The sequence below is a fragment of the Dermacentor variabilis genome, unplaced genomic scaffold (assembly GCF_050947875.1).
Source record: "Dermacentor variabilis isolate Ectoservices unplaced genomic scaffold, ASM5094787v1 scaffold_12, whole genome shotgun sequence".
NCBI lineage: Eukaryota > Metazoa > Arthropoda > Arachnida > Ixodida > Ixodidae > Dermacentor > Dermacentor variabilis.
In genome coordinates this window covers 49,786,537-49,993,447 of record NW_027460280.1, presented here as the reverse complement: position 1 = coordinate 49,993,447, position 206,911 = coordinate 49,786,537, and the positions used below count along the sequence as shown (strand labels likewise).

Sequence of the window (206,911 nt, the reverse complement as noted above, 5' to 3'; positions counted from 1 at the left end):
AGCTTTTTTGTGAATAAAGGCCCGTGGTTTCTGGCGATTCCAAAGGTTTAGAAGTAGATATGGGAAATTCATCACGAGTTTGGTTTACTGCTTTGTGATAACGTGGCCTAAAGTATATGGCATTGAAAGAAAGCGGAAACAGTGGCTGCAGGTTCTACAAGTAACGCTTTGGAAAAGGAAAATATGTGCGAGGGAATATGCGCGAAATTGGACAGCTACACAAACTCAGTAAGCGAACTGCTGTAACGCCACGGCTGCAGGGATGACACATAGACGATTGAAGTTTCGAGTGGTCGCCCTGAGCTTGACGGTTACGGTGTCTGCGGCAGTGGGCTGCCCATCACCATCGAAATCACTGTAAAAATTATCTCTCGAAGAAAGACAATGGGCAGCCGAACGCAGTTGCTGCTGAACCGCGGGTTGAGACCTTTAGCCGCCCGCAAACAGAGGTCCTGAAAGACGCTGACCAACCTCCCTCATGAGTAAGTTTTGCCCTGTTGAATATTCCACTAAGTTTAGTCGGCAAGAATGACAATGGCAAGCCGTAGTAGTACGGCCAATACAGAGATTTTATTTTCACTGAGACGCACGATAAACTGTATATACATGTGCTTAGAGCATGAAGCGTGTTTTCTTTATTTTGTTCTTTTTTTTTTATTAGAAGACGTGAAAAGAGATGTACCATACATTGAGCGCGCAAAAAGCACACTTATTTTTCGTAAAAGTCGACTCGAAGGACACCAAACTAGAAGCTTTTTGGTGCCGCAAGCTCACGGCTACCACGCCGCATCTGAAACTGCGTGTATACACCAAAGGGTCTAAATGATTGATGCAGCTAGCTCCAATTATTTAAGAAAAAGAGAGAGAGAAAAAGAAAAGAAGCTTTCATTTTGCGAAGACCTTTGCTCTGCAGGCATTTCCGTGCTCCGTGATGTTGTGTTGAGTGCAAGTCGAACCATTTTGATCACCGTTAGGTTCAAGGGTAAGCCCAGCGTGGGAGTGCGGCTTGAAGACAGCGATTTTGCACCGCTGACGGGATGACGAGTGCGCTTCGCAGTCTGGTAACAACCACTAGTAGTACTTCCACTACTACGGCTAATACTGCTATACTACTACCAATACCACTATCGCTACTACTATCTGACCAACTAACTACTACCCCATGATAGAATGTGTAAGCACGACTGAACGAGAACGTAGAAAGAAACAGACATACCGAGATAGCGCTGTCTCTATTTGTGTGTTTATTTCTACGTCCTCGTTCAGTCACGCTTACACATTCTACCATGGATTCAAACCAACTAGCCTTCCAACGTGTTTTAGCTGCTACTACAACAACGATGACGGCGATATCAGCAACAACTTGAACAACAAAAAACAACAGCCACGCCAAGCCTAGCGTTGACAGGAGGCAGTGACATATTTCAAAGCGAACCACTCTAATCTGTTAGGAATGCCTTGGCATGTCTTTGGAATTGTGAATATACTTACATTCATTTGGCAGATCCCACCTCTCGTGCCAGTAAAAAGCATCAAAAGGGCGCAGTTTGAATTCACTTTTGTATTCTTGAATTCCATGCCTCCCCCTCCCCCCTACCTCAAGAAAAAAACAAGAAGAGAGCGCTAAGCTTCCTCAACGTTCAACAAGTAAACAAAGACATGTTCCAACGTACAAAAAAAATGTAAACAGGTGCAGAGACAAAAGAACAACAGAAAAGGTAGAGCACTTCTTTTTCTTGTGCTCCTTTTGTCTCTGCACCACATTTAACTTTTCTAGCCTGTTGCAGCACGTCTTTCGAATGTCTTTGTCTAAATTCCAACTAACCCAACTCTCATGTCTTAAACTCATCAAGTGAATGCCCTTTCGAACGCTTTGCAACTGATGTGAGGAAAAGTGAAAAAAAAAAAAAAGAAAACGGCACTTACGCTTTCTAGGCGTCCGCTATATTTCGTAAATCCGTTGAGAACGTCTCGTTCAGCGCATAGGGAACGTTGTCGTCTGTAATGCAGTATAATGCTTGGCATTGTGGAAAGCAAAACTTTTATTTAGCAATGAATTTATAGATTCAGTACGGCAGAAGCAGATTTAATAGCTCGTTCTGTTAGCGGCCAATCAGCGATTAGATCCCGTGTTTGCTGACATGACGCGCTTTGCCATCCAGTAAATTTTCGTGCTCTGAAAAAGCTGCACCTAATACACCGTAAGTCACGGAAGAGTAGAAGGATAGAAAAAAAAAAGAAAGACGAGGTAAAAAGGCAAAGAGGATAACCAGAGAAACGGTTCGGTTGGCCAATCTACACTGCGAAAGAAGAAAATGTTGAAAGATGAGGAGAAAGAAGACGTAAAAAGAATCTGTTCGCTCTGCAGCAGTCGTTTTGGAATGCGCAGGTAGACCCTGCTGATGATTTATTGTATGTATGTCCGCCCATTCTAGAGTTTGGATGCGTGTTATTTTCAGGAGGTCCTACGTATTAGTTACGTCCTCTGGTTCTTTTAGAACGCGAATCACTACGTCTGTGTCTCGGCCTTCCAAAATTTGTAGCCAATAATATTTTATATCATGAAACTCACCTGCCTTATCTTCAAACTCGATTTCGTATGCTGACAGTCCAAACATTTTTAAACATCTGTGCTTCTCCCCAGAGACGCTCCTACTATATTTTTATTCGAGAACCAACTGCATTCTTTGAGAATCAAAGGTCCAGACTGCATTGTCCCCAGGTAGTTTTTGTGCAGAAGCTATTAGAGCCATTACAAATATCAATCCGTGATGTGGCCTTTCAAAATTTACCCGCTTCGACAGTAAGCGTTGAATTTGGCGATATATTTCCCAATGACGCTAAGCTCCTACCTATTCGATACCTAAAAGGTTTATTAGATGACCACCTTGAAAACCTCCAAATAAATGCAGTAATAGCCACAGATGCTTCTGTCAGCGAAGAGAAGGCCGGAGTGGGCATTTTTTAGACATCAATAAATTGGTCTTTCTCTCTTCGACTACCCGACTTTATGCCAATATTTCAAGCAGAGTTATTGGCGATCAGTAAAGCTCTACGGAAACTTCCCACATCTATTTCTTCAGCCGTAATCTTAACCGACTCCTTGTCTGTTTGCTCCGCTTTATCTGTTCCCAATTCAAATATCATTCTCCGAGAATTTTATTCATTCATTCCCCAACATGTACGCCTCATCTGCCTGGTATGGGTGCCAGCGCACGTGGGGCTCACTTTAAACGAGTCAGCAGACGCACTAGCAGCGGCATCTCTTAAAGGCCCGGTACTGAGGATCCTAAAAACTTCGGCATACGTCACTTCTGCAAGATTAAAAAAAATTTTCATTCAAGAAGAACATGCCAAATCATGTGTATTAGATAACGCCGATTTTCAGCACCTTAGATTTCATTGGCACAGCGGATGGTGTGCAACAAGAAAATTTGAAGTTTCATTTACGCGTATGCGTTGCCGAATACCACGGCTTAATTTCTATTCCCATAGGCCTGGTTTGGCACCGTCTCCTAAATGTTTTTACTGCAATGAATCCGAAACTATGGATCATTTCTTTATAGAGTGTGGTAGGTTCAACGTGCATAGAAAACGACTTCTAGAAGGTCCCTTCCGCCAACTTGGATTAGCCATTACGCTACCTATCATTCTGTCTCTGGGGGCGTAGGCACTAGGACACTGTAATAGGAACGTATGTGATGCCATATATAATTTTATAACGGAAACAAGGAGACTACCATGCTAATTTTACTGTTTTATTTTCCACAACAAGAAACCAAAAATATTAACTTCTAATGTTAAGAAACTATATCATGAAAATTATTATTAACGATTAGAATTCATTTAATATCTCATTTTCAGTAAAAAAATCCTATTTAGGTATTTGTTCTTTTTCGACCCACTGCCCCTCGATTCATGGCCAATCCCCCGTAGTGGTTTGTGCTATAACTACAGGCACCAAACCAAACCAAACCAAGCACGAAGAACATTTCGTTCGATGGTACCTCCGTACTTACGAAAAGTATGTTTGCTTTGGGTACCGGGACATCATGGGTTGCACTTGAATGAAATAGCGGATTCACTCGCACGAGCATCCCTGAACAGCCCTATCACATCTGTTTTGCCAACATCAGCTTATGTCACCGCGGCTAGGTACAGAAATTTCGCTATACCTCAAAACTCTGCAATATCCATGCTAACACCGTCTTCTGATTTCCACCATCTTGGCTTCCCATGGAATATTAATCGGTGTCCTTCAAGGCAATTGGACGTTCCTTCTACAAAATTGAGATGTCGTATACCTCCGCTCAATTTTTACTTACACAGGTCTGGTCTCGCAATGTCCCCTCTATGCTCTTTTTGCAGTGCACCTTAAACTATCGAACATTACTTTCTCTCGTGCCGCCGCTTTCTAAGACAAAGAAAACTATTAGAATACTCATTTACCAAACTTGGCCTATCGCTAACCTCGCCAAGCATTCTTTCTTTGGGGCGGCTTCACTGGGATCCAGCCACAGGGATGCTTTTCTGGCAGTTTACAAGTTTATTAGAGAGACAAAAAGAGTATCTTGCTGAATTTCTAAAATTATCCATAATTTCAATTATTTCATTTCTTTACGTTAACTTCTTTTATCGAAATTCTTAAAAATATTTTCATTACACTTCTAAATTACATTTCTCTCGTCCCACGCCCCACTATACAAATCTAGTTTCTCTCTACTTCTAACCATACGGAAAACCGCCTGCTTCTTGGCCAGTCCCCCATAGTGGTTACGCGCCACTGTTGGGACACAAGACAAGACAAGCACTCGGAAGGTAACTGACAGTCACTTCAGTCTTCCAGTCCCGATGCTTTTGGAAAACTGCTAAACAATAAGTTTGGATTGTATTCGCCCAGGTGCCGCTCTTTTTTCACGCCTACTTCGAATGGTTTAAAGCATTTTACGGGAGTGGAAATTTACCCACCGGTAGCATTCTTAATTCCAGCCGCCTCTAGCTCACCGGAGTATTTTGTTTAGCTCCATCTTTTATGTCTAGGGGTGGACCGCATTGAGGGGTGATACAGGGACGCGGGGAAGAAATTCTGCGATAAATTGCGTCGAAACATTACGGACGTTGCCTATGAGTGTTTCAAGATTAAAGTGCGTGAAAAGTGCGAGTCGGTGTAGCAGCCTCGCGCACTGACACTGGCCCAAGGAAGAAAACTGCGTAATTGCCCCTTCGTCTGTCACAGCTATCATTAGGATCAGAGCAAACAGGGCTCATTCCAGACGGAAACTCCCCTCAAACAGCCTCTCCGCTGTAGCAGAGGTTTCTCGACCCGTCACGCTACGGGCTACAAACTTTTAAGGTGAACAGCAAAACATTCCTAATCGACGAAAGTATTACGGGCACTTCCGAAGCCGACGCCTGTCTCTTTCTCGCTTTCCGTCACGCCAAAACTCGTCTGGGCTCGCGGGCACACAGCCGCGGTGAAGAGCCACCCCGTTGGCGGCTGCCTACACACGCAGACGAGGACCTGGAATGGGCTTACCGGCAGGAGAGAACCGTTAATAGTTTAAGTCACTCCCAGGCGTCTCTCTGAAATGGCGTGGCCAGTATCCCCGATGGCGTCTGCGTGCTGGCGAACAGCCAGGCGCCCGATCCCATTCTCAGGGATCGTATCGGCCGCCCATCGATTTTCGTGCCTGCCTCGTTTCGTCTCGGGCGCGCGATCCTTTAGGGCTCTAAGGAGGAAGGCGAGGCGTTCTTTTTTTTTTTTTCCCTCACGGAACCGCCCGCTGCCTTTCTGAATGCGTGGCAAGAAAAATGCAGGAGACACGGCGTGGGTAGGCACGCGGGTGGCATTGCTTTTCTTACTTCCTCTGCGGTTCTCCTGGCGCCGGATGGCTTCGCTGTTGCGCAGACCCTCTATTCCGCCTGTCTTATTCAACGCAGCCTGCGCGCGCAACACAGCACGCACTGTTCGGCGCTCTCTGGTGTAATCTGCCGGCGCATGGGCGCAGCAAACGGGCTAGCTTTTTGTGGCCCCTATAAACTTCAACACAAGGCTGTGCCTGACATAATCCTGCACATTGTCATAACATACTTGCTATCAGACTGCTGCGCTTGAACGTGCGTACACGAACAACTGTCCTAACTTTGATGCTGGTAAACATCTTCGAGGTATAGTGCAGTTCTTGAAGCTACGGCGCACTATGCATCTGTTCTCTGGAGTTCTCCAGTGCTCTTGACAACTGAGCACGGAGCCTTTTCCCGGAAAGTTAACGATAAGACAGACGTGCTTGATGGTCTCGTAACCACAAGGAAACAGCAACTAAAGACGAGGTCAACGTCAAGAGAGACGCAGAGCGCCGTTGCGTCTGGGTGCAAATTTCCTGTCGTCTGGCCGCTGTTTCCTTAGGGGAAAAGTGACAGCGGTCAGGGACCTCCCCGCCTCGGGTCTCTACACTACGGACATAACGCCGCGGAACTCTGCTGAACGAGTCGCGTCGTTTCTTCATGACGGGGGTGGTCACGCGTTCTAAACTACACGAAAATGGCGAATGCGCGCTGCGCCGTGAGTGCGAACGTACTCAATCACTGGGAGCAATCTGGCTATCTGGCCTCTGGTCTGTGTGTGACTCGGCAGGCGCAGATGTCGATGGGTCGCCGCGACGGATGCAATCCGCACCGGTGTTGTATTGTACAGAGTTTTTTTTTTGTTATTTCGAATGCTTAAGAAAAGCCTAGAAATTGTATTCGAATTGCGTCACTGCAGAAGAATCACCTGTTCCGGCGGACAACCTTGGCACAAGGGGCCAAGGCAACATGGTCCCTAATTCAACTAATTACACAACCTAGCGTCCCCTACATGATTACGTACACGTACCGTAAACATTACGGCAGGTGTTTACATTGGAAAATGGATGGGAATTGCCATAAAAGTCCAGTTCTGTGTTTTTACATTCCGAAATGACCCATGTAATCTGAGTTAAGTGCCGTAAAGTTATTCGCTCAATTCACCTCATTGCGCATGCGGGACTGCGATTCGCGGCTCGCAGTTAAACACACATTTCGAACCAGCATTGTCATTTAGAAACGCAGAAACACGGAGCTAGACTTTTACGATTTTCCCTCGAACTTTTCAATATAAACACATGTTAGGAAGTTAATTAATGTGGTTAGTTCATTAGTACGTGGATTGTTCTGGTTTCTCTAGAAACATTATGTTCGCATGGGCATGCAAAGTGAGCTAGTTCGAATAAATTTCCCTGGCCTAGTAAACAAAGTAAGAAAAATAATAAGAAGTCACCCGGCTATCTAGCCGAGTGACTATGGCGTTCTGATGTTGAGCTGGGGGGATGTCGCAGGTTTGATCCCAGCCTCGGCTCACGCATTTCGATGGGGCCTAAATAGAAGAACCGTAGTATGCTTAACTGCCCGCCCTAGAAAAAAAAAAGAAAAAGAAAAACCCCGGAGGCCGAAATTAATCCGGAGTCTGCCATTAATGCGTGCCTCATAATCAGATCGTGGTGTGTTGGGCCTAAGGCACCAGAATTTATTCTTAATTGATTAAAAAAAGTAGTCTTCGAAGAGGGAAAAATAACACCGGATAGTTCCCGCTTGAAAGTCACCGGTGTTATTGTGCTGCTTGCTTTTACGAACACCTTACGGATCAGTAACAAGCGATCCATAAAAGTGTTGCGTGCTACATGTGTCCTTGAGTTAATGCATGGGACTTACGACGAGCGTGAAGATTATCTGATAAGCGTTGCTAACGGCAGGAAATGTGCCTGCGTGTAGTATCAATCCGGCGTTGCATTCCTTTGGAGAGAGTGAGTGAGAGAGAGAGAGAGAGAGAGAGAGAGAGAGAGAGAGAGAGAGAGAGGGAGGAAACATTTATTTGTAATGAGATTGGGCGACTTCCTCGCAGGGTGGAGCCCTTAGTTCAGTGCCCCATTGGCTCGCGCCACTCCGCGTGCCTGCCGGATCAGCCGTTGCTGCTCTTTCGGGTCTGAGCTGGTCAGCGCAATCTCCCAGGAGGAAGGTGAAGGTGAAGGAATAGAGGAATAACCCGGAGGGTGTGGGCATTCCCAGGTGCAATGATATTCTGAGGGCTTTGCTCCACAATAGGGACAGTATGAGAGATACTGTGTGGGGTGGAAGAGGTGAAGATAAAAGAGGCAGGGAAATGAATTAATTTGAAGCTGTCGCCACGCGGCGGCATCTTCTCGGTTAAGGGAATTATGTGGTGGAGGGAAGTTCTCCTGGTATCTCTGTAATATTGTAGAGTTTCAGTGTAGTTCAGTGGTTCTGTCGGTGCATCGTCTGGGTTGGACAGCTCTTCCGATGGCGCCCAGTTTGCGAGCTCTCGAGCTACCGCATTAGCGCGTTCATTACCATGGAGAAAGGCGTGTCCAGGTGTCCAGACGATACGCACCCTGTGTAACGCTGTGGGGTGTAATGATGTAAGGATGCGGTGTGTGTAGGGTGTCACCCTCCCTTGTGCCAAAGTCCTGCAGGCGGTCTGAGAATCAGTGACCACTGTGATAGGTCTATCCGGCGCCGGCATGGTTGAAGCGTGTACGATGGCTAGGGCAATAGCAGCCTCTTCTGCCGTGCCACTGTCCACAGTGATGAGCGTGGCCGAAGCTCTCAGAATGTCTGCACTATCTAGTACAACTAGACATAGGGCACGTTTCTGTGGGTAGCGGGCCACGTCGGTGTATAGGACCGGTGTGTTCGATGTGTCATCGCCAAAGAGTTGAGCCAGGGCTTATGTTCTTGCCTTTCTTCGACCTTTATGACGGTCGGGGTGCATATTCCGGGGAATTGGGGCCACGTGAATTTTGTTGCGAATGCTAAGCGCAAGAAGTGTGCGGCTTTCCTGTTGTCGTTTTCTTGGTGTTTGGCATCCTAGCCGGGATAGAATGTGGCACCCTTGCATTGTTCGTTGCAGACGTTGCAATTGGCTGTTAAGATGACCTTCGACTAGTTCGCGGATGGTGTTGTGGACCCCGAATCGTAGTAGGAGCTGCGTAGACGCATGTTGGGGTAGTCCCCGAGCTGCCTTTAGTGCCGTATGGAGGAGGGTGTCCATGTGGTGCATCTCGGTCTCAGTGAGATTGTGATAGGGGAGGTGGTAGGTTAATAGGCGAATTATGAGGGCTTGCACTATTCGGAGTATATCTTTTTCTTGGAGTCCTTGTCGGCGGTTTGTAATGCGCTTTATCATGTGCTTTACTTGGGTAAGTTGTTGGCGGAGCATGTGCAGGGTATGTGTGGCCTTGCCGTTGTATGTGAAGGCCTAGTACACATAGTCTTTGGAGAAATATTCCCATATAGTCTATGCACTGAGTCGAACCTGAGGTGGCCTCCTGCTTAACATATATCGACGCCACGACGACACTGAGGACTGATCCCATTAGGTGACTAAATTAAATTATGGGGTTTTACGTGCCGAAACCACTTTCTGATTACGAGGCACGCCGTAGTGGAGGACTCCGGAAATTTCGACCACCTGGGGTTCTTTAACGTGCACCTAAACCTAAGTACACGGGTGTTTTCGCATTTCGCTCCCATCGGAATACGGCCGCCATGGCCGGGATTCGATCCCGCGACCTTGTGCTCAGCAGCCTAACACCATAGCCACTGAGCAACCACAGCGGGTTTCCATTGGGTGACTAACGCCAGTGATACCTTAGGAGGCAGAAGTGGATGAAACACTGTTTATGACAATGTGCCAAGTTTAGGAAAAGCATGTAGGCATATTTTGGGACATAAATGCCCTAGTTTGCGATATATCTTTTTTTCTGTTGGTCAACAAGCGGAATATGACATAATTAGTCCACGTGCCCTCTCCGAGTTGTGATCTGCCGCCTGCCATACATGCCGTCCGCATAGCGCTTTTATGTCTCACGCGTGCTTCCGTCCTTAAAACTCTATAGTAATTAAAACGCGCGACACACCATTTTATTTTGTGCACAACGTCTGCAGTAAATTCCGGCACTAGACAGGCCTCTTAGAGGAGAGAAAAATGATCGATTCCTGTCGTTCTTATGCGTTCTTATTTCGTGCAAGGTCACAGGCGAGTCAGCGATCGTTCATCTCGTCGCGATTGCAGCTGCACTGACGTGGAGTGTTGAAATCTACGCAGCCATGACAGGAGAGGCGGAAACTTCGTGCTGAAAGTACATATAAGACAGTAGGGCTCAATTAAATTTCAACTAAATGAGAAATAAATTAAACATAAATTAAAAAATTAAAAGCGCTCTTCTCCATTCACACACACACACACACGCACCCCCCCTATAGATACACATATACCCTGAAAAAAAAATATGTGGAGAAAAGTGAAGAGAAAATAGAACTTGTCGGTGCCCATCGATCGCATTTGTTTCACGCGCGTTTCTCCGATTAATTGACGTCTGTCGCGTGGACCCCGCCGCGACACTGATGGTGGTCCATGCGTGCAGTTGCTGGCGTGACGAAATGCTAAGCTTGCGCTGCAACGACGCCTGCGCGGGCCGCTTCGGACGCTGTAGTCACGGCTTTGATTAGACGCCTAACGAGCGCCTAATTGGCTCCTCGGCGGTTCGTATCCGCACCGTGCCACCCGGACTTGGGCGCTTAGTGGCGCGGTCGGGCCGGTGCGCAGGCTGCCGGCTTCCTCTCTCCGCAGGGAGCAAGGAGCGGTGCCGGGGCGTCCGTAGCTGCCGAAGCTGGCGTGTGTTTGCCCGCGCTCTTGGCGCACACTCTCCGTACTAGTGACGTTGTCTGTTTAGTGACGCTCATGTTTAGACACTCAGCGAGTGTGCAGCTGTCCCCAGTCCCAACATAGTCATTTTTGTTCCTTAAGAGGTAGGTAGTATGTTAGTTTCGTATCTAGATAGAGAAAGTAGAAAGCGATACCTATTCATGGAACGGGGACGTCGGCTCCATGAGGAGACGCCTGGTCCATGATTTCGAGCGTCGATTTTTCGCGAGGACATTCTTCTTCGGGCCTTAACGCTGGCCTTCCAGTCTCTCGTTGTTTATGGTGGTGTCTGGCGGGGGAAGGGGCACCATGCATGGTTAGCTTAACACCAGTGTACATAGTGAGCATGGGTTTTTACATTCCGAAATTACCCATGTAATCTGAAATAAGTGCCGTCACGTTATTCGCTCAATTCACTGCATTGCGCACGCGGGACTGCGATCCACGGCTCGCAGTTAAACACGGATTTCGAAGCACCGTTGTCATTTAGAAACGTAGAAACTAAGAGCTAGATTTTTCCGATTTTCCCTCGAACACATGTTAAAAAGTTAATTAATGTGGTTAGTTCATTAGTGCAGGGATTGTTCTGGTTTTGCTAGAAAAATAATTGTCTGTCTAGTGACGCTCATGTTTAGACATTCAGCGAATGTGCAGCTGTCCCCAGTCCCTACATAGTGGGCATTGCCTAATAGTGCGGGGGCGTGCCTGCTTCTTTCTAGGTGTGTCAGCAGTTGTTGTTTATTAGTGTCGAACATGCGCAGCGACGTGCAATCAGTCCGGGTCTGCAACTGCCGCTTCATCTCCTGTGCATACTGGAAAGGTGGCTAATGGCAGCATAGTTCTCAAGTTTTTAATCTCCAGATTTCCTGAAACATAGACATTGAGATGGACAAGCAGGGTATGTATAGCGCCGCTCCTGCGCCCAGTCAGAAGAAATACTTTTCAGTTTACGTTAACTCTAGCACTGCTGCCAAAAACCTTCGGCCGCGTTATGACAAATCACCAGCGAGAATTTGGTCACTGCCAGCATCAGCGCTGAGTAATTTTTAAAAATTTTTACGAATAGGTCGAACAACAGTTAAACCTTTCGCTTGTCATGTTGGTAACTTGCTCCCATGTTACCATGCACTTATACTTTACAGAGCGACGTGGAATTCCACGCCCTCATACATGCCTGATACAAAGACTGCGATTAGGCATCGCCTTCACGCGCAAATATTTGCACATTATTGGACGGACAGACTCTCCGGACTGTTCAGTGTGTGACGCTGTAGAGACTATAGAACATGTGCTCGTGGTGTGCCCTGAGTATGCGCGCGAAAGACTGACAATGGCAGATACCTTGAGACATTTACACAATGGACCACTGTCGGAGGACCTCTTGCTAGGCGCATGGCCACAGAGTTGGCAGACGACAGAGACAATGCGTGCACTTTCACGTTTCCTAGGTGACACGGGCCTGGACTCACGCCTGTGATACCAGTTGTGTAATGTGTCCTTCACCTCGTTCCTCCCATTATCATCCCCCATTGTGAACCTTTTTCTTCCCTTCTTCCCCTTCCCTTACGTAGAGTAGCAGGCGAGATGCTCCATTATCCGGCCGAGCTCTCTCCATTTTCCAATCATTAAAATACTTCTTCTTCTTGTGTTTACAACATTACAAATCGAATGATCGAGATGCCAGTTTTCCTGCACTGAAGGTGCAGGAAAACCATATATACCATATATAATACCCGCTGAACTGATTAAATAATCACTGAATCGCGTATTTATATTAACTGGAAGGTTTAACGTCCTTAATAGACCTACTAATGGGGGAATTTGCATTATTTTCGGCTTCCTAGAGTTATTTAAAATGATCCTAAATGTCAATACACTGGCGGCTTCGCATCATGCCCTCATCGATATGCCACTGCCCCGGTCGGGATTTGAACCCGCGACTTCGCACCCAGCAGCACACGACTCTAGCCACTTAGCCACCGCGACGGGACATCACTCACCCACTGACAACATATTTCACATACATGCAAGGAAGGCTATAGAACCACGGACAACCGTATTTTGTACGCTTCCATGACAAGCTATGCGATGGAAAATCATGCGCTATCACTTCGATTAACTGGCGTAAAGTAACCTGAACTTTTCTTTCTCACCCTCCGCTCCCATAAAAAGAATAAAGAAAGTTCCATGGAAAAAGAAACACGAAATTTATCGACGCTGGTGAGAACAGCACGTAGCCATACGCATGGGGCTTTCTTGTTGCTGAACCTAACAGGCATGACGACAGAAAACTGGGGCAGACGCTCGCAGCCGTGGTTGTGGTTTTCGTGCACCTGCAACACCGTGTATTGATTGGCGCGAAGGGGAGCAATCGAAAAGCAATCACGAGAAGGACTGTTCTCGGTTCGATTCGCCTCTTGCTTTGGTTTTTTTGTTTTGCCGCGTTCTCGTCGGGAAATGATGAAACAGGGCCCTTCTGCCTCTCCCCTGTTTTGTCGTATATGGTGGCCGAGGCATGTAACTCGCCATAAATTGAACAGTTCGAGACCACATACACGGCTAGCGGAAGGAGTTCTTCCAATTTTCCGGTTATTCTCCGAGTTAGGAGATGAGACAGAAAGCGAGAGAGAAAGAAAAAAAATTGAGGCTGCGGTTGAGAGTTATAGCATCGGTTCGCGAGTGCGGTGGCTGTCGGAGTATTTTTTTTTAAATTTTCTCTTTAACCTTTTTAATTGAGCTAGTGTCGTATTATTTTGAAATCTCCGGCGTTGCTTTTCATCGGCGAATCGATTGTTACTCTAGCGATACGGCACAGGCTCAACGAATAGAGCAAACTAAAACCCAACTGTAAAATATTATAATAAAAGACGAAGAAAGAAAGAATGAATGAATGAGGAAAAAGAAAGAAAAGCCAGGGACAAGCACTTGGGTTTGGCTTAGTAGTGCAACATCACAGATGAAATTGATCTCCATGTATAGGCATACTTACGAACACAATAAATGGTCTGCCTTAGTGTAGCAGTCAAGTGCGCGTAACACAGGCAGCAACTTCCCTTCAACCCAAGATAAAGTGAAGCTGCGGTGGGCTTCAGCTGAAGATTTCTTGAAATGACTCTGTGATACACGAGCTACGTCGAAGTTGACTGAACAACCGGCGCTGAGGCGTTATAATCGTGCTTCACCACATTGTGACTCCTAAGCTAAAGCGGGCTATCAAGATTTTTCACCTGGCGCGATTAGTGAATCAGTGCTACTATATACTGTGCTTCCAGATTTGTATCCCTTAGTAAAACCCGGCGCGGGTCTCAAGCTTACACAAGCCTAGTCTGCTGTTTGCTGTGGCTCTAGTCGTGTGAACCAAAAATTTAGTGGCTTGAGCCACTTCCGTACGCAGAGGAGAGTGCTGTCTGTTTTTGACTGCGACGCGACCGTTATTGTCGACGATCAACCCTTCTGGGTAGGTACGTAACGGCAAGGCGTGCTAAATGAATGCAATTCTTTAGTAATGTATATATGGTACGCCTGTTGGCACATCAATTATCCAACGCTGAAGGACAATGTCAGCTGAACACTACGTATGAATCTTCACTTTTCACGTCTCAAAAATACGCCACTGTTAGGGGTCTGCGGTCACTTGAGACAAACACTAATGGTTGTTTTGCGCCACTGAACAAAAACCACTGCGAGGTATGCGCATTAGTGCGGGCATGCTGCCTATAGTTTTCTGTATAATTATGCGGTTGAGTTTTTCGCTCTCTGCATGGGAAATTTTGATTGTTCGAATGATGCCAGACAGGTCTTCTGTCTTTCGTTAGCCTTTCGCTAGATTGTACCGAGCAGCCTACATTGTTTATGTTCTTCTCATGTCGATACACATTCGCGCCCGCTCGATGTTGAAACAGGGCCACTCGTGATTCCACCGCTGCAATCAGACTCTTGGGCGCAGCGAAGTGCAGCCCAGCTGGGATCGAGAGTAAACCCGGTGCGTATTGAGCAATCACACACTTACACAGGCGTGCGACGCGCTTCTCGCGTCGTTCGCGACCCGGCGCGCAGCAGTTGGGGCTAGTGTCCTGACGAGTGCGCGCTGCGTGCTTCGCAGACCAAGTAACCGACGCGCCTCTATTTGTATTGACTTTGCAGTCTCCGAAAGTTTAGTGCAGCGGGTGGGGGGCTGACTGTGAAAAGACGCACTCACCTTGGTAGTGCTCAGTGTAGGATGCGCAGGCGCATTCATAACTTCATTTCATGCGCACGAACGCTACGAACCATGACATCGCGGACATGTTTATCCGCTGGCCAAGGCGATGCATTCACGATCGATCACAAGCGCCATGCATCGTGTTCTTAACAGCACTCAATCTAGCTTCTCCTTAAGAGAAAACAAAAACTAAGGACACATTACTATCAACAGCAACCAGCTTCCAATACCATAGCCAATACAGTAGGTTCGCAACCAGTGCTTCTACATCTCGGTGGCCGTTGCTATTGCTGTACTCTGAGGCTGGGCAATCGCCGCCCCACCGAGAAAACTGTAGCCGGAGAAATGAAATAAGACGAATAGGAAGCATGCTGTGGGCGGCCGGATGTTTGAGTCACCTTCGCTCCATGGATCGCAGCGGCCGCGGGCGCATCTATTTAGTAACAACGCTGATACTGCAGCAGTGCACGAGAACTGGCGAGGAAAATCCCGGGGTTGTTGAGCGATAACTAGATGAGGTGTCACGGATAGCACCAGGGTGATTGCAGACCTGTGCAACAGAAGGATGCAGGGAGCGAGATAGGGAACAAACGGGTGCACAGCATTTGTCTGGGAGACAAGAAGTCGTCACGCGCGCACAGATGTAGGGGAATGTGAGCCCAAATCTGTGTCGGGTATGCCGCGGATGTGGGCAGCAGTAGTTCCCGGCAACTAAAAATTAAATTATGGGATTTTACGTGCCAAAACCACTTTCTGATTATGAGGCACGCCGTAGTGGAGGACTCCGGAAATTTCGACCACCTGGGGTTCTTTAACGTGCACCTAAATGTGCGAAGTGCGGCCGCCGTGGCCGGGATTCGATCCCGCTACAGTTTCCGGCAACTAGCGCGACCCGGTGCGTGAGGTCTGCCCGGCGAGCCTTGATTGATTTTCGGGATTGACATGACGCCCGAGAGCACAGAGCGGAAACTCCTGTCTCGCACGGTGGCCTGGCGCTTGTAGAGCTAAGGTAGAAACGAACTCACTGTGATCATTTGACGATGTTTCCCCTTTTATATATATATATATATATATATATATATATATATATATATATATATATATATATATATATATATATATATATATATATATATATATATATATATAGAGAGAGAGAGAGAGAGAGAGAGAGAGAGAGAGAGAGAGAGAGACCATCTCGCGTTTAACGTTGCACCGTTGACGGGCCACTTTCTCTCCCTGCCTCACCGCAAGCCTCTGCCTTTCGAGGACGGGCCGGTAGCCACCGCCGACAGTTCAGTCGCAACTCACCATTGTCTGGAAAGCACAGCTTTCAATTAAGGCTCAGTGGCCGCTAATGGCGCTGTTTACTCACACGCTCACGTATGTCCACACGCAATCCTAAGACATCTCGAGGATTACAAACGCCCTTCTGCTGTCCCCGACCCAGGCTTTCTACACCTCACACGAATCCTTTTTTTCTTCTTTTTTTACTTTGCACTGGCGAAAACGAAACCACTCAAGCGGCTCGTTAACAAAGACGTCTAGTGGGCCGGCCCCATAATTGGATCCTGAGCAACACGGCGGCTGTCGACGAATCTCGAATGCGGGGTGATTGTTTCTGGCCGAACGGCTGAGAGCGTAGGTTCGGATACGAATTGGCGCCGTGTCAGGGCCGTCCGTCCGCTAGTCGCAGCTTCCTGACGGCACGGGCGCCCGTTTTTATCCCCTAGTCTTTTATCGTATGCTACGTGCCAGCAGGTTGGTTTTGGGACGGCGAAAAAGGAGAGCTACGAAAGAAGAAAGCTTGGAGCAGCGGAGAACAGTGTGGTAAACAGTGGCTGCCATTTTAATGGGAGTTTGTCTGAGGAGTCTGTCGTTGGGAACCGCGTACGCGACGTGACCCAGGTCGTCTGGGTAGGGGCGTGATGTATCGCTCGCGAAGCGTGTTCATGCCTTATCCTATTGTTTGCGCCTGCGCAAACCCATTGCTTGTGCGTCGTGTTTTAAGAAAGCTTGAACTTCAATAACTTCCAAATGCATTAGGACAAGTATGTTCTCCAGAAAAGTGGCCTGGGACACAACGAAAGGAACAAATTGCTTTTTCTACTCTACGCCTTGCTATGGACTCTTCTGAATATGCTAACCACTGCCCGAGAGAATACCGACTTTGGGATATTGACGCTAGCGCAGTTTTCGCTGTGGAGCAGAGCAAAAAACAGACGGCATGTAAAGATGCCAGGGTGTGCAGAGTGTATGGTTTACGAATTTATGAAGAGTGGGACGTTCAGTGCACGATGCGCTGAAGCGGCGCACATGGACTTGGTAAATACGCAAGGCGCCTTTTCTAAAGGGAGGCAGGCGCTCCAGAGACAATGTTGCAGACACACGGCCCTCTTGTTCCCTGGAGCCTTTAGTTTTTATGTTGTATATTTCCATTGCGGCGATGACGGTCGTTGTCGCTATTGTGTCGTCGTCGGACCGCATTCTCATTCTCGGTTTCAATTTTGCCCTATAGGGCGACGAAAAACTTTGCCCACAGTCGCCACTAGCAGGAGACCCATTGCCAGGAATGTGCCGTTGCGAGCGCTTTCCACAGCGGTAACGCGCAGCTGCGGCACTCGGTAATTTGTGCAAGGTGTTGCATTGCACACACACTCGGAGCGCGGTGGTGTCCATGCATGCATTTGGAAGGCCACAACAGGCGATACACTGGGGTGGACGAGAAAAATGCTGTGTTGCGTCGCTAATAGGTTGTTCTGTATAAGACGGCGGAGAGCTTTCCATCGTCACAGCAGATGAGCTTCACGCTGGAGGAATCACTGTAGCTAAAGGAGGCCGAAGGCATCCTGGAGATTTTGAAGGCAAGGTATGCAGGATGACCGCTCTGCAAGTGCTTGTTTCTTTGATTACGGTGTTGGCATGGGTCACTACAGCTGACAACTGCATGTTCAAAGACGGACCATATTCACTAAGTCTCTTACGCTACAATTGTTCGTAAGAGCAAATTCCAGCCAATCCGAATGCTGGAAATGATATTAGCGAAGGCGGCCGGCCACTGGCAGACTGCACTTGCGAAGGAAAAGTTTACCAAATTCGGCCCCCTGTTGTGTGCCAGAGTACACGGAGTATGTCTCTGACACAAAACAAAGAAGACATCGTAGCTACAAATAAGAGAGAGAGAGAGAGAGAGAGAGAGAGAAAGATAGTGTACATTCATACGTAGTGCTGCCTGGTACTATTATGAACTTCGACACGCTTCTTTATATCCTACCTTTTGCTTTCTTCTGTCCACTGAGTTGCTAATGGTGGCCTTAAGTGTCTTTTTGCCATAAAACCACACAAAAGCGGAATTTTATGCACCCGCCTCGCTTATCGTTCTTAAGCCGATAAACGCGCATTGCTCTTGAACGAAGGCACGTGCTTTATTGTACACTCCCCCAGCGTTCGCATTACTGAAGAAAAAAAAAGAAAAGAAAGCCATGTCGTCTTTATTACGTAGCAAAGAAAAATGTTTCGTGCGTCGATTTCCGAGCTCGCACTGGCCGACTGACATAATGACGAGCATAACTGATACCAATGTTTTCTCTTCGTGTGCCTTTGTTTTGAACGCTGCTAGTAACGATGCAAAATACGGCATCATCATTACGGGCACCGTAATGTAGAAGTGGAGCACGTGTGCATAACATACCTGAGGGTAACTGAAGGCCAATCTTTTAACTTGTCACTTTTTCGCGGGGCAACTGGGGCAGTAATGAAACTCATGCCAGCTTATGACAGGAACACAATAGAGAAATTCTAGTCTTTCATAATGTCGCTATTAATCTGAAGACTTGCCAAAATGAAACGTTTCGGTGAAAAATTACGCACGGTGAAGTTATCGCCTGTCTCACTGCGCGGCAAGCTCGGCTGTTTCTGGGCGTTCATCACATCGGTGGCTGAGGCACAAAATATACGCACATTCTGCAGAGTCATTAAATGGGTTCGCTTAAGCATCTGCCTTTTCTGTTTCTCGAGCCAGGCCGGCGCCCACGCTTCAAAAATAAGTATCGCAAAGCACGGACCGTAGGGCACAGTTCACTTTCTGCATGCCGTGGCCCATCGTCGCGACCCGCCGTGGTTGCTCAGTGGCTATGGTGTTGGGCTGCTGAGCACAAGGTCGCGGGATCGAATCCCGGCCACGGCGGCCGCATTTCGATGGGGGCGAAATGCGAAAACACCCGTGTGCTTAGATTTAGGTGCACGTTAAAGAACCCCAAGTGGCCAAATTTCCGGAGTCCTCCACTACGGCGTGCCTCATAATCAGAAAGTGGTTTTGGCACGTAAAACCCCAAATATTATATTATCGTCGCGAGACATTTTATCTTTAATTGGTTCGGCGTTATGCAGAAGAAAGTGGACACGCGGCACTGGAACTAACTGGATTTCTCCTCGTTGCTCAGAAATTAAGCTTAGGTCCCTTAAATCACTAAAGCAGAAAGCGAAGGCAAAAAAAGAAAGAAAAGATGCAACCGTGTTGCACAATAGGCATAGCAACAAATTTATACTAAGTAAGCAAATACAGCAAATAAAAAACTGCGAAAGGAAAATAAGATAACCAACAGTCACTGACAGAACGAATCACTAGCCGGAAAAAAGGTGGAGTCGGTGCGCATTACCGGTTGTTCGTAATCGACTGAGGAGGATCGCACTGCTTGTTTGCAGCCTACACTAGAGGCGGATGTATGCATGTGCGGGAGCGCGTATGCGGCAAGTACAACCGTGGTCGTGCGCGGCCCAGAACGCGCCCGTTTTTGATGGACCCGGTCGAAGCTGTAAAGCGGGCCATGCGCGCTACCTCTTTTCCCCGTTGCGGCCGCTCTACATTCGGCCTATCCTCCTTGGTTTGGTATTCGCATAGCGGCACATACTGCCGCTGCACAGATCACGACGAGAATCGGGCCTTTTCTTCGGTGTGTGAGGAAGCGGGCTGAAGGGGGGGGGGCACAAAATAAGGAAAGAATCGCGTCCCGACTCGCCTTCAGCATCCCCTCGAAAGGAACGCGCTCTGGTCGCATTCTGCCGGGAGTAAACCGGCACGGGGAACGGCGGAGGAGGCGACCGCAGGCGGGAGCGCCGAGGTGGTCTCGAGCCTCGGCCCATCCGCGGAAACGACCCGCGGCCCGAGCGTGCACAATGGCTGCCCGCCGACTCCATTGGGAGGCAGTTACTCGGGCATTGTTGCCGGTTTGGTAACGTAATTAGGCGTTCGTTTCCGCTATACCCCCATTGCCTGACGGCTTTTACCCCCCCCCCCTTTTTTTTGTTGCTATACCGCGGCTGGCGCGTGTCCTAAGTTTGAACGGGTCGCTCAGCAAGAACGGAGAAGTGTGGCCTTTGTGCTAGGATTCGAGGGCCGACGGGCCATGATCTCATCTTTACTGGCGTTAGCAATATATATATATATATATATATATATATATATATATATATATATATATATATATAACAAGCCAGCGTGATTAATCGCCAGTGCGCCGCGTAGTGGCAGAATGATCGTTACCAGTGTAGAAAAGACAACAGCTAACCGCTAAACAAATAAATAATTTATTATTATTATTATTATTATTATTATTATTATTATTATTATTATTATTATTATTATTATTATTATTATTATTATTATTATTACTATTATTATTATTTTGCTTTTGTCTACGCTTTCTCTTGTCTTCTTTTTTTTTCGCTGTGACCAGCCCTAATATTTTGGAATGTGTTTCCGCCTTCTTTGCTAGAGGCAGAGGAAGGCGGGTTACTGTCCCGTGAAGTTGACTCAAGGTTGCGGTCGGGTTTTTCCACGCTTCATTGTTCAAGTTAAAAAGCAAGTACACTTGGGATTGTCCATAAACTTCGCATAAGGAGTACACTTTACCAAGCGCTGCATTAGTATTGGGCTAGGCGCGTAAGCTTCGTCAAGTTTTATTCTTTCGGCTTCTGTCTGGCGCAGCGAACCGCAGCGCCGGTCACCGTCGGCGCCCGCGCACCTCGATACTCCGAGCCCCTTGCGCGATGTCTCGGGCTTCGTGGCACCGTTCAGCGCGATGCGTTCGCCTCCGTCACTCAAGGCACAGAACAGCAGTGGAGATGTCGTTGCACCGAGCCAAGGTGCCTGAGACCGGCCAAAACCAGAGGCGAAACAAAAGAAGACGAGCGCTGCCAGCCACTCTTCGGCGTCTGTGACGTGCAAGCGCTGAATTCCGCGCTGGTCTCGCCGAATGCCTTTATAGCGAAAAAGCCAGCAGGAGCTAGAAAATGGGCCGATCCCGTTATTTCGTCAAGCTTTGGCGTAGGCACAACACGGCGTTGCGCAAGAAGGTGTCCGATACAGTGTACCAGGTATCCAACCAACGAATGGCGTAGTTTATCGCGAATCGCATTAGCCATTTGGTGCGCTGCAAATGCAGCGTCGTCTGCAAAGTGGCCTTTTCTCGTGGACGTGTTCACATCGGTCAAACTGGATGGTGTATCAGTGATCGCCTGCGAGAGCACGCAAACAACTTGAAGTCAAATTCGGGCAGCAATATGGCTTTGCAGTGTGCCACGTTTGGGTGTTCGCCTCTTCTATACCGGGCTGCTATAATAGGAACCTATAGAGATCAGACCGCCCGATAAGTTTTTTGATGCATCATGGATTGGACGGCTTGACACAAGTTGCGTCAACGCCTCTTCTGTGTGGCTATCGAGGAAAGAGCTTGATTATCTGCAACATTAAGGGATGCAGTGCACCCGTTTTTACGATTGTTCACATCTTTGTTTTTCCCCTGTCTCTTTCTTTCTTTTTCCTGGTGTTGCTACACAAGCATTGACTTTAGGTTTTTACATCACTTTTACCACCTGTTTCAACTTCTTATTCTCCGGGGAAGCGTTTTTAGCATTTCGTGGCGTTATTGTCCTTTTATACATTTTTTTGCATTGTTATTTTATTGCTTATTTTTTAGCTACAATCGCTTCGTTGTTGTTGTTTCGTTTGTATTCTTGTTATTGCGTTCCTTTATATATGTTCTTGTGTTTTTATCAGGATGAGCGGCTCGGTTGTCGCCTCGATGGACAATGATGTTAATCAGCTGTCTAAATTTGGAGTGTTGTTTCGACGTATGCGCTGTGGATATGAATGATGAGTGCTTATATACGGGTTTCTTTCGCAGTAGATTCAGTTGGGCGTAGTCCTCTCTGTTTCCCCATTCTTTTCGCTGTCCGCGTTTTGTTCACCTTTCCTGCCTTAAACTGTTGCCGCACCGACTAGCTTGGATACAGATAGTTCAGCGTATGAACCACAACGCCAGGCCGCTTGGAGTAGGAGTCAATTTGCGAAGGACCTGTCAAGGCCGGAAAGGTCTTGCTTCTCGTGCTCGCCAATGGACGGCGCTAAGGCAGGCGCTGGAGACAGCATATGTCTGGAGATAGCACTGGAATGCTCTCAGTTTTCGAGACCTAACCGTGGTTAACTGTCCCGATCGCAAGATGACGATGGCGAAGATGGCTTGCGAACGACTTTGTAGGGTGATGCGTCCCGGCTTAAAATATCGGTGCTCCATTGCGAAGTTTTGTCGTTTCGATGTTCAGTGGCGTCGCAGAAAACATAATGACTCGAGCGGAGAGACGAAGGATAGTGAAGTCTTGAAACAGTGGTGAAGGCGAACAGGTGTGCTTCCACACCATTTTGACCTTTCCTGATGGAAACTGAAGCAGCAACCAGCAGTGCGACTATTGCATGAGTGTTTTGGTACGACCAGGCTTTCTGATACGCGCAACGTATAATATCGTGTTTCCTGCGAGCTTCGAGCATTGGTTGCGCATATCACGTGATGTCCAAATGTCGCTATTTAACCAACGTTGTCACAAACTGATAAATTATTATAGCAACCGATTCAAGTGCACACCTGGGGTGAAAACGTAATGTTGAAAATTGAAGGTTTCCTGTAAAGCAGATCTAGAGAGATCATATTTATTTTCCTCATTTTAATTTTATTTAATGCAGAAATAAGTATATATTTGTACCTATAGGTGTAAACTTTCCGTTTTCTAAGAATCGCTTCTGCGTGGTTAATCCACCTCTCAGTGTAAAGAGCAACTTACCTGCAAAGAGAACTGAGAAGAAAAAAAAGGAGGAGTCATTTCCGGCCCGCATCAAAACAGTAGGGCGTGCTCAAAAGAAAGCTTTTTGTTCCACCCTTACGGCAGTCTTATCATCAACAACGCAGGCGGCCAATTGAAGCGATAACGCTGGTAGGCCGCCGCTCCAGCCGTTTATAAAGGGCGAGAACAATTGGCTGTGCCAAGAAATTGATCAAAGTCATAGCAATATTTCCGGCTTGAGGCACGGAACTCTCCACATTGTGGCCTTGCAAGTGCTACAGTAATATCTCTGCCGTCCGCAATATGCGGCCAAAGTGGCGATAATGGGAGGATGACAGCGCTTCCGAGCCTCTGTTCTTCTCGAAGGCGGCTCAGTCTATAGGCTGACGTGCAAGCGCCGCGAAAGCACGCCAGTGCCGTATGCGGCGCATAGAGCAGCGATCGGACGAGGCGCGCGCTGTTTCTCGCCACAAAGGCGGACCGCACGCACACTGGCGTGCTCCTCGCGCGAGGCGGCTAATCCCGCCTTAACACATTCGAGGGCCGCTTAATTAAGAACCGCGTTAATGGTGCGCCTATTGTGAAGGCGGCACCGGGAGAAGGCGCCTTTCTTTCGTGCCGCTCTCCTATATTTGCCCCGTGATCAAGCCGTTTCACAGGCATAGCCGGGTGAGGTACCCTTTGAGTGGAGGTTCACAGTGATGCGATGTTCGATGGCCGTAATACTGGTCATAAAAAAAAACACCACAACAAAAAATACACGTAGATACTCATGGTAACCAAGTCATTCAAATGCAAGTACTGCGGATCGAAATGTCAGTGCCTTAACCACGACATAAGATAGACGGGACCGCTTACTGGTATTAAAGGTCTGTCCTTCCAACTAGTGTCCTTGCGATTCTAGTTTCATGAAACAATACAGAGATGGCGTTAAAGATTAGCACTTGCACCAACAGTTACCGCGCGCCTCTGCTCTCCCGGTGCGCCGGCAACAGCGCGGGCACTCGGATACGACACTGGGCCCATCGCGCCGTATTTGAGATACGGAAGGCAAGTGAAGGATACCCTTCGGTGGAACACGTCCCTCGTCTCGTCGAAGGCCGCCTCGTTTCGAGCTGCGCGCACGGGTCGATTGGCCCGACGCGCACCGTTCATCTTCGCGCTTCAATTGTTTCTACTTGCTGCCCTGTGCACAAGGCCGCGCGCACAGTTAGCGTTAACGGGTAGTGAAGGAACGAAGCAGAGAATAACGGCGTTGAGAAACCACCAGGGAAAGAGGAGGCGAGTGAGGGCAAGGAACCACGGCGGACAAGCGCGACGTGTCACTGATGCATTCATTGGGCGCTCCAAATAAATGTCAGCTCGGTTCATATCTTAATATTCCTCCGTGGGCTTAACCACTAGGTCAAGCCGCTAAGCTCACTCGGGCCACAAATAATGCCGCATTGTCTGTCATATTCCGATGCATTATTTAACAACCGCACGTAAAGTTCTCGTTTAGGGACTTTCCGGAATAAGAACTGTTTGTCGGGGCGCCGTAGGAGGTTATTTCAGTTTTTTATTGACTTTTCCATCTGATATGAAACCCAGTCTGCACTCTTGTTAAATTAGGAGCATCAGTTTGTAAAGTGTAATATTGAGGGCTTAGGAATTCAGTTTTCCGTGCCGTTGTATTGCCTTTACGAAATGAGGCTGAGCGCATGAAGACATTTTAGGGAAGATGAAGGCAAACAAAGCATCAACGAAGATCACTGACGTTTTCTTGATTAAGAAAAAGAACAAAAAGAAGTCATGAATTCTTTGCAGAAAATTCTTAGCGCCTTTTGCAGGTAAATTAGGCTGTGGGAGGCAACGATGGCGATAAGTTTTGTCGAAAATGAAGAATCGTCAGCCTTTTTTGAGATTACATAAATTGTTGATCGGGAACACAAAGCGGAAGTGAGGAGGACTGGATGCGTAGAGAGAAAGCGAGAAATGTAGGTGATGGTTCGAAATAGAAAGAAAACAATAAAAAAAGAGGAAAGCGGAGCGTGATAAGAGCACCGGAAATGAACAAAATTAAATAAGCAAATAACTGGTGCTGGTGCGTAATCAAACATAACGCGTAAGCAGGTGGAAACGCGACGTCTCAAAAAGAAAAAAAAAAGGAAACGACTATCTAATCGTCTCACTGTCCAGAGGACAGATAGCTACAGGCCTGACATCAGCGTCCCCCGTCATGCAACGTTAAGTTTTCTGAATAAACATGTTTCGCACCTGACCCTTCGTTATTTCACTTGACAATAATAAAAGAGATACTGAAGCATCGGAATCGATGATGTGTGTAGGAATCTTGGTATATAGAAGAAAAAACAGGATCATCATGCGCGAATTCACCAGGTATTGTGGGCACGTGTCTGATGTAAGCTATAGCGGGAACTAGACACAGACAGTGAATAAACACGTATACACACACATGGACAGCGCTTCTAGGTGTTTCTCTCCTGTCAGCGCCTAGTTCCCGCATACTTTACAACAGCATGGCTTACCACTCACTCAGCCCACCCTGCTTGGGAACGCGCCGTCAAAATAAGTACACCTACAAACGTTTTTTATTTTTCCGTTCCGGCTTTTCAAGACCGACGAGAGGTTGCCGCAGTTCGAGTAACTGACGTTGACTTGAGAGAACGTTAGTACTGGCACCGGAAAGTTGCGGAGGAAAGCGCAGACACATTTTTCCGCTTTTGTCTAAACTTCAGTGTTGTAACGAGCTCGTAGATCATAAAAAAAAGCTTCAATTCGGATAGTGGCATATGCTCCTTTAAGACTTCAGCGGTCACGCGTTCCCCTTCAGATGCTTTGCGGTCTATGAGACACAAAAGTTTTGCAAATACGCCGGAAGCATGCGCTAGAAACCGCTGGTGTAACTAGACTACAATTCCACGTTGGGAAAAACCGCGGCCTAAATATCGGCTCCGGCGTGCCAGGAAATGCCGCCTTTCTTTCTCCCCCTCCTAGATCTATCAGAAACGCTTTAGTGGCGTCGCAAAGGCAGCCGTCGACGCCGGCGTCGCGTTCCTCAAAAGGTAACCGGAGCACTTTGTGGGCCGTACGAGAGGCATCGGTGCCAAGCTCGGTTACACGAAAAGAAAAAAAAAAGCTAAAGACGTAACGGAACGAAAAGAAGATAGGTCTAATCCAAAAGCGCGCGCGTGTCATTTCAAGTCGATAAGGCGAGGCGGCGGCGGGCGCCTCTGGGTGCTGCTCCCGAGGAGCCTGGAGGACGGGCGTCGTGTTCCACGCCTCGCTGCGATCATCGCCAGACGAGTCTCACAAAAGCGACGACGCCAAGGAAGCGAGGCGGACGGGCGCGCAGCCCCGTGGTGGTCCGCTAGAGCGCGAGTGTACACAGTCGGCCCGCGCCCTCGGCGTCGACACGGAGGGCGGTGCATTATCTTCTCGTTCACGATGTGGGCGCGGTGTTTATTTATGGTCGCCTTCTTTGCTATTTCTCTCTTTCGATGAGCAGGCAAGAAAGGGACAGTTTTTCCCCCTTTCTCACTCGGCCGTGAATCCAACTGCAAATTTATTTTCGGCTTTACCATCCACCGATAAAAAAGAATGAGAACGCGTAGCAACACAGAGAGTGACTGCAAGGTCACTGTTTGTGAGAGCCAAGAGAAGAGGGAAAAAAAAGAGAGGAAAACAGAAAAAGAGATGGGGTGGAAAGTAAGCGAAGGGTGACTTGTTGAGGAATTCAGAGTGGGCGTTGGGACTACTGCAGAAAATGAGAGTCTCGCTACCGAAAAAGTATTCGCGACAGTGTCGTAGTGGGCAGAGCTGCCGCTGCGAACGTGTTTTCTTTGAACCATCTAGAGGTGCTCGTGGTGGTGTGATGGGCTCAACTGGGTGTGGAGACTGAAAAAAGCTAATCCATCCACGTCGACATCAGAATCACGGTGCATTCGTCGTGGGGTGCTGTACTAGTGCAAGATCTAGCCGAAGGCGGTGACAACCTTTGTCCTTGCAAGGCTGTGGTTTTCTGCCACAAGTAAGGCTGTCTTTATTACATCATGCGTTTATTAATGCAAAAGCATTATATGCCCCATGAGGCAGAAAAGCCGGCGTTAAATATCATCATCATTATCATTATCATCATCAGTGACGTCATCAGCGTCTTGTATGGCGTCAGTAGTAATACAGAATTAAAGCTAGAACAAGTTAGACTAAGGTGACTTAAGATGGGAGTAAAGTGAACTAGGGTGAAGGAAAGTGAGTGAGGGTGAACTAAAGTGGATTAAGGTGGAGTAAAGTGGACAAAGGTAGATTAAAATGGATTAAGGTGGATTAACATTGGTACCAACGTTATAGACTTTATACTCTGCGCTAACCCTGGCATCATAAAAGATGTGAACGTGCTCGCCAAGGTGCGCTGCAGTGACCATAGGATGGTAAGAACTCGAATTAGCCTAGACTTGAGGAGGGAACGGAAGAAACTGGCACATAAGAAGCCGGTCAATGTGTTAGCGGTAAGAGGGAAAATAGAGGAATTCCGGATCAAGCCACAGAACAGGTATTCGGCTTTAACTCAGGAAGAGGACCTTAGTATTGAAGATATGAACGACGATCTTAAGGGCATCATCAACGAGTGCGCAATAGAAGTCGGTGGTAACTCCGTTAGACAAGATGCCAGTACGTTATCGCAGGAGACGAAAGATTTGATCAAGAAACGCCAATGTATGAAAGCCTCTAACCCTACAGCTAGAAATAGAACTAGCAGAACTTTCCAAGTTAATCGTCAAGCGTAGGACAGCTGACATAAGGAACTATAATATGGATAGAATTGAACATGCTCTCACGAACGGAGGAAGCCTAAACGCAGTGAAGAAGAAACTAGGAATAGGCAGGAATCAGATGTATGCGTTAAGAGACAAAGCCGGCGATATCATTACTAATATGGATGAGATAGTTCAAGTGGCTGAGGAGTTCAATAGAGATTTATACAGTACCAGTGGCACCCACGACGATAATGGAAGAGAGGATAGTCTAGAGGAATTTGAAATCCTACAAGTAACGTCGGAAGAAGTAAAAAAAGCCTTGGGAGCTATGCAAAGGGGGAATGCAGCTAGGGAGGATCAGATTACAGCATTGCTGAAGGATGGTGGGTAGATTATTCTAGAAAAACTGGCCACCCTGTATACGCAATGCCTCATGACTTCGAGTGTACCGGAATCTCGGAAGAACGCTAACATAGTTCTAACCCATAAGAAAGGGGACGCCAAAGACTTGAAAAATTATAGTCCGATCAGCTTACTGTCCGTTGCCTACAAAGTATTTACGAAGGTAACCGCGAAAAGAATCAGGAACACCTTAGACTTCTGTCAACCAAAGAACCAGGCAGGATTCCGTAAAGGATACTCAACAATAGACCATATTCACATTATCAATCAGGTGATAGAGAAATGTGCGGAATATAACCAACCCTTATATATAGCTTTCGTTGATTACGAGAAAGCATTTGATTCAGTCGCAACCTCAGCAGTCGTGGAGGCATTACGGAATCAGGGTGTAAACGAGCCGTATGTAAAAATACTGAAAGATATCTATAGCGGCTCCACAGCCACCGTAGTCCTCCATAAAGAAAGCAACAATATCCCAATAAAGAAAGGCGTCAGGCAGGGAGATACGATCTCTCCAATGCTATTCACAGCGTGTTTACAGGAGGTATTCAGAGACCTGGATGGGGAAGAATTGGGGATAAGAGTTAATGGAGAATACCTTAGTAATTTGCTATTCGCTGGTGATATTGCCTTGCTTAGTAACTCAGGGGACAAATTGCAACGCATGCACACATACCTGGAGAGGCAAAGCAGAAGAGTGGGTCTAAAAATTAATCAGCAGAAAACTAAACTAATGTTTAACAGTCTCGGAAGAGAACAGCAGTTTACGATAGGTAGCGAAGCACTGGAAGTGGTAAGGGAATACATCTACTTAGGACAGGTAGTGACCGCGGATTCGGATCATGAGGCTGAAACAATCAGAAGAATAAAAATGGGCTGGGGTGCATTTGGCAGACATTCTCAGATCATGAACAGGAGGTTGCCATTATCCCTCAAGAGAAAAGTGTATAAGAGCTGTGTCTTACCAGTACTCACGTATGGGGCAGAAACCTGGAGGCTTACGAAAAGGGTTCTACTTAAATTGAGGACGACGCAACGAGCTATGGAAAGAAGAGTGATGGGTGTAACGTTAAGGCATAAGAAAAGAGCAGTATGGGTGAAGGAACAAACGCGAGGTAATGACATGTTAGTTGAAATTAAGAAAAAGAAATGGGAGCATGGGCAGGACATGTAATGAGGAGGGAAGATAACCGATCGTCATTAGGGGTTACGACTGGATTCCAAGGGAAGGGAAGCGTAGCAGGGGGCGGCAGAAATGTAGGTGGGCGGATGAGATTAAGAAGTTTGCAGGGACAACATGGCCACAATTAGTACATGACCTAGTTAGTTGGAGAAATATGGGAGAGGCCTTTGCTCTGCGGCGGGCGTAACAAGGCTGATGATGATGAGAGCAAGGTGGGTTAAGGTGGATTGAAGTGGAATAAGGTTTATACAAATTACAGCAAAGTGAATTAAGGTAGTGTTGCGAAGGACACGTGACATTATATGACGTCACGTATCATGGTCGTAACCAATTGATTGGACAAGCCATTATGCTTTCGCATTAAAATCACGTAAGGTTAGTTAATTGGCTCAATTTTTGCTTGCATATAAACCGCACGTTGTACGCTCAAGGACTTAATAATCAACGCCAAATTACATGCTACACGGAGATCCTATTGTGACCGCCTATTAAGCTTACAGATAAAGTCTCCATTAAGACACCAGTGTAGTATAGCGATTGCCTGAGGGAATTCGTGTTGCTAAAGTTACATTATTCAGAGCTTCATAAGTAAGTGTTATAGCAGCAGTGCCGAAATAGCCTGGTGGTTGTAAATGAGCAGACAATGCCGCTGCAGTTTTCGTGGTTAGATGGTAAATTATCCTTTTCTTTTGTTATTTTTATCTAAAAGAATGATAGTTTAGTGATAGACTAACCATTGCCTCTTAAAGTAGCCGTGTGGCCTTGGTGGGCTCTATCTTAGGCAGGGTGACTTGGCGATTTCTGCCTATCCCCTACCACTCTCTCCTACTTAAATCTATTTGTTGCGGCACATTGCTTATCTGGTTATCCTCTTGTCAATGCACAATTAATAATAATATTTGGGGTTTTACGTGCCAAAACCCCTTTCTGATTATGAGGCACGCCGTAGTGGAGGACTCCGGAAATTTTGACCACCTGGGGTTCTTTAACGTGCACCTAAATCTAAGCACACCATGCACAATTATCATATGCTTACACTGGCAACTGCGGCTTGCAGATAAACTTACAGGTGTGGTACACGCAGTTCACAAATATTTAGGCAACTATATTTTTTAGCTTAGTACAAAATTATATATTCGTGTTGTAGTAAGACCTGTTCCTTAATTTGTGTGTGGCAAATTACAAAAACAATGGTTGGAAGCACAAAAAACGGTAACAGAAAAAGAGAATCCTTTTCTTTTTACATTTGCCCCTGCACGCGCAAGTGCGCGAGAGCACGCTCACACTGCACGCTTTATCGATTTCGGCCTCATCTCAGCCATAAGAGCAACCGATCTTCTTCCCATCCGTGCCCTACCTCTCGACCTGGCCACGGACAGTTGAGGCAAAACGGTTTCACTCTCTCCCACTTTGTGAATGAGACAAAATATATTCAAATACTACTCCCGCACTTTCTCTGCGAGCATCCAATGGTTTTGCCGGTCAGCAGTGCCACCTATTATCGACATCCAGAAAACGGTAATTAAACGAAATGAAGCCTGCAGTGTCTACGTCGTTTTACGCTTACTATAAGTTAGCAGCGACCGTTCGAGCGAGCACGCGAGGGCTTGCGCCTTTAAGGGAATCCGGCACGGCAGAGGCAAAGTGCGAGCAAGCGCCACAGGTGGCGCCTAAAGCCCCGACTTGTCTTGCAACCGGCCAGTGCGAGTGAGAAGGCCACTGTAGTTATCGCCGCGCTAACAGTCGAGTCAGGCGTCTGCTGCCGCGGAAGCAAACAGAGCTGTCAGACGGGCCTGACATTTTCTGCAGGGGCAGGCATATCTCCCCGCGCCTCTACTCAGCGCGCAAGCTTTCGTGTGGGCGGTATCAGCCCGAGAGACGCGAAAAGAAGCATTGTAAGCATTGTGGGTGGCACCGCGTTCCGGAATGCTGCCGGGGAGAAAGTAATATCGAGCGAAAGCAATATCAGAGCCGACGGCGTCGGCGAGCCGAGGCTTCGCGCTTCAAACGCACCTCCCCACGCATGAGTTCAATCATCATTTGCCGGAGCAGCGGAGCGGACCGACACCGCCTACTCCCTCTAAGCGGGCGGAGATGAACTGTGGGGCTCGCCTTCGGCCGCACTCGTGCCGCGCCAGAGGCGCCGGAACGGGGCAAGCTTGACTGGGCGCGCACGTTTCTTTGTCTCACAATTACCGCGCGCGGAACTTCCCGGAAGAGGAGAGGGTCACAAAATTCGCTTTCCCTACTCGCGTCGCAAGATTTTTTGTCTGCCATCGTTTACGGGCGCTGCAAATTTCGGTAACGCTGCTTTGACGACTGCTAACGTATCGACGAGAATGAACGGAGACCAAAAAAGAAGAGAGAGAGAACCATGTTTGGAATGAACTCTTGAAGCGAGGAGTATCGCGGATCCCTTTATTCATGCGCGCAAAAGGGCTTGGCTCCAAGACAGCAGCATCGCTAACGGGTACTCCGTCGACTCGGCGCCGGCGAATACTTGTGTACTTGTTCCGGCCAGGCCAATCGCAACCGGGCCCTGCGAAGCGTGCTCTGCCTGCTTAACACCAAAGCTTGTCAAGCAGCCCACTCTCCCGTCTGCTCCTATTCGTTCCGCGACAGGGGCACGTTCCCGGCGCGTCGAGCCTTCGTCGCCTTTAATGCTTGTGTGTGTGTATCCTTCCCTTTCTTTAACGGCAATGTTTAATAAATCTTCTGACGGGCGGTCATCTCTAGCTTTGACACAGTGCTATAACGGCTGCGATAACAGTGTTCCTTGGTGCGACGTAGCGATCGTAAGGGCAATATACTGTGATGATGTCGTGATGTCGCCACTAAGCGTGATCGTTTTCAGCAGCGAGTGACGGCCGTTGCGTGGGCTCGTCCATTGAATCACTGAAAGAAAAAAAAAGATAAAGAGAAAGAGGTAAATACTGCATCGACCACACACGCGCGAATTCTTTCTCATGAAGAGCAAATAAGCGTTTAATTAATATTAGGATATGTCAGTGCGGGCCAAGACAGTGGTTCAAACGCCGGTCAGCTACAAAACAGTGTCTGGCATGGTCGAAACGGTTCTTAAGATTAGTATAATGCAACATTCACAGGGGAATTGCTAGAAAGCGGAAACTAAAGGTAATAAAGGAACTGCAGGATATGTGGCACTTATTTACGTCTTTCGTTGAAAGTGGGACAGTGAACCACTAAAATACGGGAGGTGCTTAAAAGAAGTGAGCTGGAATAGGATGCATCCGTTCAGATAAGAATAACTAATACTAGTACACATTAATTTTATGAATAAGAAAGATGCATTATTTATTATTATTATTATTATTATTATTATTATTATTATTATTATTATTATTATTATTATTACACTTTATGTAATAGTGTTTCTGGCGCCTATAGTAGCAACAAAAAGAAAAAGAAAAAAGTTAGCACCATCTCTGCTTGATCCAATCGCATAAGCAAATTATGAGTCGTAGTTGTTGTTTATTCATGCCAGAGTGATGATGGCTGTTTTATTGTTTCTTTAGTCGTGTGTTGGTTTTTTTGTTATTTAGATATCGAGCGAAGTTCGCTCACACCCGGCTCTTTAAACAAAAACGAGAAGTAATGGAGTCAAGTTAGTAACTTAATTAATCTTAAAGAATCGTCCAGCTTATAACGATCGGCAGAGTTTTCTCCAAGCTTGGCACATGCCTTTATTTTGCTGCAATGACAATCTTAGTATGACTGCGCCTTCGCGATAGCAACCTCTTATTTCTTCACAGTGACAGAAATGTGAGGCGCCTGTGAGCTCTGCTTCGCATTCTGGCTGCGCAGCCAGGGCTTGAAACATACTACGCTGCACCAAGCTGCGATCTTGCAGCGGCACGCTTTGTTATTTCTGCGGCAGGCAGGATAGCTGAAGAGGTCAGAAGACAACATTGCTGGGTCACTTGCTCCAACAGTGGCTCTTTGTGCCTCTCCGTGGGACGCGAAGCAGACAGCCGTCCCTATCGTGGTCCTTCACCGTACACTACACTGACCATGACCGGCCGGATAGATGTTCTTGTCGACTGGCACGCGTCTCAGCGACGCTTGGAAGCCCGGCCTTCTTTCCGGTTTCGCCGCAACGAGGGAACCTATTTTCTGCCCGCGGACTTACGTCGCTTCCCGTTATCCGGACTGTCCGCGCAGTGGAGACGACGCGCAAAATCGAAGCACCCGATGCTGAGAAAGGGGCAGGGCGCTGGAGATCGCTTGGACAGTGTACGAGCAGTGAGAAGGGGGAGGGGAGGGATCTCGGGAGCAATTGTCTTGTCAGCTGCTCCCGTCAGTCGAAAGAGGCTCCGCTACAAGAGAGCCGATCTTGTGGGCAGTCTGTGAGGGGCCTCTGGAGCCGCGTATTGTCAAACTCTGCTTGTTCCCACTAAAAAAGAAAGTCATCTCGAGAAATAGGGCACTCTTCCCTCCTGGAGCGTTCGCTTTTCGAGAGGTGAAACAGATCACCAGGAATCAAGGCTCGAAAGATGAAAACAATTGGGAAATGGAGATACTTGCAGGAACGTAGTTTTGTCTTTTGAGCGTATACGCTGGCCTTTTTACTTCAAAACCCGTATTCGCTCCTTGCTCATATTGTGATTTTGTTGCCTACATACTTTCATTGGGAAAAGTTGTGCTCAATTGCTTTGTTGTGATCTGTGGACTTAAGAGTGAATAATCCGTTGACAGGCGTAATTAATAATTTGGCAGTACTACAGTGTGCTTCAATCTTTCTTTACCTCCTTGCATCACTGGTTTTGCCTCGTAGTTTTTTTACTAGTGCCTGGTCTTTTTTTAACATGCACTAATGAATTGCGCGAACACAGACCAATTATTCTTTGATATCCCTGTTTCGATAGTCAGTGTTCGAACACCAAGAAAAAAAGGGCGTATAACTTGTTACATAAGGTTGCTCGAGATTATACATAGTTTACATAGAGCAATGCCGAATACGTATGTGTTTGACAATGCTGAAAGTTATTTTGAATTGAATTCTGGGGTTTGACGTGCCAAAACTGCGATTTGATTATGAGGCACGCTGCAGTGGGGGACTCCTGATTAATTCTGACCACCACGGGATCTTCAACGTGCCCCTAGTGCACGAGACACCCGAGTTAGGGAGCCTACGTGACCGCGGTCATGTAGGCTCCCTAACGCTCGCGTTTTTGCATTTCGCCCCCATCGAAATGCGGCCGCTGCGTCTGGGGTTCGATACCGCGACCTCGTGCTTAGCAGCGAAACACCATAGCCGCTGAGCTCCGCGGCAGGTAAGCTATTTTAAAGGTATTGACTACATTGAATGTCGTACATAAATTTGAGATAGAGAAGAACCTATAGCAGCGGCCGATGTAGAATTCACGTATCTTGAGATAATTTGTACTCGTGGCATCAGCGTGGCGGTTATTCAGGCCTTAGGATGTACGTGTATACTATAAAGGGGAAATAGATGCTTTTAGGGTCGCAATAATGTTAAATGCTTAAGCACTACCGCTGCCCTCCCAACCATGCGGGCGGCGCCTATGCAGCGCAACGGGCTGACGCGTGACGAGCGTGCCGGAACATAACACACGTTACGAGCTCGAAAAGGCTCTCCAGCGAACGGCTCGTTATTCAGGGCGAGCATCCCGTTTCCGAAGTTCGCAGGTTGCCTTCTTCTCCGGTGTAGGGAGTAATCCTGACAAACAGTTGCTTCCATTTCCCCAAAACCATTTCTTCTCTTCAGCGGCCGTCTGCTTGCAGCAAGTATATCGCTCTCATGAAACGCGACCATCGTGCTGCATGTTTTGTGCAGAGAACTACGGCAAGCAGCTAGACTGCGTGGGTCAACGGCCGGGACACGTAGCGCAGCCTGCACGCCTATGCGTTGGGAACGCTCGATGCGTCCCCCTACGAAGCTTTGTATGCACAGAGCCAGCATCGGCGTTTCACAAGAAATAGCATCCTCGAAGGCTTGCATTAAAAACAAAGCCAAAAATCGAACAGAAATAAAAAAGCAGTATCTCCTACAAACATCCCGTTGAAACTGATGATAAGACACGTGTTTTTCTGCCATTTCACATTCGTGGCACGACCTGCGTCCATGGATGAAGCAGTGAAGCACACAACGCGGAGACAGTTTCTACCTCAGTGCTTCTGACTTTTGAGACAATACTGTATTCGTGATCATGCAAATGTTGGAAAGCTGCATTCGGGAAGAATATCCTTCACGGTGATCCTTATTCGCCAGAAGAAAATAAGTGTGGGTTCGCAAAACTATAAGTTCTTATAATTGTTTATGTATCAAAACCAACCCATCTAAAACCAGTTACATTGTCGTGATACGAAACTTTATGTCCACAACTGGCGCTTGGAGCAAAGTCATTGTTTTTATTCGTCGTGAATTCTCCTCTGTTCGTCGTTAGATTATGCCTCACGATGGCAATCAGAATGTTTGCCTAACAGGTAAAAAGGTCAAACTCGTATTTACACTTGTAGCGCTTTATATATCCCCTTCAAGTAATTTTGATTCCAAAAGATTAACGAACATCTTGCCGGTGTGTCCAGAGCCATGGGTCATCATCAAGATTTTAATGCCCACCATGGAGAAGCGCAAGGACAAATGCAAGAGGACAAAAACCAGCAATCTTCGCTGCGCACGCCATGCGCACGCTCACGGTTTCGTCTAAGTACGAGGATTTGCATATACAGGTGAAACGGCTTCGTGCACTCTGTCGCCGTGCAGAGCGGCAATACTGGTGTACAAAATCCATGCATGACCTTAGAACAGCCACACGAATACAAAAGAAAATCCAGCGTCGAATGGGTAGGTTAGCATCTTGATGTTGGGCAATGCTTTGCCAGTCACCAGACTCCTAGAAGCCCCTTTCCAACATCTGGACAACCGTACGTGGTCTAAATTTCCTCCCTGAACAACGCTTCCCACTCAAAGCGCTAGCACTCTTCCAGAGGAGGCTGGATGTCGATGTTGCAGAAAGCTTTTACGTAAGGATTGCTAGCCAAGCAATTGGTCCAGGCTTTCGAGCCCCAAGTGATATACCTGCTTCGCGTGACTGCCGCAGGGATCTTCCTTTGATAATGAAGAAACTTGAAGCGGCTCTTGCTCTATCCAGGCGTTCTTCATTCCCGGGACTAGATGAGGAGGAGGAGGAGGAAAGAGAAAAGCAGAAAGCAGGGAGGTTAACCAGAATAACGTCTGGTTGGCTACCCTACACCGGGGGAATGGGAAAGGGGAAAACAAAGATCACAGGGAGAGAGAGCAGGGAAGAAAAGAGGGAAGTTGCGGTGAGTTCGCTGACGCGTGTGGTCTTACACAAATGGCATTAATAGTCACAGATGGTCGCACAAGCCCGTCGTCCTTAAGAAGCACAAAAGCGCCTTCACCGCTTTATGGGCCGACGGGCGATGTGGGCGGTGTTCCAGCAGCACCTGCACAGAAAGCGGCCAATTGCCCAGTTTTTAGAAAGCTTTGGCAAGTTCTTGTCTCTCTGGGGCATATCGTGGACAGTGGCAGAGCAGGTGGTCAATGTTTTCTTCTGTGCCGCAGACCTCGCATGCTTCGCTGTCAGTCACTCCAATTAATGTAGAGTATGCCTTTGTGAAGGCAACTCCTAACCAAAGGCGACAGAAAAGCGTAGCTTCACGTCGAGGAAGTCCGAGTGGAGGTTGGAGTTGCAGGAAGGGGTTTAGTCGATGCAGTCGTGTAAGTCGTAAGTTTGGCGAGTTCCACTCGGTCACTGTGAGACTGCGTGCCAGGTGTCGGAGCTGCCTTGCGGCGTCTGTCCTCGAAAGTGGAACTGGAACGCTTTGCTCTTCTCGATGTGCTGTGCGAGCAGCGTTATCGGCGGAATCATCGCCACTGATTCCAAAATGACCAGGTACCCATTGAAAAACGACCTCGTGACCTTTTTGTTCGACGTGATGGTAAAGTTTCACGATTTCGTATGTCAATTGGTCATGACATCCGTGTCGGAGAACTGACTGCGTGCACTGTAATGTCGGTTTTGAATCACAGAACACCGCCCATTTTCTATTTCTTTCAGAATCAATGAATTCCAGTGCTTGAAACAGGGCCGTTAGTTCTGCCGCCGTTGAGGTCGTGACATGCGACGTCTTGAACGGCAGTGTCATTCCTCGCGTTGGTATAACCACCGCAGCACCAGGGCTGCACGACGTAGTCGATCCATCGGTATATATGTGCACGTGGTTGCTGTACTTTTCATGCAAAAGAAGTAAGCTCAGTTGTTTTAGAGCAGGGGCCGGTAGATCTGTCTTCTTCTGTAGTCCTGGAATCATGATATGTACTTGTGGACGGCTCAAACACCACGGAGGAAACGCTGGTTTGGCCGCAGGTGCGTACCCTGAAGTAAACGACGCACGATGTGCACTGACATTACCGCTAAATGTCGAGCAGGGCCTTGCAGCAGTGAGGCTCGCCAAGTGGTGGGAAAGAGGTCCTAGCCTAATGCCTGAGGTGCATACGCATTGTCTCAACGGTAATGTGCGTCGTGGTTGGGTAATCCTGCGCAAGGGCAATGGTTTCAGCCATTGATGCGCTGCGTGGTAAGCCAAGACATATCTTAAGGGCTTGGGCTTGAAGGCTCTGAATCGTGTGCAGGTTAGTCTTGCAGGTGTTGGATATTGCAGGCAGGCTGTACCGCAGGAATCCAACGAACAACGCCATGTACAGCTGTAACATAGCGTGTATAGATACTCCCCAACTGAAATATCCTACCGTTCCTCGTACGACCTGAGTTGATGCCCACGGAGAGAACTGTTAGATCTCTACAGTGTATCCTGGAAAGATGGCACGGTTCCCGAAAAATGAAGACAAGCCGCTTGGTCCCTGCCCTGAAGCGCGGCAAGTCTCCACATGAAGTCACCTCATGCCACCCAATAGCGCTGTCCAGTTGTGTGGCGAAAGGTAATGGAAAAAATCATCCTTACCCGCTTGGAGTGGTACCTCGAACGCTACAACCTGTTTCCAAATTGAATGGCTGGTTTTCGCAGACATAGCTCATCAATAGACAGTGTTGTCGATCTCGCTACGTATGTCCAGCATCGAAAGTCAAGTAAAAAGTTATTTACAGTTTTGTTCTTAGATGTCAAGGGGGCATACGATAGCGTATCTAACGCGGTTATTCTAGATGGTCTTGACATGGTTGGCCAGGGTGGGGGGGGGGGGGGGGCGTCGAGTTTTTTAATGGATTTCTAATTAGCTATTTATGAGATCTTTCTTTGTGTGTACCGGCCATGGCCAAATCGCAATCTCCGAACTTCTCAAGTTTCTGGGCGGAAAAACTTGGGGAATGTCAATGCGTGCAATGTTGGAATTGTACAGGGCTCTTTTTCTGTGCTTTTTCATATACAGTTTGCCCGTACTGATCAACACTTGCAGCAGTACAAATCTTTGTGCTCTACAGGCTATTCAAGCTGGGGCTCTCAGAGTTCGTCTTTTTGCTAAAATGCGCATCAACAGTGACGAATGTTGCATTTGCCTGGGACCTACCTATACAAATACGCATTTTAGTGGAAGTAATGAGAGTGCACATTAGGCATTTCGCCCGAGCCCGTTCTAATCATCTTGCAGTACAACCGCCAGAAAGGCCGCAGGTATGATTTTGTGTTACCATTTCGGATTATAACACCCGCCTTCTTACCTGCCGTGGCTGGAAAGAAGATGGACAACATGAAATATGAAGCAACGCTTTGGAAATTACTCATACAAACAAAGTATAAACATTCAGAATAGAACAAACAAGCATTTCCTGCTGCTAATTACAAACATAAATGTGAGACACGGCTACACCAGCGCCCTCAGAAAGCAATATAATTCTTAACACAGCAGCATACGATTTGTGTATCAATTGCGCAAGATATTTGCGTAATACAGGACACACCCAATCTTCCGAGGCTTTGCAGTTGCCGCAAGTTGTTCCCAGGCGACCTGCAAACCGCTTGAGCCTCGGCTTCATTGCAGATGTCACTGAAAACGAGAGATTAAAATCATTTTTGTTCCACCTTCTTTAACTCACCGTCGCGCCGTTTCGCTCCCTCCTGCAGCCTCTGCAATTCGAGTGAAAAAAAAAAAGAAGACAAAGAACACGGTCTATCCGAAGTCGAAGCCCGGCTCCCGTACTAAGCTCAGATGGCCTAAAGCGACCCTGTTTCATCGGTGCGGGGAAGGGTGCTGCGCGAAGGAGAGTCTCGCCCGGGGCGAACGCACGCAGCATACCCGAGCGCTCGCCAAGCTGGCGCTCCCGCCGCGATAACAAGGGCGCGCCAGCGCGTGGCGGGAGGGGTTACGGCCGCCCGGACGCATTACGACGGCGGCAGCTCGTAAAGCGGCAAAATCGAGAGAAACGCGCAAGAAGGAAAATTCGCTACAGCTGCGAAGGAAGAGCGGAGCGCGCCTGTAGAAGGGGGCGTCGGATATGAGCCAGTCGTTGCCGCACCGAGTTGGGAGCCCGCGCCATTCTGGCGCGCACTGATTTCTGGCGGGAATCTCGACGTTGCCCCCGGGGCTTTCCTCGGCCAGGACTGGCGGCCGGCTGTCTGGGGACGCGGCCGACGGGCGAGCGGTCTCGGTGTGCGCTGACGTTTTTCTTTTTTAATTTTTTTTTCGGAGGTGGGCATCTTGCGCGGCACCGATTGTTGACGCGCTGATTACGGCCGTTGTGACGCTTTCAAACGTGTCGTCCGCTCTTGGGGAGATTTCATGGATTCGTTCAAGTGGGAAGACCGTCGACGCTGGCGCCAGTCGCCTCCTTCGTCGCAAGGTGTGCGGCCGACGTGAGCGATTGTGGGCCTCGCCGAAGGAAGGCGGTTGAGACTTCACGTGCCCCGTGCACTGTTTCGCTCAATGTTGGCGATCGCTCATTACTGCAGCGGGATTGCGATTGTTCACAGTAAGAAGCACTAACGAAATATTATTATTATTATTATTATTATTATTATTATTATTATTATTATTATTATTATTATTATTATTATTATATAAAAGCACAGATACACGCAGGTCGCACTAATCACAGAAGCATGTAAAAATACGAAAACAGTTAGCAAAATATATTTCGTCCCTTGCAAACTCTCTCACAAACGGGAAGCCAAGCCAGTTCCTTGTAGAAAAGTAAGGGAGGGTTGCGATGAGCCTGGTCGCGTCGAGAAGCACAGCCACTCGGATCAAGGCTTGTACACTGCTGGCCAAGTATACTATGGTGCCTTAGTATCGACGTGCGCTGCGAAAGGAAAGCAGGGCACTCTAATATAAGGTGCTCCAGTGTCTCGCAGGAACCGGAAGGAGCACGCGACGGTCTGTCTACACGTCCTCCTCGGTATAAACGTTCAGGCACAAGTACGCAGCCAACCTTTAACTTGACCAATATAGCTCTAGCACAACGAGGCAAGCCCCGACCACAAACACGGGGAGGAAAGGATCCTTTTGTAGCATGCTGGTCTGGATGCTGGAGTAAGTATCTTCGAATCGACAGACGAGCATCGTCAAGCCTGCAAAAAATTTCGGACTTTCGTTGTGAGCAGAAGAGGAAGCCAGTCGATCGATCGCTTCGTTTCCGGCGATACCCGCGTGCGAAGGTACCGAGTGGGCAACGAGGGATACTCTACCAAATGTAATTCTGCTGGCAGACTCAATGATACTACGCACAACTGGACATCAACGTCACTTCTCTGTAGTATGCTGAGGGCTGCGCGGGAGTCCGCGAGGATGACAGACTTCAATGTCCTTAACTCCTCTTGCACGCGCTTCAGAGCCGCATCAATCGCTGCCAGCTCCGCAGTTGTCGGTGATGCTGGATGCACTATGCAAAACACCCGGCGGATGTCAATCGAAGAGCAGAAGAAAGCTGCAGAATGGAAAATGCAAATGATATAAATAAGGTATTTTTATTTGCTATTTATTCGGACATTTCGGGAAAAGCCAACGAAGAGAGGCAAACGGAAACTGTCTCCTGACTGGGCCTACTCTCGGTGCTGCGCTTCGGACAGCCAAATCAGAACAGGAAACAAAGCAGTATACTACGTACAGAGAAGAATAAATAAACACAGACGCACAAAACAATTCTTTTCCAAGTGACGCTGATCGAGAGGTACGCACGATGCGTGTGTTAATCATACAGCAATGCGTGTCAAACAACCCATGGCACACTTACATAAAAAGCAATCAATCACAAAAATATAACGAAATTATCACAGTTCGATCACACGGCATTTGTAAAAATCTTGGCACACATGCAATAAAACAATACACTGTAGTACATCTTCCGTTTACATAAAAACAGATAGCTGAATTTTTTAAACATATAGGCAATTGTTTTCCTTCAGTTGCAGTACGTTAGTGGTCTCCTTTGCATATTCAATAATTTCGACCTCGCTGCCTTCCTCAGTACTCTCTCTCTCTCTCTCTCTCTCTCAAAACGTTTATTACATAGTGCAGCAATTTGGTTATTTATACACTATGCTCCATAGCTTGTGCGACATATTGGCCCGACAGTGCTACAACAATCCAATCAGGTTAAATATTTCTGTTCAGGAACACGCCATAGAAAAAGTTCGAAGTCCTTTTTTTTTCTTTTTGGAAATACAAGTGCGGCTTGTTGACGTTTATAGCCAGTGAAAACTGTATCACGTTCTGCACATGAAAAAGAGACGCGGCTTCTTCGTTTATGTGATATATATTTATGATTTAATAGACCTCATGCGCGTTTTTGTAGCAAAAACAGCCTGTCGAAACCAGTTTTATATTAGGTGCCCCAGATCAGAATGCAATACCTAAATGGCTAATGAATGAAGGAAAATATGGTTGCCGTTTAATCCTCTCCGGAAGAAGATAATGTAAACGCTGAAGTAGGCCTATAGACCTTGATATCTTTGCTCGAACGTTATCTACATGGTCAGAGCAACTTAGATCGCTTCTGAAACATGCTCAAAGAAATTGATGTGAGTTCGCTTGTGAGATTCTTTCACTACTACAATGCAAAGAAATATTACAACCTATTAGCTTATTCCTTGGCCTAAAGAGGATGAGTTACGTTTTATTTTAATCGATTAGCTTTAAGTCATGCTTTTAGTTCATGCAGCCAGTGATCTTATTTTTCCTCAATTTCTTGTAAACTTACGCTAGCAAAAGGCGTGCAGAACCCACGCACTCTGGGAATGGATGTAAATGAAGCTATCTGTGCTGTTTGCGTTCATTGACGGTGTTTGGCAGTGACCTTGACGGCCTACGACAAGCGTGATGTGATGTTAAACGTTACTTCGCCGGCGCCATTTGTGTTTGTCCCCGCAGTACACAGAACACGGAGAGAAGTGTCATTCATTCACTGATTCCTTTACTGAAGAAGGCCCAACTGAGCAATGATTTCTGACGACGAACTCTTTCCCATGTCATGTTAGGTGAAACGCCACGCGCGCACAAGAGGGATGAGGTTAATGACCCGTTTCCTGACTGCGTCGGTACGCGGTCTGATTGTACCCATTCCTTGTGTACTACCTCTCGGCTCCCCCTCTAACAATATCCCTACCTCCTTTCTGGACCGTCGTGCTGGTGCGACTGAGCACGGAGGCAAGTGTGGCAGCTCCTGCAATGCTTTTGCGGGGGGTCGTGCCTAATTACGGCTCATTATAGCTATTTTACGGCGTCAAAGAACAACACACTGCACACAAGAGAAGACAACGGGACAGAGCCCTCCGGACAGGCCAGGACATGGGCAGTGCGCTTTAGACAGGCGTCAAGAGGGCATTCCAGAGGGGATTGTTGCATCCACTAGGTTGAGCTTCAGAAGGCATTGTGGCTCCGCTATACCGAAACGTCGTTGACGTTGCCTTTTTGGTCTCCCGCTTTTATCTACGTCCCCTCTGGGCTTGCACGTTAGTCCAAAGGTAAGCGCTGCAGTTTCTGCAGTGCATTTGAGGCGAGTTACGGGTAATTACAGCTGTCAAAAAGCTGATGTGGCGACACTCAGCATGCTCCAGAGGGCACTGTGCACATGCCACGCGATGGAAAGGTCAAAACGAGTTCCTCGCGTCGACTTTCCTCTCTGCCACGCCCCGCCATACATGTACACGCTCTGAATCACCCCCCAACGCGGCCAACATAAAAATGAATCTCTACGATAGGGTGGTAGCACTCTTACGGACATAATTATCCCTATCTGCGCTGCTCCACCTGACGCATGCATGTAAGCGATGGAGCGCATTGTTGCGGCCTATTGGCCAGAGACCGCAACAGATAGCCGAGGATGGCGCGTATTTATACCTTTGTGGCGTGCTTTGATTTGTCATCTCGAAGTGCATTGAACAGTGTAGTGCATAATTGTATTGGGCGTGCGCTACTGTAGAAGGCAGCAACACTAACGCTGTGCTGCGAACTTCTACTTAATGTGTGATAGGCTGTGTTTCTCCATACTTGCGATAGCCTGACTCTTCATATCTTCAGTACACTCTATTCGGTGATAGTCAATAGAAGTGTGGTGTTGGTCCCTGACAACCGTCAAGTTTGTCATTGATGTGTTTTGAGTACTTCTATAGTTTTTCTCTTTTTTTCTAGTTTTATCCTGGGTACTAGGCGCGAAGACACACAAGACACAAGGAAGGAGACGGGACACAAACCTGCACAAACCTGAAATATGCCTCACCATCCGAGGAACCATGAAGAAAGCTAACATGCAGTCGTTTGCGCTGAAACAGGCCACATTAGGACTTTTACATGATGCGTAGAGTGGCCGCGTACATGTTTACATCGATGGCTCAGTCGCACCTACAAGTTCAGCTGCCGTGGTGGTGATTCCAGCAAAATCCGTCAAAATACAGCTAAAGACGTCACATAGATAATCGACAGCTGCTGAACTGGTAGCCCTCTGTGCGGCTCTTCATTTCATTAAGGAGGAACCACCCCATCCATGGTCAATCTTCTGTGATTGCAAGGCAGCCCTCCAGAGTTTCCTCTCAGCACTGTGCCATGGATCGCATGAACAGCTCATTGCAGATGTCAGAAAAGTCAACCACTGCATAGTTGAGGAAGGACAATTTATATCAGCGGTTGCTTAGTAGCTGTGGCATACATGGCAATGATCAAGTGGACGCAGCTGCCCTATCTGCCCATGAAGGCGTCAACTGCGTTGCCATTACTCTTTCGAGAGCCGGCGCAGCCAAAAAACTTTCCGTATTTGTGCGTGACCTAACATTGGTTCAATGGAATTCATCTGTCTTCACAAGTGCACGCATTTATACCCTGTACCCTAATTTGCAGCTCCGTATTCCGTCCGGAATACGGACGCTTATAGACCGACCCGACAGGCGTTGTCCGCACAAAACGGATCACCCACATAGACGAATATTCTTACGCTGTAGAAGGATCGACATTTGGGCGAGCTGGTACTGGTTGAACATCTTGAAGAGGCAGCGCAATATGACGAAGAAAAAAAAGCAGGAGCACATGATCTGTCCTGTGTGTTCCTGCCTTCTGTCTTCGTCATATTGTACTGCCCCTTCAAGATATTCTTACGCTTTTCTTTAACACAATTGCCTACATGAGGACCCATGCGACGATTATTCGCTGCATTCATGAGGTGTATTTTATTTCACAGCATCACGCTTGTTCGAGTAGTTCACATGATTTTCGTATCAATGGATGTACGTGATTTTATTCACTATTTCCTTTCTTGTGTCATCGCATTGATATTGCGTCTCATATTATAGACGGCATTGCCGCCCGTTGTACGCATACGTTCGCTAACATCGCAGGCCACAGGATGAGCAAAAGCGTGGGCACAGACACTACGTGATTTCGACTTAGTGCTGAATTGAAACTATGGGCAATAATGTAAATAGAAGCCTGGAGGCTAACAGTATGCAAGAGGAAAGCGAATTGTTCAACATCAACAAACTTTGATAGTTAGAAACGTTTGGGCGTTTTTTCTTTGTTCCATCTCGTAAGGAGAAATATATCCTCAAAGGCGTCTGGAAATATAATCACCTGCAGCCCTATGAGCGAGCGGAAGCTCAAACTAGAATAAAGGGACGTCTTGCTGGGCGAGTTGGTCACAATTCATCTTGGGTACTAGGCGCGAACACAAACAAGGCACCATAAAGGTGAGGATGGCCTTGCTGCAGGCATGTAGCTCGATGGCAACCAGGTATGACTGGCAATAATTATACGACTGAAAACTATGTGTGGCCTTCTTGCAGGTAAAGAAACAGGATGGCGAGAAGGTAGTCGGGCAACGTGCCTAATATGGGCCCTGAGAGAGTCGGTGGCTAAGTACGTTGATATTGGGTGATCTCGAGCTATGACAATCGTTGCCACTGTAGACGCACATTTCGGAAGACCGAGACATGCCCTTAGGGCTTGAGCTTGTAGTCCCTGGAGTACACGCAGGTTTGTTTTGCAGGTGTTGCCTAGTAAAGGGAGGCTGCATCTAGCGAAACCGATGAACAAGGCATTATAAAGCTGCAGCATTAACAGCACCGATGTGCCCCATGACTATCCGCTGAGAAATACGAGGAGGTGTATTACTGTCACTAACTTCCTCTTTAGGTATGAAAAGTGCGAGCTCCATGATAGATCGTGGTCGATAATTACCCCTAAAAGCGGTGTTTCCGTGCGTTTGCTATTTGCAATTGCTTGCCCGTTGACACTTTCAGGGTAAGGCCTCATTACCTTCCGACTGAATGTAACGAGGCAGCATTTCTTTGAAGACACCTCCAAGTTCTGTTTTCGGAAGTACAGTGATGCTAACGTAACCGCCTTTTGTAGCCTTGTTTGTACATGCGGCGGTGTTACAGCAGACGCCCAGATGAAGATGTCGTCACCGTAGATTGATACTTCAACTGTATTGGGCAAGCATATGTCTAGACCAAAAAGCACTAGGTTGAATAGTGTCGGGCTCATTACCCCGCCTTGCGGTACTTCACAGAATGTTTGGTGGTGAGTCGTGGCGCCATCCTCAGTCATCACGAATAAATGTTTGTCGGTCGAATAACTGCATAGCCACTGAAATCTGCGGCCGCCGATTCCGGCTTCAATGAGAGCCTCTGTAATGGCATAATGTGCTACATTATCTTAGGCGCCTTTTATGTCAAGGAACAATGCCGCAGTGAGTCGTTTCAGACGTTTTTGATGTTGAACAAAGGTGACCAAATCTATAACATTTTCTATGGATGAGCGCCCACGTCGAAAGCTGCAGCCATAGCATCAGGGTACACGTTGTAATTTTTCAGGTACCATTCCAGGCGCACCAAAATAGTTCTTTCCATTATTTTCCCGATGCAACTGGCCAGAGCGATGAGGTGGTAGGATGCCATATGTAACGGTGATTTACCAGGTTTCAGAAGTGGAACCAAGCGGCTGCATTTGCATTAATTGGGAACTAACCGTTGCGCCAAGACACGTTGTAATGGTTTAGCAGCACGAGTCCTGCTTTCTGCCCCAGATTGCCGAGCGCCGCATAAGTAACGCCATCCGGCCCAAATGACGAGGAGCGCCTGCAAGTCGTCAGTGCCGCTGCAAGCTCCTCCATCGAAAACCTTACATCCATGCGGAAGTTCCGAGGCACAGCAGTGACACATGGTGTAAGTGCGCGTTGGGGCTGCAAGCTGGCAAATCTTGAGCAAAATTCTTCAGCAATCTCAGTCTTTCTTTGACATTGGTGCAAAGCGAGTGATTTGAAAGGAACACGCTGTTGCGGTGATACGCGAAGTCCACGCGCGGTTCTCCATATCTGAGATAAGCGCTGACGTGGGTCCAACGACTCACAGAATCGTTTTCATCTTTGTAATTGTAGTGCATCAATGCGACGTTGAATCTTCTTTTGCATCCGCCTTGCCTCTCTAAGATCGTGGATGGATTTAGTTCGCTTGTTCCTTGTTCTAGCCCGCCGGCGAATCGCTTATAGTCGCTGCAGTTCGGCTTCAAATTCTTCATATTTCGGGAAAGGGTGAAAACCGCGCGTAGCTTCTTGCATGGCTTTTTGAATTTCGTGTTCCAGGCTAGAATGGTTCCCTTCCTGACGTACTTTCTCCATGTGTGACCGAAACGTCGACCACTCAATTCGTCGGAGAGACGTGGAGGAGCACTTAAATAGCCCTTGATATTCGGACATGTGGGAATATGGTCGCTTCCATGTGATTCGATGTCTGTGAACCATTGCACGTTTCTTTCAAGACGCCGAGAGACCAGGGTAAAATCTAGGCAGCTGCTGTACGTAAGCCCTCGTAAATATGTCGGACGACCATCGTTGAGGCAATAAAGATCGTGCTGTGTGGGATGCTATTCTCCTTCCCCCGTAGTTCATCTTCAAACACCCCAAAAACGGATGGTGAGCATTAAAATCTCCGGTGCGAACCGTAGGGCCGGGTGTCGCAGATAACACGTCGTGCAGGAGCTTAGAGTGGAAGCGACTTGAAGGAGCAATGTAGACAGCGACGACAGTGAACATAAGATCCTTCGTGTTTACAATGAAACAAACGTACTGGTTGTCGTCCTGAGGCGGGACTGGGTGCAATACTTGTTTCAATTCACATCTTATATATACAATGACCTTGCTCACATCGCCACAGATAGAGGGCATGAATGCCTCATAGCCAGAAATGCGGATGATATCCTGAACGTTCGGCTCGCAAGTTACAAGGATAGGAAGACGGTTTCCAAAAATAAAGTGTCTAAAATCTGAAATTCTTGATTTGAGGTCGCGGGCATTCCACTGCAATAGAGACGCTTTCTTGACTTCCTTGAGGAAGGACAGCGAGGAGTGGGCCATGGTGCTATGCGAAGCTTTCAAGAAACCTGTATGGGTTTCCTTTGTGGCGTCGTGCTACAATTCGGGTGGATGCCAATTTTTCCCTTTCATGTACTGTCCGCCACCATGCGGGCTTCTGCAGAACTGAGTTGCCAGCTTACTTTGGTGTTATTTCGCTTAAGGAACGCTGCTGTAATCCATTCCTTTATTGCTTTGTTGTGTTTCTTTGCCATAACACATGGAAACGCGATAGTTAATTGCAAGTAATTTTCGCTATAAAGAAGTTGTATACTTTAGGGTGATCACTTTATTGGTACACATCATCTCAGTTAAAATCGAGCATTATCGAATGAACGATGATTGTTTGCATCGCTAATATCTCTTCGATTCAAAAGGAAAATTATATACACTGCATTAATAACTAATTGTAGAGCAGTTTGTACGCGTAACCATGGTTGACTGATAAAGACATTATTGAGTGACACCTGTTGAGCCATTTTCTATCTTAGGTGAGGTAGGAATGGGAATATCTGACTGTAGATTCAAATTTCCGAGCACACACGTAGTATGGCGCTGGTCCTCTATGTATTCGTGCGCGTTGCGAAAGCACCGAGCTTGACATCATTCTATTTTATTATTGTTTATACACTTTATAATTATGAGGTTTCGTAATCTCGTTTAAATTATTTACTGGGAAATAATTCTTGAGGGATTTTTCTTAAACGCATGCCTTTCTTGATGCGTGCTCAACGTCACTCACACGATGATGCATAAATGTGGTAACACAATTTTGTTGCGCGCAATCAGATTATGATATGGGATGGCTCCCACACCTTGCAAGACAATAATTTAACTTCTGTTATTTTGTATTTTCTCACGTGCTTTTATTCAGTGGTTCTGCTATATGGTTGCTATGAAAGTAATCGTGATCTTTGCAGCAATATGCCTACGCCTGTTAGATTTGGGGTTGTGTTCTCTAACATAAGTTCTTGACAGTAACCGTTGAGGGCATATCCATTTGGGCTGCACGAACTACATGCTTCTCACAATAAACGAGAAGAGAAGGGGTTAACCGGGGGTCCCGATTTTTATTAGTCATATCATGAGAAGCCAACAAAAACTGACACCAAGGACAACATAGGAGAAATTACTTGTGCTTAATGAAAGAAATAAAGAAACGATAAATTAATGGAAATTAAAGTGGATGAAGAAACAACTTGCCGTAGGTGGGAACCGAACGCACCTGCGAAGGTTGTGAGTTCGGTTCCCACCTGCGGCAAGTTGTTTTTTCATCCACTTTAATTTCCATTAATTTATCGTTTCTTTATTTCATTTATTAAGCACAAGTAATTTCCCCTATGTTGTCCTTGGTGTCAGTGTTTGTTGGCTTCTCATGGTATGCTTCTCACAATGTGACTCAGCATATCTAGAGCGGACGAGAAGGAAGCAGCAACAGAAGAATAAACAGCAAGCCGGCGTGCGCCAACGTATCCCTACACTGGCGACATTTGCAAGTATATATATAGACGATCATCTAACGCAACTAGAGCGCTCGTCGTCACGACCCACGACAGACATATTGCCGAAACAAATCGTCGCGGTTATGGAGAAGCTTCGTGCTCAATAAAGGTATTTTGCTTATAGTACAGGCCAGGCGATCCAAGCGTAGCTTAGTTGCTCTTCATAATGCGAGGTCTAATGACCCGTTTACTCAACCATATAGCGCCTTCTGCCTACGCATGGCGTATGAAACTTGGTTTAACTGAACAATGGGAACGTGCACGTGGCCTGCATTTTCGGTTTTTTTATTGAGATAGCAATTATATGGACACCCCGGGCGCATTCTGCCGTCGCCGTCGGCGTGAGGTTCTGTATAAAGTCCAAGGGCGATAATATAGTCTCCACGCGCCGTATGCTGCAGGTACGAGAGAAAGCGTGCGAGAGTGAGCCGGCGGTCGCGGCTGAATCTCGCGCACGCAAGGAAGGGAAGTGGGGAGGAAGCGTGCCGTCTTCCTTAGGGCGTAAGGGGGGGGGGGAAGACTGGTGCGCGTTCTACTCCGGGCGGCCCTGGCGGCCGCGTGCGTGTCCAAAGGGACCGCTGTATTTTGAAAGACGCCTGCGACGGGGACAGAGTCCGCCGCGCGCTGTGTTTCCGTGGCTTATGGTTCACGTTGATGCGAGACGCAGCACTCAAGGTCACTCGCGCTGCAGGATTCGCTCGCTGCTGCTGCCGCTCTTCCTCACTCCAGCGTTCTGACAGCGAGTTTCCCGCGGTAATCTACTGAGTTGTGTTGATGTTTGCTTGTGCGGGCGTGACACCGTGCTTGTTAATTTAGTTAGTATGCCTCCGTTTACAACTTTATACGACCAATAAAACTACTATCCTTAATACGTATAGCTGTCCCCTAATTTGCTATCGCGATCGGATGAAACTGCGACTTTCCTTTTTTTTTTTTGCTGTGGCAGAAGGAAGTGACGGGGCAGAAAGCCGTCATCGGGAGAAATTATATAAAAAAAAAATTTTTCGGAAACGAAGAACACCTCCGCGCCTAAACTGACGCGTGCAATCCAGGCGCAGAAACGCGTCAGGTCGACCTTTGTTAGGGCCAGACCAAAGCAGTCCGTCACTCGACCAAGTCTCGCTTTTCCTCATCGGACAGCTGTCCCATTCGGGAGCGCAGGACACAGACGATGACAGCGCGTCAAGGCAGGCTCGCGTGCGCCGCCGCAACTTCGTTGCCCCGCTGTTGCCTCCGACTGACGGGCTGCCGCCGTGAGCGCGGCCCGAATAACAGGCGGCCGCTGGGGGCGCTCCTAAATCAGCGTCTGGCCCGCTCAGTATCAAGCATCGCGGGGATTAAGCGAGCCGGCACGAGGTGTCGGCGCTCGCGGCGGGGTGGGTGTGCCCCGGCGCGCGCGCGCTTGGAACGGGGCCAATGCCTCGAGGCGGCGGACACCGCGGCGCGGCCGGCCCGTCAAGCGGACGAGTAATGGCCGCTCGCCTGGGACCCGAGCCGTCGCGTGCCCGGGCACTATTTCAGCCCCGGCTCGACCGATAACGACGACACACCGCCGCAACGCGTTCCCGAGAGCAGCTTCTTCGCCCGTGGCGCCGGTGAATTTTGGCGAGGAAAAAAAAAAAATACCACCCTCCTTCCGCCCAGCTTTCCCGCCGAGAATGCCTCGCGCCGGACGTGTGCCGCATATATTGCCTAGTGCCCCTGTTTGCGCCCCCGCCTACGTTTCGGTTATATCCGTCGTCTTCGAAAGGTTTACGCTGGAAAAAGAAGAATGAAAAGACAGCGTGCGCAAAAAAAAAATGAATAGTTGCGCCGAAATGTTTCTTTCGCGGCTACCACGCCCCCTTCCACCCACACGCCTCACGGAAGGAGTGCGCCATCAACTTCGATCCAGAGAGAACGGTTGTTGATTTCACTCATCTTGCGGACTTCTTCCTTTTCCAAATGGTTTATTCTCGCAGGGGTCGATCGCGTGGATGGCGCATTTTTCTAAACAGGAAAAAAACACATAATCTGAGAGAACAGCAAAAGAGAGAAGAGTAATGCTGAAGGAAAATATATATATGCGTCGACAAGAAATGAAGTCTTCATCGACTGTTTTGAGATCTACGAAACTTTTTGAAAAGATGCATCGCGGAAGTTTATATTCTGTCGGCTTTTTCCCACTCTGTCGCTAGCTTCATGCCCTCATTTCTCTTTTTGTCGCTCTGCTATTGAAAATGACAGCTGGTAACGTTCTGCCACATTGTTAAGGTGGCTGCAGGAGTACCGTTCTGGCCCTGACAGTTTCAGTGTGGGAGTCTATATTTATGCCTTATCCTTTTGTTGGAAGCAGGCGTTACGTCGCAGTTTATGGAAGAACGAAGAATTACTAATCGATCACTCAGCTAAAAGTTGAAAGCCAGAGGCCTTCGACTTTTTACATCAATGGAATTGAGCACTGCTTGCTGCACATAGGCGACTAATGATGCGGCATTGGCTCCTCGCTTTCTAGAAACAACGGCCAAACTGTCATTTTTTTTAAATAGGAGTATTACGTTGATAAACCCAAATTGTTTCTTTTTTCTAGATTTTTGAGAGCGTAATCTGTTGCATTATTGCATAATTTAAGATCCTAAAGTTTAGAAAACAATGACGTAAAGGTTACTCAATCAATTTTACTCTCCGCTGAGGTGTATGGACACAGAATAGGCTCCGGCACAAGGATATCATAACAGCACGTCGAAGTTCACAAGGCTTTTCATTGTGAGTGGCTTTTATTGTTTCTGCGTGACAATGGTAGCTGCGGTAGCTGGCACCTTCTGAATATGGCGCTTTTCAGCGCTGAATAAACATTCTCGGTTCACATATGTGCATACTTATCAAGATTTTAATCTTTCTTGCACTTGGAAGATATTCTTTAAACGCAGTTGGTTCATAGATACAGATCAATAAAAAATGGGAGACATGGGGGTTAACCAGGGCATACCTTTGATTGGCTACGCTGTACTGGGGAAAGGGAAAGGGGACTGAAAAGATTAGAGCGATGGAAAACAAGGGGGGGGAAGAGAAATTACTATACGTGAAACTATCTGTGCGAACGCTGCAAAGCAAAGCCTGTCCAAGCGTCACACACATATGTGTCACAAGTACGTGCAGCGTCGCACAGTTACGGTCTGTCACACAATCCAGTATCTTTTGGTAAATATATTAAGCAGCTCAAGTAATGCATATAAAACAAACACACTGCAGGACAAAATAAAACTATTTTTCTCGCCATAATTGAAGCATCCCGCCGCTGCATGATTAAGCGCTGTGTTTGCGTCACACTCATAGTGTCATAGTGCTAGCAAATAAGGATTACGTCGTGTAAGTGAACATAAAATGCACTACACTAACCCCGTTCGATCGTCCTCTTATACTATGAGGGCGGGAAACAACCAAAGAGAGAGGAGTGTAGCGGAAGTGCGCCTGTATTCAAGTACAACTGGGATAGCCGCCACCGCTCATTTGGGATAATTGCTTGCCCTCGCCAGCCACACCCTTCAAACAAGGCACAGCTCAACAACTTCCCGGTGGCCGCCACGGTGCTACAGGCGGAAGGCCTGATCAGTTCGGTGTAGCCGCACTGCGCGCAGTGGTTAAGAGCGCCAGAGTGGCGGCTGCCTGATTAAGCTTTAGCGCGTTGAATCGATCGACCACGCGCAGCCCGGGCGGGTCTGCGACCTGCACAGTTTATCGACGGTCGCTGTAAGCCATCCGACAGTGACGCGTAACACACCGTCGCACACGAGCGCGGCGCAGAGAACCGGACTCAGAGAAGCGTGCTCGGGTCGTCTCCGGTTGGCGCGAGAGCCGCGCGAGCTGGTTGCGATGCGGCCTGTGTACACGGCGATCCTCAACAGGCCTTGCGCGTAAGCCAGGGACGTGCAGCATCGCGCGTTTCGAAGCAGCATACACACTATCAGGCGAGGACGTTGTGAGAGCCTGAGCAGAACGTGAGAGTACAGGTGTAGAATCCACGAGATTAGGAAGTTTGCGGGCACAGGTTGGGCTCCATCGATGCGCACGGCGGGGGTATACGGAGAAATCTGAGAGAGAGAGGCTTGGAGTTAAATAGGTTAATATTATGATGATGATGACGACGACGATGATGGACAGTGAAATTTCTGCTGTGAGGTCTGTGAAAGCGTTACTAAACTGTCAATAAAGGTACCAGTACACGCCACTGATTCAATTAGGTGGTTGCTGCAAAAATTGATCTTATTAATCTGCCACCGAAGTTTGAGACAAGCACACTGCTCCTGTACATCCGGTGGAAAAAAAGAAACATTACTCTTAAGCACGTGCCTTATATATAATGGAGGGCACCGTGTTTGTTTGGCTACAAGCTCGCAAGCTTAATGCTGTATGACATGCGTCCGTAATGTGATAGAGACACAGTCGTATACTTTCGACGGTGCCTTGGGAGAAAGCAGTTCTCACGGAAACCGCCCAAGCTGGCAGCTGCGCTCTCGCCTCTTCACGATGACCAAGATTTCGCACGGAATCAGCGGGGCGCCTCAAAAACGATGAAGCACACAGTGTGCCAGAGCATTCGTCTTTGGTGTCGCGAAGAAGACAGCAGAGCGGTGCCTTTGTCGGTCCAGCAAATATGTGGGTCCCTGCGCGGTGGCACTGATGACCAGTCGTAGATGGCAGCAGACCACCGGACTGCATGGCCACCTCGCGACCCGTTCGGCCGCTTTGTTGCCACGCCGACGAGCGGCGGAGAACATAGCCGGGCCGAATGCGGCAGCCGGCTATCGATTCGTGGCCTAACGGCACTCTCGAGGCCATCTCGAGCGAAAAAGGCCTATATAATTTCTTTCGTGGCGGGAACGTTGACGCGTGCGTCTGTATCTAGGCGGCTGCCTCGCTCCTATGCCGGGCAAATTAGGAGCTCCCGCAAAATGCGGGCTTCGCCCTCGATATGACTGGCTCGGAAGCGATGCCGCCCGGACAGGAATAATCGGCGCGCACGCGGATCAGAGCGCCCGGATCGTCGCAGGCTGCAATGGAAACGTCGGCAGGCCGCGGTGCGCGGTGAAGAAATACGCCCGGTGCCGTTATTTCGTGCTATTCTCTCCGGGGCCACAGGACGTGACGACATCTGCTCGTACGCTGAGAGCCGAGCGCTTCGAAAGAATGCGCTGCCTCTCTCGTCCGCCCCTCGCTTTCACTCGGTGCCGCTCTTTTGCCGGTCGTGAAGAAATCCAGGCGCGGCGCACGGAATTACTTTCACTTGGAAGGCGATGCTCATTTCTTCCGAGGCAGCATGACGGAATATTGACAATACGGTTGTCGCTTACGCGTATAGGAACCACGCCTTGCGCAGCGCAGCAGTTTTCGCAGATCTCAATATCAAGGTGATGTATTTCAAACTTATAATTTGACGAAAGCGTCAGACATAAGAACGGCGCCCACTTCTTTGGGCGGAAAAAAGTTCCACTTTTCGGTCGTTAGATCGCATGTAGAATGGGAAGAAGGGCTGGTTGATAAAAAAGGTAGCCACTGCAATTCTAAATTTATAGCCAGTTGACAGCCATGTTGAAGAGAATTCACAAGAGTTCATTGTTGTAAAACGAAAGTTATGGGTTGTTGGAACAGTGCGTGCCGACTCCGGTAGGAAGCATGATGTACAATAACAGAGCTAATGAGCGGTGTGGTGACGATACGTATAGCTTCATAAATGTTCTCGTCTTATCACGTTTGGACAATAATATTAGCTATAGTACTTTTCATAAATGGTGTTCGCCAAACATGTTTACATCACAAGCTGCTACGTTAAGAGGGGTCGCGATGTAGGACGACTGCTTGTTTTTTACTGTTTACTTGCATGTTTTTTTTTTCACGTAATAAATTTAAATGAGTCCATGAGCCAAATATGTGCGGCTTTGAAAGGTGAGGACATCCAAGTGTACACAGCGTTATTTGTACGATTTCCGATCTGTGTTAAAACCATCTTTCATACAGTATAAGGCATGTATCGAACACATTTCTATCACTGACGTTTTAATTCTCAGCGTGTTTGTCGTTGTGTTTGGCCGCTGTAATGCAAACATAATATTCGCTCTATTCTATAGTGTATTTGCATGATTCGCCGCGATCACTTGTCGATTTGGTGATAATGTAGGCGAGGTACCAACTAGCAAAATACATAAATGATCACAGCGTGACAGAATGTTTATTACGCCAATCCTGGATGCGAACAGTATATTCAACAACTGGAGACTAGCTGGATACGAGAAAGATATACGAGTGCTTAATGCGCGGCAGCAACTACGAGGAATCTCAAGCCTAAAAAAAGGGTTTTCCTGGACACGTCGATTGAGGGACTTTTGTCTAGGAGATGAGTAATCGCGTTGCGCGAATGGCGCATAACATCCCTGGCGTAGGCAAGTGTCTGGGCAATCTGCGGCGGCTCTTTACATTTGTGTTTCGACAGCACTGCTTAAATGGAATTGAAGCGATAAAAAGTGAAAACCATGAACCAGCTTACTTGGAGCCTCGCTTTTTTTCTTTTTTTAGTTTCACATACCAGCGGGTTATATGAATTTGTTCAGCTGTCAAAGTTGGGGCATGTGCCGCTTGCTTTCCGTAATTACACTCGTGCTTCTAATGTGACGTATCATGGCAAGAGATAACGTCACGTGACTGCGATTATTCCCCTGCTCCAAATTTTATCCATCGCTGGTACTCGAATTTGATTAAGCGTGTGAGAAACTTCCCTAAAGTGGGCGTCATAGTTTACAGCGTGAAATTTAGGTGCACGCACCCACGCACACGCACGGGTGTTGGAAATCTTAGTGAACAGCAATGTTTCCCAAGAGCGGTTCTCGCTGGGCGGGGGAAAAAAAACACAATCATTTTGGAAAAGCAAGAAAAATAAGGGGGGGGGGGGGGCTCCAATCTACGCTGTGAAGGCGGTTGGCCAGCGAAGCTGTGGTATCACCTGATCCGGTAAACGAATGTGACGTAGACTTGAATGGGGTCCTGCCGAGCCTGATCACGACGCTGTTATGCATATTGAGGTAGCTGTTCCCGTCGCCGCTCATCGTGTTAGCGCTGCTCTTCGGGAGTATTATATGTGGCCTCTTCGTAGCGCTATCAGAACACAAATGAAATCCGTTTCTAGGCGGGGTCTCTTTTTACGCATGAAAGCGTAGTTACATCACTCCATGCTTCGTATGCTACAGTTGCCGCTTCCCAGAAACTGCAGCTTACGCAACCGTAATCTTTACTGGGCAACGCTTGCGTCGAACGCTACGCGCGAAAGCGAGCTTTTTGCTTCTTTTTAAATGCGTAAGCATTTCTATGCTTACCCAACGATGACCGTCACTTAAGACGATTGCTTTCAAGATAGGACCCGTAACAGCGAAGGAATTCACCTTCGTGCTACCTCTCTCTTCAGCATGAACTAAGCGGCGAGAACACAGCGCTCCGCGAAGCCATTGGCACTCGCTGCACTCTGCCCCCATCGCAGATCGCTTTCAAGATACGGCCCTCGCGGCCACGCCATACGCAGCCGCCGCCGGAGTACGATTGATCACGGTTCATAATTCTTCGACGCCGATGGATATGGCGCTAAAGAGCGATAACGGCGTATAATGATGGGAAGTTCATCAGCGCACCTGGCGCCGCCACCTCTGAAGTAGTTCGTGCGTCATCAATTCACCTTGCACCGCCATCCGCAGCAGTTCGTGTCGTCGCAGCGCTGTCGTTTGTACAAGTCGGGTCACGTTTTATAACATTGTTAATGACATCGGGCTGCGTGAAGATGAGCAAATGGCACAATACTTACGCATACTTGGACAACTTCCAGAGCAGTTTCTGCGTGAATTTTTTTCTTTGCCCTACACAGCCGGCGTCGCCACTTCCGCGGATGCGCTGCAAGGAAGCCAGTGACGCACGCGGCGCACGGCTCTCGCTGTGATTGGCGGAGTTTTTGGCCACGGACACGACCAATGCATTGAAGCGGGGAGGGGGGGGGGGGGCAGAGGTCTGCAGCTCCGCTGTAAAACTGAGAGAAACAAGAAACTTCTGTCAGTGCAGGCCTTCGTATACATGTGCCTTTCGGGACACCCCACCACGCCACATTTTGCTCCATCTCTTCAAGCCCATTCAGTTCCTTGCTTGACAATGATCAGGTTTGGCAGTGGGTTTGAGCCACATCTGGCGTGGTTCGCTCGGCTCCCGCTTTTTGCCAATATTTTCGGATGTTTTTCGAGTGTGTACCCCGGAACTTTCCACATTTTCGGATTCGTGAAGTCAAGAGGAACACGCCGATACCCGACTTTTGTGGGTTGGTGGACTTCTGTGACATTTCTTGCCGTTTTTCTTTCGACTACGCCGTGACCGTGTGCTGAGCCTAACCATGTTAGGGTTCGCGAGGCGAGGCATCGCTTGCCCACCTCTTCTCGCCGTAGGCTTTTCCACGGACTTTGTAATGGAGTGTGAGGTGGAAAGGGAGTTTTTATCCCCCGAGGACTTCACTCCGGGTGGCAGCTCGTTGCTACCAGACGTTCTTCAATGAGCAAGAGAAACGCGGTCAATGCCAGTGCGGCCGACGTTCAGCATAACGCCGGTTCCAACGCTCGGCGTCGCGCCGACCGCGCGGGCATTAAAAGCAAGATCATTCGAGGGGCCAGGATGCCTCCGATGCCCAAGGAAGAGGCAAAGATCGTCGTGCGGCCCTGGGGAGGCCTGTGTATCAGCAAGTGCGGACCTACCGCAGTCGCCGATGCCATATGGCAGGCTGCCGGGCTCGATTCGGCGTCGCGGGACACCGACACGATGTGTCCCAACTTTCAACAAAATATAATGGTGATCAGCAAACCAAACAGGAACAACGCTGCACGCTACGTCGGCATCGAGGGCATCTCCGTCGCCGGTCAACGTTACGAGGTGAGCGCTTACGAGGCCGCCCCCCACTGCACGTGCAAGGGCGTCATCCGAGGCGTCTCCCTTACCGACGGCCCGCGGCGATCGACAAAAAACTCGTCAACCCGAGAAATCCCACGGCGCTGGGCGCCAAAAGAATCAAGAACACCGGCACCGTGGTGGTCTTGTTCGAGGGGTACCGGGTGCCAAATTTTGTCTCCTCCGGCGGCACTATCGTCAAGTGCACTTTATTTCGCAAGCAAATGGACGTGTGTTACAGCTGCGGCAGACTCGGGCACCGCTCGGACGTCTGCCCTTCGCCCAACGACGCCATCTGCAGAGGATGAGGAGAAGCGAACCCCGACGCTCAGTATAGGTGCGATCCCAAATGCAAGCTGTGCGGAGACGACCACCTTACCGCCGCCAAGGAGTGCAAGCGACGATTTCAGACGCCATATCTCGTCAGGCGCAGACGGGGGCAACGCTCCCGCGCCCTCAACACCGAACATTTTCCGCCCATGGAGGGCGCGAATCAAGCCCGGCAAGCATCGCCTGAACGCCAATACGGTCCCAGCCGCTCCCGGTCCAGGGAGGTCTCGTGGCCGCTTCAGCGGTTGCACCACGAGCCGCTCCGTCTCCAGGGCCAGGTCGAGGTCAAGATCCCTGTTGCGATCCAGATCCCAGGTCCAGATCCGGTTCCAGAACCCGGCCAGCAACCGGACCTCAGCCCGCCTCCACACGTTGCGGAAAGCAGCCGACCCTTGCTTGGGCCGATCTGGTACGACCCAAGCCCGGCACCAATACCGAGGCTGCTCCGGCATCTCGTAGCAACCCGCCCACAGAGCAAGCTAGAGACGCGGAAGTCATACGCTTACGCAAAGAAAACGACGACCTCAAGAACACGATCAAGAGGCTAGTTAGCGTAATGGCAGAGATTAGGAAACTCGTTTCGAACATATCGGGTAACGGTGCGTCAGTCACGGCCATCGAGACTCCAATCCCAGCTCCGGTTGACGGTACTGCGACGTCCTCCAAACGCAGGGCAGTACTCAAACAAACATGTGAATCGGGAGCGTTGTCTGCAGAAGTCAGCGAGATTAAGCAAAGTATCATTGGGCAGGCAGACGGCCTCAAACAGGTCACCGCTAGCGTCGCTTGCCTCAGTGATAACGTTCGCCAAATTCAGGTTGCGCTCGGGGACCCCAACAGAGGCCTCGGAGCTCTCGCAGATCGCATCAACGCCATTGAGGCGAGAATGGCTTCATCCGCCTCCGTCGTACAACCTCTAACCGTTCCCGCCATACTAAAGGAAGCTACACTTCATTATCCCACCAGCGCGGCGACAGGAGGTCCAATTCTTTGCGCAGGCCTAACTGCCCCGTTAGGTGGTAGTCCGTCAGGTCATCCATAATGGATAGATCCAAAGAGAGTTTCCGCATTTGGCAATGGAACTGCAGAGGGTATTCTAACAAAAAAGCCCCTCTGCAGCAGTTTTTCAGGTCTTTCGCTGCGAAATCTCAGGTCATTGCTCACCAGGAAACATTAATCTCCGCCGCCTCGCTCCAGGGCTACAGGGCCGTGTCGGGCCGGCCCGGGGGGCGAGGGATTTGCACCTTGATCGATGAACGGCTAACTCATATCACCCACGACCTCAAGCTGGCTAGTGGTAGAATCGAATATGTCATGGTTGAGATCCTGGTAGACGTTCCGCAGCGGAATCAGCGCAGAAACAGCGTGTTCGTCTTCAATGTATATAGCAACCCCAGGGACTCGCGCCAGCAGTTCAAGACCATCCTCAAGAAGGCGACCGACTTGGCCGGCCCTCGACCCTTGGTCATCGTCGGCGGCTTCAACGCACCATATGGCATCTGGGGTTACGTCTACGACACTACCAAGGGGCGCAACCTGTGGCAAGACGCCAACGAGATGGACCTCACTCTGGTCACTGACAAATTTTCCTACGCGCATCGGCAACTCCGTCACCCGGGACTCGACACCCGGCCTCGCCTTCGTGAGGAACGTCGAGGACGTGGGTTGGGAGAATACCGCCATGGAGTTCGGCAGCGACCACTACATTCTCGAGACCAACTTCAAGGTGTCTCGGAGTAGGGTCAGGGAATTCACGTTATTCGATTGGGACCGTTTTCTCAAGATTCGTGAAGAACCCGGGAGAGCCAGGGCACCCGCCACTCTCGAAGAATGGTGTGAAGGCATCCGGAACGACGCTTGAGCGGCCACCAAGAAAGTGGAAACAGATCTCGACGTCGAGCGGATGGACAGCAGACTCGCCCACCTGATCGAGGCCAAAACCGCCCTGCTCCGCCGATGGAAGGGTCAAAGGCTCAATCGCAGACTCCGAAAGAAGATTTCGGAGCTCAACAAGGTCATCGATGACCACTGCAAGACGCTATGCCAGCAGCAGTGGGACGAGCTCTGCGAATCCATCGACGGACAAATGCGCAACGGCAAATCCTGGGGTATGCTGAAGCACCTTCTCGACGAAAGTGGCTCGAAGTCAAATGAAAGGCATACGTTGGCCCGCGCCCTTCATAAAGCCACCAGGTCTCACACGGTTGATGAACTCGTCGCGAAACTCATACAGAAGTACCTGCCTGTCCGTCGCGACGGAGATCCGTCGACCCAACTCCCGGACTACCGAGGCCCTCCACGCCCCGAACTGGACGAAGACTTCTCCATTGTCGAGGTCTGACAGGCCATCTTCGCGCTCAACCGTAAGTCTGCGCCGGGTCCGGACGGAGTCACCAACAGAATGCTGAGAAACCTCGACGACACGTCGATTGTCTTTCTGACCGACAAGATAAACGAGTCCTGGAAGAGCGGCATTGTACCTGCAGAATGGAAGACGGCCTGCACGGTGCTCATTCCCATGCCCGGCAAGGCCCCGAACATCGAAAACTTGAGGCCGATTTCTCTGACCTCCTGCGTCGGCAAGGTCACGGAGCGCGTCGTCCTCAACAGGCCTAACGGGTACCTCGAAGACAACGAGGTTTACACGTACAACATGATCGGCTTCCGCGCCGGACTCTCAACGCAGGATGCCATGAAACTAATCAAGCATCAGATTGTGGGTGGCCGTTCCAGAGACGTCAAGGCTCTGCTCGGTCTGGACCTCGAGAAGGCTTTCGACAACGTGCTCCACACCTTCATCGTCAAGACCATTTCAGACCTGGGTCTCGGTTCCAGATTCCACAGCTACGTCAGCTCTTTTCTAACTGACAGGAAGGCCAAGCTTCGCATTGGAGACTTCCGCTCCGAAGGTGTGCCCCTCGGAGGGCGGGGCACTCCTCAGGGCGCCGTTATCTCCCCAACACTGTTTAACATCTGTATGATTGGTCTTTGCGAGAGGTTGGCGCGCGTCAAGGACGTCACACACACCATCTACGCCGATGACATCACCATATGGTGCTCCCGCGGCTGCGAGGGCAGAGTGGAAGCCATGCAGGAGGCGATCGACGCGATTGAGGAGTATCTCCGCCCCACCGGACTTCGATGCTCCCCCGCCAAGTCGGAGCTCCTACTTTACAGAAAAGAGAAGAGAGGCAGACCGAAAGATTGGAAGCCAGTCTCCGAAAGCAGCATCAGACTTCGCACTTTTAACGGGGGGATGATACCCAGGGTCGACGTTATTCGGGTCCTGGGCATGTTTGTCGAATTCAACGGCGGGAACGGAAGTGCTCTCCGCAAGATCATCGCAAAGTCGGACAACGCTTTCCGCCTAGTTCACAGAATCGCAAACCGTTATCGAGGCATGAAGGAAAACAATCTTCTCAGGCTGATCAACGCCTTCGTACTCTGCCACTTCACGTACACGATTTCTATGCACAACTGGCTTAGAGCGGAGCCAGACAAGCTCAACGTTCTTATCCGTAAAATAGTCAAGAGGGCTCTTGGGCTACCCATTAGGACCCATATCGAGGATCTCTTGACGCTGGGGGTACATAACACCGCCGAGGAGATTGCCGAAGCTCAATAGCGCGCGCAACTCAGTCGCCTGACCACCACAGCGGCAGGTAAACGCATCCTCGAAGAGCTGGGTTACCACCCTGCGGAATTCCCGATTGTCAGTACCCCGATCCCTAGGTGCATTCGAGACAATTTCGTAGTGGCCCCTGTGCCCCGAAACGTCCATCCCGTCCACAACGAGGGCAGACGCAAGGCCAGAGCAGCAGCCATCCTTAAACTGATCAAGCAACACGACATTAGAGCAAGCTTCGTCGACGCCGCGGAGTACAGTGACGGGAAGACCTTTGCCGTCGTTGTGGTCGACTCGAGCGGAAAGATTTCCAATAGCGCCTCGATTCGCACTTCAGACCCCGGAGTCGCCGAGCAAGTCGCCATCGCCCTCGCCCTGCTAGACTGTCCGAAATATATAGTGATTCGAAAACGGCAGTTAGGGCTTTTCAGAAGGGTTGCATCGCCAAGGAAGCTGTTCGTCTTCTTGGCGGCTCGAGTCCACATGCTCTCACAAACCATTCAATTCACTGGTTTCCCGCTCATGTAGGATCGGTCGAGGGTGCTCCTACGAACCTCAATGAGTCTGCCCACGAGGCAGCGCGTGACCTCACCGACCGCGCTTCCTCTATAAGGAGCACTGACTCCCCTCCTCTCTACGGTCACAGGGACGCTCCCGCTACTCACAACGAGATTATTAAATATTTCTACATGTCCAGAAGGGTCTTTCCACCCCCTCACCCCAAGTTGAATAGGGCGCAAGCCGTTTCGCTTAGGCTTCTACAGACCAGCACATATCCGTGTCTGTCCGCTCTCCACGAGGCTTACCCCGACGTGTATCGCGACGACGCCTGCCCGTCCTGCGGCCAGACCTCCACTCTACCTCACATGCTCTGGGAGTGCGGGTCGACATACCCCAAGTTCATCAAGGAGGAGTGGGACTCGCTTCTGCGTAGCCCTGCTCTAGAAAAGCAAATCCTGGCCGTCCGGCGTGCCCGCGACCTGGTGGGCTATACCTGCCGGTCCCGACATGGGACTAGCCGGGTGCGCGACGAGTTCGCGTCCTCGCCGGACCTACAATGAAGTTTATTCACTCACTCACTCAATGATCAGGTGGTCCGCTTTTGGAGGCGCTGAGTACAGAGTAATACAGTGATAACTCTCTGTTTCATCAAAACTAGCTGGTGGCAAACCTGGAGCGATAATCGCTGACTCCCGTATGTGTGGAGGACGGTAGCACACATATGACGATAATTGTGGTGCAACGCGAGCAGCCCGTTAACGTCGCGCCCGAATCCAAGCCACACAAACTTTGCAAGAAAGACGGCTGAGAATAAATATGTTGTCCGGACAACCCTTTCTTAGCTCTGGTTCGGTCAGCACGGCCAAAAGTTTCGGCACCAGCGCGCCGGGTAGCCTAAGGCCGGGTTGGTCGTTCGCCGATTTTCCGAGGCCGACATATATCTCGGCTGCAGAGCCAGACAGTGTAGCCGAACGTCGACACCCAGCCCTGCCACTTGCTATTGATCCACTTACTGTTCAGTTTTAATATTGGTAGCCTGAGCTGCTCTCGTCCTCCTCCCTTTGTTCGCTCCCACAGCGCCCACTATTGGAAAGCGTGCTTTTTTTTTCATTTCAATTGAAAGCGTTATTTCAATTGCGACCATCGCGGCCGCAATTCGCCTTCCTTTATTTATACTTCCGGCAATGAACAGTCTTCCTTGCACAGAAAGGAAGAGAAAATTAGAACTGCACGTGTTTCAGCGCTTTATTGCTCCGATGGTGGTGGTGATGGTGCTGCAGCAGGCGGGGTTATCCTGGCATACATAGCTGGCAATCGTTGCGCGTGAACCTCCTATGGATTTTGATCGGGGGTGTGTCGCCAGGTGTCGATGAGCCCCGTGTCACGCAGGAAGGCAACCAGCAGTCGTTGCACTCACTTCCAGATTGCCGCGGGCACTCCGGAAAATACGACTTCTTCAAAGGTCCTGTGCCTGAGACCACTATTTTGCAGGCTATAGACCGTCGCTTTCTTTCTCTTTCCTTGTCAGACTGCGGGTTTAGCCAAACGCACTGTTCAATGTCGCCGGTGTCACTACAGAAGACACAAAGCCCCCTCCCCCCCCCCCCCCCCAAGGAAGCGCAACATCCAGTCTTCAATTACCAAACCGCGATGTACTCGGAGTTTACAGTCGCACTGTTGACGTTTCTGAAGTCAAGTTGCGAATTATGCAACTGAATATTTCCTGAGTCGTGTGGCTCAGTAAATATGTTTGTACAAGGAACAAAAACTAAATAAATGAAAAAAAAGAAAGAAGAAGAACCAAGGGGTGGGTTTTGACCACCCTCTGGGGCATTAGCGTCCTTTAGAGCCTTGAGGGGTATTTTTTAACAAATTCATTTTGCTAACAGTGTCCGCGTGTGAGTACGAATAATCTGGAGGAGCAAATTGCAACACTTTTGCATGGCATTCATCTTCACGCCATACTAAACATCTTCTTGAAAGATTAATGAAGGTTATCGGTCCCAGCTTCTTAGGTTGAATGATTGCATAATGCTCCACCAAAATTATCGATATTCTATGGCATGATAAAGCGCTGCTACCAATGGAAACTGTTTTAACGTGACTGCTTTAAAAGAGTAGTGGTTGTCCAGATGACCTTACTTAGAGCCTGTCGCAAAAAAAGAAAAGTAAATGCCAGCCGGCCGTCGCTGGTAATGACCACCTGGCCTTTACTTTTTTGTTTAGGATCCACATAAGCTTGCGTGAAGAAAATGTGCATTGACCCCATATGGCGTCTACCGACGAATGAATGCATCACGGTTGGTTGTGTCAGCTCGTCCCTTCTCAAGACGAGAGGTTTTAAATGCGTCAGCATTTCTACGAGCAAAAACGTGCGTCCGTTCGTCCATCCATCCGTCATGTAAGGCGATCGCTTTCAAGGTAGGACCCACAGCAGCGAGCGAATTGGGCTTCGTGCTGCATCTCACTTCGACTCGAACAAAGGGGCGAGAACACAGCGCGCACGAAGCTACCAGCATTCCCCGCACTGTACCCATCGCAGATCGCTTTCAAGATAGAGGTACGCGCGGCCGCGCCACGCGCAGCCGCCGTCGGAGTACGATTGGTCACGGTTGACGCGGATGGATAAGGCGCTAAAGAGAGATAACGGCTTACAATGATCGGAACGTTAATCAGCGCATCTGGCGCCGCCACGTGGAAGAGTTCGCTTGCCTAATCAATTCACCTTGCGCCGCCGTCTGCAACAGTTCTTGTAGCCGTAGCTCTGTCGTTTATGCTGGTCGGATCAAGTTTGATAATGTTGATAGTGACACCGAGATGCGTGGGGTTGAGCAAGTGGCACAATGCTTACGCATACTTAGATAACTCCGAGAGGAGTTTCTGCGTGAATTTTTAAGAGAGCCGCAGTCGTTCTGCGCGAGAACCCGTACAACTATACAAAGCTTCTGACCTGGTTTTAACAGCGCAAAACGTCGACGAGACACGAGACGAGAGGACGACACCACAAGCGCTTGTGGTGTCGTCCTCTCGTCTTGTGGTGTCATCCTCTCGTCTCGTGTCTCGTCTACGTTTTGCGCTGTTAACACCAGGATGAAAACCAACAAACCCAAGCTGCTATTCTAAAGTTTCTGAGTCAGCCAGTTTTGTCGTAAGTCACATAAGAATGGCAGTAAGTTTGTTTCAGTCAGCGTTTACTTCCATTTTTATGATGCAGAAATAATGTTAATTCTTTTTTTTTTCAAATAACATAACATTTATAGGCCAAACAAAATCAGCGTTGTACGAAACTACGTGTTAAGAGAGAGAGAGAGGAAGAAAAGAACGCGTTTATACGCAAACACTAAAATCTATTTTTGCTGTAATGCTGAAATGAGCATGGGAGACAACGGCGTTACTTTATTCTAAGGAATGAACAAAGTGGCGAAGAAACGTATTATATTCGTTGCTACCGGAAGATCCATACCCAAAAAGAAAGCAAGGACACGAACAAAAACAAGAAAGGAACGAGCTGACCAGGTGGAGCATCATTACGCAACAAAAAAGAATACGTATCTTCCAGTCTTCCCGCGCAGTAAGTCGCACGCACGGTGTCTTCACATTGCGTCAGCGGCAGGGCGCGCGTTAGCCGGAGCTGCAGCATGAGAAACATCTTGGAGTAGGGTCCCAGAGCCTCTGTTCCCGTCTGTATTATTCAGCCTGCGTTCCTTTAGTACGGACCGTTGGCCGAAACGAAGGGGCGGGGGTGGAGCACGGCGCGGCCGGACGCTCGCGGCCTGCTCCGAGGGGCGATACTTCCCTGGGACGTGACGAGAGCATCGCCGAGCCCTGCGCCATGTTTCGCGATGGGGGTGATCCTCGCGGCGCTCTGTATTCGGGCAGACGAAGCACGCACCGAGTAGGCAGAGCTGCAGCGGTGACCATTTGCCGTCGGCGCTCGGTGGCCCGGAGTGCAGGAGGAGCGCCCTGTTTCCTTGGCTTCCTCTCGCGCCCCCGCACGCGCGCTTTCGACAGCACAAGGGCAGCCGCGAGTGCAGAACATGGCGCCGGTCGAAGCGCCGACTAAAAGTCGATGCTGCAGACTCGGGCGCAAGAGCGAACAGCGGAGGAACGGTTGGCTCAGTGTCCGGATCGTGCGACGTGTGAAAAGCAGCTACAGAGGCTGCCGGTCGAAAGCCGGTATCCGGCTCCTGGAGGGGAACAAAGGACGCAAAGCTCGGCAGTAACAGAAAGTGAGAAGAACGCAAGAATGGGCGCCTTAGAGAAGGCGCGCGCCACCGTCGCCGCTAAAGGGACGAAAATCACATTAGCCACCGCTACTGCAGGGCGGGAGTGCGGCGGTTCTTTCCTCCTTCAACGTTATCAAACAGACACATCGAAATGAAAACAGCTCGAGGACGTTGTGCGGCTGAAAAGACACTGCCTTTCCGCACCTCGCGTTGTACAGATGCTTGTTGTGCTTGTTTTCTATTTCGCTCGAGGCTACTGGTACCTTCTAGAGAACTTGGCACAGGTTGTATCCATGGATTGCGTGCCACAGTACCCGTTTCCTTCGCACGCGCGACGCAGAGTCGTGGCATCTGTATTCTTCCATTCCACAAGTTCTCCAGCTAGGAGGCGTGAACTCTTCACATGCAAAGGCACACATTATTAGTTAATTACTAATAATTAAATATTTGAGTACCCTCATATGCATTCACTAACAACTACTTTTACCGTCGTGTACTAAGCATTATAGCTTGCTCTGATAACTGTGACGCCTAAGGAACAGAAGAGTACATAATTATGCAACGCACATTTGCAGATTATAGAGGCAAGACTTGGTTTTTAGGGGAATTAATTTAAATTTTCTGGTACCACTAGAGCTAGAAAGAACGCTAGCGCCCATGTGTAGGGCTTCAATGTATCAAGCTTTAGATCTGCTATGCTCATTCCTCCGAGAAATGAGACAAGCTATGGCTATCTTCATCCACACCGTTTATTTGTCTTACCGTTATAAAACAATAAAATACTTTTAGCCCCTGCATTTTCTTTCTTTCGTTTCGCATCTTCCTTTTCTTAGGATCTCTTAAACCTCGTTCCGTATCCTTACGGGGATATGCGGCCTGTGTCCGCTACATTCTTCACGCTGGTGAAATGTTCTCTTGTCTTTCAAGAACTCTCCCTTCTGAGTATTTGGTCAAATGGTTGGTCGTTCTGGACGTCTCCCAATAAAATATGGGTGCTGTGAATTAACGCTGCACGAGAGATAAGTAAAATGCCTTATGCTTTTTTCACCAAGCCGTTCATAATTATACGTCATCACTTTCCTTATATTTAAGGACATATACATGCTCGCTTCGGGGCAGCAGTGCGCCTAGAGAATTTATGGCCTATCACAAAATGTTGCTGAAAGCCTGAGTGCGCCCGCTTTCGCCGAGTGCTCATATTATGCACTATTCACATTTTCATTACTCCTACTGACTTAGCTCATAGAGAAGTTAAATGGAGTAGCACGAAGCGCATGCCTCCAATCTCTCCAGCTAATCAGTTGGAAAGGCAGTGCCACGCTATCAGTCTCAAATTTGGGGGAAAAAGAAAAGATAATTTCGGCGTAGAGCGCGCATATACGTTCTTTTTACTTGTGTTTTACAATTCCACAAAGAGAAACTACTGTCGCAAAACAAAGCCAGAAAATGTTTGCTGTTTTGCATGCTCTGTATTAGATAAACGCGTTTTATTTATTTATTTATTTATTTATTTATTTATTTATTTATTTATTTATTTATTTATTTATTTATTTATTTATTTATTTACTTATTTTTTGCAGGCGGCGTGGCAAGTACTTTATTTGGAAAAGTCTGGCATTAAGTTTCGACTAACCGATGTCCTATTAGCCCGCAGGTGATTTCGTATCAAGTCCCTGTCCAAATACTGCGGTCTCTTTGGCCAAACATTTTGGCAATTACCTCAACATCATTCGAAGAATGTATGAGCCCCGATGCCCTCTAGGCCACTGAAGGCGAGAGCAAAGCAGTCAAACAAACACAGCGCCCGACGACGGCCGCGATTCCAGTCACGGCGTACAAAGCGGTCTGCTTCGAGAAAGCGTGGGCACTCGGCCTCTCACGGCAAGCTGTCATGGGGGCTCACGCGACGTCCCCCTGGTCCCTCTGTCTGAGGTGGACACCGACCAGGCTTTCCCTGCCCGCAGAGGCAATCAAAACGGCCCCACTTCCCTGACGACACCGCCGGCTTCCTACTGTCCGTGGCCTACAGCGTCTGCCCACGCCTCAGCGAGCGTCTGCTACTCTGGCCATGGGGGCTTCATTAATTAGCCGGCCAAAGCCGCAGTCAGCTGGTTGTGAAACCTCGAGTGTTCGTCTGCGAGCGTGCGTGTGTCGGTTTCGGACGGACGAAGGAAGTTTCGACATGGCCCAACGTTTTTGCAAAACTGTCTCCAAGATGGAATGCGAATGGGCCGAACACCAGGCGACGCGTTTTCCACGAAGTTTCGCAGAATAAACACGCTCGTAAAAGCACCCTTGGGAAGCCTCGTGTGCGATGTAAGACGGCAGTTGCTGCAGAGAATATGGAAGGGTCTCGGTAAGTTGCTCGCATCGAATTTTCTGGTGCTCTTGCCGGCTCATTGAAAATGAATGGTTGGGAACTGTCGCGAACCCTTTGGCAATGTGCTTAGCGCGACTTGAAAAAGAATGGGCGCTATAGTAACCATTATTCTTTATATTTCTTTCTCTTTCTCGGACGTACATCAGCCTGCTCGTAAGCGGTCTTTGGCGATCTGGCCAGCCTAGACCAGCATTGATTATTATTTTGTAAGTGCGTTGGGTAAAGGGACGTAAGCCCTGTTACGGAGATTAAATCCGTTAATAGTAATACGCTTGGGCGTCGCCTGCAGCAGCGTCCATTGCCTCTGCTGGTAATAACCAGGACTATGGGCGAGGGTGTGCGCGTGCAAGGGCGCGCTGGAAGAAACATAACACCTTCGGGTCGTGCCTAGATACCGCAGGAGACGAGTCGCAGTCCCTGCGTGCGCTGACTCGATCCTGGGGTGCCGGTACTCGTGGATGATGCAGTACCCGCGGGCTAGCTGCTTTCGTCGATCGCAGCATCGATAAATGCCCGGGACCCAGGATCAATGGGAACGCGCGGTCAGTCTACGACTTCTCTTGTCCAGAATCCCTAACACGGACGACTTCGTTTTATAAAGCTCGATCGTAACCTTGCTGACAACCCTGGCTGGTACTAAATGACAAAGGTAGGTCTGGATGGCACTTCTTTACGGATACAAATTTAAAAAGGGAGTTTGGTGCCTTTAGGTAGAATATCTGCTGCGCGCTCGCTTGTTGCTGGGGCGTTTCCTGCAACGAGTTATTTCAAGGCTCATTTTTACTTTTCGTCCTTCGCTCTAATGGCGGCGCTCCGAGGTCATCGTAGGGATCGTAGGGATCGCAGTAGGTGGTGAAAAATAGATAGAAGCGGATGAAAGAATCTTTACAAAACACGCTACAGAGCTATGCGCGTTAAGGGCACGTTAAACTGATTGACAGCGCACTTTTAAGTGGAGCAACCAGCCGGTATAATGTATAGCGGTTCTTTTCGCTCGATCCTATGTCACGCTTATCATCCGACATTCACAGCCAGGAGAAGTGCCACTCTGACCAGTGACAAAGCGCGACAAGGAATGGCATTGGAATAGAATCGTTATGCAAAAGGATAGACAGTTGGGCGAGTTGGTACGGTAACATGATCTTGGCTTCTAGCGCGAAGTGAAACACGGACACAGGATCACCTATATCACCGGCAATCACCTTTATATATGTTCTTCGTTTTAATAAAAATTTAGTTGAGAGTTAGCGCTCGTCCTGTCTGCTCCTTTCTGTGTCCGTGTTTCACTTCGCGCTAGAAGCCAAGATCAAATAGAATCGTTACAATATTCGGGCCCTAATCTCCCACTGCCTGCACTGTATAAAAAAAAAAAAACTGCAATTTTTCTTGGACAACTCGAACTATGAACAAAGAATCATCCACATGTGTTTACGTTGCTGAGATAAAGTGAACGAAGAAAGTTCGACGTGGTAAAGTTTAAGTTTCAGTTAAACAGCTAGAGGCTCTTCCCAAGCGAAACCACCGGTTTCTTTGCGCCGATGTTCAAGTGCAAGTTTATTCATTAACGATGTCAGTTTTACAAAGAATTGTATGCAAAATTAGCACTACACTTATGTTAATAGCGCCATGAGGGCGCGTGATCATCGAACTCTGCGCCGTTTCGACGGCAGAGATGCGACCAGTGTCAATATACGCACACGCCTGCTTTGATCTTTGCGGGAAAGTTAGCTCTCTCATTCTGTCGTACACACTTCGCATCCCTTCTGTTCGATTCGTGCAAGCTGCTTTTCTGCTTGTGTACGTTTTTTGACGTCCTAGAAGCGCATCCAAGTGAGGCATGCAAACAAACATGCCTGCGGCTGTGCAAGAGCTCGCAAGCCCAAGGCGGGGTTTTCCGACGCTCGCCTTTGCTGTCGGGAGAGTGCACTGATGCATTTCTGCGAGAAATGGTGCGTCCCGTGGAGCAACGGTATTGCACGAAGTCCATTTTAGAGCTTCGTGCGGCTATCCGTTCTTGTGCGAGAAGGCTGCCTAGCGGTATTGTGTCAGCGCGGGGCCCCCCACATTTCCCAAATATATATGCGCCATCGCGGAGTTTTCGATTCTCCTTTCTTGCGACGTTTTGGATGCGCCTCGGCGGGAGTGTTTTTCGATCGTAATCGGAGAAAGCGGCCGTTCCAGGGAAGAAGCGCGCCGCTTCCGCCCCGCTCGACAGCACTGAAAGAACAGCGCGTGCCGCGCTGTTCTTTCAGTGCTGTTCTAAAACCGTTCCGCTATTCAGAAGGGCCGGCCAGGACGCGTGTCCGGCTCCGAGGGCACGCCTCGGAACCATCAGCGATAAGCGTTGTGCCCAGCTCGGTTCGGCGCAGTAGAAGCGACCTGTAGTCCCTCCATCGAAAGCCGGCTCACGGGCTTCATTCTCCTCTTGTAGGGAGTCGGAAGATTTCTTCGCGCCTCGCGCACGTCATTTCGGCTGTCGCTGGCGGAGGTGCCGCATTAAATTTAACGACTCATTAAATTTCCGCTCTCCGCGAGCGGCGCGAACGGCTCACCAACAAGGCGCGCGCGACCGCCTATACGGCAATGCGGAACGAGCGCCCAGTATCAGAGCCATCTCCCTTCTTGCAGCGTTTGCCGCCAGCAGCTCGCGCTTCACGCGCTGTCTGCTATAAGGGGAGTAGGCCGCACGACAATGCGCGCTCCGTCGGTTTATGAAGCAATTATGGCCGCAGAAAAAAATTTTCCATTTTACATCGGCTCTTTGCGATCGCGCGGTGCTTAATGTTTTCTTGACCCGCGCACGTTCTGCGTCGTTTCCGTCGTGGCCTACTTGATACTGCGGGGCTATTCGCTCAAGTATCATTTCTCGGTCTTATGGCCGCGTTGCACACCCGCTCTTCATTTTACGCGGCATTTCCTTTTCTCTTGCAACCTACGCTCATGCACCTCGACTGTTTATGCATACATTTTTGTTCTTGCCGCCCTGCAGCTGCGCTGTAAATATTTAAATAGTGTGCTTAAAGAGAGCATAAATAATTCCACTATGACAGGGCACCGCGTCATTTCTATGCCACCACGCACAGACGAAATCGCCCTCATTATTAGAAATTAAGTACCAGGATGGAAACATAAATGGCACTCGCCCTAATGGTGCACGAAAGTAAGCAGAAGGCTAAAGGCGCGAGGCACGGACTCAGCGCAAATAATTGCAGCGATCTAAACACGCGCCTGGCTCGGTCTTTTTGCCGTGCGCTTCTCAAGCTTCTTCGGGAAACTGTCTGCATGCAGTTCGAAGGACGCGCTTTGGACACCCATCATACGGATCATAGGCAAGCTGATAAACGAGCCTATTCATGGTGAATAATCAAAAACAATTGACTTCGTTGGCCTTCGCGGGAAAGGAATTCGTGTGTAGGCGCTCGCGCGTAGTACAGGACTGGCTGCGCGCCGAGATGAGCAATAGTCGACTCGCGCTTCTCCTCGCAGAGCAGAAATTGGAACAATGAGACACACACTCGGCGAGCGCACTTCTGGTGCGTGACGCACTTTGCCGGTGCCATGCATACAGATGCGGTGCATCCCCCCCCGCGGACGGGGACGATGAATGAGCGCTGGCGGGGCGAGGCGCGCTTTACAAGCGCCAAACGCGCGCCGGCTCGTTTCCACTGCGACCGGACGGGCCATCCGAAGGTGCGGACGCCGGCGGGCTGTAAACAGGTTGGCGGCGGCGCGCTCGCCCCACGTGCGCGCATTATGGATCCGCGCGCGCCGCCGTGTCTGGCGGCCGTCCCGGCGGTTGTGACAAGGCGGCGGGCCCCACGCTGTTGCCGCTACGGTGTTGCCATATCGGTGGTGCCCCCCCTTCTCTCCTCCGCGCTGCCGATATCGATCCGTGCGAGGCGGCACGCTCTGTCCACCCCGTCGGCCTCGAGGTCCGAACCCTGAGGGAGGCTAATTTCGCCCATGCAAATGCAGCCGCTGGTGCACCAGAAGCTGCATTTTAGCTGCTTCTTCTTTTGTTTTTTTCAGTTACTGTAACCGGGCTGCTCTACGCAACACAGCGACTTTGACAGCAAACCCAGTCGAGGCCCGCAAAAGTAGAGAGATGAGCCTGTGCAGAAAGTCTAGGGGGATCTTGATGGTACCCACTAGATCGCAGGAAACGTCAATAAATAGTGCATTATGTCCCATATGCATTGACATGTATTATCGGCCTTAATAGGGGCCCAACGTCACCTGAAATGAATCTGCAGTGACTCACTTTGCGCCCTAGGCTAGGTGTTGTTTTGTGGCGTAAAATCGAACCTGATGATTGCCTTTGGAAGCTAGAAAAATTTCACAGTGAAATTGCTGTTATCGCACCCGGAGCTGCTTTCCAGGAAACCTGCAGAAAGAGCGACTATATAATTCACAATAAACGCCCATAAAAGAAAAGCGCGATTGCCTAGACCATACCGTCTAGCAAAATGGAAAACATGCATGCTTTGTGAATCACTTCAATGGTTCCCGACCCAAACACAGATAGAGGAAAGCCTCTTTTATAGCCTCAGTTAATTGCGTGGTTAGTGTTTCACGTATCGTGTTCTAGGCCCGATCGACTACCGCAGTGTCTTAGGAAGGCTAAAATGCCGAATGCGATGTGAGTTGGAGGCAGCAATTGTGAGAGTTGCTCTTATTAGGCGCTAATTATAGTAGTGCTTCGCAAGTCATAAAGTCGTCAGAACACATAAATACAACCAAGGAGGGAGGAGTAGGAGAAAAACGAAAGGCAAGGAGGTCAACCAGACGCGCGTGCGGTTTGCTACCCTGCGCAGCGCACGGGGAACAGGGTTAATGCATGGAAAGAAAGAAACGAAGAAAGGAAGGAGAGGAAAATAGGGAAGCCCTAACCAAAGCATTGTACTTCACAAAGTACCAATGTATAGCTTTACAGCGAAAGCTGCAGTCGGTTGGCTAGAAATGAGGTCGATGTGACCCAAATATTCCTCAGGCTGAAACAAAAGTCATCAACAGCCAAGGCCCCAGTCGGCTTCCGCCGAGAGTCTGCAGCGTCTGCCTGAATCTTCGTGCAGCCGTCGTCGTCGTGGCGTTGCCGTTGTTGTCGGCATTGTCATAATCATAGTACGGCCAGCTGTCGTTGCTGTAAATCACGATAAAATTTTGTATTTTTTTCTTCTCTTCTGTTACATCCAAAGACAAATCGCTTCAATAAAGAGAACTGGTTTCAGTGCAAAGCCAAAATGACATTTCTTAGTAAGACAAATGCATGCAGAATCGGCAGCAATTCAGATCGTTCTGTTGCACAATCAGAGTTCTGCTAGATAAGAAGCTACAAGCAATTAAAGCAGCAAATATGACAGCTTAAATGAACGCCTTTTTTGACTGATACTGCATCGAACATTATGAATGAATAGTTATATAATTCATTACTTCTCCATGACATGGTAGCCTAGTTGCAAGAATATTTGGAATTGTTTATTCTTCTTCTCCTTTCCGATCGCCTGTCACGGTTCTTCTAAATGTACACCCACACCGTTTCACAAGGTTGGCAGCTAAGTCTAGGCAAAGAGTAAAGTCAGTTTTTGTGCCAAAATTTAGGCTCTTCCCAGCGACTCCCGAAGAAGTGGCGCACGTGTTCGAGCCTTGTCGTTGTTAATCCGGTCAGCAGCTTTCAAGGCAGCCGCGTGTCGGCGACCCCGACCCGGGCTTAGGGCTCGGCCGGCCGGACGAAGTGGCCATCCGCGACTCGCTCATACGAGGAGATACGGGCTCGCCGCATGCACGCCGCGCCAGACCATTAATATGCGCTGCTCTGGCGTGCTGCGAACGGCCGTTGGGGAAGAGGCACGCCTAGCGTGTGCGGCGATGCACTATCGGCGTCTTGGTTTGCGCTGCGCTTTTTTCTGCACCTCTGAGCCTGCCAAGAATTTTTTTTGTATTTCTTTTTTTTGTCCCCTCGATGTCGGTCGGGCTGCATTGATGAGCTCGCGGGCCGCAGCTACGCCCTCTCCAGGTCGGCGTCCAGCATTCACGGCCAGACCGCGGTGCAGCGAACAGGAATGCGGAAGGAGCACGCCGGCGGTATGGACTCTGTCAGCCGCGCACAAAGTGGCCCCGCTGAAAGCAGTGGCTGTTAGGCTTTGACGCCCGCCACACAAGCCTGCCTCGCCCTCCGTCCTTTCTCGTGAGCGCAAAGAATGTTCGCCGAGAAGCAGCCCCATCGTCGCATCGAGACGTCCACCGCTGTCGTCAAGACAGTTCGCTTGAATCTCGACGCGCCCAATTCGGCACAAAAAGCCCTTCAGGCGCCGTGAAGGGGAGGATTGTGCTTGTGCTTGTGCTTTATTAACTGTGTGTTAATGAGATGGGAAGAGGGGTTAAATCAGGGGCTATGACGGCAGTCCTTTTCTTTTCCCAGCGTAGGGTAGCAAACAGAATTTTCATTTTTGGTTAACCTCCCCGTCTTTCCCCCTTTTTTTGTCTTTCTCTCTCTTGGTTCTATGGTATCTAATGTCTAACGAAATAAAACAAGAAATAATCGCAGTTGAGGAGATAAAAGGAAATGCACTCCTCCACCCATACTTATTTCACATCGATCAAATATGCTTTGTGTACAGATGATCACGTGAATTTTACGCTACAACTTAAAACACAGCCACGTGCAGTTAGGACAAACATCGTATGATCACGTTGCACAACGCCATGGCGACAGTAACGGAGGAACTTTTACCTAATAGCTATGCATGATTATTTTACTTTGTGTCCCCGAAAAAAAAAATATGCATTTTAAAAGCGGTAACCACGTGTTTTTGAAGTGCACCTGTTGACCATGATCCTAAGACTTTCTCTGTTGACACCGTTCTTCTGTTCCTATGACGTAAGTTAATGTTTACCTCGTTTCTTGATAATTTTGTAAGCGGAATAATTCTTGCTGTTCAGTGGTAGGTGTTCAGTACTTGTGTTCAGATTTCGGGCGGGCGTCGAAATTTGTGAGGCTTCTCGCGACTGTATTTTGTGATTTGTCTACGATGAATTCCCGATGTCTGTGGCTGCTACATCGGTGAACACATGCACCCGACACCTTGCTAGCACGCCATACCGTTTCCCAGACGCGGCGCTGTCGCGCAATATTTTCAGCAAGCGATAACTGCACTGCGGCCGGAATCGCCGAAAATTATCACAACGTGGGGCAAGCTTTATCCAACACATATCGGCACTATGACAAGCCCTCGACAGCGAGACATCTCTCAATCTTTTGTCCTGCGAATGTACGCAGTGTGGGTAGAGGGAAGAAGCGGGTGCGCAGGGTCGCAGCCTCTCAAGAAACTCGTCACTCATGTTTGCTGGCCTAAAGTTAACGCGAAAGCTTGCAGACTAACCTTTTATTATTGAATACAAGCTTAAGGCACCCATGTAGCCATATAGAAAACTTTTCTAGCCCGTATGAAAGAAATGTGCAACTTATATGGAACTGATTGTTGATGAGGTGTTTCCCCTGCGAGTGGGTGGATCTGTCCATAAAACTAGCGCAACCGTAGAACACACCGACGCTTATGATTTCGCGACACATATCGAGCGTAAGCCACCTTGGGCTTCATGCCCCCGTTCTTCGTTTGCGTGCACAGACACTCCAAGCGCGTGGACAACGTCTCCTGGGAGAGCACAGAAATGGCGCATGCTGTGTTACGCTACGTTCTTCTTACCTCCTCCCTCCAGTTTTTTTGTGTCTGCTTGTTGTTTTACTTTATTCTCTTTCATTCGCTTGCACCGGGACACTGTCGGATATGTACGCTGGAGAAATATTCCATATATGCGAATGGCGCCTTAAGTGAAAGCTCCCATTCTTAAGGAAATAGCTCCTGTAGAGCTGTTTTCTCTGTTATGAATTAGTGTTAGTAGAGCGAGCATATTTGTGAGCGGAAGGATAAAAAACAAGAAGAGATTGTAAAACGGAGGCAGACTGCTCAAGCCATCATATGAGCTTACTAACCGGTAAAGAAAATAAACGCCCTGAGCAAAATAAAACAGAGCAAAGAAATCTCCAAAAACCACCCAGGAAATACGTTTGATGTAAAAGGTTACACGAAAGAGGATTTTAGGAAAAATAAATGGCCTTGCAAAAACGTTGAGTAGCAGTAGTGATACTGCATTGCGGGAGGCTTTGTTCATAACTAAAGGTTGTGCGATTCCTACTTTAGAGGAGAAAGTTCGTTAAAGCGATTTAGCTTTCCCTGATGTAGGCATCTTATGCGTAATGGTGTTTTTTATATGCATTTCATTACCATTACTTTTATAAATATTCTGCACTCAAGCTTGCAAAACACCTTGATATGATCGCAGTTGAACTATGAACCGCTCGTTGTGGGTACAGTTACTAAAATATTAGACCATTATATTGTGATTACTTACTAAAACACCCGAGGAAACCGCTGTGTTGAGTTTTGTCTACGTTACGAACTCCAGCGTTTGAAAATTCACATGGGGCTGTGCAATATGCTAAGTAATGAAACCGAAAGAAAAAAAGAGCCGTTTCTTGATTATCTTGTCATATTACTGGTGCCTGTAGCAGCGCGCGACATCAGATAAATATCTATAATTACAATCCTGCCCTCATCCGCTGATCATTCTTGAAAAATAGCATTTCTTTGTTGCGCTGTTCTCTGCTGCACAAATTGTAACACTTTTTGCTGTTGTTTGTTGTTTAAAAAATGATAATGCCCTCGGAAAAAAGGCCACCTAAGGATCAGCTATCGCAGTTATTAAAAATAAACTCGAGCGACTGAGAAATGTGGATAAAAAAACAACACTAACAAACGAAGAAAAGAAAAGAAAAAAAACGAAAGAAAGAAAAAAATAGCCGGGGAATAGAGCATCCCTTAACTCAGGCATAGCCTGCTATAAAATATGCATCGTCACAGCGCGCTGTATCGGGGACATGCGAACGTCCAGTCACAGCGTGCGTTACCAGAACAATCTTTATCTGTCATGGCGTGACAAACAGCGAAAAAGAAGCTTGAGCACACCGAAGACTAAAGCACCCGGACACGCACAATGAACGCAAGTTCGCATAAAAGGTCACGAAGCCAAATACTGTGCATATGCATAAAAGACTACATATATATGTATATATGCACGGGGTGTCCCAGCTAACTTGGACCAAGATTTTAAAATATATTTAAGAGCTCTGGGGAAATCGTACCAACTGCATAGTAGCCGTGGTCGTATGTACTTACGGCCAGCATTTCTTTTCATCACGAGGTATTGCTTAATTAATTACATTTAACTGCTGTTAACTGCTTGACGTGCTTGGAAATGCGATAAATGAACCGATCGCGAAAACTGACATTGATGTGTGCCACCGTGTTCGTTCAAAGGATGGCTGCCCGCCAATTATTCTTCAATTCAAGAACAGGTCAAAACGCGACTCTGTTCTTCGCGAGGCACGAAAGCTGCGTCCATCCGTGGCTGACGTCGGCTGTTCTGGAAAATCTCGCATATACATAAATCAGCATTTTTGTCCACAGCTCAAAAAATTGCTTGCCATGGCCATTGAGAAAAAGAAGGAAAAAAATGGCGGTTTGTGTGGACCACAGATGCTAAAATATTCGCAAGAAGGACCGAGTCTTCGAATGCGCTTCAAATAACATGTGTCGCTGACCTAGCGAAGACCGATGAACACCTGCAGCAGGCAGGTGTTTCATCATTAACTTTCCCTTGTACATTTTTTTTTAAATTCCTCTCTTGAATGAGGGATCCGAATTTTAAATTGCCAAGTGATTTAAAAATACCTGTCTCTGCTAGCAGCCATATTTCAGCTCTTCATATTAATGCCCAGTCGGCCCGGAACAAGGAAGACGTCATCACAACTTTTATAGAAAGTTTTAAATTTTGTTTTGACGTAGTTATGATGACCGAAACTTGGTATACAAATGAACTGGAGGTACTCAAATTGCCTGGTTATAAGTCTTACTTTTTAAATTGTCGCGGTAAGAAAGGAAGTGGTCTTACGCTAATGGTTCAAGACAGATTTGAAAGCGAACTGCTCTCGAATTATTCTCGAATTACTGATGATTATGAAATTCTTACGGTAAAGTGCAAATATGGTATTTTATCTGTTATGTACCACCCATCTAAAGGGACACTACCTTCATTTTTATCTTCTTTAGACCATTTTTTGCTTGGATTAACAACAATAATTACAAACTAATTTTGGGAGGTGATCTTAACATTAATTTCTTGAGCAACTCAGTGCCACAGGCACAACTTACGGAAATGCTCGAAGTAAATGCGTTGGTAAACGTGATAAAACAATCGACACGTATACAATTAAGTACGTCAACATGTATTGATGCTTTTATAACAAACTGTCAAAATCAGACAATTGACTCAGGAGTTCTCGGATCACATATTAGGGAACATTTGTCCATGTACATAATACAAAGCTTTAACAAACCAAACTCAAAAAACAAACACGAAAGTTCTGTCACATACCGTAACGTAAACCAGAAGACATTGCAGCATTTTCGTTAAATTTTACTAACCACAGACTGGCGCTCCATCTATGGCAGTGGCTACGCTACTCGTGCGTATGAACTATTAATAGACAAAATTAAAACAGCCTTCACCGTAAGTTTTCTTTACATCAAAAAGACCCGTCCCCGTAAGGCAAGAAAGCCGTGGCTTACTTCGGAATGCTTGAAAGCTGTCATCGATAAAAATGCACTGTTTCAAAGGTTCCTTAGGACAAAAAGCGCCTCCAATTTACAAGCGTTTAAGAAACATCGGAATAAAACAAATAGCCTTTTGTGCAGACAAAAAGAACGGCACTTTTATAACGTGTTTAATCACGAATTATCTAGAAAACCGGAACTTGTCTGGAAAAGGCTAAATTCTTTCTTAGAAGGTTACTCTAAAGAAAACACTGGTCCCACTGAGATCAAATTAGATAAACATATTTTCACTGGGCATAAGCTAGCTGACCTTTTTAACAATTTTTTTCCCTCTATCGCAAGCAGTGTGCATAATACTTCCTGCATAGAATTTATGCCTTCGAGACACGTGAATCTGCGTATTTGTTTCCCGTCTGCCAACCAGAAGTTGTAGCAGTGTTCTCATCCTTCAAAAATAGCTACTGCGCCGACCCTGATGATCTACAAATTCGACCGGTCAAGTACGTGCTTGACATCATTGCCCCAGTCCAAACACATGTGATCAATCTAATCTTTTCTTCTGGCGATTTCCCGAGACAGCTACAAGTTGTTGAAGTCACCGTTATTTTCAAAGGCAGTGACAAAAATAATGTATCAAACTACAGGCCTATTTCCATACTGCCCATTTTTTCCAAAGCTATTGAAAAGTTGATTCACATAAGAATGAATAGTGTTTTGAGTCGCCATAACATCATAACACCGTTTCAATTTGGTTTTAGTAAAATACGTTCCACGGAGTCCGCGTTACTTCTTCAAAAAGAAATCATATGAGGTGGTTTCGAGAGTCAACTTTAAGTAGTTCGAATATTTATCGACTATTCAAGAGCCCTTTGATCGGATTAATCACACCACAATTTAAAAAGAAAGCTAGAGCATTACGGATTCCGTAGAGCATTTTTCACACTTACGCAAAGCTACTTGAGTCATCGCCAGCAGCAGGTACAACTTAATAACTACAAATCAAGCTTTCGATCCCTAAACTGCGGAGTACCGCAGGGAAGCATTCTAGGGCCTCTACTCTTTAATGTATATATATTAGTGACGTAGTAAAAATAGATGAAAATACCCAATATATAGTTTATGCTGACGATACTAGCTTATTTTTTTAGGATCAGATTTATTGGAAATTCAAGCCAGAACAAAACTCGTACTCGCGAAACTGCATACCTGGAGTTTGAACAGCTCGCTAACTATAAATACGTCAAAAACAAACGCGATTTTATTTAGAGATAGAAAAAAGGAAGTCAACTTTGATTTAGCGCTTTCTCTTGGTACATTAAAAATTGAGGTGCTTCCCGCTGTGAAATGTCTTGGTGTACTGTTTAATGAAAACATGTCCTGGGATTCGCAGTCTGATTCTGTTTGTTCCAGCCTTTCTCGCTCGGTTGATTATCGCGCACACGTTTTCTTTTGCCTGAGAAAGTAAAGCTGTTGTCATATAATTCACTTTTCCTTTCAAAACTATGCTATTGCTAGCTTGTCTGGGGAACCACCATAATTTCCAACATTCTGAGGCTTTCTAGATTACAGAAAAAGGCTGTCCGTTTGATTGTCAATGCTTCGTATAACGCACACACAGGGCCCATCTGTAAAAACCTAAACATAATACCTGTTGTCGACTTGTACTATTCTTTACTAATGACACGCTACAAACAAGGTATTAAAACAAACAATCTGTGCTTGAAACAACTTGCTAATTTGACTGAAAGAATGCATGTTTATGACACGTGCGAAATCACTTTTTGGTTTACGCCACGGACCCGTACTAACTATGGCCAACTAATGATCGCCTATACATTGCCTACTCTTTTAAACACCCGCGGTGGTTGCTTAGTGGCTATGGCGTTGGGCTGCTGAGCACGAGGTCGCGGGATCGAATCCTGGACACGGCGGCCGAATTTCGATGGGGGCGGAAACACCGGTGTAATTAGATTTAGGTGCACGTTAAAGAACATTTCTGGTTGTAGTGGAGGACTCCAGTCAAAATTTCCGGAGTCCTCCACGGCGTGCCTCATAATCAGAAAGTGGTTTTGGCACGTAAAACCCCAAAATTAATTTTTTTTACTCTTTTAAACAACCAGCATTGTTTTCTGTAATTCTGCTGCTGTTACGTTTTGATTTTGTGCTGGAAAGTTTCTCCAAGTTTTGATAATTTTGATGTCATGCATAACAGTAAAGTATTTCCATTTTTATGTTAATTTCAACACTTTTAGTTTTATTTTTCAAACGTATAGTTTTGGCATTGTAAGCGTGTCGCATACGAACATTTCCTGTTGCCCCTGTCGAAGTGCAATTATCGGGTACAGACCCCGTCAAGCTTCTGGTTTTTAGTCTGTGCCCCCAGCATTTTTGTACATGCTGTCATGTACCGTAATGCCGAAATAAAATGAAATGAAAAATGAAATGAAATTAGTGAGCTTTTTAATTATTGCTTGAATCGCAAAGATATCAATTACAATGTTGTAGGGCGCCTTAAATAACCTCTCAATCAAGCATGTATTTCGTGCTGAAGTGGGCCTAGTTTCTTATCCAAGAAAAAACAAAAGCCCGCGAAATACGCGAATACGAAATAGATGCGCACTCGCACGCCGCAACTCAAGCTCCGCCCACAAGCAACCATTGAAAGATTTACGGCTTCATTCTCTTATCGCCGCATCGTAGAAGGCTCCGCAACGCTTATCAATGCTTCAGTGGCGTGTTCTCTTGATGCCGCAACCATCACATAGCGTGAAGCCCTGTATCGAGCTGCCGCCGCTAGTGAAGCCGTGTATCCGTGGCTATTCGCTTGGGAGCGCTTGAGTAGCGGCGCGCGAGCGCCTATTTCGTATTTTGGATGTATCACGCGATATTGTTTTTTCTCGGAAAAACCAACAAGGCAAAGCTGAGCACTAAACAAATGCTTGTATCGGAGGTTATTTGAGGTGCCCAACAACATTGTAATTGATATGTTTGCGATTCAAGTAATAATGAAAAATGTCAGCAAATAAAAGTAATTAATCAAGTAATACTTCGTGATGAAAAAAATACTGGCCGTAAGTACATACGGCTACGGCTACTATGCAGTTGGTACGATTTCTCTAGAGCTCTTGGGTATATTAAGTCACTATGCACGGGAAAGTCAGGAGGAGCTGTGACAGCGTGTCTGAAGGCATGACCAAGGACCAAAAACCTTGTCCACAGATAAAAGACGTGAACACACACACAAATATATATATATATATATATATATATATATATATATATATATATATATATATATATATATTGTGTCAAACGTAATTAGAAGCACGAGAAGCACAACTTCGCGGTTATTTTCGGTTTATTTGCCCGACAGTTTCAGTCGGTAGTTTGACCTCCCTCAATAGCTTTATACCTCTGTACGGGCTTTATATCAAAGCTGCCGGATTAGAGACCCTCGCGACAGCGAGGGACAGAGGTGAGGGTCTCGAATCCGGTAGCTTTGATGCCTTCGGGTAGCAATCGTGGCTGTATTGACCAGTTGCCTTCACCTAAAAAGTTCACCTAGACGTGACCGCTGCAGCACCAAGTATGTTCCACATTAGCCGCCAAGGCCGTGAGTGGTGGCGCAGGCTAAGACTCCCAGGGTTAGTTCTAGTAGATAAAACATAGATAACCCAGAAAGTGGATGAGAAAACGATGCCACGGTAGCTGAATTGGTAGAGCATCGCACGTGTAATGTGAAGACGTGGGATCGTTCCCCACCTGCGGCCGGTTGTTTCTTTCGTCCACTTTAGTTTCCATTTATTTATTACTTTATTATTTCAATTAAGAACTGCAGATAATTACCCCTATGCCATCCTTGGTTTCATTGTTTGTTGGCTTCTTATGATATGACTATATATGTAAATATAACTAGAACAATGGGGGTTAACAGAGGGGCCCGTTTTTTATTAATCATATCATGAGAAGCCAGCAAACAAAGACACCAAGGAAAACACAGGGGAAATTACTTGTCAATTGAATTAAAGAAAGTGGATGAAAAAAAAACAACTTGCCGTAGGTAGGGAACGATCCCGCGCCTTCGCGTTACGCATTACTCCCAAGGTTAGTTCTAGTAGTAACACCAAGAAAGTGGATGGGGAAACCGCGCCGCGGTAGCTCAATTCGTTGGACCATCGCATCCTAATGCGATGACGTGGGATCGTTCCCCACCTGTGGCAAGTTGTTTTGTCATCCACTTTCATTGCCATTAATTTATCATTTCTTTAATTCAATTAGTAAGTTCAACTAATTTCCGCTGTGTTTTGGTTGGTGTCTTTGTTTGTTGGCTTCTCATGATATGATTTTGTGTGTGTGTGTGTGTGTGTGTGTGTGTGTGTGTGTGTGTGTGTGTGTGTGTGTGTGTGTGTGTGTAACTTTTTTTTTGCGCTTGTAAACTTGCTCAGCACAAGCTTTCCGACTTGTCGTGCCCTTACAGTATTCCAACCTAAGGTCCCCCATCCATAAATAGTTGCTACCAACAATAGTCCTGAAACCTGCGAGAGTTTGTGAGCTCCTTTGCATGAGTGAGGTCGCCATACCAAATCCTTTGTGAAATCATGAAACATGAGCGCTCATATGTATGGCATGGTAGGGTGGGTGCCTTGCTCATGTTTCCAGGAGTTATACACACTTGCTGGTGCAAATTCAAGGTGCACTTTTTTAATATTATTCTAAAAAACAGACACCAAGTGGAAGGCTGTGCTAGCAATATTCTTTTTGGGATGGTCTTGTGTCAATGGGAGTGCTGCTCAGTTTTCACTCTTGGGGAATCAAAGAAGCTCGGAGAGGTCCTTTCGTGGAAGAGCTTTGCACCTTTCTTTTTTTTTCCTTTATCAGGAGCTAAGGCAGTATAGTCTCTCATTAAGACGGGCCCCCTTAACTGAACGGTTTCTGGTTTGGCACAAAAGCCTCTGCAAAGATGGCCTTATGAAAAGCTACTTCCTTCGTTTTTAAAAACGCTGAGGAGAGCAGGTGCGGTCGCATGGGACCTGGGCGAAAGAAAACAGAGGCACGCTACAAAGAAATAAACACGTGAAGAACACAAAACATCAGGTGTTGCACTATAGGACCGGGCATCGAGTATTTTACTTGTTCCGTGTTCTGTTATTTTATCTTTTTAAACGACAGCCATGTCCTTAATTGACTCTTCTTAAGATCCGCGGCCTCAGAATGACGTTTTCTTATTTTTTTTGCTATTCTGTATTCAACATAACGAAAAGAACAAATACAATACTAAAAACTATCGTGAAGGGCCCTTTATCTTACCTTCGGCTTTCTGGATTCACATCCTAGAGACTCATTTCAAAAGAAGAACGCAAAAGGCGCTGCTCCCTTTTCTCTCGTTGAATTTGCGAGGGAAGCCGTGCACAGGCGAAGTAGTCTCTCCGAGACGAATCCTGTTTGCCTAAGTTGTTTGCCATAGACGGTTTGAACGCACATCACTTGGCACGAAAGACCGCGCAAGGCTGGCGGCGGCAGTGCCGAGAAAGGGAAGGGGATTTCTCAGTCACATTATTTACAGCTCCCCCCCCCCTCTTTTTCCTTTTATTTATTTTTTATGATTATTACATTTGCTCTTTTTGCGATTCCATATTGCCGCAGTTACTGATCATGGCGCCTTCGACTGTGCACACAATATGTGTCGTGCTCGCGGGATTCCCCAGTGTTGACTGGAGTTCGCTTGCGCTTCAGCGGCTTGAAACTGACAAAAGAGACGCGCGTCAAATCTCTCAACGGGATCTAGCAAAATACACATGTTCTACATGGTACTCCATATCAGCATAAGCCAAATCTGTAATAACTATAGCAAATAAGGAACCCTTCTTTTCAGATAGAACTAATGATATATATTGTCGATGATGTGCGCTCTATTTATGTACGCACGTCAGGTGCTAATTTCTATGTGCAATGGGTACGCGCGGCCGCGTCGTGGGTGTAACTGTTGGTTCGTTCGCAGCGTGCGCGTGACCAGCACGACTCAGGCACGCGAGCAGACTTTCACGCGGGCTTTTTAAGGCAACGCCGGATGTGTATAGGTGCAGAAAGGTATAACTATGGAAAAGAGGACGTGTACCGCGAAGGATTGTGCCTGACACATTATCCAAAGGTAACGTATACCTTTCAAACTTAAATGTGCGCAGCCAAATTGAGATTTAAAAAAGGAAGTTAGCTCCCCCATTACTACTCAGCTAAGGCAACATAATAGAGTGAACGTTGGGGGCTTCTGAACCTGGCGGTTTACATCTCAGCAGCCATGTCGGCTGAGTTCTGACTTAAAATAATTCGTCAAACTGATCGGGAGCCTTGTGTGTGTCTACGGAAAAATACCACAGTGGTAGTCGATATGATTGCCTTTGATACATATTGCAAGGAAGCGTTCAAAATTACGGCATTACACGTTGAACGTGTTATGTGATTGCTAAGCCAATACCGGTGGAAGTTTGGTTTGCTAACAATGCACAATGTTGGTGCCCAATGATACAGTCTTAGAAGGAAGCAGAGAGAAAAATTTAATGAGAACAAAGACCGCGAGATTGGCCTGAGGTACTTTCCTCTAACCAGCTCCCGGGCTGTGGGAAGGGCAAGAGGGAGAGAAAGATGGGCAAGATGAGTGACAGGGACGACAGAGCGAAGAGGCGAAACCCACAGTGGGCAATACTACTCATATCGAAGCAAGTTCATGGGTTCAAGGTTCTGGCATCATTCCTTTCCGTGTCCTAGAAGAAGAGAAACTTTAGCGAGTTGGTGATGATTCATGTTTCAGAAATTCACAGCGCAAAACCGAGAAGGACAACAATATAAATGTGGCTTTCCTAGAAATTAACTTCAGTTGTGAGTCAGCGCCCGTGTCGTGTTCTTCTTTTACTTCGTCCTCGTCTGCTTTGCGCTGTTAATTTGCGAAACCTTCCTGTGTCTTTCTAGAAACTTCCTTTTTCTTTCTTGAAAGATACAACAACAACAACAACAACAACGACAACGACTGTTTCAATATTGCACGACGTCCGAACTTGAGCAGATCTCTAGTAATATAATAAAGTTTCGTTTCTTTTCAAGTGATGATGATAGAGCCTGCAGTTTCGGTGAAGCCTCAGTAACTAAATAATTAGTCGTTGCTTGCATGTGACATCAAGTGTAAGTGAGAGAAAGAATCTTTTGTAAAGAAACGCGAGAAGTTTGCCTGGAGTCACGCATAGCATGCTCCTCCGGATGGTGCTAGGGCGCAACTATCTGGCACAGCGCTTTCTTTCCGTGGCATAGGAAATTTTTGTGTGTTTTGTGAAACCAGTTAACGGTTGGTTGCGTCACTATCCAGCTTTCATCAACGTGACAGTAATGTTTGTCGAACATCATAAGAATTTCTTTGCTAATTTTAACAGTTTATGACTAGACGAATGCGAGATGTCGGTAAAAAATTATGCCTGCAATGATGGAACTAAGAATTGCCTTTTCTATTCCTCCGAGAGTGCCTTTCACAGACCCCAAAACTGAAAATTTGAAATGTTTCTGAAAATTTTTGCGGAAGCTGAATAGGAACTCGGTTAAATAGATGCATCAGGGCATGAACGTTGTGTCTCCATAACACAGAGCATTACTGGAACAGTTATTAAAAGTCCTGGGTACAACGCAACGCGAGTATGGCCTGTCTGAAGAAATGCCAAAGAAAAATTTGCTTTTGACCTTGCGTTTTCAGTAAGTTGTTTAAACTCCCTTTATGAAAAAGCTACATGCCAGGAATACACCGCCTTTAAGACACGAGTTTCGCATTTCACATTTTTTATTTGTCAAATGAGAGAACAATGGCTCATTAATATTTAAGCTCCCACAGAGCCACTTCCAAAGATTCATGCGCTTTCTGCTCTGTAAGATTCTTCTCTCTCTGTCCTTCTCTCTCGTTGGGTTATCACTCGTTATTGCAGGGCACGGAAACAGCTGCCATCCTGGTCAGAATTAGCAAAGCTTTCGTTCGTAACTTGCCTTTGCCATTGGCCGACCGCCTTTGCTAGTACACACACACAAACACGCATATATATATATATATATATATATATGCGTGCAGCGGTGGCGTAGAGGTAGATCATCCGCTTCGCGTGCAAGAGGACCGTGGTTCGAATCCCGGTGCCGCGCAATTTTCCACCAGATTAAAAGAAAATCTGCGTGTTGATAAAATTGCATGAACAGGCCTGGAGTGCGGCCTGATTCGGGTGACCAGAACCGGTAACACACTCCCTCACCAGAGCAGGATTGGCCACTCTGGTGCAGCACTTGGCCATAACCTCCAATATGAATACAACAATCAAACCCCGGCCCTCAGTCCCCAGCGGCTGCACAGCAACTGACCACGGCAGCGGTCAGACTTGTGACGCAGCAGAGGGAGCTAAGAATACCTGGGTCCGAACAGGCCGCCATTGGAATGTGAACCTGGCAACATTTGACGCTAGAACGTTATCTAGTGAGGCGAGTCTAGGAGTGCTATAGGAGGAGTTAGAGGGAAGCAAATGGGACATAATAGGGCTCAGTGAAGTTGGGAGGACAAAAGAAGCATAGACAGTTCTAAAAAGCGAGCACGTCCTGTGCTACCGGGGCTTAACGGAGAGACGAGAACTAGGAGTCGGATTCCTGATTAATAAGGATATAGCTGGTAATATACAGGAACTCTATAGCATTAACGAGAGGGTGGCAGTTCTGATATGAACGACAATCTTATGGGCACCATTAACGAGTGTGCAATAGAAGTCGGTGGTAACTCCGTTACACAGGATGCCAGTAAGTTATCGCAGGCGACGAAGGATGTGATCAAGAAACGCCTATGTGTGAAAGCCTCTAACCCTACAGCTAGAATAAAACTGGCAGAACTTTCCCAGTTAATCAACAAGCGTAAGATAGCTGACATAAGGAAGAATAATATGGATAGAATTAAACATGCTCTCAGGAACGGAGGAAGCCTAAAGGCAGTGCAGAAGAAACTAGGAATAGGCAAGAAACAAATGTATGCGCTAAGAGACACAGCCGGCAATATCATCAAGGGGCTGAGGAGTTCTATAGCGATTCTATAGGGATATATATATATATATATATATATATATATATATATATATATATATATATATATATATATATATATATCCCTATAGAACTCTAGAATTTACTATAGAATATATATATATATATATATATATATATATATATATATATATATATATATATATATGTGTGTGTGTGTGTGTGTGTGTGCGTATGTGTGTGTGTGTGTGTGTGTTTGTCGTATAAACGTTAAAGGCCACTTCATGCCATGGGGTCTGAGCCCATATCGAGTGTTCTAGAGCAGACTGGCGCTTGTGTGAATGCTATGGTCGGAGGGCGTACGTGTGCGAGCATTTTGACGCGTGTTTTCCACCGCGCTGCAGGCGGCCGCTGCGTGATGCCTCCATGACGTCGTGGGCGGGCATGTCCGGCTCGGACTCGCCGCCGCGGGAACCCGAACCGCCGCCCGAGTGCAGCAGCTCGACCGGCTCGTCAGCGTCGCCGCTGCCCGCGCCCCACCAGTACCGCTTCGGGCTGCACAATGACCTCGGAAACTTCACCGCCAAACCGCCCAAGGTGAGCCGCCCGCGAAACGTCTCTGCGGCTATAATTTCAATAGCAAGGAACTTTACCGGGCGCATCCGCGTTCTTATATGGGCAAGGCAAAGTGCGAGAATCTATACGGCCTGTATAGTATACTGTAATGATTTCTTTCACTCAATTCTACTCGCCCTCAAGACCACCCGGTCCTGCCGATAACCTTAGGAGCACCGTTCAAAGCACTGACTAAGTTCAAAGAACCGTAAAAGTGGTACAGTCATCCACAAAAGTTTACGGTCCGCGGGATTCTCAGAAAGCGTTCGATTTACGAGCAGCCTGTAACAGTTGTCGGTAAAACTGAATATCACGATATTGTTCATATGTATAGTGGCAGTGGCTGTACGTGCGAATACTAAGCAGCGTTGTGAGTCTACGCAGATATTCATCTTTTTCTCAGATGTCGTGTTCCGTAAAAATTCGTGGTTGACTCTACATTGTTCCTGCCCATATTTGTGTGGTGTTGCAGTGATTACAATATACATATATTAGTTCGTGTATGTTATTAAAGCTGCATAACTCAACTTTTTGTTTTCGTGGTGATAGTGCGAAGTTGCAAGCAACTATAATGTATCTGTCTTCATTACCAATGCCCTCTCTTACTTGCTATAACGCGGCGGTGCTTATTGAATTGATTAGGTTACAAATGAGACCAGATATGTATACGTCTTGAATTGTTACTTACAAGAACGACGTCCGAAAGATACCTCTATTCTGGCAACTGCACTGAATGCTCAAGAGCACCTACGTCAGTTTAGCGTACTATTACGAACTGAGACAAAGTCACAGAAAATCTCTCGAGAAATTGGATCGGCATGCTTTCTTTTCTTCATTTCTTTATTTGCTTACTTGTTGGGGTAAGCCTACGGCATATTGTTTTAAAACGAAAACACCTGAATAGAACTAAATAAGATGGGTGAACTAAAATCGAGCCAACTCGACAAATGCGTTCAAACATGGAAAGCATTAGGTATGGTACCATCCTCTCTCCACTGTCTTCGCGTTGACAATCAAATGTGATTGCACAAAATTTGTCCTCTGAACGAGATTATGCACTCCTCCCCAACGATAGCAGCTTATTTGTGTAACGAGGCGGCAAGACGAGTAGCTCCTTTTTATTTTTTGTCAGTGAGTGTCTCGACAGGCCTGCACGGTGGCAGGAGAAATCTGGAGTAAGACCCCGAGGCAGGCCAGGTTGCGTCCCCGCTTGCGGCGGGCGTGTTCCAGGTACAAATTCGATTATGGGCGACGGCTCTGTCTCGCGGCTGCGGACGCATGCCCCAGGCCCTGTGTGGGGCCGCAGACCACCGCCAATTCGGTCGCGATCGTGCCTGCTCGCCCTATCCCTCCTGCACTGTGAAAGGAAATAACTCCCAGATGGGAGTATAATGCTTGTCCTCTAGCGAACCCCCGGTTGGGAGTTTATTGTACTCCGTACGATCGGAATAGAATTCTTACTCCGTGAGATCGGAATTTTTGCGTGGAACCATGGGAGCTTCTTTTTCTTTGTCTCTTTTCTTACTTTGCGCTGGACGGAGTTTTTCGAGGTGCAACGGGAGTATAAACAGAGCTATCGCGCCAGTTTGCGGCAAGATTATATGCAGAGTATGCAAGTTTCAAAATATACACACCAGACCGCGTCAAATTCAACGAAACAGTGAATGAAAGCACATAAGTCATTACATACGTAAACACTTGAGAGACGCCCGAGGCAGAACTTAGAAAGACATCCAACGTACACGCCGCACACGAGAAGCAACGCTGCAGTATATATAGCCACGATACTTGTGTGCCTCGAAACCGCCTATAGCGAGCAGCTGTGCTTTTTCAGAATTACGGCTCAAATGCTCGCTCATGCGAGACCTGCCTCTGTGAAATTAACAGAAGACTTTAATAAACACGAAATTGTTAATTCAGAATAGCGAGAAAAAAGTTTAATGGCATAATTTTTCAAAATTAGCATGCCATTCTGTGAGTGTTGAAGTGACTTCGCATACTGCAGGCGTTCCAGGCCCGAAAGTAGTGCGTTAGTTACAGTAAGCAAGCAAAATGTAACTGTGTGTGCTTCATGGCAAAATTAGCTATGCAAAATAGTGGTAGCGTATCAAGAATTTATTGCGTGCGAGCATGACCCGCAGCAGCCGACGTAACGTCGAAATGTGCGTAGTCATACATTTTTTAGACCGCACTACTTGCTCAGCGTCCAAGCAATGTCTCTCGGTCGTGAAAAGGATCTACATCGCTGATCTGTCGAACAAATCCTCACACGCGGAGCCAGCAGGCACGCTTCTAAATAAGTGTCTGGGGTAGAAATAATGTTAATACAATATCGGAAGCAACGACCTGATCAAAAGAGAAGTGCGCGATAACTATACAATCCACATCACTCAGTAAGTAGCTTTATGTACAGTACGCATACTTATGTACTACCGCTTTCTGGTCGGGGGGGGGGGGGGGTCTAGGATATTCGTACACATATACATAAAAACAGTAGCTTGCATTCTGGTCTTTCTCGGCGCACTGATGCAGCTGCCTCTCTGCGGGAAGAATTATCTCTCGCCATCTTCCTGAGTATCCGTGTTTCATGTACGATTTTTGGACCCAACTTCGAGGTCGCGTCATGTGATCCAGCACAGTTGGGACACTTTTGTGGATCCACTTGACAATCTTCCATTTGGTGGCTCCCGCCACGTTGTTGACATGTCATGATGTTCTTGCAGACTACGCTCGCGGAACCTATCTGCTGGCATCTGTGACACTGTAGAAGCTTTGGCACGTATGGCCGCACAGGATGCCTCACATAACCCACCTTTACAAACACTGGTAAAGAAGCTGAGTCAAAAACTATCTGAATGCGACTTGACTGTCCGAAGCGATGAATATTCAATATTCGAACTGTTGATATCACAAGTTTGGTGAGATCCTCGTCCGTGATTTGGGAGTCGACGTTAGAGATCACGCCAATTGAGTTATCCTTCCCATACACGCTGAAGGGACGGACCGTAATGTTGCTAAGTGTCTGAACTCCCTCTAAATTCTCTAGTATGGTTGCATTTGTCGCATGAACCGTAAGTACGATCTTGCGGGCGCGTTGATACGAACTTCATTTATCTGGCCTGGTACTATATATGCACTCGAAGAATCCTGTTAAGAATTGTCTATTAAGACTGTTCAGGTCGTCACTTGTTGTTGTAGCCATGTACTCTATCGTAAAGGACTGGGCGCCGTTAATCATCTTCAACTCACACCGTGGTCATGTCCGGAGTAGTTTCCTTTTCAAACGACGACCTCTGATGACCTTGAATCCACCATATGATTCCATTGCCTCTTCTGTGGAGCTATCCTTAGACTCGAGGAGTCCCACACTTCCACTGGCAATGTCTTCCATTTGGAGCGATGTAGATAGCGAATGGCCGACTCCAGGTCACCTTGGGGGAAAGACTTCCCCCTTTCTAATGAAAGACGCCCTCGTGAACGTGGCGGATGACGAGAAAACACACACAAAAAAGAAAAACAGCGGGATGAAGCACACAAGAGCACTCTGTCACTTCGTCTTCCTCCTCCCTCGTTGGGGGGAGTTTTTCAAAACTCCCTGGGCGGAGTTTTCACAGGAGAACAAGATTTTGAAGCGTAGTGAAATCTCACCATGTCGCCTTATCCTACCGCATGCAGCTAGCCAATGGAGTGAAACGAGGGAATGTCGCTGTATTGCTCTCATATAATCGGAGTAAATATTTAAGGATGGGGGGGTTTTAGTGCACATAACCTGTTAAATACTCCCAGGTGGGTTTATTTTCGTTTACAGTGGACACTGGAGCATACATCAGCCCATTCTTTCCGATCAATCCGTTGCAGTCGTAGTAGGCCACCCTTCACGATTATTTCGCGTCGACATCAGCGCAGAATCATGCGCGATTCGAGGAAATTCGGCTTAATCTAGATGGTGTTGCTATAGATCAGGCTAGCCTGATAGTCTGAGCGCGGCAATTACTTCGTCTGTCCCTTTGTGACCATTTCCGTGTGACGAAATTTATCACCGCCTGTCTAGCAAGCAGTTCAGTCTCGTATAGAAATGCCTCAAAAATGTTCGAGACCTCCTTGCGCACTATCCGAGGTCTTTCATAGAAAACTAGTTTTGCACACGCGTGACGACACATTGGCCCGAATTCACAAAGCTTTGTGTTCGTAAGTGCTGTTTTCCATTGGTTCGTCACCTAGGGTAGTAATATATCCGGCACCACGATTGGCTAGTGTCTGAGCTTGCGAATGAATGTTTCTAGCGTAAATGCTTTTTAATGAGTGTGGGTCCTTATTCTTCTGATGTTATTAAGCACTTCATCGGTGAAAGTTTATGGACGCGTGCGGCTACTCTACCAAAAGCAGTCAGCACATTAGCAAATAAAATGTCCCCAAATTTGTTCTTGGCAGGGTTAAACTTTGGCCCTAATTGTAGTGAAGTAGGCAAATGAGTAGGTATGATTGATCAAATAATCGGAGAACTTGGAAGCGTCATGCTTCTCGCCTACTTCGTTTCACCTATGAGTAGCAGAAAAGGTGAAGTGAAGAGAAAGTTACTTACAAAATGGTAAAACTGGTATTAAGCATAGCGGTGAAAGAGAGCTTGTTCTGAAAGAAAGAACACAATTTCCCGGTAGTTTTAGGTCTGCGACAATTGTTTTTGTCCGATAACCCCACATGGTTCTATCGATAAAATATACCGAAATAAGCAGTGCCTTCACTCCATCCGTAATCGCCTTCTCATGACGTACGCGCATAAATGGTACCCCAGGATGGTACACACCACAGTTCCCGTCACGTGCTTGTGTTTGCTTATTAGCACAAGACGCTGGGGGGATTTTTTGAAAGACGCCATCGCATATGGTGCCTTAGAAAAGTACACTTGATTGACTCGTTTTACGTAAGACGAGAAGGGTAACTAGAGAACAGCGGAGTCTCAAAAGTGAAACGTGATTGTACGCGAGTGACGAAACAAAGGCGCGTCGATTGCACGGTGATTGGTTGAGTCGATTATGGGCAGTAAAAGAGAGACGCCATTAGGAGCGAAAAACGGGCAAAGAACTTTCGCCACTGCGAGCACTGCCCGCGCATGTCGCGAGGGTATTACTGCATAAAGCACAGAGCTACCGCCGATTGTGAGCAGACAGCGACATTTTGTTTCAGCATGGAGCTGCGGCACGAGCCCAGCGCTTCACGCCATCGGCAAGGCGACCATCTCCACGTGGCGCTGAGTTGCTGCTCGTGCCCTTTAATACGCTCTCGCCGGCTTTCCCTCGCCGTCCGGCGGGCTCCGGTCGGGGAGCCCCTAAGCTACCGGATAGCTCGGCAAACAGCGCGTATCCCCGCGCGAGAGGCGAGAGGGAGCCGGGCTTCTCCCCGAAAAGGAGCACGGGCTAATGGAGGCAGCTTCTCCCCTTTTCGCCGACCCGCTTATCGGCGTCTCGGGACGAGCTCGTTGTTTCCCTAACCGGGCGCGGATGACGAAGAGCTTTTCCCTTTCGATCGAGCTCGGACGCCGAGGAGAAAAGGGGATCGAGAGAGGTACAACGCGTGATAAGATTGAGATATAGGCCGTTACTGCGGCTGGGCCGTCTGGTGCTGCGCACTCGAGGAGGCGAAAGGAAAGAAGAGCGCCAGCAAAAAGCTCACGCCCGCGCTGACGGGCAGTGTGGCCGTTAGACTCCTCAGTCGCTGATGCTTTGCGTGCACCGGCAGATGGCGGTTCCTCGGATCGGCTGGCGCGCTCGCGCAACGAGTTTCGTCTTAGAAGCATCGGCGCCCTCATATATGCTCAGCGTATAGATCACGCCTCCGTGGGAACACGGCAGGGTGCTTCTATACCCCGAGAAAGTTCTAGATAAGAGGTGCGGGATATTGTTTACAGAATTAAGGGAAGGAGAAATAAGGGAAAGCAGTTCACGCTGAACGTGGCGCTTTTCGATCCCAATAGAGTAGAACCCTATCGTGGGCTAGCCATTTCGTCCCAGGTATTATTAAAAACTATGCGCGCAATATGTTAATCAGGGAACTCTATAATTCCGAACCATAGAAGGGTCTAACGCTTTCAATGTTATATTTGCTGTCCGTAAATACTGTCATGTTTTGAGGAGGTCGGGTTTTGTTTCGTTTGTTATCTTTCACCGAGTAACATGCAACATGACTGAACGCTTACTTACATACGAGACAATTTGCAAACACTAGTCAAAAAATATTTTGGGCCGAGCGCATTAGGAGGTGTCCTACTTTCGGCCGCTGGGAAAGACCAGCCACGGTCATGAACATTTGGTCTCGGTAATTTAGTTGTACCTGCATGGTCCTGACAAAATTATGTCTTGAACGCTTAGCGCTGTGAACGCTTTCGCTGTAGGTGGGCTTACTTGTGATTTTTTTTTTTTTGTATTCAGGCGCTCCTCAATGATAAATTGTGTTCTGAATCGCTTCGGCAGGTTGTGCATATTTCACAGGCGAAATGGCCTCTCCATGCGTCGGGGCTTTTTCCTTGCCACTCGCAGAAGTAATGTTGTTTCGCTGAAAATTAAACGATTTCATTTGACGATATTTGATTTGAAGCCCGGGTGATTGCGGCCGTGATTCACATCACCGGTGATACTGGTCCTTTTTGTTGTAACTAAATTTCAGGTGTAATGTAAAAAAAGAAAAAGAAAATAAGGCGTAAAGCACTGTCCGATGGTTCCCAAACAAAGTCTCTTCACATACTTTCGCAGCATCAAATAAGTAAAACAACTGTTTCAACGTTATCGTGCACGTTTCCGACAGAGATGCAACAAATATATCGCGAGCATACAACACTCTATCTTGTAAGATGTGCACGCAGATTTAGTGAATACTTCAGACGTGCGCACTGCGTATAGAACTTAGTACATAAATGCAGTCATCTCATACACGTAATCAAACTTTACATACTAACGTCATTTTAAGACTCGTAGAAAGGGTTTAAAGACGCTCAGCTGTACGCCTTCATAGTGCGTTTGCTTTCTTTTTTGACTACACTCCGCTAGAGGAGAAAGGAATATGGTGCTTAATATGGGGAATAAGGGAAACAAAACAAATGAAGCAACATGGTCCTGATTCTTTGAGTGCAGACAGATATTTAGGCTGTATCGTCAGGAACCGCTTGTGCACGCGACTGACTGCACCATTTTTTATGTGTGCAGAAAAAGAAAATGTCAGTTTTGTTTTCTTTTGCCTTCATATTGCCAAGAAAGTAAATAAACGATGAGCAGCTCTGGCATTCTTTATCGCCGCTTGAGTTGGTTTCATAATTGTGGTAAATGAATAGCAATGACAAATGGTACATATGGCGAAGGATGCTGTAGCTTCTACAACGTCGCCTGGCAATAGATGATACTACCTTTGCTGTATGATGGAAGCTACAGTTATCCGGCAGTTTAAACTACGGTTGCAATAACAGAGCATTTTCTTGTATGCTGAATTGATGAATATCGAAACAATTTGTTTTTTCTCATTTTGGACGCATAGTCTCAGTGGCTTAAACATTTCTTCATTACATTCCTACTGCGCTTCCGCTGTGTTTTTTTTTTTTTGCCAGAGCGTTGCCTGGCAATATTATTTGAGAGTAAATGGTAATAGTAATAGCTAGCACACTGAACTCAGCAACCAGGATGCAAACGTAGACTGCGGTCAAAGATAAGAAAAGAAAATTCTGCGTTTCTTTTTTCCATGCGACCTCTTAATAACTGTCATACAGTGTGTCCCTCGTAACATGAGCCAAAAATTAAATATATGAAAATGCCACGTAGCTTGAAAGAACCAAGGTAGTGTTGTTTGCGGTCGCTTGGAGATACTCAGTTTATTTTTCTTCATTCTGCCTAATTACATAATTAGTCTTAATTAATGAGTAAACTTCTCAAATATTATAATAAGATTAAAAGTGTTAAAGAGACAAGTATAGAGCAACATGAAAAACTCCCCACACAGCTTTCTGCTGCTCGGCACGTGTTACATTAAAGTGTTTTTCCGAGCCTGAATGAAGTCTGCAAATACTTGCAGCGTGGAATAATGGAATAATGAATTTATTTTCCCCTGTTTATGCAACAGAAACGAAGCAGAAGCTAAAGGCCATGTGGCCTGACAAAGCTCCTACGACGATTCGGCAGGCAGGCCGTAGCACCCTACAAATCACATAGATATACGGAAATCAACTGGAATGTCGGGATACAAAATATTATTTTCGTAAAAAATAAAGAAAAGAAAAGAAAAACATGACCAAGCAATACACTTAAGGCACATTTTAATGTATTTTGTTTCAAACTAACTATAACCCGAAAACAAATGAAAGAAAAGACTGACAATTTATGCTACGGTTCTAATCAGACAAACTCAATATTGTTCGTAATGAGAAAGGTTTTGTATGATTTATTCGAACTTTCAGTAATTTCATTATGAAAATCGCGTAGGTGATTTAGCAACGTAGGCGTCTGGTAACTGACGAGTTGTTGTCCGCAATTGGGTGTTATTTTAGGTGTTCTCATGTTATGTTGCCGTAAGCTGTAATTCAGCTTGATGGCTACATTCAGGATATACTGTGATTTGTTTTGTTTCATGTATTGGCATCAACTTGTAGTAATAGACCTGGTTTGTCTTTAACGTAGAATGTCTTATAAAAGATGGCTTGATTTTAAAGTTTTGTACAAGGCCACGATATCCCTCGAATGCACATAAGACTCTTTTTTTTTTTGCAGTACACTATCAATTTATTATATATATATTTTTTGTGAGGTAGTGCCCCAAATTAATATGCAATAGGTGAATCCAGAATAAAAGAAAGTGCGTAATACAAGGAATGTTGCAACCACGGAGGAACCAGGGTGCTCACTCTGTATAAGCAACCGACAGTTCTACTTATTTTCATAGCAATTTAAAAAAAATAATAAATTATGGGGTTTGACGTGCCAAAACCACTTTCTGATTATGAGGCACGCCGTAGTGGAGGACTCCGGAAATTTCGACCACCTGGGGTTCTTTAACGTGCACCTAAATCTAAGTACACGGGTGTTCTCGCATTTCGCCTCCATCCAAATGCGGCCGCCGCGGCCGGGATTCGATCCTGCGACCTCGTGCTCAGCAGCCCAACACCATAGCAATTTGGTCGACGTGCATGTTCCAGACCAAACCTTCCTGGAACCACACTCCGAGAAATTTATGACATTTTACCTGTTCTATCGTCCTATATTAAAAAAAACTATATTGCAGTTACGTGGTTTATTAGCAGGAGCAAAGGTCATATATTTTGTTTTAGAAGAATTCATTTGTGACTTATTCTGTTGCAACCAGCAAGAAAGTTGCATCAGGTAATTGTTAACTTTCAGTTCGAGCTCTGTAATAGTAGCAGCGTTGAAGAATCTGTTAGTATCCTCTGCATACGTAACTAATTGAGGCGACTCGGAGATGTAACACAGGTCAATAATCTAAATTATAAACGAAATAAGTCCAAGTATTGATCCTGGTGCAACAGCCGTTATGATTTCCGCGTACGATGAAACACCATTGTTTATGCTGACATGTTGATAACTATTTGTTAAGTAATGTCGTAAATGTTCCAGCACGGTACCTCGTGCAGCATACCGTACCAATCTGCTAATTAATAAATTGTGGCATACATAATCAAAGCCTATCCTGAGGTCTACAAATAAACTTATTGTGTACATTCTATTTTCAATATTTGTTATTATTTTATGTTTGATATTTAGAAGAGGTGATTCACAAGATTTTTTTTTTTTTTTTGGAAACCATATTGCATGTCACTGACTACGTTACATTTACTGGAAAAGTTTTGTGATCTAAGCTTCAGGACACTCTCGAACGCCTTTGATAGAACAGGTAAAACAGATATCTGTCAGTAATTTGTCGTGACGTGTTTATCGCCTCCTTTGTAAACTGGGCATACTCAGGCTATCTTTAGAAGATCTGGAAAGATAGCACTTTCAAACATTCTATTTATGATGTGAACTATGACAGGCGCAATTATATCGGCAATATATTTCAATGGTACTGGTTTAACATCGTCATACCCAGGAGAGCCGTTTTTTCTTTACTTTAATCAGTAGTTGCACAACCTCAGCAGGTGTCACAGGTGAGAGTGTCACTGAGTTAGTCAGACTGAATTTGCTCACTACAGGTGCAGCCGTGGGTTCCCCTCGTCGGGATGCTGGGTACCGGAAACGAAATATTCATTCAAAGCAGTTGCTGCTGCTCTGCTTGTCAACACGCCAGTGGCTGTCTTTATGTTTATCTCGGTGTTCTGTCTTTTCGTAGAAGTTAGGTCTATAACTTCATTCCAAACCTTCATAAGGTCATTTTTTTTTTATTTTAGCAAATAACCGTTCACAGTACTTAATTTTTTCTTGCTTTAATTCAGCGGTGACCTTATTTCTGTATTTTTTTTTATCAGTCAACAGTTGCGCACTCCTGCATTTTACAAACAAGTGATACATTTAGTTTTTTTGTGTGTGTTATCATTTTTAGCAAAGCAGCATTTATCCAAGGTATGCTTATTTTCCTACTGCTCTGACTGCACAATTTCAACGAAAACGCTTGATAGTAGCACTTACACATTCTTTTTAAAAAAAAAAAAACCAACTCGTATGCCGCATTTGTATCTTGTTTTTCAAATGCACATGACCAGTCTGTTGATAGAATCAGGAAACGGAAATATTCAAGTCATCTTGCGTGAAAACCACGAGTCATAGCTTTTTTCTCTCCTTCCACTCGTTTAGGCGCATAAGGAATGAAACAAAATACAGGCAGATCATTTATCTCAGCCGATAACAGCCCCGCAGCGTAGTCAGTGAGGCGTGTATTGATTATGCATATATCAAGTAAGGTCGCCGTTTGCGCCGTGAGCCTGGTGGGTTCCGAGATTACGTTTGTGCACATGAACGAATTGATTAAACCAGCAAGCTGTCTGGACGATATGTCATCCGACGAGATGTATATATTTACATCATCACTATAACAAAGGAGGAGGACGACTGGCTCAGGAAATGTAGAACCTGTTCTAGGAAATGGAAGAACGTCAGCTTGTTTCCCAGGGGGGGGGGGGGGAGGAGGGATACATAACCACAACTATGACATATTCTAAGTGTACCATTACCCTTTCTACATTATTCGTTAAAAGGGAAAATTCTGAAACTAAGTCTTGCACAAGGCACTCTTTAACATAGACAGCCACACCACCTCCTCTGTACTTTATTACTAACCCATGGTATGTGTAATTTTCACAGTACGGGGGATTATCGTTCACAGTAAGCCATGTTTCACAGAAGATATCAAAATTGTGGGCGATTGACGCGAACAAGCTATTCAGTTTGTCCGCTTTGATTTTTATGCTCCGAACGTTTAAGAAAAAAGAATTTGATAGTTTACTGGTATCAAAGACTAGTTTATTGAACGACTGAATATCATAATCAGTGCAGTTCATAGAATGAAACTAATTGTACTTTCAAAGAAGAGAGGAGAAAGCCATGGCGCTCACGCTGTCATCTTATGAACATCTTCCATACTGGCGATTCGAACAGCTGGCGAGTTTTTATCCTTCCGAACGAACACCTTGCCGTCCACACGAACCTCCACCGCAATTCCTTATTCCTTTCTACTGCGGCACCAAGAAGTCCCTTGCCACACCGTGTGAGGTGTTCGTTTACGAACACCTTTGAGGTTTATTGAAAGCCCAGTGCCTTTGAATCCATTAAGTTTTTTTCTTTTTTTTTTGGCTTTGCTAAGAAAGGCATTCTTTTTGGTTCTGCGGACAAATCAAACAATCATATTTGCTTCATTATATCGAGCAGTAGGCACTCGGTGGTAGATATCGATATCGCCCTCTGAGACTCCTTCCTTAATCAGCTCGCCCATTCGGGGCACAATTCTTAGTGGTTCGCTTTCAATTGGAATGTTGTTATCTCAATGCTTTTGAGCGTCCTTGGCCTGCGGTGTACGACACTCGACGAATGTTTGTACCCCAGTGGTCGTGCGTCTAAACATGATCAGGCTCATCGCGCTCTACTTACTTTTCTAGAGTTAACTAACTTAGGTTCACGTTTGTAGCGTCGAAACTATTTTATTCAACATTCTGTAGTAGCGTGACCTTCAGTGACCGGCCCTACTGTGTGTGATCTGTACTGTGTTCTACTTTAGTCTTTATATTTGCCTTCCTCTTCCTTCCTTTCCACTTTCCTCCCCTCCTTCCTATCGTCCGTTTCTGTGTTGCTGTCACCTCCCTTCTGAAGAGTAGCCAGGCGTTGTGCCCCTTCCGGTGGCAGTTGCCAGCCTGCTCCTCGCTTTCCCTTTTCCTGTTAATTGCATATATGTGTTCAAAACTAATAATAATAATAATAATAATAATAATAATAATAATAATAATAATAATAATAATAATAATAATAATAATAATAATAATAATAAGAAGAAGAAGAAGAAGAAGAAGAAGAAGAAGAAGAATAAGAATAATAATTGAGCGTTGATATTGTTCCAGTTCTTCAATTATGCAGTGCCTCGAGTGCCTCGAGCGGCCAGTCGCGCGGTAATTTTTCGTGTACTCGTGGGCTTCATACACACTCGGAAAAACACTTTTATGTAGCACGCATTGAGAAACAAAGCTTTATCGGCATTTTTTCATGTTGCTCGACAATTTTTTCATTGACACTTTTCATCTCATTGCAATATTTGAGAAGTTTATCAAATAAATAAGCCTAATTAGGTAATTAGGCGCAATGCAAAAAAAAAATCTCACGATCACCAAGCGAAGGCAAACAACATTGCCTTGGTTCTGTCCAGCTACGTGGCATCTTTTTTATATATATATATATATATATATATATATATATATATATATATATATATATATATATATATATATATATATATATATATATAATGTTTCGCTCAAGTTACGTAGGACACCCGGTATAACAGCGCTTATCTCAGGAACCACGGGCCCAATTCGCAAGCCTTTTCGTTTGTAAGTTTACTTTTTCATTGTCTTGCCACCTTCGCTAATATGTGAAGCATCACGATGGCCTGAAATTTTCTTTTACGAGAATTCTAGCGTCGCAGTTTACTGTTAATGCGGGCCCGCGTCCTTTTCGACCGAAAGAGCGCTTTCCGCTCTTGCAAGTACAGGTCGTGCGATACGTAACAATGGCATACTAATTCTTATAAATAGGGGCCGTGCGATATATAACGAAGGTATACGAATACCAAAGACGACTGTTCAAAAAATATAATCAAAGAGAACACAAATGTTCTTTTAACCTTGTTTCGTGCCTTTTGTAAAATTAGGAGCCGAATTCGCCCAGCTTCATTTGCTATTAGCCGGTCGCCTTCGCTAATGATATATCCAGCATGAGGTTTGGGTGCCATTTTGCGAACAATTCTAGCATGAGAAATGTTTGGGATATTGGCCGCCGGGTCCGTATTCACAAAAATATCTTACGCTAGAATTGTTCGTAAGAGAAAATTTCAGCTTCATCACGATGCTGGAAAATAGAACTTACGAACGAAAAGCTATGTGAATTCATATCCAGTTTCTTTCTGTTTTTCTTTTTTTTTTTTTTTTGCCGGATGTCCAACAAAAGAACACTCAAACCTGTAGTCGCGGACTTGAACATATTCTCGTGTTTTCTAGCTCCAGTGCGCTTTGGAAATTTTACCGCCATAAATACGTATACAATGCCAACATTCAAAGGAGTATTAATTCTACACATTTTGCGATGGTGAATATATGCTACCATCGCCGTATGCTCTTCTTTGAAAACAACGTTTCGGCAGTAGTAGTGATGCTCGGGCTAGTTGGTACACATATTTAATCTAGATTCTATGACGCGATAAAGACGAGGATACGAAGCCACATGTGAAATGCTTGGCGCGTGTGGTACACATTTCATGTGTCTTCGTGTCCTAGGCTTTTTCGCCGCCACAGCATCTAGAGTAACTCCTGCGTTTTGCGCACCGGACCACCGCAGGTGCGAGCACGACGCCCAAATAATGAACATGATCGGATACCACACCTGTTGTGACCATGTCGACGAATGAAGCACGAAGTGTAATGCAAAGCCGGTGCGAGGTACGCGTACTACGGGACATGTGTAGCACAAGCCTGCGCAAGCATTCTACTATGCCGCGGTGTTCGTGCCGCCTATAGGAGAAGCAGTGGGACTAATTTGGAAGTTCTTCTTTTTCGCCAGGTCGTCTTGTTTGCTTCAAGGCATGTGACCGCCAAACACTCAACACTTTCCTCCACCCTAGCGAGCTACGTCTTCAACGCACACCGTAGTCACGCTCATCTGCAAACCCAATCGACTGGCGGCGGAGGCGTGTACTGGACGTGGCGATTTGTACCAGCTTAGAGCATCATTCGTACACCGCAATGTGAGAAGACGTAACAGTGCGAAGGAGCCAAAGCTGCGCCGAGGAAAAATCCCTTTCTTTCTTTCTTTCTTTCTTTCTTTCTTTCTTTCTTTCTTTCTTTCTTTCTTTCTTTCTTTCTTTCTTTCTTTCTAAGGGACTTTTCCCGCGCATAGCTAGACGGCTCCCGTAATCCGACCCGAAAAGCGACCGCATCGCGACGAAAGCGAAAATCGTTTCGCGTCTGACGCGCAGCCAATCTCTGCCGCGGCTGCGAGCCCGCCCAGGGCTAAACGTTCCGCTGAGCCAGGTCGTTGCTGGGAACGCGCGCTGTGCTGCACTGCACAGGCAGAGATCGCCGTGGCGGCGTCGGCAGCGGTGGTGGCGCGCCGAGCTTTACGCGCATCATTAATTTCGCCCACGTCATTCATATTGCAAGCCTTTGTTCCGGCAACCGGGACGGGGTACGTTGCCGTGGTAAGTGGCAGCGGACAAGTTCGCAGGGATTTCTTGTAGCACAATTCGGCGTCTCTGCGGTCGTGTCTAGGTGCTTTTCTTTGTTTTCGCTTCACTTTCCTGACACACTAGCTCTCTAAAGTGTTCATAATTTAATGCAGTAGCGTGCCCTTTCATTTACGTACATATTTCTGTACTGCTCCTGCAGGACTATATGATATGCACTGCTAAACGAATATCCACTAGATTTTCAGTTCCGTCTTTGAGGGCCCTAAGCAAAGAGCCAGTTAAAATAGGAGCACTTGTAGAAATAAAAGCGAAAAAAAAGAAGCAAACGTAACATACGTTCTTGTTTATTCTTCTCTCAGTCTTACACCTAATCAAGTCCATGCCTAGAACGTCGCATTTTCTATTCATACAATTAAGGCTGCTAGGACGTCATATGAAGAAGGCCACTGCGTTCCGATTCCACTTTCTAGGACAGACGCTACGAGGCAGCTTCGCGTACCGGCACGCGCCCTCTCGTTAGCCGAGGGAAACATAGCCCCTACAGGGCGCCCCAGACTGCGACGACTAAACCCTTTGCTGCAACTCTCACCACCGTCCGGACTGCACCGACGCGAGGCATCTATTCTGTGTCGGTTGTGGTTGAGAGTTGCTTTCACGATAGCTTATTCAGCACTAATTGGAATGGCTGACAGTCCTGCATGTGACGTCTGCGGACTGCGAGGAGAACACAGACCACCTATTGGGTCACGGTCCTCGATTTTGCATACAGGGACAATCAATGTACAATGCAATGAGGCTACTAGATAATCGTACACTGAACGTACAGACACTACTGGAAGAGCGTCCCTACTTGGTCGTCGGCCCAGACGGAAGTGAAGACGCTTTTGTGCTTTTCGAAAGCAACGTGCCTGTGCCATTGCTTTTAACGCTCATGGTGCCGTCCATCACGCGCACACATTCACCACCTATATCTCCCTCTCTCTTCTTTCTATGCCCGTTTCCCTCCCTCAGCGTAGGGTAATCAACCGGACACTTTCCTAGTTAAAATCCCTGCCTGCTCTCTCTCTTCTGCTTTTATCTCGATTGGATCACCAAAGAGAAACACACACAGACACACAGACACACACACACACACACACACACACACGCCGGAAAAAAAAGGTCAACGAATCTAACCATGTCACACCTCTAGTTTACCGACTGTTTTCAGTTTACACTGATATATATATATATATATATATATATATATATATATATATATATATATATATATATTTCAGTGTAAACTGAAAACAGTCGGTAAACTAGAGGTGTGACATGGTTAGATTCGTTGACCTTTTATATATATATATATATATATATATATATATATATATATATATATATATATATATATATATATATATATATATATATATATATACTAGATTTAAGCAATGCATGAAAAAGGCGATGGTCATAGATAGCTATCGTACTAATTTTCTTCTGGAACGAACTAGAGTTTGTTAAGCCTTCTTTCAATGTTGAGGAATATAAAAGCATTAAGACAAGCAGCATTTCTTCATCGTGCGAACCCAACCTTTCGGAAGGAGGTGGTGAATTGAATATGGTGTTTTGACGGGTTTCTTGAGTCGCAAAACATCACTCATTACTCTCTCAGTGTGGAGGTATGTGGTGTGACTTTTGTTCTACGCCTGCTGCACCATAGCCGTCTTCGCAGACAGTGCGAAGCTAATAACGTGGCAGAAATAGTTTGTGCTCCTTCGCTGACTTCTTGCCAAACACCAACGCTGGGAGAAGCGAAGCTAGGCGCTCGGCGAACGATCGTGCCTCCATTGTAGCGGAAAACAAACACGAGCGCAGGTTTGAAGATCCAATTAAGAGGCGAAAGATCGCAGTGCAAGTTTGCTCTCCATGTTTGGCGCCCGCCGCGTCGCATTGCCTTCGATTTTGTCCTCCGCTCGGTGCTCTCCAATACGTCCTTTCTTTCCACTTTAGACTACGCCAGACGGCCTTCATAGAGGCACGCAAGTTTCAAGACGAGAGATTCGCCTCAAAAAACAAATATGCCAGGCAAGGAAGCGGCCCTGAGGCCCACTACACTTGAGCACGCAAAGTTTTCACGTCATCCCGTAGCAAAGCGAGCATGTAAAACAAGACAAAGGACAGTATTCAACCAAACGTATATGTTAGCCTTTTATTTTGCTGAGGTAAGAACATTTGTGTCGAAGACGGCAGATTGGCTACTAGATGTTGCCACAGTTAGCGCTGGACATAATCTGATATAAGGGAAAGAGAACTTGCTGCAGTAGAGATAGAGCTGGGCTAATGTGAACGCACAATCGCAAGGCTATTACTATCAAGATCATCATCATCATCATCAATATTAATAATATTCTGATGGGGATTATTATTATTATTATTATTATTATTATTTGAAAGCATATATACAATTGAAATAAAGAAAACAAAACAAGGAGAAGATTGGCAACTGCCACCTAAAAGGGGCACAACGCCAGCATGCTCTTCAGAAAGGAGGGGCGGAAAATATAAATATAACATAGGAAGAAAGGCAGGAAAGAGCAAGCAAAGAACTTGGTAACAAATCTCAAAGATTAAAGTAAGACAATGACAAAGAATAGAATACGGCGATAGGTAGAGAGGACAAGGAATACTGCAAGTTGCGCAAATAAAGAATGTAAAAAATGTAAGAAATAGTGTCCAAGGTCTCGTCCCTCGCAAACACGGAACAAAATAAGCGTCAACCAGGAGACCAAGCCAGCATCTTTCAGAAAAGCAAGGAAGGGGCCACAAGCCTGGTCCCGTCGAAACGCACAACCACTGGAGGTACAGGCGTTCAGCGACGGTTGCACACCGCAGGCCAAGAAGATGGTAGTCACTCGGTAGCGACGTGGCGCTGCGCATGCTATACACATTCCGATATTGGGCGCTGAAGTGTCTCGCAGCAACCACAAGACGCACATATGGACTGTCCGCACGACCTTCTCAGTGCGGATATTCACACATCAGGACACAGTCAATCCTTAACGCGCGAGGAAATAATGTCTTTATCAGTGTGTGAAAAAATAACAGAAAAACAATCACTGTTTGAACGTCAATAAGAAGGCGCCAGATATTTTCTGGCACAGTGAAAAGGCTTGGATCATATATGTTGTATGAGGTGTGGCAAGAAGCATTCCCTGCACCGACCTTTCTTTTCCTTTTTTTTTTCTTCGTGAATAAGGGCGTTTATACTACGAAACTTATGTCGCAGTTGTCGTATTGACGAAGAACATTTTAGGTGCATGCGGATCATGTTTGAGGCCTCATGACTGTCAACAAAGACAAGCGAACTCGCAGTTTCGTGCGAAAGGCGAAGCATCGATTGCGATAGCAAATTAGTAGGCAGCTATACGAAGTAAGGATGGTAGTTTTAACGGCCGTATAAGCTTCTATACATTCGCTTACTAATTAGATTAACAAGCCTGGTGCCACGTGCGCAGAAGCAAACATGACCACATCTCACTCGATTAGCACGGAAACTTGCTGTCAAAGCTATCGAGTGAGGAAGCACGGCAGCAGCAGCGAGTGAATTGGCATTCGTGCTCCCTCTCGCTTCAACGCGAACTAAGCGGCGAGAACGTAGCGCACACGAAGCTACCAGCCTTCGGCGCACCTGCACTCTGTCCCCATCGCAGATCGCTTTCAAGATGGGGCCCGCGCGGCCGCGAGGCTCCATCCAGTGAACAGGAGGCGCCACTGAGCAGCAGCGGTGCCGCGCTGCTCAGCGCCGCCTGTGGCGAGCGGCACGACACTGGGAAGGTGGGAAGAGCGAGAAATTTAAGCTGCGTGCACTTGTCGCCGAAAGCCGCACGTATATCCGTGATTGGCCGTTCTTTTTTTTTGTGTGTGTACATGAAGGTGCAAGCGTGGTGCTCGGTGATGTCGCAAATACTTTTTGTGGGTTTAGGCATAGTAGAGGAACCGGAGAGTACTTTCACGCTGCTGCGTTAACCAGCGGATACAAGCTCTACGCTACTTCACACGTTCTCTCCGCGAAAGAAGTGGCCGGCCTGGACGTTCACGCGAAGTGCCTTTCGCAGCAGGGAAAACAACTGTACGAGGTCGTCTTGCGCGTCAGTAAAGCCTACTATGACACTAACATTGAATTCACTAAACTGGCACCCTGAAAACGTTGTGCTTCTGATATGTGGACTGATTTTTAATCGACGCCTCGCTGTTGGCGCTGCATGCTTCATTGCGCTTCGGCACGTTGTAACCCGCGGCCTATCATTTGATGCCCATGTCACATTGTTACTTTAGGTCGCTATACAGCTCGATCTGGACTGGGTACAGCTGCACGGTCAGATTGGATCGCGATTTTACTCGATAGGCGTTCAGTCGATTGCGATCGGCGCATCGAAATCGAGCTTCACGATCACGATCGTAGGCTGTCGTCAGCACCGTCATGCCGAGTGAGCTAATCTAACTCTATTCGAATTGTTGGACCGTCTAGCAGTGACCATGCTTGATCGAAATTTGATCCGGTTGGGCGCGATCTTGATTGAAAGTAGACAGTTTTAGAAGAGCGTTTGCAACCAAACGTAAACGCATTACGTACATAAAGAAATAGCGTAGTCCTCATTGCGCATACTCCGAACGTTATTGAGTTTTTGCAGTTTTGCGTGCACCATGATAGCATACGTTATTTTGCGAGTTTAATGTCCGGCATGTTTACGGACGCTCAGAAATAGCGTTGTCGAACATGGCGGCAACCATGGCTCTCGCTCGGCGTGAACTCTCGTGATGGCTACGCTCTCATTCACGTTGATTGTCAGAAACTATTGTAATGAGCTTTCGCTTTCTCGAAAATCACCTGAAAGGTTAGTTATGCGTGCATAACACGTCCATTTTATGAGGTCCTTCGGCGATTCTGGCACCCGTAGGCCTAACGAGACGCGTCCGCGTATACCAACAGCAAGATGGTTGCTACAGGATCGTCTTGGTCTGGATACGTTTAACACGAGGCACCAGACGGCGCCCTATTTTATAACGTCTTCTGTACGTTTGCGTTTCTGTACGGTAAACTAAAATACTTGAAAGGACGCGTACCGTAACGTCCCGCAAGGGTGCTTACGCTTAACGCACGAAATTGAGGCAAACCCTATTCTAAAACTGCCTAGTGGCTTTGTGACACCACACTACTCTAACGTTCTCAGTGCTTCGTCGTCTGGCACGGCGCCAAACGAAAGCTTTTGCGGCTTTGAAGCAGTTGTAACCGGTCTGTTGTGGCTCATTGCTGAACACAGAAGTGGGACCTACTTCCCGAAGTAATCGGCGCAACTACAAGTCGCTTCGCGCGGCTAGTAAGACAAACGAGCCCTTATCAGGTCTTTTTATTCGTGAAATTAAACTCGTCAGCTTGCGCCCTTTGTAAACATCCGGAAAAAGCGTCGGGTTGTTGTCAGGATGACTTTCGATAGTACTTTTGTCAGGATGACTTTCGATAGTACGGATCCTGGTTGATTCGCTTGTGACCCATTCGGACCCATTTGCAACTGAAAAATGAGCTTTATTAACCACGAGATCAGAATTTATATGACGCGAATGTTCGTTTTTCATCATGTATAATGATCGAGGCTCATTATGCCCTCTTGACAAGGTGGGATTTCGCTTGCGAATTCGTTTGCTTGCATAGGCGCTTTGCTTCTGCAAGGCGATTTCGCAACTGTGAAGTCGCAAAACAAAAAAAAATCGCAGCATGTGAGACTGCGCCTCTGACGCCAGCAGCCGAAACGAGTATCGATCATCTATGGATTAGCGCTCGCCAGCATAAAATAAGCTTCCTTGGCATAAAATATTGCTCATCACGCACGCCAGTGTTATCCTGATCATACTAAATGCTAAAGCTTCACTAAGCAGTCGTGAAGTCAGCACAGCCTTGACAAATGTCTTTTAAATGTTTAGCAGCTGACCCGGCCATAACCGCTGGACTCGCACAAGCTGCGAAACGCGCACGTGTAGACGATTTACAAAACAGACCCTTCTCACAAATATTATTACAGAAGCTGACTTACTTAACTCCCCTCACAGCTGGGATCCATTTCTTTCGCCGTTGTAGTTCGTAAGGCCTGCCAGGAAGCATATACTATCGCCGGTTCCACTTGTTCTTTTTCGCACCTCCGCAATTTCGACGCTTGTCCATGAAGCGCGTGCCATTGCCCTGTCGCAAGACGTATGCGAAAAAAAAAAGGAGAGGGATAATTAGCAAAGCAAAACGGCCCCAAACTGGCCAACACGAAGTGCAGTGCGCGTCGAGCCGGCCGAGCCGCAGAGCCACCTTCCCTGTACTGTCGCATGGCTGCGGCAGATGGCGCCAGAGTAGCTGTAAACTCGGCTGTACGGAGCGCCTCTGGACGCAGCAGCTGCTGGAGTGGACCCCCTCTCCCTCCCATCCTCCCGGTACGTTAAGCACGACGGAAGACGGTGTGCTTCCTCCTCGCTACCTTTCCTTGCGCGCGCATGATTGAGCCGCATCGTCGGCTCACGCTCGCACGCTTTCACTCGTACATAGGGCATATGGCGGGCGGCGGCGATGTTGCCGCCCTTGGACTTTATGCGGAACATCAGCGCGACGGAGACGCCGACACCGATGGCACAAATGCGCCTGGGGTTTCCATATAATTGCTATCACAATAAAGAAGCAACAGGCAATGGCAGGCAGGCTGCAGCAACATTATTTATTGTTACAATGTACGTCTAAAAAGGCGTTCAAAAATTGAGGAACTGGTAGTGAGGTCTTCGGAACAGTGTCCATGTAAACCGTTTCGATGGCACGAGACACAAAATTCCGGCTGGACTGTTCGAGAATTTGAAAGATGGGATGAAAGCTACGACTAGCAATACATCGACACGCCTACTGCACCGTTTCTAGGCTGATCAAGAAGCTTGGAAGCATGCACACAGCTTTAAAAACGTATCTTGGTCGACTGTTTATTGGCAGGCAACTGAGCCAACTCTCGTTTGCGAAAGGCCACCAAACTATTAACGCCGCCGACTGTGTTGCAGTCTCGAAAAGTTGTCACATTATGTGCTCTGTCTTGCCAGCAGGGACCGTTGTTGCAGGCAGCGTTGCCGAAAATATAAGCGGGAATGCGAAGCAAGCAGCGCCACGTCGTGTATTCATCGACAGTAGTGTGAGAAAGGGGAAGGACGGATCTCTGAAACAAAAGAAATAAAAAGGCGCAGATTCGCCCGAAAGGTGAAGCATCGATTGCGATAGCAAATTAGTAGACAGCTATACGAAGTACGCGTATAAGTTTTATCGGCCGTATAAACTTGCAAACATTCGCTTACTAACTAGATTGACAAGCACGGTGTCACGCGCGCACAGGTAAACATGAAAACATCTCGCTCGATGACCGCGCAAACTTTATTTATTTATTTATTTATTTATTTATTTATTTATTTATTTATTTATTGGATACTGTGCACCTTAGCCAGCCCTTACAGGAGTGAACAATACGTACATATGTATATTTGTCAACAGAACATAAGAAAACACATAAAGAATCGCTATTACACTTCGCCAATATGTCTTATGCGACAAAGTTGTCTACATATTTCGTCAAAAAACAAAAACAAGGAGAATTTGAATTTACTTGACTAATTAAGTGTTACATATAAAACTAACAGTCTAGGAACGAATTTAGCGATCTAACAACGTAGCAATTTGAAGGAATTATGCAAAAAAAGAGTCCTTCTACTTCAGCGGTGAAAGCCTCCAAGGATTCAACATTCGAGCAAGTACATGGCAGATTGTTCCATTTTTCTATGGTAGACGGGAAAAAAAGAGTACCTGTAGGTGTCGCACCATGTTATAAATGGCCTGGTATACTTGATATAATTTATTCTGGACGAGTACTGGTAGGGTGGCTTGACATGGTCGTTCCTATTCATAGCACTGTTATCGTGATATAACCGATGCATAAATCCCAAAGAAGCAACGCGCCGGCGGACTTCAAGTGTCTGTGTGGCAGCGCCATTACGCAGTAACGTCACACTGTCATTTTTGGAATGTTTAGAATAAACGAAGCGACGCGCCTTGTTTTGGACTGCCTCTAAGTTGTTGATAAGGTACACTTCGTATGGGTTCCAGACAATATCGCCGCATTCGAGGATGGAGCGTGTACCAGAGATTCATAGCATGGCAGCGTGACAGTCGGAGGTGCTGTTGTAAACTTCCTGCGCAGAAACACGAGCTGTCTGAACGCCTTTTGGCACGTGTTGTTAATTTGTGTGTCCCATTTTAATGTACTCGTTAATGTTACCATTGAGTATTTGTACGATTCTCTCCGCGCAACCTTTGGTCCCCTGAGGCTGTAGGTGAAGATCGAGCAATCGCTTTTTCTTCCGTGTTATTGACATGCATGCTGTCTTAGTTGCGTTTATTCTCATTTCCCTTTTTCGCACCATTTGGTAATGCTGAGTAATGATGAGTTTAATTTAAGCTGATCCGCCTCTGTTCGAACTGTTCTGTATATGACGCAGTCATCTACAGATAATCTTATTGTTACGTCTGGTTCGACTTGAAGGTGCATTTTATTCACGTATATTAACAATAAGATAGGGCCTAACACAGACCCTTGGGGTACTCCTGAAAAAACTTCCAAACATTCTGATTCGGCATCGGTCACTTTAACGAACTGAGTGCGGTTAGAGAGGTAAGAGAGGTAGAAATATACAAGAAGAGATACAAGATACAAGAAAAATAGAAAGATACTTATAAAGAAAGGGGTCCGACAAGGTGACACAATCTCTCCAATGCTCTTCAGTGCGTGCATGCAATAAGTATTCAAGCTATTGAATTGGGACGACTTAGGCGTAAGGATGAACGGCGGATATCTCAGCAACCTTCGGTTTGCAGATGACATTGTCCTGTTCAGCAACACTAGGGACCAGTTACAACAAATGATTGAAAACTTTCACAGAGAGAGTGTAAGAGTGGGGTTGAAGATTAATATGCAGAAAACAAAGATAATGATCAGTATCCCGGCAAGAGAACAAGAGTTCAGGATCGCTAGTCAGGCTCTAGAGTCTGCGAAGGAATACGTTTACCTAGGTCACTTACTCACAGGGGACCCTTATCATGAGAAGGAAATTTACAGAAGAATAAAAATGGGTTGGAGAGCATACGGCAGACATTATCATATCCTGACTGGAAGCTTACCATTATCACTGAAAAGAAAGGTCTACAATCAGTGCATTCTACCGGTGCTAACACATGGGGCAGAAACTTGGAGACTGACAAAGAAGCTCGAAAACAAGTTAAGGACCACACAAAGAGCGATGGAACGAAGAATGATAGGCGTAACGTTAAGGAGACAGGAAGAGAGCGGTGTCGATCAGAGAGCAAACGGGGATAGCCGATATTCTAATTGACGTTGAGAAAAATAAATGGAGCTCGGCAGGTCATATAGTGCGTAGGTTAGGTAACTGGTGGAACGTTAGGGTAACAGAGTGGGTACAAAGAGAAGGGAAACGCAGTCGAGGACGGTAGAAGACTACAGATGGGGTGATCAAATTAAGAAATTCGCAGGCGCAAGTTGGAATCGGTTGGCGCAGTACAGGGATAATTGGAGATCGCAGGGAGAGGCTTCGTCCTGCAGTGGACTTAAACATAGGATGATGATGCTGCTGCTGCTGATGATGATGATAGAGGTACGCGCTTATCCATGGTATTACTTTCTCATCTATTCTAATGTTTCTAAGCTTGCTTATTAACTTCCAGTGTGTTACCCTGTCAAACGCTTTAGAAAAGTCTATGAATATAGCTAAAGAGCAACTACTTTGGGGCTAGTTGGTTACGCATAGCAGATGACGGTCAAGCGCGCACAAACAAGGACAAAGTGAGGAGTACGCAACAGAAGCGCTTACGTTGCGCTTGTGTTGTCTGCTCCTCACTTTGTCCTTGTTTGTGCGCGCTTGACCGTGATCTGCTATGAATATAGCGTCCACTTGTAGTCTAGAATTATTTACTGCGGCAAAGTCGGGAACTGTTTCTAAAAGTTGTGTTACTGGCAAAATACCTTTGCGAAAACCATATTGTTTAGTGTACAACAAATTCTTTCCTTCAAGATAGGTCGTGATCGCTTTATTAGTAATGTGCTCCATGTGCTTACAAGAGCAGCTGGTTAATGATGCACGTCTGTAATTGTTTACCTGTAATTTGCTGCCGCCTTTCGCGATGGGGAGGATCTTTGCGCGAAACCAGTTCAATGGAACACTGGCAGTTTTAAAGGACGCTGTGAAAATTTCAAGAATGAAAGAAGTCACTTGCTCTGCGTAGCGTATGAGAAATATATTTGAGATGTTGTTGAGTCCTGGGGACTTTTTTAAGTCCATTTGTGAAAAGGCGTAGAATTTCTTGTCCTGAAAATTCCTGGCGCCAAGTTCTGAAGTGCGAGTGAAAACAGACTGAAAACTCGCTGTCAAAGCTGGTGTGAAGAAGCGCGGCAGCAGCAACGAGCGAATTGGCATTCATGCTGTTTTTCGCTACAACGCGAACTAAACGTCAAAAGCACAGCGCATACCAAGATACCGGCACTGTGCGTACTTTGGCCGCATCGGAGATCGCTTTGAAGATGGGGCCCACGTGGGCACGCACTCTGTCCACGTCGCAGATCGCTTGTAAGATGCGGCGGCCGCGCGGCCACGCCGTAAGCAGCAGCCGCCGACGTAAAACGCCTCCCCGCCCCCCTCCCTCGCCTCCTCCCCGTGTCTCGCATGCGGCAGAATATGGCGCGCTTCCGCCCCGCTTTCTTCCCTCACGCGCGCGAGATTGAGCCACGATCATCGGCTGACCCTCGCAAGCTTTCACTCGCACATACAGCGTACGGCGCGCGGCGACTATGTTATCGTGTTTGAACTTTATGTGAAACGTCACGGCGAAGCGGGGGGGGGGGGGACGACTGGGACGGCAGAAATGCGCTTGGAGTGTCCATATGATTGCTATCGCAATAAAAGACAAAGGCCCGGCACAAAATTGTTTCCACCCACTTGTGTGAGCAGAAAATTGAGCCCTACATATGGCGTCTGTGCAGAAGCTGTGTAGAAGTCGCAGAGTGAATAGCGGCCTGCATAAGCCCAGTGTTGCGGTTCGCGTAGATAGATCCATCTGGGGTCACTCAATTGCGGTCGTAGCTACGTAAGGAGCAGACGAGGTCAAGTGAGGACGAAAAAGCGTGCCACGAAGGTTCTCTCTCTGCTTTCTGTTTGCGGGCACCATGTAATTTAATGTCTTTGCCGAGGCAATTGTCGACAAGGAAACGAACGAGCGATACCCCCGCTGAAGGTTTTCACATATGCATCGAACGTTCGTTCGGGCGAACCAATTCGGGCATGACACATTCGCTGCTGAATGTTGTAGTTACACACCGCTTCGGTGGCTCAAGCAGTGCGCGCTGCAAGGCCCACAGTATAGGCAGGGCGGTGCGCGCCCTGCGTGTCCGGTCGCCCGCGGTCGTTGCCACCTGACAACGCGCGCCAAACAAACCGAAGCGCACGACACAATTAAGCCAACAGAGGGACACGCTTTGTTGGCGCGCGATTAACTGCGCCCCCTCCGGGAAAGAGCGACGGCGCGCGTCCCTTCTCTCCCCCGAGAGGCCCTCGTTCGACATCACATCCTCTCCGCCGGGGTATTTGCTTTTCCCGCGCAACTCGGGCATTTTCGAGAGGACGCGACAGCTTAGCAGCGAGCCGCTAAATTACGGCACAAGTAAGCCTTATCTCGCACTGGCTTTTTATTTTCGCATTGTGCCGTAGCAGATCAGGAGCTCGGGCTATCTTCTCCGGCCCACTCTCTCGCGCTATCTTCAGCGGCGGTCGAGTGAATGCGCGCCTGTGCACGCGTGTGTACTACATGCGGGTGTGTGCTAGTGTGTTTGCGCGTGTGGCCGTGCGACTGGCGTTTCTTTTGCATCCACGCGTGCGTGCATTTGCTTGTGCATCTGCAGTATGGAAATAGATGTGTTACATACGCATGCGTGACTAGCACATCAGAGATACAGCCCCTCATCGCTTCTACATCCAAAGTCACATGGTGTATGCCCAATTTATTTGTGTCAAGGGGTCAACAGGGACAAGACATTGATGAACAATTACTTTTCAGTCCAGTACCACGCAGCGTCAAGAACTTTACGTAAACCACAGCACGTATCTTTACTCACTCTCATATGAACGGGACAGCTTCTAACTTCGGAGAAAAACGCAATTTGCAAGCATAATTATTGAAACGGAGGTAAGGGGCTCAATTTTGGGACTGTCATTAAGCTCACAATCACTCAGAGTAAAAAGGTCGAAAAGTAACGTAAATGCCTCCACTCGTACGCAGGATTGATATTGTTGGGACATTTGTGAGCAAATGTAGACACTATACCACCACTGAATTAAAGCTTTATACCTCAGCTTTCTTACGCTTTTCTTTATGGCACAAACAGGTGTGAGGCATATATGGGATCGAGAGCGTAAATATTGTGAAAATATTGCGCACCGTAAACATTTCGTGCGTCTTGTGGAACGTTGACCCTTTTTTAGGCGAAGAAGACAAACTAATTCCGCTTCGCTGAAACACGAAACATTCACGCGCTGTTCCAGGCAGCACCGATGTCGCGCAGTGGTGGCTCAGTGGTTACGGCGTTCTGCCGCTTACTGTGGAGTATACCCAGCTTCGATGCATGTTGAGCAAACCCACAAAGTCAGAATTAATGCGCAGGCTTCCTATACTGACCCGCCCTTATAGCCCGCATTGGAACTTATGGACTTCGAAAGTAAAATATTAATTTGTGCGGGGACCCGCTGCAGTAGCCCAGTGGCTATAATGTTGCGCTGCTGAGCTCGAGGTCGTGGGTTCGACCCCGGCGATGGCTGCCGCATTTCGGTGGGAAATAAATGTGAAAAACGCTCGTGTGCCATGCTGGGTGCGCGTAAAGAACCACAGGTGGTTAAAATTAATCCGAAGACCCCCCCCCCCCCCCATGGCGTGCCGCTTAATCAGTTCGTGATTTTAGCGCGCAATTAAAACCCCAGAAATTAATATTAAATTGTGTAGTGGCTAAACCAGTGTAAAGATTAAAAATATTATACCTAGAACGTTTTCTTTGCCAATATATTCTAAACTTCCACAACTTTTGCCCACCTTGCGTCGACAATACGACAAAATAGAGTTCGAATTCCTTGATTACCTTTCGGAGCTGCAAGTGCTGCAAAAAACCGACGGTAACTATCTTTGTATCTTGCACAGTAAGATATTCAAGGTTATACATTGGTAAGACCTCATATGGTTTCGCGGAGCAAGCGCACTCTGCCAGGTGTTTCTGCGAAGAATTTTAACAGTTTTTGAACATGGGCTGTTGCACATAGCACAATACTGGTCCTTGTGCTGACCAACTACAAGAGGCGAGCATTACTTGCACGAGAAATACACAAGCCTAATCGAATAAGTAACAAAAACCCTAATTAATTTTTGAACTAATTGCCTTCCAGCACACATTTCAATTTACAAATTGCAGCCAATGGGACCTGCAAGGCAATCCACTTGAGAATAATTCTGTGGATGACGCCATTGTTGAGATTCGCGCGATCAAACTAGCGGTAACATTGCGCCGTCGGTCCACTTACTTTTTCAGCAAAACGCCATTTCATGCACTGAAGCACAAAAGTTACTTGACCGCCGATGTATTTCTTCGCAAAATTCGGGAATTAATATCTCAAAACGGGAGCCATGCTGAGAATTCGTTCCAAGTGGACCCGCCTTGCGAACTCTCCGGCTACACTTTGTAAAATTGCAATATGGCAAATATTACAATATTGGGGTGTAATTGTAGGGTAATTAGTTAAGTGTAATTAGCAATATTTTATAGAGTCGATTGTGCATTTGATTTCTCGTGCAAATAATGTCCGCCTGTTTGAGCAATCCAGCTCAAAGTATACGATTGGGCTCGATGCCACAGGTTATATATAAAATTTAATGACAGACTTCTCAGAAACACCTAGTATACTGACTACGCATAGGCCTATCTGCTCTGTGTGCGGTCGTTCTTCAACATTCGCGTATCCTATGCCAACTCTACATTAATGTTTTTCTTTCGTTTTGCTGCTCTTAAAACAGTCTTTGTAAACAGATCGATGAGCAGGCTTCGCACGGAAAGTAATTGTTTGGATAATGGTAGGGTACACAGCACGCCTGACATGAATTACTGAGTAGATGCCGAAATTCACTTCCACGCACAATGACTCCTTCGCGGGAACAGAGTTCGTATAGATTTCTGGTAGGCTAGTAAGCGTTACCGAAATTAATGGTCTGTCAAACGATTAGATGGCATTTCAAGCATGAAAAATGGTGTCATTTAAAGAAGCTCGTAATGAATGTACGCATGCATGTAGTGACACGTTATGAGGCGTGACACATCTGCGTCTCCCAAGGAAGCTCGGCTCGCGAGTCTCTTAATTGGCCCTGCCAAATGAATTTTGAACTGCGTCTTCTCAGCTCAGAAAAAAATACGTGCAGACTGCGTACTATAAGCGAACGAACTGAGGTTCCTAATATAAACCACGACCTGTCTTTATCAGTGTAACCACTCAACGTTTCCCTCGAATTTTTCGCATACATTCAAGAAATCTCGTTGTGGCTGTGATAATATAAGGACAACTAACCCTTTTGCTCATTCTGCGTATACTTCGAGCCGCAGATAAGTAAGACACCATAGCTTCAAGAGCTTCTATCGCAAAGGACGAGATATAATAAACATTGGACAAGAGCGCGGTGCCCACTTTCCACGGCATGCTAAGTTTTGGCGCGTGTCAGCCATTCTCGACGGGCGAAAAGCACACTACGAGTGCAATGAATTTACGATGCGGCTTTCTCGCCCGCGCATTATTGCGAGTACGTGAAAAAGCGCCTTCGCATTTCTCGCAGTGCTTTTTTTTTTGATGGGATATAGATGTGATGAAATTGCTGGCCCTATTACATATTACAACAAACCTCTCATCGCGGCATTATATTAGCTTGTCGATAACAAAGACCAGCATTACATGTTCAGGTTCTTCATAATTCTATTTCCCTGCCACTGCAAGACGTACTCGGCAAAAATATTATAAATCGCAAGAATAAATTGCGGTTTAACTATGATCGCTGGACGTGTTTCCTTTCCTAAACCCGTGAACAGCTCCAAACGTAGTTTGTTTTGATGTCCGTTTCTTTGATGACCAGATATTCAATGGTTGTTGTGCTTCTTTGGGGTCCGGCATTGACTCACACGACGTCTGCATTTGAAATACAAGAGATGGCCATGGAAATACTGTCAGTGAGAGACAATAACAATAGAAAGAAACGTTTGGCCTTCAAAGATTAGGGTAGGTGTGCGTTAAATGATGTGGCTTCGCCCTGGTCATTTTCAGTGCCACAGTAGTATGTAAAGGTGACAATGGGGTTAAGTAGAAGTTCTGAGACTGAGGAGGGCGAGTATATCGATGCATCAGGAACTACTTGACACAAAGCTCCTTGTTCGTACGTACGGAAGATGGTGCGGCTACCGGCTACGTTCCCCAGAGCTGTATTCTAAGCCCTTATCTTTTCAACCTCGCGCTTCTTGGGCCAGTGAGTATCTCAATCTACCTCGACGACATTTGCATCTGGACATCAGCGGTCACTCACTTGCAAGAAGGTGGCGCTACGAAAGGATGTACAGTACAGCACGTTAAGCGTTACGCGCATTGCTCCACTGGAGTGGTTTACCTGATTCAATTCAGCTGTGGCAAGCGCTACATTGGGCAAACTGGTCTTTGCGTCAACGCCCGAATGAGAGAGCACGCAAATATTTTGAAGAAAGATACGACTGCGCACTTGTCTGCGCATTGCAGTTCTCGTACCGACTGTGAACCAATCTTTTTTAATGTCAGGATCCTACGCAGAAGAAAATACAAAACCGCATGTGAACTGTTAGAAGCCTTTCATATCTATCCCACTGGTCAAGCTTGCGTGAGTCAAACTTCTGTTGCGCTTTATGATTCAGAATTCAGATTGCTAAGCATATAAAATGGATAACAATGCCTTCGGCTGACTGACGTCCTTTTCTTGTTTTGTGCATTTGCGCATGTGCATTTTTGTGTATATATGGGATGCTCTGTTTTTCGGAATAAACAGTTGTAAGTGTAGCGCTCGTCTTTTCTTTCCTTTTGCCTCTCACTGTCTTCATTTTTTTCGAGTTCTTTTGCGCTAAAAAGCAACATGTTTCGCGCACAAGGCTCGTCAGAAAAATGTGCGTTAGTCGCTGTCACGCAAAAAGCGATGTCTCGTTATGCAATATATACATCGATGGCCCAGCCTATCTCCTACGAAAAAAAAATCCCCGGTTTTTGGGTGTCGCTGAAGAAAAAGCTCACATCTATTGTTCACGTCTTCAAGTTCACCGCCGGCAGAACATGGGGATCGTCAGTGCACGGGCTCCATGCTACAGTTGTACCGAGCACTTTTTATCCGATTCCTACGCTATAGCTCTCCTGTGCTTGCTAAAACATACAAGTCAAATCTTCGAGAACTTCAGAGCGTGCAAGCACATGCACTACACGTTTGCCTAGGCCTTCCGCGGAGCGCCTCAACAGCACGAACCGTTATAATGGCTCAAGACCATCCGACCAGGGCTTACATTAGCACCGACACGCTTAGGGCCCATATTCGTCATGTTTCACGGATGCAACCAAGCTCTCTTGCTTTCCTGCCAGAACAACGACCACAGGCATCATTCCCCAACGTGGTCAGCATCCATCGTGCCTCCGTACCATCAGGCTTCACACCCTCAGTACGTTCAACCTCAGCTTTGTGGTGTTTAAAATAACCTCAAGTGCGTCTTACTGTTCCAGGGATAAAAAAAAAAGACTGACCTGCCTACCTTAGCTTTGAAGCAAGCAACTCTGGATTGTTTGCACATTTCTACTTTGACCGAGTCCACATATATACGGATGGCTCTTCGACTCAGACCAGCTCTACCACGGCGCATTGGTTATACCATCATGATCACAAAGCATCCGATACAAGTTTTCTCACTCGACAACATCGACCGGTTCGGAGCTTGTTGCCCTCCGAGATGCTGTTGCTTATATTAACAACCAACCGGCTAATCCGTGAACAATATTCTGCTATTCGAAGGCGGCCTTACAATGTCTTCTGTCATCTCTTCGTCGTGGGTCCTGTGAATAACTCGTGTCGGAGATACGAGAAATGCACCATCATATGATCGCGAAAGGACACGACATCGTGTTTCAGTGGCTGCCTGGCCCTTGCGGTATCTCCGGCAACGACCTCGCTGACGAAGCTGCTAGGAAAGCACAGGAAGGAGCAACCCTTGTTTCTGTATCGTTATCGCGGACTGACGCAGCCCAACACTTAAGCAAGCTGGCGCACCGTATGACATCGGAGAAGTGGCACACACATGAATTCACCCAACACTGATTGAATTCCTTCGACCCACCTATGCAACTGCGGCTGTTATCTGGGCTTCCGCGAAATGAGGAAACAATGCTGTGCCGCTTACGCTTGCGCGTCGCATTCACCAATGCATATACGTGTTTGATTGGCATGGCTGATAGCGCCGAGTGCAATGCCTGCGGTGTCGAGGAGACTGTAGAATATCTACTGTGTGGCTGCCTATCTTTTGAAAATGAAAGACATGACCTCTGCACAGCTCTAAATCAGTTACATAGAAACCCGTTCACTTTGAACAAGACCTTGGGACCATGACCTCGCATATCGCAGCAACAAAAGACCCCAACAGTGCTGCTGCGACATTTGAAAGCTACCGGATTGAGTCTCCATCTGTGATCCGGACTGAGTGGCCGATCGATATCCCCAGTGGACGATCTCTTCTTTCAATTTTTCCCTCCCGTTTCCTCTTTCCCCAGTGTAGCGTAGCTAATCGTGTTCAGTCCTGGTTAACCTCCCTGCCTTTCATTTATCATTTGCTCTCTCTCTTTCTCTCTCTCTGAGACTGGGAAGCATGAATGTGAATCGCTGGACAGACGGGGCATGTGGAGAAATGAGGACGATTTCATATGTCTTTCTGACGGTGTGATGATTAAAATCGCTTCGGCTTGACCCCGTCCAGGCGACTTCTCCATCCCGTCGGATGACTGAATTAAGCGTAACTTGTATTTCGGGCTTGCATTTCTTGCTAGCTGACGTTTCGAAGTCCAGCGAAGCTGTTAAAGATACTTTCGCAGCCGTTTTCGTCCCGCGTATACGGCCGGCGTCCGGTGGCGTTCTCGTCATCAATCAACAATGCAATCAGCGTCAGAGTCTCAACATGTTTTTGCTTTCAAACGCAATTTTCAATGGTCATAAAACAAAGGTATCCTGTGTACACTCACGGGAATAGACACCACCTTCCTTGCGTGGTATTTTAGCCAGTAATTCGTAATTTTTGTTTCTCATGTTGCGTGTTGCCGGCTTCACGTGGGAGGAGCCAGAAGTCTGCACGGCTGCGCTGGTTCCGAGCGGCCAACAACGCAGTCTGCATTGGAGACCCGAAGCGTCCGTGTGACCGGGGTGTCGGTGATAACGCACAGGTCCACCCACGTCGTGCACTTGGTGACAAGTAACCCGACTTCGTCTAGGCATTCTACGTGTTTCTTTGCATGCTAGAGCAGTCGTAAGCCCAGAATGAATATATGCATCACATTCAGTCTGCGCACTTAGCTTCTTCTTTTTGTGTCCTGCTTTATAGTGTAATCAATTACTTCAATCTCGAGAGAAATAACGAAAAAAAAATGACACGGAGGTTAACCCGAAGGCTAAACTGGCTTGCTAGCCGATACGAGAAAACGGCTATGTTAGTAGCGCGTCGCTGGTAGCTTCTAAACAGTATATTTGTGAATTGAGATAATAGATTCATAAAACCTTTGTTTTAGAATTTGTCGCGTCTTTACGTGAGCGTAGTGCTCGTACTAGTACAATAAAGTACTGGGAGATGCCGCGTTGGCATATGGGTCACCGCCACCGACGTATTCCCGTGTGCTTCTAGAACGGCGGGTCATGAGGCCCTATAAGGGTCTAGAGAGAAATGGAGGTTGTGAGCAGGCTCACCCATTTATGAAAGATAGTTGAAAGAAGGCTAGGCACTACTTGGTTGGTGAGACACAGCGGCCGCACCAGAGCTTTCAGCAGCGAAGCTAACAGAAAATCAACGTGAACGAAAGGAAACAAAGCAGGGCTGGAGCCACGAACGTGGGCAACCAGTCTCCGATACACACATTGTTGTGCACCATCTCGTAGTCTATTCATTTGAAAGATGAAATAATATGGCTGATGGGGCTGTTTTTCGCCGCAAGCATAGTTCGCAGAAAAACTTTCGCCTTATTTTCTAAGAAAATAATGTTGTTTTTCACTGCCATTTAGTGTTCAAGTGTTCTCGCCTGTCTTTTAAGATTAGGCTTCCATGTTTTTTTGGCGCATTTCCTGCGCTCAAATAAAGTTAGCGTGAATCAGTAGATCGAAGAATATCTTTTTATGCTGGGTAATAATATCTTTTACTCTCCTAATCAGGTATTGGCTGTGTGTACATAAAACAGAGCTCTTCAATCTTATTGACAATCTGGACAGCTGTCCGCTTTGAGTGCAGAGATTTCTACGCTCTGCATTCCCACTTATATCCACATTGAGTACGTTGAAAGCAATCTGCCATTTATAATTATACATTATATAGATCATTTTATACATATTTATTCCACAATAGCCTAACGTGCTCATGAGTAGCACTTGAGGTCACTAGTGGAATATTTTGTCTCTGGTTTGAGTAGCTTACAAGCAGGCATGAATTATTTAAATACGCAGAAATTGTGCACATAATTATATCTGACTGCAGTTTATCAACAAAGCTAGCATTCTTCAAGATGTAAGAAAGCTCCGCCTCTTATATTCAAAGCGACTAAGTTACACAGTCTGCAAAAACTGGTAACACAGTGCACTTGACCGCGAGCATCTGTACTTCGATTCACCATTCCTGAAGGTCACTGAGACAAAGCTGAGAAGCTGGAAAAAGCTTTGCAATACCAATTCCGAGAAAATTGTGACTTCACCGCCTTTCGGCCCACTGGCTGCTTCGTGGTCGCGACAGCCGACTCTTTTTGGCAGCGGTACATTGCCATTCGAGAAACTGCGAGTGTGGCCAAGTGCGTCCGTAAACTGCGCGAACGCCTTCACCGTCGGCAGCCGCCGCTGTTATACGAGCAAGCCCACGGCAGGCCGAGTGCTCCAAGCGGTCAGACGACTGGCAGCGCAGGACCCAGTGCACATCTTGACGGCAACGGTCTGGGAGTGAGCGCCCTGCCAAACTCGGCGACGTCCGCCGTGGCCGCGAAGCTCGTCCAATTGGAAAAAATGGGGCTAATGACGCGCCTTTCCACACGCACACTTCCTGATCGAAAGTGTCGCCCTGGCACGCCTGGACGCGCCGCCTTGGCAGGCGTGGAAGCAAATAAAACGCCCCGACGGCGCTGGCGTGCGGACGCGCTCGCCGGCAGCCCTCCTCCGGTTGTATCAATCAGCTGGGGGCCATTCCCGGGGGCACCCGTGCCAGGCCGCGGGCTCGGACCGGCTTCGCCGCCGCCACCTGTCCAGTGCCCTCTGACAGTGACGGAAAGGCTCCCCGCGCTAGGGAATAAGGGCGCGCTGTCCCTTCTCGCCGCCCATCCGGCGGCTGAAGCCGCGAGGTCCGCGTGGGGGCCGCGTGTGTGACTATAAGTTCAGACGAGTGTCATGCTGAACGTAGGCATCCCGTCAGTGGAAGGGTAAGGAAGTTCAGCGTCGACGGACGCCCGGCGTGGCTATTTATTTATTTATTTATTTATTTATTTTGTACTGTTAACCTGGATACCGGGTCTTTGACATCGGGGCGCATACAGGAAAAAGATGCTTGCACTACGACAACAGGTTCAGGGAGCACAGAATAAAAGCTAAGAAAAGAAAAACACGGCATAACATAAAGTAAACCAAGTGAGCTTACTTTGTACAAGCAATGACGCAATTATTAACGGTATATTTTGTAGTGGATTTAAAAATAGCTCGGACGCTGATGTATTTCGGCCACTTAATGACGCCAGTCAGTGGACACGCCAGTAACCTTGTCGCTTGTAGCTTGCTTGTCAGCTTGTTGCAAAATTTCCACGCCCTTTGGTATAGGTGCTTTAGCTGGGTTCGATGGGGACGGCCAACGCTTGGTATGAATTGCATCATAATTTGAAAACCTGCACGACCTGACTTTTATTTGTTTAGCGGTTCATCTGTTGTAAATAGTACGTTATTAATTTTTTTATGATTTCGCGATTTAAACGAGCTTTCATAAGCTATGATTATTTCATTTTTGTTCAGAATGGTGTAGGTTTACATGAGATAAACTTTCAAGTAACAGTATTTATTGCCTTGGAATAATTAGTTGATTAATTATTTACACTTTACTACAGGACTGAAAAAGTAACATTTAGATTCGAGTTTTCATTTCACTGTACTGCATTAATACAGTGACCTTAGAGACTCACACATCTTCTGTCTGTAAATAAAGGTAACTCCGCTGCCACACGTCATGAAGACAGAAAAGGTAGCGTCTCTATTTTAATTAGTCTTATTATGTGTGTAATATTCCCAAGATTAAACAGTGCCTACTTGATGGCCATATTTTAGGCAGCCCCCGCCACCTGAAATCTATACAAAATCTTTACCTTGCTTCGTGAGCTTGCAGCTTTTGTTTAGAGATCTTTAGCAAAGCTATTATTGAGTGTAAAAGGCTGCCATCACAAAATAACGATAGCGTAAAGGTGCTGCTCTTAGTCTTAAGGTGTCTGAACCATGTGCTAAACGTATCGTCTCAGCAAAACTACCGGGTTAGATCAGCAATCTAAGAACCCGGAGTTCTACACATGTATAAACCTATCAATTCCGGAAAATCTAAGAAAAAAAAAAAGAAAATTTTAAACATTGGTGCACCGTCTGTGGCTAGGTACTGCATTTACGAGACCCTTCTTATACAGGATAAAACGTGCCTCTAGTCCGCAGTGTTCTTGTGCCCATCCAGACAAAGATGTACATCATCTCCTCTTCGAGTGCACTAAATACAATCCACAAGGAAGGGTATTGCAAGCAAATTTGTTGCTTTTAGAGAGAAGACCATTCACTCTAAAAAATATATACTTGGTCCATGGCCAAGTGCGGGCCTTCTGAAAAAAGCTTCTTGCTTTGAAGAAGTTTTTCCAGGACACCAACATTTTGGGGAAATACTAAGTTTCAGTTGATCCTAATAAGCTAAATGAGTGATATAAATGTTGTTCTGGGTTCAAAATTGATTTGTGTCGTGATCGTAATTTTTACGCAATGTGCAATTGTGTTCTGTGGATGGATGTATGTATGTATGGATGGATGGATGGATGGATGGATGGATGGATGGATGGATGGATGGATGGATGGATGGATGGATGGATGGATGGATGGATGGATGGATGGATAACTTTCTTGAGGTCCGTCCGTGAGCGCGATTAGTGCGCATCAGGCCGCTCCCATGCCCCTCCGCCGCGTCGCGGGCCCGATGGACAGCCCAGAGCTGTGCTTCAAGGTCCGAGCTGCGTAGAGCTCGGTCCCACTCTTCCTTGGTGGTCCTGGCCCCCGGTGCCGGGGGGTGACACCAGAGTGCTTGCAGTGTAATTACATGTGTTGTGTATTTTCTCTATTCAAAATATCTGACTTTATATATGCGCGTGTGTACTGAACTCATGCACAAAACTTAGCGATTCATGCACTGTTGGACTGTATAGTTTTTATTCATATGGTGTACTACGGAGTGTCATATTTTGCGACATTATTCTCCCTTTTTGCGCATACTTGCTTCCTTTGCGGAGTGACAACGAGTAGCCGGTGCCACCATAAAAGTGCCAACCTCTCTTACTATTTATTTCAATAAAGAAAGTATCATGAGTCACTTGTGTTGTTGGAACGGAAAATACACTTCTGTCAGCAGCACCAAAACTGTTATCGTATCAATTATCAACATAAAAATTCACACAGACTCTTTCTTTCTTTCTTTCTTTCTTCCTTTCTTTCTTTCTTTCTTTCTTTCTTTCTTTCTTTCTTTCTTTCTTTCTTTCTTTCTTTCGTGCTTGCTTGCTTTCTTTCTTCTTCTAACCAGCATGGTCAAGCTCGAATTCATTCTGTGGTAGCTCATTCGGTGGTAGCGTGATTTATTCGCTCGATGCGGCGTCAGCCCGCCAAAATAAACTTCTCGCTGGTAAATAAGAGTTGTTTTCTGCCCTCATAATGTAGAGCTGCGCATGCAACAGTCTTTCAAGAACATTTGCATCTTTGTGCTACTTGTGAAAGCAACAACAACAACAACGAGAAAAGGAATAAGGAGCATCCGTGCCGAACTTTGTGGTGTTCTTTAAAAAGCCCAACGCCTCGGGGCTTAACACAGAGCGACGCGCTTTTGATGGGGCAAGGGCGAACGGTAAATTGTCAGCCCTAGCTTCGGTCGAACAGCTTCCGTCGGGGCGCCATTTCCTCCGGGGCCGGCAGGAGAGTAGGCAGCGTGCCTCTCTCGCTCCCCGCGATAGATCGCCGGCGTCGCCAGCACGCACGGCTGGCAGCGCGGTTTGCCGTGCGCGCAGAGCCTGTGCCGTCGCGATAAGTGCGTCAATGAAAACACATGCGCGATTTGCGTGCGAGGCGTGGCTTGGCAATGACTGGTTCAAGCCCGGCACGCGCATCACACGTCTCGCGGGCAGCCGGCGCCCCTGGATGTTTCTTCTCGTTATTTCGCCCCATCCGTTCGTCGCTGCTGGGGTTCTTTCTTGGGCGGCTTCCCTTGGCACTCGCTCCTTGGCGCTCGCCTCGGCTGCCGTGGCTCGAGGAACGGCGCGCCCCGGCTGAAAGAGCTTTGGCGCCAACGCTCGTCACGCGAGTGCCCGTGTTTGGGTTCGAGGCCCGGCAAAGGCGCGCACGGGATTCCCCGTGTCCATCGAGCCACCGAGCGAACAGGGGACGATCGTCTCGGGGCGTGCGCTCGTCCGCAGATCGCTTGGAGAAAGCTCTCGGTTCTGACAGTCCAGGACAACATTCATTTGTGCTAGATGGTGCATACTTGAATTACGAAGGAACAGCGCCAACGAAGACGATCACAAGTGGGGAGAACGACACAGGACAAGCGCCAACTTCATCTATCTTTATTCACCGAAAATTCAGCAAATATAAGGAAAATCACCGACATGCGCACAATGACCATAATGCATCATCTGCCAAACCGTTCAAGATAGGACATTTCGCTTTTGAAGAGGGTCACGGAAGTATCACTAACGCAGTTGTTTCCTCTTTTCTTTATATGGAAGGCTTCCAAAACCTCACGTGCCTTTGTTTCCCTGCTTCTGCCAAGAATCTTTATCTCTCTGAACCGTGGTTCACACTTCTTGCAGTACTGGCATTGTTTTCGTGGCGAATGTTCTGCGGCTCGGTAGCTGCAGCTGTGCACCCGCGTCGCGAGCCAGGGTACCAGGAGCAACTGCACCAAAAAACATGGAAAACAGTTTGCAAAGTGCTGCCCCGGTGTGGTATATGAAATACCTTTGACCTGCGGGAAAACCTATGTGGGCCAAACGGGCAGATGCGTGAATGATCGTGCAGCTGAACATGTGCGGTCGCTGAAAGAAGGAGGTGCGCATCTTTCGCATCGTTCGCAACATTGCGCAACTTGCACTACGTGTGACCGAGCCGCAGAACATTCGCCACGAAAACAATGCCAGTACTGCAAGAAGTGTGAATCACGGTTCAGAGAGATAAAGATTCTTGGCAGAAGCAGGGAAACAAAGGCACGTGAGGTTTTGGAAGCCTTCCATATAAGGAAAAGAGGAAAAAATTGTGTTAGTGATACTTCCTTGACCCTCTTCAAAAGCGAAATGTCCTATCTTGAACGGTTTGGCAGATGATGCATTATGGTCATTGTGCGCATGTCGGTGATGTTCCTTATATTTGCTGAATTTTCGGTGAATAAAGATAGATGAAGTTGGCGCTTGTCCTGTGTCGTTCTCCCCACTTGTGATCGTCTTCGTTGGCGCTGTTCCTTCGTAATTTTGACAGTCGTTCTTCCGAGACATCTCTTCGGCCGTGTTCTGCAGGCAACTTGACGTAAGGTTCGAGGAAAAGTCGGCCAGGGATTTTCAACGCGTGACTCTGATTTCGGGACGTTAGGGCACTCGCAGTGGTGATAGAAACGACAATAGTTTGTCCCGAGCGTATAGTTTCCATTCACATATCGCCTAGCCATAACCTAGCTTCATATGCGACTTGCGTAATTATAAAATTAAATTCCAAAGGCTTGCCAGCGGTGTCTTTTGTCGTTTAATGAGAGCTTCTGTCGTGCATGATTATTGCGTGTTCGCTTTCAAGGTTTCAGAGGTCGATTTAAACTCCGCCACTTTGTAGCACAACAACGCAACATGCCATTAACCTTTTGTTCTCCTGTACAAATTATTGACATTAGATCACGTGGGAAACCTCTGCGTGTAATACAAGGCTGACAGTTAGTCTTGCGGAACTATTTTGAAGCATACGCTTGATTTCCTGAACCACATGGCACTGTTCTTCAACGATATCTGGCAAGTCGCACTAGTTTCGAAGATTGGTGACGCTGAAATTTGGGTTTTTTGTATATCGCAAGCTCCGTGATTAAAATCTCATTACTCTGCCGGGCTCGAGTCCTTTACTCTTGTTTTGCTGTTTATTGCAAGTAATGTCCACTTCACCGAATAGTGTCGCCGCAAGGTAGGCACACATTTGGCTGCCATACGGCCTCCCTTCAAGGCGTCTGCTATAAATTTCCAAGTTTGCCTTGTTTGCGAGCATCGTAAACAAATTAGAAGGTGCTTATCAAGTAATTTCGTATGTGCATATGCAATGGAGTAAATAATGTATTTATGTTTTAGTAACACATTCTTGGCAACACACCCCGCATTCAAGCTGCAAGGCATGTAGTCGGCGCCACTGAACACGAGATACTCACTGACTGATGAAGAAAAACACTGCCTGAAATATTTTTTGTATCTTTGGTCTAGAGCATGCGTTTCAATACGAGAAATGAAGCCGGTTAGCGTTCAGGGTGGGTCCATTTTATTTTAGTCGTCCTCAGACTATCACTAGCTGAGAGATATTCTCCCTCAAACTCGAGGAAAGATGCTTTGGCGTTCGATTGATAACTTTTTCTCAATCCTTCCGCAAGCTCACCAAGACAAATTACTTCGAGAACACTGCATTTCGTGCGAGATTTCGGGGATGGATATCTTGGAAACTGCTGCTGGAATCACATTATTTCTATTAAGTGGCCATGCCTTGAACACTTACCGGTTTCTACCCGCAACTGCTACGTGCGCCCTAAATGAATTAACTGAATATAAATTAGTGACTGATAGACAATTATCTGCAATTATCATGAATTTGCTTTGTCCGCCGCCGCTAACAGTGAGCTGCCAAAAAAAACATTGTCATTTGCGCTGCACTAGTATTACAGAAAAAAAGTATTTTTTTTTTTCTTTTTCTTAGGACCGTTGACATGCAGTAAACCGCATTTCTAGGTTCGAGAGTGAGGACATTGGTTTTACCAGCTCATTTTTAACGCATTTTATATCACATATCTTTCATGCCTTATTTTGTTTTACTTTGCCGTCTTATTTCCAAAGAACTTGCAACACCCATACGGCACCCAGAGCAAGGCGTTATATCGCTTCTGTAGGGTACCTGTGGAAAACTTCGTGCGTTCTTTGTTATCCTGCTCATTCTTTCTTAACTATCTTTATTTCTCTCTTATAGTTTCGTAAATGGCAGCACGCATTTATTTTGTAAAACTTCACCTTGGGCGGAATCTTATAAATGTTCGGAAAGCGAACGTTTCACTTGGCCTCATGTGATTGGCCAGAATTGTGCTCGCGTCATCGGCTCTCAGAGTGCGCGGGGCCGCACCGCAAATTGTGAACCCGTCACGCATCTGTCAATCATTTTCAAAACGAAGCCGTCGGCGGCTCGGAGCGGAACCGGCGAAGAAGTAGTTCGCTTCAGGTTCGATTGCTGTGGCTTGGCTGCTGGCTTGCGACCCTGGCCGTGCGCGCGCCTAACGCGATACCCCGGAGACACGCGGGCGTCGCGCGCAATTCCTCGGGCACGCAATTCCTCGCGTGCGCGAGGAATTGCTCACGCGAGTCTGTCGGAAGCGATGAATTAATCGGAATGGCCTAGATCTCTGTTAGCGACAGCGTCCACGAAGTTGCGGTGGCAATTACTCGTTTGGCCAGTAGAAGGGCTGGATCAGGTTTCCCGTGACCCCCGCCCCCACTGTCAAAGCCAATGCCAAGTAGATATTTCGAGATCGAATTCCCCGCGCTATGGCCAGCGTTCGCAGCTCGCAGATCGCCATTCAGCGACCAGAAGCGTTCAACCCGGATGGCTCCAGCGCAAATTCATTTGTTGGGCTGATAAGACGTCAGAGTCCTGACGGGAAGAGTGTGGAGGTCTCTTAATTGGCTGCACTTTTCGCTCTAATTGCGGAGTGCCGCATTATCGTTCTCAATTTCACTGTACAGCGCGCGCCGTCAGCCCCACGCTCTTCGATTTTACTTCGCGCAGGCAATGCAGTGCCCGTATATTGTAATATTCGATTTCATGTACCACGCGACGCGCCGTGAGGCAGATCGCAGCGATAACGACAGCGCGGTGGCGTGCGTGTCATGTCCAAGTCGATAACGAAGGGCGAAAAAAAGAAGGAAGATTGATATTGACCGTTAGTGAAGGTGACCCTAAGACCCACTTTACGGTTCCGTTGCACTCGCTACTTAGGAAGTGCTGGCAGTGTATGCCTGGTGCGTGCATCATGCAAGCTCCTGGTAGTAGAAGACATGGCGCTGCGCTCTGCCAACTCACTTACGCTTGCGATACCACCTGTCGGCTGAAAATGAAAAAAGAATGTCATTAATAAATTACTTAAAGGATTGCGTAAACGGCTTCCACGGCGCGTTTATGCTTTAAAACTTGCTAGATAGTATTTGTTTTTTTTATTTAATGAGCAAACAGAAACATTGCGGTATTCCTCGACCAGCGCGCAATATGATGACGCGCACTTCAGAGGTGGCGCCCTCTCGTTTATTGGCCGCGTCCTCCCCTTCTTCCACACCTGGCTTGGAAGCGTTCCATTTAGTGACGCAAGCGGCGAAGTGCAACCGTTCGCTTTCCTAACCGCTATAAGAGTCCACCCCTTCTCTCTCCGTAGTCATCTTGCTTTAGGGCCTGCCTTCCGTCAACTTTGGAAGTTACTTTTAAAGGGCCGTCCTCGGTATCATTTCTTTCCCCTTATTGAGTCGAGTTACGCGTGCTTTTTTTTTTTATGCGTAGAATATTCCAGCCGTGTCGCCGTTGGTGACATTGTTGCCCGGCGACCGCAGCGCTCCTATTTCAGGTGGCAGGTGAGATAGCGGTAGCACTCTGGTGAGTATCAATTAAGCGACGAACCGTTACATTTTCGGCTCTACCGTTCGTGCGCAGCCAGCCCGTACACACGTCCACTTTTTTTACACTGGTTATTCGGTATATGTGTTCGCAGTGCGCAGATTGGTGGTGGACGTGGAAGATATTTGTTTGCGGCGTATGGCCGTATCGTTTCACATGAGCGGGTACTCAGTGAGGATAATTACGTGCGGCTCCGATGCTCAACGTACTTGAAGCATTCGCAAATGGCTATATTGCGCTCACGTGCGTTGTTTTCGCTGCGACACAATGTTTTCTGCACCGTGTCCGTTCACTTGTTTTTTTTTTTTTCCTCGAGATGAGGACAGGGAGAAAATTACTCGCACCTCATTCGTAATGGTGTGTGTGCACCTTTAACGCCACTAATTAGCTACGCGACAGATGTAAATTCTAGCGGATACAAGAAATAAATAACGTGAGAGCCGGCATTCAGATGCCATGGTCTGCTAATCATTAGGCCTGTCCCGTCGATCCAGACAAAAAAAAAGAAGAAAAATTGAAAGAAAAAAATAAAATATTAAAGTGCCGGTGATTCGGTACGCGCAGAACCTTTATTGTTCCAGTCACGCGGTACTACTCATTAACTTTTCTTCTTTTTTTTTCTGACTGTAAAGAGACTTCACTTCGCAGAAAAAGGGAAAGCAAATTCTACATCGCGGGCCAAGGTGTGAACATTTCTGTGCTTAATGAGTCTAGACAGCCTTCCGAGTCAACTTTATGTTCCATTGTTTCGAGCTACAGATGGCTTCAGGTCAGGGGAAAAAAGTTCCCGCCACTACCACATATATTCTCTTCTCCTCCCGGTTAACTAATGAGTCCATCAGCGAATGTTCGCGTTTTTGGGTTGTTCATTATTCCAGCAGGTGTCACTTTATGCCCGCTACAAGAGTAAACAAAGACAGGGTATGCGCCGCTTAACGGCCTCGGCTTTTCTATGGCCTCGTTATAAGGCAGATTAATGCCGCTTTTCTTTTTCAGGGAAGGCTGCGCTTTCACAGAATCCTTAGAGAGTTGTGAAAAATCTGAGCGTGCGCGGGACATTTTCAAAGCAGAACTACCATTTGGCCTCTAGTAGCTACAGTGTGCCAACTACGTTCCAAAATTCAAGAGTAGCCTCAATGTCGTTTCAAATGTGATACATGCCGTACTTTGAAACACCTTTCGCGTATAAACTCGGCTCGCTGGAGCTTTTTTCACGGGCAATGAAAAAGGGCGCGCCTGTCTCTGGCTATATGCGCACACCTTAACTGCGCCGCAAAACAGGTGATGAAAATCGCGAGGATGTACTGGAACAGAATAATGAATGCAAAGTACGAACCAAACGAGAAAGGACAAGGCGCATCGGGACACCGCCATTCGCGGTCTCCTCGTCCTCTGTGAACACCCATTCTTCTTTTTTTTTTCTTTTTCCTGCAGCTTTACTGCCCACAAGAAGCTCCCTTCACACGTATGTTTCCGCGCGCTCATGTTTTTTTTTTTTTTTGCTCTAACGTTTACTTCCCCCCCCCCCCCTTATCGTTTTATGGCGTGTAGTTCTGACGTAGCTACGCGCTTTCTCGGTAGCGAATGGCGTCGTAGAATTTGCTCAAAACATTGACCCTTTTACTATCAAGCTAAATGTTATGTTATTGCATAATATTGCATAAGGTGCTGCTTAGCTTCTATCATCAGCTTCTATAATCAGCTACATAATCAAACACTAGTCTCTTCAAAAAAATATTACCTTATTAGGGCGTCGCCGGCGTCCACCATTGGAATGTACCTCATGGGCGGTCGGCCTTCTTGCGTAATGTCACTGCTCAAATATCGTAGGCCTTGTGATACCTTATCTTGGAGGCGTTGATTCTTACGCAGTGACGGCAACCTTTGATTTGATCGCAAAGGTGTAAAAACTGAGGGCGGACGGTGGCACTGCAGAACTTGTAACGTTTAGTACGGCGCAGCTGTTCTTGTATCGATTCGTGCTTTAGGTGCCCTCCGTGATTCCCGATGAGACAGATAGCAGCGATTTTCCCCTCTTGAGTGATTGGCTTTCGTTGATAAGGCTACGAGAGCTCGGGGCATATTAAAGAGAAAAGACATTATGACGGAGCCAAATTGTTGCATCACTCTCCCTTCGCAGCTCAACGTGCTCTTCGCTATAAAATTGCTTCCCATTTGTGAGCAACGTGCACGGCTGGAACGTGAGCACAGCAGCTGTAAGCCGCATTCCATTAATGATCATAGCGCCAGAACTTCAAACGTGCATCGCCTTCGTATCCACGCCGAACTTCAATCAAGAGTTGCGCAGATTACAAAAAAATCGAGGCGTAATGACCGAAGCCGCGCTGCTGGTCGCGAGGAGACGTGATGTGTGCTCGTTGCTGAAACTCGATCAGGCTATCGTATGGCATGCATGACTGCGCGTCACAGATGGCTTTGGCGCGTGGTGCTGCACCTCCACGGGTGGTGCTGATGAGCTCAGCTTGTCCGATTCGTGTAATGGTATCTTTTTCTGCGATACATATCCTCGCTTCTCACTTATTCCAGAATTTTTTTAAAAGGCCGCCATTTTGGTTTTCGTTTCTAATGCGCACTCGCCTAACTTGAGATAGTATCCGCTCCACCTTGGAGAGTTCTCGCGGAACGCCTCTCGAATATCGTTGAATTGGAACCCTGCTCACGGAGTGGGGCTTCAGACTGGCGCATCTGGAGCAGTGAATGAAATGTAATGGGTAAAAAACTGTCCTGTAATCAGCAGTTGCACATGTAAGCGTGTAATGCTTCTTTATTAGTTCAGCAAGAATGTACCTATCTTATTCTACGTCTTTATTGAAATAAATATTATAGGAGCATACTTCGCCTTCAATGTTAGGTCAGTAACATGAGCTATCACATATGATATTTTTCATCCCATCACGCCTTTCCTCTTGCCTGGGGTAGCTAGCTGTACGTGCATCTTGTTGACCTGTTTGCCTTTCCTCTACTTTCTATGTCTCTATAATATATATATATATATATTTAGAATTTCGTTCAGTCCTAACGTTCTACAAACCTAGAGCACGAATCCTAGTTGGGAGGAAAGCTATCTTGGGCCGATTTCACAAAGCTTTTCGTTTGTAAGTGCTCTTCTCCATATGCAAGCTCACACAGTTCATCTTTTCACGGTGACCGTTTCACGGCCAACCACTGTTACAATGTTATCCCTTGGAGCAATACACGCGTACTTGTACTGGAACTTTCCCGAATATTATTGCAGATTCTATTACGAAAGAATCATGTCTAATCAGATTGCGTGCGGGAAGCGAATAGTGCTGCACATTCTGGCACGCGAGCAAAAGCGATTACGCTGAAAGGCACGATGAGTCATGTATAAATAGCCAAAGCACTTGAGCCGTAGATTAGATTTCAGCGCCGACCGTTGTGCTCACCGATAATGTTGTGCTTTGAATGTCACTTGTGTTTTTCTGTGCACAAGTTCACCTCATAAGGAGTTATATATTTTTTTTCATGCTCTCTGAAATTAACTTAGAAAAAAAATTGCATTTGTTGCGCGTACACATTCACTGAGAAGTCTTGTAAAATGCAACGAAGCTTCTTGCAATGTCAAGGAACGTTTTGACAGGGAGGAAGCAGAAGCTGTGTCGAACTGTGAATAATTGTTGCTGTGGTCGGTTTATTCACGCTGCAAGATTTCTCTCCTTTTCCCTTCATAATGGCGGGAGTCTGCAAATTGTTCTTGATGGAAATTATCTATTACACAGGTCTTGGGTGATCAAAGTTATTGCTATACGCGAAAAGCAGTGTCAGAACTAAAAAGTATGTTCATTTTTTGTAGCTGTTGAGCAACGCAGCCATAAGTTCGTTCAGTGCCCGAAGCAACTGCGCAACGATTGCATTTGCAGGATTGCGAAAGATTTCCTAGTGGCTAGCCTTATCTGATGGCACCGCCAAGATCGAATTGCACAAGCCTGTGAGGTACGTGGTATGTGGAGGAGTCTGCGCACCCCAACGTGTTGCGCAGAAGGGCCTGAACAACGCGCGAAAAATGAGGCGCGAAGATATGCTATCTGTCGCTACATCGCTCGCTGAGCATATACGCCGCGAAAGGGCTCTCCACACTTATCACGCGATTATTCTCGGTGGTTGACAGCAGTAGAGCATCGCTGTTGTGTGATGCAATCGTGACTGGGCGGCATCATGGTGCTTAACTTCAGTCGCTGCGTGTCTTCCTTTATGTTCAGCTTGTTTATTTATTTCTTTCGATAGCGCTCTCAAGCTCCGCCTAGCGTTCTTTTCGTCCTCGAGAGACCAGTTGGTTCTATGTTCAACCTCCTTTACCTTGTCACTGGGACGCATTTCGGCAAATTGTGGCAACACCTGTTGTAGTAACTACCACAGCGGGCTAGTTGGTTATTAAGACATAAATTTGTGAGCCTCCGTTCCTGTGTATAAGCGTTCTGCGTATGCGTTAGTGGTGTTTTCTTTTTTCCGCTCCATTCTCCGGCACAAATTCTGGAACGCCCGTTAGATAAATGAAGCACCTCGCATTCAGCCTATGACCTAATGAAAGAACGCTGAAGTTCCCACGGAAAATCATCCTTTGTAAAAAATTCGACGCTAGGCATCGCCCGCAGCCCGCATTCGTATGCATGGGCTTTCGGCCTTGTCGCTTGACGTCACAGCCCGAAAAGTATAGAATATGTGTGTTTTTTCCGATGGAGACATATAGGAAGGTGGGCCTCTTTAGGGCCTTTTAAATTTAATTTACTTTGATTCAAAACGCTTATGCGTTTGCATGCATGATGATAGCACTTCTGCATTCCTTATGCCCATGAATTAAAAAAAATAATAGTTATGGTGGCTTACATGCAAAACGACGATCTGATTATGAGGCATGCCGCAGTGGGGGACTCCGGAAACTTGGACCACTTGGGTTCTTAAAGGTGCACCTAAATCTAAGTGCATGGGTGTTTTCGCATTTCTCTTCCATCGAAATGCGGCCGCCGTTCCTATGAATAGGGATGGCCGGACTAAATATTTGCAATATATTATAAGTAACCTGATGTTTCTTATTGGGGAGAACTACATTATGCGCTCTATTGTACAGTAGAAGTGGGATAAGGGTTTTCGTGGTACAGCAGCCATCGTGGCTGCTACGCGCCAAGGCGAACGTTTTATTTTGTCGCAAAGTGGTGAACTAGGCTGGTTGGTACTTTGTAAAACGGATAAAAGAACCAGAGCAAAAACACGCGAGAGACCAGATGAAGAAGACGGGACTAGTTGGTCCAATTAGTCCCGTCGTCTTCTTCATCTGGTCTCTCGTGTGTTTCTGCTGTTTGTTTTTTTATGCTCTTTGTTTTGTGCCAGGCAGGAGCAATATAATTCAGACAAGCATACAACAGCGAGAAAAGCGAATATATGGCAACGGCATTGCAACGCCCACGCCACGCAGGAATACCGGATCGCCGAGTAGCCTGTTTCTCAGTGCATTTAGTTTTATTTATTTTTGAATACTGCCTGCCCTGTAAAGAGGTTTTACAGGAATGGATAATTATGCATGTGTTATGCAATGACAGAAACACGAAAAATCGTAGCAAATCAGAATGGCATCTCCTACTAGTAAATTAAAACACGAAAAATGAAAACATAATCTCAGCACTAATACGCCAAAAACCGAGGAGTAAAAAGACAGCAGCATCAAAGTGCCAAAAACCAAAGAAACAATGACAGTTGGCCAAGAAATACTTCGCAATAGTATTGAATGTCTAGTTGTCCCGTACAAGAACGTCACTAATGCTGTTTTATAAATTTGTTAACTGATGTGAATAATACAGCAACATCGGAGAGAAAATTTCACGCATTGAGAGCTCTTGGGCAAAAAACCTAACTTAAAGCAGTCAGTGTGGGCAGCAGGAACTGGGAAGAACATGAAATGGTAGTGCCTATAGAAGCTTCATTGCGATGAACCTCAAAATAGTTGATCCAGTTTATATAGACATGATTATGAATAATAAGACAGGAGATATTTTAGTCTTTCCTGTTTAGTTATGCATTGTAAGAAAGGAAGATCAGCTCTTACACAAAACAGGGAAGGGGAGACAAGGCGGTGGTATTTGTTAAAGATGAACCTGACCGCAAGACGCTGGGTCTTTTCTAAATTTCGACATATTAGTTGCTGATTGCGGATACCAGAAAATCTTCGTGTCCTCACTTATTAGCTTAGCGTTTTGCAGGCTAGGCTTTTTATCTCTTGGTTCGCAAGAGACAAGTTACGTCTGAGGCCCCACAACGTTTTGCTTGTCTCATCATATACGTTATCTATATACATTATCTATATTGTCATTCCATTGGAGATCAGGGGTAAATAACAGACCCAAGAACTTATTTCGGGAAGTTCTCTTTGACTCATAATGGTTAGTACTCTAGGGGTAGCCTAGAAGTGTTTTCTTTATAGAAACAATCATGACTTCTTTTTTTTATTTAGTTTGGCTTCGTGCTTCATTTGCGAGTCCCGGTACCATTCTTTCGTAACTTTCTGCAAGGTATAGCGTAACGCATCTTCGTCCATTAGGGGTTTCCTGTTTACTCTACAAAATGCAATAATCTACAAAAAGTCTGACGCTACATTTGTTTTGTTCGGGAGATGATTAATAAATATAGAAAATAAAATAGGGCCGAGTACACTGCCTTGAAGTACCCCAGGTGATACAAATGAAATTCTTTGCTGCTTTTCGCCTACATGGACGTACTGTTCGCGAGCATGAAAATAAGGAAGAGAAAACTGCTGTGTAGGATCCGCATTTTGAAACGTTGTTTCTATTTTCATTAATACCTTGTACGCACAAGCGTAAGTGCCCAGCTCTTCAAATCGGCGGTGTGTATCTGAAGCCGCGAAGCAAGCGAACGAGGAAGGCGCCTGGAGGTGAAGAAGAAAGCGCGCAGAGGAAAGTGCGAAGGAGCGCTCTGAGCGTGCGACATAGTAGCGTCACTTAGAGGAAAGTGTATACGTGATATTGAGCGAAGGCGGGAAGGACAAACGAGGCGGAGTATTGCGGAGGACGTAGGTAGGCAGAGGCGCGCCGGGTGGACCTACTCTGGCAGCTGCTACTGGTATCGTTGCGATAGAGGCGTACTGGGATAACATCGTCCTCGCGCGCCGTACGCTGTGTGTGCGAGCGAAAGCGTGCGACGGTGAGCCGACCATGGCGGCTCAATCTCGCGCGCGCAAGGGAGGAAGCGCGCCGTATTCAGTGGCGCGCATGACACCGGGGGAGGGGAGGGTGCCGGGGCGTTGTACTTTGGCCGCGCGTGGTCGCACGACCTTTATCTTGAAAGCAATGTGCTTTGGGGGCACGGTCTAGGTGGGCCAATGGCTCGTGGCCTTGCGCGCGCAGTGTTCTCACCCCTCAGCTAGCGTTGAAGCGTCACTTCGCTCGCTGCTGTGGCCGCAATTCCTCACGCCAGCGTTTTGACAGTGAGTGACTGCGGTCATCGAGTGTAAAGTGTTCATGTTTTCCTGTGCGCGCCGACACCATGCTAATTAATTGAGCTAGTAAGCGAATGTTTACAAGTGAGCGTTGTACTGCTGCGTGTGGCGCAGTCGCGCGAGCCCTGTCTTGAATACGATCTGCGATGCGGACAGTGTAGGCGTATAGGCAGTTTAGGCGCCCCGATGGCTGATAGCGTCGTGTGTGCGATAGCTCCCATAAGCTGTAAATTTTTTGTGAGAAACCTTATCGAATACTTTTGCGAAATTCATAAAAATCATCTGCGGAACTTTATCACTGCTGAAAGGTAGCGAACTTATTCGATTGTGTGAGATGTATTTGACGGGTCTTTCCCAATGCCCGTGGTGACAGTTAGATAAAAAACCATATGCATTCATGTGAGTCAGGAGATGTTTGGATATAATGTGTTCAATCAGCTTTGAACACGTACTGATGAGCGAGATTGATCGAACAGTTCTCTTTTTTTAAGTTATGGCTACTTTTGAGGATATGACTATTGAGGATATGACTTTTGAGGATATGACAGTAATAGTCATGTATTTCGCGTGTCCCCCCCCCCCTTCGGTGTACTGGTACAAAACTTCATTAGGAATACCGTCCGGCCCTAGGTTTTTTTTTTTTGCCTTTCCATTTCATATAGAATTAAACACTCCTCGCTCAGAAAGTTCGTTATCTGTTTAGGCGTCTATCCATTGATTACCTTATTTTTGGTACAGTATCATTATCTGGAAGTGAAAACTAACGGTAGTGATTAACACTTTAAGCGGAAGGTTGTATTTCAAGTCGCGCCGCTGACAAACGTTTGGCTAATGGGTTTAGACACCTCCAAAATTTATCGGGTGCTTCACTTAAGATCCCAGGCGCTACAACGTTAAAAACTTTTGTTTAGAATCTTTCAAGAGTCGCTTGAGATCTTTGGTAAGTGAATGAATAGTGTCTCCAAGGCTAATACTGCGGTTATTCGTACAAATCCTACGCTTTCGTATGATATTTCTTTTTTTGCCTGTATTACTCTACAGGGAAGGCTTTTGGACAGCTTTGTCAAGCTGTCCAATGAGCAGCTTTTTTTCTCACTCCCTTTGTTCTGTACTTTCAGAGCACAAAATAAAGTATCGTCTATTTGTCTTAAGTGTGTGGTCTTGAACTCCACTAGTGCACGAATAGCCTTCCGTGGTAGCGACGAATGTGGCCACGGTCTGTGTACCTTTCACTCAGAAATAGGTCTCGAGTCCAGACAGCTTAAATTTGTCCATGGAGAGAGGCGTAATAGACATCATACGAGGACAGGTACACGACAGGTGCACGATGGTGTGCAGGAGCCGCACGTCAGGCTATCGGCCATAACAAGAGGGTAGGGGTCAGCCTTAGTAAACGCAACTTCCAGCCATAATTGGTACCGCAATGTTGCGTTATAGGCAGCCTGCAAATGGAGACACTCGTAGGACACCGGAAAACTTGTATTTTTTTATGGGCGAACAGACCAAGTTCTCTGGCAGCGTCCGTCCTCGTAAAAATAATTGGAATAATTGGATATATATATATATATATATATATATATATATATATATATATATATATATATATATATATATATATATATATATATATATATATATATATATATATATATATATAATATATGCGTTGTCTCCTTTTGTACAAATTTATTGAAATGTGTGTACCACTCCCCTCAATAATGCCCTGTGGGCCATGAGGGTATCTGAAATAAATAAATAAATAAATAAATAAATGCTTTTCATTCCCTTTTGCCCTGTCATGGGTAATATGGCGATTGGCCGGTGCATGCTTTTATGAGCCTCAGTAGCATACGTGCTGCTTTGTGAATGCAGGCCAATGGCACAAATGCAAAAAACTTATACAAGTGCTATTTGTGACTTGCTTGGCTGTCGCTTCACTATCGCCCTGTTTTATTTCGCAATTGACGGCGCTCAAGCGCCAGCTAAACGGAAAGTGCACTTGCCCAGGCATTGCGAGTGCCCATCCTCATAAAAGGGATTCCCGGATAGGTCGTGTCGCTGAAACGTGCCATCCCTGTGCGAATATGGTGTTTGTTCCTCGCATGTGCAGCTGTACCCTGAAACCGGTGAGCCGAGCGGCGGCGGCGGCAGCGGTGGAGCGGCGGCGGCGGCGTGCCCAGCGTCGGCGTCCCTGCCGACGGGGCGCTCGCCGGCGCCGCTGGTGGCCGTGCAGTCGACGCCGACGCCGCCCCCGAGCGAAGACCACCTGCCACCGAGTGGAGGCGGCAGCCTGCCACTCAGCGCCTCCTGCCACTCGCTGACGGCCGCCACGACGGGCAGCAGCCTGGGCTCCTCCATCAACGACCTGACGCTCGAGGCCGAGCAGCTGGAGCGCGCCATCCGCGCCAACGACGTGGCCGCTACGCGCCGCCTCCTGGAGCTGCACCACGGCCGCTTCTCGGTCAACCTGCACGGAAGCTTGCTGGACAAGAGCAGCGCCGGGTCGGCCAGCCAGGACATGGAGATCCTGCTGCGTAAAAGCCAGACGCTCATCGACCGCTTCGGTCGCGGTGACTCGGTCTCCACGGACCTGGAGCCCGTGCCGGCCGTGTTCGCATCCGCACTGCACCTGGCCGTCGAACATCAAGCGCTCGACGTGGTCGGCCTCTTGCTCAAGTACGGCGTCGAGCCCAACGAGGCCGGCGTGCCTTTGGGCAGCCTGCGCCGCGGAAGCTCGGCTGCCTCCGAGGCCAGCGGCTCGCTGCGCCGCGCCACGCTCAGCCCGCGCGCCGCGGGCCATAGCCCCGAGCAGGCGCCGTCACCCGAGCTGCGACGCCGCAAGTACGTGCCGCTGCGTCCCGAGCTGGCAGCCTCGCTGCGCGTCGTTCGCTACTCGCCCGACGGCCGGGAGATCACCTTCGAAGAAGAGTACACGCGCGACTTCCTCTACAGCCTGCCGCCGCTGTTCCTGGCCGCCGCGCTGGGCCGCACGGCGGCGGCGCGGCTGCTGCTCAAGTACGGCGCCGCCGCCAGTCCCCGCGACAAGAACGGCGTGACGCCGCTGCACCTGGCCGCCTGTCAGCCGCAGCCGCCGTGGCCCTGCCTGCGCCTGCTGCTCGAGGCCGGCGCTCGCATCCACACGGCCAACCTGCGCGGTGCCACTCCCTGCGACCTGGCCGAAAGCGACCTGAGCGCCGTGCAGATCTCGCTCGTCGAGGCTGCCTTCGCAGGCGCGCAGAACGCCGCGGCTGCCGCAGCCGCGGTTCTCCAGACCGCCACTCCTGGGGCGTCCAATGCCGCAGCAGCAGCCGGCGCCGTTCCCGCCGCGGCATCGTCGGTGGCGCCCGCCGCGCCGCCCATCAAGCAACCCCAAGAAGAGAGCCACGCGACACGATCCAACATACTGCGCCGCCTTCAGGACTCGAGGCCGGGCCAGACACACCGTGGCTCGGCCCGCAAGAAGGAGCCACCCGATGAGCTGGCTCCGTCACCCGACGGCCCACCACCGTCTGGTCGACAACGAAGCCCCGGAGTCCTCACCACCGCGCCCGATGAGGACAAGACGCAGGAAAGAGTGAGTCAGCTTTCCTCGCTTTTATTGCGACTTACTGGGCAGCCTTCAGCACTGAACCGTTAAAATGGCAACTATCTGCAACGGTCGTGCTAGCTTCAGTCAACACTATAAATTCTAAGGCTAATTCACGAGTATTTGTGTTCGTAAGAGCCATTTGCCGGCCACCTTTTCCATAGTAGCATATCCAAAATAACGATTGGTCGGCATCTGCTCTTACGAACGGTTCTAGTGTAAGAGCGTTATATTGAATTGGATCGTGAGACGCTGCGGTTGCGCTGTTTTCAAACTGGCAGTGAATACAGCTTGCTAGAATGGTCAGAAAGCGCCCATGCCATATTAATGGCGCATATAACATTCTGGATAGGTTTTTGGCATTAGGCTTGATGTTACCGCACATTGACATTCCACGCGACGTATGTTATTATGAAAAAAAGTAAAAAGGGACCCTATAACGTAAAACTATTATAATATGTTTTTGTTCCAATCTCCTGACGTCAAATTTACGTGCCCGCCGACGCAAACATCGGGCGGTGACCCGCAGGTTCGTCTAAACAGACCAATCAAACGCTCTCTTTGTTTATAGGAATTCACTTTTGTTTGCTGCGAAAACGAGTAACATTACCTACACAGAGCGGCTTGTCTTATCTATAATTGACTGACAAGAGGCGAGGAGCACGCTCAAGAGGAGAGGGATTCGATGGGGCCGAGCCAGACCACTGAAAATCGATGACCGGTTGGGGAGGGTGGTGCCGGCGTCTGCGATTGGTCCGCTTTCCCTTTCTTAGCTTGCGGTGGCCGGTCGAAAATCGCGGTGGCATGCAACGGAAGGTTAAGTATGCCACTAAAACGGATCTTTAGCAAAGGAGAGTTGGCAGAGCGAAGTCGTAAATTCGCCGAAAGTGCTCGAAAACGTTACAAGGCCACGCAAAAAGTTTTATTGTACGCAAATAAACCCATGCTCTCCTGCAGGTGCGAGTAGCGAGTGCCTGAGCGATCGGCGGCAGCCATCTTTTATTCCTTTCGGAACGGGGCAGCATGCGGCTATTCAGATATAAATTCAGTTTTGTTCGGCATATTAATGCATCTTTAACGCGTACACGTCACTTTCACGCGACAAGTTTTCGTGGTTTTGCGACGTCGCCTGACGGGCAGGTGAAGTGGATGCAGCCCGAAAACTTTTACCAATAGCCGAGGGCTAATGGCGAAAAGGCGTCGAATCAGAAATAAATAAATAAATAAATCATGCATAATCAGTGCGTACACGTCATATCAGATGGGGAGCTATCGTGGTTTGCATGACGTCGCGCGAATGACAGGTGAAGTAGGGGTGGTGCAAAATCGTGGAGGGCTGATTGCAGAATGGGAACAGAAAAGTTTGGAATAGCTTTACGTTATAGCGCCCAGGACTGTGTTTGCAAGAAACTTCGATCGCCGAAGCTGTTCGTCAGCACGATTAACTGCGCCATCCAGTCGCCGTAGGAAGAGAGAGTAGAAAGTTCAATGAGACGAAATCGGAAGATTTTGTCAGGAGGAGCGCGTCTATGGCCTGCTACTCCACACTAGGGAAAAAGGAAAATGTATAGGCAGAAGACAGTACAGGGGCCTTTAAACGTAAAACTATTCTAATATGTTTTTCTTCCAATCTCCTGACGCCGAATTTACGTAAACGCCGACGCAAGCATTGGGCGGTAACCCGCAGCGTTGTTCGAAAAGACTGATCAAATGCGCTCCTCTTTTATAGCAGCCCACTTTTTTTTTTTGCTTTCAAAGTGAATAGCATTGCTTACATTGCGCAGCTTTTTCATTGAATCGGCTGACAAAAGGCCAGCAGAACGCTGAACGGGAGAGGGTTGCGATGGGGCCGAGCCAGGCACAGCGAAAGTAGATAACCGGACAAAGAGGACTGTGCCGGCGTCTTTGACTGGTCCGCTTCCCCTTACTTAGCTTGGGGGCGCTGGTCCAAAAACGCGGCGGCGTGTAGCGGAGGGTTAAAATTGCCGCCAGAAGTGATCCTCCGCAAGGAAGAGTTTGCAGAGCGATGTCGTATACGTGGCGAAAGGGCTCGAAATCGTTCTAAAGCCACGCTAAATTTTTTACCATACGCAAATAAATCCGTGCTCCCCGGCAGCTCCGAATAGCCAGTGCTAGAGCTACCGGCGGTCAGCCATCTTCTGTTCCTTTCGGAACGGACCAGTCAACAACTTTCCCGAAAAAAAATTCAGTTTTGTTCGGTATACTAATACGTTTTAAAGACGCACACGTCACTTTGACGCGTAATTTTTCCGTGGTTTTGTGACGTCACGTGACAGACAGGCGTAGAGGGCGCAGCACGATAACGTTTGAACATTATCAAAGGCCAGTGGCTAAAAAGGCGTCGAGTTAGAAATAATCATTTTTCTTTCGTTCGGTTTAATCATGCGTAATCAGTGTGCACACGTCACATCAGATGGGACGTTGTCGCGGGTTTCGTGACGTCGCGTGACAGACGGGCGAAATGGGGGTGACCCGAACATTTTTTGACCAATCTTTGAGGGCTTATTGCAGAATTGGAATACAAAAGTTTGGAATAGCTTTACGTTACAGCCCCCCAGGAGAATGAGGAGTAGTGATGAAATAATACAATGAGGTATTTCATCAACACAGCAACTATATCATTAGCGAAGGTGGCCGGCCAATGACAAAATATTCTTACGAAACAGAAGCTCTGTGGATCTGGGCCGGTATTCACAGAAAAAGTTCTCACGCTAAAGTTTACTTGTAAAAGGAAATGCCTGCCAGTAGCGATGTTAGACAAAACATTAGCGAAGGTGGCCGGCGAATGGCAAACAGCCCTTACGAGCGAAACTTTATGAATTCGAACCTGTGGCCCTTTTCTTCCTTTCTATTTTTTTTTTCTAGTCTGCATGAAGTTATGAAAGAATCTGCTGCAAAATATACGTTGTTGGAAGGGGTTGTCTCAATATTAAAGAACAACTGAGCAGACGACACTTGTAATCACGTGTGCTTTCTTTCTGCACAAGAATTTAACTTCACTACCTTTGCCGCTCTCCTGTCATGAAGAGCTGAATGGCTGATAGGTCAGTGCTCATTTGCCTTGTTATCTCCAGCTTTATCTCCAAGTTTCCCTACCGGACAGTGGCAGCATATTTTAGTTGCACGCTCAAGCCGCCGAACATACATAACCTCCAGGCCAGCGCTGGCTTCCCATTGCGACTAGAAAAGCGGGTCGGTTGGCGCCGCGCCTTTCCGGCAGCATGACGCTCTTCTTCCGCCTGGTTGAGGCTGTCCACGACTGCGTATTCAAAGCATTTCCAAGTAGCGCGTAGCAGCACGGTGGGCCAACTTGATCAGGTGTAAGAAATGTTTGGATGTGACGAGGTGTCCTACCTAGCTGAAGACCTCGAACGCGGGGATACACGAGCTCTTTCGCTTTCGAGCGCGGCTCGGGAGCTGTAAAGGAAGCGCACCAGCAGCAGTCACGGCATGAAGCAGCCGCGCTTGATGCCTCGCACAGACACGCGTCTCATTCACACGAAAAGTGCACGCGGCTCGTATAGGTAACTATGGCAAAAGACACAGGCGCAGTGCACTCCCGTTCTGTACTTTTTGTGTTTCGATACTTAGAACACGTCAGCAGGCCGCGCATGCACTCTTATGTCATTACCATTCAGTGTCCCTTACGAACAGGACCATCAACCCATCCGCCGCACGAACGTGACCATAGTTTCTAAGGAACACAGTGACATTGCTAAGAAAAACAAATCGAAGAAGAAGGACGAGAAATAAAAATACGCTGTTATCCTCCGTGCTTGCGAAGTTCGAAATATATAACAAACACTTTAATTTTCTGGACCATCATGGCCTTAAAATACAAGTCAAAATCTCCGGAAGTATGAATATTATTAGGTAATTACACATTATATAGACTTAGTACCCATTTATGTCAGTGACTGAGCAAACGTTGACTACTTGCCTTTATGCGTCTCGAAGCATTTTAAGCAACGTACTCCAAATACCGCTGTTTCTATATCTCAGCTTTAGCCAGACTATAGAAAGAAGGAAGCCTTTGCTGCGAACTTTACCACAATGGTGATTTTCAAAAAATCTGCAACTCATGTTCGAGGGACACCATGACGGATGTGACCTTTTTGAAGAACGTCGGGGCTGTATCTTGGCACAGCCTGAACGAGGATTTAAGCAGTGATCCCAGCTTACTCGCGACTCGCATCAACGTGAAGAGCAAACCGCTTAGGGAATTCACCATCACGGACTGGGATCAGTGTCGCAAGATCAGAAAGGAGCGGGCGCAGATCCTGGTCTCGTCTATCAACTTGGAGCTCCTGGTGACGCAGCTCAACGAAGCTGTCAAAGCGGCGACTAAGAAGGTCCAGACGGACCTAGAGATCGATAGAATGGACAACCGCCTCGCACACCTTCTGGAGGCCAAAAAGGCGTTCTCGACAGGAGGGAGGGGCAGGGACTCAACCGCAGGCTCCGCAAGAAGAGTGCGGAGCTCAACCGAACCATCAAAGACCACTGCCAATCACTCGCCAGGCAGCAATGACACGAGGTGTGCAACTCGGTCGACGGCCAAATGCGAGTCGGCGGCAAGTGGAATGTACTCAAGCGCCTGCTGCTGAACGAGTCCACCTCCAAATCCAATCAGAGTCAAGCCATTGGTAGAGTACTCCACAAAGCCACGCACTCCGAGACAGAAGGCGCCGTCTTGGACGCGCTGACAAACAGGTACCGACCTGTCGGTACCTCGAGCCCGGTGGATTACCCGTCCTATATGGGGCCCTCCTGTCTGGAGTTCGGCGAGCCTTTCAACGTCAATGAGGTCAGGGAAGTTCTTCAGAACTTCAACGGCAAATCGTCCCCTGGCCCCGATGGCATCGTCAACAGGGCGCTTCGAAACCTGGAAGATGGCTCCATCGAATCTCTCACTGAAGAAACCAATCGCATCTGAGAGCAGGGCTCCGTACCAGAGTTCTGGAAGACGGCTTCGGTCGTCCTCGTGCCCAAGCCGGGTTGACCTCCGGGGCTGGCTAACCTCAGACCCATCTCCCTCAAGTCATGCGTTGGCAAGGTCGCACAGCACGTATACACCACCGCACCTCAAGGAACACCGAAGGAAGGAATCTCTTCCCTACAACATGGTCGGTTTCCGCCCGTCCCTGTCGACGCAGGATGCGATGAAGCTACTCAAGCACCAAATTATTCATAAGAACACGAAGGATGTCAGGGCCATCCTAGGAGTCGATTTGGAAAAAGCCTTCGACATCACCGCCCACGCGCACGTCCTGGACTACATTTCAGAGCTCGGGCTGGGCGAGAAGTTTCACAAGTTTGTCAATTCGTTTCTACGAACCAGGAAAGCCACGCTTAAGTTTGGCAATCTCAAGTCCGACCCCGGGGAGCTGGGCCCGAAAGGGGTGCTGTAATCTCCCCGCTTTTATTCAACATTGTGTTCATGCAAAGGAAGCGAACGCTTTTTCCTAATCAGGACGCTCGCAAAGGAACCACACCCTAAGACCGTATTGGCCTCGAGCTCCACCACTGGAAAAGCTTGCGCCACCGTCGGCGTGACGTGCTAGGAGGGATCACGTGGACATAGCGGCCGCGTCGGCTGCTTCGGCCGCGCCGAAGCGAGCTGAAAACGAGAGTTTAAATTCCCTCGTACGCTGCGGTCCTCATTTAGTGGCGAGATTTTCCCGCTTCGAGTGTCTCCTTTACAACGCTTGAAAGCACTACAATAGGTAGAGGCTGCCTTTGAAGGCGCACAACATGGTAGGCTACTGCTCGGTGCCGCAATGCCGGACGCACGCAACGGAGCACGGTGTGAGCCTTATTCATACGTAGCCGCAGGACAAGAAGCTGTGTGAAGCTTCGCTCGCGAAACATAAAACCGGCAAACAGTCATCGGCTACAACTCGGGTATGCAGCAAGCACAGACGCGAGGAAGATTTCTGCTACGGCGCCCGGTCTGCGATGTTCTGAAAACGCGCACTGAGACGCTCGCCCGAGTCCGCTGCCCGACTAATGTCATGACGGTTTGGTCTCTGAACTTGTCGATGCTATAGCAAATGGCAAGTTCAGTGGAGGAAAGGCAGCGGTAAGAAGCACATTTAAAAAAAGCATGGCATATGGTCATGTTTGTGTTATGAATTAATGCACTGGATTACAAAAAAGGAGCAGCGGGGAATTGCACGCTGAGAACACCGATAAACATACAGTGCGACGCAACTCGAGAAATAGTATCGAAAGGTCAAAGAATTTAGAAGAAAAAAAAGATTGAATCGTCGCGACGGCACATCACAGTCCCCGTAGGCGTCGAAGTCTCTACAATGAAATTATTTTTGAACAGCTCTGATAGCGCCCACGCAACAATGGTTGCTTGTATACTGTCAAATGCTCATATTCTGCGGCCTAAAGCTCATGGCACGGTGCGAAAAAGTGCGCGCGGAGAAAGCGAAACAGTGCGCGGACAAGCATGCAGACGCGCAGTCGGTCGCTGCGAATCTGCGCGATCGCTGCATTGAGGCTTCATTCTATTACGCTCCATTTAGTTATACAAACACTATAAGAACGTATTTCAGATAGCTTGCTCTCAGCGTTTACCTACCTTTCACGCAAGAAGCCGGTTTGGGAGACTCCATCGCGGCGACCGCGCGCAGTGGCGTTCACTGTACGTATTCGGTAAAGCGACAGCGTCTGTAAACGATTGTGTGCTTTCAGTTTGCCCAAGATTATTATTTAGACAATAAGAAACTTCTCTCGTTTCGAACGTACTTACAGAAATGTCCGGGAGAGCTCGCGCGTGGTGTTTTCAGTGAGCGCTGACAGCAAAACCTGTGAGGAGCGCGCCACGTGATCCCTCATACTACGCCAGCGAGGCGCTTCCGATAGATGGCGACTCCGTAACTCCTCGCCGCCAATACTGTGACGATCCATTTCATTTTCCAGTTTTTTATTACTTATCATCAGTCGCACCGAGTGGCCGATCCCGGCCACAGCGACGGTGCGGCAGCGTCTGAGTCAATTAAGAACGGTGAAAAGATTGGAAAATGATATTGATCGATCGTTAACAAAATACAAACTTTCTTCCATGGCTTGGTCCCTATCAGAGGGGCCATTATCAAGAAACTCAGAGGTTGCATGCGCCAAGCAAAGCAAAAAAAAAAAAGGCCTAACCTAGCCCACATGCGAACGCATTGCGACTCAACTCTAGAGGAGTTTGAGAGATATGGCGTAAGATTTACGCTTTCTTGAAACTGTGTCCGATCGAAGCGGCTGCTCTCAGTCCACAATGAACGCAAGTCCTCAAAAAGGAACCCGCAGGCGCCACCACTTTTGATAACCCTTGTTTAGATCAGCCTTTCATGCCTGACATTACGCACTCATTGTGTCGTGAGCGCTAGTGGTCACGTCTACTCCGACACAAGGAATAAAGTCTCAGGCCCTTATTCCACAGTGCAGCAAGATATATTATAAGAGGGGGGGGGGAGAGAAAAAGAAAGACAAGAAACATTCGACGAGTGCACGAATGCGCGGTAAACGGGCTGTCGAATTTCAGCTGGCTTTTCTCCCGAGAACGAAAAAGGCGCAGATTCCTTTAAGCGGTTCTGTCATTGTAGACGCAACGCCGCCGGCAACGTTGCAACGAGAAATTATTTTCCTTATTTTTCTGATGCTCTCACTTAAGCTACGTCGCTGCATGCCTGGTTGCGCGCGCTCTGCTCGCAGATTCGAGGGGCGTATTGATTTTTATGCGCATCTCGCAAAACCATGATCGGCACGATGGAGGCTTTGTAAAACCTCGCTAGAGAACGCCCCTCGGGGGCCCTTAACCGCCTTCTCAGTCCTCTTGTTTTTCTTTGCCCTGCCTCTGTGGAAGCTCTGCAGTTTCGGAGCACGATCGCTTCGCATGCACTCGCTCTGTCTGGCCCTGCTTCGACGCTTCTCATCGGCTGTCTCCGCTCTTGAAACAGAGGAAGGAAAGAAAAAAAAAATACTTAACGAAGGTAGAAAGGGCAGCCATCAAACCACACTTTTTTTATTTTTCTCGTAAAATGTAAGTGGATACAGAGTACCTAAAACAGAAAGAATAATAAAGTGCAGGGATTTCCAGGCGCCCACGCCGTATACATATATTGTTCCATCACACGTGCCGTGAATTTCTTAACTGCCGAAAAAAACCAGAGCTAAATTCTCGTCAGGGCTTGTATATTTGCCGCTGTTACGTCTGTTATGTGACGGCACTACTGACTATTCACCCACAGGGTTGACAAGGGCAGGCATTATTAGCTAGTTTAATAATGGAAGAAGGAAAGGAAGCGCTGGTCAGTACAGAACAGTCTGTGTAAGTCTGCTAAACAGTGGGACCTGGTATGCAAGATCTATAGTTCTGAAATAGGCATCAAATGAAGAAACGCTGCTCGTGCACTCCACTAGTGACCTCTAGTGGGCACAGATGAGTGGCAAGAAACTTATCAAGAAAGATCGTGATAGCTCACATGTGGCCGCGTCAGTCGCGTACATGCGTAAATGAAAACCGCGACCATAGCCGTCAAGTCACAACATGTACAAGGTCTTCTTTTAGAGCGCAGCTCTTGGCGCCTTTTCCTGCTTTGAGCGCCGACCGTACCTCGGCGTTGTTGTACCTCGTAACCGAGCGAACAACCGCAGCGAAAGATGAAAGCGAACGCGAAGCGCAGCGGGAGATGAAAGAAGAGCGCGTGAGGAGGAAAGTGGAGGAGGATACTACAGTGAAAACACGAGGCCGAAAGTGGAGGAGGAGCGGAGGGGAGAGGGCCTGCGCATGCGTTGAGTTGCCGGCGGCCACGGCATCTGTAGCCGCGTGGGCGACCTTATTTGCGCTTCCTATGGGGAGCGGTTGGCGTGAGGTGGGGAGGGCTGCGCTCGTCCGAGGCGTCAGATGCTGAGGTCGCTCTACAGTACCAACGTGTGTGAGGGGGATCGAGGATCACTGCTCGTTCAAGCGGCGATGGCGAGCGGCTACGAGTAAGGCTCGATGTGACGTTGCCTTGGTGTTGTTTGGATCGCACCGCTGGTACGATCTGTTGGGAACTCGGCGCTGACGCCCGTGGTTGTACCTGGGTCGCAAGCCCCAAGGGTAGCGTTGGCCTGGCGGCCTGGGGTACAACTGGAAGCATCCGAAGGTCCCGGCAAAGCAAGAGTCGACTGGTAACAACAAAACAACTTGTTTATTTTAACATCGCAAAGAGTTGGCGGTCAGGTTGACCGAAGTAGAGAGACGGGAGAGCACTTTACTCAACAGAAGAAATCGGAGCCCTCCTTTTTGGCGTCCGGGGGCAGCTGTTTTTATACTCTCGCAGTTGAGGGCAAGAAGGAACCCCTCAATAGACGAGCACGTGAACGTACAATGTCGTAGCGCTGTCGTAGCACAATGTCGTAGCACAATGTCGTAGCACAATGTCGTAGCACACTGTCGTAGCGCTGTCGTAGCACAATGTCGTAGCACAATGTCGTAGCACACTGTCGTAGCGCTGCCGGTCGGGCACAATGACTGTAATGAGAGGGTGATCCTTTGCGGTCGCATCGCCGCAGTCGCGCCTGGAAACACCTGGCGGGGAGCGTTGCGGCGACGACGATCGGGCCAAAATGTCTGCCGCCCCGCCGCAGTCGCGCCGGCAAAACCACGTGTCGCAGGCGAAACGCAACAGTGTTGTCGCCGCTGACACTGGTGGCACGATATCCCCGCGACTAAAGGCCGCTCTCGTCGTTGGTGGAACAAAAGCGTGACAAGAAAAGCGTTGTGCCGCGCAAGATGGCCTAAGCGGTGACGATGGCTACGATATGGCGCCGGAGTTGTGCGCGTCGTCACCATGGAAACAAAGCGCTGCAATAGCGGAGATCTGTCTGCGGCGGCTCCTGTGAATCGCGTCCACACGTCACCCACGCGCTGCCTCTCGCGATCTCCCGATTACCGAGACAGTCGCGCCACACTTGGCTCAGTTTGCACTGTGCTCCACGAGACAGATTGTCCGCGCCATCTACGATATTGACAGTGTTCTGTTCCTAATATAAACCGTATACCTATATAAGCATTATACAAAATACTAACACGCGAAATGAAAACACGTATGGAGCTGCGCTGAAATTTCGCATTAGGGAGTATCGTAATCGTCGGTGAATTTTTTTAGACCATACAGATTTTTTTATGAATAAAATAATGAGAGCTGCGAGCGGGGTGTTTTTTCATACGAGTTCCTAGACCACGTAGACATACTTTGTCGCTAATAACGTCAGCTTCAGAAGACTAATTAACAAAATTTCATATTAGTGGATTGGCGCAGTTGACAATGAATGACAAATTGGGAGGCAAGAAGAAAGGGGGTTCCCCGAGGGGCCCGATTTTTATTAGTCATATAATAAGAATCCAACAAACACTGACACCAAGGACAACATAGGGTAAATTACTTGTGCTTAATGAATGGAAAGAAAGAAACGATAAATTAATGAAAATGAAAGTGGATGAATAAATAACCTGCCACAGGTGGGGGAACGATCCCCACCTGCGAAGGTTGTGGGATCGTTCACAAGTAATTTTCTTTATGTTGTCCTTGGTGTCAATGTTTGTTGGCTTCTTATGAAATTGGGAGGCAGTCACATGTTAATGCACATCCGCTTTTTTTTTTCAACCTTCAAAATCGCACTTTGTTCGTGATATTCGTAATAGAATTTCAAAGCTCAATCGAGGCACACCTAACGCATCCCGCTGCGCGTCAGAAAGCAACGCCCCGTAAAGAATGTGGTATGATGTTTAAATGATAACATGTCGTGGCAAATCTTGATCCCGTGCACAGCCGCCCATGCTTCCCAGGCAACGCATGCCGTATATCAGTAGCTGCAGCGACTCGCTGAAACGTTCACTTTCAAATTAACTTCCTCGCGCTTCTCGTGACGACGCGTTTCCGTCTGAAATCATAGCGGGCCGCGTTTTCTGAGGTCCCGATGCGCTCGGCTTTGATATTGCCTATAGATTTACCGCTGAGAGAGTGAGATAGAGAAAACATGGATAGGAAAGGCAGGGAGGTCAACCAGAAGAGCATCCGGTTTGCTACCCTACACTGGGGGTGGGGGAAAGGGGAATAGAAAGAGGAAAAAACGAGAGAGTAAGCACTGAGTGCGTATGGGACGGACACTATACACAGGGACACTATAAACGGTCTCTTAAGCCGGTGCACTTCAAGTACTGCACTAGTGCACAAATCGCTTTTCGAGCCAGTGACGGGTGTGGCCACGGTCCGAGCTTATGACTCGGTGAACGGTCTCGAGTCCACTCGGTGTAGGGTTGCCCTCAGAGAGAGGCGTTGGACATCATAGCGAGAGCAGGTACACAATAGGTGCTCTATGGTTTGTTCGCATCCACAGGAGTCGCACATCGGGCTCTCGGCCATTCCCAAACGATAGGAGCATGCGTTTGTGAACGCCACTCTCAGCCACAAGCGGACAGCAAGGTTGTTTTGCCGCGGGAAGGGCTAGATGGCAGTTGAAGCCGTAGCGTGGGGTCTAGTTTATGTAATCCGCAATTGAAGGCACTTGGACTCCAGAAGTCTTGTGGCTTCTCTGCGTGCAGGTAGGCGAAGTTCCCTGGCAGCGTCCGACCTCGCCAAAGGTGTTGGGCGCGTCTGTGTATATTCGTGAGCAGACCGGTCCACCTTGTCAGCTAGGTTGTTGCTGCGCTGCCATAGTGAGCAGGAATCCATTGAAATATAATGTGGTGCCCTCTTTACAGAGCATAGTAGTGCACTTCCCTGATGTCAGATATCATCTGCTCGTAAGTTCTGTGGTGTAATGCAGACTTGATACTGTGAAGAGCTACCTTAGAATCACAAAATACGACCCACTTCTCTGTTGGCTCTTCAGTGATCTGCGTCATAGCGGCATGGAGAGCCGCAAGTTCTGCCGACGTCGATATAGTCATGTGTGACAATTTGAATCTAACTGTAACCTGCCTAGCTGGAACGACGAATGCGGAAGTTGAACTGGTAGGTGAGGTCGAATCATCGGTATATATATGAATGTGGTCATGATACGCCTGGTGCAGTAATAGGAGCGTAAGTTGCTTCAGAGCCGGTGATGGATGATTGGACTTTTTTTGTAGTTCCAGGAATAGCAACATTCACTTAAGGCTGTCGCAGGCACCACAGGGGGAGATGAAGGATTCGCCGCCGGTGTAAAAGATGTCGATATGCACTCTTGATGAACGCGAATCACTCGTGAAAAGGTCGCTTGAGGTCTCTCGGCTGGTAGGGAGGCCAAATGATGGTCGGGGACCCTTGACAGATGGCGAATGTGCGCTCTGAGAGAGTCGACAGCTACATGTGTCTGGATTATATGGGCTCCCGCGATGGCAATTGTTGCTGCTGTTGAGATGCACCAAGGCAGCCCTAAACACGTGCGTAGGGCTTGACCTTGTATGCTCTCCAAAGCGCGAAAGTTCGTCTTGCATGCATTTGACAACTCTAATAAATAAATAATAAATACGTCGAGTTATATGCGACTTCCAAGATTAAAAAGAAAAATACGGGTGCATGAAAACGCGACTGTCTTCAAATTCACCATTTAAACACCCTAAGTTTGTAAATTTTTGTTAATTATTCTTCTGAAGGCCACGTTATTAGCGGCAAAGTATGTCCACGTCGCCTAGGAACTCGTCTGCAAGGACTACTAATTCGCTGAGCTCATAACGATTCCATAAAAAAATTCTGTATGATCTAAAAAAAAAGAACTCTGTATAGGCGTCGCAACAACTTGGCGCCACCAGAACGGCGTTGCCGTTTTTCTAATTGTAGCGATGGCATAGATAATTGTAGAGAACTAAAGAGGACAGTTTCAGTTTCAGTTTCAGTTTATTCAGACACACATTGCCTGGGTTGAAAGGACTAAAGGCAGATAAACTCTGCCTGACTAGGTCTGTCCACCCATATATTTGCTCAGAAGCACTGAAAAGAAAATGGCTTTTTACATTAGAACATGACAAAAAATTGTTAAAATGCAGAAGTAACATCGTGAAAAGGCATCTCAAACTATGACACAGAATCACACAATAATGCAACAGCAATAATCTATCAGAAGAACAAAAACACGTAAAAAAACAAGATATAACCGGCAACATATTAAAAAGTACAAGTTGATGCAAGCCCTATACACAGTGTAACGTATCCATTTGTAGCAATGTATAACCTGTAGAGAATATAGCAAAGTACAGAGATAATAGGGCCATAAAAAAGTATTTTTCTTTAAATCAAAAACTTATTTAGGGCACAGTACCAGAGAGCAAGTACCACTTTAACGTTTTTCTTTAAACTGAGTTTTCAACTCCATTGTTCGATAAGTTCGTGGATATAACTACTGACGTGGAGTAGATTATGTATTCGGTGCAACAATGTTTGATTTCCGTAGACGGTTATGAATAACGGTATTCTAAATCGCTCCTGTCGGATATCGTAGGGAGCATTAGCAGGGTAGCAACGAGCCATATAACTGCGCATGTCATTACCAATTTTCTTGCGAATATAAAAGGCGAGTTTGAGCTTGTAAAGTTGGTTGACGGTGAGTTAACTTATGTTTTGGAACAGGTACAGCGCAACATACAAAGTATGTTGTATGTTGCGCTTTGTATGTGGCGCTCTACCAGTTCCAGAATGCAATACCAACTCGCCCAATCCTCAACCCTAGTGAGTAACTTATGAGTGTTAAGAAATGGCGCAGTGAGTTCAGTTAGTTGCAGATTTGCCGCAATACAATAACGAGCCAGCGGTAGTGGAGCGCGTTGCGGCGCATAGACAAGCATAAGTGTATATGGCGGAGAAGGAAAATTCGCTGGCAGGAAAGGAAGAAAGAATTACAAGCGACGCTTTTTCTTGCACAGAGGAGAAGAAAAAGCGGCCGTATTCTGAAAGCTTTTCATTCGTAAGTGCGTTTTGCCATTAACTGGCCGCATCCTCTGCGATTGCACCATGATTGGCTCACATTGCCATCATTGACAAGATATCTAGCGTAAGAACAGTTCTTCGAATACGGTCCCAGGATCGTGGTGTTTATGCGCAACTAGATGAGAGCCTGGAGCGTGATAACGCATTATACTATAGGATGTGGCATGTCATGCGTGCGTATAGCTTTTATTAAGTCTATTGAAAGGGGTACGATGTAGGCCTTATAGTGGTGCGACAGAGCGTTTAACCAGTCACGTCATCGATTTTTTTTTTACAGAAAGAAACAGCTTTTTTTTTATCTCGGTAACTAGGTGTTGCTGTAGCCTGGTGTCCGTGGTAATTTTCTGACCGAGAGTTTGTACGGTTACATGTAGTCGTATCTTATCGCGAAAGGATAAAAATTCTGCTACCATATAGAAAGAAAGAGTCAAACGGAACAACTGACCGTATCTGAAGTGAAAACTGGTTCAAAGGTAGTTGGCATATCTCAAACAAGATGCAGCTAATTTGAATAATAAATGAGTATCATGAATAATAGTTGTATCCTAGTATTTCTTATGATGGCTGTCGATTATTCGGCTTTAGTAGACTACACTTTTGTAATATTTATTGTGCGTCTGCATATGAACAGTCTAGCTTCTGCAGGGCGAAGAGGTAGTTGTTAAGCATAGATATGGGCTTCCATCGCTTTATCGGAAACACTCAATCGCACGCATTTGTCACGTGAAGGAAGCTTCCGAACGAGCATGGTGATGTATGCGAAAATGAATCTCAGTAATCTTCTCAGATAGTGTACAAATCAAGGATGACGCAATAGCGAGGACTAATAAAGGATCAAGCAGCACTGCTAGAAAATCTTAAAGAATGAAGCGTTCTTCGAAAGCCTAGCAGTGGACCTTGCGTTTGGTTTGCCTTAGTTACATATTTTGCTGTTTGAATACTTTAGATAGGTGCCCTCTTCCCAATGCAGAAAGTGATTGAAGCTAGCTGTACGGGCCTTAACCCAACAGAGATTAGCTCGCAAGTATCTACGGGATTTTCTCGTGGGCAATGACTTGGTAAAACCCTTGGGAATAGTAGTTTATTTACATATTTTTTAAATATCCTCTATGTTGCAATGAACTCTTCATGCTTGCGTTGTTCACGTAGTCTTACAACCTCTTTTTTTTTTCTCTGTCTCTCTCTCTCTCTCTCTGTTTTTCCCGTGATCCACGGACTTGCTCTGCCAGTGTTTGGAGACTCTGTTGTAGACTTTTGGCAGTGCTTTGTATTTTCATTATAATTTTTCATTGTTTTTCTTAGCCATAATTTTGGGGATAAGCGGCCCTTTCTGTGGCCAAATTTCTTATGTTTCACATTTAATAAAGAAGACGAAGTCACTCTCTTGTCCGTAAACACCAATGTCCGTGCAGCATTTCTGTCCTGGCAGCACTATAAGGCGCCAGATTAGCGTCTTAGAACACTGCTCCCGTCAAGGATATTGGCCATTCGAAACGCTAGATTAGCGCTGTGTACGAATCTACTGCATCGGCTTTTCTAATCTATGCGAGGGATAACGCGTTGCCTGATTTGTTAAGCCGTCAACTGAAACGTTGCCAAATCAGCGGCATGAAATGAACGCATAAACCAGAATATCACCATGCGAGTTGTTCGGTGCCCCCGCATAAAATATGCGTTAGAGATTGGTTGAGAGTGTCGCAGCCAGTGTCCTTCATTTTTTGTGCATTGTTTTTGTTATATATGCTGCGCTGCGTCACACAGCCCGCTGGCTTACTGCCCACCAGTAGGCAACAGGACGCGCATCGGTGATTTACGATCTTTAGGCTCAGATTTCGTGAGAAAAATTGTGTTCCTGAAACATTTGCTAAACGTAACGAAATATTGCCTCGAATAATAGTTTTTTCTAAAAAAAAAGTGAATCACGGAACATAAACACTTCGACGTACCCTCTTCGTACCACAGTCGTTTGGAGCCGCTTGCTGTGGGAACTTAGATTTGCAGTCCTTGCTGTCCTTAGCTTCTTTCAGCCTATAGGTGTCTTCTTCGCATGTGCTCTGGCTTCGATGTGCAAAGAACAGCGCAACTCCACCACGCTGGACTCACTCAACAGCTGTGCACGAATGGAACAAAGCATTCTTAAAATATGGCGCCACCCGAAGTCAAGCCGAGTAGCTTTAAAGCCACTGGTGTAAAAGAAAAGTACGAACAGACAGAAAGCAACGGTGCTGGACTGTATACTGTGAACGGGTGTCAGGTGCCGCCCCATGAGCAAGTAGTTACCCTCTCCGCATCCCCGAATTGCCTTTCTCCGAGCATTTCGCTCTAGGCTTTACCCTTCCCAAAGTACAAAATAATCAACCGGGTACTTATTGTGGTTAACCTCTTTGTCTTTCACCTAATATGTCTCTGTTTTCAGCTTTGTTTTTGACAGCGCGATGTTTCAGCTAACAAAAGTTTCATTCGCTGTAAGCAGTGGCTGTCGCCTGTCCACGTCGCGTCATTCATTTCGCGTGATCTGGGCTCAAGAAAGCGGTGATGATGCAAGTAGGAGGGCAAAGAAAAAACAGTGGCAGCATCGCCATTCACACCTGCGCTCATCCAAATGCGTTTCTTGGTAGATTACTCCAGGCCCTACAATCCGTTTCCTGCGCAGCTCATTTTCCGTTCTTTTTTCCCTATACGAGCATTAGGCGGAGCCTCGCTGTGGGGGTGTCGAGCCGAACGCCTTCGTGCCACCGCTTCGTTTTGTTTCTTTTGGGGCGCAATTTTCGCGACAACTGCCACCCTAATGGCCCGGGAGAACAACGCGAGTCGTTGAACCGACCACGCGAACGCTATTCCCTCAAAAGCGACGCCTTTTTTATTTTCCAGCGACGCGTGCCAAGAGGCGAACCGCTGCCGGAAAAAGGAGGCGAGAGCGACATGAACGAGAGGAAGTGCTTGTTCGAGCATGCTGAAAAACCATCGCGCATGCCGAGCGTTCCGGAAAATGTGAAGTGAAAAAAAAAAAAAGTTGGACATAGAGCGACGAAATGCCAAAGAACAGCACAAAGAACGCAAGCGTTCTGGAGCGTAGATCGCGAAGTAAAGCAATGGCATACCGCACAATCTGGAACAAATACCAGCCTCTTTTGCATTTGCTGTTTCCTGCGGTGGCGGTGAATGGTCGGTGAGCGCTTTCTTGGGATGTAATAATTACTTGCTTCTGCCTGAAGGCTGATCGTATTATGTGGGCTAAGGAAACGGCAATTCATAAACCTGATTCATAAGGATCTTTCGAATGAAAACAAAAAATCGTACGTTCAATTATTTGTACGCGGATAGCGGGCAATCATGATGGTGCGAAAGATGGCAGTCCTATCAGACGGTAGGGTTGTTTTTGGGCTTGCGCAAGAAGAAACAGCCGGAGAAAACACGCCTTCCGGAGGCAAGGCATTAAATAGCAAGGCCACTGTTATTGCATAGAGCTTAATTATTCCGGAATGCGGTTCCATGAAAGATCACAGCGCCTGCGTAATTAAATCATATAGAGAAATAGAGAGGAAATCAAAACAAAGAAAAAAAGATGCCACAAATCAAACCTACCTGTTTGTTTAAGTAATGGTTTGGGGCCAGGAAGGCGTGCTAGTTCACGCTCGTTGTTTTCGTGGGCTGTATGTTCTCCGCACTGAGTAGCTCGTGTATATAAATTACGCGATAATAATAATAATAATAATAATAATAATAATAATAATAATAATAATAATAATAATAATAATAATAATAATAATAATAATAATAATAATAATAATGCCCGACTGTGCTATAAGCAGATCAGTGCAGTTCAGCACTTACCAGAGTTTGCTCGTGTCGTCTGTGATATGCAGTACTTTTTGTCAATCACTGACATGCAACTGATTTGAGCTGCTTCTTCTCTGTGTTTAACAACTTTCCGTTCACAGTCAAAACCATTTCACAAGTCACCCGAAGCCACTATAGCGTACGAAACGAGCTTTTCTGCGAAAGTTAGACACGGGGTGGTAGGGTCGCAAGTCCTCACTCATGCAGCACTTGATGAAATAAGATTTTGATAGCTTTTGCGAGTGGAACTGACGACCAACTGCTAACTCCAGACCATATAGGTACAAGATATGTCAAAGTCAGCATAGTCAAGAAAAATAAAAACGAACAGCTAGCAAGAAAATTCACAATCAATCGTCATTTTACGGAAGTGCGACAATGTTTCTAAGTTGACTGAGCTGTTTATCAATGAATGAACCCTTTAGCTGGTAAATTCAATGCCCCAAGCCGTTTGCGAAACTGGCGGCAGTGACTGCCATATTACGTTGAGAGTATTAGCGCGAATGTACATCGCGCTAAAATGCCTGTGTATTCGGTGCTCTTTAAGATTACTCCAACTGTATGAAAAAAAAAAAAAAGAACGAAGTCTTTTTGCTAGACGGTATTCTTCATCGAACGTGTTGTCCTCTAAAAGCACGGCTGCTAAAAGGCTGTGCGCTCCTCCAGCTCTTCTTTCCTCCTCCTTCTTTCGGTTCCAAGTGCACTTCATTGCTCAACATCGACTGCTTTGCGGCAATCTTTGTTTCTCTCCCCGCACTTCTGGTGTCTCCGAACTTGCTTTCTTGCTCGGCATTTCTCCGCCTCACTCCCTTTCTTTTTTGTCTGAGCGGAACGCCCCTCCAACATCGATTTTTTCCCCCTAATTCTGTTCAAATCCGTCGCGCCGCAGATTCCCTGGTGGAGAACCCCGCGTCGCCCATGTCATGGTATTCGTAGCTCGGGTACGAGAGAATAGGCGCTTGCCACCAGACTCCTAATTAAAAAGTGACTCGACCGGCCCGAACGAGCCAGAGCAGGATAATAAGTCAAGAGACCACTGGTGGGTGGAACTGCGCCCTTGAGCGTTTGCCGCACCGCTCTTGCAATCGGCAGCTGTGCTGAAGAGGCTTACGTCCTGCGCACAAAGCCCTCTGTACCGTGACCTCTCAAAGCAGCTCAAAAGAGCCACATACCGCTGTAACGCGCAGCGCATATTGCGCAAAACAATCGCGAGAGTTTGCTGCGCCTTCGGTAAACGTGTTACTGCATTGCAGGCCGATATATGCTGCTATGGCAATGCGTGTTTACAAAGGCGACTTTTATAGATACCCCTTATAAACATTTTACTTAGATGAAATATTTGCTTTGCCTGTAGAGTGTCGATCATTGCTAACGGAGGCGCGCACAGTGGATATGCTTCACGACATTTTCTCATTGGGACCGCAGCAAAAATGCATATATCTTTCCATGCACTTTTCAGGCTTATAGTAGACGACGATCTGCTGCTGCCTAGGCTGCGTTGATTCGGCGAGCGCATTTAGGTTGACTGCCTACGTCCAGCGTCAGAGGGACGGACAACGCAGAATCGATTAAAACTCGCAAGCGCTGTAGTTTGAGCTTGTTGTGAGTGCCCTCTGCGTATAATCTGTCGTATGTCTTATACACTGAAAGCGTGCAGCGGTACAGACCAACTATTTCGAACACGGACGTTGCACAGCTAAAGATAGCGTTATTCGTTTGCAGCAACTGCCTGCTATATGGTGCTCTCTATGCGTCGATTAGCCTCGAAGAAAGATCATTGAGATGTGGTCCTTTGACTGCGCTTCTCATGAGCGGAACACCCTGGACGAGGCTATTCACCGGGCACCGGCTCAGCAGACTGCATTGCGACTGTTTTAGTGCTATTCGCGAAGTGTAGCATTTAATATCCGGTAATTCTGTGATAAAGATGTTGCGGTATTCTAAACTACAAAAGTACTGACGCCTTTTTCACTACAGTTTGCGTAATTTTAGTGCAGTCACCCTTGTTCAGTACATGAGCGCACCGTAATCAGGAACAAGGTGAGACATTCCATTACAGCAATCTCTGCGGGAGGAGTCATCGTATAACGGACTACCTTACTTTATTATGTTTTAGACTGTAATCACCGATCCAGTTCCACCGTCTTCTGCTTGGTTCCAGTAACTTCCAGCAGCAGGCGGGCAAGCTTCCGGTCCGCAGTAGCGACAGTCTCTTTTGAAGCAGTAAAATTTCGCTCTGCACCATGTAGCTTTTTCTTCGGAGTTCAAGCTTTGGAAAAAGCTGTATGAAAGCACCGCATTTCCTCAACTCCGAACAGCGTGCTTGTCTTCGCCCCAACACGGTGCATTGCTTGCGTATATAGATTCCTCATCCAGGTAGCGGGAGCTTCTGCCACCAGACGAGAGAAAGATTCGGCAGGAAATGCAGTCTGTAGAACCCCTTCATCATACGTTTCTTTTTCCTGCTTGTGCTTCAGATCTGATTTTATTGCGGTGTAATATTTCAGATTTAGTTTCACGGTTGGTTTCACGGTTGGTTGGTGACAGCCGAGTCACTTGAGGTGCAAAGGCCCAGCTATTGCATCCCACATGAGATGCTTTTTCAGCCTTCGCTGTGAACTAGGACACACGTGGTACAATCGCGCTCGGTCTCTTGGCCACGGGCTTTCACGTTGTAGCTCACACTAAGCGCCATAGTACATCTCTAGTTATACACTGTACGCTGAAGCTTAAAACTAATGACTCATTCCGTTTCACTCTTCCTTTGAGTAAATGCAGCTTAAGTAAGCCGTGCACCGCTTCTCTTTTCTTTCGCTCTCGCTCTCTACGTTAGGCAGAAACGTTTTTAGATGGCTCCGTGGCTGATTTTTTTTTCTTTTGTTTGTTTTCTGCGGATTAATTACCCCAACCGGTTGTCGAAGATGACTTGCGACTGCGAAATCATTCACTGACTTCGTGCGACGAAAAGTTCTCAAAGCACCTTAACGGCACAGCACTCCCTCGCAGATAAAGCGGTCTTTCCGTTCTTTTTCACACTTCGTCCCAGGACACCTGTTAGGAGAAAACAGACGGGGCGCAGCGTTTGTTGTTGGCGAGTGCGCTCGTACTGCAGCGGCCACAGTGGAGCGCGCTCCTTTTGTTGTCGCGCGCGGCTCAGGGTCCTCACATCGTCGCTCGTGCTCGTAGGACAGAGGCAAGAAGCAAAAAAAAAAAAAGAAGAAAGAAAGAAAGGGGGGCTTGCAGAGAGAGAGCGCAAGAACAAGATATAAATGAACTCCACCGTCTGACGAATGGCGGCATCGATCGCGATTGCCCCTCGACAACGAATCCACACCACACGAAGGATCGGGACTCTAAACAATAGGGAGATAGCACGCCATAGGCCGGCGCTGCCGTCTGTTACCTCTTTTCTCCTTTCTGCGTCTGTGTTTCTATTACCCACCTTTGAGCCGCGGAGAGAGAGAGAAGCCAGTGGCGCGCACGGATTTTGTTGGTCGCGCTGAATGTCTCTGTGGGCGTGTACTGCCCCGTGCGCTTTCCCCCCTTCTCTTTCCTGCCGTGCACCTCTATATCTTCATCAGCTTGTTTCTGGGTTCTTTCTCCGTCGTCGCTATCTCTCAGATGTCGGCGATGTGTTATTGATCTAAGCTCGCCTCCGCCCCTCCCCCCCCCCCCCCCCCAATTTATGGGGCGTCCCTAATGGGCACTTGAAAGAGGGCCACCGCTGTCCCGGCTGTCCCTTTGTCGAGAAAGGGAACGCCTGCAAAGTCATTGCACCTTTTTTTTCTTTTTTTATCCGCTTCTGGGGACGTGACAGCGACGGGAGTAGAATGGCGGATCGTAGGCGCAACCTTGACACAATTTTTAGTCGTGCGGGGTACTTGGTCTAAGACGGGACCTCTATAGCAGCTTGAAGCTGCGGTGAAGGCTGTCGTAACCAGTTGCAAATTCGGGTGCTTGTCACCCAGGCTCATGTAGCTGAGCAAGCGAACTGTGTTTGCGCACTTTCACAGCGAGACGCTTTTTCAAGTTGCACTTTTGTACAACGGCTTTGCAAAGCTTGAACCAGGGTGCACTTTGAGCGAGCTATCATTAAAACGGCTTCGACGCTAAGCGGCATGTCTCGGGACGTCTTCAAAACCCACCAGGTAAAAGCGAGGCCAACTTGTAAGGGCGTTTCCGTGGAGTGGACGACAGCTCTCTTTTTCGCAATACTGAAGAAATTGACTCAGCTAATCGCTCACATGATGAACTCATTAAAGGACAGGCAGCGCTCAGCCAAAAACAGCGTGGCTCCCGTTGGTTACTATATGTAATGAGCAGAAAATCCAAATCGAAGCAAACCCAAGTCCAAACAATCTAACACCAATTATAACGCATAAGCGCCGAGGGAATTTGAAATATTTTAAGCTCACGTGATAAGATCTACATATGATTATTCTGTGTTGCCCGCACAGCTTCCTTTCATCTCGGAACTGTCCGTATGTCGCTTACTACCGTTTTACTAGCCTGTCTTCCTGTTTTTTTCTTAGTGAGACAGCAGTTAAGCGCCCGAAACTGGGTTTGCTGCGTCTGTCCGTCTTTCCCGTTGCGCTGTCACGCCACCGTCTTCGTCGTTGTTGTTTGTTAAATGATGAAATCCCGGGAAAATAGGCCACCGAAGGGCCGGCTGTTCCAATCACCTTAAGTAAAGTGCAGTGACTAAGGAATCTGGGGGACAAGGAAGGAACAAAAATGCAATAAAAATTGCGAAGAAGGAAGCAGGAAGGAAATACAGTGGAGAGATGTAACATGAGCCTGGTAAACAGTATGCATGGTCTCAGCGCGCTGTATCAGCGACACGTGAACGTCTAGTTACATTGTGCGTTATAAGAACCGTCTCTGCCTTTGCGGTCGCGACGTGAATAACAAACAAACAAACAAACTGGAAAAGAGCCTTGCACACCGCGAATAACATAAAGCACATAAAGAAATGACGACGCGTCATCACCAGGCCACCTTCTCAGCTTCACCCTTACTATATGGCGAAGAAATACCTATCGCCAGCCACCGCCTTAAGGTGGATCCACACGACGGACCGGTCTGCGGGCCTAGCTATTAATCACGTGGCGCGAGGGGCGCACGCGGTCCGCCCCGGCTCAGTATCCACACGATGGGCTACAAATACCTCGCAGACGACAGAGCTGACTGATTGCTTTGTACTATGTAGCAGCCTGCCAAATAACAGCAGCCCGATGCGCGCCTTTCAGAGTGCGTGTACAGTGGTCGGAAGCGTTGCCGGACAGAGGCGCAGCGAAAGATACTCTTTAGCCACGTTTTGCCATAGCGCTTGTTTCTGTCAAATATTCACAGACTGTTCAGGACTGCAGTCCCACGTTTCGGGGAAATAGTCCAAAGAGAGCGAGAAATGAAATTGTGGCGTCGTCGGACCGTGCTATCAAACACGCGTTTGTAGCTATAGTTTGCCGTTTTCGAACACCTCTCATGCAAAGGATGTTGCTCATGCCTGCGCTGGGGCAACTCCCGTATCTTTTCCTCTTTTTAAACCAATTCCAGCCTGTTGCTTTATATTTCACATGGAAGCGATGTTCTTCGGTCTCTGCGTTCGGCCTCTTGAATATTCACCTTCGCTGCCTCACCGGTACCGTCATCACATATCTGCCTCATCAGTTTCGTCACCTGTTCCCGTCTGCAATTCATTAGGCTTTGGCTTCGTCGTATTTTCAGCAGTCCCTCTACACGTTTTCTTCGCGGTGTGTGAGCGTGTGTGTTTCATTCACAATGTGTTTTCTAACTCTTGTCGTTCTGGTATTCTGCTTTTCTGGGGAATCAACACGGCGTTGTTAGTCATTGCTTCTGATGCGTCGTGTCCACATCTTCGTGCGTGTTAACAGACGCCGATGTTAGCATAATCGCATCGTGAAAAAGAAAGACGCGAGATGGTACGTGCTTCGTACCTGTATGTAAAAGCTGCTGGAAGATGTACACAGAGAAACATCCTTGCAACCTGCGCTATAAGGCACCAATGGCAGTCGCGAAGAAACGAAACATTAATTCACGTGGGACAAGTGCTTGGTCACTGCGCCTGTGTTCCATTTCATATATATATTAGCAGTCCTCTATTTTCCTCTTTATATTCAGCGTAATAAATGCACACAATAAAGCGTTTAAATTGGATGTGTCCTGGCGTTCATTTGATATATAGTGAAAAAGTCGTTGAAGATACAAGAAAATGCATTGTACTTTTCGTTGTCAGCATTAGTACTTCGTCGACCGCTCACTTCGTAGAAGACAAGTATAAATACGCAGGCCCGTCTTTATATTCATGCTCTCAGCGCCACCTCAGAGTGCATCACCGAAGATGGTCAGCGGTAGACTAGTAAAACTATATTCAAGTGACGGTACGACTGCCGCGTCCCGCCAGGAACGTAGGCGCACTTGACAAAAAAAAAAAAAACATCCTGTTCACGCGGTTGGTTTGAATCGCTTTCCAGGCTTGCGAAGGAGAGACAGAATAACGACGTTGTTGCCAGACTCAGGGCCTCCGCTCCCTCCAGAAGGCCGTGGCCTACCGCTAAGTAAAAAAAAAAAAGTAAAGCCAGTTCCACGCAGTGAAAGCTATCAAAACAGCGAAGCTGGAGGTCGTTTTCTTAAGTTTGAACTCATGTTTAGCGCGATTTTCACGAACGCCTTTTGTCTCGCTGTCTTCGTTTTGCTAGATTCGAGCTTCGGTTCCGGATTGCGCACACTCTTCAGTCGCATGAGCTTGTGATCAAACCACAGTCTATCACACACCTTGCAGCTGTGGCCGCAATCACGCTCGAGAAATTCTCTCTTGAACCATGCATCGGCACCCTCCGTGGGAGGAATCTCTCTGCGTCGACGTCTCTGCTCGGCCTCCTAGTCAAAGTTGGGGGTTAGCTTGCCTCTGCTGGCTCTTGGCTTGGGTGGCCTTCTCTTGAAAGTTGGGGTTGGCTTGCCTCCACCGGCGCTTGGCGTGCGCTTCCCGTTCTCGAACCTCGGCGGTAGCGGTTCCTCTCCGCTGGCGCTTTGCTGGCGTTTCTCGCTCTCGAAGATTGGTATTTGCGAGACTTCGGCGCTGCCGCTGGCGCCGAGCGGAATCCATAGGACGAAAGGGCGCGCGCCGGCGAAACACCTGCTCCTATACCCCTCTCCTCACCTCCCCTCCCCCCCCCCACCCGGCGCGCCCTCTGATTGGGCCGCTCCCATCCCGGCGAGTCGCCGCTTCTTAAGGTCCCTGAATAATACAAAAAGGTAGCGAAATACTTTTATCTTACCGCCGCTGCTGCGACGAGCATGCGAGGAGGCAGGAGAGGTCTGCGTCTCCAAATTGGTTGAGCGCCGTCACGTGGTATTTTCCGCGCCCTTTTTTCTAGTTTTTCTTCTTTTCCGTATTTCGGCACACTCCCCACCATGACAGTTGGCCGTCGAGTTTCCGCGACGAGGTTTTCGCAAAGGATTTCGGATGTTTTGGCTAAGTTTCGTGGCTAACCGCGCCATTGAAGAACGCAGTTCTTGTTTTGTTTTATGTTAGGGATTGATTTTAAGAGTAAGGGAGGTGCAAAGGTGTACGAATGGAGCTTTTTTCTTTGTTGACGGGGTAGGGAGCTCAGGCATGGGTAAGATTAATGCACGAGTACTATTCTCAGTGGTCGTTCAGATTTGTTTTCTTGACCGCGCTATCGTCAACAGGTGTATGCAGCAATGGAGTGCGTAGGCTGTGTTCTGCCATATATCGTGCTAGAAACGCCACATGTATTATTGTTGTAGTACTGAGAGTGCGTAGCTCTGTCAGTCTATGGTTTTGTTAGGCGCTGCAAATATATTTTGCGAGGACAAGCTGCTCGCTACCAGTGCAAATGATTTTGACTATTTACTTCCAGCCCATTTTTTCCAGCCCAGACTATTTACGCCTAGCCCATTTACATTCTTCCATATTCCTTAGCCGTTCTTCATACTCAATTTTACTGCGAGCTTCCCTCACTTTAAAACCAGTCCAGCCCATATCGCCCTGCACAGCTTCATTTGTAGTCTTCCCGTGAGCGCCCAATGCGAGGCGACCCACTGACCTTTGGTTCCCGTCGAGTCCTGATTGTGCCCCAGATTTCAAGCAAACAGCCGCATTTTCAAAAGTAAGTCCTGGAACCATTACACCTTTCCACATATCCCGGAGCACCTCGTATACCTATTGTATCCCCATAGCGCTCTGTGCTAAATTACGGTTGCATTTCGCTTCCCATTTACTGTTGTTGTTTTTTCCCGTGTTTCCATATATCTATTGCTTCGTTTGTCCATATACCAAGATATTTATATTCTTTTACCCGAGGTATTTCCTGGCTCTGTATTGCCACTGTCTGTTCACTGTTTTCATTGAACACCATAACACCTTATTCTTAACGCTAAATTTAAAACCTAAATTCTCCCCTTCCTGTCCACAGATATTAGCCAGACGTTGCAAATCACTTTGCTTGTTAGCTAGCAACACAATGTCGTCCGCATAAAATAAACCTGGAAGCTGCTGCTCTACTACTGTACCCACCTATTTGTATGAGAGATTAAACCTGATATTACTTCCTTCTAGCGTCATCTCCGTTCTCATCATGTACATCATAAACAGCAGTGGGGATAAAGGGCACCCCTGCCGCAGTCCCTTGTTGGTATCAACTTTCTCCTCGCTCCTCATCCCTTCCCATTCAACGCAAACGGCATTTTATAGGTAAATCTCTCTTAAAAGCTGTAGACAATCGTCGCCTAAGTCTTCCCCTTCCAGAATATAGCACAAGATGTTGCGGTCTACGGTGTCATACGCTCCAGTAATGTCTAAGAAGGCTACATATAACGGTCTGCTTTCTACTTTTGATATTTCAATACACTAAGAACAAGTAAGTTATCATCTAAACGCTTACCTATTCTGAAGCCATTCCTAAGTTCTCCCAAAATGCCGTTATTTTCTGCCCATGCTTGCAGCTTTATTTTCATTGCCTGCATTGCTACCTGTATATTATCGATGTAATGGTCAACGGTCTATACTAGTGAATTCCAGCTTTCTCCCCCTCACCTTTATAAATTAAATTCCTTCTGCTTTGTCGCCAACTTTCTGGTATTCGTCTATCGTTTAAAGTTTTTTTCCACTACTTTCACCAAAGCGTCCTTACTTTTTGGTCCTAGTTCATTAATCAGCCTAACGGGAACCTCGTATAGCCCTGTGGCTATGCGCTTAGTAATTTTCTCTTTGGTTTTCTTCCAGTTGAAATTTCATGGCACCAGCTCCTGTTCCATCTGCTTCTCTTGCATGTTTTTTCTTCAAATACAACCTCGTCATTGCCTTGGAAAGACTCGGCTGTCATTTTTCAGGTGTAATTTATTGCTGCGTCCCCTTCCAGTTTGTTTCCATATTCGTCTAGGATATGTTGTTGTATTGTAGTTGACTTCCTGTCTTATAACTTTATGTGGTTCCAAAATATTCTAGGTGCGGCCTTCTTTTCCTCACGTATTTCTGACAACCAACGTACACTTTCACCTTTTATCTTTGCTTGCACCAGTATTTGAACCATATTTTTTTTTCTTCCATTATATTTCCAATTTACTGGATAATTCATCCTGCGGCACTTGCGCTTTTTTTTTTGCCTGCGTGTGCTATCGTGGTGCTTTCTGTCGTTCGGCGATCGCTTCTCGTATCTCCCTGTTCCACCAGCTTTCCGGCTTATTTTTTTTTCCTTTCCAACGAACATGTCGCTTCTCTTTCCGTATTCATGTGCTTATTACACTTACAAGCTCACTATATTCCCACTCTTGACCATTTGCCAAGTTCTTCCTCGACTCTTGTGGCTGCATTTGTTATTCCTTCAGCGCTTAAATTTGGACTGGCCATTTCGCACTCTTTGCTCTCTTTCCCAACTACATATCCCATTTTCAGAATGACGCGTTTATGGTCACTCCCTATGCTGCCATACCCTTCCTGGTCAATGACCATTTCTCTCAACTTATCATGAATTCCTTCTGTCGTCAGACAGTAATCAATGGTCTATTGCGGGTTTCCCACTTCATCGGTTTCCACTCTGGCGGTGAGCTCTGGGACCTGCCCCACTGAGCGACACCGGACGCGGGACGGAGAAGGCTCGACTTAGAACAGCTCCGCTGTTAAAAGAAGACAGTCGTCGTGATTTACGGCACGCGGCCCTATCAAAACCGGGAACGCGGGGTCACGGGACGCCAGCGCAGCGGACCCAACACAGAGATCTGCCCCGTCGTATGGATCCAGCTTTCGGGATTGAACCTTCGCGACAGTGCGCAGTCGGGAGCTGAACGCCGCCAGCCACTTTCTTTCTCTCTTCCTTTCGTAGTATTTATTGCAGTATTCTGTAAAAGCAACAGAGCGCTATAGTCAGACGAATGTGGGACACAGGAAAGCAATAAAACAATCACGAGATGTGCATAGTTCAGAATGGCGCGCATATTGACGGTCACGCATATAAAGAGAGCTAGCGACAGGCTCTTTGTTAGACAAGCGGAGATTTTAGCCGGCGCGTGTACAACCGCTGGCACGCTGCTCTGTATAGGGTTGAGGAATGGGATTAAAAGATTCCAGAGGAGAGTGAACAAAAAATAGAAGAAAAAAAAAGATACAAGCGCCACCGTCGCATGCACTGCTCATAGATCGAGTGAAAATTGTGTGATTAAAACGCACGTAATTTCAAAATTTGAAAGTTACTATTATGAATTCTTTAGTGCCTTCCCGACGGTCACGATCAGAACTCGTAGCGAGTTTTGTCTCTCTTGTAACACCTTTATAGAATTACGAATGTACAGTCATAAGTGGGCCCTTTAGAATCGAAGAAATTTATCTATCCTTAGTTCAATACCGCTTTCAAGAACACCTGGCCTTGATGGACTTTCGGGCACAAAAGCTTTCAAAAGAATTATCAGTTCACATTACTTTTCAAATAAGTTTAGAGATGGAGGCCCTTTCGCAGCTTTTATCCGAAAGCTACGCAGTTTTAAGCTCGAAAAGTAGCGACTGCGTTCTGTTGAAAGATTCAGACTAATCACATTGCCGAACCTTGACTATAAGATAAGGAAGGAAGGTTTTATCTAATCGGTTATAATTTACGGTGTCAGTTCTCATTAGTTCCCGTTAGACATGCGGAATTAGGAACCGCTTTATACAATTAAACCAACATACATTTGTTTCATGCATGCATATGCATCATCAATACTGCTATGGCTCTCATGAGCTACTTACAGTGCTCCAGATAGGACCTTGCTAAAGCTTTTCATCGTGCAAGTCATTGCTATGTATTTTTTTTTCGAACACGCCAGCGTTGCCTCTGTTATGCTTAAAGACGTTAGGCTTTGCTACACGCGTCGTTCGACTGGCTTTGTTGCTAATGGCCATTTCTCCGAACCTGTTTCCATATGCTCTTTTGTAAAGCTATAGGTTGCCCGATGTGCCCGCTGTTCTCTGCCTTTTACCTGGAACTGCTATTAAGCGTAATTCAGTCGAGTTGCATCGATGGCTTCACCGCATTAGGCAATCAAGTAAAAATGTTAGATAAAGTTTACTGCTACTACTACTACGCTGATTATATAGCATTCTACTGCCCTTGCAAGCAGTGTTCAAGATATCCTACCTACGATAATGAAATTCGACACGGTATGAGGAGCACTGACAACTGCTCGATATATCTAGGCTTATGGTCTGGCTCATGGTGTTACATGTCGGAGTAGTTTGCAGCCATAAAGTTGGCTCGTGTTCGGCCAAATATCTTGGCGTGCCGCTAGACGCATATACGTTGATTAAGCGCAAGCTATTGGAAAGAATGAGATTAGACTCTGACAGCGCCTTACAACCGATTTTTAGGGTACCCGTTTTTAAGTGCAACGGAAAGCTTACACCAGTAAGCTTTCACAGTGTCCAATCACACTGTGGTAGGGCGGAAAACGCACTGGAACACTCTTTTATCGGAATTTTCCAGTCGGCATCGAGGATGTAGTCGTGCTCAAGAAACATGCTGGAAACAGTGATAGGTGAGCGCGACAGCGGTTATACACCGGCATTGGCTGGAAACAGACAAGTGCGGCTCTAGCTGTCAGAAAGTAATATTTTGTACTAGCCTGTATTAGCCGATGTTCCGGGGGCTTATGTTTGATGAAGCGTTCAATTAGCTTTGCAATAAAAGGTGGTGTCTCATCCTACGCCCTAGTGACGGCTCCCTACAAGTAACGTAAACTGATCTCGAAGGTCATGCTTTTGCTGGCTGCTGTTGCGTACTCCAGGGTAGCGTATCGTACTGCTGCCGAGTTGTAGCGACGCCTGCCTATCGAAGCTCGACCGACGTTACTTATTGGGTAGCGTGGCGTTGTCGGTGGGCTGCAGGCATCCAGTAGACCATGGCGACCAAGCAAGGGCGAGACGATTTCTAGTGCGAAACTTGCACGGTTTATTCAAAAGTTGGTGAAAGAAAATGAGAAGAGCATGAAGTGAGCAAAAGTACATTTCGGAGCCCCTTAAATAGGCTCTCTACAATCGTAGGCGCGATCTTACTTCCGTCGATGTCACGTGACCGGCACAGAAAGAGGGCCCCTCCTTCTCTGGTTATACCGAGTCTGCTGCAAGGAAGAGGTCGTCCCGCCTCCAGGAATTGCAGACGCCTGTCCGTCTCTTCTGCGCGTTGCGGGTTCGTGGAAGTTCTCCTCTAGGTCCAATTCGAGGAAAGGGTCTCTCTAAACTCGCACGCACGCACACACACACACACACACACACACACACACACACACAAAACAGGCCTGTACACTGCGGGGCTTCCGGCAGACACTCGAAATGGTCATGGCGTATTAGGAAGTCATGCTTCATTTCGACGACGCCTGGTGGAAGAAGGTCGGGTGAGAGAAAGTTCTTTCTGCACGTGGTGCGGGACGCCAACCATCGCAGGAGAAGTCACGTACGCCTCGTTTCGACGAAGATGGTCGGATGAAATTCCTTCCTGCACGTGGTGCCAGACGCCAACCCTAACGCTGCGTGCGCCAGGGTTGTTTTTTCTTTCTTTCGTCCAGCGAACATAAGTGGAAGGATGCGTCAATAGGGGGTGCTGTTATTGCAGTGTTGGCACCCATTCACGACATAGTTCGCCGATCACGTTTTGTATCTCAGAGGCCATGGAACTCGGGGTGCCAATTCGCAAACTCGCGCGCGTACAACAGCCCTCATGTGCACCGCGATGCTCTGAACAGCCCTGCCCGCTCTGCCGCTCCACTCGTTACCACGAAGGCATCGTCGCTAGTTAGCGTGCACATTTTTACTTCGTCATGCCCATAGAATAAAACGCAAGAGCCTAACCATATAAGAGGTGCAATTTTAAGCAATAAGTATGTTGTACTTTATAGCAGCCGACCTCCGTACCGTAGTCTCATATACTACATCTGAAGTACCGAGACTTCACCGCCAGGCCGCGCCACTTGCTGGTCTTTGAGATTTTCTCTGCCAACTTAAAATTATAATTCCTACTTAAATCGAGAACAGCGTGCTGGATTCTATCACTATGAACAATCGTCATTTCGTTTCCATCAACGTCTCACAACGCATTCTCTCCAGTTGTCAGTCCCTTTAAATGTTACGTTCAGACGCTTGCTCCACCCCGCTTTTCTATTTTCGGAATAGCTGAAGCCTGCAATATGTTTTCGGCAACAAAGATTTAGTACGTATCGCCCCGGATTATACGCTGGGCCACACTTTACATGCAGCGTTTTCATCGAATTTTTGCAACTTTCGCATGGTCTTAAACTTCTGAGCCCATGAGGCGTCACGATTCTTTAGGCCTGTTATTGCGGGTGGACTGAACTTAGTTCATCTGCATATGCGGTAAATAGCATCTCGCTTCTTCCATATTTCGCCTCCCATAGTCCGGTCATTCATGCAGGTTGCACTTATATACGAGGTGTGACACAAAAAAAAACCAGACTGGTCCAATAACTTATTATACTTACCGAATCAATTCTCTGTGACATTACCGCCTTCAAAGTAGTCCCCTTCAGCATTCACACACTTCTGAATTCGGTGCTGCCATTGTTGGTAACAGTTCTGGAACGACGTTTTTGGAAGGCCCTTCAGGAGATTCTCCGTTTTTGCCTGAACCTCTTCGACTGAGGTAAAATGGGTTCCCTTTAAGCAAGATTTAACTTCAGGAAATAAAAAAAAAGTCGCATGGAGCCAAATCAGGTGAATAAGGAGGGTGCCCCATCACAGTAATGTTTTTACTGGTCAGAAACTGCTTGACAGATAGGGCCGCGTGAGCGGGTGCATTGTCCTGGTGCAACAGCCATCCATCACTCCACAACTGTAACCTCTTTTTCCTAATTTTTTCACGAAGTCTTTTTAGTACTTCAATGTAGTAGTGTTGATTAACAGTCTGACCTCTGGGAACCCACTCAATCCTTAGAATTCCATTAATGTCAAAGAAGACAATTAACATTGCCTTGAATTTTGATTTTGACATGCGTGCTTTTTTGGGTCTTGGGGATCCTGGAGACTTCCACTGCATTGACTGGCGCTTACTTTCTGGGTCATAGGTAAAAATCCACGTCTTGTCACATGTTACAACAGATTGCAACAAATTTGGCTCGTTTGCAATGCGTTCTAACATGTCCACACACATGTCTTTACGGCATTGTTTTTGGTCATCGGACAGAACCTTTGGAACAACCTTCGCACAAATCTTCCTCATGTCTAATTCGTCCGTTAAAATGCGCCGAACAGCTTCCCTATCCAAGTTAACCAACTGCGCCACTGCACGAACACTTAATCTTCGGTCGCCACGGATCACATCACGAACTTTGGCAATGTTTTGGTTTGTAATCGCTGACCTTGGGCGCCCAGCACGTTCATCATCTTCCACACTGTCCCTTCCCCCTGAAAACCGCTTATGCCATTCAAACACACGGGCACGAGACAACGTTTCATCTCCATAAGCCTCGGCTAATATTTGAAATGTTTCCGTGACTGATTTCTTAAGTTTCACAAGAAACTTGATGTTGATTCGCTGTTCGGTTTTCTATCAGACATTTTTCCGGCAGAAGGCACTTGCACGTGCTCACTCAATGACGCAGCACTTCCAACTGGCGTGACGGGTTCCGTCGAAACTGGCCGCATGAAAAGAGGAGGTGTGTGGGATGACGTCAGCAAAACAGTTGTTGCCAACTCCAATCTTTTTTCAAGCTACACACTTAGTCTCGTTTCTTTTGTGTCACACCTTATATATATATATACCTTTATTCATAAAAACAAGTGGTACAAAGTGCCAAGGCATTAGGAAAAAAGTTGCTACAAAAGTAACTTGACTAAGCAACTTGACTGGTCCTAATAACCAGAAGGTCCAAAAGGCAGCAGACAGCAAGGGGTGAGAAAAAAAAAAGAAGAAAATGAAAGGAAAGAGGAACAACGAAAATGGAGAAAGGAAAGAGTAATGGCATGTAGTACATAGACCTCACTTAAACAATTTGCTTCATACATGAAATAGCTCGGGAAAAACAAATAATATAGATATATAGATACACAAAACTCTTAAAAAGAAAAACATTACGTACATGGTTAAACCCAATTCTTGGGGCAATAGAAATTATACAGGTCTCTGCCAGAACAATTTGGTACATCGATGGACGCAAATCTGAGATTATTCAGCAGAGTGGGGAGAGTGTAACAAGTCATTTGGTTACCATAGGTTGAACGCACATGCGGCACATGCCAGTATTCCGGGGACCTGGTGTTATAACATGGGATGTTGTGTTTTAATCTAGCCAGAGATGAAACAAGGCTTAAGTTCTGTTTGGTTTCTTTTAGGTATCCAAGAGCAAGGCGGTAGTTAAAGATATCACTGGCTTTAAGTACCCGAAGTTTTTTAAATAAGGGCTCAGATGGGGAGTCAAAATGTATATCACTAATTACGCGAACAATTTCCTTTTGTATTACAAGCAAACGGTTAATATTTGTAACAGATGTGGTGCCCCAAATAAGGCAGCAATAATGAAGGTGGCTCGCAAACAAAGCATTATAAATTAACATTTTAATCTTCCGAGGCATGTAGCGAATAGAAAAAACGCGTCCAGTAATTTGGGAGAGTTTGACTGTAAGAAAATCAATATGATCGCTCCAGCTCATATTTTCATCAAAAAAGACCCCGAGTGTTTTCACAGAAGGGACGAGTTCAATTTTGAAAGACCCTAACACCACGTCCCTACAAAGACAGGTATTCTTATTTTTCGGTTGAAATAAAACTGCCTTTGTTTTTTCAGCGTTGATCTTGAGACCATTTTCTAGAGACTATAAATATATTTTTTCCAAACAAGAGTTAGCCACTGACACTAGCTCCGAAGCATCATTGGACGAAAACAGGACAGTAGTGTCGTCGGCATAGTTTATGAATTTGGCATCGGGATCAATATTAACGAGATCATTGACGTAAAGATTAAATAGAAGAGGCCCAAGGATACTGCCCTGGGGGACACCTGCCGTAACAGAAGAAATTTTGGACGATTTCTTGTTAATGAACACATATTGGGATCTGTGCTGCAAGTATGACCGAAATAATTTTAAGGCGACACCGCGGATACCATAGTTTGTAAGTTTATTTAATAATAGTTCATGACTGATGGAGTCGAATGCCTTACTAAAGTCAATAAATACCCCTAAGGTAAGCTGGCGGTCCTCAAAATTTTGTAAGATGTATGCTTTCTGCTCAAGAAGTGCAAGCTGAGTGAATCTGTGTTTGCGAAAGGCATATTGCGAGTCAGTGAGGAGGTTTTTAGTTTAAAGGAAGTTAGATACACGGATAAAAATTATTTTTTCTAAAGCTTTCGAAAAGATCGGGAGTATAGAGATTGGTCTGTAGTTGGACATAGCTGATTTATCACCTTTCTTGAATAAAGCTAACACTTTTGCAGGCTGCATTTTACGTGGGAAGACACCACTAGCGAGTGAAAGGTTATAAATATGCGTTAGCACTGGGGGGCAATTACATCGATAACATATTGAACAGGTTTCATCTGCAAATTATCTATATCACACGTGCTACTGTCTTTTAAATTGGAAAAAAATACAGATAAGTTCACCTTCATCAGTTGGCCGGAGAAAAACGGTGTCATGAGGCGCGGCTTTAATATAACGGCATGCACTGCTATTTGTGGGCAACGTGCTAATGTTGGTGAAATAATCATTAAAAACATCAGGTAACATTTCAGGGCTAATATCAACCCCGTCTTTCTTAATAATAACAGGAAGTAGGGCTTCAGGTGAACGACCGAGTAGCGAATTGACCTTCTTCCATATTTTCCTACTATCGCTCAAACAGGATTCGAAATATTTGTTATTACAGCGAATCTTAGCAAGCCGCAGCTGCTTGTTAAGTTCATTACGGTATCTCTTAAAGGTGGCTAGATCTGCCATGTCACGGGACACGATGAACTTGTTATATAGACTATTCTTTTCTTTTATTTCTTGAAATAGTTCTGCCGTGATCCACGGTTTTCTTATCTTTGAGGAGCGCTTTGTTTTAGTACGAGTCGGAAAATGCCGATCGTAGAGCAGACAAAAAATGCCCCAGAAAGTTTCATACGCGAAGTTAGCACATTTTGACTGAAAAATTGAACTCCAGTCAATATGTCGCAGTTCATCACGAAACTTCTGCATTCGCAAGAGTGTAATTAGCCGAGTGGAAAATTCACATGGGGAACATCTTTTAATTTTATGGTTTACACTGAAAACAATTGGCATGTGATCACTATTGCACTCAGGGAAATCAGTAATAAATAAATCAATACAGGTGGCTGTGTGGCCGGTCACTCTTGTCGGCACCGAGATAACATTTGAAAAACCGTAGGAATGTAGCAAGAGCTTAAAGTCACGACACAAAGGGGTTAATGCAAGTAGGTCAATATTAAAGTCGCCACCCCAAATAACTTCATAGTGATTATTAGAGATATAAGTGAAGAAGTTTTCAAAGAAGAGAAAAAAACGCTCAATGTTACCATCAGGCGGCCTATACCATACAGTAACCAATAAATTTGAACATATAACTGAAAGGATCTCGTAACCTTTGGTCACCAGTACAGAAATCTTCTATACGCTGCACTACTAATTCGTTTCGAACCAGAATGCTAACTCCACCGCCACGTGTAATCGTCCTCGACTGCGTGAAGCATCTGTAGTTCGGAGGGTGCCAAACTGCCGAGTTTTGGTGGTACCACGTTTCTGACAACATGATAAAATCTAAAGAGACGCTTAGACTGCCAAGAAATGCGTCGAGCTCATCATGTTTATTGCAAGCAGACTGACAATTCCAATGAACGCATTGCGCCATTGCTAATACTTACCTGATTTAGCTGTGGCGATGGCGTTTCACACCTGAGCTCGAGGTCGCGGGCTCGAATACCGACCGCGGCGGCCGCATTTCGATGGCGGCGAAATGTGAAAACGTTCTTGCGATTTAGGCGCTCGTTAAAGAACCCCAGGCGATCAAAATTCATCCGGAGTCCCTTCACTACAGCGTGCCTCGTAATCAGATTACGGTTTTGGAACGTAATACATCAGAATTTGAATTTTTTAAATTTTGATTTAGTTGTTCCTTCGCATTTTTTTTCACGTGCGTGCTTGGGGGGGGGGGGGGGGGGGAGGGGAGGGCTTATGCAAGAAATTTACTTTGCGGCTAGTTTCACGACTATCCGGTTTTCCACTGAGCGCTTCCACGGAGAGCTTGCACGCAGTGCGGCCTAAAATGTTACATATTATAGAAATATTTAATACGCGTGCGTTTTCAGCCCCCTTTCACCGCTCACTATTCTTTGACCGGCCATGCTAATATGTACTAAAGTGAGTTTGCAAAACGTGTAATTCCCCTTACTGCAAAACGCTCTTTTGAATGTTTGGAATTTCAAACGGAAAGCTTAAAGGTTAGAACATGGCTATAAAGAATCGGTATTTTTGTGTTTTCTGTTAGCTACCGTCTTTGTGATGTGTCAGCGACAATTGAATATTGTTTTAGCGGCTGTAAAGAGGCCAACCTGTTTTGAGATGTTCTCCAGCGGACTCTGAAGAAAAACTTCCTCATGAATCTCACATTGTGAGATACCTGCTGCCAACCCCTGATGATGATGTACCGTTCGAGATGTTTTTTTTTCTCATGGGAATCCACAGTTTGTGCAAAGCACGGGGGTAGCACCGAACGCGTTTTTCATGCGACATTGCATTTCGCTGAAATGGACGTGCACCCAAAACATATTTATGATGATGACTTTCTACGGGGCGGTACCCCGTCTTGGTGAGGTGCTAATCCCTACCACCCATCTACATGCGCTAAGCACGGAGCTATCAAGGAACGTTCGCGCTTGGCGATTCGTGCGAGCTTATGAGCACCGTGCAGACTCTGGAACTGCTGGCGTCTCTATGCATGTATTTCGGAGGGCGTAGACTACAGACGAAGAGACTGTTGTGCGTAATCGCGAGGAAGCGGGGGCCGAATTCCCACAATTTTTGTTCGTAGTGATATAGCATCAAGATTGGCTGATACTTGCTCTTACGAATAATTCTAGCGGAAGATCTTTTATCGAAAAAAAAAAAGCCCGGTAGTTTTTCATAAGATTCCGCCACAGATTCCGTGCCTCGCGTTGCTTCGCTTTCTTTCACTCTCTGAGAAACGCAGACTCAGACGGCGCCCTCCACAAACGCGTCTTGCATCATCTTAACTGCAGTTACACTACATTGAGTACTATTGCGAGTTTTCCCGCTTAGGAGTAACTGGGATTTTTTTTTCCATCGACTCTAGTCGTGCTTTCGTATGCATCGGCCGTACTGTCGATGGATGTTGCCATTTGGTCGCAGAAACAACTGCCTTTACGATAATGACATTGACTTGCCTCGCATACCCATACACGTCAAGCTGCACGCAAATACAAACCTCTGGGATAACAAATGCACTAGAGGCCTTATTACCAGAGGCCTCGACAAACTGACTGGTGAGAGTTTGAAGATCTTATAGATTTATTTATTTTATTTATTTATTTACCTATTTATTTTGTTTATTTATGTATTTCATACCTCAAATGCCCCATCGAAGGTAGGGGTATTAAATGAGGGGCGGAATTGAGCTATACAATATCTTCGATGATGTGCTTCAAGTGAGCAGGATAGATGAGTAGCACGACCTCAGGAGGGAGGCCAGTCCAGTGCTTGGAGGTACGCACGAAAAAAGACGAAGGTGGGCTCAAGTGTGGGCACTAGGCGCGTGAACGGACTTCGAATGACTTGTGCGGTATGGTGTGCGGTGAGCTGAACGAGAGTTGGCAAGCTGCGAGTATAGTAGAACTTATGAGACAACGCAAAGCGGTTAGGTATTTCGTCTAGATTCTAAATTCCGATGGTAAGCTGTAGATTTAAATGCAGTGACACAAGAACGAGTAGATAAATCGGAATAAGTAAACCTTGTGGCGCTGTTGTGAATAGGTTCAGTATTTTTAGATAAGTTAGATTGATGACGATCCCATATTGCGCATGTGTGTTCTAGTTTTGGACGTATTAGTGTTAGATAAGCTCAAATTCTGAATGACTGAGCGGCGGGATGCAAGTTGCGGCGCAAGTAGCCAAGGAATCGATTAGTTTCGTTAGTGATATGAGTCATGCGAGCTGGCCACCTGAAATCGTGCGAAATTGCCAGAACAAGGTTCTCACGCGTCGATTATGCCATGATTGGAGAACTTCCAATTAACGCACTGTAACTCGAGAGTTTAGACTGTCAGGCCGTAATTAAAAATGTGCAAGATTGTTGGTTTCAATTCCTATTAAGAAAAAAGAAGGGAGGAGTAGGATTTCCATTAGGCACAAATGCTGAGTATTGACGATATCGGGATGGTGGAAGGTCGGTTTTCATGCATTCACAGCGTGCGAAATCCTTCATTCGTCCCCACACTGTGGCGCTTTCGTAGCATCGGCATATGGATACGCATTTTCATAAGAACTGTACTGTCCTGATTACGTAGGCGCGTTCCGAGAAAAAAACATAAAAGTCGAAATAAAATGAAAATGGAATTTAAGAAAAAAAAATAGATTGTCTCTTTTGACACTTTCCTCCTTCGAAAGCTTGGTGTTTGCAAGTAAAAGAACAGGTTGAACGTGCAACGTGATTAAGAAGTAATAAATGTACACACTCAACTTCAGCAGGCAAATGACTCTACTGGAATTTTTTTTCCTCTTTTCTGTCAATCGGTGTTACACGATATGCAAGCAATTTATCCGTGTGCAATTGTTATGACGCCATTGGGTCACTTCATTGCAGTTTGATATGTAAACCGCTTATAAATGGCAAAGTTTAAAGCAACGCTACCGGTGGAGCACGCTTATATGCATCATCAGACTGACGTTACTGGGAGACTCAGCTTTTTGCCTCCTCATGTAAGACTCTGCAATTGTAGCAAATTACATTTTTTGGGCGAAGTGAGATGTCGGCTTTGGTAGTCATTTCTGCGTTTTTTTTTTATTTATTTTGATTTGTGTTTAAGTTCATCTTGAAGGGCAGTATGAAAAGGTTGGCGGTGGGCATTACCAGTGACGGCGTTCTATACGCACCTTCCTGTGATTCAGCACTGTGACTAAGAACTATCTGCTGTCCATCGAAGAAAACAAACGAAAAAAATTAGCGCGCCCCTTCCTGTCCGTGAAAATGGTCGAACAGGGAAGCCGCGTTTGTTACACCGAGTGTTACACCATGCGAGTCAAACTTCGCAAGCAGTCTGTATTGCGGGATGGAATGTGCGGAACCACTAATACAAAGCTCCGTATAATGGGCGCAGGGCTCACCACTGAAGAAGCGGGCGCTGCAATCGTTTTGACGATTGGTTGGATTGGCTTGACGATTGACGTGGCTGCCGGCTCTTCTAGCGCCGGCGAGAAGTGTCGGCAGCCACGCGCTCCTAGTATCGCGTTTCAATCGCTGGGCACTGTTCGTTGGCCGCAAACCGCCAGCATAGCATTTTCTTTCGCAGCAGGGCAGAATCAATAGTCCATAAATTCGATGCCGATCTAGCTCGATCGCCGAAAATGCACCGTGTGACAACAGTATAAGATTCGCTTATAACATTTCCACAAGGGGAAACCATAGAGAAAGGAATACAACAAGAGCGGACACTCCTATAGAGCCCAGCGGCCGAATTGACTGCAGCGCACCCAAGCCGTGGATGTTAAAACCTGAAGCACACTTCCGGTTTCGGTTTTGTGCGCGCGCGTTTTCAATACTAGCTGGTGTGCGTCACGCTGGCTCCGTTTTTTATTTTTTCTTTGTTTTGCTTTTGCAGCAAATATTTATTTATATATTTATATTTTATTGATTAAATATTTACTTGCAAATCATTTTATTAAGTAAAACTGATTGCGAACGATCTCCACAAGCCTCCATTGAATATGTGTCACGTGCAATTTCATAAAGACGAAAGACACCTTGTGAAATGAGGAAAAATTAACGTTTATTTTATTCTTTGTAAATGCTCGCCGCGGGCTTTTTGTGCATTCATCCAACGTTGGCACCAGGTAAGCAGCAGTAGTTTCCGCAGGAAGCTCCACCAGACGACGTGAGCTGAAAAAATTACAAGCGTTATTTTGGTATTAACATGTAAGAATAATGCCTGTAGAGGCGAAGCGTGCGAAAGTGGCGAGTGGGCGGCATTACAAACAAAAGCAGTTCCACAAACACATTCTAATTCCAAGCATTCCCCTCTTCCCAACACTTATTTCCTGCACTTTAATAGCACGAATGCTCGGGCAACGGCGCGTTTCGCGAACTTGGCTACAACCGACGCGATAGTACGCTACGAATACACAGAGGTGGTCACAACACAGGCTCTCAACCAGAGCCCATGCTGGACGCTCGCAGAATTCCTTCTACTCGCACTCAAGACAAAATGCGTGGGTGCCGTTCAGAAGACAGAATTTTCGAGTTACTAGTTCCTGGCGTTTGAGCTCCTTGGCTTATCTCTTGTGCGTTCTGCAGGCGCAAGTAACGCACTCCCGTGTTATCACTCTTGACGATTGCTCGTCGCGTTTTCGACAAGATTGGGTACCGAAAGAAGGCTTAAATTGTGGCGGGGACATAAAAATTGCCACAAACTTGTCGCAGTAAGATTCAGTACGCGCCAAACTAACTTTGTCACCACGGCCGAGCTGCTTTTCGCTGCGTCACAACAGGCGCGGCAAGCGGGCCTCATAACATAAAAGTACCGAAAATAATTTTCAACAATGTTGGGCGTCAGAGAAAGAAAAGCGCCATGAACTTGTCAGTGCATTGAAGGGACACTAAAGGTTACCAGAAAGTCAAGTTAAAGTGATAAAGCAATGCTCTAGAACGTCTAAGGTGTCAATATAATCGCGAACAGAGCTTTAGTAACCGAGAAATTGAGGTAAATGCATGACACGATTTGAGACCCCCCAGCGACATTCCGGTACTAGCCCGATGACGAAAGCACTCCTCATCATAATTTATGTCACTATATTCAACTACTCGTATTAAAAAGATCATTTCATTAGATTATAAGACGGAAGAAAATGCTACTTGTCTACTTCTATTCGATTCTAAGAAAAAATAACATTTTGACGTTACCCTTGAGTAGTATGGGTGATCGAAACGTTTCGTTTTCGCTCGACTTTGCGCCGCGCGCGCTTTGGAGTTTCAGTTGTTTCTTTATCGCGTCGTGCTGCGGTTGTCCTGCTGGCTCGCGAAACTTGCATTTGGAACAAGCAGCGAGAATGCCACGTCCATGTGATGTCGTGGGATGCGCGTACGGTCCGCGGAACTTGGCCAAGGGCAGTTGCAGCGGCGAATCCAACGTTGTTTATCACTGTGTGCCAACGAGTGAACCTCTCTGTTCGAAGTGGTTAAGTGCCGCACCTCTGCCACAGCGCGCTGGCAAAGAGCCGAAAAATCACGTAGTGTGCTCGCTGCACTTTCGTCCAGAGAATTACGAGTTCAACGCCGACTTACTGAAGTCGCGTGAAGTGCCTTTCAGAGCAGGCCGTCGTCGTAGTAGTACGCAACGACGCCGGCAGCGCGAGCCCTCAACAGCAGGTCACGTTCATCAGTGCTTAAATCGCTGAACCCGAGCCCAGCATCGCGAGCTAATGTGTCGTTGTCAGGGTCATCCATTACAACGAGCGTCGAAGTTGGCGTCATAAAATAAAGAACCAGCTTATCGTCGTGCGCTTTTCCTTCCGCTAGCCACCATAGTTCCGTTTTCGCGCTGCTTTCGGCTCTGTCTTGGCTCTTTCTGGCCGCGCTTTAGCGTTTTGTGCAGAAAAGCCGTAGCGCCGTCTGCGGGAGCCGCTTTACTCACCGACGGCGCAACGTCACTATGAGACCATGACGTCAATACTCCTCGATCGGAGGGCGGGTGAATTGAACTGCGCTAGAGGTACGCGGACGCTTCAGAACGCATTTTCTCTTAAAATAAGTCTCTTCTTCGCACGAAACAAGCGTTTCGAGGTTTCTGGGATGGTATTTCAACAGTCCACGTTGACTTAATATTACCCTTTAGTGTCCCTTTAAAGCGCGAAACCGCGCACCACGGCCGAGCTGATTTTCGCTAACCGAGTCACAGCGCCAGGCGCGCCCACTGCGCTCGAAAGGTAGCCCAAAAAGTAATGAAATTAGTTTCAATAATGTTGGCAATCAGAGAAAGCGCCAAAACTTGTCGCAGTAAAATTCAGTACACGCGAAACTGCGTCACAGCATCCTGTGCGACTAGCGTGCCCAAAAACTACCGAAATTAGTTAAAATAATATTGGGGCTTATAGGAAGCGTCGCAAAGATCTCCCAGTACGATTCATTAATTCAAATTAACTGCTCCACGACGGCCACGCTGTTTTTCGTTAACTGCGTCACAAGTCTAGCCTAGGTGCCAAGCAGTAAGCCTAATTGCTTGAAGTGCGTCGCAGACTGTCGAACAATGTTTCTCACCTTGACGTAGTCCAATAGTGCAGTGCTGCCATGTCGAAGTTCCGAAAGAACGCAATCATTCGCCGGGAGGCCACCAAACCAGGCTAAATCCCAAAATAGAAAAACAGGCAGACGGGTGCCCGAACAGTCCAAGGCTCAGATGCGCGGCCGGTCTCTCTCGCTTCGGCGGTGTGTCTGACGAATGACGCAAACATCTGGCTCATCATTCGCCGGTTCGCCTGTCGCTAGGCAACGGAAGTAAGCCGCAAAGCTTAATTTAATTTATACGCAGATATTTTTCATTTTTCCGGGAAAGAATAAAAGAAATAAAACAATTTCTGTTAATCTCATTTCACATTCTTCTTTTTTTGATGCTCGCGGCCCCAATTCGTCGATGTTAATACTATAGCGTGACGTGTTTCCTGTTTCCAATTTTCGCCGAGTGTCCGCTCTTGTTCTATTCCTTTCTCTATGGGGAAACTTTCCCACTGTTGAGCTCTTCTTTTCCTCTCCCGCTAGGTCACGTGGCCGCTTTTTAGCGTAGTCCGACAACGACGGCACAGGGTCCGCCCCATAAACAGCTTCGCTGTAAAAATAAAGATAATAATGACGTCAGGAGGCGAAAACCGGCACGAATTGTTCCGAACTGAAACCGCGTCTCGGCTCACCCACTGACGTCTTTTCATCATCGTCGAAAGCTCGCACGCCGGACAAGACGCGCGTCGCAGACCTCTTACTGCGCGTACGTGCATTCACGTCGTTTAATTTTCCACAAGATGACGTTATACTGCGCGCAGGAGGGTGGAAGCCAAAGCAAAACGAATGGCCGTAAAAACTGACAGTGGCGCCGTTGACATCGTCGTGGTCTCTGCTCGGTGCTCTACGTCACACGGACAGACATGCGCGCTCCACCGCCGTCCGGCGCTCGTCTCTTGCGCGGCGGCGCAGACGGAAGCCGTTGCGCGCGCCTTTCGCAAGAATCCTTGACGCCGGCGCTGCGCCGAAAGGCGCGCGCGCGTAATTTATTCTAATGCATGTCCGGCGCAACTTTATGTGCACGCCCGGCCGGCAGACGACGTGGCGCGGTCGTTTTAAGGTCATAAACTTGTGATCGCCCAGGAACAAAGCGGCGGCCCTTCGTTAGGGAGAGGCTCCTACTGCTCTTTTTTTTTTTTTTTTTTTTCCTTTGGCTGCGCGGTCGAGGCCGGCGCCTGTCGCCACGCAATTGCTGGATGTCGGTGATGCATCGTTATCGCACGTCGCTCCTCCGTGTTCGTGTGCGCTTCCACGTGTTTGGGCATACATCGCTGTATTCCTCTGCCCCTCCTCCACACCCGCTCACCCGCACCCCGCTTCCCCTCTTTTCCCTAAACGAAGCATAACTCGCCGGCCCGCGGCTGGCGTCCCAACGGGCCTCAAGGCCGGTTATCCCTCCGAAGGTTATACCCACGTCGAATAAGCGCTGAATTAGGGCTCGCCCGGAGAACGCGCGCCCGGGCGCGCGGCAAGAGACATGCTTTGCGCATCTCCCGCGGCCTTCGAGGTTCGCGTGGCTCGCGCGACTCGCAACTCGCCGGTCCGATGGGAGGCAACGCTGCAGGATTCGCTACCAAGGCCCAGCCCCACCGCGTCTCCGAGTGCGAGCCACCGTGCCCCACTCTTTCTTATCTTTTTCTCCTTTTTTTTTTTTTGTTTTCTTCCTCCAAGCTTGAGAGCCTGGCAGCGATGACGACGATGCTCTTCGCTGCGTTGCCGAAGACCGGAAACAGCTCTTACGCGCATATACCTTCTTTCGCCCTCCTGTCCTACTTTTTCCTCGTTCCGCATCGCCGCTCGCTTCCTTATTTTCTTGTCATTTGCTTTTCCTCGCGCGACAGAAGCGTGTACAAACACTGGGGCACCTGCATTTAGGGACGTCAAAACTTTGTGCCATGACGAACTTGCGATTTGCGTACGCTCCGTGGGCCTGTCACTGCCGGATGCAGCGGCATCAACAAACACGCCTTGTTGTCGTACGGAAGGTGCGAGTTCCTTTTTTTTTTTTCTTCGCCCCTTCAAATGATCGTGGTGGGCTGTTGGTCGAATTATCGACCTCGATCCGCCGGGGCTCCGCGATATATTTCACGAGAGACGTCTTATGCGATATTCGTGTACCGTGGAGATTTGTTTCCGAAACGTGGCGCTGTCAGGTATTCCCTAGGGGAGACAAAAAAAAAAACACATACACACAATACAAATACACCTCAGTGCTAGTAGCACGTGCTTCCTCGACACGTCTGCTTCGTGCCGACGCCTGTGCCGTAGCATATGTCGCATCACGTTATGCTTTTTAGCCTGAAGTGAGCAGCCCGCGCGCATGCGCGTAAGAAAAAACACACGTACGCAGGGACACCGACTGACCTACTTTTCCGCGAAAGTATGCCGCTGACATTGAACGACGCCAACATGTCAGTTCCTTTCAAGTTTCGGGGTTGCAGTCTTAGAGGATTGCGTCGGACTTAAGATCTCTGAATAATTTTGGCCCTGCCTGAAGATGGGGAGGTTGTAGCTGCGGCAACGAATTCATTCGTGAGCGTTGTGGAACCTCCAGTTGAAATGTTTGCGAAGCTGAGGCGTAACATTTTGTTCCTGTACAGGGTGTCCCACCTAACGTTAGCCAAGCTCTCAAAAATAAACTATAGCATATACTAGGAAGCAACCAATGGTACTATGTCTGCGGCGACGTACCGCACCAGGAGGGCTTTTTTCGTGAACTATCGGTAACTAGATGGGATTCATTAACTAACTTTTAAATTACTGAGCTGAGAGCGCGAATTTTGATAGAACAATAATAACTGTGTTTTAGAACACCCGATTCAGTTGTTTTCAGTGTGCTATGGTGTCGCGTAATTACATTGTTTCACGTTATAAACAAAACGCGCGAAATATGAGCATAGTCGCACCATTACGCGCCTGCGCGCCGCGGCACCAGCGATCACGGGCGTAACTCGGAAGAATTAACGCTGTTCAATACGTTTGCCTTCCTCCTCGATGCCGCTGCGCACTGCGTTGTCTTCGCGCTTCACGCGGGAAAAGGCAGTTCACGGCGATCAACGCCACTACCGCTGCGACACCCGCCGTGGTTGCTCAGTGGCTATGGTGTTGGGCTGCTGAGCACGAGGTCGCGGGATCGAATCCCGGCCACGGCGGCCGCATTTCGATGGGGGCGAAATGCGAAAACACCCGTGTGCTTAGATTTAGGCGCACGTTAAAGAACCCCAGGTGGTCAAAATTTCCGGAGTCCTCCACTACGGCCTGCCTCATAATCAGAAAGTGGTTTTGGCACGTAAAAACCCCAAATATTATTATTACTACCGCTGCGCGGCCCCTTTCGCGTGACCGCCGAGCCAGGCATGGAGCAGCGTTAATTCTTCCGAGGGACGCCTGGGTCGCCTGCGGTCGCGACGCGCGGACGGCTAATGGTGCGACTATTTTCGTATTTGGCGCGCTTTGTTTATAACGAGAAACAGAATAATTACGCCCAGACATAGCACACTGAAAACAACTGAATCGGGTGTTCTAAAACACGATTCTTACTGTTCTGTCGAAATTCGCGCCCTCTATTCAGTAATTTAAAAGTACGTTCATTAATCTCATGTAATTATTGATAGTTAAATTATATAAAAAAGGAGTCCTCCTGGGGCGGTTCGTCACTTCTGACAGGATGCGATTGGTTGCGTCCTCGTATATTCTACATTTTATTTTTAAGAGCTTGGCTAACGCTACGTGGGGACACCCTGTATATTAACACGCCTTTAAATTTTGTGATGGTTTACCCAGCTGTACAACCAAGGTCGAATAGCCGCGTAATCGCAGCGAAACGAGATAAAAGTGAAGCAAGACATGTCCGGCGCATCTTATCTTTTGCTCAGGGCTCGTCATTGTGACTTCAGCCTAAAGCCTTCCCCTAATGGTGGAGAGCTTTAAAACATGAAATCCTTTTTTAGCGCTGGTGGTGTGTGTTATTAACAGAATCTGACAGAATTAAGCACTATTGCGAAGAAATTCTTAGACCTTAAAAAGAGTCCAACAACAGCTTTTAAAACGCAGTACTCTTCACCAACATTAGAGCTGTATTTGTTACATTTTGGTTCATTACGCATAAGATGACGGTAAATACTCTTGATGAGCGCTAATCACTCTTACTCCTATCGTATGGGAATGGCCGATATCACGATGTGCGACACCTGTCCTCGCTACGACGTACAACGACTCTCTCTCTTAGGACAACTTTAAAGCGACTGGACTCGAGACCGTTCTTCGAGTCAAACTTTGATACTCGGACCATGGCCACATCCGTAACTGGCATAAAAAGCGATTCGTGCACTAGTACAGTACTTGAAGTGCACTGGTTTAAGAGACCGCTTATAGAGCCCCTGCGCATGCTTCCACTTGCGTTCAGTGCTCCCTCTCTCCCTCTTTCTATTCCTCCTTTTCCTTACCGCCAGTGCAAGGTAGCAAACCGAACGCTCGTCTGCTTGACCTCCCTGCCTTTCCTCTCCTTGCTCTCTCTCTCTCTCTCTCTCTCTCTCTCTTTGTTTCGTTATAACGTAGGGAGCAATTTTCAAGAACCTAGTTTTGCAAGAATCGCAATGAGAATGCTGGATGCGAGGTATTACGTGGGCAGACACATTTCTTTCATTCGAGTGCACGTTAAAACAGATAGTCAAACACGGTGAGCATGGCACTTGCTCGCTCTGCTGCGGGCGGATGGGGGCGGCTGTACGCTTGGAATGGGAAGCACAGTGTTGTGCAACTCCTTCGCACTGCGACGGTGTTCGATTCACAAGTCTCTAAAACTCCCAATCAGAAAACATATACCGTGTGTGATTCCGTTGTGTACCAAGAAATCCCAATGTTAACGCCTGTGTGCAGGCTGTTCAAGCCTATGTCGATTTACGCGTTTTTCGCTTGTTACTGCAGGTGACGATGTAGGTATCATCCCGTTGCCGTCAGGAAGGCAAGAGTTTCCAAATATGAGCTCCACGATACAAGTACCAATTTCTGGCTAAGAGCCGCAACTGTGGAAAATTTCACATTTTTGCGGCGCCCTTGGCTCAAACTCTTTTTGTCCCTGACTGTACGAGCCTTCTCTAGTAAGCCTATAGGTATGTAGATCAAGGTTACTCCTATAGTACGCTCTTGAAAAAATGCCACGCTTAGCAAGCCGAAATTCTTCTTTTTTTTTTTTTATTGTGTGACGCGTTTAACATAGAAGCGTGGAATTTCTCGCTTCTCTTTCTCGCTCGCTTCTTGGCGCTTTACGCATCGTGCCTGCTGGGCGCCAGTCGCGCTCCCAGATTCACGCTTGGCAGGCGTGACAGGTGCTTGTTTCGGCATGCTGCATACGCCTGCCTTGTCCATGTGCGAGAGATGCACGGCGAAGCTGAAGCCTGCAACTTTGAGCGTCACGTTTTCTTGCACTAAACATGCCGCTGTAACGCAAGAAGGAACTATGTACGCGTACAGAGGATGAGGGAAAAAACTTGTGAAGAAAGAGCGGAAAAGGAGTGTCCTGTTTTTCCATCTGAAGACCATTTGAGCCGACATCTAAGCATGAATGAAACTTATGAATGAAAGAAAGCTTGCCGACAGAGCGCCATTCTCAATTCCGAGCGTCCGTTGTTTCTGTGGGACATAGCGTCAGTTCCTTTCTTTGCATATTCCACGCCTCTTGTCTGCTACAAGGGTCGCACGGGGAGGCGGAGGAACAGACATCAACACCTCGCTGCAATCTGCTCTAGAGACCATGCCGCATATATACGGCGAGGACATGCAGATCATGCGAGCTCGACGTGATTGTAACTCAAGTTACGATACCTGCATTGCGGAACTGACCGAATATGGATGGATGGATGAAAAACTTTAATGAAGGTCCTGAGGCACGCGACTCAGCGCGCTGCGGGCCGCTCCCACGTTGGGACAGTCAGGCCATGCCCGACCGCCGCATCGTGGGCCCTCTGGACAGCCCGTAGTTGCGCCCCGGTATCGGGGCTCTTGATGGCGGAGAGCCACTTGTCCTCATTGATTTGTTCTGTGCCTCGTAACGAGGGGTAACGCCAGAGCATATGGTGTAGGCTAGCGAAGTCATTGCAGTGCCTGCAAGAACTAGTGGCATAAATGTCGGGATAAAGATTGTAGAATAAAGCCGAGCTGGGATACGAGCCTGCTTGTGATAATCTGAGGGTCAATGCGTGCGCTCTATTTAACTTCTTGTGAGGAAGGGGAAAGTCTCTCCTGCCGAGATAAAAGTGCTGCGCAATTTCATTGCATGTGATCGGTTGATCTCTGTTCTCCACCACTGCGGGCCGACGGTGTTCTTCATGGTCGCGGAAAGCGAGACCTCGTGCCTTGGAGTGGGCCAGCACGTTGAGGTTTGTGCATGTGGGGCCTCCCATGATGGATCCCATGTGAGAGGGGAACCATGTGAACCGAGATTTCTCAGATTAACGCTAGACTTCTTTTCAGCTATGTTTTTTGGACCATGAAATAATTTTTATGTACCTTCGAAGACACCGACGAAATGAGACGTAACTGAGCATGCAGTTTTACAAGAGGCGCCAAGCCGCAGGGCACACGAGATATACAACGAGGTCATAGCGTTAGAAGGAATAATTACTTACGTCGCTGCCTCTTCTGTGGTTCTTCTAGAAAAAAAGTGATCTTATTCACGCCTAGCTGACGGCTATCTGATCTTCGACACGTCAGACATCGGCGTCTGGTTTGCCTAGAGCTGGTGCTATCGGACGTCCGCTGCAACTGAGCTGGCTACTGTGCATACTGCTCTGCGACATGTATACAGTTGACCTCCCCCGCTTTGGGCCATTTTCATGGACTGCCCCTAACCTATCCTTGTCTCTCAAAGAAATGATGATGCACGTCAACAAATGTTAATGACTGAACGTAAACAAAATTGACGCCCTTCATAGGCAAGCTGCACGAGAAGGGCATGAGATTTCTTTCCAATCGATACCTGGACATAGTGGCCTAAGAGGCAACCTGAGATTTACATCGCTAAAGAAGGCCACTCTCAAAGCTTATTAGGCAAACGCAGCTTTCATGAGAAGACATTATGTCGTGTGTGCAACTCGTACAGTAGACGCAGACAATTTGTACACTCGACGTATCCACACCTCAAGTATGATCCAGCCGTCGAGGTGGTTTTGTGGTTATGGCGTTGCACTGCTTAGGGCGAGGTCGTGGGTTCGATCCCGGCCACATTTCGATATAGGCTAACTGCAAAAACGCTCGCGTACTTAGATTTAGGTGGACGTTGAAGAAACCCAGATGGTCACAATTAATCCCGAGTCTCCCACTACAGCGTGCCTCAAAATCAGATCATGGTTTCGGCGCGTAAAATCACACAAATTATTTAAGTATGATCCTCTCTAGATACTGATTCGAATTACTGGATGTACGTTGCCGTGAACTGCACAATAGATATTAATGTGCCAGTCATCGATTGAAACGTCATGTAGCTTACGACCCACAGCTTCCCCACGAGATCAGACAACTAAGTTCGTCATTGTTTTCTGAATGTAAAAGGCCAGAGGACGTAAAAACTGCTGTACGAAAGTCTCGTCTATGCCGTCCCGTATTTGGAAGCACGAAAAATGCTTGACATACGTCTTGGCGGAGATTTGCTGCCTGGGCATTCATTTTCTGCTTTTGGACCGTGAATCACTAAGGCTGGCTCTACCCAAGCCTCTAAATCCCTGTCGTTTTTCTTGCTGCAGTGCAGGCGTTTGGATACATTTCGAACCTTGCTATGTGCTTGATTCCCCTTTCGTTCCTCTTTTCCCCGCCTTTTCATTTTTATTTCGATGATTTTCATGTCAAGAAGCAAGTCCAGCTACTAGTAAGGCAAACATCTTCAGTTTGTATAGATGTATTTTTCTGTAAACAAGTCTATATGAACCTTACTTTATGTTGTTCAAGATAAACAGTCAGACGGAAAACCCAACTTGCCGACAATATTACAGTATGGCCGAAGCACTAAAGGCGCAGAAAAAACCGGCTGCGCAGAAATGTCTGCTTTAGCGCCGTAGGTTGGAACTGCTTAGAGTTGTAAGGCTTACGGTTACATGTCGCTCTGTCTTACCACAAAACTGACTATATTCGCAGCTACACAGTGTACTTAAAGAAAGTTATCCTGGATTCAGTACCATGAACCCATGAGTTACACTGCTGCGGATAAAAAAGTGCACACGTTCGTATAAAAAGTTTCGCAAGATCTCTTGCGAAAGTCATTGCGTCTTATTCCGCAGTAACTGACATCTGCAGCGGTGAATAGCCGTTTTACCGATGACTACTGTTGATATTTTTCGGTTCGGCAACCGCTAAACAAAAGCTAAACACCGCACCATCATGCCCACTCCACTAGGCGCACATGTAGCACCATCTGCCTGGCAAACAAGGAAATGACGGCTGCCGCCATCGATCACATGATGCTCTCCACTAATGCGATTAGTATTCTCGGTCTACTTCACGCAGCTTTTTTGTCGTGAATCCATCTGGGTCCGTTGAGACCGTTGTCCCTGACCTCTTCAATGAAAAAGAAAACCTTTGAAAATTTGCTGGGCTGGGCAGAATCAAAGCCCCATCTCACGTGTTCCTCAAGCGCAGCAACCCGAAGCTTTAGCGAGCTCCGTGACTAATGCACTGGGTATGTGCCATTATAGGTATGCGGCCAGTGAGGGCACAAGTCTTGACGTTCGCACGCACCGTTGCGTCACGCATCTCGGAGGCCACGCGCGGACTTCTCCGCAGCACCGCTACATGGCGTAGCATGTCCGGAAGGAAGCGGGAGAGAGGAGTCCCGCTGCAATACACGTCTGATCCAATACGTTGCGTCGCTGCATTGCTTCTATGCTACTTACATTATCGTCGGCAGTCATCGTGAGATTGGTTCTGCCGCCATTCTTCTTTAAATATACCGCGCCAGCCGCAACGCAAAAGGTTGCCGAAGGTGGTCCCAAGCCGCTATGGCCAACTGACGTACCCGCGCGATCATCTAGATCCGCTACTCCCAGGCGCGGCTATGCCCGACAAAACTGATTACGTAAGCGTCGAAACACGCAAAGCGAAGAGGAGGCGCGCGGCAGAGGTGAGGAACGTGAGAAGGGCGAGGAGGTCGCACGAAGCAATGCCACCACTGAAATGTTCCAAACAACAAGTCAAAAACAGGTCTGCGCATTAAATTGATATATTCTTGGACGTCGACAAAGAATACTTCATGCGGTGGCTTAAGCACCGATAACCCTCAACATTGTTCGGGGCCAAATTCAACGACACGTTCAATAAAACTCTCGTCAACTCATCAGCGACAACGTTTCGAACACGCAGGACACCACGGTCAATTGAAGTGGCACTACAAAGGAATATTATGTTAGGCTGTCTTAATAAATTACGATTTTGTAATAGCGGAATGGCCACTCTGACGCTGAGGGGAGGCTTCCATAAAAAGTGCCAGCATGGAAGATGGGTGGCGATGTTTGCCTGAAGTTAAAGCGCAAGCTTGCGATGGCATCATTCATTTTGGGAGCATCTACTCGATCGGGTCTAGTTTATTATTCAGTGACAAACAAGAACTACATTGCACTGTTAAGAAAGTCAAGACTCAACCTAGCAAAGGTTTCGAACACTTTTGGCTCGTCAAAATGACAAAAATATGAGGATATACTTTGAAACCCGTGATGTCACATTGACGTACCGGCCCTGAGGCTTCAACTCGAAATAAAAAAAGAAAGAAAAGAACGACAGTTTAGGCCGGTTTTTTTGCTATGAGTCAACCCTCTGTCGCAAAAGATTCATCATATATTTTTGATAGAATACTTTATTAGCCAAAATTGATTTATTAGTATTGTTTTTAGTGTCCATTTATCCCGACTTCACTACTCACATTTGCGTTTTCAAACCTTTCAGCCTTGAGCTATGTATGCGCTGAGCCTCCAACATTCGGATCTGCGATTTACTTTAATCTATTGTGCTCAGCATATTTCCTTGCAACGGTAGCGTCTTCATATTTGACAAGTTATCACTGCTTTCACGCGTTGGCTGCCGCATTCGCTGCCGCTCCTCAGATATAGCAGAGCATGGTAGAGCAGGCTCTGTCACGTGGCACCAATGCAGTGCCGTGATTTATTCGCGTAGCGGATTCCTGTGTTTTTTTTTCTTCTTTATTTAAGATAACCTTAATTCCTAGGAAGCACGCGTGTGGTTGCATGAGAATGTGGCAAGTCACGTGTGTTGCACGAGGCATGCCTGATTCGTACGTAGCCCGTGATCGGCTCGCCTCAAAACTAAGGAATCGGTTGGTTTGATGCCTGGTCCTGAACAGTTTCTCTCTCTCTCTCTCTCTCTCTCTCTCTCTCTCTCTCTCTCTCTCGCTCGCTCGCTCGCTCGCTGTCAGTACATGGAAAGAAAAGCGAGAGGGAAGAAAAAGAAAGAAAACTCAGGCCAGGCTCTAGGTATGCGATCCTCGGACATGAATTGTCAAGATTTCGGCATGCAAGCGTGCTTGCACACTCTCATTTATCGAAGTGATGTTTGTATACCTCATATCTCTAAAAAACTGCGATTTCCTGTACACTGTGACGGCGCTCGCTCAACGCACGTCGAGTTTTCTGGTAGGATATACCTCTAAAGTAGGTAAAGTTCGCCTATACTGCTATAATGAAGTGCGTGACCGATGGTGCGATCGAACACCTGGCTTCCAACCCGGCAGTCCAATGCTCCAACTGCTCGCGCAAAGTCGCTCTCTGAAACGTCTGGCGCGTGGGTCACGTGCCGCTTTGTCGCATTCTTGCTTCGTGACAGCTAGCGCTTTGATAACGTGGATTAAACTGAGCTTCACTCGGGCTCTGCCCACGTGTTTAGGCCACGAGATGATATATCTAAAGTGGGTTAAGTGCTTGTGTAATGCTATCGCATTAAATTTTTTTAGCGGTAATATTTCTCGCAATTTTCCGAGACTTTATAGAGCAGTCAAAATTTGTCGAACGAGGCAAAGAAATGCGGTATGTTAAAGCAACATGCATATCTAGCACGAAATTAGTGAAACAACCGACAGCACTCGACGCTAAAAATTCAGTTCAATTTACTTCAAGTGCTTGCGCCCACACGAGAGAGGTGCAAGCACTCGTGAGATAATTTGTTGAGCAGCTCTGAGTGACGCTTACATAACCACGAGGGCACCATGAGGGTATACTCTCACAGTTGGCCATGAGGATTCAGATTGGTTATTCAGTCAGTCTATCTATCTATCTATCTATCTATCTATCTATCTATCTATCTATCTATCTATCTATCTATCTATCTATCTATCTATCTATCTATCTATCTATCTATCTATCTATCTATCTATCTATCTATCTATTTTTTTTTCCTGAGTAGGTAGACGGGAGCAAACGATTTGAATACAGCCTACCGTAGCGCTGACATTACAGAGCGGACAAAGAAAGCGGACGGTATTGTAATTACGAAAAAAAGAAGTAGAGCGTACAGCTAGGCTTGCATATAACCAATATAATACCTTAAATAATTCAATTCTGTACTATATAGCGACTAATATAGCCCAGCTGTTCAAAGCAGGAATTACAGAACATAAAAGCGTTTTAGAATTAGGGACCAAAGACTCTGGGTCCCGAAACCGCGATGGGTAGGCTGCTCTTGGGTTTAGACGAGCAGGAACGTTTGAGAATTGGGCCAAACGCAGACAGCGTTCGGTCGAGCGCTCGGGCCGCCGCAGCGGGTAAAATAAAGGGGTGCTGATAGCAATATATATATATATATATTCTCACGAGTGAAAACGAGCAGCATGCATTTTGAGCAGAAATGGCAAACAATAAAATGTAATAAACGTAATCACTGTGTTAGTCGTACGGCTTTCTTGGCTATCTCGCGATTTCTCGTCGCCCGCGAGGGCGACCTAAAACAGCTTGGGGACCCACGCTAGTTTTCGATTTTTCGGCTTTGGGTAAACGCGAACGCAAGAATCCAAGACTGGCTTGGGTTCTGCGCATGCGCACTTGCGGCCCGTATGTTTTTTTTTTTGTTTTTTTTTATCCTCAGGCGGCTTGGGTCTCTCCCCCCCCCCCCCCCCCGATTCTAAATATCTCTATATTCTTGAAGTGATCTATGAAGTCGCACAGGCAATGCGAAATATAGGCATTGTCTGCATGGTGTAGCTGTTGGTATAGTCCATATTTACTTCATTGGATAATGAGGTAACCTCAAAAGGCTGACTTATTCGAAATGACGGCTGAGAGACTATGACGTGGCGCTGTTCAGCAAATTATTGCATTTGCCGCTCTCATATTCCCTTGAGCGGGTCGACATTAGGTTACTTATAATGGCACCTACTTTCTATGCAAAGATTTGTGATGTAACAGAGTCTTTATTCAATTTGACTATTCATGTACAGTGACACGAATTTTTTCATTGATACGATATGCCGACGTTTCTTGCGACCTTTAAAATGTTCCTTTGTTCGGGGCAGCGTTATGTTGTGCTTGACCTTCCATAGTTGCCGCTATTGTGCTAGACTTCGATCTTTGACTTACATGTTCGCGTTTCAATTTTCAGCTTCAGTTTTATTGTTTCCTTGCAGACAAAAACAAGAGGATGTTGGGACTAAACGCAACATGCCCAACAAAGGACCCAACACCCTCGTACACAGATCGTACAGCACTCATATTTAAACAATATATCAATCAATATTTAAAAAAAAGCAGCTTTCACGGCATTCAGTTCCAACATGCAAGACGAGTACAATTTCGATATGACTTTAGAACACGATTTGGCTATGCAAGAACATGTGTCTAAGACACTGAAAAATCATCACTCTGGACAAAGTAAAAGTATAATAGAACAATATGAATCAAGCGAATACAGAATTGGTATGGTTAACATAATAAGTGCAATATAATTCTCATTGCTTAACTACGATAACATAAGCTCCAATAACGTTCAAAGAAAAAAAATGAAAACGATTTAGATACAACGTAAAAAAGGCCACAACTGTGTGCAGGTCTACCGTTATAATGTTCATTTGTGTGTGTTAATTCCTTTAGGCTGGCTTTACGTTGGCTTAGCTGCAATCCTGGCACGCCTTCTGCTCTTGAGTATATCCACAGTCAAAACCATAGGGACACTCCGTCCCCCTATTATAATGTCTTTCCATCTAGTTTCCACACATGAGTATACGGTGTGTAGCGGTCTTAGCTCGGTGCGCTTTTGTACCTCAGTATAATCATCAGACGTATATTACATCGGGAAATTAACAGGGAGAAAGAGGAATAGACAGGAGACACCAGTAATGAAACAACCCATTCCCTTGACTCTGGGTATTTGTTGCACTTCAAGTAGCAATATCATCGTGTCTCACTTATCCTGTTATCTTTCTTCAGTCGAGCGGAAATCACGACCGGCTATGCATTTTGCTCGCCGGCCCCGCGGAGGGGGGCAGCGCGATAGGCATCGGAGCCCCGCCGACCGTCAGGTGCAGCACTGCGAGGTCGCCGCCAGCGTACATAATGCACCACCACGGCGTGGGCCGAACTGAGGGCCGAGCCACGCGCGGGGCCGCTTTTTCATCAGGTTGGCGAGAGGAGGTCCGGCGAGTCGGGTCCGCCAGGTGGAAAGCCGCGTGCCCGCCGAAAGGGAGCCCTGAATAGTTGATGATCGGCGGCGGGCGAGAGGCACGCCGGGGGGAGACCCGCGGATCTCGGTGTCTGGGCGAGCGCGGCTCCTGCTTTATTTACCTGGTCGGCAAATGCCAGCCGCTACAGCGTCGTCAAAGTCGCTTTGGAGTGCGCGATCGCGCTACACGAAGAGTTGTCAAGGTGCGCAAGAACGGTCGGCGAGGAGAGAGAAGTCGAGTGGCCGCGGAAAGCGAGGAACACACAAAGAGAAGAAAATAAAATAGGAGTAAACGCAGCGAGTTGACCAGGTTTTACGCCCGCTGCAGTCGTAAACTGGCGAGCTTAAACCACTGAGGCGGCGGCCGGTCTAGTGCGCGATATATATACTCCGTGCGTCGGGCAATCGCCGGCTTCCCCTGCTTGTTCGCAATCAAGGAGTCGCGCGCCCGAAACGGGAGGGGGGGGGGGGGGGGGGGGGGGAGGCTCGCAGCGGCAACCGAGAACTAAACGGCCTCTCGATTCGCCCGGGCCGAGTTGAAAAGAGAAGGCTCTCGCGAATTTCTCTCGACGCGATTGCGCGAGTTGCCATGCTGGATTCTTGCTCGGCTCTTTTTGTCGGCCCTTTTTCAGCGACCATGTTCTTTCTTTCTTCCTTCCTGCCTACTTCTTTGTCTGCAACTCTCTCGCCGGCTGCTGTCTGTCAGCCGTTTCGTTTGCTTTCTGCCCCGCTCAGTCGATAGCGAAAGTCTCTTTGTTTGCACAGACCATTCGTTGCGCTGTTGCACTGGTTTTAGCGCGCACCTGATCCCCAGGAAATGACATTTAAATTGATTGAATCTGAACCGTTAAAGCCTGAACAGACGATAACCTTGCTTTGTTCTGCTGTTGCGTAATTTATATAGAAATAAGGGGAAAAAAAGAACCGGTTCCTGGGCTGGAGCTTTGTGTTTCTTGCAAAAGAGCTCTTCTTCTCTGCTATTTATAGCGGGGAACAGAAATGAAGCAAAGTAGGTCATTTTCTACATGGGTCTGCATCACTTTTAAAAAGAAAAAAACTATCATATCCCAACACGCAACTTTATATATAGTTCATGTTAATACTTGCCTGCCTACGTACGCGCCTTTGACGCATTTGTTTTCACTTCTAAATTTAGTGAAACCGATAGCTGTGTCGGTAAAGACAATAAGCAATTATTTACAGTAAAGCTTGTTCTGTTAGCTGCTCGAACATCAAGAACACAAATGGGCGCACGCACAAAAGCAAGTAAGCGAGTGAGCGAAGGAAATGATCTGAATGGTTCCCCGAGCGACGGCGGACGCACATGGAATACATAAAAAAAAAAAACGTTTCTGCGCCATCCTTTGGGTGCACATTCAAGAGACAGAAGGAAAAACAGTCCAGGTGGTCAAAACCTATCGGCAGCCCCCAACTACGCTTTACTTTATAGCTTGAGTATATTGCCTTGGGCCGTTAGAACCAACCAGTAAGCTGTTATATTGTTCGGGCAGCTATTAATGCGCTACATATTTATGCATTCTCTTTGCAAGTACTGCAAATATTGCGGTGAAAGATGCTGATTTCTGAGCAAAGCATTGTGCTGGTTTCTTAAAACCTACTTGCGTGTGTGCGTGTGCGTGCGTGTGTGCGCGTGTGCGTGTGTGTGTGCGTGCGCTCGTTGTTACTCATTGAAAAGGACGACAGAGGTGTGAGAACAAAAATAACATGCCCGGATGTTCCTCTTTTTCTCGGTTTTCTAAGGTACCCAGTGCGGAGCCCCAGAGTTCCAAGCTGAACCGCCGAAAAAGCGGCGACGATGGCAGACTGAGAACCAAGTGCAACACACCATCTGCCGGTAAGCCTTAGTTTCCAAGCCAGTTTGAGCGTTGCCCCCAACAATGATGCGCATTGCTGCATTGAAATCTGCGGGGGGAATACCAGAGACCACAGTGCTTCTGTACACGAGTGCCTCTGGCTTTTGCAGCGCAGCCGCCCGAGCGCCGCTTACGCTGCGCAAACAGGCAATAGAATATTTTCTCTGCGTCTATGAACATACGTCTCAAGAGCAGTGACGCAGCGTCATCCTCGAATATGTTTGAGTTGGAAGCCTTTCCGGGACTGTTACTTCCTTCTTACAACAAATATGTTTGCGTATTTGGGAAAGTGCACGTACCCGGGGTCAAAAGTATGCAAAGCAGGAGTTCTGCGAAAAAAAAAATGTTGGCAACTCACCCTGACAATTTGAAACTGACCAATGCACTGACGAATGTACCGCAAATTCGCTTTTTTCGCTGTTTCGCTGAGCCTCTAGCCCGCAATTTTTTTTTCTGATCATGCGTGTACCTCTGTAGTGTACCTAAAGGAAGGCTTCCGAATAAAAAAAAAATTATTCAGATCTCACGCATTGTAGAAATCCGTGTACACCAAAAATTTCATGAGACAAGGCAAAGTGGCGCATATTACAAGTTACTGGCTGCAGATTTCAGCGATGAACGCGTGCTTCACCCACCATGGTGGACCCTACAGATCAAGTGGAGGTTTTAATGAGCAAAACAAAACGTGTTGGATCGCAAGACACGACATGATCGACCTTCTAGAAACGCGACACAGCGCCATAGTACGACGAGAGACAAGCAGCGAATTCCGGCGAGTGAACGCGTCTCTGTCTCCATCGTCAGCTAGAAGATGGGCGCTGTAACGTTTTATCATTTTTGTTATGCGACGCGGCTAACGCGGCTTACGCGCCAAGTGTTTCGACGCGGTGGCTTGCCCGAGGGCGCGTTAAGGGTGTTTTATTCCGCCTCCTTAAGAATGCGTCCGTGGCCTAAGGTTTAGAGCATCGGGCTTCTATGATGGGGGAATCGGGTTTAAAACCAACCATCGTATATTTATATGTTTACGTATATTCACCAATCAAAAAGAAGAAAAAAAAAAAGCTGTCGCTTGGCATACGCTTCCGTATTGTAATCAACGATACTCCCGACCCGGTACTGCTGCGAACTCTGGGACACTAAAAAAATTCAGGCATCACAGACATCGGCCAGCTCGCGAGGGCAGTAGCTCGTTATGGAGGAGCCTTACTAATTGAGGGAACGCCTGGGGCCACCTGACGTACAAAGCGCGACACATCAGCGTACAGAACACGAGGGAACGTGTGCCCGCGCAACGCGCCATGATATAGACGCACTATACTTGCTGCGTACGAGAGGCGGTGAGAGAAAGGACGCTCGGCGACACGCTTCCAACGGCTTTTGAAGATGCGGCGCGCAGTGGTGCGGCTGAGTCCAGCCGAATGCCGTTGGTGGTGAGGAACAAACACCCGAGAAGCGAGCCAACTAATTCTTGGCATTAATAGTTTACTGCGCCACGTCACGTTTCGTACGCTTGGCACAGAAGAGTTTCTTTCAAGCTTTAGCGGCGTCTTGGGGAGTCAATCATAAAGCCAACATGGAGGATCATGGCGGTCGTTCAGCGCCTAGGCAGCCCACCTGACATGCAGCCTAAACAGTGGCCAACGCGGTATACGGCGCGGACGCAATTTCCCCGCGCTCTTGACAGGTTGGGGAAGTACAGTGAGTTGTGATGAAAGGAAGGTTAGAGCGCTCGGGATCCGGCGCTGTAAAAACTAATCAAAGGACACTTTGAGTAACATAGTGGGATAGCTCAGCAGCGGGTGTCTAATTGTGCCCGTGTACTCACTGCTCCGGGCAGCGAACGGCTGTCGGCAACGAAAGTTCTATGAGGCAGCGTGAAAACGCTAGCTATTTCGAAACAGTGGCTTAGAGGCCATGGCGTGGTGTAACTGAGCGAATTTATTGCGCCGCTTGCTCAGTCATGCGAACATGTCGCGAACTGTAGCGATGCGACATTTTCAAACGAGTGAAAGGGTAAGCATGATTGTATTGCGCTTGGTGTTACACTGCCAAAAGAACTAATGGGCGAACGTAAAGGAACAGGCTGCTGTTCCGGCCCACCGCATCATCACATGTCGTAACCTCATCATATATTATATTTCACAACTCCCCTCACCTTTTATGTAGGCGTGTTCTTTAACAGTATTAAACGTGTTGGTAGTTTGCGCCACGTACGCCATCTTGTTCCTCTATATATGTTCGTCCATTAGTTCTTCCGCCCTTGTAACACCAAGCGCAATGCAATCATGAACGTCCGCCAACTAGCCCCGTTCATTGTTTTGCTGAAAGGACAAGGCTGAAACACTTACTGAAATTATGTATAGTGTGCAATTATGTGATTGTGTCAACAGTTATTATTCCTTCAATTTCATTTTGAATTGATTAATTTTCTTTCTTCTGAATGCTTGTTATTATAGTTACTATAATAATCATTATCAACGTCATTATTCCTGATGTTGGGAGAGCAGGTCCTTCAGTAGCCATTCTCTCAGCCACTTCGTAATTTAACAAAGAACGAAAAGTTTGTAGGTTTCATTTTCAGCCATGATGGACACTTGGCGGTGGTGGCCGAATGCAGATATGCTCGTATTGTCACATTTAAGCGCGATTTAAGCCCAAGGTTGTCTAAATTATTCTGTAGCCACCACTGAGACGTTTCTCAACGCCCAGTTGCAGGCCTGAGGATGCAAACTGTTTCCGTTATTCTTTCTTCTTCTTACTCTTCATATTCTTAGTAGTAGTAGTAGTAGTAGTAGTAGTAAGAGGAAGAGGAATTATTTCATCGTTCATTAACATACTCGAGCGTCGGTACCATAGCGTCAATGAAAGCGTTGTTCAACGGATAAATAATAGCATATCAAACAGCGGTCAGAGAAAGGCTATTCTATTTCTACGCAGAGCAGGTAGGTACAGTGACGTTCGTCGTCTCACAGCCGGCGCGCGCGAGATTCCCCGCGTTACTCCCGCACACATGGTCACGCAGCAAACGCGACGCGTTCTCTTTTTCTCGGGTTCCGCAGAAGAAGTCGAGCCGGCCAGTCAGAAGGTGGACGCGAGCCTGGCGGCGCTCACGCGCATGGCGCACAACCCCGAGTGCCTGGACAGCATCCTGTCCGGCCTTCAGCGTCACCTGGGGGCCATCATCGAGCTGACGCTGCTCGTGGACGGCGACCGGCTCCAGCGCCCACTCGCGGCCCTCTTCAACCGCATCCTGCTGGTGAGCGAGAAACGGGGCTGCCTCCTCCAGGGTGTCTTGTCGCGTCCCACGAGTGGTCACGTATATCGGGAGGTACAATGACTCCGTTACGGGCTGCATACCACGGGACTAGTAAAGAGAGCGGACTGGAACCGACCAAGACGCGTTTGCGCAACCATAAGCATAGCGACTTTAGGGGCGGCTGGCAGCGCAGGCGCTTAGCACCCAGCGTGCTGCGCGCAAAAACGCACGCGCGCTTCGAAAACGCGTGGCAACGGGTGCTCTGCGGAGAACCCGCTGCCAGAACACGCACTCGAATACATGGAATGGTGGTGATTCGATGAACAAACCAATGAACTGAATGCGTCGAAAGTATATCAGCTGCATTATCAGGTTCACGTGTCTACAAACGCCACGGTAGACAGCTTGCAACTCGTTGCAATTTTCGCAAACGACGACAACGGCGCACAATTTTTGACCCCTACATAGCAACCGCCTGCTGCGGAGCTCGTGCCTCGCACAGTGCACTGTGGAACATCGCGCCAACCTTTCTTTTCTTTTTTTTTACCTCCTTTTGAACATGTTCACTGAACACGAAGTTCACACTCTTATTTGGAACATAAGGCCAGCGCGGAGAAAATTCTGAGAGAGCTGGCAGTAGCTGTGTTCTGTGTGAGAGGGCAGGAGCACATCCCTTGTCTCTCTCGGCCACCATATCTATTCTCTTTAATTGCGCCTGCAAAGGCCAAGGCAGCTGCAGCCTGACACGACGGCTTTCACGTATAGCGG

The 206,911-nt window shown here is 47.2% G+C and overlaps 1 protein-coding gene across 1 annotated transcript; it reads left to right on the top strand.

Moving 5' to 3' along the window:
- Nucleotides 1–58,365: 58,365 nt before the first annotated feature.
- On the top strand, nt 58,366–206,224 carry LOC142565822 (uncharacterized). Its single transcript, XM_075676367.1, has 6 exons — nt 58,366–58,620; nt 59,238–59,374; nt 89,814–90,006; nt 143,065–144,528; nt 202,775–202,868; nt 205,947–206,224. Exons 1-6 carry the CDS (start codon nt 58,366–58,368, stop codon nt 206,222–206,224), a joined length of 2,421 nt encoding a protein of 806 aa, XP_075532482.1.
- The last annotated feature ends 687 nt before the right edge of the window (nt 206,225–206,911 follow it).

Bases quoted from the DNA above. Each gene is read 5' to 3' on its own strand.
- LOC142565822 (XM_075676367.1), top strand. From the start codon at position 58,366: ATGCCTCCGATGCCCAAGGAAGAGGCAAAGATCGTCGTGCGGCCCTGG. The intron at 144,529-202,774 runs GTGAGTCAGCTT...CGGTTTTCTAAG, and splicing joins AGGACAAGACGCAGGAAAGA to GTACCCAGTGCGGAGCCCCA. The intron at 202,869-205,946 runs GTAAGCCTTAGT...CGGGTTCCGCAG, and splicing joins GTGCAACACACCATCTGCCG to AAGAAGTCGAGCCGGCCAGT.